At 41.9% G+C, this 288,358-nt stretch overlaps 8 protein-coding genes across 30 annotated transcripts in view; 3 read left to right on the top strand and 5 right to left on the bottom strand.

The window, feature by feature from the left end:
• LOC144461777 (uncharacterized) overlaps positions 1-6,207 on the bottom strand; it is a 9,311-nt gene extending 3,104 nt beyond the window's left edge. The window contains exons 1-3 of the mRNA XM_078165304.1: positions 6,084-6,207; positions 3,820-3,881; positions 166-337 (exon numbers count right to left, since the gene is read on the bottom strand). Coding sequence (XP_078021430.1) covers positions 166-337; positions 3,820-3,881; positions 6,084-6,101 — 252 coding nt within the window. The 5' untranslated portion in view covers positions 6,102-6,207. The remainder of the gene's footprint in view (positions 1-165; positions 338-3,819; positions 3,882-6,083) is intronic.
• Positions 6,208-9,815: 3,608 nt separating this feature from the next.
• On the bottom strand, positions 9,816-33,475 carry myrfl (myelin regulatory factor like). Of its 3 annotated transcripts, none has more exons than XM_033614485.2 (24): positions 33,237-33,475; positions 29,687-29,834; positions 27,152-27,245; positions 26,679-26,740; positions 25,369-25,846; positions 25,049-25,258; positions 24,727-24,922; positions 24,079-24,155; positions 22,987-23,097; positions 22,810-22,903; positions 22,481-22,681; positions 21,955-22,063; positions 21,758-21,867; positions 20,701-20,846; positions 19,527-19,688; positions 19,362-19,433; positions 18,073-18,119; positions 17,629-17,790; positions 17,381-17,428; positions 15,705-15,789; positions 15,475-15,549; positions 14,509-14,620; positions 11,893-11,964; positions 9,816-11,341 (listed from the first exon to the last, which is right to left on the bottom strand). In XM_033614485.2, exons 2-24 carry the CDS (start codon positions 29,757-29,759, stop codon positions 11,249-11,251), a joined length of 2,889 nt encoding a protein of 962 aa, XP_033470376.2. In that variant the 5' UTR covers positions 29,760-29,834; positions 33,237-33,475; the 3' UTR covers positions 9,816-11,248. The 3 variants fall into 3 exon arrangements, with proteins under 3 accessions (XP_033470376.2, XP_078021462.1, XP_078021460.1); XM_078165336.1 differs by having other exon boundaries at positions 29,687-29,831; XM_078165334.1 differs by having other exon boundaries at positions 29,687-29,843; positions 33,238-33,475.
• Positions 33,476-45,723: 12,248 nt separating this feature from the next.
• Positions 45,724-98,408, bottom strand: LOC117249353 (leucine-rich repeat-containing G-protein coupled receptor 5-like). Of its 2 annotated transcripts, none has more exons than XM_033614956.2 (20): positions 97,970-98,408; positions 80,350-80,421; positions 76,847-76,918; positions 75,803-75,874; positions 72,085-72,300; positions 69,041-69,112; positions 63,689-63,757; positions 63,276-63,347; positions 61,607-61,678; positions 61,381-61,449; positions 59,674-59,745; positions 57,897-57,962; positions 57,473-57,544; positions 54,480-54,551; positions 51,828-51,953; positions 51,249-51,388; positions 51,054-51,137; positions 48,058-48,301; positions 46,682-46,836; positions 45,724-46,603 (listed from the first exon to the last, which is right to left on the bottom strand). In XM_033614956.2, exons 1-20 carry the CDS (start codon positions 98,272-98,274, stop codon positions 45,870-45,872), a joined length of 2,856 nt encoding a protein of 951 aa, XP_033470847.2. In that variant the 5' UTR covers positions 98,275-98,408; the 3' UTR covers positions 45,724-45,869. The 2 variants fall into 2 exon arrangements, with proteins under 2 accessions (XP_033470847.2, XP_033470848.2); XM_033614957.2 differs by having other exon boundaries at positions 51,054-51,134.
• A 14,139-nt stretch (positions 98,409-112,547) lies between these two features.
• On the top strand, positions 112,548-128,211 carry tymp (thymidine phosphorylase). Its single transcript, XM_033615235.2, has 10 exons — positions 112,548-112,685; positions 113,647-113,770; positions 113,855-114,057; positions 114,268-114,366; positions 117,846-117,975; positions 118,245-118,363; positions 119,861-120,023; positions 124,786-125,013; positions 127,643-127,783; positions 127,910-128,211. The coding sequence occupies exons 2-10, from the start codon at positions 113,653-113,655 to the stop codon at positions 128,050-128,052; spliced, it is 1,344 nt and encodes a 447-aa protein (XP_033471126.1). The 5' UTR covers positions 112,548-112,685; positions 113,647-113,652; the 3' UTR covers positions 128,053-128,211.
• A 181-nt stretch (positions 128,212-128,392) lies between these two features.
• Positions 128,393-132,904, bottom strand: lsm8 (LSM8 homolog, U6 small nuclear RNA associated). Its single transcript, XM_033615237.2, has 4 exons — positions 132,713-132,904; positions 132,406-132,446; positions 131,989-132,116; positions 128,393-128,832 (listed from the first exon to the last, which is right to left on the bottom strand). The coding sequence occupies exons 1-4, from the start codon at positions 132,741-132,743 to the stop codon at positions 128,742-128,744; spliced, it is 291 nt and encodes a 96-aa protein (XP_033471128.1). The 5' UTR covers positions 132,744-132,904; the 3' UTR covers positions 128,393-128,741.
• A 6,877-nt stretch (positions 132,905-139,781) lies between these two features.
• On the bottom strand, positions 139,782-229,295 carry grip1 (glutamate receptor interacting protein 1). 19 transcript variants are annotated; one of them, XM_078165036.1, is made up of 27 exons: positions 229,040-229,295; positions 167,267-167,347; positions 162,494-162,629; positions 160,388-160,533; positions 159,965-160,048; positions 159,811-159,886; positions 159,568-159,713; positions 158,491-158,638; positions 157,745-157,914; positions 156,316-156,453; positions 156,047-156,196; positions 155,720-155,906; positions 154,756-154,901; positions 151,624-151,704; positions 151,172-151,241; positions 149,275-149,420; positions 147,491-147,635; positions 146,434-146,573; positions 146,000-146,197; positions 145,763-145,916; positions 145,129-145,167; positions 144,593-144,704; positions 144,167-144,199; positions 142,450-142,560; positions 142,227-142,343; positions 141,499-141,645; positions 139,782-141,417 (listed from the first exon to the last, which is right to left on the bottom strand). In XM_078165036.1, exons 1-27 carry the CDS (start codon positions 229,092-229,094, stop codon positions 141,115-141,117), a joined length of 3,459 nt encoding a protein of 1,152 aa, XP_078021162.1. In that variant the 5' UTR covers positions 229,095-229,295; the 3' UTR covers positions 139,782-141,114. The 19 variants fall into 19 exon arrangements, with proteins under 19 accessions (XP_078021162.1, XP_078021159.1, XP_078021151.1 ...); XM_078165033.1 differs by having other exon boundaries at positions 162,494-162,659; positions 229,040-229,235; XM_078165025.1 differs by lacking the exon at positions 229,040-229,295 and adding an exon at positions 198,329-198,577 and having other exon boundaries at positions 162,494-162,659.
• Positions 229,296-249,569: 20,274 nt separating this feature from the next.
• On the top strand, positions 249,570-277,565 carry cand1 (cullin-associated and neddylation-dissociated 1). The gene is made up of 26 exons (XM_033614886.2): positions 249,570-249,890; positions 261,039-261,114; positions 261,232-261,299; positions 261,387-261,541; positions 261,701-261,824; positions 264,823-264,910; positions 265,011-265,179; positions 265,279-265,384; positions 265,462-265,607; positions 265,780-265,931; positions 268,243-268,383; positions 268,697-268,838; positions 269,409-269,617; positions 269,702-269,870; positions 269,960-270,049; positions 270,733-270,886; positions 270,986-271,223; positions 271,323-271,511; positions 271,643-271,786; positions 272,049-272,184; positions 272,278-272,454; positions 273,109-273,204; positions 273,326-273,495; positions 273,592-273,756; positions 276,369-276,476; positions 277,033-277,565. Exons 1-26 carry the CDS (start codon positions 249,823-249,825, stop codon positions 277,255-277,257), a joined length of 3,705 nt encoding a protein of 1,234 aa, XP_033470777.2. The 5' UTR covers positions 249,570-249,822; the 3' UTR covers positions 277,258-277,565.
• Positions 277,566-286,102: 8,537 nt separating this feature from the next.
• Positions 286,103-288,358, top strand: part of LOC117249012 (ras-related protein Rap-1b) — a 16,523-nt gene continuing 14,267 nt past the window's right edge. The window contains exon 1 of one of the 2 annotated variants that reach the window (XM_033614312.2): positions 286,103-286,233. The gene's annotated coding sequence lies outside the window, so the exon portion shown is untranslated. The remainder of the gene's footprint in view (positions 286,234-288,358) is intronic. The other variant, XM_033614310.2, reaches the window with a different exon arrangement.

Raw genomic sequence — 288,358 nt, 5'->3', positions numbered from 1 at the left:
GCTGCCAACAAGGCATCTACGTTTAAAATACACTTGAATGTTTAACAATATTTAAAGGTTTATTTGATCATTTTCTTCGCTGAGGAATTAAAATGTGAGCGATTCTGTCTGACCTGTAGAGGGCGCTGCTTCATCTCACACCTCACAAACAGTCAATGTTTTTACCTCCTCCAGCAGACTCCTGTTGTCCTCCAGCTTCCTGCGCTGCTCGTACAGAGCCAGAGACGCCGGGTCAGACAGACGCCTCACTTCCTGTCTCTCTGCCTCGTCCACACCTGGTTGTCGACCTGCTCCACCTGTCTGCTGCCTCTGGACGATGGGAGGCAGGAAACAGGTGCTGACACAGAGAGGGAGAGTGACGGGGTCAGGTTTCACTTCATCATGTTGTTATCTTGTCAAGCTGCATCTGTGTGCTGAGAGGCAGAGCCAACACACACACACACACACACACACACACTTCCATGTAAACCAGTTTCCATTCAGATTTGTTTACAGTCGGGTCTGATCACAGTAACGTATCCCTCTGCCAAGGTCATGCTTCGGTGGAGAGTATCAGACACACACACACACACACACACACACACACACAGTTATCAGATTGTCAGTCCAGACTAAGTTTCCAGTTCCTCTTCAGAGAGCAGCAACTGTTTCCATCCAGGGTTTTATTTGGAAACATACAGACACCATATTATTATTAATTTAAAGTCTTAACATCATGTACACACCAAACATTTTGGGCAACACACCAAAGTACTAGATTGGCAAAAAATATTTCCTATTTTGGGTCATTACTCCCAAAAATTGTGGGCGTGTTAGCCAGTGTTTGAATGTTGGGGTTTGGCTGTTTGACGTCGGACCAAAGGTCAGAGCGAGAAAACCGACCCGTGTTTCCCGAATTAACACCATTTAACATTGAAATTGGGCCGTGTGTTAAAGTCAAAGGCAGTACGACTTTTACAGAAGTTTTTCTACACACTCAAGAGGTTTCATCATGTGGCAAGCCCTCTTAACATTTAATCGACAGAGTGGTGAAGGAATAAGTCCTGAAACCCACATGTGAGTTAGCATTTTAGCACGTCCGGTTTCCCCGTCTCAAAGTCAGTGGGTTTGTGGTTAGATGCCTGGAATACAAGCTGAAGAGACGTTCACGTTTTGTTCTGCGACACAAAACACATCAGTAAATGCCGCACTGTGAGTTTTGAAGCTTTTTGTGTTTCAAAAAAGACGGTTGCTAACACGTGGCTAAATGAGACTACAGAACGTCGTCGCACTGAACACGGCCTCACAGCCTCGTTGTGGTGGTGACGCTGAAGAAAAGTAGATATCTATGATGAACATTTCCATTAGTAAGAATTTAAGTGTTGATATTCGGACTAAACGAGTATCTCTCTCTTTGTGTAACTGTGTTTAATTCCTAAGTCTGTTGAGCATAAATGACCCAAAGCTTAATAATGAAGCTCTTCTGTGAATATTTTTCTAATGAATAATAAATACAGCAACTTCTGGTAAACCTGTAGCGATTTCAGGCTTAAAATTACAATTTATGATTAGACCACACCCACTTTCAGCTTAAACTCCACCCACTCTAGATCTAAACCCCGCCCACTCCAAGTACAGATACAGATAATGGCTGCATTTCCCAGATCGCTCTTAGCGCTACGAGCGTCTTAAGAACGCTCTTAAGCCTCCAGTGAAAGAAAAACGTGTTTCCCAGATCGCTCTTAGCTTCAGAAGATCTTTCACTAAGAAGGAGTTGTAAGATCAAGCTGACCCACTCTTAACAGTCTTCTTAGCGACCAAACGCTCACAGATCCAGCCGTGGCAGGCACATTAATATTACACTAAGCAAGGAGATGTTAAAACAGTGCGCAGCATATATATTTTGATTTATTTTATACTTCAGATTTATATTGTTTAGCATTAATTGGTGACAGAAAAGAACAAATTTCATTCTGCAGGGAAACGCGTGTCCTTACTGTGCATATGACAATAAACACTTTGAATCTTGAATCTATGTTTTATGAAGACCCTGTGTGCGCTCAAAGCTGTGGCACAAGTTACGCACCGAAATCTGGCGGAAGAAAAATAATAAGACGAAAAATAAGTATGAGGAATAACAAGTGTGTGCCTGTATGTGCTGTGCACATCAGGCACACAAATAAAATGAATCATCATGACGATCATTTATCATAATTTGTCCGCACATATCCCACATGTGACAGAAACAGATCCACCCTCCAAACCTGCGACACTCAGATATCAGGCAGCTGACAGGTGTAATTGAGCTCAGCTGGAACCTCATCAAGGGACGCTCCACCTGCTACTCTACATAAAGGCGTTGCCACATCACATGTGTGAGATACCATGGCTGCTTTACAGCATGTTCTCGCTGCTAACCAACAGCGTCGCCGTGTGCGAAGCCAAACCGTATATGTAAATACATTTGTGCGTCAGCACTTCAGCCCACTGGACGTGCTGTCAGACCGGGCTGTCCAAATGAAGTAGCGGCTGAGATACAACGCCTCATCAACTTTTGTCTCCACACATCCGGAGGGCAACCCGGTGCAATTTGGCCCTCAGCCCGGAGGTGCAGTGCCTGGCTGCGCTGCGTTTTTATGCAGTGGGGAGCTTCCTGGAGGTGGTGGGAGACGGCACCGGCCTCAGCAAGGCGTCTGTGTTCTGTTGTTTAAATATAAAACATGTCCTCATGGTTCTCTTACCAAGACTACTTCTTATTTAGTCGTAGTCTTGTTTTCATCATGACAATAGGTCATTAACAAATATTTATCGTCTTACTTTTTCATTAGAATTATTAGAGCACACATACACACGAGCAGCAGGGGATTAGTGCGTTAGGTAGCAGCGCTGTGTGTGACTTATGGCTGATGAAGTGGTGGCTGATCGATGTGCCTGACATCCATTGATTTAGTTTCAGCACTGCAGTAGTGTCCAGCTCCTGTTAAGAGCTTCTTAAAGAGCGACTCTAAGAGCAATCCTAAGAAGGGCATTAAGAACGCATCTGGGAAACACTCTTATCTTTTGATTTGATTTGATTTGATTTTTATTTGTCTCAAACAAGCACAAGCATAAAAACAGGCAATATATGTAATAGAAAAAAAATGGCACACTGTGATAACATACAAGTTCGAGAAGGGGCTTAGCGACCCTTCTTACCAAAAACGTTCTTAACTGCGCTCTTAGGTCTTAAGAACACTCTTAACTGGGAAACACGGCCAATTTAGTTACATCCAGACACAGATATGGTGTACTCGCTCATCCCTGGTTAAAACCAAGAATTTAACATTTCAACCAGTGAAAATGTAGATTTCATTAATTAGAAATGCAAACAGTCAAAAATAACATTACGGTAACATGACACAAAATTAGCCATGGTAATAGCTAACTAGTTATAAGTTTTAGTTTTATTTATCTATTTTAATTTAACTTTGATTTAAGCAGGAATAGTCCCATTTAGATTCAAATATATTTATAATTTAAATATATTTGTCTGCGTACCTGGTTTGTACTGGAGCTACACTTGGATATCTTACTCACCACTTAGTAAAAATATCAACACCACAGTGTAGAAAAACTCTGTTTCAAGTAAAAGTCGGTGTATTCGACATTCAACCTAAAAGTACTAAAAGTATTATCTTAAAGTACCAATAGTGAAAGTACTCATCGTGCAAAATGGCTCATGTATCATTAAAGCAGATACTAAAGTAAAGTAAAAGTGCGTCAACGTCTGCAGCTGATGATTAAATGGACTCCTGAACACATGACATCATCGTTACTCATCGCAGTCAGCTGTCGTGTCACCTGTGCTCTCTGCTGGAAGACTCCTCCTGGATCTGAGAGAGATGTCGAGCTCCCACCCTGCCCTGCAACACACACACACACACACACACACACACACGCACACACACACACACACACACAGAGGATACATTATCAGTTAATTACATGTTCTCAAAGGAGAGACGGAAGCCTGGAAGAGGCAGAGTTGGTTTCCGTGGTGACAGGAGACATCTGTCCGTCAGTCTCCGAGCTGCCAGATGACACCGCCACATGCCGGACACACACACACACACACACACACACACACACACGCACACACACAGCCGAGTAGAGATTAGTTACCTGTATCAGCTCAGGGACGTCTCGCCTCTTTTATTTATTTATTTATTTATTATATTTATTTTACTTCAAAGATTCATAAATGTCCCATTAAGTATTTTTTTGTGTGGTTTTATTTTGTTAGTAGTAGAAAGTCATTAACTACATTTACTCAAGTACTGTACTTCAGTACAAATTTGAAGTACTTTTACTTATTATTATATGAGTATATTATTATTATTATTCATACTTTATGCAACATTATACTTTAACTCCACTGATCTCAGAGGTAAATACTGTACTTTTTCCTCCACTACATTACTCTATCAGCTTTAGTTACTTTACAGATTTGGATTATTAAAACAGAATATAATTAACTAATAAATGATAATGTATTATGTTAGATTAAACTACTCAGACACATGAATGCATAATATAATAAAAACTACTGTGAAACTGGCCATTCTGCAAAATTACCTTTACTTTTAGTATTTTAAGTATATCAAACTTCGCTACTTTCACTTAAGTAAGGTTTTGAACGCAGGGCTGTTCATCATAATAACAAAGTATTTCTACTCTTTAGTGTTGCTACTTTTACTAAGGCTGAGTATAGGTACGTCTTTCACCACTGTCTGTAGTGCCGTATTTTCTTGTTGGCCAAATATGGTGGCAAACAAGGTGACATGATGAACAACGCAGCTAGGAGCTAACGTTAGGCTAACTTTAGCTAACGTTAGCTAGAGATGTTAAAGATAACTTTATATTTCTTTCCAGCAAAGTGACAATATGTTGCCTCAAACACAATGTTGACTTACCTTAGAACAGATGTAGACATCATTGTTAATCTTATTCACGTTGAGTTGATGTTGTGGTCTAACGTTACCACACAACTTTATCCAAAGGAGACACTTTTCTCGGTTGAGATGTGGTTTAAAGTGTAAAAAATACACCTGGTCGCCCAGCCTCTCAGGATACCTTGTGTCAGAGTTGCATGTACCCCATGCACACCATTTGACCATTTTTAAACTTCAAATCTCAGGAAAAGCTCATAAAACCGAACAAACTGAATTTCTGTAATGCATTTCAATGGACGTCCAGGCAGAGAATGTCCCAGTGTATGGGAATGGCTATACGCACTGTGATTGGCTCATCACGTTTGAGGGCGGGGCTTAGCCATAGGTAACTCAAGTCTTAAATTAAAGACCCTAATATAATATATATTTACTCAGTCATAGAACTTTAAGATTGTTTTATAATTTAAGAAATAGTCAAACATTCAGATCTGAAACACAAAACAAAAAAACAATAACGACTGCTTCAATTTTCAAACCTCAAGGTTACAATAATAGAACAAATGCAAGCGTCAATCGAGTATTATTGATTCAAAGGGCCATTGCATGTTGTATAAATGTTTTAGCCCATGACCTGCAAGTCCTTGAACTGAATATATTCCCATTCTTGCTGAATATTTTCCAAAATGCTTAACATGAATGGAAAATAGACGTAATATAAAAAGCAGCCCAAACAATACAGTCATAATGTTAATTATCAGTACCTTGTGTCAGACTGATGCAGTTGAATCAGCAGAATTTATTATCAATGTCACTACAAAGTAAGTTTTCTTGGCTTCTTCTGCAGAGAGATTTGCATGTTTTATTAAATTTCAACTATCTAAGAATGAAAACTGGTGAGAATTATTCAGTTTACTAACAGAAAATAAGGCCTGCATTGCAACATTAGATTTCTGTGCATCAAAAAATAATTTCTAAAGAGGAAAATCGTATTACTTCAGTGAAAACGAAACTAATCGAGCTCATTCAGCGGGATTCTTGTTTTAAGAAGTGTCCAGTTAACCTACTTTTAGGAAATGATTTTTTTGCAGCGAACACATCAAAGTATGAAATGTAAGGTGACATATGAAGTGAATTCATTGTGAGTTTAATTATTGTGAACATGCAGATACTCACAGTGAGCTGGACGTCCATCGCTGAGTGTTTCCGTCCTGCAACTTTACCTCAGACGTTTGTCTCAGACACCTAATTAGTTTGGTGTTTCTGCTGCTGCACCTCCTCCACCTGAATTAGTCATCAGTGTGTGTGTGTGTGTGTGTGTGTGTGTGTGTGTCTACAGGGAGGGAGTGCTCAGATCCTTTATTTAGGTTAGAAAGATCAGTGCTGCTGTAGATGTACTGCTGGACTTTTATACGTTCTGTGCCATATTTATACTGTTTATACTTTAACTTCAGTAACATGTTGAATGCAGGCCTTTGACTTGTAACTGAGTATTTTTACATAGTGATATTAGCACTTTTAAAAGGATCTGAACACTTCCTTCACCACTACCAATATGGATGTTTAAAACACTCAAAAAAGTAAACAGAAGTCAAATAAAACCCCCCTCTTGAATAAAATGGTACATTTCTCCCATCTTAAAAGATGTATTGTGCATATTTTTGAAAACATATTTTGTAATTCTATTCTGCATTTATGTTTTGTCAAAGTGGCTCGAAAATCGGACGTCGATGCTAAATCCAGGCGGCCTTATAGACGAATTCGGCGAGTGATTTGTGTATGCCGCCATCTTGCGGCAGCGCCATTGCTGCGGTGACGTGTCAGTCATCAATTCATTATGCTGTCATTGTGAACTGACTCTCTACAATGACAGCATCATGAATAGCTGCAAGCAAGCTAGCAGCGTGACATTTAATCATTATGGACAGGCTACGTGACTAAAAACAACAACAACAACACGTGTTTGTGTTTTGTTTTAGGTATTCAAGAATATTTTATTGATCGCCTGGCCTCCGATGACCAGAAAAACGGCAATTACAGGTCTCTGATTGAGGGTCAAAATTACTTGAGCTCCAGATGGGTCGGGCAAATTTTACACCGCCTTTTAGACGACCATCACATCATACTGAAGGCGATCAATATTGATCAATATTGATCGCCTTCAATATATGATGTGATGGTCACGTAGCCTGTCCATAATGATTAAATGTCACGCTGCTAGCTTGCTAACGTCAGCACATGTAACGTATGCTAACGTTATATTACACAGTGTTTAATGATACAGTCTATTATCTCCCTATTACTCTAATCTTTCCTGCTTATCGCTCAAACAAATGATTAATTTCTATATTAATATCGGTACTCATTTAAGATACCTTCATCAGTTACCGGAGGCCACTGTCTAACATCATCAATCCAGCTATTCATGATGCTGTCATTGTAGAGAGTCAGTTCACAATGACAGCATAATGAATTGATGACTGACACATGTCACCGCAGCAATGGCGCCGCCGCAAGATGGCGGCATACACAAATTGTTCGCCGAATTCGTCTACAGGAGGCCTCGATGCCTCCATAAGAGAAAAAGGCCTGACAGCAGCCCTGTTGAATCACAAACACAAGACGAGCAAAACACAGAAGCAGCTGAAGAATCTAACGAAAAAGAAGCGTATGGGGAGCTGACGCAGACCCAAGCAGAAGCTGCTATCGTGGCAACAGATGCCAAGTTAAGGGTGAGAGAAACCCTGCATAGCAAATGGGAGAATATGGGGAGCAATTATCAAAAAGCAATGATTGAAGCCAGACAAAGGAGGGCACCCATGTCTCAGTAAAGCTGTAAAGTTACCACTGAAACAGAAATGGGCTGAGAATGTGACCCATGACCCTGGGTCTGTCTTCTGGGAAGAGAAACCTCGACACTTTGACCTACAGGGCCCCACTGAATATCCAAGACCCATCGAGTATCGCTCTCAGTAATGAGAAACCTTGGAGTCTGTGGAGGGGGTGTCGAAGTTAGAGCGAAAAAGAGATTTAAAATGGTAAAGTGGTAAAATAAAGAATCAGTATAATATGATGAGTGATTTGTGTTGTAGTTCATTCTGTAATAGACTCTGAATCAGAATCTATGAGTAGAATGATTTATATCATGATTATATTGGATGTGTTTAATCAAGTACAGTTTGATAACTATTTAACTTTTAATGATATACAGACATGTTTAGGAGTGAACTTTATGATGAGTATAGCAAATGTAACATGAACTAATGGCATCTGTGTTTGTGATGGATAAATAGGGAAATGAAAGGATCGGTGGAAATTACCGAGACTGCTGAGTAGGCACAGACGGCTGGAGAAAATGGGAAGTACCTGAGTTAAAATAGACGGTTTGATTAACAGATTAGTAAAGCTCAGTGAAACATTGGCTCATGACCAGGGCCGCTGGGGGGTAGGACCTAATGTGCTGAACTTTAAGAAATGGACACCAAGTTTCAGTCACTTAGCACTTGTTTGTCATAGTACATGTCTACATGCCATCTGTGACTCTCCTCATGCTAGCTTCATGCTTTCCGATGATCTAATGTAGGATATCCATTTAGGGGCAGTAAAGGAGGAGACTTGATGAAGGATGACCATGTAGGGATGAGAAAAAGGTATAAAAACTCAAGATTTTAGAGAAGTGCAGCTTCTGCATAATTAAAATAAAGCAACTCATCTGCAGTTAAAGTAGAAGTTTTCTGATTTCAACTGATTTAAGGGTTTCTTGCACTCCACCCCCATTTTGTAGCAAAAACAACTAAAATAACATACCCAAATTAAAATGACTGTAGCTTCTGAACCGCTCTGACTACATGCATGCATGAGGTCTTGCCAGAAAGAAAACTCCCTGAAGTTTCTTGTGAAAGTGTCAGAAACACTCTAGGTGATACAGAGACAGAGTAATGGGCCTCTGAAATCAGTAAAAAGTTGAAGATTTTGCCTAAAATAAAATAAAAAATGTGTTTCAGGATGAATAACTGTCTGTGGCTTCATCTGAGCAGGTAAATGACACTGTGGGGCTGTAGGCACACTATCAATGAACACTTGTTTCAAATTTGAAGAAGACTGCTCAAAGTATGACCATTCTACAGTGTTTTTACCATGAAAAGATCCAGGCGGAGCTCCAAATGACAAGTCGGTCACTCTGTTTCAAAACAGTACTGTCAGTGATCAAACAACACTCAGCCAGCTTCAAACATTGTACCTTATTGAAATCAGGTGTGATTATGATAGCTGATGTTGTTTATGACACAGAAACACCATAAAATATCACCAAATAAAGCCGTATGAAAGGTGAAAGTTATGATCCCACTTTCTAGACGGTATATCTCAGCCAAAAATAGTGGTAGGAGTGAGACTCTTACCTTTTATAAAACAGCTAAGTCCCTACTCAATAAGATCGCGAGTAATCCTTTATCTTTTCCCGTCAAAAAACGGCATGACATGACTTGTCACCACTCATCACAATTTTGGACTTTGTGTGTTTAGGCTGCTCTGGTGCGAAATATATAATAAATAAAAGAAAAACAATGTTATCTTTGAAAAGTCGAGAGCTTCCTGAATCCAGCAATACCAAACATTTGATGACATAGTGCGCCTAGCGGAGTTAGAGAGGTTAAATAATCACGTAGCCTCTTCTCAGTGGTGTAAAATTACAGATTGTATGCAGGTGTGCAAGTCAGGTCCATAGACGAAGCCTCTTATTGGTTGGGTTAGACTCAAAAATTAACATTTCCCGAGCAGCAAAGGAAGAAGACAGTTAATAGCTGGATGAATCACCTTTGCACCAGTGTATTAATAAGAAACTTGCACTGTAGGTGAACAGACAGGCTAATCTCATCCACTTTATAGGAGTACCAGGGAAACAGTTTCTTGAGTTTTGCATTGCTTTTAATTTTATTTCCTCTTAGTATGTTTACGAAACAAACAACTAGGCAAATCCCTGTATATGAAAACCCTGCTTACTAATACACACCATTCTGATTCTGATGACACTGTGGGGACCTCTGACATCTGACACCATTGTGGAGACTCATCTGCATTATGGGGACTGAAGAGTCTTTCGTAACACGTTTTGAATGTTTAATTTGGGGTTCAGACCTCAGGGTTAAGGTTAGAATTAGGTTTACATTAAGGTCAGGGTTCCAGGCTGGGGGATAAACTTTGTCAATGAAAGTCCCCGTAAGGTCAACTGGACCCTCTGGTCCTCACACTGCAAAAATGTAAAATGTCAACACAGATGCAATGAAATTTTTAAACATATCTTATTATTTTTTTATTTCGCATAAAGCAAAGAGTTCCGGATTCAGTCACGTTCAGTTCAGCTCATAGAAAAGATTCACATCGACAGTTTTACACTCAGAAGTAACTTAATCAATATTTCTTTTAATAAGTAACTTTAGATCTTGTTTGTTTTAATATTCTGCTCTTTAATAACTGCTTTTTCTTGAGTCTTAGATAAAAGTATGTTTTTTCTATTTCCCAATTTAGAAGAAAGTCTTCTCTGGGTTTTGTTCTTTGAGACTAGAACTGAAGTACCAGCAACAAAATTTCTCAGATCAAACTTCAGGCTTTATTTTCAGAATTCTTGCTCAGGAATTTGGGATTTACACTGGTTTACTGGTGTAATCCATCAGAATGAGATCAGTACTTTCCAAGAAATAAACTTCACGATAATGACTAAAAACCAAAACAGAAAACTACTCATTTTTCAAACTTACTCAGTTTAAGTCTAGACATTTTAAAGCATCGCCTGCCTGTGACCCCTTGTGACAAGCAGACAGCAATATTTTCTTTTCATTTTCACAGGCCTAAAAACGTTTCCAGCATTTCATGAGAAAAAAAGTCAATATTAAGACATGATATTTAAGATACAATATTTAAGAAAAGCTAGAAAACACAGAAAGCAGACATGTTTTTTCTTATAACAATGATCATCCCGCCCCTCCCCCCAACACACTTATCTTGCGACACATTTTGAGTCCTGACCCCCGGGTTCAGAATCACTTTCTTACAAAGCAGGTAAGACATAAGAAGAAAAGGCAGTAAACAGAAGAACATAATGGGAGATATAGTATATATATATAGTGTGTCTGATCTGAGAAACCTTTTTTTCCAATCACACAGAACAATCTATCCACAAAAGTGACTAATGTCACAATAAAAAAACAACAACACAAAAGCAGAATTGGTGAAATTCTGTTTCAGTTTTTCTGATTGTCACCTTTGTGTTAAAAAAAGCAAATATTTAACATATTTGCATTTAATAGTTTAATGTTTTTTTAATTTTATCTTTAATTGTTTGTCTATGTGTGTGTGCAGCGTCTGTAGAAATGGAAGTAGTAGTCAGTGAAGCGCGCCCCCGCGTAGTAATAGTCAGTACTGCAGTCTGCTTGACCCTGAGGAGAAAGACATGTAGAAACTTTTATTATATTACTTACATTAATAAAGTAAATACAACACAATAAAGGCTGTTGTGTGCCTGTAGGTATATTCAGTAATGTTACCAAAAGTAAATATAAAAGTAAAAAAGTAGATTTGTTTCCAACTGCAATAAAACTGTGATAGCTCATCCTCACTAACTAATAACATGATGATAAATACAATTTACAGCCTGTTTTATATGTTTTAATGTCAATAAATCCAATTTAAAGACCAGAACCAACAATGTGTTAGTCCATCTCAATAATTTATGTTTTCCTGTCTGTTCATTCGTTCTGACTGAAGATGTAAATCTTTGAAAACACAAATATATGTAGTTTTATGTTTCAAAAAACTCAGTAATTTCCTCAAATAACTGGTCACTATAGTTCCTAGCCAGCAAACAGTAGGAATTGGAGGAAGTGTTGGATTAATCCGCATTTGGTGCTCTAGTAAATATTTTCTTGCAGTAAGACAGATAATAATTAGAAAATAATAGAAACAAGGTGAAAAGAAATCAGTTTCTTACAGCCACTGTGGAGCGAAAGTGATATGAGCTGTGATAAAGACGAGCGACATGAAGAGGCCACTCATGTTCTCCCTGCAGAAACACACAGAGACCAAGCCACAAATTCAGCTTTACAGTTATTCACAAAAAAAAAACCCAGTATGTCACAGCATGTTTGTTTGAAGAATGTTACATGATAATGATTATTTTATTTTAAATTATAATTGTTTTGAGTAATCATTTGGTGCTGGAAAAAAAGGGTAAAAAAAATGATTGTGACATTTTCTTAAAGTGAAATGGCTTGTTCTGTCCAACCAATATTCCACACCTGAAAAATATTCAGTTCACTATCTCATAAAAGAAAAAATAACAAATTCCCACATTTCAGGGTATATAAATGGGGGAATATTTGGTATTTATACTAAATAAACCACTTAATGCATTATCAGAAAAGTTGCCGATTATTTTTCGGTTGATTGATAATTTATTCATCAACTACTAATTATAGTTCTAGTATATACAGTAGCTTTAACTTTGCAAATACAGTAAATCTGATCAAAGTTAAATAGAAAACTAAATTAAAAAATGCCTCAAAATTGTGAGATACTTGTACTTGAGTATTTCCATTTTATTCTACTTTAAACTGTCACTACATCTCAGAGGTAAATATTGTACTTTTAACTCTACTACATTTATTTAACAACTTTAACTAACAATTACTTTGCAGATTCAGATCACTAATACAAAAATATAAGAAACAATAGATTAGAATATCTAGCAGTATATAAAGAAATTAAATATAATTCCACTTTCACCAGCTGCAGCATTAAAGTGATGCGTATGCATAATGCATCATTAATTATAATCAAATAATATATATACATTATTCTATTTACATAATGAGTACTTTTACTTGTGGTACTTTATACTTTTATAACTTTTACTTTTTGAATACAGCACTTTTATTTCAGAGCATTTTTCCACTGCTGCTTTTACTTTAATTAAAGGATCAGAGTACTTCCTCCTCCTCTGCTATGTTTTGTGCTGTAACAGTTGTGTGAGTTTGTGATTGGTGTCCATGTCCTGGATTAGTGTGAGCGCAGCTGTGATTAGCATGTTGTCCTCTTGATGTGAGGGAAACCCTGCCAGACATCCATTATTCATCAGAGTTTCCCCACACGTCCTAAATTATTAACTGTAATGGAAACTGAGTTGGTGGACTGGAACCTCACTGACCCCAAAACTGACACACATACACACAGGTGATCCCAGTATGTGCATGTGTGGTTTTCCATCATCCATCATGCACTGATGCCCTGTTAACCTCTTTGAATTCACAGCTCCATAAAAGAAGAAATGGGATATTATATCCTTTTTTTAATTATTATTGTTACAGAGAGCAATATACCTTCAGTCATTTATAAAACACACAGAAGTCTGTACTGAAACATTGGTTTGATGGATGTACTTTAATCCATCTGTGAGGATAGATCATATGTTTTGCTGAGTGTTGTTTAAATAAAATATTTTTATCATTCTGAGTCACCATTTTCAGTAAGAGTACCAAAAGAAAACACCTTTTAAAATAATTTCAATTCGAATATTAGTGCTTTTTGTTTTGTTTTGTTTTGTTTTTACACGGTCCTTATTTTATTCATTTAACTACAGAAGCTTTCCTAATGCATCATTGTTTGTCTGAAACTTTCCAAATATAAACTTAAGGTTGAAAAGATTATATACTACATATATCTTGTACAAACTTCCAGAAAACTCAGTTCTTTAAAATCATGGCTCTCTTTGCCCCAGCATTATATTGAATTTGGGCAGTGGTGGAAAAGGATTGTATATCTTTTATTTAAGTTGTAATACCACTGTATAAAAACACTCTAATTACTAATCAAAAGTAAAAGTCCTGCATTCAGGATTTAATTCAAGAGTAAAGCTAATTTTATTGACATAATATACTATTGTGCAGTTTGAAGAAGTATAAAGTAGCAGAACATGGACATTTAAAACTCAAATAAAGTACAGGTACAATAAATGTACTTGGTTACATTTCACCACTGAACTTGGGACTACTTACTAACACTTTGTACTGCACTGTTATTTTATTTTACTGTTTAATCTGACAATTTGTATTTTATTTGAATGTTCCATTTTACTTTGATTTAATCCTTTTAACTTCTGTATATGTGTATGGGTCCTTTTATGTATTCTTTTTAATGTTGCCTTGAGTTTATTTCATATCCTCTCTTGTGTAAAGCACTCTGAATTGCCTTGTTGTTGAGAGGTGGTATACAAATTGCCTAAAAACAAACACCTGTACAAAAACTTGCACTGAATTAAACACAGAATAAAACTAACAAACTCATTTGAGTGAGATTAGAGAATTAAATCATTCCTAAGAATATTATATGTTCCTGTTTAACACTTCTTGCTACAAACAAAAATCAGTATAACTACTTAGAAATTCTTCCATGTGTTAATATTTTGCTTTCTACGACCTCATAATGGACAAGAAAGAGCAACTACAAGTAGAGCACAGTAACATTTTACATTAAATGGTGTATATTATAAATAAAGCTCAGAATGTAATCAATCAGTTGATCAACAGGTGATGTCAGTCATCATATTTACCTGTGTGTTTGATGGGTATCTGCTTCCAGTGACAGTGTCTATATCCAGCATAGCAGAGCAGGCCGTTGACTCATCAAGGCTGCACAGATGAACCACCAGCACCTCTGTGGAGCTACACAGAAATAAAAAATAAATAAAAAGATATGAAAACATGTTTTATTTACTGTCAACAACTGAGATGAATCCACTTATCAAACCAAAAGCCTATTCTAAATGCTAACATTCTAAGGGTAGCATAAGCTAGCTAGTGTGCTAATCAGCAATGTAAGCAACCTCACAGGTTATGCAACGGGATATTAGCTGTTACTGCGTCCCACTTCTAAAACTTTAAATTATATGGTAATGTTGTTTACAATAAATTATATATTTTTTTGGATTTTAATAAGAAATGTAAAACATGTGTGGATGTTGACCTTATCCAAGTTATACATTTTGAATTCTACCAACTCAAAATAACCAAACGTTAAATATTTTTTTAATTTAATACTTTTAGTTTGGTGTCTAAATGCCTGCAGCTAGCTAACAAGTCAGCAGGCTAGCTAACACAGTGATGCTAATGGTTACATTTAACATTTAATCATTAGCATCAATGAGCTGTTGTGCTAATTAGCTTTGTTAGCAACCACACAGGTCATGTGAGCAGATATTAGCTAATTAGGCTATTGTAATTCTAACCATAATATGCCAAATATACGCATTTGAAATTTTTAGTTTGAATAATTTGTATTTTACTAGCAAAGAACATTTTAAAAGTGTGAGTTGACTGGATGACGATTCATTAAACAATTCTCTGTATCTTTACTTTATTAGCTTTTTTCCAATATTTTTCCAAAACCTCCTACTGATCATACTCATTCATTACAGATCCAAAACACAGTTATAATTTGTATGTGCAACATTTAATTGTTGTCGTGTCTAAATGTTTTCATGGAGGTGTTTTGATTTTTACGGTCCGTCAGTACTTACTTCATGACCAGGGTGACTCTCATGTTGTCTGGGACAAACTGGCTGATGGGAACTCTGAAGGTGTATCTACCTGGCCTGAAGGAAACAGTGAGATCAAACAGTCAAATTCACAAACACTACTACTACATACACCCTAACTGTATCTATTGTGATAAATAAATAAAGGAGAGGCTTTAATTGATTATTCCGTGATTATGGTGTATTTTTCCTTTCTGTCTTTCATCACTCACCCACATTCGTCTCTTAGACAGTATTTGCTGTCGATCACCTGCTGGTTCTCTTTGATCATTAAAGACTGTAAGGTCGTGTTTGTCCCTGAGAGAGAGAGAATTATAAAAAATATATCACACAGATATTTCATCAAATTCAGCTCAGTCTCTGTCCTCACTCTAACATAACATATCTTCAGTAGTCAGAGATGGGCAAAAATACATCAAAATGTATTTTGATACAAAACAAATGTATCAAAATAAAATACAAAATACTGGTGCCAGAAAATGTATCAAAATAAAATACATGTATTTTCTATTTTCAAATACAGAAAATATTTTTTTTCTTTCTCTTTTTAGCAGCGACCCGCAGCTCTGTAGGTCACTCTGCACTCTTAACCCAAATTAATTGACTTTACTCGCAAATCGCGTGGAAACCCGTTGCCTTATACCACTTTACTTTTTACATTAGCTAAAACTAAATAAGTCAAGTTGTATTAACATAGAACCTTTAGTTTTTACACAAGCTAAAACTAAAGACGCCATGTTGTGTTAACATATAACCTTAATTTTATGCAGTAGGCTTGATGAGTACATATTAGTAGTGTCTACTCAGAATCATTAGAAAAAACTATCTAATATGACTAGTTATCGCAACTCATCATTTATTACAAATAATTTCTTCTAATTAAATTAGCTTTTGATTTTTAAGATTGAATAAAAAATTGTTTTAGTTAAATTGTATGGAAATGAAGAAATTAAACAATACATTTAAATGTTCCAATACATTTTATTTAAAAAAAAAAAAAAAAGCGTAACATCAGCTTCAACTTGAGTCGGTCTGTCCACAAAGCTTTTCGTGAATAACTCAAAAAGTCCTTGACTAAAATTGCTCAAAATTTACATGCTGCAATTAAAGACCACAAGTAACTATGCCAGAAAGAACAACCATGATTCGTCCATTAATGTCGTGATAGTAGCAAATTTGGTCGCAGCTTTTGCAAATTTGTGCTTGTTTTCTCACAATTTGGCGTAGGCTACCCTATAATATTATTTATTGATTCAGATTTAGATTCAGACAACTTTATTGATCCCACGTGAGGCAATTCATTTGTATACTCATCCCAAGCATCAACCACAACAACATACAATTTCCGTTGTTATGCACAGTCCAGTAAAACAGACCACTAGGTCATTGAAGGGCACATTGAATGGCCCAGGTTTAAAAAACATATAGATAAAAATATTGAAAAAAAAAAGTAAAAAATATTGTTATGTCCAATATTATAAGATGTGTAGCCTATTATTTTTGTTTTTCGTCATTCATGGAGAAAGTATTTTGAGTATTTTAAATACAAAATTACTCCACTCAAAAGTATTTTGTTACAAATTACATTTGTTTTTTATCGGCCTCAAATACAAATTACAAAATACTCAAATGTAATTGGAATACGTATTTTAAATACAAGTAATAGAAATACTGCCCATCCCTGACTGTAGTACAGTATTCTATCAGGCTAGCTTTTTGTTATGTATTAAAGTTTTGGATGCGTCCTCATACAGAATTAAGTAAAATCCAACCTTACTCTCCTAAGTCTACATCCATTCAGCTGAACCACCTGTAAAAGAGTCACTGTGCGTCTGTTTATGTGTTTATGAGGCTGTTTGGGTTAAACATGTAAAAAGTGAACACTCACAGTCTTTGGCATTTTTCAGCTTCTGGTAAAGTTTTTCTCTTCTTTCCTCTGCAGATCAAAAACACACCAACCATTACAGCAGAAGTCAGTGTTAGTACTGCAGGTAATGTCATTCATCACGTACTTCAAACATGAATACACTGTATTTGGTGTGTGGTCTACATACATCTGTTTATCTATTGCTTTCTTTCATTATTTTGAGTTCCTGTTTGGATTCATATTGTGTGTAGACAGTGAGCTGTTATTACCTGCAATATCAGAATTTTCCTCTGCAGGTGATTCAGTGGAGGTGATATTAGAGTCAGTGCTGCCCCCTGCTGGTGGAGTGCAGCAGTACACCTGTTCACAGTACAGCAGGTCGCAGAAGTCCATGTCTGGTGGCCAAGGGCCGGGAGGAGAGGACGGTTGGACTGGTAGAGAAAAGTGAGGGTTACCATGTTAACCTTTTATTTATTGATTATTTTCAGTCAGCACTGCTGCTGATACACCAAAGGATCATGTGGAAAAATAAAATACTACTTTCTGTCAAGATCAATATTTGCAGGGTGAAAACAAGCTAGCAGGAGTCAGTGATTATGTTTACATGCTCACTCGATATTTAATATTACTTTAGACTCTGGATTATCCATGTTAACAGGACACTGAATAATAATTATTCGGAGGTGAACGTAAACACAGTCAGTGTATGTTACCTGTGCTGCTCCAGGCTGTGGTCTGCGGAGGAACCACGCTGCCGTTACTAACAGACAAGAACAACATTCAGCACAAACATGACCACACCATAAAGGTTGCAGGCAAAGTTTGAGACAATAATTACGAAGCTAACAAATATTTTGGCAACAGGATACAACATTAAAATATCAGAATGCAGAAATGGTTTATCATTGTTTTCCAATGTGGTTGCTTTGAAACTACAAGGGTGTTACAGGTGGTTGCAGTGCAGGAATACTAATGGTAGGATGTTACTTCAAGGGGACTTTAAGGCCATGTTTAGACGACAACGATTTCTCCAAAAACGGAGAAGTCTGTCCTTTGCGTTTTAGAAAACTTCTGCGTTTATATGACGATGTTATTGAAATGATCTCTGTTCACAAGGAGCCGCAAAATCAAGTAAGGTAAAGCTGCAGTACCGGAGGTTGCAGGGTTTTTTTTTGCTATACCCAAATACTACTTTCTTATTAAATAGTTATAATCAGTGTTGGGCAGTAACGTGTAATTGCATATTGCAAGTTTACATGACGGAGACGGTGCTGTTTCCAAAAAATTGCACTCTGGAACCCGTTTTCAAAACGTTGCATTTTCAGGCACCCAAAACGCTGCTGTCATGTAAACGATCGTCCAAAACGTAACTATAGTTTACTGTTTTCAGTTGAAATCGTTGTCGTATAAACAGGACCTAAGCGACTGTTAAGGTGTTATTTGGGGGTAGTTAGGCAATTCTAAAGGCTGGGTGTTACTAGGTGGGTACTGGGTGGTTACTAGGCTGTCACTAGGTCATTGTTAGGTAGTCATCAGGTGACTGTTAAGGGAGTGTATGGTAAGTTGAGTGTTTCTCTGAGGCTACAAAGGGAATTTCAATAGTCCAATGTCACTGCTTGCAAAAGCATTAGTAATGATAGGGTGATACTAGGTGGTTGCTAGATGACTATTACAAAAGAAATACCAATGGTCTGGTGATAATAGGTGATGGCCATGTGACTATCGATGGCTACCAGAATGTTACCAGGTAGTTGGTATTATTAGGTATCTTTATGACATTGTGTATGTTTGCTAACAAGTTACCCTGAGGTCACAAAAGGAATATTAATGGAGGGTTCCTGGGTTGGTCCAGTGGTAGTAGTTCTAAAGTGTTGTTGCTATTACACTTTTTATGGTTGTAAGGGTATCACATTGTTTCCCTACATGCTATTGGGTGATTGAGGCTTTAATAAGTAAATAAAAATGGTGTTTCTTAATACAATAAAAAGACCTGGTTGTTTACCTGATGCCGGGAAAGATATTATAGTCGTCCTCCCTCAAATTCAGTAGGTAGAGAGCAGTGATAGAGATGACGCTGCACATACAAACACACAAGTTAATATTTATCTTTCTCAATTTAACATATTATGTCTCGGTAGTAAAATCAGAAAGCGACAGCATGCCTCACCAGAAAGCCATGGTGGCCAGCAGGGTGAAGATGCTGGCCTGGAAGACTTTATGCTGCAGACAGCTGCTGTACTTCTGACTCCAGCCTTCCTTCTGAACCTTCCCAGTCTTACATGTGTCAGGACCCTGTGTCATCGACACACTGCTGGCTTTCCTGGGTATCCTGTTGGAGATTACACAAGAAGTCCAGTTTGAACTTGAAATCAGTGGATATTTTTTGTTTACCATCTGTTACAAACGTGCATCACTTTCACAGTTTAAAAACATTCTTACACATCAACACAGCTCGTCACATAACGCTTACAAAAGTCAAACAGTCCAGTTTTATAAGGAGCTTCAACCAATAATTAAACCAATCACTGTCTGTGGCCTTGAGCGCAGATCAGCTGTGTTTTGTAAAGGCATGAACCTGCTGTCCTTCAACCTGCCTCGATTAGTCATTGACTGCATTTCCCACAATACTTTTCAACATGAAACAGACAAAGGGCAAAACCACAGCACAGCAGTTTGTGACACTTCACTTCATAATTTCTTTTTGCTGCAGTGAGTCATTTGATGTCTTTTAACTTTGCAGCTCTTCATTCATTCACACACAAACACTCAGCAGTCCTCAGAGACTCAGTCGTCCTTGAACTGTGATTTGCATTGATGTGCTGATAACATGCTAATACCGCTCTTATGTAACACACACACACACACTTCATTAGTACTTTTCCACGATGTTGTATAGTGCCTAAGTGTCCTAAGTTTGCAGTTGCAAGTTTGCAAGCTTGATTGGTTTGTTCTGTATATGAGGGCTTAAATTATAAAGCTAACGAATCCCTTTCAGCAGCAAAAAACTTGTGCAGAACAGTTTTTTCCATTTATTGTATTTTTCATAATTTTTTAAAGCAAGAAAATTGTGTCTGAAGATTTATTGAGAATTACAAAGAATTACACTGGACGAAAGAAATGTTGAACTGTAGATGGTCGATGTTGTAACTAGAGGAGCATTTGGTGAGCACACACCTCCAACAAGGCCAAATGTCCTCTCTCTAAATGTTAAGGAAAGTAATAAATATCTGGATCTGCTTCAAGATGTAATGGGTTCCTCTTGGCCCATGCTACACTCTTCCACCGAGTTTTATGAAAACTGGGCAGGTAGTTTTTCTGATTGGATGAATGGATGAATGTACCCAGTGGAGCGCAGGCTGCCGGTCAGACTCTTCAGCTTGGCCAGTCGGCGACTCCAGACCTCCAGCTCTTTGATTCGAGTGTCCAGGTTGTCGGTGAGCTTCGACAGCTGCTGCACCGCCCCAACGTTCTCCATGAAGATCTGCTCCTGGAGGAGGTGGAGGTGGAGGAGGAGGAGGGACAACAACATCAGATCTCAAATGTTTGGTCGTGTGCTTCTGGCTAGGACTCACAGGAGCTGTAGGTATTCAATCCTAACAAATAAACCTTTGTCTTTAGTAGAGAGAGAAAGCAGCAAAATATTGTGATTTTCAATATAAAAGAAATCATTCAAATGATTAATCAATGAAATGATTTTGGTTGATCATCAGACAATCAATGGGCAACATTTCTGATAATCAGTTGAACTGTTTCAGTCATTTATGGAGCAAAAACTGCCAAACATCTGCTGCTTCCAGCTTTGAAAGATTTTCTGATTTTTTTAAGTTCTGGACTGTTGGTGCAACAAAGAAAGATATTTGAAGACAAAAAAAGATAAAAAAGAACAAACAAAAATGAAAACCAGGGGTGTTGATTGTTCTTTTTGTGAAAGGACACATGAAGCAGGAGGTTTGGGGGATCATCCCACAAGAAATTTTGTGCATCAAACACTTAATTTCTTGAATTGTGGTCAATTCTTCTGCATCAATTTATGGTGGAAATGTCACAGTACTTCCCATTTCAACCATGCATAGTTGCTTCATCTTCTTTCCATTTTATGGCAGATGCAACTGTTGCTTTTGAGGTTGCATATTGCCACCAACTACTTTACCAAAGGTGTTGTTGCGTCTACCAGTTGTGCTCTCACAGTTAGTCAAAAATAAAAGTCCTCTGCTAATTTCATGTTTTAACTGAGGGGGACAGATAAATGTGCTTTAGTTCTGAACAGATATGAAAGCATCCTATCTGACAAAAAACCTGTTGGTTAAAGTTAAATCTTCAACATAACAACAACATTAACCGATAAAGATAAACATAACAACGTCTGGAGTCAGGAAGAAAAGAAGAAGAGGAGATTACTTTGTCCACCATGAGGAAGTTTTCAATTGTCTCTCCGTCAGAACAGGTAACGTCTCCGACCTCCATCACGGCTGATGGCAGCAGCTCCTTCACCTCCTGAGCTATTATACCTGAAACACCACGTGATCATGTGATTATGATGCATTCACTGACCTGCAGATAAATTACAGTTAGTCTGTTTTATAATACCGTCATACCTGTCTGGTGGGTGTGGTCTATTCCCATGACGGAGGCAAACTCTGGTTTATAATCAAACTCAACTAATCTCATCTGAGTGATTCTCTTCAGCTGCTGCTCAGAGTCAACCTGACAAACAAACATTTAAATACACAGTCAGGAAACTACATTTGGAATATTTTTGTACTACCACTAGGGGGCAGCAAAGTGTTCGATGTTCGTGACTAACAAATAACCAAACTGGTTGTCATTTAGCGACCTGTTGCTGTTTTTCCTGCCAGGATAGCACCACGAAAAGTTCCTGTTCTTTACCAAGACTTAGCTGTGTTCAGTTAGTTACAAGTTATCAAACAATCAGTAGAAGAAAAGCATCACATTTACTTTATGTTCAGGAAATTAGTCAGTGGAGGTGTTGAGTGCTGCAAAGCGAAGGTTGGCAGCAACAGTTCTTGCTAAATTAGTCTAAGGTCATATTTCATAAAAATGCAGTTATCCACTTTGATGTTTATTTCATTTAAGTATTTAAGTAATATGTTGCCGTCGTACCTCCTGGATGTTCTCTTTGGCACGGTCGTCTGATGGCTGCATGACGGCGCCCATCACCTTGGCGTTACCACAGACCACTAACGCCTCATCAGGGGAGTCGGTGTTGATGCCCACTCGTCCCTGACAGACCACGGCGTCCTGCATTGCCCCACGCTGCCACAGGGCGTCCCCGTCCGTCTCAAACTGACCAGGGTTAGAGGCCTGCGGAGGGAGATGATGCTGCATGTGAGACTGATGACTGATTTACAAACAGGGCAGAGATATTTGTTACTGCGGTTCACACGTATTGCCTTATTGATTCACGTTTATTGATTAAAGTCGGTTGTTACCCTGACGATGATTCTCTCCGACACCAGAGCTGTGAGGAGGAACGTCTCGTCTCCTCCCACTGCAGCGTACAGACCAACCACCATCTGAAAATATCTACAGACAAACACACCGTTAGCATGTAGCCCTGACTGTTCATTCATTCATTCATTCATTCATTCATAACCTCACTCACACACCTCTGGTCAGGGTTGGGTTTGCCTTTCTTCCTCATGTTGTTGGATGTCGTCTCGCTGAAGTGCAGTCGTCCGAGCGTTACCTTGGTGATTTTGCCGCTGGGCAGACTGACCCTGAAGGATCAGAGGTTATTGTTTGTAAAATATTTAATTACATTTTTGTCCTATTACATTTTTTTTAATGTATAACGTAGAAAATACTGAAAAGAAAAGTTACAGGTGAACCACATCAAATTCCTGTGATGACTGTGATGGTGTCAGAAAGCAACACCGAAAGCAGCGAGAATACGCTCATCACTGCCCCCTGTGGCCACTGAGGTAAAAACACACAGCAACCCCTGACAGCTATTGTTGCTATTATCCAATCATAAGTGGGCAAAACAGGTCTGCGGTGAAATAGTCAGTGGCAGCCATGATAAGAACTCTAAGTGCTAAGGAAAGGAGCCTCAATGCTTCATGTCTTATCTTCTTTAGCCAAGGATACCCTGGACCATTCTTGACCAAGGGAAGGAATATAATGCCATCCCACAATTTCTTGCAGCAGCAACATTTACAGTGACACAGGTCAATAACATCATCATCATTATGTGACCTTGTGTAAGCAAAGTTGGACTTTCTTAGCACGGTGGTTGTCTTTTCCTAAGTCCTTATGAATTCTTCATCACATCTTTCCTTGACCTCTTGATGTTTTCCATTGAGGTCAAGGAAAAATGGTTACGAATAGACATACAATGTTTTTTCTCTTCTACTACAGCCCAGTCAAGTTTTGAATTTCTCCATATGCTGCTTCTTTATTTCTGTGTTTTCTACATGGATATCTAACTGGTGAGGATGAAGCCTTACCTTTGACATGTGGCTATAGCCTCAGTTTTCAGCTAACTCATGGAGGTACCATTAGCTTAATCACCTACAGCTGAAGCTCAAAAGTTGTTATTTTGATTTCAGACTAGAAACGTGATGTTATATGCAACTCCAAACCTGTGTCCCACAGAGTTTATGGGCCAGTCCCAAACAGTATCAAACACGTGTATATTTGAGCTAGCAGCTGGTGCAACTGGCCATGATGGGTGAAGGGATGCTTTGTACATTATCTACCTGACAGGGTGGAAGGGCTTCTTGCTGCGGTCAGGCTGAGACTGCTCAATCGTCACCTGGTGGCTCGGAGACTCCAGCTGTGAAGAGAAAGGTACCACACAGAGGAATTTACTGAGCGACCCCTACTGGTTGGGTTTTCCACAACTTTCATTGGCATTTCAGATTCTCTGGCAACCAAAGTGGCTCAACGTACATGAGAACAAACTGCAAAGAGAAAATCAATTTTATCAAGATACTGTGTCCTGTATCGTTCAAGCTACCAGCATCCCAGAATCTGGTGTGCTTTGTTGACACTAGAGTTCACTTTGACACCCCAATGAGTTCAGGACTTTTGAGAATCTTGTTGCTCAGCAAGTAGCTGTTGTGCTAACTGCTGCTAGGTTAGCAACTCCAGTGTTTATGCTAAGAAAGACTAAACATATCCTGGACCAAACTCTGTTCTGACCCTGTTCTGATTTTCAATGATTCTGCATTTTGGGAATTGTACCATTTTTCAATCGAAGTTTGTGATGCCCATTTATGTCTTCCATCTTAGCTTGAAGGCTAACTTGATTATGAGTTTAGCATAGTTTACCTTTATCCAGCAATGTCAATTATAATTGTTTGGTCACACAGTGTGGACAGAAGTTATGGAAGTCTTGTACGAACCTTGATCCCAAACACTTTTATCAGGAAGTGGTCGACCTGCTGCGGCCCACTTAACGTTCTGACGTATTGTGGCTCTGCGGCCACGCCGATATGAACGGTGACCTGGAAGTGGTTCTTCTTCTGGCAGACGAAGGCTTCGTCAGCTGCAGAGTAGTTGAAGCCTTTATCTGTGTCGACGTGGTAGGCAGGAGGAGACCTGGAAATGTAGGGTCAGGTGTAAGGATGGTGCTGTCAGTTAGTCCGTCCAATTCTTTGGTCTGGAGCAAAGTATCTCAACAAGTACTCGTCAGAATTAAAATTAAAACACTGGTTTCATACTCACATTGTCTGGTAGCTGCTGTCGTACAAAGTGCTCCAATGTTCTGGTCTGTACTGCTCCCAAGTCAGCAGCTGGTAGGATCCCAAACCACCTACACCATTTCCTACACTGCCGCCTTGAGTTGCGTCACTTTCATTGCAGGAAGCCTTGATTCCTGTTGATGGCTCCTCAGACTCAGACTCAGATCTCCTCCTCTTTTTACTCTCTGAGGAGCTGAAGCAGGAGGAGACAGACAGATTTCAGACTGATAATTGGCCATAATCTGTTGACCTCAGAAGTTCATTCTGATTTCACAACACTGACAGGGCTGAAGCTCTACTTACCAGACGTGTAGTGTGGAGGCGGAGCCCAGCTGACAGGTTGAAGGGGGCGTGGATACATGTGGGACCACACCTGGAACAGTGCAGGGTGTGGCGTAGCTGTTTGAGGGGGGCACTGGTGGGGAAGGAGGTGTGGGAGGGGTGTAAGCCTGCAAGCAGCTCTCTGGACTCAGGTAGTGTGTGTGTTCAGGTAGATGGTGCGTGTGCTGGTGCAGGGGGGCAGGTGGAGCGGACACCTGGTGAGTTTGTTGGTGCAGGGGGGCAGGTGGAGGGGGTGGGGCAGGTGAGGTCCCAGACTTGATGTAAGTGTTTGTGAGGCCCAAACTGTGGAGCTGTTCATGGGTCAGCAGCTCATTGTGGGCGGGGATGGGACCTCGATTCTTAAAGCGACAGGACGATGAGGGGGCAGGCCGCTGTGTTGACTGGAACACTTCCTGGGTGTTCTGCTGGTTGGACCAATAGGGCGCTTCATAGTGGAAGTCTGCCAATCAGAGAATAACATTATATTACCAAACAGTTTCACTGGATTAGCTCATTTTCAGTAAACCTTAATATGTGAATCTGAGCTGCTGAAAAATTGTAAACCAGCTTGAGCTACTTTGACTGGCTAGCCATGCTACTGGTTAGCTCGCCAGCCACACCAGCTTGCCTCTTGAGTACTTTGTTGCAGTACTTCCTATTGGTGTACTACATTTGGGAACTGGGAAATTTCAACTGGTCAGATTTCCAACTCAGAAAGTCAGAAGAACCTCACCAACCTCAACCTAAAAATCCAAGATGGCTGCTGCGTTTTTGTTACGGTTTTAGGCAAATCTTAAGAGTTTCTTGAGAAAAACAAAATAACCATGTAAGCTACAAATGTACTTTAAATACTGTAAATGAAATAATACAATAAAAAACAACCATTTTTGTAGTTGCTGAGTATTTTATGGTCCTTTTTTAAAAAAATTTTAGCGCCATCTACAGTCCATTAGGTATTACTGCCACAGGATTAGAGTAACGTCACTTGAGTGCCAAAATCTTAATGACTGAAGTTTTTCAACTTCCAAGAAAAGAAAATCTAATTAGATTTAATTAAAATTAAAAATTAAATTTAATTAGAACTCTTGCTGCAGTCAATGTAGTTGTTATGTCAATGTTTGTACTTGAATAATGTTCCTCTACTGCCACCTAGTGGTTAGACCAGGTTACTTCCTGTTATGGAGACGTAAATAAAGGAACCTCACTGTGTTGAGAAACGGCCGCACGAGTCGGATACTTTCTAAAGAGCTACAGCTCATAGTTATAGCGCAACAGTAGTCGTTGAACACTACCTGGTATCTGTGGAGGTGAACAGGCCTCCGAGCTCGAGTCAGGAGGAGACTCAGGGAGCATGCTGGGAAAACAAACAAACACACAAAAAAACATATCACACATTTTGGGTTTTTAATCAAATATGTTCTATATTGTTTTAATGTGATCTCTTCTTTCTGCAGACAGCTTTCTGTATTTACAATCTTCACTCAACTGATAACCAACTAGGTCAATGCTGTTTGTGTGTGTGTTGTACAACAGTGTGTTTTCAGGAATGACAAAGTGGGTTTCCCCTGAGACCATCATCACTACTTCTACTACCTCCTCTAAAAGTGTTTTTTCCTTAATTCATATTTTACATTTTGTTACATACTATTTTCCATTTTCAATATTGTTAACAACTTAAAAGTTCAATACTTATTTTACTAAGGAGGAAAACAGTATAAATGTAGAAAGTCAGATGTTAAAATCAGGAATCGTGTGTGAATCTTACAAGCTGTTGGGGTCCATGTCATTGCTGAGGTACTGCTCCAGGATGCTCGTGTCTACTGCACCAGAACTGTCCAACACACCACTCACATCCTGACCTGCACACACACACACACACACACGATTATCGACTGTTCTTGACTTAACAACCAGAGGAAGATAAGCTAATAGATAGCATACTATACGTGGCCTGTTAACCTGCTTTGTATTTTTAGAGTCAGAAGAAGAGTTTGTACGACTTTGGATGTTATAAATGCATTAACTATTATAAAGTAGATAATAATAATATTTTGGATCAATTGTAGTGTAAGAGTGTGTTTTTTTATTCATTTTTTCCAGGCGCAATCCTTTTTTCAAAGAAATGCTACTCAAGAGTTTCTAGAGACTTCCAAGGACCCCTGGATCCTTATTAAGAACCACTAAAACCTCCTCCAAAACCCCTTGAAACTTTCCCTCAGTGAACATGAATGTTCTCAAAGACCGCCAGAAACACACACAACTTAAAAATTCTTATAAACCCAAAGAATCCCCTTAAGATAAACTTTATCTTCTGCGAGGATTCCTGGAACCTGGTACCTCAACACAAGGATCACTATTGCTGACTCCATGACACCTTGAGGACAACTTTAATCTCCTTAACCTTCTTAAGGACCGGTAGAAACTTCACTAAAATTACTTGAATCTCTGTAAGGACCACTTGAACCTCTTCAAGGAACAGTGGAACCTCCTTTTCCCATGATCAGGAGAACGACCTTAAGGACCTATTGAACATCCTCAAAGGTTCCTGGAATGTCGTTTTCAAGGATGACTAGAGTCACTCAAAACTCCTTAAGGAGGACCACTTAAACTTTCTCAATGACCCCTGGAACCTCCTCCTCGACAACCAATACAACCACTTAAAGAACCACTGGATCCTTCTCTCAGACCCATCGTGCCTCCTCAGTAATCTTTATAAACAGATATCTGCATCTATATGCCGAGTCTGTAGGCAGCGGTACAAGATTTTGGTATCAGAAGTGTTTCGGTTTCTGTTTGTAGTCCGAGTAGTATTGACCAATCACATTTGAGCAGCAGGCAAATAGTCTGTGTAGAGAGGAGGAACGCATTGGCCGAAATGCAATCTCAGAACACATCGACTATCATCTGACAACAATTTAGCTTTTTATTAGCTTTTTTTTTTTTTTGGATGTATCTGCACTCTTACCCAGATATCTGTTTATAGAAATTAGCCAAAATGACCGGTTCACAGCAAATGCTGGCTACACTGGAACCCCTGAATTATTGGCCGATGCCCCCTGAGGCTAATTGTTGTAAAACTGATGGATGATGGGCTTCGGGTCTGCTTCCTCAGTGACCTCAAGAATTGCTTTAAGGATAACTTGAACCTTCTTAACTACCCCTGGACCCTTGAAGAACTTAAAAAAACATTGAATCTCCTCAAGAGCAGCTAGAACTTAAATCAAGGAGCCCTGGAACCTTATTAAAGACCACTTTAACCTTAGAGAGGAATACTGGGAACAACTCAGAGATGACAAGGATATCCCAAAGATAACTTGAATGTCCTCAAGGACTTTTAGAACTTACTCATGGACCCCTGGACTGTCCTGTTCAAGGAGCAATAGAAACTTCCAAAGGGATCCCCACCAAGTTTCACAAGAATGATCTCCTACTTCCCTACCCCCCAAAGATCAATGTAGTTGCCTCTACAACCCGTGGAACCACTTCAAGGACAACTTGAATCTCCTTAAGAACCCCTCAATCTTTCCCACAGACCAGTAGAACCTCTACAAGGACTGTTTGAACCCTTTCTACCACTTGTCCACCAAATTAGCTCTGGTTCTTGAACTGGTTCTGTTCGGGATTCTTGGTGCTACCTAATGAACCAGCCCACGTTTCCATCAGTTTTAATCAGTCCCATTTTAATCAAAGATGCGTCCTCAACAGAGGATGTTGCACAGTGCACAACAGATATAAACAGTAGTAGAAGGATGGCGGATTGCATTGAGTACCTGCAAAAAAGCATGGGCCAAATATTAACAAGATCACTGCCCACTCTCTTCTTTCAATAATTCGTAACTTGACGTCTCGATTGTTGCCTTCTCGATCATCTCTTTCCAACCTGTAGAATTTGACAGGCCAACTGATGTCGTCACAGTTCGCACCTGAGGTCAATGAAAATCTGATAATTTGGTTCCAAATAAATGGCTGAACGGCTCAAAATTTGGTGCAGGAACCAGAACAGAACCCGTTCCAGTGAACCAGTGAAAAAAACCTTCGACTCATTGATCCCTGAACTGCCCTCTTCAAGGACCAGCAGAACTTTCTCCAGCAGCTCCTCAGGTCCATAAGAGCCACCTGTGCCTGAAGGACCACTTAAATATCCTCAAAGGCCCTTGGAAAAATACCAAGAACCATCTGAACCACCTAAAGGCAACATGAATCCCCCTGTGACTCTTGGACCCTCCTCAGGAACCAAAGAACTTCACATCAGAGCATATAATGGTGGACACAATGAGACCGATGGGAGGTGACAACTCACCACTGAAGAACTGCTGCAGCGCCTCGTTCTCCCCCAGCACCTGGAGCGGCAGCCGTCCTGCTCTGGGATCCATGCTGACCAGCAGGGGGCGCTGCAGCCGGGGAGTGAGGAGGTATCAGGAGGGCCCCTGCTGGAGCTGCTGCTGCTGCTGGAGGGCGGAGGACAGACACTGAACGAATTAATATATGTTCATAACATTAAAGAGCATTTTGAAATATCTAAACATAGAACGATTAATTCTGAACAACAAAACAGAAGAGTCAACGGTGTCCTACAGCCAGTGGTGCAAAGTAACTAAATATTTTTACTCAAATATTGTACTTAAGTGCCATTTTGAGGTTTTTAAAGCTTCAGTTACTTTTCAAACTAAGATTTTACATTTAAAAAGTTAAGCTATGATCCACTCATTAAATACAATTTGTTAAAGATTAAACCAGTTTGTCCTTCCTGTAATGTCTCAGCACAACTTTGTTCCTCTCCCACTAATCATCTCACGACCCCTCAGATTTATGTTGTGACCCTTTGGAGGGGCCCGACCCCTCATGTTGGAAACCACTGGACTAAACTACCAAACCTGACGTCGACCTGTGGATTCACTCAGCAGAATTAATAATAAAAAATATAATGATAAATTTTAATTCACGAAAAATTTGGTTATGTACTTTTACTTGTAATGGATTACTTAAACATCACAGTACTGGTTCTTTTACGTCAGTAAAGGATCTGAGTGCTTCCTCATTTATGAGATTGCCGGGGTCATGAAGGACGAGTTTATGATGATGAAATAATAATCACGTCTGATACTGATGAAGAGTTCAAGGTTAAAACATGGGACACAAAGAAACCTCTCAGACACACACAGACATATAATTCATTCTTAATTTTCTAATAGCTTCCAAACAGATCTGTGATGTGTCAATAACTGCAGGGAAACTGAGAGTTTAATTTGTGCAAAAATACATTTAAACAAAAAATAAGAATTAAGTTCCCAAAATGTATATTTACAGAAGTTAAAAATAATTTCCTGTTTTAGAAAATAAAGTTTAGCTGTTTTTAAGAAAATTCCTTTAAAAAGCAGCTGCCACCTAAAGACTCAACTATGTGACCATATTATTATTTTTATATATGTGTATATTCTCTGTGATGAGCACCAAAGTCATTTCCAGTAAACTTTCAGGAGTGTTTTAATGAAATAGCAGGATCCCAGTACAGTATTTAATATGAGTAACATAAAATTAGTGTTAAATCTTAGTCTGGAGGTCAAAGGTCAAACCAACAGAGCCTTATTTTACTTTATTATCTGGAGGGAATCTCAGAGTTTCCATAAACATCATATCAGTCTGAATTTTGGAGGAAAGGTGATTAAAGAAATGCGCAGATAATTTCCAATTTTTCCATTTGATGGTAATGTGAAGCAGCGGCTTTAAAAAACATCGTGTAGTTTCAGTGAACATCTGATAAAGAAAGGTTTCTAGGTTTCTATGACTTTAAAGCTACTTATCAGAAATTTTAAGGGGGAAATTAAGTTTATGAAGCTGGAGGCTGACTGAATAAAACGTCATTTAATTCTCATTATGAGCAATTTATTTATTTTTCCAATAAAGAAAGACACAATACCTGGTGGAGGCATAACCTCCGACTCGGTTTTAAGATTTTTTTCAAATATAGGTTCCTTGTACTTTAATTTCCCCTTAAATTTCCAGCTTAGTAGCTTTAATCTTCTTTTAATAAGTTTATTAGTGTAACCCTAGTGAAGAATTAACTGGATTTAAATCATGTTATAATTCTGATGCATCGTTTTATGTAGGATGAACAACTTTGAAAATAAAATGGATTTTAGAAAGTAGAAAAATAGAGGTTCAGTTTGCATTAATACAACAGCATGAAACAAGTGAAAGTGATGTTTGTGTGAAATCAAGAAGCTGCAGGTTTTACAACAAATTAATTAAACATGATGAAAAGCATGAACATAAGTGTTACACAAGCGTGATGCTTTGTCCATGTAAACAGACTTCTTCAGGAGGCAACAGGAGCTCCATCAAATATGCCATGGCCTTTTTTCTTTAAACATTATCTCCAAACTCAGTTTCATCTGGATCATCACATTTATATTTTCACATCTGGTTCTCTATCGTCTGATAATCCGATAATGCGTTCAGAACATTTACAGATCTCAGCTGAACGTCCCTCGACAGTTTTTCTGTACATTAATTTTATTTCTTACATTTAATTTCCAGTTTAGTTTTCTATCCTGGTTTTTGGTTTTATTTACATTTATTGTTTGTTTGGGGTTTAAAGCACTGTACAGTTGTATGAAGAAAAGCACAAAACTAAAAACGTTTCTTATTGCTGTTAAAGGAATTTTAAGGTTTTGTTATTAACATTAACTCATGTAGTTAATGGTGCACATAAAACCATCAGTATTCTTCAGTATTCATTTGGAGATTAGTACCTCGGGAGAGTTTAAAACATCTTGCACAAATAAAAACAAAATATTGAGGATGTTTTCTAAGTTTATTCCAACATGATTTGATTTTACCTCATTAAATTTGACGCCTTTTAGGCTCTATAAAAATACATTAATTATGAATGTGGCATTAGATTAAGGAAAGTATTGTGTATAAAAATGATGATAATGACAGATACATGTTGTCACTCTACCTTTATTTTGTCACCACCTGGTTAAATCTCCATATGGATACATCACAGATCATTCATCTTTTCACCAGTCTACACAGTATATATTTTATATTCTATCTTATTTTATTCTGAAGGCTTCATTTGCATTACTTTCCTAAATTATGTTTTTGTGTGTCCAAGCCAGGGGATATCAGTCAAACTGGTGCTGGTTGTATTAATAAGATATTTTTAATTATTATTTTTTTCATTGTGCAGTCAAAAGAATATCAGTCAAGCAGCTGGTTTATTCATTGTAAGAATAGCTCTCACCTGTTTTTGCAAATGAGCTCTGTTTTATTTCTGTATATGACAAATAAAGATCTTTGGAAACTTGTTTTTAAGCATCTTTTTAAATTTTACCAAATATATGTAATGTATTAAATTAGTAGAACATTTTCTGATTTAAATTAAATAATATTTGATCAAAGAAGAAATGTTTAAAAAGATTTCATGCTCCAGTCTTGAATCCCGGCCCGGTGTGTTCCTGCAGTTGTTGCCTCATTGTCCTTTAAAATGTTTATTGTCTCGTAAAATCTAAAGCTCAAGGAGGAGCATCATGTCCCAGAGAAGGTGCACTCACTGTAATCACTGCAGTTCTGGATTATATATTATTTTTGTTTTGCCAAGTCTTATTTTAAAGCTGCACGTAAAAGTCGACAAAGTTGGATTTTTTATCTAAATGTAGCCGTTCTGATCCAGATGTTCTGACGTCTGTCTTTCTAACTGACCTGAAAACACCTGAGCCACAACATGGAGGATGAAATTAACTCTTTGTTTCTGTGTCTAATGATCTGATTTCTGGTGTTAAACAGACGCAGCAGCTCAGAGCTGCTCGACACAAACAGCAGCAGACATATTTGTTCAAACACACCTGTCGGCCTCTCCAAGATGGCCTCCAGTCTGTCGATGATCTCAGAGTTTATCCAAGCTGCTCGTCCTCTGTGGTCAGAGTCAGATATTAGATCACAGAGGTCCTCCACACGTGTCAGCTCTTCTTCTGTGGTTTGATTTAAGAGAAATATTTCCTTTTAGACATGAATTCTTCTTGTTGTTTGTGGCGTCTGCGGATTGTCTCTTTCTGCCTGAACTTTGAGCTTTGAACAGGAAGGAGGTAAAAGACATTCACACACCTGACGCAGGCGTACAGCACACCAGTGTGTGTGTGTGTGTGTGTGTTAGAGATATGAAGTCATAAACCATCTTACAGAAGCACACACACAGACCTGTTTGTCTCACTACACTTGTGAGGACCCTGAGGACTGGCATTCATTCATTTCCGAGCCTCTCACCTTCAAACCTGAACAAAAAAAGTTCAGCAATTAAAATATGCCGAGTCAGATGTTCACATTGATGCCACTCTCATGTCTGTACAATAATAAGAAGAGCTAGCGGCCTGTTAGCTTAGCTTAGCATAACGAGCGACACAGTCATGTCTCCAGCAGTGTGTGACAGGTTTAAGGGCTGATTTACGAGCACACACTCACTGATCATCATTTGAAAAGCTCAGCGTCTCTCTATTTATGCTCTCAACAAATAACTAATGTGAGACAACTAGGATCTGTCCCCAGGTTCATTGTAAACTCTGACTGGCGGTCTGCTTGCTCTGCTGCCATTCAGCGGCTAACAAGCGGTGCTAGCTGCTAACGGGCACCACTGCAACTAACAAACTCCACAAATCCATTCAGCAGCTCCACCATCCACAGTCAGACACACACAGCGGATTATTTACTGCTGAATTACAGCTCACAACTCGCACCAACGTGTTACCGGCCAGCCCTTCGCCTTAGGACAGTGGAGGACGAGAGAGTACGGACGTGAATGCACGGTGAGAGTGGTGCTGTTCATGCTGCGGCAGGTTACAGTCTGTTTTTGCAGCGTGGTTTCTGTGGGAAGGCCCTGCGTTTTTGTTGTGTTGTGTTTCCTGCCAGGGAAAAGAAATAAATGTGTTTCTGCGCATACGCCAGTACTGCCTCCTCATTTCTTCGGGTGGAGTTGGTCCGAACTCCTGGAGCTAGTTGCCAGCAACAAGCCAAGTGGTAAATATTATCTACGGGGAACCAGTGTCTCCCTACGACGGTTCAGAGCGACAGACTGGAGAAGGCAACAAACTGAAACATCCTGGTGCAGACTATTTACTGGAGTTTACCAGCCTGTTGCTCATGCGGCATTTGAAGTTAATTACAAGCACGGCTGTTCTTTCTGTGTCACATAGTCCACCACTAACATTTTCATCACGTCACATCTCCTCAACGAAAATGAAAAGTTTAGTTTTATTTTTTATCATCAAGACATATTTTCATTTCTTCATCGTCTCGTTTATGTCGTTGGCGACAATTTTTCTTCATAGTTTTCGACAATGAAATTAACACTATATTCCAGAGAAGGTCCATCTCTGGTAGAATTCAGTGTGGCTCAGCCCATGTCAGCATGGTTTGACTCGGCGCCGCCAAAAGAAGAATGGAAAAAGGGTAATGTTGATAACCACTGATGAGGACCTGTTCCCTATGTAGATATAAATAACTAATTTAAGGTAATGAAAACACAATGGTTTTTATTTTCAGGTGTTTCTACACTAAAGGAAACATATTTATTATATTATTTTCCATTCCTGTTAATAGAGGCCCTTAAGTCCTACACACTGAACCTTAAAGAGAACTGGGGTCTGATTGTTGTGAAGAAACATCTTCACCAACTTGACAACACATGAAGCATTTAGAAAACAATAATGTGACGACACAGTGGTTTTGGAAAATCTGACTTATTTTAACAGTGTGACGACATCATTCAGATGTTATAGCTAAAATGATCAAAAGGCCGACTGATATCTGCAATAATATCTCAATCATATCATAACAATCTGACTGTCCAACACCAACAGTGACAGATCGCCAACTTCTACAACTTCATAATTCACAAACCTTGGGTCCATCCCAAGTCTCTTATTTTTATAGTGCTACTGCTAGCTCCTCGCTTGAACCGGAAGTTGTTGGAGGTCCGCCATCTTCTAGGCCGTCCCAAGTCTCTTATTTGTGCAGCGAGGAGCTAGCGTTAGGAGCTAGCAGCAAGCTTTAAGCAGCTACAAGCTAGGATGGTCGAAAGCTTCCTATCCGGAAGAGTTTTTAGCTGAACGCCATGATGTATAAATACCCGCCCTCTACATCTGGCTCATTTGAACGAGATGGCGGAAACAGTACAAGAGTAAGTACCCGTTACATGCATTCTTTGCAATGAATCACTGTAATTCACGTACCTACTTCAAAGAGTAATGATACTTCATGCAAGATTGTTATGTTGCAACTAGGTTTATTTCAGTCACAACCCGTTGCGTTGTTCATCAGACTGTCTGTGATGTGCGGCTGCTACATGCAAAAGTGTGTGACCAGAGTCATGGCGGGGGTGGGGGCTACTGTTTTGGTCAGCGAATATAATGAGACTTGGGATGTACCCATAGTAACGCCAGACGCTGGCTGCTTATGGAGCAGATCCAGCGGTGCCGCCGTCATCAGGAATAGACGTCGCTTCACATGACGCTTCAGTGGAAAGGACATCTCATGTCTCTTAAACCGACAATGCTCGCTCATCGCTCCTAGCGCTAGCTCTTCGCATTTCCCAGGTGGGAGGGGCTAAAACAGTTAGCAAAGTCGGCTAGGTAAGATAACTAGCAGTAATTTAAGAGACTTGGGACGGTGCCCATGGCAACAACAAGCGTGTCCCAACCATGTGCATCACTTTTTAGTGTCCCCTGGAAACAGTCTCAGCTGTGTTGGGAGCGTATTGCAGAGTGTTAAATAAATGCTGTACACATGTGTCGTCACATTAGAGACAGATGACCCTGAATTTGTTTGTGTGATGTAGCTTGTACAGTGCATTGAGCCCTCAGGGCCGCCGTAGGTAACACCAGTCTACAGCTGTATTAAAGACATTAATGTAGAGTGGATCATTTTCTATCCTTCTTTGAAAACACTGCTCTAAATCTGTCACATATTGTATTAAAAGGGAGGGCTGATTGCAGAGTTATGACGTGGGATTACTTTTGTTTCTTAAAATTATAAATGTTTATATTTTATAATCTATTCACATCACATCTTTTCACAACCTATTTGTGTGCAGTTAACTCTTCATGGTGTAATAATGATGGAGCTTGAATTGAGGTTCAATTTTGTAATTCTTTTTGTTAGACCTCATAAAGATAGAAGTACTGAGCACACACACACCTGCAGGATCCTTATCTGTTGTACGTCACGAGTAAACACTCACTGTCTCAGAGGTTGACAGGAGAGGCTGTAGAGGAGAGACGAGGTCCATCATTCATCATTCATCCTTCAGAAGGTGCTGAAGACACTGAAAACTAAACGAGAGTCAATGTGAGATTCACACAAACACCCATCTGTCAGTTTAAAAGTGTTTTTCCTTTATTTTACTTTAAAATGTGCCTTTAATTAATGTTCATCTTCATCTGAACGAAGTGCAGTACCATGATTCAGCCTGCAGGTGGCAGTGCAGACTGTCTAAAGAGTTCTGTAAATTTGAGTTAATTAACAGTGAAAATAAATAAATTAAAACAGCCTGTTTAAGTCAAACTACAATGAAATAAAGTCATCTAAAAATATTGTACATTAAACATTTAAATTCAACATTAACTGAGCAGCAACAGGCCAATCAGATGAATAATTCCAGTTGTGTCTCTCTGTGAGTCCAGCAGGTGGTGCTACAGGACTACTGTTGTAATACTACTACTTTAATGTCTTCTTCTGTCCAGTCCAACATGTCCTCAGCTGCCCCACACAGTGAGGGACGAGCTGACAAACAGACAAGAACTCACAAACATGATGACAGAAAACTTTCTGTTATTCAAACTGCCTCACTGCATATCTGACAGAAGTATCAAAGAAAGTAAGAAATGAGTCATTTAATTGAATTATGTATGTAGTATATTTACAGATTTTATATCTTTTGTAAAAAAAAAACAAACAAACATAAAATTTTGTTTATTTAAATAAAGAAAAATAAAACCACAACATAAATCGTTTTGTCTTTTTAAGGACACGTGTCGCACAAGGCACCATTTTGAAATGAATAGTATTCTTGTTTTTAATCATTTATCTTTGAACATAGGTATATTTCCAAGGTGCCAATCGAAATCACGTGCAAGAGCCCCCTCTCTCTATGGGCCCCTCCACCCCAGGGGCCCCAGGGCAATCGCACTGCCTGTACTGTCTGTATTTACACCCCTGTATTCAGTCCTGATCTGATCTTATGATTTAATAAGTAGCAGTAATTTCTTCAGTCAGTGTTTGATTTTACTTTTCTTCAATCAGTCATTGGAGGGCACTTTGTCAGCCAAAAAAATAAAATAAAATAAAATATGATTATTGGAAATATGGAAATATGATTAATTGGATTATAACTTCAGGAAGTAGGGCAGAAGAAGAAGGCATTTTAGGTTAGGGACTGGGACATTAATTATGTCACACAGTGTGACGAAAACTCTTAATATTCCAATAAAGTTAACATTAAAACTTTGAAATGTTTTTCAACTCTCGTCAGTAAACGTTTAAAGGGACATTTCTGTTTATTTCAACCTGTCTCCTATCATCCTAAATTTATTTCAAGTGACTAGTGACATAAAAATAATAGTTAGCATGTTAGCCGTTAGCCCAGATACAGCTGGGGCGCATAGTAGCATCAGACCTGTTAAAACGTAAGTGAACGGGCAACCTTCAAGTGCAAAGTTAGTCCACTAAACAAGCTTTTTTTCCACAAAGACCGCCTCATATCGTTAGGATAAATGTCAGAGAACATATAGAAAACGACATGTAAACGTGTTGTCTTACCTTACCGGTGTGCTGCCATGTTTGTTTACCATCTAGCTCTGCTTTCCAAAGCAGAGCTAGATGGTGTTCAGGTCACAGTAAGATCCTTGTTAAAAGAGAAATAAACCGACTGTTGTTCAGAGAGACGGATCAAAGTCAGCGGCCGTGTTGAACCAATCACCCGCCCTGACATCCTCTCTACTACAACAGAACAATAAACAGATAAAGATTCAGACCACAGGAATTTAATTTAATTCCTGGCAGTGTAAATAAGGCTTTAAAACAGCTTGTTTAGATTTATTTATTTATTTTTTACGTTGGGAAATGAAATGTTAATGCTTCGTTTTATGAGCCCATAAATTGCTAACGATTTTCTAGGAAGTTTCTTGGAGGGAACTTTAGTGATCTGGCGTTAATTACACAGAAAACAGAGACAACAGTTTATAAAATGCAGACGATGAATTTATTCAAAGAAAGCCTCAGTTTCACTAAAAGGTACCGGAAATTAACTCAACAGCAAACTACAGGAATACAAAACATTTGAGAGACCAGAGACTCTCAATCAAAGTTATGAATCAGCTGTTTTTCTCCTTTCCTTCAATATTAATTGAGATAAACACAGTGACACATATAAACCTGTTCATCCTATTTAAAATCATTTTCAGACAGCATTCTATTTCTGTGACCTCTCTGCTGCTTCTGTGAATGAAACATGAAAATAATTTCCGCTTCACAATAACTCCTCTGTCTGCTCTTATCTTATCGTCATCACACACTCACACACTCCATTGTCTTCCTTATCAGTGTTGTGTTCCTTATCGCTGACCTGGATCCCAGATTACAGCAACAACATCAGCTCCTCTCCCCTCGCCGTCGAGCTCGCAGTGTTTTTCATAAAAGTTATGACAGAGAAGGAGGTCTGTGAGCGAGAGTGTCACACGCTTAACAAACGACTGAGTGAGTGAGCGAGGATTTAATATCAAGTGTTGCTTCTTTAAAAGTACAAACATCTAATTAGCCTTGAAAAGAATTGAACCTAATTTCTAGAATAAATGTGTGTGGCACTGTGCGTTTCTGCAGATCATGGGAACGCTAAGATTTGTATAATGAACCTTTTTGTTTCTTTATGTTTCAACAACACTGTGGTTTACATGTGGTTATGTTTAGGTTACGTTAAAACCACTTAGTTATGGTTAAAATAAAAATGTTTTGGCTTAAAATACCCGCCTTTCATGACACTATTGCTGCACTATCTCCGCTGGACATACAGGGATGTCTAGGTTTAAAAAAAAAGACTTTTCATGGCACTATACCGCAGTAAATGCAGTAATGTCTTAGTAAAGACGTTCCGTAGCACTATCCTGGCAGCTAACACAGCGATGTCTCAGTTGAAACACAACACTTTGGCAGCACTATCCTGGCCGAAAAAACAGCTGCGTTGTGTTTAAAAACGACTGCTTTTCATGGCACTATCCCAGAAGGAAACGCAGTGATGTCTCGGTAGAAAACAAGACTTTTTGCTGCACTATCCTGGCTGGAAAAACAGTTATGTTTAGGTTAAAAACAACCACTTTTCATAGCACTACTCCTGCTGGAAACACAGCAATGTATCAGTAAAAAACAGCTACTTTTCATGGTACCATGCCGTCTGGAAATGCAGTGATGTCTTGGTAAAACACAATCATTTTTTGTTGCGCTATCCCAGCAGGAAATGCGGCAATGTTAAAGTTAAGAACAACTAGTTTTCATGGCACTATACTGTCCAGAAATGCAGTGATATCTCGGTAAAAAAACAACCACTTTTGTGGAACAATCCCCGCTGGAAACGCAGCGATGTCTTGGGAAAAACGGTGCTTTTTTGGTGCATAAACTTGGCTGGAAATACAGCTATGTTTAGGCTGAAAACAAGCACTTTTGATGGCACTACCCCGCTGGAAACACAGCGATGTCTCAGTAAAAACACAGCTACTCTCTATGGCACATCCTTGGCAGGGCGATGTCTGAGTAAAAAACAACCACTTTTTGTAGCGCTATCCCAGCAGGAAAGGCGGCAATGTTAAAGTTAAGAACAACTAGTTTTCATGGCATTGTACTATCTAGAAATGCAGTGATGTCTCGGTAAAAAACAACCACTTTTGTGGAACGATATCCGCTGGAAACACAGCAATGTCTTGGGAAAAGACTATCTTTTGGTGCATGAACCTGGCTGGAAATACAGCTACGTTTAGGTTAAAAACAAACACATTTCATGGCACTACTCCCGCTGGAAACACAGCGATGTCTCAGTAAAAAACAGCTACTTTTCATGGCACTGCTCTGTCTAGAAATGCAGTGATGTCTCGGTAAAAAACAACCACTTTTGTGGAACGATCCCCGCTGGAAACGCAGCAATATCTTGGTAAAGACAGCGCTTTTTTGGTGCATAAACTTGGCTGGAAATACAGCTGTGTTTAGGCTGAAAACAAGCACTGAAACATGATGTTCCAGTTTAAAAAACTGCTGGAAACCCAGCGATGACTAAATAAATCACAAACAGGTTTGTTGTTTATTGGTATTTAACTGTGGTCTGCAGCTTGGCAGGCGTCTCGTCTAGGTTACAACATTTCCTCTGGTCACGTGATCATGGGAGGAAGCTTCAGTTTCTGCAGCCACAGAAGAAGAACAGACAGAGTGAGACCCTTTAAAACAACTTTAACATTAAACTCAACATTTAAATAAAATAAAATCAGTTGAGAAACAGCAAACTGTGACTCAGTGCTCCGATTCCTTCGTCGTGTGTTCTGGGTAATTGTGCGATTGCTTTAGTATAAATTCAGTGTGACTCACCTCGGCTCCGTTTGGAGAAAGTCCCCACTGATGAACTTCTTCCCTGATGCTGAACAGCTAACCTGATCACAGCCTGTCAACACACCGACCTCTGACCAATCACACCACTGAAGAAAAAAGTATCCATGGACAAAAGTCCAAAGAGTCCCATGTAAAAAAAAAGAGTCGTCTATAAGCTGTTATCTGTCAGTAGAGTCATTTCATTGTTTCTAACACAGAGTAAAAAGTCCAGGATTCACCTCAGAGGTGGAGGAAGAGGAGGAGAAAGTTACAGTACTTGAGTAAAAGTACTCTGTTACTTTCCACACTGATAATAAATGAAAGTGTTTTAAACGTTTTAACGGCAGCAGATATTAATTTGTATTATTCTGCTTCACAAACCCTCGTCTGATAAAAATAACCCGTGTGACTGAGTCACAGAGCGCCGGATGCTCATTAACGACCCGTCCTTAAATCTTTGACACGTTTGGGTCTCTGCTGATGTGGAACGATGATGTCAGCAGCAGAGAGCTTGTCATGCTGCGGTGGGTCATTGTGTAATTGTTTCAGTTCAAACCTCTTTTTGTTTTTACTCTAAATGAGTCACAGCAGCACTTCCTTCAACCTGATGATGATGATGATGGTGATGATGATGGTGATATGAATGAATCATAAAACAGTTCACTCACAGCCACGTCGTTGCTTTATATACGTCACAAACTACATCTTCACTTTTACAAACTAAAACATTCAAATATTTTACAGAAGTTTACAACAGGAAATGAAAACAGATCAGAGACGTTCGAGTCACACAAAACTTCTTAGCTTCTTCTTCTTTTTTTTTTTTAGACATTTTTAAGTGCTGATCATAGAAAGTGCAGCAGATGAACCGTCACACACAGCGGACATTCAAACACTTTCTTTTGTTCTGTTTTTATGGTTACAGCTGTGGGCAGAGCCAGAAAAAGACACATTACACTAGTCAACACGACAGCTTTGATACAACTTTACATCAGATTAAAAATGCACAAACACTATTTCACGAGTTTTTGTTTTGTCCACTTTTTTGCGAAGTGTTCAGCCAAGACTGTCGTCCTTCAAAATACGACCACGTGTGGCATTTTTACAGGCAGAAATTATGCACAGCCTGGAAGGAATTCACATCTAATTGACCCATGGCTAAGCCCCGCCCTCAAACACGATGAGCCAATCACAGTGCGTATAGCCATTCCCATACACTGGGACATTCTCTGCCTGGACGTCCATTGAAATGCATTACAGAAAGTCAGTTTTGTTCGGTTTTATGAGCTTTTTCTGAGATTTGAAGTTTAAAAATGGTCAAACGGTGTGCATGGGGTACATGCAACTCTGACACAAGGTATCCTGAGAGGCTGGGCGACCAGGTGTATTTTTTACACTTTAAACCACATCTCAACCGAGAAAAGTGTCTCCTTTGGATAAAGTTGTGTGGTAACGTTAGACCACAACATCAACTCAACGTGAATAAGATTGACAATGATGTCTACATCTGTTCTAAAGTAAGTCAACATTGTGTTTGAGGCAACATATTGTCACTTTGCTGCAAAGAAATATAAAGTTATCTTTAACATCTGTAGCTAACGTTAGCTAAAGTTAGCCTAACGTTAGCTCCTAGCTGCGTTGTTCATCATGTCACCTTGTTTGCTGGGAGTTCATTAGCCTATTTTGTTCTAGTTTTGTACTTTGGTGATCGTACATCATTGTTAGCTGTTGTCCAAAGGGCTCTAGTTAAGCTAACGTTAACTTCTGGAGCTTAGCTTCATTAACTTATCTGTAATGGCAGAGATAACAAAGGTTGGCAAACGTTATGCTGAATGATTCAGTGTAAATACTGTAGCACCAAACTAACGGAGAGACACTCTTGGTAAAGATGGTAAAAAGGCCGTTATCCTTTTCTCATATTCTGAGCCAAAAACCTTAACTTCAGTGGCACTTTAACTTGTTGTCTTTGATGGTGACGGCAACCAGATGCGGTTCACAAGCGTACACTGTGACCTGTAAATTTTGGCTTGTAATTTAAGCTTTTCATCGACCTTCTCAACAATAAAATGATGAATATATCCCTCCAATGCGTAGTTTAGGCCCTTTTGGTTACTTCTCAATCACATCTGATCGTTATGTCTCCAAAAATCATCAGTTGCCTCCTGTGAAATGCCGTGTACTGTGACACCTGCCATAGCGCCGCTCACTGAATGTTGATAGTTTGTCTGAGTGAATGGAGGGGGCGTGGCTTAGCCATAGGTCAATTGTGTCTGTACATTAACTTTCCATGTAATTCACTCACATTATATTTGGCGCCCCCTCTGGACCAGAGTAACGTGAAAACTAAGACAGATTTCTTATCCAGCTCAAAGAGACACTTTCTGTGACCAGTGTAAATAAACGTAGAAAATCGTGTCTGGATTTAATCTGAATTTGAGACATTTAAAATGACAAAAGTGTAAATATACAAACATTATAAACATTTTCTCACAGTCTAATAAAAGGAAAACAGGATTGTCACAGTAGCTCCTATTTACAACAGTATGTACACACATTTATTGTACACACACACACACACACACAAACACACACACACACACACACACACACACACACAAAGGATCTTTTTTGTCATGTGAATTAATTGCTGGTTTCGGTATTGTCATGTGAATCTTTTCCATTAACACAGCTTCATCAACATTACAGGCGACGATATTTTAAAGGAGCAGTTCTGTGTTTTTTCAGCCGCTGTACATGAACTTGTTTGTCTCCAGATTCCTGTTTTCAGTTTTTAGGGTGATCGACTGTGTGACGAAACTCACACAGACGCTACAGTTTTCACACACACTCGCAAAAACACATTAGCTGGACACACACACACATACACACACACACACAAACAGACAGACATAAAGCTCAGCAGCATTTGGTGAAACATTTGGTAAATGTTTGGTAACACAAAGCTGTAAATCGTGTCGTATTTCAAAATAAAAGCTGCTGAATTAACTCATAATGTGTGTGTGTGTGTGTGTATTTGTGTAGGTGTGTGTTTGTGATTTGTGTGCTCTGGCAAGAAGCTCAGCTTGACCAATCAGAGAGTGGAAGATGTTTAAATCCAACACAGTTCTCAAGTGTCTTCTTTCCTCGTTTGCTTTGATCTGTCCTTTAACTTTTTCTCGGCTTCACTTTCTCTGCTACATTTGCTACCACACAGTCCCGTCAGTCTGCAGTGTATCTGTATCTGTGTGTATGTGTATCTGTATCTGTGTGTGTTCAAAACGAAGTCTTTGACTCACCTGCCAAAAGTCCTGGTATAGCGCCCCCTGTGGCGTTCATTTCAACACCAGTGGCTATCTGGGACAAAACACACAACAGAATCGGGGGTTTGCTAGTGGGGTCAGGGCCGAGCAGGAACCTCCGAGGCTTAAAACCAAAGCCAATACTGAAGTGCCAAAAACTGCAGTTCCTCTAATGTCCACTAGGGGCTGGCTCCAAGAGCGAGTCAGTCCCCACAGACCTCCATGTTAAAACGTCACAGCAGAAATAAACTTGTTTACAGCCTGGTTAAAAAACTGCTTTGGTCTCTGTAGCTGATTTCAACAATCGTCACAACTGTACTGCGGATTAATTTTTATATAACTACCTCTTTACATTTTATTAAGGATTAAAGTTACGTATAATAAAGGGTGTGGCCACTTTAAGTGACAGCTGGGTGCCGTCTGTTGACGAGATACTACCACGGTGTAGCTGTAGCTGTTGCTTTTTCAGTGTTTTCAGTTCATTTGCATATTTTTGCCACCTAAAAAAAATCTTACTCAGCGTTTGGTTGTACTTGAGGCTCTAAGGATGAACGTTTGCAGTAAGCACATTTTATCTTAATGGTTTTAAGCTTGTTTTTCACTGGTGAAAATTAGTATGAGCATTATGTGAGAGCCTGTTTACACTTGGTATTAACATGCGAGACACATCGAACAGATGTTCAGATTTTGTTACCGCCCCTTGCACAGTTATTATGTTCACACGTTTCCTAGGTGTTCCGTAGAATGCTAGCTGCTCATGTTAGCAGTTGTATCAGTACAGCTGGAGATATCGCTGTCGGCAGGATTCAACACGTCTCCTTCAATGGGGCAAAATGATGTACAGTCACGCGACACTTCGTCCAACTCAACGTAAAATGGGCAAGCTGTAGGGCATTAGCGTGCTGTCACCAAATCAACCATCACGTCCTACACCAATAACATAGTCCTTGTCGGGGACGCATCGGGACAGTGTTAGTGTTTATACTACAAAATATACGTGGTCAAATGCGTCCAAGACCACCTCAGCGAGTGGTTTGAGTGATCAGATCACATCACATCTTTGTGGTTGTTTAGACTTGTATTTAGCGCTGTCTACTCGTGAACAGATCATCCAAGACGCACGTTAATACCAGGCCTAAACAGGCTGTGAATGCACCGTGCTAAGTAAGCTAGCAGCTAGCATTTGAGAGTTAGCTCCACCCTCTTGTCCAAATATGGTCACTTCTGGCTCCAAAAATCCAAAATGGCGACCACCGAAATGCCGAACTCGAGGCATCAAAACTGGAGTCCACAAATGAATTGGTGCCGTCAGGATTTTGGATGCTCACTGTAGTTGGATATCTTTGTTGCATGTCATTTCCTCTTTGTCTTTTCTCACTTCCTGTCATCTTTCCACAGTGTCCTTCACAATAAAAGCAAAATTAATTCCCTCAAAATACTAAAAAACAGACTGAGTTTACCTGACGAGCTCAGCTGAGTCTCTGATTCGTTGTTTAGAACTTTGGCAGGTGAGAACTTTAGACCTTGTGTGTGTGTGTGTGTGTGTGTGTGTGTGTGCGTTTCAGTCTATTGACGAGGAACAACAAACACCACTGAATGCTGTGTCTCGCTCCTTCCTCTTCCTCGCTCCTCCTCCTCTTCCTCCTTCGTGCCTCCAACTGCCACCAGCGCCTGCGTCGAGTCACACGACTGTTTCTCTGCATCCTCATCATATGTTGAATCCATCATGTTCGGCCTCGACCTTCCTCCAGCTCCTCCTCTTCCTCCTCCTCCTCTGCAGAGTCTAGGAACAGCCACGGCCCCACAGGTGCGTTTGGCCAGCGCCGCCAGCTCCTGTCGGGCGAGCGGGTTGAAGAGGATGTAGAGCAGCGGGTTGACGCAGGCCGGCAGCGGAGCCACAAGCAGGAGCACGCCCTTCGCTGCTTCCGGCCCGGCGGTGGAGAGGCGCAGCAGGGAGGAGAAGGAGAGGAAGGCGACAGGGAGGTAGAGGAGGCAGTCGGAGAAGAGCAGCCAGGCTACGTGTCGAGTCAACGCCACCTCCTCCTCAGCGGCGGGCGGAGCTTTGTTGGCCCGACAGTAAAGGTGAGTGTAGGCGAGCGTCATGAGGAGAAAACACAACGAGTCGAGGAGCACCAGGGAGACGGAGAAGGCCAGGGAGGACGAGGAGGAGGAGGAAGGCAGCGGCAAACAGAGGGAGGTGCTGCTGTGTCCAGCCACCAGGGGGGGCAGCGTGATGGCCAGGCCCAACAGAAAGCACAGACAGATGGCCAGACGGACAGAGAGCGATGAAGAGTAGCGATCTGCATAGAGACGAGACATCAGACTGAGTTCTCTCAATGTGTGTGTGTGTGTGTGTGTGCGCGCGCTTAGTTTCTCACCGTTGTGTCCGTCAGGTTTGTGGCGGCGTGTGGCAGCGGCCAGGCATCGTTCCAGAGCTGCGACGGTGAGCAGGAAGAGACCAGTCTGTGACGCAAACACACACAGGAAGCCGCTGAGGCGACACAGGAAGCTGCTCTCCCACCTCGCTCCGTACCTGCAACACACACACAAAATCCATGAGCTTTTATTTTGAAAGTTTTTTTCTTTGTGGTGTCATTTTTGTGGATTTCATTACATCTCAACAAAGAGGGTAAATTATATAAATTATACAGACTATAAAAGTATTTTTAAAAATGTGCTCATCACAGATCAAAGTGGTAAAAGGATTAATTTTAGGATCAAACTTTAACATCAGTTCAGTCTCATTACAGCGACGTTTAACAGCTACTAAATGGACCTGGTGGTGACATCATAGGTTCAGTCGCTGCTTTCAACAAGCCGTCTTTAAAATGTTCAGACGGATGAGAAAAAAACGACATAATTTTTATTGTTTTCAAACTGTCTGAACTGTTTTTTAACTATGCTGGATATTAAAGAAAACCACATTTTACTCTGTATCTTCTAATATTGTCTAATTATTGAAAAATATGTTAAATGTCTGAGTCTATTTCCACAAGAACAGATTTTTTCACATTGTCTCATTCTGTCCCCGAGCACTCCCAAACTTCCCACAGTTCCCACTGTCAGATTACATTTCACTAAAATCGTATTCATTTGATTTCATGTGACGGATAAACTTTATCAAATTGTTCCAAGAAATGCCAGAATTTAGAGTCCTTTGAAATCTGCAGACTCCCACAGAGCTCCACAACAGTTTCCAGTATCTGAGGGCATTGTCAGTAGAGGTGAGTCAATCTCCAGTTTTGCCAGTCTGGTGTACGAACTTAAACCAATTTGATTTAACGCAAACCAGCTCAGCTGACATTTGTCATTATGACACGTTCTGTCAAGTTAAAAAGTAGCCCAGCAACCTGTGCAGATGGCCAGGGGTGGATCAAATCATCAATGGAATTGATGACGGAAATATGTTTATTGTCAAACATGCATTGGCTCATCGCAATAAATTAAGCTGCTGACAAAAGCGTGGACTCCACCAGAGAACAAGCTGCAGCTGAAAGCCTCATCTACAAAGTGAAAATGAGTTCCTACAGGAGAACAACACCTGAAGTGAAAACATCCTGTAGCATGATTGTGTTCTACTTGGGAGCGTCTTCTGAGCCAAGTACAGAAAATTCAGTATACCAGTCCAGACCAGTCTAGCTTTTAATATTAAACTGGTTTTAAAAAATTTTACACCAGCCCAACCCCAACTGTCAGAGTCCCCACCAACCACAGCCTCTCGAGTCCTCAGCGTCCCTCTGATCTGATTTTGTACCTCCAGAAGCTTCCAAACGTCCAGGCGTCCACCGCCGCCAACCACCCACTCCACACTCCCATCAGGCCGTTCACCAGGGCCAGCAGACCAATCAGCAGCTTGGGTGGTGTCACTGCGGCGGTGGGGGAAAAGAACACTGACAGGACGACCAGGCTGTTGCTGACCAATGAGAGCGCGGCGATGAGCCACACCCCTCCACGGATCAACCAGCTGCCGAGCAGATGGAGGCAGGGGCGGAACGGACCTGGAGGACGATTAAACCAAATATCAGTTTACTTCACAGTAAACAAATAATCAATGGAATCATGCTGTGTTTAAAATGTGATTAATCTCGACTGTCACAGAGACACATTAACAAATTACTCCAGTCTGAGATCTCTGAGCTGAACTCTCAAAGTCTGAGTCAAGTAAAATCAGTGATTTCTGTCCAAACACATTAAACAAGTCAGAAAATACTTGTTGGAAACATGTGAGGACACTGAGAACTCCACAAAAAATGCATTTTAAGTCTTGTGTGTGATTTATCCTGGCTTCATATGAGCAGAGGAAATCTCCACTAGTCGCTAGGCTAATTTATCCAATGTAAAATGCCATAGGATTGTGCTAATAATGTTAGCATGTTGTATTTGTTTGGAAAACATGTTTAGTATAAGACAGTTGTTTTGTCGGTGAACCTTGTGAGTTGTAATGGAGCCAAATTATGTAACGTTACCTTTGTTAAATGTTGCTGTTGTCCCTGGATTTATATGAGAAGAGGAAATCTCTGCTAGCTGCTAGGCTAATTTATACAATGTAAAATGCCATAGGCTTGTGCTAATAACGTTAGCATGTTGTATTTGTGGGGAAAATGTGTCCAGATAAAGACAAGTGTTTGTCTGTGAATGCTGTGAGTTATAGTGAAGCTGATTGTGTTTGAAACTGTCTCTATTAAGCCATGTTTAATGTGTGTTTAATGTATGTTTAATGTGTGTTTAATGTGCTTAATGTGTGTTTGTTTAAAGTGTGGTTAATGTGTGTTTACTGTTTAATGTGTGTTTAAAGTGTGTTTAATGTGTGTTTACTGTTTAAAGTGTGTTTAAAGTGTTTAATGTGTGTTTACTATTTAAAGTGTGTTTAATGTGTGTTTACTGTTTAAAGTGTGTTTAAAGTGTGTTTAATGTGTGTTTACTGTTTAATGTGTGTTTAAAGTGTGTTTAAAGTGTGTTTAATGTGTGTTTACTGTTTAATGTGTGTTTAAAGTGTGTTTAATGTGTGTTTACTATTTAAAGTGTGTTTAAAGTGTTTACTGTTTAAAGTGTGTTTAAAGTGTTTAATGTGTGTTTACTATTTAAAGTGTGTTTAATGTGTTTAATGTGTGTTTACTATTTAAAGTGTGTTTAATGTGTGTTTACTATTTAAAGTGTGTTTAATGTGTGTTTACTGTTTAAAGTGTGTTTAAAGTGTGTTTAATGTGTGTTTAATGTGTGTTTGTTTAAAGTGTGTTTAATGTGTGTTTAATGTGCTTAATGTGTGTTTGTTTAAAGTGTGTTTAATGCGTGTTTACTGTTTGTGTGTTTAAAGTGTGTTTAATGTGTGTTTACTATTTAAAGTGTGTTTAATGTGTGTTTACTGTTTAAAGTGTGTTTAAAGTATGTTTAATGAGTGTTTACTATTTAAAGTGTGTTTAATGTGTGTTTACTGTTTAAAGTGTGTTTAAAGTGTGTTTAATGTGTGTTTAAAGTGTGTTTACTATTTAAAGTGTGTTTAAAGTGTGTTTACTGTTTAAAGTGTGTTTAAAGTGTGTTTACTGTTTAAAGTGTGTTTAAAGTGTGTTTAATGTGTGTTTACTGTTTAAAGTGTGTTTACTGTTTAAAGTGTGTTTAAAGTGTGTTTAATGTGTGTTTAAAGTGTGTTTACTGTTTAAAGTGTGTTTAAAGTGTGTTTAATTTGTGTTTAAAGTGTGTTTAATGTGTGTTTACTGTTTAAAGTGTGTTTAAAGTGTGTTTAATGTGTGTTTAAAGTGTGTTTGCTGTTTAAAGTGTGTTTAATGTGTGTTTAAAGTGTGTTTACTGTTTAAAGTGTGTTTAATGTGTGTTTACTGTTTAAAGTGTGTTTAAAGTGTGTTTAAAGTGTGTTTACTGTTTAAAGTGTGTTTAATGTGTGTTTACTATTTAAAGTGTGTTTAATGTGTGTTTACTGTTTAAAGTGTGTTTAAAGTGTGTTTAAAGTGTGTTTACTGTTTAAAGTGTGTTTAATGTGTGTTTACTGTTTAAAGTGTGTTTAATGTGTGTTTAAAGTGTGTTTACTGTTTAAAGTGTGTTTAATGTGTGTTTAAAGTGTGTTTAATGTGTGTTTACTATTTAAAGTGTGTTTAATGTGTGTTTACTGTTTAAAGTGTGTTTAAAGTGTGTTTAATGTGTTTAAAGTGTGTTTACTGTTTAAAGTGTGTTTAATGTGTGTTTACTGTTTAAAGTGTGTTTAAAGTGTGTTTAATGTGTTTAAAGTGTGTTTACTGTTTAAAGTGTGTTTAATGTGTGTTTACTGTTTAAAGTGTGTTTAAAGTGTGTTTAATGTGTGTTTAATGTGTGTTTACTGTTTAAAGTGTGTTTAATGTGTGTTTACTGTTTAAAGTGTGTTTAAAGTGTGTTTAATGTGTTTAAAGTGTGTTTACTGTTTAAAGTGTGTTTAATGTGTGTTTACTGTTTAAAGTGTGTTTAAAGTGTGTTTAATGTGTGTTTACTGTTTAAAGTGTGTTTAATGTGTGTTTACTGTTTAAAGTGTGTTTAATGTGTGTTTACTGTGTTTAAAGTGTGTTTAATGTGTGTTTACTGTTTAAAGTGTGTTTAGTGTGTGTTTAAAGTGTTTAAAGTGTTTAAAGTAAACTTAAATAATGTTTAAGTATAACAGCAAAATCTCATCAGAAATAAGTTCTTAAAGTGTTCAAGACGTACATGTAATGTATATGTTGAAGTGTACTGACAGGTGTGTGTGTGTGTGTGTGTGTGTGTGTGTGTTACCTGGCGCAGGGCTGCAGTGGACCGAGTGTTGAAGTTTGGGTTCATCTTCAAACTCCAGCAGGAAATCCTCCCAGTCCTGATCTACTGCAGACACACAGCCAGGAGAGCCTCAGTTTTACTAAGACTTTTATTTTGAAATACCATGTTTATATTATATGAGAAGCGGTTATGTTGCAGTTTTAGTTTTGGTGTCACCTTGGCTGGAGAGGACGGAGGTTTCTCTGCCAGCCGAGTCTGCTGCCTCCTCTTTCTCCCAGGATGAACCTCCACCTCCTCCTCTTCTCTCACAGGAGACGAAGGCACAGCACTGGAAGGCGTAGGGCAGCTCCATCACCCTGAACACACACACACACGCACACACACACAAACAAACAAACAAACAAACAAACCCTTCTAATTATTTACAGTGGTGGAGGAAGAACTGTAACTTGGGTAAAAGTTAAATCCGGTTGAATCATAGCAGCCATGTTTGGATAGCTGCTGTGATTCAACAACAGGAGATGGAGGGTGTATTCTGGATTGTGATTGGCTGGAGGAAGGTATTTGGTTGGCCTCTGTAAACTAATCAGAGTGTCAGTGATGTCATCCACCCTTGCGGCAGCCATTGTTGGAGGTCTGGCGTCGCCAGCAGGCGGCGTTTTGTTTTCATGTCTCAGTGGTGGTCAGTGATTCGTAGGTTAACTGGAGTGTGTCCTAATAAACCAATGCTTTCATCTGTTTATGTGTGTGTGTGTGTGTGTGTGTGTGTGTGTCTGTGTGTGTGTGTGTGTCCACCTGACTCGGGGCAGCTCCTCTCGTGGTATTAGCTCCATCAGCTGTGTGTTTCCAGCCAATCGCAGGTGAGTTAAACTCTGCAGACCAGTCAGAGGCAGAGACAACAGCTGATTGGACGACAGGTCGCTGCAGAGAGACACAGACAGGAGGACATATATGACATTAAGTACATGTTTTCTACCTGATGTCTAACTCCAGGATGTTTCCATGTTTCCACCAGGCTCCAAGTAAGTGTGCCGGGCTTTGAAGACAATTTTCATAGCGGCCAAACTGCGGTACTGCAACTTCTGGGGTCTGTCAATTGACTTACATTGACAAAGAGCCACCAGTGCTGTATCCAGTGCTCCTAATACATCCATGTTTCCACAGTATTGAACAGTAATGGAAAGTAACTAAGTACTCAAGTACAGTTTTGATGTACTTCACTTGAGAATGTCCATTTCATGCTACTCTATACATGTCTTCCACTACATCTCGGAGGCAAATATTGTCCTTCCTAACTCACTATATTTATTTGACACCTCTAGTTACTACTGTAAACTAGTTAAAGGGATAGTGCACCCAAAAATGTAAATTCAGCCATTATCTACTCACCCATATGCCGAGGGAGGCTCAGGTGAAGTTTTAGAGTCCTCACATCACTTGCAGAGATCCAAGGGGAGAGGAGGTAGCAACACAACTCCACCTAATGGAGGCTGACGGCGCCCCAGATTCAAACGTCCAAAAACGCATAATTGAAACCACAAAATATCTCCATACTGCTCGTCCGTAGTGATCCAAGTGTCCTGAAGCCCCGACATAAAAAGTTAACAGTCAGAGCTACAGGCTACAATGAGGCTAAAAACAGAGTTCAAATGAGGTTTTTCCAAACAACTTTTTATGTCGGGGCTTCAGGACACTTGGATCACTATGGACGAGCAGTATGGAGATATTTTGTGGTTTCAATTATGTGTTTTTGGACGTTTGAATCTGGGGCGCCGTCAGCCTCCATTAGGTGGAGTTGTGTTGCTACCTCCTCTTCCCTTGGATCTCTGCAAGTGTTGTGAGGACTCTAAAACTTCACCTGAGCCTCCCTCGGCATATGGGTGAGTAGATAATGGCTGAATTTTTGGGTGCACTATCCCTTTAAGCCAGGCAGGGGAAAGCCAGATTCTCCGAAAATGAGCAGCCGTCATTATTTTGGTCTTAGCCACTCTATTTCATCATAAACAACCAGAAATGGGGCTCAAAGTGCAAAATACCAGACTTCAGTGAAGATAACGTTGTTACAAAAAGGCTCAGAAGTCAACAACACGCTCACTGACAGATTCAGCGTCTTTGTGTTTTTCAGTGAGCTTCACCAGAGAATATTCAGTTGGCGCTCATTGTTCTCTATGAAATTTAGTGCATGTGATGTAATGTAGCCCTGGTGTGTTTTATATGGTGTGAGCCTTACGCCTGACCCTATTTAAAAAGTAGCCTTGTAAAGATCTGGTGTGTCGGATTTATGATGGTGAGGCTGTAGATTGAAACCAACTGAAATTTGTCCTGAATGGCTCTATCTAAAGCAGGTGTTTGGTTTGTCCATCCTGGGCTCCAACATGGTGGAGACCATGGAAGAGGACCCGCTCCATATGCAGGTATAAACAGGTAACGAAAACACTATGATTCTTAGTTTCAGGGGATTCATGTGATGCCCCTCCCTCTGTCTCGGAGGATGTTGTGGTCAACCTCATCAGGCAGTTGGCTGACATGGGACAGCGTTGCCTTGATGAAGCTCACCTGGGCCTTCCAGCCTGAAAAAGCTGCCTCATGTTTTCACTACAGCAGACGTCCACCCTGTACTGTTGCACTCATGCACGGCTTTCATTACTGACCGTGCTGAGCGACACACTCCGTTGGTTACTTAAGTCATTCTTAGTTTGATAAATCCTGGTTGTTCTTCCCAAATCGTTTGTGTGACCTCCTACTTGTCACATTCACTGACCCAGCTTGAGACATTAAACAATATTATATCACATATCTGCCAATAAATCCTTTAAACCCGACACACTGAACCTTTAAACGCAACATTACTCGTCAGCAGTCGAGGCAGTCTGACCTTGTGTGCTTTTATTAATTTGGTGTGCAGTTAACACACCAGTCCTAATTTGATTTTAATGAAATCTCAGCTGGCTCCTGGTGTCGTTCACCACTGTTCTGGAAGAAGAAATAAGTGCAGCGACAGGCGAACCTGCTTTATAAGTGCAGTGTTTTCTTTTTAAATAAGTGTGCAGTGGATCTAATTGATGCCGACGTGATGAGCGGTTCATGTGGAGTCTGAGTGAGTGACTGATAAATATCTGGAGAAGTTGGCAAACTGGTGAATATTTAAAGGAACATTAAATTGTTAAATTTGCAAATGGAGTTTGGTGAAACACTTAAATCCCTGATTTTTTTTTCCCTGCTCTGAGATTCAATCAACGAACTGATGGAAACCCAAACCAGATTTTTTTTTAATGTGTAATAATACATTTTATTTGTTTGTTTGTTTCTCCAAACTAATTCAGCAGATCTGAGGTCAAAACCACAGCAGCTCGTTTCACGTGTTAGTGCTCAGCGCTTGTTTCGTAACACAGTAAAGACACTTTGGTGATGAGGTGGTTGTCACGGTTACGTAGTTTGGTTACTCACAGTTTGATGAGAACAGGCAGAGCAGAGAAAGAGTTCGGCTTCACTGAAGTCAGCCGGTTCCACGATAAGTCGCTACAGAGAGAAGAAGAAAAAGAAGAAGAAGAAGAAGAAGAAGAAGAAGAAGAAGAGAGGATGTTAAACCAGAAACCTTTCAGTCACAAATCAACTGCCGCCCAGTTTGAGTGTATTTAATCTCCCAGTAACCTCTGGGTGCTGACCTGATACTGTGCAGGCATGTTAGCACGGATTAACCACGGGGTTCACTTTAACAGCCACTCTTTGTTTGTGATCCCAGTTTAAAAGAACGCGTGTGTTTAATACTCTTATTTCTATAATCTGACAATAACATAAGTCATAATGTTCAGAAAGGCGTGACACAGAGCGGTGGAAGGACAACACTGCTGAAATGTACTTGTTTAAAAATAAAAAGTACATTGGTGGTGGTGAAATGTTGCTGTGTACATTTACCCAAGTACTTTACTGAAGAACAACTCTGAGGTAGTTGTACTTGAGTATTTCCATTTTACTGTATCCTTCTACTTCACTACATTTTGTCACTCAGTATTGTACCTTTTACTATACAATATTTATTTGACAATTTTATACATTACATGCTCCTCGCAGATTCAGATTATTAAAGGGATACCTCGCTGATTTTCAACCAGCTTTGTATCATAACAACGTGGCTGGTGTGTGTAAATAAACCGTGGTAAAGTTCCCTCCATGTTGACAGCACCCAGGGGCCGTATCTTACAAAGCTTCCTGGTACAAATAGTTGCTCCTAGTGACGAAACTCAAAAAAAAAAAAAAAAAAAATAGAAAAAATAGAATTCCCCTTAAAGTTCAGACTAGGTCCTTGTTAAGATAAAAGTTGTTCACAGAGCATCTCAGATGAAAAAAATAGGTTTAAGAGGAGAAAATGGTGGAAACACAAAGAGGTCAGAGAAACATTCTCTTAACTTTAGATCGTCGACACCTTACAGGCTCACAAAGGGACAACCAATCACATCTGTTAAAAAATGGATCATATGTAGTAACGGCAGAGATGGGGGACTCGAGTCACATGACTTATATGATGACTTGAGACTTGCTTGACTAACAGTGTGTTCACACCGGGCGCGAGTAAAATATTCGCCTCACTCTACTCGCGCGAGTTTGACCGCTGGAATATTTGTTTTTACTCGGGACATTCACGCGAGTCATTCACGCGAGTGATAGACAAGTATGCCGGCCGGAAAGCAAGCTACATCGGTTGTGCTAACTGAGGCTAATGCTAGCGCTAACTTTGTTGATAGAAACGTACAGCCGATAGTTGGAATCAATTTTCAAAACTTACCAGGCAGACCGACCTCCTCACTCACTTTCCTGCATGCCAGGTCTTTCTTGGTCCAAAGCTTATAATTTGGGGACGTAACGTCATAAAGCTCAGGGTGGCCACAAACAGCTATTATTAGCTTGTCCTCCATTTTCGGAACAATGCGGGGCAGGGGTGGGCGGGACAGCAGCACGTCAGTGACGTCGGTGACGACAGGAAAATCTCAACGCTGATAGGCTGTCCCGACACTGCATCAAGCAAATATTTCGCTCGAGTTCAATATTTTGAACTTGCACCAAGAGGCGAATGACGCGAATTTCGCGTTGTGTCATTCGCGCCGCCGGCACAAATCCACGTCTATTCGCGTCTTTACATTTACTTTGTATGTAATCTTACTGCGCGAAAAATTTGCCTCGCACCCGGTGTGAACACACTATAACGTTGATAAAAGACTCGACTTGACTTTGACTTTGTATTCATGACTTGGGACTTGACTTGGACTTGAGACAGATGACTTCAAAAGGACTTGGCTTTAATTCAGTATTAAAGGCACGCTAAGCACCGTTGGGCGTCACTTCTGTTTACGTTCAACAATGTTTTCAAACACAACGGAGCTAGCTGGGCTGCCTACAGACTTTTTCACAGCATATTCAGAGGACACGTAGCTAGCGGATCGTGAGGAGATGTTTGCTGTATGTGACATATGACTTGCTTGACCTGAGCAATGACTCGACTTGACTTGCTTGATTCTCACCCCAACTTACTCGTGACTTGCACATGTGTGACTTTCCCCAATGTCTGAGTAACAGTGTTGACCACAGCTCCTCACTAAGGTAAAAGTTTCTGTCCCTTCCTCGCTCTGAGTTGCTCGGAGAACTTTCCTACTTTCCTTGGACTGTTGCTCCACCGTATCACCCGCCACCACGGATACAAAGAGTCCAGAAGCAGATCAAGAATAAGAAACGCCCCCCCTTTCTCTCTCAAACTCAGATCAAACAGATTGAATGGTGAAACTCAGCAGTGCTGATCAAATATAAACAAGGATTATGTTATTGTGTAACCTGTTTCAGGTCTCAAATATTTTGTTTTGAGCACCCACTGGCAGAAATATAAATCGTCGCCCAAGGCTGAAACTCGCGTAAGTTTCCTCTAACGCTAGCCGTCTTGATGAGCACTGTTCTCTCACCAGTCCACCTAGCGCTAGTCTCCCACAGCTGGAGCTACTTCCACACTTGATTTTAGTGCTTTGTCAGCGCTGGAGAAACCGAGCAGGGAGCGAGGCCAGATCCAGAATTACTCAGTGAGGGACAAAGAGCAGATCTGCTCCCAGCCTCTGTTCAGGAGGCTGTTTTTACATTTTATGCTGAAAACCATGTTAAATAAAATATGAATGATAGCAGAGTATTTTAAAGACTCTAAAATGTGTAGGAGGGGAAATGAAGGTAACAGATCTGAGTACTTGTTGCTCCAGTGTTTCAGCACGTAGTCGTAGTATTTCTGTGCAGATTCCTGACTCTGAGCCAAACTATGGCATCATACCTGTCGACCACCTGGACCTGTGTGTGTCTCCATGTGGAAGTGTTTAAGGAGGGCATCTTCGGATCGCTGCTCAGGATCTCCAGCCTAATTAAACTCTGTGTGTGTGTGTGTGTGTGTGTGTGTGTGTGTGTGCTCTTACAGCGAGCGTAGTGACATCAGACCGTGGAAGGTGTTCTCCTCCAGTTCCTCGATCTCGTTATGGTGCAGATCACTGCAACAAACACACACACACACACACACACACATTAGCTCTGATATTTCCATTACATCACGTTTATCAATCTGTTTTACGGTGCACAGAGTTTTTTTTCCGGAGCGATCTGATTGGTCAAACATGGACTACAACAGTGCTAATTATTCCCACAATGCACAGCTGGCTGTACTTTGTTGGTTGCTATGGTAACTGTTAAGAACACTACAGTGACTTTAGAGCAGATAAGTTAGGTGTGTGTGTGTATAAGACGTTACAGGTCTGAAAATCAGGCACCTGAACCTGTCGGTGAGATCGTATCTGTGGTGACGAAAGAGTTAAACAAAAATAAAAATTAAAAATTTAAACTCACATCTTCTGGACGCTCTCACAGCCGGAGAAGCTGGGAAGAGTCTGGATCTGATTATAGGAGAGGTCACTGCAGAGAGAGAAAGTTTCAGTTGTCATCAGTCCAAGTGACAGTGAAGGCATCACGGTGCAGCATGTCAACAGGAGCTCACATCACATCAGGAGTAATGTTAAACATATATCAAGCGTCTGATGTGTTTCTGCTGAGCAGCATGTGTCCGTCTGTCAGTCCAGTAATTTGATCCTGAAATATCTCAACAACTTCTGGATGCAGTGACATGAACATCTGGTGAAAATGTTCATGATCCCCAGAGGATGGGTCCTATTGACTTTGGTGATCCTCTGACTTTTTCTACTTTTTCTAAAGTTTTTACTTGTCTAACTTTTTTACACCCTGTCATGGTCCCCAGAAAACTGACTTTTCCTCTTTCCTCTGATGAGGCCGATATTTGTGGTCTGACTGAAAAAAATCAACAACATTTGAAAGGATTGTGATGGAATGTGGTTCAGATCCCACAGAGGATGAATCCTACTGACTATGGTGATCCTCTGGATTTTCATCTAGCTCCACCAACAGGTTTTCAAATATCCAATAAAATATCTCATCATCTATTTGATGTATCCACACAAAAGAATTAAACAACATTCATGTTCCCCAGAGGATGAGTCCTACTGATCTAGCTGATTCCCTGACTGTCCCTGTAACGTCGACATGAGGTTGGTATTTGTGGTTTTGAATGAAATATCTCAGCAACTATCAGATGGATTGCCATGAAATGTTGTACACACATTCATGTTCCTCAGAGGATGAATCCTATTATTGATCCTCTGACTTTTTATCTGGTGTCATTATCAGGTTAAAGTTTTTACTTCTCATGTTTCCTGCTGTCATTTTCTCGAGCACCAAATGAGGTTATTTGTAGTTTTGACTGAAATATCTCAACTACTGGATGGATTGACATTTTGTTTTATATAGACATTCATGTTCCCCAGAGGATGTGTTCTACTAAAGTTGTGTTCACACCAGGCATGAATAAATAATTTGCACAGCTTGATGGACGCGATGCGAATGACATGAAATGCACAAGTTATGCTGTGTGAATGAAGCAAGTAGCACAATTCTGCTTTAAATGCTTATTCGCAAGAGTTGAAAAATCTGAACTACAATTCGAGCCGCAATGGCCTTTCAGCACTGAGATCCTCCGGGGACGTAAGACACTGAGGACGTACCGACAGAAGGTCATTCATCGACTCAGCAAATTCACGCACAAATGCACAAAATATTCTTGTGTTCAAACTCGCACGGGTAACGCAACGCAAAAATTTGCATCGCATTTGGTGTGAACACAACGTAACATCTGGACTTTTCATCTGGCGCCATCATCAGGTCAACATTTTAATGTGTCCAATACTTTGTTTTCTGACCAAACACCTGCAGAACTAATGACGTTCATGTCAGACTCAGCTAGACTGTTTGTCCTGAGGTGACCATGAACACTGACCAGGTGTCTCACCTGGCCAATGACAGCTCAGGAAACGTCAGAACAAATGGTTAATTTCTCACGTGGAAACATCTCAAAACTTTATTTGGTGACTTGATAACAGCAACAAAAATGATAAGAGCTGTGGTTTTGACTGTTGTCCGTCACTGCTGCTGGTTACATGCTGAGATATTTATGTGTGTTGCAGAGAAAACAACTGGACCGCTGTTTGGAGAGTTTCCTTATCTTTACTGTTCAGAGTGAGTCAATAGATGAAATGCAGTTTATATCCGAACTCACAGCAGCTGTAGGTTTGGAAGCTGTTCACACACTGAGCTGGGCAGAGAGGTGATCCGAGCTCCTGTGATGGTCCTGCACACACACACACAAAATACACATATTAGGCATGTGAATCTATATCAGAGGTCGTGATCAGGACGGAGGCGAGGGGCACTGAAACCTTGATCCTGCTGCACTATAAACATCCAACATGGAACATTATGGTGTGTTCAGGTGCATCAAAAGGTGTAAGAGGTTGTGCTATGGTGCGTTCAGCAATACTGATGATGTATACTGGTATGTTCAGATAAACTGTGGTGTGTTCAGGTACACCATGTAAGTACTATGATGCATTCGAGAACATTTAAAAGGCATTGTGATGTGTTCAGAAACAATACATGTGTATTAGGTCATACTGTGGTGCATTCAGGAATTTTTAAAAAGCACTGTGGTGTGTTCAGGAACATCAAACGTGTTTGGTTACACTATGGTGCATTCAGGAACATACCAAAGACATTATAATGCTTTCAACAACTTTTGTGATGTGATTATGATGTGTTCAGGTGCATCAGAGGTGTATCACATAGCACTGTGATGCATTCAGGAACATTACGGTGTGTTCGGGTGCATCACAATTGTACAATGTTGTACTTCAGGTACACTGGAGGTGTATATAAGATGGCACCATGGTGTGTTCAGGTACATTTACAGTGCATTATTGTGCACATTCAAGTGTCCCAAAAGTGTGTCAGTTGTACTATGGTGTGTTCATGGATACTGGGAATGTATACAGATGTGATCAGGTATTTTTGCTTTGTTCAGGAGCATTTAAGAAGCAAGGTGGTGCGTTCAGGAACATCAAAGTTGTATTATGATGTGTTTAGTTGATTAATAGTGTAGATTGTATCACGGCGTGTTCAGTAACCCTAAAAATGTACGATGATGTGTTCAGGTGACTTCTGGTGTGTTGAGGTAAATCTACAAAGTATCATGGTGCATTCAAGTGCATCAAAATTGAATTACATTGAACTACGGTGTGTTCAGGAGCATTTAAAGAGCATCAAATGTAGTATGGTGTGTTAAGGTGATTTTAAGGAGCATTGTGATGCCTTCAGGTGCATTTAAGGTACATAAAAGTGGACTGTAGGCCACACCTACAGTAACCAGATTATATTACATTAAACAAACTTGACTAAATATAAAATACAGTAAGAGACAAAACCTTGTGCATGTTTTTTTATCCAGGTCTAAAAATATCTTTAATTCCAAAAGGTATACGGGGCAGTTATGCTACAGTTCAGACAAATTTGACTCCATGCTCCATGAAACAGCGTGGTGAGGTGTTCAGTAACACCAGGAGGGATCATTTAAAAGCCGAGAGCTGGAGAATGTGTTACGGTTTGTTTAGTCTGAGTTTTTATTTCCACCTTCTGGTTTAGTGTGAGGTTACTGTTAAATACACGCTGCTTTCAGAAACCAACAGGGACGGCGTTTAAATGGAAAAACGGGAAAATAAACACTGTGATGTGTTTATTATGACGAGCAAATCTGGGTCACAACAAGGAGAAGGTTACAGTGTGTCACATAGAATAATAACTGCAGAGTATTAATAACTGATCCGAGGTTCAGCTTTCAAAACACACACTGATGTCGGCTACAACAGCAAACACACTCAGATATGAAACATTCCTCGGTGTGTGTGGGTGAGTGTGTTTGTTTGTGTCTTACAGGCTCTCCAGGCTCTTGGTTCCCGTCAGATCTGGAAACTCGGTGAGATCGGCTGCTCCGTTCAGAGAGCTGAGAGATACAGAAATTCATTCAGTCAATGTGTGTAGTTGTTTTTGTGTGTCTGAGTTACGGAGGCAGCAGCTGGTCACTGAATCAGCACGTTGACTGAACTCTGGTTTCACTTCGGTATCTATGTAATAAATTTAAGTGTTTTTTTATTCCTCACAGTGTTCGCAGCTCCGGGAGGTTCTGAAACGCAGATCGTCCAACAGACTGGATCGGGTTGTCGTAGAAGAATCTAGAAAACACAGACAGACAAACACCTTCATCGTCTCACTCTGCGTGTGGAGACAATGACAACTGACTCACGAGGTGTTGTTTCTTATCTGATTTTGTGTCCAAACGTCAGGTTTAATTCATAAATCCACTCCTAATTTACTAAATATGATTCTCTCCCTCAGCCCAACACTAAATATGAAGGCAAGTTTACTTTGGCACCTTTTACCAACAACGCAGCTCACACTGTTTTAGACATAAACTAGAATCATTGCCCCGTGGTTGTATGACTCCGCCCACCAGTCCACCCTGTGGTTGTATGACTCCGCCCACCAGTCCACCCTGTGGTTGTATGACTCCGCCCACCAGCCCACCCTGTGGTTGTATGACTCCGCCCACCAGTCCACCCTGTGGTTGTATGACTCCGCCCACCAGTCCACCCTGTGGTTGTATGACTCCGCCCACCAGTCCAGTGTCTCTGACAGTCTCCATCCATGTCAGTGAAAACATGGATGCTTCACACACAGAAGATCTATACAATCAGCACAGTTTCAAGATTAGAGTCACCAATTCAGTATCTGACCAAATGTCTCCCCTTCTGTTCCTGAGATATGACGTTAAAACATGATGATGTCACAGTCAAGCTGACCTTTGACCTTTTGACCTTCATTATTTTATCCTGTTAGACATTTGTGTCAAGTTTGGTCAGAATTAGTGAATGAATTCTTCAGTTATGGACAAAAACATGTTTTGTGAGGTCACAGTAATCTTGACCTTTGACCACCAAATTCTAATTTCTTCTTTATTCTTCAGTCCACGTGGATGTTTGTGCCAAATTTGAAGAAATTTCTTCAAGGTGTTCTTGAGATATCACATTCACAAGAATGACAAAGATGAGGTGACCTTGACCGCCAAAATCTAATCAGTTCATCGTTGAATCCAAGAAGATGTTTGTGCCAAATTTGAAGACATTCCCTCACGCTGTTCTTGAGATATTATGTTGATGAGAATGAGATGGATGCAAGATCACGCTGACCTTGACCTTAAACCCTTGACCACAAAAAACTGATCAGGTCATCGTTGAGTCAAAGTGGATATTTGTGCCAAATTTTAAGAAATTCTTGAGATATCGCGTTCACAAGCATGGGACAGACGTACATAAGGACAGGCAACCTGAAAACATAATGCCTCCACCACGGCTGTCACCCAGTGTTTTTCGAACACATCAGACTCTATTCAAACATAATTTAAGCTAGCTGGCACACGTGAAGGGAGAGATGGAACACAGAGAGAAAATGAAGAAGCTTACTTGTTGGTAAATATCGTGTACTGATGCATATCAGAACTACGTTAGGTCGACAGCTTCAGAAAATACATTTGCCGTCACATGGAAGGTTATCTACCGAAGACTACGGCAAGAATTTAATTACACACAACAAAATTTCATGACTTCTCCAAAACTTTCAATGATTTTTACTAATTCCATGACTTCTCCAGGCCTGGAAAATGTGATTCTGAAATTCCATGACTTCCAGGTTTTCCACAACACAGCTGAAAGCTCCTTAAAAATCTAGTAAGGTGGCCTTGAGTTGGGATTGAGATGAGTCGGTGGTACCTACATGGTGATCAGTGAGGGGTTCCCGGTGAAGGCGTGCTCCGGGATGGACTGGATGTTGTTGCTATGGAAACCACTACAGAAGAAACAGAAAAAAAATGAGTTTCCTTCCTTCCTTCCTTCCTACCTTACCGTTAAAGTAATCTAAGGATATAATACGTACCGTAACAGTAAAACACTCACACGTTCATTTTTCTATGTTCAGTACTTTTACTTTTGATACTTTAAGTACTTTTTCCTTACAGACTTTTACTGAAGTAATACTGTGTATGTGTTAAACTGTGGTGTGTTCAGGTACATCAAGGTGTAATCAGTAGTTCTATGGTGCATTCAGGAACACATAAGAGACAACAAGTGAAAGAAACGCTGATGTTTACTGAAGTTCTCGGTTCACACATACAAATAGTTCAGACTCACAGCTCCTTGAGGTGACTGAGCGAATGGATGGCCGTCGGAAACTCGACCAGACTGTTGTAGTTCAAATCTCTGAGAGGAGGAAAAAAAGAGAGGTTATAAATGACAGGGAGGTAACTTGGGAATAAAAGTTGGGAATGTGACATTGAAGACACAACATCAACAGTCAGTGAGAGCTCTCCGTATGTCACACATACACACAGACTGGGAATACCTGATCTGGACTGGGATTAGCGCTGCTACATCGGATATGTTACATCTAAATTGGGAATGTCAACCTTAAAATGGAATATTAGGCTGAACTTGTTAACTAGCTGCAAATCACAGGTGTCAGGTTGAACTGTGGAAATACAGGCAATACTGGGAATGGTGAATTCTAGACTGGAAATATGAACTCTTACTGGGATTGTCTTTGCTCTAGACTGGCAATACCAGATCTGTACATGGAATGGTCAACTTTGGACACTCTTTTATGATGAGAATACTACATCTAGACTGGTTATGCTGGTGAATACTGGGTTTATCAATTCCAAACTGGGGAACTCTCAATTTACAGCTCTAGATTAAGAATACTAGGTCAAATTTGGAACGTAAACTTTAATTTGGAATATCAAATGTACGTTATTTTGAGAATAAAAGCTCTGTCAGCTCTATACTGGATTTTGTTTGTTGTAGAATAGGGAATACCAGCTCTGAGCAGGATTATGTATGCCCTAGAGGGGGCATAAAATGGGAATACCAGCACTGTGCAGGGATTTTGTCTGTCGAATAGGAATACCAGCTCTATACTGGATTTTGTCCATGTTAGAAAGGGAATACAAGCTCTATGTAGGGATTCTGTCGGTGCTTGAATGGGAATAACAGCTCTATGCTGGATTTTGTCTGTTATAGAATGGGAATATCAGCTCTACATGTGGATTTTGTCTGTCCTTTATTGGGAATACCAGCTTTATAAAGGAATTTTGTCTGTGGAAATAAAAGCTTTATGCAGGATTTTGCCTGTCTTTGAATGGGAATACCAACTCTATCCTGGATTTTGTCTTTCCTAAAAAGGGAATACCAGCTCTACATATGGATTTTGTCTGTCCTATAATGAGAATACCAGCTAGACAGGGATTTTGTAAATCCTAAAATGGGAATACCAGCACTATGCAGGATTTTGTCTGTTACAGAATGGGAATATCAGCTCTACATATGGATTTTGTCTGTCCTTTATTGGGAATACCAGCTTTATGAAGGAATTTTGTCTGTCTTTGAATGGGAATACCAACTCTATCCTGGATTTTGTCTTTCCTAAAAAGGGAATACCAGCTAGACAGGGATTTTGTAAATCCTAAAATGGGAATATCAGCTCTACACTGGCAATAAAAATGCAGTCAAAGTTCCAGATTCATGCTGGAAACATTCAGCTCTGAACTGAAACTGTCAGCTTTTGAAAGGAAACATCAATCTACATATACTGGGAATGTCAGTTCTAGGCTGAAATGTCGGTTCTAGATTGGGAAAACTGTCTTAACTGGTAAGGCTTTAGTTCTAGGATGCGAATATTAGCTGATATTGGAAACTGTCACCTCTAGGCTTGGAATACCAGCTGTATGATGTAGGGACCAGGTAATGTCAGAGCTTTACTGGGAATACCATCTGTAGACCTATAATACAGCTATATATACTGGGAATATCAGAGCTCTAGATTGTAAAACAAGTCTAAACTGGTAATGTTTTAGCTCTAGGCTGCTAATACTACCTCCATAGTGGAAATTATCACATTAAGATTGAGAATATAGGGAATGGTCCATTCTAGACCAGGGATACCATCTCTAGGTCTATAATACAGCTATATATTGGGAATGTCAGCAGTATACTGGGAATGATAGCTCAGTATAAGCTCCATAATGGACAGACCAGCTATACAACGCTGTGGGAAAGTCAGCCTCAGACTGGGAAGTTGTTTAATGTAAATGTTTGTGTGTGTTTAAACGTTATGTTTAGCTTTTCCTTCTTTTAAGTTTATTAAAGAAACATTTAACTTTGCCTCGCTCTTTGCTTTCATCACCAGCAGAGACTAGAGCATTCTCAGAGTCTGCACATGGCTTCAATTAGGTCCTCTCATCCATCTCTGGGATGCAGGTGGCTATTACACACACACACACACACACACATACACACATACACACACATACACTGTGTGGAATGAAGCTGCCACATTGTGAAAATACCATTAAATTGAAATTGCTTCAGTCTGGTCCCGAGTGTGTGAGTACATGTGTGTGTCCAGAGGATGATTTGTAACAACAATAGCTGGTGCCAGACTATTATTGATGGAATTTGGAGGGCTGTGATTGGATGAGAGCTGGATAATAGGTTTCTGATTTAGCCCGTTTAAGGGCTCATGGGAGATCCAGAGGTTTTTGGGAAATCTTAATTATTGTAATGTCGTTCTGTAAATTGCGCGTGCTGATTAGGTTCAATAGGTTATGTTAGTGGGTGGAGGAACATCAGGAGTCCTGCAGTCCTGAGAATCTCTCCCACAGACAACCTCAGGTGATACATCTAGACTGAGAAAATGAATCCTAACCTGAGAATGTTCAGCTTGAAACCGCTAAAACCAACTCTATACTGGGAATTCTCAGCTCTAGACTGGGACACCAACCCTAAACTGGAAACGTTATAGCTTGAAACTGCTAATACCAACTCTATACTGGGAATTGTGAATTCAAGTCTGGGAAAAACAACCATCAACCAGGAATGTTTAGCATGAAAGTGCTCATACTTAATCTATGTTGGGAATCCTCAAGCCTAGATTGGGAAAAACCAACAATTAACTGGACACATTTGGCTAGAAACAGCTCATACTTACTTTATACTGGTAACTGTCACCTCTAGACTGAAAAAACAACCTAAACTGGGAGCCCATAGCTCAAAACGTCTGTTACTAACTCTATACTGGGAAATGTCAGCTATAGCCTTGGAAAACCAACCCTTGACTGGAATTATTTAGCTTGAAACTGCTCATACGTATTTTATACTTGGAATTCTTAGTTTTAGACTGGGAAAACTAACTCTAAACTGGGGACATTTGGCTAGACACTACTAATGCTAACGCTATACTGGGAAATGTCAGCTACAGCCTGGGAAAACCAACCCTAGACTGGGAACGTTTTGCTAGAAGCTGCTTATACCTACTCTACACCAGGAATTGTCAGCTGTAGACTGGAAAAAACAACCATAGACTGGGAGTGTTTAGCTCAAAACATCTAATACTAACTCTATACTGGGAATTCTCAGGTCTAGACTGGGAAACCGACCCTAAATTGGGAACATTTTGTTGAAAACTTACTACTCTGTGCTGGGAGTTGTCAGCTACAGCCTCAGAAACCCAAACCTAGACTGGGAATGTTTTTGCTTGAAACTGCTAATGCCAAATTTATGCTGGGAATTCTCCACTCTAGACTGGGAAAACCAACCCTAGACTGGGAATGTTTTTGCTTGAAACTTCTAATACCAATTTTATACTGGGGATTCTCCACTCTAGACTGGGAAAACCAACCCTGATCTGGGAATGTCAGCTCTAGATTGGGAAAAACAAGTCTGAACTGGGAATGATTTAGCTCTTGGCTGCTAACGCTAACACTACACTGGAAATTGTCCAGACTGGGAATACTAGGAAAGAGCTGTGTACTGGATACAATTCCAAATTGTTAACATGTTGAACCTGATTGTGTTTTTGATCATTTTCCCTCAGGTGTGGGTGTGTCATCAGCTCAAGTTAGGTCGTAGTCAGTCGGCCAATGTGTGGAATTATTCCTTTAATGCTGTTTGAGGAACGTCTTGACTGACAGGTGTCTCAGGCTTTCCCACTCAGCTCCGGTGGTTTCTGGAGGCTCACGCTGGCCACAGACAGTTACAAGGTATTTTTATGGTTTCAACCTCAGAGGTCTCTGATGTTTTGAAAGCTGGATTTTGGGTTTTCTGCTCACCACCATTTTCGTCACTTACTGGAACCAGAGAATCCGACTCTGGGCAACAAGAGGACGAGGTTTAGGTGAAGCTGAGGTGGATGTGAGCTGGGAAACCACCACAGCTGACCTGGACTCTGACGTTCCTCTATAAGCGGCGTGTGTTTTCCTTTAAGACAGAACCCAGCTTGTTGAATGAATTTATTTTTTTCTGTTTTCATTTCCGTTTTCTTCTCGTCTCTGTGTTTGTGTTTGTAGTTTCAGATGAACGTGAGTCTGGTGTGGTTTATTATTGCTGATCCTACAGGTACACACACAAACACACGCTGCCCGTCTGTGTGTGCGTGTGTGCGTGTATGAATAGTAATTATGATTAGCATAGAGCCAAGGCCACACACACAGCGCCACACACACACACACACACACACACACATACACACACACACAGAAGTATTTCCAAATGAAGGCAGTGTGTGTTTGTGTGTTTAAACCTGCTTCTCTGGTTGACTGAGAAAACAGAAACATTTCTATATACACACACACATTCCTCAGATTATACACACACACACCAACATAAACACACACAGGTTAATCTGCCCTGACTGCAGCTAATATCCAGAAATACTGACTTTAACAAAACACATCACATGCTAACAGCAGTGAGTATGTTAGATTTTGATCAGTGTAAATGTCCCTGCGATCTTACAGGGAGATATTGAGCCATTATTTTACATTGATGCAGTTTTGTAATCACCTATTGGTCAAAGTGACGGCTGTGACGGGAGAAGTCATGGAAGACTAAAGGAAAATCAAACATGCTAGACTTTCTGTTGGAACGTCGTGAGGCGTCCCAGACGTGGCGTTGGTTGTCGTCTACTATGACACACTACATGACACTTGTTAACTTCGTACGTACATATGATCGGACTGATATTGTATAGTCTAATGTGACAAAGAGACTGTGGTGTTAAATCTAGTCTTTTTAAGCAGTAGTGTCGGGTGCTCTGTCGCCAAGTTTAACAGTCCCGCGTTATCTGAGGAAAACCTTCAGTACATAAATACATCAATAAGTCTTTTAGTTTTTATTAGTTTGCTGAATTTTTTTCTTATAACATCCTATTCGACTGTTTAAACAACCCTAAACAAATCCCGGACGTGTCTCTGAGCTGCAGATGAAACTGATTTTGAGCCCTCACGAGAATAAAAACAAGATTTCCCCAAATTCTGGAGCGTTGTTTGAATAAATCCTGTCAAGAGTCCTCTCTAAATGTATAAATTAAATCTCTCTGTCATCTCCTAACCCTTCGTCCTGACCCCAACTCAACCCTGACTTCTCCGACCCCTCCCCATTACACACACACACACACACACACACACACACACAAACAGAGGAACTCACAGCGTCTCCAAACTGTGGAGTCCGTGGAAGCAGTTTGTTCCCATGGAAACGATCCTATTGTTGTTGAGATGCCTATGGAGAGAGAGAGACTGATGGACTAATGAAGCAGACAAAGAGTGTGTGTGTGTGTGTGTGTGTGTGTGTGTGTCTTTTAAAAAGGGGCCCCGGGGCCTCTCAAGAAGGTTTTTTTTCTTTTGGTAATTTCATGCAAATTAGCTTCAAGCCGATTGGACAAAAGAAATGACAGCAGACTTCAATGCTGCCGCGCTGAATGCCGTCACACACATGCACACATGCACACACACACACACACACACACACTGAGAGTCTTGTATGTTATTAAGGAGCTATTACAGACAGTCAGGGACAGTCACTGCCACGGTTAAACTTAATGCAGCGACAGCTCCTAGCAACAAACTACACACACACACACACACATACACACACACACATACACAGAGGCAAAAACAAAAATATTACCATAATGGTAAAACTGTGGGTTCACACAAGTTCAGTGAATTTAGATGTTCTGGATTTGCCGATTTGAGTTCTCATCTGAGTCCAGCTGATTGATGCACATCTGATTTAATTCAACAAGCATTTTCTCAGTCGTCGTTTTGACACATCGTAGGAAACTCACAGGTGAAACTGATGACATTAATGTTGGCTCTGTTCCATTCATTGTCCCAGTGAGCCAGAACTCACAATCTCAGCACCTCCCCTGATGCAGCCGCCATTAATGTCATCAAACACAGCTGTGTGTTCTACTACAACATGTCAAAATGTCTGAAAAGGTCTAATACGACATTCAGAACGTTAATTTGTCAGCAAACCGTTTGCTAAGTAAAGATACATGGAGTAACGGCATCCTGAGCAACAAATGAAGTCAAGCTTCTTCTGTGTTTGCTGCAATTTGAGCTTCTCTGTTCTTTGTTGTGACAGACGGTTCGGCCACGTGCACATGTTTGTGCCAGGCCCCCAGGAACAACGCCAGACTTTGGAGCCAATTTTTGTGGCCAAACAGTGAAATTACAACTCCTGAGTCCGTCACGTGATGTCATTGGGGCCAAGATGACTTTTCTCGTAGACTTACATAAATCAGTGGATATATGTTTTTGAGCGTCACAACCCCAACAAAATGACTTGTCTCACTATCAAGTTTGAATCCATTTCGTCTGATTATATTTGGGAAGTCTAGAGGAGATTCAATCATTTTATCTATATTCAAGTAAGGATGTAGCCCGAAGTGTGCTTGCTCTATGAGCCCCAAAGTTGCGGTTACTACTAACCAGTTGACTAACCTACTCACTAACTGTCTACGACCCTGATCACACAGAAAGCATTTTAGCAGCTGGAGGTGGCTCTTTGTAATAAGGCCCGTTTCCACTGCAGGAACTTCGGGGTAATTTTACGGGGCCGGGGCCGTTGGTGCGTGTCTCCACCGCAGGAACCACCCCCGAAGGACAGAGTACCGGAACTTTTACAGGGGCTAAACAAGTCCCTGCCTCGGAGTAGGTACTCAGAACGGCCCCGAGAGACTCCTGGCTGGGGCTTGGGGATTACTTGGTGCTGATTGGATATACTCAAGGCGGCATGTGACGTTTTGTAATTACTATGGTTATTGTAGATTAGCTGGGCTAACTGTTAGCTGTTAGCCATTAGCGGTGTCTGTATTAACTCATTAACTCAATATATGGTCCGTGAAAAAAATATTTTTTTCCAGCAGATATCTTAGTTACAACATGATTGAGCTAGCAAAGCAGTTTTGTGTTGCTATGTGTGGTATTTATTCAGTTTTGGGAAATCACGATGTCTAGAAAGCATCAGTGGCTGCAGCTGACAGGGACAGCTAACAGCAGCAGCAAAGCTAACATCAGGACGTCATCTGTTAAAAGCCTCCCGTTGTCGGATACGACATGAAACTACTCCAGTTAGCTCAATCATGTTGTAACTAAGACATTTGCTGGAAAAAATATTTTTTTCACAGACCGTTTATTGAGTTACTGAGTTATTATAGACACCGCTAACGGCTAACAGCTAACTACGTCCCTACGTCGCCCCGGTCAAAATGGTCACACAACGATTACATCACATCCAGAGCCCGGTAACTTTACAGGAACCTTCCTCCTGCTCTGCTCTCTCAGTGGAGACACGGCGGTAGAGAGGGCCGAGTGAGAGGACGTTCCTGTAGTAGTTCCTGCCCCCAAATAGTACCAGGAACTTCTTCAGTGGAAACAGGCTTATAGTTGTGAGAATGAGAGAATGACGCTTTTTGCTCGCTGTCTTTGCGTTGATACACACCTCACATTTCTGTGTTCTAGGTGCCCGAAGTTTTTGCCGGAGCACTCTGAAATCCTAGAGTTGAAAAAACTTCAACTCAGAGCTGAAAATCGCCACGTCATCTCTGCTTTTTCCCCATTGTCCAATGGGATGATTTGAGAGGCGGGCCTTCTGTGTTTGTCTCGACAACAAGTTTACAGTTGGTAAACAATGGAGGAGAAACTGGTGGTAGTGGTTGCTGGATACCCAGAGCTGTACGGCCTGATGATAGACAGCAGGTTGTCAAAGTGCCCCTGAGTCGTCCTAAAACCTGCCTGTAAACGTCCATGATGGAGGAGAAGCTCCTGGACCAACTGGTGGTACTCCCCATGATCCAGCCTCTTTTTTAGGGTCTCATGTACCCACACAGATCTCTGTTTATCTGCTGACAGCTGCTTTCTCACTTGCCGATTAAATGACCAACCTACATCGCTAACGTCAACTCACCGGCTAATTGACTTGCTGATTTGCAGGTTAAACAACTGACTAATGTGCTGACTAACCAACTATCAACTAGCTCCTGCTATCCTTTCTCTTTCTTCTTCTTCTTTATTTATTTTCCTCCTCTTCTTCTGAGAGAAGTCAACGCAGACCAGAGAAGAAGAAGAAACTCAAAGAGCACAAGTTAAAGAAAGAAAACCTTGTTGATCAGTTGATGCAGCATTTCTAAAATTAATCACAATCTAAACTTTACAGATTTCTAACTGTGTTCGTGTTGTACGTACAGCACCACCAGGCGGCCCAGCTTGCTGAAGGCGTGATCGGGGACGTGGCTGATGTGGTTGAGGGCGAGCGTCATGGCCTGCAGGGCAGGCAGCTCGCTCAAAGCCTCCGCCGGCACCTCCGTCAGAGAGTTATCATCCAACCACAGGTGACGGAGAGAGCGGAGGCCGGAGAAACAGCCGGTGGGAACGCTGGAGATGTGATTGGCGTCCAGGCGGCTGCGGAGAGATTTACGCAATGTGTAAGTTTACAAGTTTTAAGCAAAATGCTAAGATTTTGATAAACATGAAAGAGGACATGATTAATGGAGGAACAGAAATCTACCTTCTCTAAAAGTTCATAAAACTCTTAAATCTGTTAAATCACTTCTAAAAACATGTTTTTAAAAAAGCTTTTTATTAATACAAGCAGACTGTTTTATTTCCAACATAATAATGATGTCAATGATGTCATGTCGTTGTTGCTGTCATCGTTAATCTCATTGTGTCAGTTGCTGATGTTGTTGTTGTTGCTGTCTTCATCATCATTGCTGTCGTCATTGCCGCTGTCAGTCTTGTCATCTTTGCTGCTGCTATTGTCATCAAATGTTGCTGTCTTTGTCGTTGTTGCTATTGTCATAGTTGTTGATGTCATCATTTTTGTTGCTGTCTGTGTTTATCTCGTCATCTCTGTTGCTGCTCTTGTTGTCAAACGATGTCACTGTCTTTGTCGTTGTTGCGCTGTTGTTGTTGTGGCTGTCTTTCTCGTTGTTGCTGTCGATGTAGTTGCTGTTGTCGCCATTGCTGTCGTCATTGTTGTCGTTGCAGTTGTCTTATATTCTTTGCTCTGTTTTTTTTTTTTTTTGGTCTCATTTTATTTTGTCTCATTGGAGTCCTGACATGTTTTAATCCTTGTTCTACAATGGAAATCACTGTGTAACTTTAATTTGCAAAGTGCTGCATAAATAAATTTTATTATCATTATTTTATTTCCTTCGTCAGAGTGGAAGCAAAAAGAACTAAGCTGAAAACATTTCCTGATCACAGCATTTTAATTTGCAGCTCCCCACTCAGGATTTTATCTGCAAACTGAAAGTAAAAACGCATAAAACGCATAAAAAACAAAACACATCCTTTTTGAATAAATACCAGAGACTTTGAGGTTTTAATGAGGAACTTCATTTGCAGAAAACAGGAGGCTTCACCTCCTTCTGAAGCTGTTAAAGAGGAACATTAGAGATCAAGTGTTTGAACAGCACAGAGGAATGATCGGCAGGCTGCTGAAGCACCACTCCACCAGCCAACGTGCTCTCAGGATAAACTAAGGTATTTTAATGAGCACACACTTAGTGCTCAGAGTGAGTGTGTGTGTGTGTGTGTGTGTGTATGTGAGTGAGTGTGTGTGGGGGCACTGTCAGTGTTTTTCATTTGGATTAATAATCCTGCTGTATTAGTCAGTATGTTTTCTTTGGTGTGTAGCTACCCCGAAAATAAGAACAGCTGCATGTTCGTTACCTTAGAATGAGACGTTTATATCTACACAGGGAGCAGGTCCTCGTCTACACCTCCATGTCTCTACAGTAGCCCAGAATGTCTGTCTGTCTCTGTAAGCTGAAACCATTTCCCTCAGTGGAAACAAAGCTTTGATTTACTTTAATTTCACAGATAAGAAACAACAAATTGTGAAGACAATAAAGCCTCCACTAAAATAGCATTTTAAGTCTTGTGTGCGATTTATCCTGGCTTCATATGAGCAGAGGAAATCTCTGCTAGCTGCTAGGCTAATTTATACAATGTAAAATGCCATAGACTTGTGCTAATAACATTAGCATGTTGTATTTGTGGGGAAAATGTGTCCAGATAAAGACAAGTGTTTGTCTGTGAATGCAGCGAGTTATAGTGAAGCTGATTTGTTTGGAATTGTCTCTATTAAGCCATGTTTAATGTGTGTTTAATGTGTGTTTAATGTGTGTTTTGAATCAACTAAACATTACAGCACTTCACAGAAACACCACCGCCCACTAGTGTGTTGGAGGTGTAACTACAGAGTGACACAGACACACCACCACACAAGTATAAATGCTCATAGTGGCATATGCAATAGAGACAGAGCGCAACATGTCATAATCTGAAAGCCACGCCCCCAAAGGGGAAACGAGGCCCACTTTCCCCTCACACTTTCCCCCTCTGTTTCCAGCCTGTTGCGTTTTCCCAAAGTCCAAATACTGAAACGTTGCTGTGTGGTGGGCTGCACGGCCAATAAAAACCCAGAGCTTAGCTTTAATTAGCTGTCGAGCAGAAAAACGGAACCTTGTAGAAGACAAAAGTGGGTACAGACAATAAAACGTGAGGCAAGAAACTGTGGGATCCTGACACTCGGTATGCCTATGTGTGCAGCAAACACTTTGTCAGACCCTCCAGAAGTATTTGTTAGAGTAACAATTAACTGTATTTATGTACGTTAAGCTAAAGCATTGACAGTATGAATGCAACTTCTGTTATAATTGTGCCCAGCGCTCCACAATTCAAGCAGTCCATTCCAGCGGTCCACTCTAGCACTTCTGTCAGTCTACCAGCATGTAGAGGCATGTCTCAAAACAACATCGAGTGCTGGTAGTAGGAGCAGGCTGACGGCTGAGCATGCCCAAGTGCTCATCTTCTTAAAAAAGAATCTCCACATCATGTTTTCTCCAAGATGAGCAAGGTAAGGAGAAGGGACACTGAGGTAGACTGGCAACATTAAGCTTATCAATGTACCGTTGCCTCTCTGGTAGGCATAGTGTGCTAAAATAATCCTTTGCCATCTTATTATTAGCTAATTATTAGCTAGCTATAGCTAATAAGTTTAGCTAGCTAGCAATTCAGTCATGGAGACTTGAAGGTGCAGCTGTGGAGGCAGAATGACAGCAAACGAGCGAAGAAGCGGAGGGGAAAGCGGGCCTCGTTTCCCTTTTGGGGGCGTGGCTTTCGGAATATGACGCGTTGCACTCTGTCAGAAGGAATTCTAACCAAGAGAAGTTTCAGCTGGTTGCAATCTGCAGTCCTCACCACTAGATGTCACTAAACCCCCTAAATCTGACACACCAGACCTTTAAGAAGTAAAAACATTTTCTCAACACACAATGGAACTCTTCATCCTTCAGTTTAACACAAACATTAACATCAGCACATCTGGAGATACGTGGTTTTCACTGGACAGGGACTGGATGAAGAAGTGAGAAGTAACTAAAGTACAAAAAGTACCTTAAATTTGTACTTAAGGACAGAACTAGAGGTACGTCTCTACAAACACATGATGATATTTAGCTTTATATTTTGAAGTCTCCTTCAGGTCAAATAACATAAACATGGATGTTGTGTAGATACAAAGAGGTCTGTCTGTCTGTCTGTCTGTCTGTCTGTCCTGACAATACCTCCTCTGTTCACACAGCAGGAGAGAAGAGAAGGATGGGACTTCACATAATGGTCCATCAGATAAATGAGAGAGAGACCTCAGACAAAAAGAAAGACTCAGACGTCTCCATTCTTATACCCTTATCTACACACACACACACACACACACACACACAGGTACAGTTTCAGTATAATTACTGTGTGTTATCAGACTGAGGGAACACACTGTCTGGACTACATACATTAATATACCGCTCCATGTGTGTGTGTGAGACTCAAGATTCCTTTCCACCAAGAGGTAAAACGAGACAAAAGTGTGTGTGTGTGTGTGTGTGTGTGTGTGTCTCACAGTGACTGCAGGTTGTGCAGGTTGTTGAAGGCCTCAGCAGGTACAGACATCAGCTGGTTGTTCTGAAGCATCCTGAGTACAGAGAGCAAAACAACACGATGAGGACTTAAAGGAACAGTTCAACATTTTCCAGAGGGTCAGAGGTCACTACTGGTAGCATGAGGAGGCACCTGCAGCCCAGTCAGGTTGATACCAGACACCAGGAGACCGGCCGTTACACCAGGAGAGCTGGACCTGGCCATAGAAGGGCATCAACCCAGCAGCAGGACCGCTATCTGCTCCTTTGTGTGAGGAGGAACAGGAGGAGCACTGCCAGAGCCCTACAACATGACCTCCAGCAGGCTACTGGTGTGCATGTTTCTGACCACACTGTCAGAAACAGACTGCATGAGGGTGGCATGAGGGCCCCACGTCCTCTAGTGGGACCTCCATGTCATAGCCAACGGTACCCTGACTGCTGTTAGGCACCAGTGCATCCGACGTTGCCAAGTACCACCACAGACTGTCCAGGAGCTCACTGATGCCCTGATCCAGGTCTGGAAGGAGATCCCCCAGGACACCGTCCTCAATTTTTTACTCTGATTGTCGGTGTGATTTTGAATCCAGCCCTCAGTGGGTCGATGGTTTTGGTTTCTACTCACTGTTGTTATGTCATTTTGATCTCAACAAATTAAACAAGGGACAAAAATAAAGTCGTAGCTGAATTATAAAGAGGTTGGAGCAGAATGTATAGTAGTAGAAGTTTTATGAGTCAGAACTGGAGTAACAGTAGTTTTGCGTGTATTCAAACAAAGTAATATGACGACAATAAGTGACTCAGAGTGCGAACACATGGATGAATGAAGGCCAACAGGAAACAGTAGATATGAGTAAACATGAGGAATGTAAACAGTGAACAGAAAGTGTTCATTAAACTCAAACACTCACACTTCAAAGTGTCTCTGTGAATCATTAGCACCAGTAAACCTACCACACATTATTACAGTCCGTGCATGTGTGTGTGTGTGTGTGTGTGTGTGTGTGTGTGTGTGTGTGTACACTCACAGCACTTTGAGGTTGTAGAGGCCGGTGAACGCTCCTCTGGGGATGAATGACAGATCGTTTCCCGCCAAGCGCCTGAGACACACAGAGAGAGGAATGAAGCTCAGAGTTTTTGCAGATGCCGTGACTCCTAACTGTGACTTGTTCAAAGGCTGACGTGCAGGAATGTGTTTTGTTGTGGTTTATTAAACAAACAACTGAATAACTAAAGCAAATGAATGATGCAATATTACAGTCAGCTGAAAATATCAGAGCCAAAACCTCACCCTCTTTGTCTAAGAAGTCACCACGCCAGTGAGTGAACAGGTGAAATACAGTGAAACCTCACCTGGGCCAATTACAACTACCGGAAGTGAAATTGACCACAGGAACGTGTGCAGCCCAAAAAAATAATAAACAGAAGTTTAATACACATTTTACAGCAGACATCCACCATCTCTGAGCAGAGGCGGGAAGTAACTAAGCACATTTACTCGAGTAGGTACTGCACTTGAGAATAATTCTGAGGTACTTGTGCTTTACTTGAGTATTTCCACTTTCTGCTACTTTATACTTCTACTCCACAACATTTTAGAGGGTTACTTTACAGATTCAGATTACTAATACATAATAAATAAACTTAAACACTGGACCATTAGGACACTGGACCTTTAGGATACTGGATCTTTAAACACTGGACCTTTAAACACTGGACCATTAGGACGCTGGACCTTTAAAAACTGGACCATTAGGACACTGGACCTTTAAACACTGGACCATTAGGATACTGGATCTTTAAACACTGGACCTTTAAACACTGGACCATTAGGACACTGGACCATTAAACACTGGACCATTAGGATACTGGATCTTTAAACACTGGACCATTAAACACTGGACCATTAAACACTGGACCATTAGGACACTGGACCTTTAAACACTGGACCATTAGGATACTGGATCTTTAAACACTGGACCTTTAAACACTGGACCTTTAAACACTGGACCATTAGGACACTGGACCTTTAAACACTGGACCATTAGGATACTGGATCTTTAAACACTGGACCTTTAAACACTGGACCATTAAACACTGGACCATTAGGACACTGGACCTTTAGGATACTGGATCTTTAAACACTGGACCATCAGGACGTTGGACCTTTAAACACTGGACCATTCGGACGCTGGACCTTTAAACACTGGACCTTTAAACACTGGACCTTTAGGATACTGGATCTTTAAACACTGGACCATTAGGACACTGGACCTTTAGGATACTGGATCTTTAAACACTGGACCTTGAGGACACTGGACCTTTAAACACTGGACCTTTAGGACACTGGACCTTTAAACACTGGACCTTTAGGACACTGGACCTTGAGGTCACTGGACATTTAGGACACTGGACCTTGAGGACACTGGACCATTAGAACCAGTATGACACACTGGGCTGTGCTGGGTTCTGCTGTTTGTCTTCAGAGGCCATGCAGAGTTCAGCCAGTCCGCATGTACCCAGCATGCACCTCTGCGGTGTCCTATCGCCGTAGTGACGTTTCTCACGCCACGGTGACAAATATCACACACACACAGACACACACATTTAAAAACACACACACACACACACACTCACACAGCTGGCAGCGGAGCAGAACAGCAGTCAGAGTCATGTTCAGGTCTCTGTGAGGTCAGCTGTTTACAGGCTTTGCCTCCCATCTCTCTCTGGATCTGTGTCTGTCTGTCTCTCCCTACGTGTCTGTCTGTCTCTACGTGCCTGTCTGTCTGTCTGTGTGCAGATACCAATGTTATCAAAGTGTTCACACACGACATGACACTGCTGCTAGGTGAGCAGAGATGGGATTACATATCGTATCCTCGCAGATATCTGAGCTGGTCGCCCGCTCAGACACCCTCACCGAGTCACTACCCAGAGTTCATAGAGATGTCTGAGGATTTAAACACACTGATGTATCAACAGCTGCAGTCCGACGCAACATGTGCAGACGAGCACCCGTCAATCACTCCGCTTCATGAATCCAAATGTCCACCCTCGGGACTCCTGCAGACTGCAGTCGCACATGGAGGATGAAAGACACTCTGGGTCCTGCACATCCAGACCTTAATCCACACACTCAGTAGTGTTTACATGACATCAGAGAAAATGGATTTATTGTGTCAGTCCGACTTAAACCGGACTTTCAAAATACATGTAAACATGTTAGTCCAACTTAAACCGGACTTTTAAAATACACTTAAACATGTTAGTGCGACTTAAACCGGACTTTCAAAATACACGTAAACATGTTAGTCCAACTTAAACCGGACTTTTAAAATACATGTAAACATGTTAGTGCGACTTAAACCGGACTTTTAAAAGACATGTAAACATGTTAGTGCGACTTAAACCGGACTTTTAAAAAACATGTAAACATGTTAGTCCGACTTAAACCGGACTTTTAAAAGACATGTAAACATGTTAGTGCGACTTAAACCGGACTTTTAAAATACATGTAAACACGTGAGTGCGACTTAAACCGGACTTTCAAAATACACGTAAACATGTTAGTGCGACTTAAACCGGACTTTTAAAATACACTTAAACATGTTAGTGCGACTTAAACCGGACTTTCAAAATACACATAAACATGTTAGTCTGACTTAAACCGGACTTTTAAAATACACGTAAACATGTTAGTGCGACTTAAACCGGACTTTTAAAATACATGTAAACATGTTAGTCCGACTTAAACCGGACTTTTAAAATACACGTAAACATGTGAGTGCGACTTAAACCGGACTTTCAAAATACACGTAAACATGTTAGTCCGACTTAAACCGGACTTTTAAAATACACTTAAACATGTTAGTGCGACTTAAACCGGACTTTTAAAATACACGTAAACATGTGAGTGCGACTTAAACCGGACTTTTAAAATACATGTAAACATGTTATTCTGACTTAAACCAGACTTTTAAAATACACGTAAACATGTCAGTGTGAGTGAAATGTTCCTGCAGTGAATTTTGTCACAGTGGGACTAACACACCCAGATCATGTGACTCCTGCATGTATACAGTCAATCAGACCCAAACTGGCCGAGGCGCTCTGAGCATGCTCCACAGTTTCCGCCCCGGGCTTTGACCCGGAAGTCCAATAGCATTAAATGTGTAAGAGAAGAAGAAGCTAGCTAACCGTAGCTAACTTGTTTGTCCATTGTTTGGTCTGTGACGTAATAGGTCAACAGGAAAAAGGTCCAATACTAACAAGCTGAAAGGGGGCATATCTCCACCTATCGTAGAGGAGTCGCACATACTTTACTCGTCCAGCTAAAATAAAAGTTGAATCAATGAAATAAATAAATGTCTCAAAGCTAAAAAAGATTCTCTCTGATATCCGACTTGGAAATCTTTAATTCACACTCAGAATCCAGCAGCTGTTGAGGAAGTGAACTGATCTCACCTCCTAAAGTCTAACACAGTAACTGTATGTGTGTGTGTGTGTGTGTGTGTGTGTGTGTTTGACTCACAGCTCCTCCAGGAAGTGCAGGTTGGTCAGAGCTCCGCTGGACAGCACAGTCAGATTATTCATACTGAGATCCCTGCAGAGACACAGAGAGGAGTGACTGTTAACGCCAGGAAGTATTTACATCCTTTACTGCAGCAAAAGTACTAAAACTACACTGTGAAAATACTCAACTGCAAGTAAAAGTCCTGCAGTGAAAATGATACTTGAGTAAATGTACTTAGTTACATTCCACCGCTGGTTAATGTCCGCTCACAGCTGTCTGTTCAAACACTCCATGATTTGTATTCAGTAAATAAAGTGACAAATAAATGAATAAACAAACATTATATACATTTAAATAATTAAACTTTCAGGATAAAGAATAATGTTCGTATTAAATTATTTGCTGTACTGAAGCTTTTATAAACGACCATGAACAGAAGAGACATTCAAACAAGATACAAACTGTTGATTAGAAATAAAAACACTGAACTAACAAACTCATTAAAGAGACATAAAACACACAGGTTCATTCAACACTTAACGCACACACACGTTTCACATGTAAAAACATTTAGTTTGACAAAGCATCCAGTCATACACCAACACACACACTCACACACACTCACACACATGCCTTCAAAGAGCCGCTGAGAGTCAACACACACACCTGAGTGAGAAACAAGACGGGAGTGGAAGTTACTGGAAAGAGACGGAAAGCAGGATATAAAAAAAAGAGTGAATGAAACCAGTTTGTCTTCAGAGGTGGAAGAAGTACTCGAGTAAAAGTACTAATACCACTGTGTAGAAATACTCTGTTACAAGTAAAAGTCCTGCATTCAAACATTTACTTAGAATGAGACAAATAATTCAACACGTTAATAAAAAGCTGTGTATTTAAAGAAGGACGCATATTTAAACTCTATTTTCGATACACATCAGGCTGAGGTGGATTTTCTGAACATTTTTGTGTAAGACCTCGATACACAAACCTGCCGCACAGGGCCGCCCATAAGGAGGAAACGTTATAAAGCTCTCTGGGGCCCAGCTGCTAGGGGGGCCCATAGCAGCAATAATCATGTTCATCCTTCACATAAGCAGTTTTACTTGGAAACAAAATATTCACCAGTCACCAAATTTAAAACAACAACAAAACAAACAAATAAAATCTGAGGGTTGAAGCCCTTTCAGCCAACAGCAGGAAGCAGCTGCTGCAGCAGGTTTTCAGCTTCACTTGGCTGAAGTCACATCATCAACATCACCATAAACATTACCCAGCATTCATCATTGCATATCTGACAAAAATATGAAAGAAAACAATAAATTAATAATCTAATTGAGTTATTTTTTACGTATAATTATAAATTTTATATCTTAGATTTTAAAAAAGTATATAATTTTGTTTTAGATAGTTAAAGGGATAGTGCACCCAAAAATGTAAATTCAGCCATCATCTACTCACCCATATGCCGAGGGAGGCTCAGGTGAAGTTTTAGAGTCCTCACATCACTTGCAGAGATCCAAGGGGAGAGGAGGTAGCAACACAACTCCACCTAATGGAGGCTGACGGCGCCCCAGATTCAAACGTCCAAAAACACATAATTGAAAATAGAGCTACAGGCTACAATGAGGCTAAAAACAGAGTTCAAATGAGGTTTGACAACTTTTTATGACTTTTTATGACAACTTTTTATGTCGGGGCTTCAGGACACTTGGATCACTACGGACGAGCAGTATGGAGATATTTTGTGGTTTCAATTATGTGTTTTTGGACGTTTGAATCTGGGGCGCCGTCAGCCTCCATTAGGTGGAGTTGTGTTGCTACCTCCTCTCCCCTTGGATCTCTGCAAGTGATGTGAGGACTCTAAAACTTCACCTGAGCCTCCCTCGGCATATGGGTGAGTAGATAATGGCTGAATTTTCATTTTTGGGTGCACTATCCCTTTCAGGACTTCTTATAAAAAGAAAAAAGAAAACCATGACGTAGATGAGTTCCCTTTTTGGGAACATATATAGCAAATGGCATCATTTATAAATTAATAATATTCTTTTTTTTTTTATCATATCAACACAGGAATATTTCCAAGGTGGTAATCTGAATCACTTGCAAGGCCCCGCTATCTCTACGGGTTCCTCCACCCCAGGGGCTGCAGTGCAATCACACTACCTGCACTGTCAATATTTAAGTCCCTGAGTCAAAGTACCATGCCAGAATTATATTAATGTATTCTAATTATTGATGCGTTAAGTTTTTCATGCCCTCTTATCTGTTGTTGTCAATGTAGATGCACTGAAGCTGTGCCAAAAAGAGTGAGTGACACCGTCACAGTGCACAAGCGCTCCTAAGCACCTGATATTTGGGGCACAGTGGCTTGAGATTAACAAAGTTTAACTTTTGAAACTCAGCAACCAATCACAGCTCGCAGATCTCTTTTCTTTCTTCTACATAAAATCAGTCTGTGGTGAGGTCGGAGAGGTTGATCATTTTTGTGCAGAGATACCCAGAGCTGTACATCTGTATTATATTTTAATACATTCATTTTCTGTAAGTGCTTATCCTGTTTAGGGTCGCAAGGGGGTGGAGCCTATCCCAGCTGACATTGGACGAGAGGTCACCGGACTATCACAGGGCTGACACACAGAGAAAGATGACCATTCACTCTTGCGGTCAATTTAGACTCACCAGTAAACCTTGATGTCTTTGGACTGTGGGAGGAAGCCGGAGCACCCGACACGGGGAGGACATGTGAACTCCACACAAACTCCATCACTGAGTTTGAACCAAAAACCCTCTCGCTGTGAGGCAACAATGCTAACTACTGTACGACCGTGTCGCCCTATACTTTAATACAAACTTAAAAAACAACACGTGGGAGACAATCAGGTCCAAACTCTGGATTTCCTGGTGAGTAGGTGCTGATGGTCGCTTAGCAACCTGCCTCTGCGTTCTTGAAAGTTGGCTCAGGGAATCGGCGAGTGCTCGACCTCATGTTTTCCAGGCTGTAAAAGACGCAGCGTGTGTCCCGGCCATTAATGTGTTCATCACTTTAATGTTGCAGCTGGTGAAGGTGGAGCTCGTTTTATGGACTTTATATAAAGCTGAGTGGATTAATCTGTGATAACACATCATTATTTTTAATTGATTTTATATTCTGTATTAATTATCTGAATCTAAGTAACTAAAACTGTCAGATGAATGTTGTGCAGTAAAAGTAAAATATTTCCCTCTGAGATGTCAAGCTGAAGTAAAAAGTAGCATCAAATGGAAATACTTAAATTTGTGCTTAAGCACTTGAGTAAATGTACTCAGTTACTTTGCACCATCAAAAACAAACTGGTCTCTGAAGGTGTTTTCAGGTGCAGGTGAGACAAGGTGACATCACAGCCTCTGATTGGACATGATGTCCTCTCATCTTATCTGCCCCTCTTCTGTCTTTGTGTCGTCTGATAACTATCGGCAGGTAGCGTCTCTCCACTCAGGAGGCCTCGAGTCTGAAAGGAAGTGGAGACAGACTGTCTCTGTCCAACACACACACACACACACACACACACACACACACTGAGGGTGTGTCTGCAGGTTGAATACACTGGTTGTTAAGAAACTTTCTCAACACTCCATAAAGCCTGTTAATGTATGTGTGTGTGTGTGTGTGTGTGTGTGTGTGTGTACAACAGCTACACACACACACACACACACATACAGAAAGTGGTTTGTTAGGACTTATTTTAGCAGAACGTTCCTTTACTCTGAGCAGACTAACAGCGTTACGGCTGAGTGGCTTTTACTGCTTCAACATACACACACACACACACACACTCATTAGACGGCACGCTCTGTAACATTCTCTACATGTGGTCACATATAAACAGTCACAGAGCTGGAAATCAAACCAGGTACATTTACTACAGTAAAGTTTTGAGGTATTTTACTTAACTTTTCACTGCATCTAAAATGAGCTCCACCTTCACCAGCTGCATCATCTGTATCATCTCTAGTCAACAACTCTCTGTGCTTCTGATCTGTAACGCTGACAGGAAGTGACCGCCATGAGACGGCGTATCATCTCTAGTCAACGACTCTCTGTGCTTCTGATCTGTAACGCTGACAGGAAGTGACCGCCATGAGACGGCGTATCATCTCTAGTCAACGACTCTCTGTGCTTCTGATCTGTAACGCTGACAGGAAGTGACCGCCATGAGACGGCGTATCATCTCTAGTCAACGACTCTCTGTGCTTCTGATCTGTAACGTTGACAGGAAGTGACCGCCATGAGACGGCGTATCATCTCTAGTCAACGACTCTCTGTGCTTCTGATCTGTAACGCTGACAGGAAGTGACCGCCATGAGACGGCGTATCATCTCTAGTCAACGACTCTCTGTGCTTCTGATCTGTAACGCTGACAGGAAGTGACCGCCATGAGACGGCGTATCATCTCTAGTCAACGACTCTCTGTGCTTCTGACCTGTAACGCTGACAGGAAGTGACCGCCATGAGACGGCGTATCATCTCTAGTCAACGACTCTCTGTGCTTCTGACCTGTAACGCTGACAGGAAGTGACCGCCATGAGACGGCGTATCATCTCTAGTCAACGACTCTCTGTGCTTCTGATCTGTAACGCTGACAGGAAGTGACCGCCATGAGACGGCGTATCATCTCTAGTCAACGACTCTCTGTGCTTCTGATCTGTAACGCTGACAGGAAGTGACCGCCATGAGACGGCGTATCATCTCTAGTCAACGACTCTCTGTGCTTCTGATCTGTAACGTTGACAGGAAGTGACCGCCATGAGACGGCGTATCATCTCTAGTCAACGACTCTCTGTGCTTCTGATCTGTAACGCTGACAGGAAGTGACCGCCATGAGACGGCGTATCATCTCTAGTCAACGACTCTCTGTGCTTCTGACCTGTAACGCTGACAGGAAGTGACCGCCATGAGACGGCGTATCATCTCTAGTCAACGACTCTCTGTGCTTCTGACCTGTAACGCTGACAGGAAGTGACCGCCATGAGACGGCGTATCATCTCTAGTCAACGACTCTCTGTGCTTCTGACCTGTAACGCTGACAGGAAGTGACCGCCATGAGACGGCGTATCATCTCTAGTCAACGACTCTCTGTGCTTCTGACCTGTAACGCTGACAGGAAGTGACCGCCATGAGACGGCGTATCATCTCTAGTCAACGACTCTCTGTGCTTCTGATCTGTAACGCTGACAGGAAGTGACCGCCATGAGACGGCGTATCATCTCTAGTCAACGACTCTCTGTGCTTCTGACCTGTAACGTTGACAGGAATTTGCAGCTTTTCAGACTTTTTTTGTGGAGGATGATGATGATGATGGTGGCTGTTGTGCTTCAACAAAACATAAATCTGCTCCTTTGATTACCCTGCTGGCTGTGACCTATGATGTCATATGACCTCACATATTTACTTGATGCTCAGATTATTCTAACAGCAGAGCTTTTATTTTGAAACCACTGGAATCATCATCAGTACTTCTATTCAGTATGTTTCTGTATATCATCACTTGTTCACACAGTTCTGTCACGTATTCCTGTTGGAACATGATGAGCATGATGACGTTTGTTATACTGCAGATGGAAGTTCATACGTCTCTATGGACGTTTCGGTCTCTTTTTATTTGAGTTATGTTGTACAAGGGAGCGTTAGTGCCTAAAAATGTGCACAAAGAAAAGTCAAAATATTTGGAGGAAAGGTCTAACTGTGGGAATAAGTCTTAATTCTTAGAGAGCAGAAACTGTAATTCTTTGAGAGTAAAGTCAAAGATTTTACAAGGGAAAAATGTTATAGTTTCAAAATTCAAAGTTGTATTATTATGTAAATAAAGTCAAAATGTCTGGGGAGGAAAAGGTACATTTCAATATAAAAGTCAAGTGAAAAGTATATACGTAATATCTTATTATATAAAGAGGAAAACTCTGTGTGTGTGTGTGTGTTCCAGGTTTTTCTCCTCACTGACTTGGTCAATCCATGTGAAATTTGGCACAGTGGTAGAGGGTCATGGGAGGATGCCAATGAAGCAATATTACATCAGTTGGCCAAAGGGGGGCGCTATAGCAACCCATTGAAATGTCAAACTTTGAATGGGCATATCTCATGCCCCGTATGTGGTAGAGACATGGAACTTTGCACAGAGATGCCTCTCCTCATGAGGAACACATTTGCCTCAAGAACCCATAACTTCCGCTTATATAGATTTTCCGCCATTTTGAATTTTTTGAAAAACACTTCAAATGGATCTCTTCCTAGGAAGTTTGAGTGATCTGCATGAAACTGGGTGAACATAATCTAGGGACCAATATCTAAAGTTCCCTCTTGGCAAAAGTTGGAAAACTTACTAAAACTGAGCTTCTATAAGGCAATGAATATTGCGGAGGGCGTGGCTCATCACATAAAGGTGTATAACATTTCAAGGGTTTCACCCATCACCACGCAACTTTGTAGGCATATGACCACACATAATCTGAGGGGACCCCTCCATTATTGACCCCATCAAACAAAATGGGGGCGCTAGAGAGCTCATTTCTTATCTAGGCCTAACCGCCATATGGATTTTTACTAAACTTGGTAGATATGTAGAACAGGACGCCTCAAGGTGACTGGAGAAATTTAACTCTAATTGACAACTGGGTGGCGCTATAACAACAGAAAAATGCTTCAAAATGGCTAAAATGCGACCGATCGCTGTGGCTCCCCCTGTGGACCAATGTTGGTGTTGTTTTCTAATTTTTGGTATGACTAAGTCATGGTATGGTATGCTGTACATAATCACGGAAACTGTCAGTGTGTCATTCTGTCAGTCAGTCATTCTGTCTGTCCCACGTTTTTCTACTCACTGACGTGGTCAATCTATGTGAAACTGCACATAGGCATTGAGGACTGGCATAGGTAGAAGGTGACAAAGCTACCAATGGCTATGGACTAGTTTTATATTGATAAAGTAATATTTTGAGAATAAAGTCAAGATTTACTTGCAAAAAATCCTCAATATGGTCAAACACAAAGTCATATTATAGTGTGAAGAAAGTAAAAAATGTTTGGGGTGAAAAGTTGGAATATTTCAAGATCATAGTCAAAATATTATGACAACAGTTTTAACATTTTGAGAGTAAAATGAAAACTTTATGAGAACAAAAAAACTGAAAATATACTAAAAAACAATGAGAAGTTGTAATATTTTGAAAATGAAATGTTATATTTTAAGACTACTATAAAAAACTTTGCAAGGAGAAAACTGTAGAATTTAAGGGATACAATTAAATTATGTTATAGTAAAAAATAAAAAGTCATAACCTTTTGAGAATAAAAAGAAAAATGAGACAGAAACTGTAATATTTTCAAAATTAAAGACATATTTTTTGCAAACAAAGTCAAATGTTATTGGAGAGAATATTAATTAAGTAATCAATTAATATTTTCTAGATGAGTGAAATACTGAGTCGACTTTTTTTTAATCAAGTAAACAATGTAAGAGAAACACATCAAAATCTTATTTTCAGATTTAAGTCACAACATTACTCAAATTAAGAAAAAATATGGAAAAATAATTTACGTTTTTAGATCAATTTTTTTTAATTACTCAAAGTCACAAATGTACAAGGAATGAGTTCTAATACTTTATCTGAAAAATAATTAAACTTTTTCTCATAATTTTACAACTTCTACAACTTTTTTTTTTTAATCTCTGATGTTTTTTTGCCCTAAAACTACATCAAACCTTTAAATCATACGTCATGTTTGATGCTCAGGATAAAGGTTTTTTGATGCAGTATTAGTTTGAGATGATTTCACCTTTGATTTTAAGACGTTCCACCTTTTTATTATTGGATATTTTACAGTTTAATCCACAGTAAATGATCCTGAGTCACAGTTTGAGTCACAGACACGATGTTGTAAAGTTCAGATCTTTGATTTTAGTTTTCTGTGTGAACTGAGAAGAAAAAGAGGGACATATGAAGAAGAAGAAGGACAGAAGGATGAAAGAGAAGACGAATACATTAGCCATGTTGTGTGTTTTTGTGTCTCAGTAATAGAGCTGTGTGTGTGTGTGTGTGTGTGTGTGTGTGCTGTCTTTTTTCCGTCTCCTCGGGCTCGGACTGATGGATATCAGACGATTATTCAAATGTCGCAGAAAGACAAACTCTGCAGAGAGACAGAAAAGAGAGTTGTGTAGTTCGGAGGCGTAGTGTGACAGCGAGGCCTCTCTCTGGTTTTGTCCTCTTTCACTCTTTCTGTCTTTCTTTCAGTCTGTTTCAGGGGGGTGGGGGGCGGGTCAGCGGGGGCCCCCCGGGGCGAGTGAACGCAGGGGGTTTATTCCCCGATCTGTAGCTGCCTCCTCCCAAAGAAAAAGATACCACCAGGATAAACAGCAGCTCTGTGCAGATCTTTTCTTACACTGCAAACAAACAGTGTGAGACTGTAGAGAGGAAGATTTAATTATCGCTCAGGATCTCAGGCGCACATTTAAATAAAACCTGAAGCTTTGGTGGAGATAACGAACCTTAGAGCTGCCCTGCGGAGGTTTGTCTCTGTCAGCTCTAACAAACATGTTGAAGATATTTCCTTCATTATTAAACATTTGCACATTTTTTCTTAAAGGTCTGAAACCTGACACGTTTACTTCTTCACTGCCTTTATGATACATACTGTCGCCTGTAGGTCACTGAAACACTGTGAAACCACCACTGTTTATCAGCAGTGATGGAAGAAGTACTCAGATATTTTAATGTGTACACATTTATATTTATGAAAACTGATATTTTCCTCTCCGTTTTGGAGTTTTAGGTCTATCTAGGTTTAGGTCACTAGGTCTACTAAAGATTCCTCTAAGGTTCACATTCTTCTGAACTCCCGTTACTGTCTGTCCCTGCTAAAGTGCAAAACAGAGCTTTGAGGGAACAATGACATCATCACCCTCAATTTGCTCATGCCCACTGTTGGTTTGTTTAATGAGAAGGTTTCAGAAACAATAACAACAAGGGCACACTACTACAGCTTTTTTTTTTTTTACACTTTGCTCGCACTGCTCGGTCTCGTAACGGCTTTACACCTAAACGTAATATTGCTGCACCACTTCACAGACAAACGAAAGCGTCAGCTGCTCTTGCACTCCAGCCCCATTCTGTAGCAAAAACGCCTAAAATGACATACCCAAATTAAAATGTCTGTAGCTTCTGAACCGCTCTGACTACATGCATGCATGAGGTCTTGCCAGAAAGAAAACTCCCTGACGTTTCTTGTGAAAGTGTCAGAAACACTCTAGGTGATACAGAGACAGAGTAATGGGCCTCTGAAGTCAGACAAAAATTGAAGATTTTGCCTAAAATAAAATAAAAAATGTTGTTCAGGATGAATAACTGTCTGTGGCTTCATCTGAGCAGGTAAATGACACTGTGGGGCTGTAGGCACACTATCAATGAACACTTGTTTCAAATTTGAAGAAGACTGCTCAAAGTATGACCATTCTACAGTGTTTTTACCATGAAAAGATCCAGGCGGAGCTCCAAATGACAAGTGGGTCACTCAGCTTCAAAACAGTACTATCAGTGATCAAACAACACTCAGCCAGCTTCAAACATTGTACCTTATTGAAATCAGGTGTGATTATGATAGCTGATGTTGTTTATGACACAGAAACACCATAAAATATCACCAAATAAAGCCATATGAAATGTGAAAGTTATGATCCCACTTTCTAGACGGTATATCTCAGCCAAAAATAGTGGTAGGAGTGAGACTCTTACCTTTTATAAACCAGCTAAGTCCCCGCTAACAGCTCCGCGTAAGATCGCGAGTAATCCTGTAATCACTCCTCGCAATTTTGGACTATGTGTGTTTAGGCTGCTCTGGTGCAAAATAAATAATAAATAAAAGAAAAAAACGATGTTATTTTGAAAAGTCGAGAGCTTCCTGAATCCAGCAATACCAAACATCACATGGTTTGATGATGTAGTGCGCCTGGGAGATACCATTTAACAGAGGAGGAGGGGAGCGAGGACGTCGGCGTCCTGGCGGAGTTAGAGAGGTTAAAGTCGGCCAGAAATGGATCTGGCATTTGACGTATTGTTGACGCAGCCTTTATCACCACCCACTCATCTGGCGAGTATTTGGAGTTGATTTTGCCTTCTCGTGTGGACTGAGATATTTTGTAAAACAAAAGTTGTGTGAACAGAATTCTGTTTTTAACCAAGGGGAAAATGTTCATTTCAAAAACATCCACATGTAGACAGGACATTAAAGCTCCCATACTCTGCTCACACTCAGGTTCATACATGGAATTTGAGCTTCTACTCAAAGATGTTTACCTGCTTTAATGTCAAAAAAACACATAATTTTTCTCCCACAGTCTGCATGAATATACCTGTAATCACTGTCTGTATAGAAGGCTTCATTGAAATGACATCACTTGTTTTGGGACCATGTTTACTTCCTGTCAGCTGATGTCATTCACACACACTGATAAACATCCCAACAAGAAATACAAATGGTCTACAGAGTATACTTGTGACATCACGATATGGGACCTTTAAGTGAAAACAGCAACACCAAAGTAGAAATAATCTGTTACAGGTAAAAGTCCTGTACTCAAGTACTTAAGTAAAAGTATAAAAGTATCAGCATCAAAATATACTTAAAGTACCAAAAGTAAAAGTAGCCTTAATGCAAAAAAGCTCATTCCAGAATATTTTATATTACTGTACAATTATTACTGATGCATTTACATACCTAGTCACTAGAATAAATGCTGACACTGTACGTTTAAAACCACAGGTACATTACATTTGTACGTGCGCAGCGATGTCTCTGTAAAAAACAACTGCTTCTGACACATTGATGAGTCCATTAAAAACAAGTGGTATTCATGGAAATATCCCCACTGGAAACAACCAGTTCTGTTGTTTGTTGGCCTTGAACAGTGGTCTGCAGCTTGGCAGGCGTCTCTCCTGGGTGACACGCCATCCACCATCCCCTCCACCTCCTGTTCACAAAGTTCACTCATACACTGCGTCACTTTAGAAACATTGATATGACACTTATGAAATGTGCAAGACACATATCCATGGTTACGAAAGCTAAATCTGTCAGATAAATGTAGAGCAGTAAAAAGTAAAATATTTCCCACTGAGGAGAAAGAATCTTAAAATGGAAATACTCATGTAAAGTTCAGGTACCTGGAGATTGTAATTGAGTACAGTCCTAAATTAAAAGTCACATCAAACTGTTGGCTACAGATCAGTGATGTGATGGAGAGGCCAGCTGAGCTCAGAACGCCCAATATGGCTGCCAAAAGGGGCGGAGCTCAAACGATCCTTCATATGTACATCAGCTCATTCATCAGAGTGAAGCTGAACACATTCCTGTTCTGTGCTGTCAGTCAGACGCAGAATGGAGACTTACAGAGCATTCAGACTGCAGACCGCTCTGCTTAGGCATGCAGCGAGTGTACACACACACACGCACACACACACACACACACACACACACAAAGGCTTTGACAGATGGCAGTATTCAGAGTGACGGTGGTCAGACAGACAGATTGTAAGCTGACTCTCCCTGATGTCCGTCTGTCTGTCTGAGATCAGTTACTGTTTCTGAGACAGTCGTCAAAAGTTCTCACGACCCACCAGGAAGTTCAAATACTCATCATATCAGCCCGCTGACATAGAGAACTACACGTCCTGAGCTGAGCATCGTATTCAGACCTTTATCCTGAAGTTAAAGTAGTAACACAGGGTAGAAATACTCCTCACAGTTTTACTCAAGTAAAAATACACAAGTCAAAATGGACTTAAAGGGAAATTTTTCCGCATTTTATGTGGATGTCCGATCAGCTGCAAAATCTGTCGCTCTTCCTGAATGCAGCGCCGTCATCTGAGGCGGCAGTGATGTGTTTGGAGGCGGGAAGAACGACAGACGAGCTCTTGCAACTCGTTTCCAATGCAGTTTTTCTGCAAATGGCAAATAAACTGATTCTGATTCTGAGGTTGGATTTCACCTCCAGAAGCCAGGTGGCGCTCTAGACTCAAAAACAGAACTTCCTTGTTCTTTTTGCTTGTGTTACAAACTACCTACGTGTCTAACACCAAAAATGGCATCCCAGAATATGTGTGCAGGTAAGGGTGAGGATGCATTTTACCTTATTTTGGGTAACTCGGATATTCTATTGTCGGCTATTTGTACAGCTACAGAAATACAGCAGAGACTGATGCTCCATCATTCCTAAACTCATGTTCCTCTGCCTGTTGTTGCTCCCTCTCTCTCCTCGTCCGCTCTTCAGTTTCAATGAGCTCTGCGTCCGTGTACGTCCGTGTACTCCGTGTTCAAATAAATACAGGCGCTCATCAAATTCAAATGGCTCATCCAGATCCAGTTGGTCAAAATCGGGTCAAAATTCGGACATGTTAGTTGTGGCAAGTCAAAACACTCAGAGAGTGAAAGTCTGGCTCTGAAATCTCAAGTCTTGCGAGATTCTTCTTCTTCTATGGTGTTTTATGGCAGTTGGTCTCGTGAGACTTGAGTTGTTGCAGGAAGTTACCGCTGAAGCGAGCTTACAAACTCTGTTTGGAGTAGTCATGGCTGAATTTTGACCCAATTTTATGTTATGTTGTCAGATAATTATACTAACAATCCGAGCCTATCTGCGTGAAAAAAATGCACTTTTAGTGGACGTATTTTGACGTTGTTTGACGCTGTCTGAGTGCCCTATTATTTAATATAGCGCGCGCTCACGGGCTGCAGGCAGGTCAGCCCTAGCTTCATACTGGAGAAATGTCACATATTGAACATCCTATCACTCATTTAGACAAAAGCAGATCTGAACATAGGGCCCAGGTTGAAAAAAACATTAGTTTCCCTTTAAACCGGCCCACTTTTTACGGTGGAGGAATTTGAATAAATGAAGCATCAGCTTAACTTTTTCTGTCCCTTTTTATTGGGTATTCAGGATAAAGATGGACCACTTAACAGAAAAATAAACACTTCACTTAAACAATTTGTTGAATTAGAATTAAATAAAAAGTGCATGATGTAGCCTACTGGCCGATTCAACGTAAATCTTAGTGGGAATGTTTAAAAAGTCCACATTTACCTTGGCTCTGTCCTCGAGAAACAAGTCTGTCAGTTTAGCATATTCAGCAGCATCTTCTTCTACTGCCTTCCTTTTCTTAATCTTGGCTTTTTCGGCACCTCCTGGCCTCATCTTGCCTATTCTAGGTTCTACCCTTGTTGCTTTGATTCTACCGCGGCGCAAAGGACGATTCATGTGCCATACTAACTCATACATATATGTCTTATATACAAGACATAAAAGTGGACCAGCCCACCGGGATTCCCCGCGTCTTTCCCTATGGGCAATGCCGGCTTTGTTCAACAGAACAATCTTTTGATCTACTGCTGTTTCAAGATAATGGGCCGCCCCCACGAAGAGAAGCCGAGGCCAGCTGTTCTTCTCAATCACAAGAATAGGATGGACCAATGGAAGGATGGACAAACAGACAGACAACTCAAAAACCGACGCCCCCATAACAGAGGGGCTGCAAACTACAGTGGCCGATGCCGAAACATGAATGTCCCTATCTATAGCCAGTGTTTGGTTTGTCCATTCTGGGCTACTGTAGAAACATGGCGGTGCAAAGTGGCAACCTCTGTAGACGAGGACCTGCTCCCTGTGTAGATATAAACGTCTCATTCCAAGGTCACGAAAACACAACAACTCTTATTCTCAGGTGATTATACACTAAATAAAACACACTTATTATATTATATTCCATTTCTGCCGATATATCCTCCTAAATGCTCCACTCTGGACCTTTAAGTACAGTTTTGAATGCAGGACTTGTGCTTGTAATGGAGTACTTTAACAGTCTGGTATTAGTACTTTTACTTTGGTACATGACTGCTGAACATCTGAACACAAACAGCTGGCAGACACCAACATGCTCACAGTCCCTGACTTCACCAAGCTGTCAAAGACCAGCCTGCAATGGATTGTGGGATACTGTCCAAAACACACACACACACACACACACACAGAAACTCCTTGATGTTTTGTTGGATTCGATTCCTGATTGGAGCTTTAATAAAGACACAAAGAACCTTTGATTGACTGTCGCCGTGTGTGTGTGTGTGTGTGTGTGTGTGTGTGTGTGTGTGTCTCCATCTGCCTGTCTAAGACAAACTGTAAGGAAAGTGCTTTCATTGACACACACACACACACACACACACACCCACAGAGTGATTCTGAATAGAAGAAGGTTTTTCTTTAATGAGAGTGAAATTTAAATCCTGGACATTGTGCTGCTTTTAGACCACAGCCAAGACGCGCAGGTTTTCCTTCACACACACACACACAGACACACACACACACACACACAGAGTACAGTGATGTAATGGTTTTGCCAGGGCTGTCTGGTATCGAGGCCGGTCACCTGCTGTGAGGTGAAATGGACTTGAATTAGTTTTAGTGTTTCTCTTCAACAGGAGTTTACACTCAGAAAGAAACACTGAAACTTCTCTGACACTTTTATTAAAGGACCAAACCGAAGAGTTTTTCAGCACAAATCACAAACTTTTGACTGTTTTTCCGAAGCGTAACGTTCAACTGAGCTGCCATAACAACAGAGGGGATTAACTGATGATAAAAAATAATAGATTTTACAGAGACGAGAATGATTTGATGTTTGATTTGATAAACTCACAGCTGTTTGGGACTTAACTTTGGAAGAACCTGATGTACATGTGACAGGTCAATGATAAACTGTTGAATTGTGATGAACGGCAGATGTTTACTAAATCATGTTTTTTATCATTTGTTGAGTTCCACCTATTTTATTATTTAAAGTCAACAAGGTGTGTTTATGTGTTTCTTCTCACAAGAACCACTGAAATGTCTTCATGTATCTAGAACTCCTAATAGAAACCTTTCAACCCTTAAAACTTCTCAAAAGCTCCCTGAAACCTCCACATGGATGCCTGATGTCTCCATCATGGATCTCTGGTACCGCTCCAGGACCCTTGGAACTTCTCAAGAACTCCAGGAATCTGTACACGTACCACTCGAACAGGCACGTCACATCTCCTCAACAACACTTAGAACATGTATCCTCTTGTACTACCTGAATAAGTTCCTCAAGAACACCTTGATTATTACTGCATGAATGAGTTTGTGTTTATTCAAAGAGTGTGAAGAAGGCCTAAATTCAGAGTTCCCTCACATTTTCATGAACTAAATTTCCTACTTTTTCCATGACTTTTCTGGGACCCACTATATACACATTTTTTCTTGTCCATAATTGTAATTTCAGCTATTCGGCATGTATGGAGAAAGAGATGGAACGTAGGGAGAAAATGGAGAAACCTTGCGATGGTAAGCAAACATAACACACTGGCCTGTACTTGAGCTACCTTACTGCCACAGCTTCAGGAAATCTTCCTCAAGAAACGTTCACACCGCTTCACCAACCACTGGACCCCCTTCAAATGCTGCAGGAACCTCTTTAAGGAGCTCTGAAATCCTCAAGCCTCCTCCAGAACCACTCTGACCTCTTAGTGACTCTAATTTTTTTTTCTAAGAAAATTTCTTCAAAAAGGACCCGACACATTCTCAAGAACCAGTGTGACCCTCTTTGAGTGTTTCAGAAAAACCTGCAGATCATTAAAATACTTTCAGACCTCTTCAAGAACCACTGGAACTTCTTTAAATGCTTAAGGAACCTCTATACGGAGCTCTGAAACGTTCTGAAGGAATTTTCAAGCCTCTTCTAGAACCACTGGAACTTCTTAATGAACCTGATTTTTCCAAAGAAAATTTCTCCAAGAAAGACATGAAACATTCTCAAGAACCGGTGGAACCTTTTCCAGTGCTCAAGGAACCTCTTTAAGAACCTGCAGTTCTTCAAGAAACTTTCAAACCTCTTAAAGAACCCCTGGAACTTCTTCAAATGCCCAAGGAACCTCTTTCTGGAGCTCTGAAATGTTTAAAAGAAATTCTCATGCCCCCTCCAGAACTGCTGGAACTTCTTTATGACCCTATTTTTTCTTCAAGAAACTTCTTAAAAGAACCAGTGGATTTGGGAGCCTCCTCCAGAATCACTGGAACTTCTTATAACCCTGACTTTTCCAGGGAAAATTTCTCCAGATCTTCAAGAAACTTTCAAACCTCTTCAAGAACCACTGAAACCTCTACAGATGCTCCAGGAACCTTTTTAAGGAGTTCTGAAATATTCTAAAGAAATTCTCGAGCCTCCTCCAGAAGAACTGGAACAAGCCTGTTTTTTCCTAAAACAAAAACTTCAAGAAGGGCCTGATGCATTCTCAAGAACCAGTGGAACCTCCTCCAGTGCTCAAGGAACCTCTTTAAAAACCTGCAGATCTTCAAGAAATCTCTTTAAGAACCACTGGAACTTTTTCAAATGCTGCAGGAACCTCTTTAAGGAGCTCTGAAATGTTCTAAAGAAATTCTCGAGCCTCCTCCAGAACCACTGGAACTTTCTATAACCCTGTTTTTTTCCCTAGAAAACGTTTTTAAAAAGGACTTGAAACATTCTCAAGAACCAGTTGAACAGTACTCCAGGTATCTCTTTAGGAACCTGCAGATCAAAACTCTTCAAAAACCACTGTTACTCTTTTAAATGCTTAAGGAACCTCTATACGGAGCTCTGAAACATTCTGAAGAAATTTTCGAGCCTCCCCCAGAACCACAGGAACTTCTTAACAACCCTGATTTTTCCTAAAACTAGAACTTGAAGAAGGACCTAAACATTCTCAAGAACCAGTGGAACTCTCTTCCAGTGTTCCAGGATCCTCTTTAAAAACCCGCCAATCTTCAAAAAACTTTCAAACCTCTTTCGAAACCATTGAAACTTCTTCAAATGCTCCAGGAACCTCTTTCTGGAGCTCTGAAGTGTTTTAAAGAAATTCTCAAGCCTCCTCCAGAAACACTGGAACTTTCTATATCTCAAGTTTTTTTCCGAAGAAAACTTGAAACATTCTCAGGAACAAGTTGAACATCTTCCAGTACTCCAGGTACCTCTTAAAGAACCCGCAGATCTTCAAGAAACTTTCAAATTTCCAAGAACCACTCGAACTTCTTCAGTAGCTCAAGAAACCTTTTTCTGGAGCTCTGAAATGTTTAAAGAAATTCTCAAGCCTCCTTCAGAGCCACTGGAACTTCTTAATTACTCAGATTTTTTCCTAAAACAAAAACTTCAAGATGGACCTACACATTCTCAAAAACCAGTGGAACCCTGTTTGGGTGTTCAAGGTACCTCTTTAAGAACCTGCAGATCTTCAAGAAACTTTCAAACCTCTTTAAGAACCACTGAAACTGCTAAAAGTTCTCAAACCTTTCAGCCCTCTCTCTCTTTGCTTCCTTCACTCTGTCTTTCTCACTTTCTTTATTATCTCACGTCTTCATATCTTCTTAACCTCCATATAAACAACAGTACAAGACATGCGCGCGCGTTGCAGCAGAGCGCGAGAGACGTAAACAGAGGCAGAGCGGACAGGTGCTCCGTTTCTCACGACTGTATAACATGCCCGCACGCGCACTTACGCACGCGCCCACGCACGAGTAGCTGCTCGTTAACCACGTGCACATTAGGAGCAACAGGTAGGACTTACAGGTAAGACGTGAACACGCTCAGGTTGCTCGGTATCTCCCGGAGCCCGAGGTCCGAGCAGTCCACCCGGTGCAGCAGCCCGTCCACCTCGCACCGACAGCGGCCAGGGCAGCCAGCCCGCCCCGCTCCTCTGTCCCCGTCCGCGGAGCTCTCCGCCCTGACCACCGCGGAGCTGTTCCCCGCTGCCGCCGCTGTCCTGTCCTCCTCCACGGCCACGGAGCTCTGCATCTCCACCGCGGCCACGGAGCTCCTGGACCCGGCCGAGAGGACTGCAACCGCGGCCAACAAAGCCACAAACCCCGGCATGTCCTCCGGGGCTTCTTCTCTCCTCAGAGGCTGAAAATTTAGGAAGAGTAAAAAGACAAAGTTGCAGCTGTGGATCCGGATCACGGTGTGTTCGGGTCCGCTCACCGTCAGATCAACTCTTTCTGGACTGAGAGAATAAAAGTCAGGAAAATAAAGTCCGAGCTGTTTGAGTCTGCAGGTTGGTCTGTGTCCAGGCTGCACGCGTGGAGCAGCACAGCCGGAGTGTGTGTGCGTGTGTGTGTGTGCGTGTGTGTGAGAGAGAGTCCCTCTACTCACAGTACGACAGGGTGTCAGCCCCGTTTACTTTTATATACCCTCTGTCTGTCTGTCTGTCTGTCTGGCTGTCTGTCTGTGGGCACAGCCTGTTTCAACAACACGAGCCACAAAAATATCAAAAATTAAAAAAAGCTGAATGAATTCATACAAATAAATAAATAAATAAACACCAAATAAAGGAATAAAATTAACAATTTATCAGGAATATTTTTTTTACATTTCATGCAACAAATTCAAGTTGCTAATACTGTATATAATGATAGTTTAAATGAGTTTGTGCAGTTCTGGAAGAAGTTTTCACACAGTGGTCAAAGTATTAATACCAGGGGCGTAAATATAAGACAGTGCAGGCAGGGCAACTGCACCGGGGCCCATCGCATGAGGGGCCCATAAACATGGTGTTGTACCCACCCACCCCTTCCCTTCCGTCCACCCGACGCAGACTTTCACCACCTTAACTTTCGTCCTCGTCCCGCTGTGTTTCCCCCTGACACCAACGAGTGTCGTTATCTATAACAGCAACCAGCTGCATATCATGCCGACATTAAAGGACGCTTTTTTCCGTTTGTTCTGATGCTCCAAGTCACTGCCCAAGTGCCGGATTTCAGTGACTTCAGAGTGAGACCCGGCTCGTCTTCAGATCCTTAAAAAGTCTTAAATTCTTTTAAATTCAGATTTGATGGGTCTTAAATATTTTCGGTCACATTACCGTGAGAATGTCTCCAGCCTGACAGACACAATGTTTACAGTCATTGCACAGCCAGAAGAATTGTAATAATAAATATCATTTATGACAGTGATGAGATTTTGATTTCTTTCTACATAAAACACATTAAACTTAAATTCATCTATTTGTTGTCATGTTTCCTTACTGTTCATTTTGAACTGACATCAGTGTGTTTACATTCCACGTTTTTCTCCTCACTGACTTGGTCAATCCATGTGAAATTTGGCACAGTGGTAGAGGGTCATGGGAGGATGCCAATGAAGCAATATTACATCAGTTGGCCAAAGGGGGGCGCTATAGCAACCCATTGAAATGTCAAACTTTGAATGGGCATATCTCATGCCCCGTATGTGGTAGAGACATGAAACTTTGCACAGAGATGCCTCTCCTCATGAGGAACACATTTGCCTCAAGAACCCATAACTTCCGCTTATATAGATTTTCCGCCATTTTGAATTTTTTGAAAAACACTTCAAATGGATCTCTTCCTAGGAAGTTTGAGCGATCTGCATGAAACTGGGTGAACATAATCTAGGGACCAATATCTAAAGTTCCCTCTTGGCAAAAGTTGGAAGACTTACTAAAACTGAGCTTCTATAAGGCAATGAATATTGCGGAGGGCGTGGCTCATCACATAAAGGTGTATAACATCTCAAGGGTTTCACCCATCACCACGCAACTTTGTAGGCATATGACCACACATAATCTGAGGGGACCCCTCCATTATTGAGCCCATCAAACAAAATGGGGGCGCTAGAGAGCTCATTTCTTATCTAGGCCTAACCGCCATATGGATTTTTACTAAACTTGGTAGATATGTAGAACAGGACGCCTCAAGGTGACTGGAGAAATTTAACTCTAATTGGCAACTGGGTGGCGCTATAACAACAGCAAAATGCTTCAAAATGGCTAAAATGCGACCGATCGCTGTGGCTCCCCCTGTGGACCAATGTTGGTGTTGTTTTCTAATGTTTGGTATGACTAAGTCATGGTATGGTATGCTGTACATAATCACGGAAACTGTCAGTGTGTCATTCTGTCAGTCAGTCATTCTGTCTGTCCCACGTTTTTCTACTCACTGACGTGGTCAATCTATGTGAAACTGCACATAGGCATTGAGGACTGGCATAGGTAGAAGGTGACAAAGCCACCAATGGCTATGGACTAGCATATATATATACAGTATACATATATATATATATATATATATATATATATATGTGTGTGTATGTATATATACATATATATATATATATGTATATATACATATATATATATATATGTATATATACATATATATATATAATGTGTATTTCCATTTTAGGTTTGGTCTTAAATTTCATAAAAGGTGGTTTTAAAAAGGTCTTTAAAAGTTAGATCTGTAGACACCCTGACATGTCAGGCAGGAAACGGGCCCTTGTGAGTAATTTAGATGTCACCTTAAAAATATTCCTCCAGTCAAAAGAAAAATGTGCTTTACACACCCTTGAAAAGGCAAATCTGTCTCCATCATGGTTTACTTTTTCTTTGTAAAACAGCCAGTAGTAATCTGTAACAAAATATGTTATAAAATATAAAACATCAAATATATGCTCAATCTTCATAAACTATAAATATAGTATAAAAACTATTCAATTAAATGAATAATTCCTAATTTTCTTTGGTAGTTTGGTCTTGCACATACATGTGATGATGATTTCTGTGTGATATGTATGTTGGTGTTATCCAGTGTCAAGTCTCTATTTCATCATGTGACGGTAAGATTATACATTAGCTAGTTTAGGCGCATGATTAGTAAGTGGTGTGCGTTAGGGCCCGTCATAATAACGTCCACTGGGGCCTGTTGTAACTACTTAACACCACTGATTAACACCACACTGTGAAAATACTCCTCTACAAGTAAAAGTCCTGCATTCAAGTATTATCAGCAGAATGTGTTGTTAGTACTTGAAGTAAAAGTCTGTGTGTTGCAGTAAAATGTTCCATGCTGTCTGTTTTTTACTCAGTCTGATGTATTTGGATTTATTTGTGTCATTTTACAGCTTTACATGTTTAAGATTATACAGCAGCACATCATATTTGGTGTGTGGAGAGTGTTTTGCAGTGATGGGACGTGTTCTTAGATACTTTATGTAAATGCAGCAAAACACACTATAAAAAGTTCTGCATTAGCGAGTACAAGTACAAAAAGTTTGAGTGCACAAGTTAAATGTTATTAAAATATTTCTTTCAAGGCATCATGAAAGTTTTGTTGGAGGACAAATTATAACTTGAACCTCTTAACTGAGGAGCAGCAGAACTTCAGACGACTTCAGCTGGAGCCGATCTCTTCAGCCACATGACTGAAACACCTGTAAGCGTTTAATGATAATAATCAGTTTAATAACATGTTTGTGTGTAAACATCAAAGTAATAAATGTGGCTGAAAACAGAAAAACACAAGTGCCTCAAAATTTAAGTCTCTTTCACAAAAGATATCGTCTTAATGAGACTTCCTGAATAAATAAAGCTTATTTACAAAAATTTATTTATGTTTTTATGTTATTTATGTTTATTTATTTTTTTTAGATACAGTTAATATGAAATGTGAGACATGATACAGGAAAATGTGCCAGTGCTTATTGTTTTAATTCAGTTTTATCGGTTTGTGTTCTTGTTTAGTTTTAAAGCAAGTTGCACTGTTTAGAAAAGCGATATGTTTAAATTGTTTATTATTATATCAATATTAATTTATCTGTTATTAATCTAGAACTTCCTGTGCCATTCAGGCAGCAGCCACGTGCAGTCGTCTAGTTTTGTTTTTTTAAATCGTAATTTTAGTTTTAAGTTAGTACCTTTATTTTTTAATTATGTCAATCAAGAAAAAACAGAAATTAAGAAAGAAAAATTCACGAAAGAAAGAAATCAAGAAAAAGAGACAAATCAAAGAATCGAGGTAGAAATCACAGAATCAAGAAATAAAGAAATCAAAAGAAAAGGAAATCAAGAAGGAACGAAAGAAATCAAAGAAATCAAGACAGAAAGAAATGTAGAATTTAAGAAATAAAGAAAAAAGGAAATAAAGAAATAAAAAAGGGCAGATATATAGAAAGAAAAGGGAAATCAAGTAAGAAAGAAATCAAGAAAAAAATAAAGAAATTATGAAATCAAGAAATGGAGAAAGAAATCAAAAGCAAAGAAAACCAAGAAGGAAATAAAAAATCACCAGTGTGTTAAGTTTCTGTGATTGAAAACACATAAAACACGAGTTAATAGTGACGATATTAAACACAGGTACAAACTCAGCTCTGTTATAACCTGCAGAGTTCAGCGTTAGCTGATGAATATTTTTAACTACAACTTACTAACATTATCAGCCAATGATATTTTACTCAACATAAATTAGCCTAGCAGCTAACGGAGCTTTCCTCTATATGACGCCAGGAAAAACAGTAACATCTAGCAGAGAAAGTGTTATACATTTCGGCTCCATTTAAATTGACAAGGTTCACCGATAAAACATTTGTCTTGTACTTGACAAGTTTTCCTCACATATTAACGTAACATTAACGTACAAGACTGGTTTGTACGATATCCTTTGAAAAATGCATCTACAACAGTCCATATGATATCTTATGAATCTGCGCCCAGAGAGTGACTTTACGTCCTTAACGTACAGTTACATAATTAACATAAATTTAGGGAGGTTAGGTTCAGGAAAAGACACATGGTGAGGACGTACCTTGAAATGACTTAAAGTTCAAACAGTTCCGAACACATGACTCCAGGGGAAAGTCCGTTTTTTGTGACACATTTGTCATGTGACCGAACCCTTACAAAATACGTGGGATGTGAATCAATTTGGGTGCATTGTGCACATACTAACAATTTGTGAGAACAGCCTGCACGTATACAACATGCTAACGATATTAACAGAACCCTATCACATTGCATAAACTAGCCTGGCAGCTAGCAGACTTTTCCTCTACTCGCTGTTTTTTGGAAGTTTCTGTTTCATATCTGTGAAATGAAAATAAATGGTTTTCAGTTTACAAAAATCACTGCAAGGTGGAATTACTTTTCTAGGGAGGTGCATGCCAGGCCACAGCGTAAAGTACGGTGTGGAGTCGACATAGGTTACGGTGTGAGGTTCACGTCTATGCAGGTCGATTTGTTGCAGAAGTATAAACCCCGCTTAGAGCTCACTTATTAACCCACTTTATTTATCGCTACATCCCCTCTATACACACACTGAGCTCTGGTTAATGATTGGCATATAAGAGAGATATGAAGATGGTTATCACACACACACACACACACACACACACACACACACGGTACTAAAGCTATGATGCAATGACTGTATGAAGCAATCTGTCTACAACTGAGAGAGGCCGTCTCACTACTTTTAAATGATTATGTTGTTGAATGTTTATTAGATCGATTTCATCTCTGAACCTGCAGCTGCCCGTTAGCTTAGCTTAGCTTAGCTTAGCACAAAGACTGAAACAGATGGAAACAGCTAGCCTCTAACCTCTAAAGCACATTTACTAACTTGCTTTACTTTTATCTATTTATCCCTGTAAGACCAACGTCAGACATCAGCTCGACATCTGGGTCAACACACACACACACACACACACACACACACACTGCTCATCACAAAGCTAAAAACACTCAAAAGACTATGAGCTTAAAAACTGTGTGGAATTAGTAATAAATATGTTGTTATTATTATAAATATTCAAAGGTTTCACACTTGAGAAATAAATGATTTAACACATGACATTATATATATGTAGGGAAGATGCTCCACGAGGTGTCCATCATCACTTTTAATGGCCAATGTACAGGCGTGAACCGTCAGACGTGCAACAGAGGTGGTAGCATCATCCCGCTTATACCACAGTCACTTACCAAAGAAATAAAATATAAGAATATTCCATCTTTTTTTTGTTGTTGCTTTTAGCAGTCAAAGTTTAAACTATGTCACAAGCCATAACTCAGTTTCCTTGGTGAAGGTCTGACTAATACCTGGAACAATCCCTGCCGCCCTGTAAGGTTCTTATGCAATGGAAACATTATTCACTGCTCCAGTATACAGGACGAACCTTAGATACGACCGAGCAACAGGAGATATCCTCGTCCGCCCAGCTCATTGAACCATTTGGCTCAGCTGTTAGCCAGGAAGCTAACGTTATGCTAACAAGAGTCGAAGTCAGTGACAAACAGTGACTATAATTTAACAGCATGCTGAACAGCGGACAGGATGTGAGGTCATTGTTTCAGTTCAGAGGGGCGGTGTCGTACCTGCAGGGTGTTACAGTCTCCATCCTGTGGTATCGAAACAATTGTAATCAGATTACAGATACTGATACTTTATGTAAGCAGTGCATTAATTTAGAACAGTGAACAGTTTCACCTGAACCACTTGGTAGGTGTCCATTACCAGTTTTAACGGCCACCCTGCAGCCAATCAGAATCAAATGTCACTTTATTTATTTACCACCACTGCTGTATGTTGACAGAACTGAAATTATTACATGTTACTAAAGTCATATTTTATGATTTCACGTAACACACGACTGACTTTAGTTTCAGAGGCACGGTTTCTTCTTTGTGTTCAAATCCCTGCTGCTTCATTTACAGTCAGACCCTGACCTCTGGTGGCTGACTGCTGGTACTGCAGTCAGAGAACCAGGACACAGTAATGCAAAAATAAAGTTATCCTAAATGTTTGTTTTGTGATATTCAAATCAATAAATCAACTCTGCTCCTCAAAGAGAAGGAAGTTAACTGTACTGATGTTTAAAACAATGCTACAAAGCAAGGCAAGGCAATTTTATTTATATAGCACCATTCATACACAAGGCAATTCAATGTGCTTTACAAGAGAAATACATTAAAAACAATAGATCATTAAAAACAAGAGCTAAAAGCAAGACAACAAATAGTTAAAAACAGCAGACATATATAAAAACAATAGCTACAGATTATCCTAACAATAAGTTACATATCTAGTTCACTGGTAAGCTGCAGTAAATAGTAATGTTTTAAGCTCTGATTTAAATGAGTTGACAGTTTCAGCCAACCTCAGATATTCTGGAAGTTTGTTCCACAGGCAGGGAGCATAGAAACTAAAGGCTGCTTCACCTTGTTTGGTTTTGATCCTGGGAACACTGAGTAAACCTGTTCCAGATGATCTGAGGGGTCTGGATGCTTCATAACGTACAAGTACAGTGGTGTGAAAAAGTGTTTGCCCCCTTCCTGATTTCTTACTCTTTTTTGCATGTTTTCCGCACTTAAATGTTTCAGATCATCAAACAAATTTAAACATTAGTCAAAAATAACACAAGTAAACACAAAATGCAGTTTTTAAATGAAGGGTTTTATTAATGAGGAAGAAAAAAATCCAAAGCTACATGGCCCTGTGTGAAAAAGTGTTTGCCCCCCAGCACCTGTTAAAACATAACTGTGGTTGATCACACCTGAGTTCAATTTCTGTAGCCACACCCAGGCCTGATTACTGCACACCTGTTCCCAATCTAGAAATCACTTAAATAGGACCTACCTGACAAAGTGAAGTAGACCAAAAGATCCTCAACAGCTACAGACATCATGCCGAGATCCAAAGAAATTCAGGAACAAATGAGAAAAAAAGTAATTGAAATCTATCAGTCTGGAAAAGGTTCTAAAGCCATTTCTAAAGCTTTGGGACTCCAGCGAACCACAGTGAAAGCCATTATCCACAAATGGCGAAAACACAAAACAGTGGTGAACTTTCCCAGGAGTGGCCGGCCGACCAAAATCACCCCAAGAGCGCAGTGACAACTCATCCAAGAGGTGACAAAAGACCCCACAACAACATCTAAAGAACTGCAGGCATCACTTGCCTCAGTTAAGGTCAGTGTTCATGACTCTGCCATAAGAAAGAGACTGGGCAATAATGGCCTGCATGGCAGAGTTCCAAGACGAAAACCACTGCTAAGCAAAAAGAACATTAAGGCTCGTCTCATTTTTGCCAGAAAACATCTTGATGATCCACAAGACTTTTGGGAAAATATTCTGTGGACTGACGAGACAAAAGTTGAACTTTTTGGAAGGTCTGTGTCCCATTACATCTGGCGTAAAAGTAACACCACATTTCAGAAACAGAACATCATACCAACAGTAAAATCTGGTGGTGGCAGTGTGATGGTCTGGGGCTGTTTTGCTGCTTCAGGACCTGGAAGACTTGCTGTGATAAATGGAAGCATGAATTCTGCTGTCTACCAAAAAATGTCCGGCCATCTGTTCGTGACCTCAAGCTGAAGCGAACTTGGGTTCTACAGCAGGACAATGATCCAAAACACACCAGCAAGTCCACCTCTGAATGGCTGAAGAAAAACAAAATGAAGACTTTGGAGTGGCCTAGTCAAAGACCTGACCTGAATCCTATTGAGATGCTGTGGTATGACCTTAAAAAGGCGGTTCATGCTCGAACCCTCCCAATGTGGCTGAATTACAACAATTCCGCAAAGATGAGTGGGCCAAAATTCCTCCACAGCGTTGTAAAAGACTCATTGCAAGTTATCGCAAACGCTTGATTGCAGTAGTTGCTGCTAAGGGTGGCCCAACCAGTTATTAGGTTTAGGGGGCAAACACTTTTTCACACAGGGCCATGTAGCTTTGGATTTTTTTCTTCCTCATTAATAAAACCCTTCATTTAAAAACTGCATTTTGTGTTTACTTGTGTTATCTTTGACTAATGTTTAAATTTGTTTGATGATCTGAAACATTTAAGTGTGGAAAACATGCAAAAAAGTAAAATCAGGAAGGGGGCAAACACTTTTTCACACCACTGTATATCAGATGTATTTAGGCCTGAGACCATTTAGTGCTTTATAGACAAGTAACAAGATTTTAAAGTCTATCCTTTGACACACAGGAAGCCAGTGCAGTGACTTAAGCACTGGTGTGATGTGCTCCACTCTCTTGGTGTTGGTGAGGACTCTGGCAGCAGCGTTCTGGACGAGCTGCAGTTGTCTGATTGAGTTTTTACTCAGGCCTGTGAAGACACCGTTACAATAGTCCAGCCTGCTGAAAATGAAAGCATGAACAAGTTTCTCTGTATCTTGTTTAGACAGAATTTTTTTTATTCTTGCTATGTTTTTAAGGTGGTAGTAGGCTGATTTAGTAATTGTCTTAATGTGACAATTGAAATTTAGGTCTGAGTCCAGAACTACACCAAGATTTCTGGCTTGATTTGTAGGTTTTAGTGTCATGGCGTCAAGGTGAGCACTGACTATTGATCTTTGTTCTTTGGAGCCAAAAACAACTATCTCAGTTTTGTCTGTGTTTAGTTGTAGAAAATGTCCTGCATTAAGAATATCTCATTTTATGTTAAAGTATCAGCATCAAAATATAAACTGACATGTAGAGGAATACGCCTCCAGAGCTTTAAACATTTAATTAATTTTTATTCAGCATTTTCTTTTCAACATCAGTGTCTCTCACATTTACTGTCAGCCTCGTGCACCACTACCTTCATCTGTTGGGAGCTGCTCTGTATGAATTTGTGTTTGTACGGTCTTGTATTCCAGTGCTGGAAAACAAATAAGAAATTAAGGAATGCACTTTTTACTGGCCTCCCAAAAAATGCTGAGAAACCTGAGCTCATTCAAAACTCTGCAGCTCAGCTATGAACCAGAACAACGAGGAGAGAGCACGTCAGGCCAGTCTGAGCTGCTCTGCACTGACTTCCTGTTACATTTACAGCTGATGTTAAGCTTCTCCTCCTTGTATACAAAGCCCTACATGGGCTGGGACCGAGCTACGTCGCTAACTCCCTTGTTAACTATTTGCCTCCAAGAACACTGCGATCATCTGCTGCTGGTTTATTGGAGGTTCCCAGAAACAGCCAGAAGGAGATCAGGGATGCAGCCTTTGTCACTGATGCTCCAAAGCTATGGAACACACTACCTGTAGATGTCAGAGAAGCTGCTCGCTAAATATTTTTAACAGAAGGCTAAAAGCGTATCTGTTCACTTCAGACTTTAACTAACTCTGCCATCCTGATACAGATCTGAAAGTCTTTCGTTTTACGCGTCACGCTGCTGCAGCTCTTTTAAAATCTTACTTTATTTTATGATTTATAGTTTTACAACTTTATGATTTTATGAATCAGTTCATCCATGTTTTAAACTGTTTTAAATGCTCTTTCATATTGAGCTGCCTGCCTGTTTTATGTTAATTCTGTCTGTTTTCACATGAAGCACTCAGAGCTTATACTGCCCTCACTGTAAAGAGTAACATCAGGTAAAGATACAGGAGCCTCCTCATCAGTTCAGTGCACAGTGGCTGCACAAAGTACTCGGACCCCGTCACTTTTTGCACTTTACTGTTCATCAATCTGCACTCAACACACTCATCTACACTCCTGTGACTTCCTGTCAACATTAAGAGCTGTCGCCAGGTTTGTGACCCTTGACCTCGTCTAGACGCTTAAGTTTAAAGACGAGTTAATGAGTGATGAGTTTGACCTTGGCAGCTCAGAGACAGTATCGCCCTCTCAGGGCTCAGACGAAGTGACCACACAATCCCGAAACACTGAAGAGGAGAAGAGGACGTTTACTGATTCAACTAGAAACTGTGACTTCCTCTTGGTGCATCCTGTCAGACCAGATGCCAATTTAAAAAAAGCACTGCTCCATAATCTCAGCGAAGTATTTAAGAAGTGAACTCCAGAGAGAAACTGTTTAAAGTTAACAGTCTGATATGTGAAGCTACAGACAGTTAGCGTAGCTTAGCATTAAAGGCTGGAGACAGGTGGAAACAGCCAGCCAAAGGTAACAAATCCACCTGCCAGAACATATAAAGTTCACTGATTAACATGTTCAATGTGTTTAATCTGTACAAAAACCAAAGTGTTGAAATGCAGGACAATGATGTGACGGATCCACTGGTTGCCTGGCAACCTCACAGTGGCAAGATGACAACAGGAAATCACTGCGTCCGACCGATGAAGAGCACTGGACATCAGAAACAATCAGAGATGAATCATAAAACAAGTTGTGACTCGCTGGTGTTCAGGCAGTTCAGGTTCAACATGCAGGAACATTTTAGAGTTTAGTGGCAGCTTTTATCATCCTCCATACTTATCATCATCCTGACAACAGTTTTGTTTCTGAGCACATGGAATTGAGGGTCACTGGTCGGGTTCAAGGTTCAGCTTCAGTGTCATTATACAACACAGGGTTGCACAATGAGGAGCAGCCGCAGCCCCCTGAGCACTGGTCACACATCATTTACTACACAAACAAATATTTTAAATATTTAAACCACAATAAAACAACAACATAAAATCAGCACTATAAAAGTAAAAGTATTCAGCAGCGTGCAAACATTTGGGCACCCCTGTCAAAATATTGTTTACTGTGCACAGCTACGCAGGTAAAAGATGACCTGATTTCCAAAAGGCAAAAAGTTAAAGACACATTTCTTCAATATATTTTAAGCAAGATTCCATTCATTCCATCTTTTTCAGTTTCAAAATAAAAAAAGGGCCTGAAGCAAAAGTTTGGGCATCCTACGCAATCACTACTCAGTAACAACGATAATAATAATGATCAGCGGTGCAGCCGTTATTTCAGAGGTGAGGGGGGCAGATGGTTCTGGAGTGGGATGATTTTTTTTTTAATGATTTATTAAAATTTTCTCTCTCATTCAGCAGCACTTCTCCTCAGCGACTAAGGAACCAAACAAATAATCACAAACACCTGATGACCAGGAAAAGAGGTGATCCTCCGCAGCGGGTAACACAACTTCACTTCTTTAATTAATCATCAACTAGTCCATAGCCATTGGTAGCTTTGTCACCTTCTACCTATGCCAGTCCTCAATGCCTATGTGCAGTTTCACATAGATTGACCACGTCAGTGAGTAGAAAAACGTGGGACAGACAGAATGACTGACTGACAGAATGACACACTGACAGTTTCCGTGATTATGTACAGCATACCATACCATGACTTAGTCATACCAAACATTAGAAAACAACACCAACATTGGTCCACAGGGGGAGCCACAGCGATCGGTCGCATTTTAGCCATTTTGAAGCATTTTTCTGTTGTTATAGCGCCACCCAGTTGCCAATTAGAGTTAAATTTCTCCAGTCACCTTGAGGCGTCCTGTTCTACATATCTACCAAGTTTAGTAAAAATCCATATGGCGGTTAGGCCTAGATAAGAAATGAGCTCTCTAGCGCCCCCATTTTGTTTGATGGGGTCAATAATGGAGGGGTCCCCTCAGATTATGTGTGGTCATATGCCTACAAAGTTGCGTGGTGATGGGTGAAACCCTTGAGATGTTATACACCTTTATGTGATGAGCCACGCCCTCCACAATATTCATTGCCTTATAGAAGCTCAGTTTTAGTAAGTTTTCCAACTTTTGCCAAGAGGGAACTTTAGATATTGGTCCCTAGATTATGTTCACCCAGTTTCATGCAGATCGCTCAAACTTATGACTTAATAAAACAAAAAGTGACATCACATCATAGTAAAACATCCGTCCAATCAGCATTTAGTTTTTGAGAAGTGTACTGTGTACATTTGTACAAGTTTTTTTTTAATCACCAGTAGTTTAACTTGTAGTTAGGTAATATTCCAGTAATATAACAGTACTTCTACTTGAGTACAGATTTCCAGTATTCTCTCCACCACAGCTTAATATCCCTCCTCACCTGTGAAGCCTTGTGACTATCGGTGCTGCTGCTCCGTCATGATCCCTGAACGCTGCCTCGTCCCTCTATCTGTTGCAATAAGAAATATGTACAAAGAAATATTAAGAGTAAATTAAAAACAGTAATTCTGACATAGCTGTGGGGATTCACTTGTCTTATCCTATAAATATTTCTTTAAGCACTTAATATCCTTCCTCACCTGTACCCTAAATTTCTTGGATGAGAGGTGAAACGTCTTCAAGAAGCTCAAGCAAGTCCAGCTGCCTACGAGTTAAAAAGCATGTTCCATCTTTAACCTCGTCCCTTTCAGAGATCAATTTTTCTACTACTCACTGAACTGTTTACAGTAAAGAACATTTTGACCAAGGTGCCCAAAATCTTTCATGCCCATTGGACATTTGTGCCAAATTTGAAGAAATTCCCTCAAGCTGTTCTTGCGTCCATGAGAACGAGATGGAAACAAAGTCACAGTGACCTTGACCTTTGACCATCAAAACTAAGCAGTTCATGGTTGAGTCCAAGTGGACGTTTGTGCCAAATTTGAAGAAATTTCCTTGAGGCGTTCTTGAGATACCATGTTCACAAGCATGGGACAGACAACATGTCTCACTCCAACTTCGACCCACATGTCCACGTTTGGTCATGGACTTTCCACGTCCACATATGACGTCCAAGGTACCCTGGGTGTGTTGGTTGTTGACGTTCTGGGACGCCGTGTCAACTTCAGCCTGTTACATGCATTGTCTGTTTTCAAAATACACTTCTGTTTTCACAGGAAATTTAACATAATGTGCAATCTATTTCAAAATAAAAGCACTACATGGGTACAACATCACAAATTGATGTTTTTTTTTTTCCTTCAACAACAAAAACACACGGTTGGGCTAAGAAACAAAGAACAGGGTTTGACTTTAGAATCTTACAGGATGCTAACACCGCTCTCTAAAGGCCGGTATACACTGTGTGATTTTGGGCTGTCCCAGACGAAAAATGGCCATCGTGGGAGAAACGTGGCGATATCTTTGGTCGTGGCTCTAAAACGGTGGTCTTACATCGCACTGTGAGACAGGTTCAAGGACAGCCGTTGTCAACGTCTTGCGACCAAAGATAACCTGAGATAAAATTCTGACAGTATCAGAAATTTAGGATGACTATCTCACAGTGTGACAGCTGCTACGACCGCACAGTTTATAGAGGGCATAAGGTGAAAGTCAGTGTTTGTTGGACCCATCAACCACCGAGTCAGACTTTCGCCATCTTAACTTTGGTCCTTGTCCTGCCGCATTTCCCCCTGAAGCCGCCGGGCACTGTTAAACTATAGCAGCAACTGACAAGTATCATGCTGACATTAAAGGATGCCTTTTTCCGTCAGTGTCTGATACAGGGAGTCACTGCCCAAGCGCCGGATTACGATGACTTCGGAGTGAAACCGGACTTGGACGGACAACCCAAAAAGATATTGCCTCCGTATGCCATGGCTATCACAAACTGTGAGAGAGATGAACTTCAACTCGAGAGAAAATGGATTTTTATGGGGAGGAGCCTGTCGACACTGAGTAAACCAGAGTTGGATCCTGATTGGCTGTTGCCTTCTTCCACCTCCTCTTCCCTGCTCTCATACTGGCTGGTGTACGCCCTGCAACAGCTTTATGAGGAGCTGAAGGGTCGACGCACCACATTCTGCACCGAGAGGAAACACCACAACAGGTAGGACACTCTGAGTGTGTGTGTGTGTGTGTGTGTGTTTACTGAAGGTCTGGGGACAAACATCAGCTCACACAGACACAAACATCCAAAACCTTCAACCATTAAATCTTAACGGTGGTGCTGGAGGAAGTGTTCAAAGTTAAAGTGCTGCACCCAAAACTTATGTCCAGCAAAATTTACTGAAAGTGAAAGTAATAAAGTGTTCCCTGCTGTCATTCTAATGTACAGTTTTAGCCCACTAACTATCCCACTATTGGCAATGGCACTACTGTACTTTCAATAAAGCAATCGTACTATCAAATTCACAGTTTTTCCAGTTTACATTTAGTTTTTCTCTCTCTCTCTCTCGCACACCCAAAAGAATTTGAATTCTGGCATCCTGCTTGCAACCCGCTTAATCCAAACTCCACCCAGTTTCCTCTCTGAGTCAGACTTTGGTCTTGTGTTAAAGTGAAAATAAAATCAATATCCTGTCTGAAATGACCTCAGACTGTTGAATCTGTCCAAACAAAAGACAAACTTTTTAAAAAACTACAAAGACAACAGAAGAAGAAAGACGTTAAAGATTTGGAGGAAGAAAAACAACCTAAACTGATATTTTAACTCAGTTTGACTCATAATCAAATTATTAAAATCAGATAAAGAAACTAAAATATAATTTATTGTTATGTTACTTTATTTTATTTTTTTTCACATTTCAAATATTGTTGTTTCTTATCATCAGTTTTATTCAAAAAGGTGAAAAAAATGCTCAAAAATATTAAATGTTATATTTCTGTCTCTCTTGTGTTTCTGTTCTTGTTAACATGATGTTTTAAATCGTACGTCAGCTGTTGGTCAAACTGCAGTTTTTCACTTAAATAAAGTTTTGGCTGTTTCCGGTCTAGCGGGCGGATACTCTGGATCTGACAGATGCTCGTAAATTCATTGACCGGTTTCAATTTTTATTTTTGTTTCCCAGGTCAACATGTTGTCCATCCCAGATCTGATCAAGAAGAAGAGAGACGGAGGAGAGTTCACTGACGAAGACATCGTAACCTTCATCCGCAGTGTTACAAACAAAACTATACAGGATTGTCAGACAGGTACGAACTGTTGAACTCAAACACTAACACACCGTCCTGAGGTCATTTCATCACCTGCGTCTCCCCTCTTCTTCCTCTGTGAAGGCGCCATGCTGATGGCGATCTGGCAGAAGGGAATGACCGACAAGGAGATCGAGACCCTGACCAGAGAGATGATGCTGTCAGGGGAAGTGATGTCATGGCCGAAGGAGTGGGCGGGGCTGATGGTTGACAAACACTCAACAGGAGGAGTGGGGGATAAAGTCAGTCTGGTGTTAGCGCCTGCGCTAGCTGCCTGCGGCTGTAAGGTACAACTGCCCACACACACATCACACCTGTATGTGATCTGCTCAGAGACAGACGGACATGTTGTACCCACAGACTGTATGGTGACCAAATATGGTCAGTTTGGCTCCACGGACCAATGAGTGATGTCATGGTAGGCACGTCCACTTCTCTGGACAGGGTATGGTCGTATGTCTATGATGTCATAATAACCTGAGGTGTGTGTTTGTCAGGTGCCGATGATCAGTGGGCGGGGCTTGGCTCACACAGGAGGAACTCTGGATAAACTGGAATCAATTCCAGGATTCAACATCCGCCAGTCATCAGCTCAGGTGCAACTAACTATAAAACATGTACAACTCTGTGACGACGTTAGAAAAAATATTTAGCCAAGACAGCAGTGTGGACGTTAGACTGATATATCAATCTGTTCATCCTCTGACTTTTTATTTGTGGCCATCATCTGGTCTAAATTTGTCCAATATGACCACAAAAGAACTGAGATGGTGATAATGGTAAAGCCAAACGTCAGCATGTTGGCACTGAGCTCAGAGCACCATGAAGTCTCAGGACTGTCTTATTGTGAAATCAGCTCAGTACAGCTGCAGAATGAATACTCAGATCTTTAGTTGTTCAGCCACTACCCTGACTAAGTACATGTTTTGTATGATGAGTACTGCAGGGCTCCTCAGTTCAGCTCAGGTCACTTGCTGCCTTCAAATGGGACCTGGCTATCACATGGGAAGACGTGACCATTATTAACGAGAGCAGCGCTGCGAGGCAACAGCAACATAGTAGTTACAAACCATCCACCAACACATGAACTTCTATGGTGTTCGCCATTTCTGTCAGCAAATGTCGAGCCCAGTGATGCAGAAGCAGTGCCGATCACCCGGGTAATTTCATACCACAGAACTCAAACTGAGCAACTTTCATAGTAATGAACTGGGCCGCACCTTCAACGCTGTATCCAGGTCTCTCAATACATCCATGGTTCATATGGACTTTTCTCCCGAACACATGAGAGACATCCACCTGCAGAGCTGGAGAGCTGCTGTTTTAGATGTGCGCATGCACGAGTTACAGAGCCTCAGTTTTATGATGTACAGACGGAGATTGCTAAATGTATATTTAAGATCCTTGTTGTAAAAATACTGTTAGCCTTGTGTTGAAAACTGCTTGCTTGAAGTGGAAGTATTAAACTTTTCCACGAGCTAGCACACTTGCTCACTAGCTAACGCTGTCTGCCTGTCAACATAAAGGTGCGCACACACCAAACCGACATCAAAGAACTAGCGGTGACGAAAGCCAACTGTTGCGTCGTCTACGTCGCCTCACGTCGCCCTGTGTCAGTTGCATTTGAACACACTACACGGACTACATCCGACGGCCAAGTAGCACGTACGTTCTGCACCTGCGTGAGAGAGAGCGGAGTGAGAGAGTGGTACATCCTGTCAGCCGAGGGGTTTCCTATCTGTGCAGCCGAGCACCGCAGCACCTCCACGGACTATTACATCCAGACGGTCCCGGTGTTTCCTCCGCAGGCTCCACTTCACTCAGCTGCCCGATAAACCCGCTGCTTCTTCCCACTTTAACCTGAATAACAAACCAGGGCTCGGTGCTCCGGTTGGATCCAAACGGAGAGCCGGGGCTAGCTCAGAGACTAGCGGAGGCTAACTGGCTGTGCTTCCCTCCGGTCATGCTGCGGCTAATGCTCCGCTAGCCGCTCCCAGCCAGCTCCGGTTTGTTATTCAGGTTAAAGTGTGAAGAAGCAGTGGGTCTGTGGGGCAGCTGAGTGAAGTGGAGCCTGAGGAGGAAGCACCGGTTAGCCCCGGTTTCACTACAGGCAGATTCACTCGCTACAGGGGCGAGGAAATAAAACCTGAACAGCCAATCAGAGTGATCTCTCTCACCAACAAGCTCCGCCGACGATTCAACATGCTCAATCGGCCGAAAAGCCGCCAACGCCTAAGGGCCGATGGTGCGGGACAAACCGCAAAAACTAGGGCGACAGACGTTCACCGATGGCCCGACTTTGGTCGACGGCCGACCGTCGGCTTGGTGTGTCAGGACCTTAAGACAGAAAATGCCAGCTTTCATCACAGTCCATTTTAGGAGGACCACTGAAGGAAACATGTCCTTTTTTAAAATTATCAAACAATGGATCATAGATGTTTGTTTCTGGCTGCAGCGTTAGCTCGCTGAAAAGTTTTCTATTTCCACTGTAGACGTTGCCATCTAATACTTTGACTTGGATTAGTCCACTGTCCACTAGTCCCTGTCCACCCGTCCGGAGGACAGGGACACGAAACCCCCAGGGAAAAATCTGACAAGGCCCTAAGCAGCCTCCAGCAAACCCAGCAGACACAGGCTGTGCACTGCTCTGCTGATAGAAGAACCAGAGGGAGGGCGGGACATCGGCAGGACGTCGGCGGGGTCTGTTGCTGTTCATCCAGCTTCCACAGACCCCTGGACATGGAGCTGTGGACTGTCATTTGTACCCCCGGGGGTTTCATGGCCCTATTTCCCGGACAGGCAGACTTGTTCCTCCAGACCATCCAACCTAGCACTGACACTCAAAGTATCAAGAGACGGCAACGTTTTTTAATCAACATTTTGAAGTGGCAATAGACGACTTTTCAGCTAACTCAGCTAGTGTGCTAACTACACTAGCTAATACTGTCAGCCAGAAACAAACAATGATTTGATTTATTGTTCGTTAATTGTCAGATAATTTAAACAAAGAACATGTTTTCTTGCAATGGTCCTTCTTAAATGAGGAGTGGTTGAAGTTACTCCATTATGACTGGGAAGTTGATTTGCAGACGCTAGCTAGTGTTAGCATAGCTAGCTAGTTGAAATGTTGACTACTCCCACTACTAAATAAAAACTAATAAGTGTTTGACTGGTTAGGGATTGTGAGCCTCTGATTGGCCACTTTAAAAAATGACTGACAGATACCCCACCCTCTGAAACTTGTGCATGCACACATTTAAAACGACGGAACACTACAAACATGACCTCATCTGAAGGCGGCAGCTGTCGGACGAAGAACAAAGTGCTAAATTGTGCAGAGAAAGAAGAGCTGCAGATGAATCAGAGCTGCATGATGGTCTATAAACTGTCTGTAAATAGTAAAAAATGGCCATCACAAACTCCTGGAATCAAAGGTGACGTCTGACCATCAGGCCAAAGATATTTATTTTATATAATCACAGAATCACGTGATTCAATTACTTAATTCTAACAGCAGCGTTTATTTGACCTCCACGTGGTTTGGTTCCTAAAATGTTTGGTTTATTCACGACAGTGGAGATAACGGCAGTGACAGAGGAACTGAGACATAATCACTCATGTTAACCAGCATGTTTGAATGTTCGTCTCATGACAGCAGGACTTTGGCTCCACATGTGTTGATTTATGACAGACGTTTACTGATCAACAGAAAGCAAACAACAAATACTCCGTGACATTAACCCGTCCAGCTATGAGCCTCGTGAAGTCTCACAGTAGCTTAAAATATGTATGTATGTATCTACTGCACATTGTTTTAGAATAATTGGGACTATTTGATGTGAATAGTTACAAAAAAGAGTAATAGGTACCACACTGTGAAAACACTCCACTGCAATAAAAGTCCTGCAAATAAAAAACCTGACTGAAGTAAAATATGTTTCAACAAAATGTGCTTTAAATAAAAGTCAGTATGTTTCCTGGTCTATGTGATGTTTGTGGGTTATAAGTGCTGAGGTGTGATACTTTAACTGTACATCTGTATTATACATAAACTAACAGTAGTTTCACTGTGCAGATCCTGAAGATCCTGGAATCAGTGGGCTGTTGCATTGTGGGTCAGACGGAGATGTTGGTTCCTGCAGATCGGGTCCTGTACGCCCTGCGGGACGCCACCAGCACCGTGGACAGCCTACCACTAATTACTGGTAATAAACCAGTTTAACTGACATTATATAAACCAGGGCTGCTCGATCATGGCAGAAATTATGATTGTGATTATTTTGGCCAATATTGAAATCACAATCACTGGAAATCAATTTTTTTTGTAGTTTTCATAATTGTTTGAAGCCAAAATCATAACTGAAAATAAACTTTGATAATCGCCCAGACCTAATATCCACTTGTATAAACTACTGAATCAGCTGTGTTGTCAGCTGACATACTGACATATTAAAATGTGAGTTTGTTGTTTGAGGCTCCATCATCTCAAAGAAAGGAGCCGAGAGTCTGAAAGCTCTGGTGCTGGATGTGAAGTTTGGACAAGCTGCTCTGTATAAAGACCTGGCCAGTGCTAAAGAACTCGCACAGTTAATGGTAAGTACATTATGAGTATTAATCATACTAAGATTTACTAACCTCTTGCACTCCACCCCCATTTTGTAGCAATAATGCCTAAAATGACATACCCAAATTAAAATGTCTGTAGCTTCTGAACCACTCTGACTACATGCATGCATGAGGTCTTGCCAGAAAGAAAACTCCCTGAAGTTTCTTGTGAAAGTGTCAGAAACACTCTAGGTGATACAGAGACAGAGTAATGGGCCTCTGAAGTCAGTAAAAAGTTGAAGATTTTGCCTAAAATAAAATAAAAAATGTGTTTAAGGATGAATAACTGTCTGTGGCTTCATCTGAGCAGGTAAATGACACTGTGGGGCTGTAGGCACACTATCAATGAACACTTGTTTCAAATTTGAAGAAGACTGCTCAAAGTATGACCATTCTACAGTGTTTTTACCATGAAAAGATCCAGGCGGAGCTCCAAATGACAAGTCAGTCACTCGGCTTCAAAACAGTACTATCAGTGATCAAACAACACTCAGCCAGCTTCAAACATTGTACCTTATTGAAATCAGGTGTGATTATGATAGCTGATGTTGTTTATGACACAGAAACACCATAAAATATCACCAAATAAAGCCATATGAAACGTGAAAGTTATGATCCCACTTTCTAGACGGTGTATCTCAGCCAAAAATAGTGGTAGGAGTGAGACTCTTACCTTTTATAAACCAGCTAAGTCCCCGCTAACAGCTCCACATAAGATCACGACTAATCCTTTAACTTTTCTCATTGAAAAACGGCATGACATGACTTGTCACCTTGTTATTTAATGCCATGTTTCAACATGAAGGAACCACAAAAAGACTTAATACAATTTAAAGAGACTGAGCCGAAGGAAGCAACTCCAGTGATGAATAATAAAAACAAGGTTTGTTCCTGTTAACAGGCTCCATGGTTCAGATATGAAGCCACAGAATATCGAGCCAGTCACCATCATATCGTCATACATGACTAAATAAAATAAAAAATAAAATAAAGCTCGTTTCGTTTCTAAATAACTGGTAGATATCTTCTGTTTCACTCTGAGGAGACCAAAAGAAAATCTTTAACATGTATATGTACTGCTAATGAAGATGATGATATTGTACCACAGTAGCCAGAACTATAACTATATTATTACTTTCATTAATGTTGTTGTCTCTCTCTCTCTCTCTCTGTCTCATTGTGTCATATGGATTACTGTTAATTTATTATGCTGATCTGTTCTGTACGACATCTATTGCACGTCTGTCCGTCCTGGAAGAGGGATCCCTCCTCAGTTGCTCTTCCTGAGGTTTCTACCGTTTTTTTTCCCCGTTAAAGGGTTTTTTTTGGGGAGTTTTTCCTGATCAGCTGTGAGGGTCATAAGGACAGAGGGATGTCGTATGCTGTAAAGCCCTGTGAGGCAAATTGTGATTTGTGATATTGGGCTTTATAAATAAAATTGATTGATTGATTGATGATGGTGATGACGGTGTGGTGTTATTTCAGGTGAGCGCAGGAAACGGTCTGGGCATACAGACGGCGGCGGCCCTCTCCTGTATGGACGGTACGATTGGTCGATGTGTGGGAAACAGTGTGGAGGTGATCGAGTCTCTGGAGACACTTAAGGGGAGAGGACCTGACGACCTGATGGAGCTCGTCACTGCTCTGGGTAACGACTTTAATTTGTTCCCTGAAGTCACGACTTAGATTTTAGAGCTACAGGAGCATTTTGTTAGTGTTCACACGCAGGAACACGAGATGTTTAAAGTTTCAGAAAGCATCAAATAACAACCTGATACATCTCCAGCTGTGAGGGCAGTGTGGGCGTTTGGATTAGATGCAAAAAAAAAACCCTGGATGCTACAGCAAAGTCTTGTTTGGTAGGTTGCTGTGGCAACACACAGACACGGCACACCATGTGAGGGTCAAAAAACTACAGGTAGATTCTGATTTAAAACAAAACTAGAATTACCGCCCTGTGGTTGTATGACTCCGCCCACCAGTCCACCCTGTGGTTGTATGACTCCGCCCACCACTCCACCCTGTGGTTGTATGACTCCGCCCACCAGTCCACCCTGTGGTTGTATGACTCCGCCCACCACTCCACCCTGTGGTTGTATGACTCCGCCCACCAGTCCACCCTGTGGTTGTATGACTCCGCCCACCACTCCACCCTGTGGTTGTATGACTCCGCCCACCACTCCACCCTGTGGTTATATGACTCCGCCCACCAGTCCACCCTGTGGTTGTATGACTCCGCCCACCACTCCACCCTGTGGTTGTATGACTCCGCCCACCAGTCCAGTGTCTCTGACAGTCTCCATCCATGTCAGTGAAAACATGGATGCTTCACACACAGAAGATCTATACAATCAGCACAGTTTCAAGATTAGAGTCACCAATTCAGTATCTGACCAAATGTCTCCCCTTCTGTTCCTGAGATATGACGTTAAAACATGATGATGTCACAGTCAAGCTGACCTTTGACCTTTTGACCTTCATTATTTTATCCTGTTAGACATTTGTGTGGAGTTTTGGTTAGTGTCTGAATTCTTGAGTTATGGCTGAAAACATGTTTCGTGAGGTCACACTGACCTTTGACCTTCGACCATAAAATTTCTAACCAGTTCATTCTTAAAACGAAGTGGACGTTTGTGCCAAATTTGAGAATCTTCCCTTAACGCCTTCTTCAGATACTGCGTTCCCAACAATGAGATAGATGCATGGTCAAAGTAACCTTTGATCACAGTAATCAGTTCATTATTGAGTCCGAGCGGATGTTTGAGGAAATCCCCTCCAGGCGTTCTTGAGATATTGTGTTCACAAGAACAGGATGAGAACCCAAAACCCCTGACGCCTCCAGCCACGGCTATGCCCGGCACAGAAGCATAAAATAAATAAATATAACATCCATCCTACCATCTTGTCCTGGAGTCCAAGGTGATGTCTTCATATGTCGTGTTTTGTTTCATCAACAGTCTGAAACACAAAGAGATCCAAGTTTAATTAAACATCAGACAAAAAAAGGAAGAAAATCATCACAACTGAGAAACTGGAATCAGTTCAACCTCAAGATTATTTTCTTAATTGGTTGTTTTGGGGTGTAAATGTCAGAAAAATGTCCCAGAAGGCCAGGGTGAGGTCCAACATGTCTTCTTTGGTCAAACTGACCCAATCCCCCAAACACAGGGTTGGAAGTTAACATATTTGTCCACCTGCCTCTGTGGCTGGATCCCAAAATCTACCAGCCTCACAATACATCACCATTATTTATCTTGGCTGCTGAGTGAAGCTGATCTGGCAGCTACCTGCATATTTTTCCAGGACTTGGCTGTTGGTTGGTGATAATTTCAACCCTGTCAAAGATATTCTGTTTCCTGTGATACGAGACAACGAGGAGCAAAAATTCACACATTTAATGATTTGGCATCAGTTTGTCACTGATTTAAATATCTAACTAACTGATCATCAAATCAGTCACAGATTAATTTACTGTCCACTAATGTAAACAATGTGAATTTGTTTACTGAGCTCTATACTGTGAACTGACTTTCATATTTCAATCTAAACACCTGTTTGGTTTCTATGAGTTCTTCAGAGATTTGAGATCAGGCTGCATATCATATTATAAAACACTAGTCCATACCCATTGTGTACAGCATACCATACCATGACTTAGTCATACCAAACATTAGAAAACAACACCAACATTGGTCCACAGGGGGAGCCACAGCGATCGGTCGCATTTTAGCCATTTTGAAGCATTTTGCTGTTGTTATAGCGCCACCCAGTTGCCAATTAGAGTTAAATTTCTCCAGTCACCTTGAGGCGTCCTGTTCTACATATCTACCAAGTTTAGTAAAAATCCATATGGCGGTTAGGCCTAGATAAGAAATGAGCTCTCTAGCGCCCCCATTTTGTTTGATGGGGTCAATAATGGAGGGGTCCCCTCAGATTATGTGTGGTCATATGCCTACAAAGTTGCATGGTGATGGGTGAAACCCTTGAGATGTTATACACCTTTATGTGATGAGCCACGCCCTCCGCAATATTCATTGCCTTATAGAAGCTCAGTTTTAGTAAGTTTTCCAACTTTTGCCAAGAGGGAACTTTAGATATTGGTCCCTAGATTATGTTCACCCAGTTTCATGCAGATCGCTCAAACTTCCTAGGAAGAGATCCATTTGAAGTGTTTTTCAAAAAATTCAAAATGGCGGAAAATCTATATAAGCGGAAGTTATGGGTTCTTGAGGCAAATGTGTTCCTCATGAGGAGAGGCATCTCTGTGCAAAGTTTCATGTCTCTACCACATACGGGGCATGAGATATGCCCATTCAAAGTTTGACATTTCAATGGGTTGCTATAGCGCCCCCCTTTGGCCAATTGATGTAATATTGCTTCATTGGCATCCTCCCATGACCCTCTACCACTGTGCCAAATTTCACACGGATTGACCAAGTCAGTGAGGAGAAAAACGTGGAACACACACACACACACTCAGGCAGAACATAACAATTATTTTCATTACTGGTTAATCTGACAACTGTTTGATTGTTAATTATTCTTTTAACGTGTACAATGTCAGAAAATACATTAAAATGTCATAATCTCCTGAAGTCCAAGCTGACTTATTTGTCTTGTCTGACAATGAGTCAAAACGTCAAAAAAGACAGCACATCCTGTCTTATCTGGCAATTATGCTTCAAAACAATTAAAATGATTAACTGATAATTAAAAGCAGATACTTTTGTAATCGGCTCATCGTCTAATTAGAGCTGCAATAATTAGTCAATTAGTTGAATGACAGGAAATTATTCTGTAACTATTTTCATAACCAATTAATAATTCAGCCAAAGTTATTTTAAAAGATGTCAAAACATCCAACACTGCAGCTCCTGTCATGTGTACATGTTCTATCATTTTATTTTTCAAATGATTAAAAATGTACCTACTTATGTAATTACTTAAATAATAAGCAGATTAATCACTAAAGGAAACAATGGTTAATTGAAACCATAAAATAGTTGTCGATTCAGGTGTAGGTGTTCGATATAGCAGCTAGCACTAAAAGCTAAAGTTAGCATAAACGTTTAACATTAATCTTTGTATTTAATTCCGGTACAAACCAACGGACAGCAACAGTAAAAGGACAAAACTCAATGACAGTGACTGTTATTGATTAATGTTGGTAAACAACACCGTGTGATAATTTAACTGTTGTTTGTTTTGTCTAATAGCTACATAGCGAGTTGGCTAGCTTAGGAAGCTAACGTTAGCTAACCCCATCAGTAGCCTACCTGTCTGGAGCCTGAAGCTAACTCCGCTGCACCAGACTCCATTCACATTTCACACAATTTAACACAAGTGTGTCAGGGAACACCGTGAGGAGTTCATGAAACCTGGGAAAGTGGACAACTTCCAGCGCAAACGGAGCCGGTGGCTAGTTCAAAGGACCTGGGAATTTTTTTCTGGGGCTAACAGCCTCAGTTCATATTCACACATCATGACAACAACCTGAGCAGTTAAATTATGAACCAAACAATCCAGGTTTTTACATCAACATTTAATTACCATTGTGACTTTTAATTCAACCCCTTAAACTTTATTCAAGAGAACGATATTCTGGGGAGGTTGATAAGAATACATAAACATACTGTACAACAAAAACATAAATTTAAATACATTGAAATACTGTACAAAAATCCTTACAAGTAAATGGTAAATACACAAATGATAATAAGCAGCGCCAACCTATAAATGCAGCAAAGCCATATGAATTATATTTGTAATAAATTAAAAAATATTTATAAAAAAAAAAATAAGTATAGGCCCTCCATTAACAATAAGGAAGAATAATTATATCCATGTAAACACTGGCATCAAACATTTAAGGTTTATTTCTGTGAAATTCGGTCGTGGGACTCTGATGCTGGCCAAAAAAAGAACAAAAATAAATAAACAAAAAAGAAATAAAATGAAATAAAATAAAATTAGATTAAAAATTAAAATAAATTTAATGAAATCAAATTAACAAATAAATAAAGGACTGATGCTGGCCAAAAAAAATAGAATACAATGAAATAAAATAAATGAAAAATAAATACATAAATAAATAAATAAATAAATAAGGACTCTGATGCTGGTCAAAAAAAGAACAAAAATAAATAAACAAAAAATAAATAAAATGAAATAAAATAAAATTAGATTAAAAATTAAAATAAATTTAATTAAATGAAATTAACAAATAAATAAAGGACTCTGATCTTGGCTAGGAATGGACCAAAAACATCTCATTTCTTTGTTGTAGCTTAACTGGAAAAATGTAGTCGGAGAAAAACTATTTGTTAATGAAAGCTGACTTATAAAAATACTATTGTTTTGTTTAAATGTACCAGAAAAATAACCTGTGTTATTTGTTGTTGTGTGTGTAGGCGGCCTGTTGCTGAAGATGACCGGTTTGGCCTCTGACCTCCCAGAGGGCAAACGGCAGATTTCTGAGGCTGTGATTGGTGGAGCTGCTCTGTCTAAGTTCCAGGCCATGATGGAGGCTCAGGGCGTGGCCAGTGAGACAGCTCGGTCACTGTGCTCCACCCACACTGATTACTACAGTGTCCTGAGGAAGTCGAAGCATCAGATTGAACTGAAGACACCCACAGAGGGTAAACAAACAAACAAAAACAACATGAATACACAAACCCACCCGCACAGATATTTGTATGTTGCAGAGGAGCTTTTATTTTGAAAGGTTTCGTCATTATTAGTGAAGTAACTTTAACCTCTGAGGCCATTTATTACATTTCTATAATATTTCATGTTAACACATTTATATTTATTGCTAAAGCTGCAGCAACATCAAAGTAAATATATGACATGTTTATTTATGTGTGCAGTATATTTATTTACCTATTTTACTTATATTTATTTATTTATTTATTTATATTTGCACACTTATCTGTTAAGTTATTTACACTTATAATTTAGTATTTATTAACAAACATATATATATTTACTCATACATCTATGTGTTTAGTAACTGATATTTTTACCCATGCACTTACAGTACAGGCCAAAAGTTTGGACACACCTTCTCATTCAATGCGTTTTCTTTATTTTCATGACTATTTACATTGTAGATTCTCACTGAAGGCATCAAAACTATGAATGAACACATGTGGAGTTATGTACTTAACAAAAAAAGGTGAAATAACTGAAAACATGTTTTATATTCTAGTTTCTTCAAAATAGCCACCCTTTGCTCTGATTACTGCTTTGCACACTCTTGGCATTCTCTCCATGAGCTTCAAGAGGTAGTCACCTGAAATGGTTTTCCAACAGTCTTGAAGGAGTTCCCAGAGGTGTTTAGCACTTGTTGGCCCCTTTGCCTTCACTCTGCGGTCCAGCTCACCCCAAACCATCTCGATTGGGTTCAGGTCCGGTGACTGTGGAGGCCAGGTCATCTGCCGCAGCACTCCATCACTCTCCTTCTTGGTCAAATAGCCCTTACACAGCCTGGAGGTGTGTTTGGGGTCATTGTCCTGTTGAAAAATAAATGATCGTCCAACTAAACGCAAACCGGATGGGATGGCATGTCGCTGCAGGATGCTGTGGTAGCCATGCTGGTTCAGTGTGCCTTCAATTTTGAATAAATCCCCAACAGTGTCACCAGCAAAACACCCCCACACCATCACACCTCCTCCTCCATGCTTCACAGTGGGAACCAGGCATGTGGAATCCATCCGTTCACCTTTTCTGCGTCTCACAAAGACACGGCGGTTGGAACCAAAGATCTCAAATTTGGACTCATCAGACCAAAGCACAGATTTCCACTGGTCTAATGTCCATTCCTTGTGTTTCTTGGCCCAAACAAATCTCTTCTGCTTGTTGCCTCTCCTTAGCAGTGGTTTCCTAGCAGCTATTTGACCATGAAGGCCTGATTGGCGCAGTCTCCTCTTAACAGTTGTTCTAGAGATGGGTCTGCTGCTAGAACTCTGTGTGGCATTCATCTGGTCTCTGATCTGAGCTGCTGTTAACTTGCCATTTCTGAGGCTGGTGACTCGGATGAACTTATCCTCAGAAGCAGAGGTGACTCTTGGTCTTCCTTTCCTGGGTCGGTCCTCATGTGTGCCAGTTTCGTTGTAGCGCTTGATGGTTTTTGCGACTCCACTTGGGGACACATTTAAAGTTTTTGCAGTTTTCCGGACTGACTGACCTTCATTTCTTAAAGTAATGATGGCCACTGGTTTTTCTTTAGTTAGCTGATTGGTTCTTGCCATAATATGAATTTTAACAGTTGTCCAATAGGGCTGTCGGCTGTGTATTAACCTGACTTCTGCACAACACAACTGATGGTCCCAACCCCATTGATAAAGCAAGAAATTCCACTAATTAACCCTGATAAGGCACACCTGTGAAGTGGAAACCATTTCAGGTGACTACCTCTTGAAGCTCATGGAGAGAATGCCAAGAGTGTGCAAAGCAGTAATCAGAGCAAAGGGTGGCTATTTTGAAGAAACTAGAATATAAAACATGTTTTCAGTTATTTCACCTTTTTTTGTTAAGTACATAACTCCACATGTGTTCATTCATAGTTTTGATGCCTTCAGTGAGAATCTACAATGTAAATAGTCATGAAAATAAAGAAAACGCATTGAATGAGAAGGTGTGTCCAAACTTTTGGCCTGTACTGTATATATTTATGTACTTATATCTTTACACACATATTTTCTTTTAGTTTAAACATATTTTTTTCTAATGTACTTATATATTGATTTACTTGCTTTTTCACTTACTTGCGTACTTACATATGTTCTTACTTACATTTTTATTTACTTATGCACTGATATTATTTACATATTTATATATTTACTAAAATACTTTTACTTTAGAACTTATATATTTAATTACTCACATTTTTACTTATTTTACAAACATATATTTTTACTAATGTATTTATTCACTTATTAGCATTATTACTTACTCATGTCTTTACTAATGTTTTATTTTCATACTTACACATTTGTTTTTGTAACTTGTGCACTTATATATTTAATAACATATAAATAATCTATATTTACTTACCGACAATGGTATTGGAAAAATCAATGCAAAGAATTATAAAAGTTACAACCATAAGTTATAAAACTTCATCTGGATGTATTTAATCATTTTCCTGTAAGAACATGTGACATTAATAAACCCTAAAAAACGGATTACTCAGATCGTTAACATTGATCAGATTTAATGTGACACAGCACACCTGAACACATCTCTCTGTGTGATGTCATGCAGGTGTCGTGGTCGATGTCGACGGTATGACGTTGGCTCAGGTGCTTCATAAGTTGGGGGCGGGCCGATCAAACGCCGGAGAACCTATCAATCACAGCGTGGGGGTGGAGCTACTGGTGTCACTGGAGCAGAAGGTCGAGAAAGGTGAGAGGCAGATGATGATGGTGATGATGATGATGATGATGATGATGGTGATGATGATGATGATGGTGATGATGATGGTGATGATGATGATGATGATGGTGATGTTTGATCTGTGTGTATTTCCAGGCGTCCCCTGGCTGCGGCTCCATTATGAGGATCCGTCCCCGACCCCAGACCAGATGAGTCGCCTGCAGAGCGCTCTGACTCTGGGAGCTCAGGGACACAAAGTCAAACAGAGCTTAGTCAGAGAAATACTGCTGCCTCAGTAATTCATGTTTACACCATCATCACGTGACTGACCATTTAAGAAGCCCCGCCCTCCTCTGTTACTGTGGCTAACCCGTCAGTTCTGATTATCAATCTGTTTGTTGTGTATAACATGAGCAGAACATATAAAAATGAATGAATAAATAAATGAAGGAGTCAGAGTTGTTTCTTCGTGTATTTGTTGTGTAAAGGTGAAGTGATGCAGCAGTGTGGCCAGCAGGGGGCGTCAAAAACACACATTGAAAGTCATGATGAGGTGAAGAACCCAGGGCCCTCTGCACCAGGAGGAACCCAATTAAACATCAGTACTCCTTCCACCTCCGTAAATAACAAAGAAACAGGTTTTGTCAAAATGTGAGAAATGAAACTTTATTTAAACAATCTCAATCTGCCACAAACTGACCGAAGCATAAAAAGTTCATCTAACTACTCTATCAGCTCTTTATTCATTTAAAAAAAACACAAACAGAGGAACGTCGGGGCAGGAGTCTGTTAGCGGACGAAGGTTCACTGAGTCCTCCGGGAACATTTTTTAATTTAACTTCAGTCCATGTTGCAGATTCGAGGTCTCAGCTGGTCCAGACCACTCAGTGAACCTTCATCAGTAAACAGGCTCCTGCAACACATATACACACAGCTGAGTCATGCTGTCATCTGTCGCCGTGGAGACAGAGTGAGGGGAGGTCAGAGGTCAGTGGACGACGGAGTTGAGCGGCTCGGCTCTGATGTTTCCTAAATCCAGGGTGGAGTCTGTTTCCTCGTCGATCTCCCCGATCACGGCCCTGAAACACATGGAGAGTAATCATTAGTTAATAGTTCAAACTGAGCTCCGACTCCCGACAGTCAGTCTGTTTCCATGACGACAGAGAAAATGGATTTATTGTGTCGGACTTTTAAAGTACACATAAACATGTTAGTGCGACTTAAACCGGACTTTCAAAATACACGTAAACATGTTAGTGCGACTTAAACCGGACTTTCAAAATACACGTAAACATGTTAGTGCAACTTAAACCGGACTTTCAAAACAGACGTAAACATGTTAGTGCGACTTAAACCGGACTTTTAAAACACACGTAAACATGTTAGTCCGACTTAAACCGGACTTTCAAAATACACGTAAACATGTTAGTGCAACTTAAACCGGACTTTCAAAGCAGACGTAAACATGTTACTCCGACTTAAACCGGACTTTTAAAACAGACGTAAACATGTTAGTGCGACTTAAACCGGACTTTCAAAACAGACGTAAACATGTTAGTGCGACTTAAACCGGACTTTTAAAACAGACGTAAACATGTTAGTGCGACTTAAACCGGACTTTCAAAGCAGACGTAAACATGTTAGTGCGACTTAAACCGGACTTTCAAAGCAGACGTAAACATGTTAGTGCGACTTAAACCGGACTTTCAAAACAGACGTAAACATGTTAGTGCGACTTAAACCAGACTTTCAAAACAGACGTAAACATGTTAGTGCGACTTAAACCGGACTTTCAAAATACACGTAGACATGTTAGTGCAACTTAAACCGGACTTTCAAAACAGACATAAACATGTTAGTGCGACTTAAACCGGACTTTTAAAACAGACGTAAACATGTTAGTGCAACTTAAACCGGACTTTCAAAACAGACGTAAACATGTTAGTGCGACTTAAACCGGACTTTCAAAACAGACATAAACATGTTAGTGCGACTTAAACCGGACTTTTAAAACAGACGTAAACATGTTAGTGCAACTTAAACCGGACTTTTAAAACAGACGTAAACATGTTAGTGCAACTTAAACCGGACTTTTAAAACAGACGTAAACATGTTAGTGCAACTTAAACCGGACTTTCTAAACAGACGTAAACATGTTAGTGCGACTTAAACCGGACTTTTAAAACACACGTAAACATGTTAGTCCGACTTAAACCGGACTTTCAAAATACACGTAAACATGTTAGTGCAACTTAAACCGGACTTTCAAAGCAGACGTAAACATGTTACTCCGACTTAAACCGGACTTTTAAAACAGACGTAAACATGTTAGTGCGACTTAAACCGGACTTTCAAAACAGACGTAAACATGTTAGTGCGACTTAAACCGGACTTTTAAAACAGACGTAAACATGTTAGTGCGACTTAAACCGGACTTTCAAAGCAGACGTAAACATGTTAGTGCGACTTAAACCGGACTTTCAAAGCAGACGTAAACATGTTAGTGCGACTTAAACCGGACTTTCAAAACAGACGTAAACATGTTAGTGCGACTTAAACCGGACTTTCAAAACAGACGTAAACATGTTAGTGCGACTTAAACCGGACTTTCAAAATACACGTAAACATGTTAGTGCAACTTAAACCGGACTTTCAAAACAGACATAAACATGTTAGTGCGACTTAAACCGGACTTTTAAAACAGACGTAAACATGTTAGTGCGACTTAAACCGGACTTTTAAAACAGACGTAAACATGTTAGTGCGACTTAAACTGGACTTTTAAAACAGACGTAAACATGTTAGTGCAACTTAAACCGGACTTTCAAAACAGACGTAAACATGTTAGTGCAACTTAAACCGGACTTTCAAAACAGACATAAACATGTTAGTGCAACTTAAACCGGACTTTTAAAACAGACGTAAACATGTTAGTGCAACTTAAACTGGACTTTTAAAACAGACGTAAACATGTTAGTGCAACTTAAACCGGACTTTTAAAATCCCTGTAAACATGTTAGTGTGAATAAAGTGAATGTGTCACAGTGGGACCAACACACCCAGATCATGTGACTCCTGCATGTATACAGTCAATCAGACCCAAACTGGCCGAGGCGCTCTGAGCATGCTCCACAGTTTCCGCCCCGGGCTTTGACCCGGAAGTCCAATAGCATTAAATGTGTAAGAGAAGAAGAAGCCGGTAACAACATGGAGAAATCCACATCCAGAGCCGTGACTTTTTGGACGGACCAAATGTACAGAGCTGTAAAGTTGTCCACCATGGTACCAGTTAGCTGCTAGCTAACCGTAGCTAACTTGTTTGTCCATTGTTTGGTCTGTGACGTAATAGGTCAACAGGAAAAAGGTCCAATACTAACAAGCTGAAAGGGGGCATATCTCCACCTATCGTAGAGGAGTCGCACATACTTGGCTCAATAAATGGATTCCCCTCCCGTGCTTGTATACTGGGACAAGGACAGTAGGCTAGTTAAATGTCCTCGTCCAGCTGGGACTGTGACCCGAAACACACTGAGTGATTTCCAATGAGAAACAAAGGCTGTTACATCGCTCTCTTCAAAGCCAGACTCCACTGAGAAAAACAAAAATTTAACATCAGTGGACACAGGAGCTGCTGGTCTACTGCTGCCTCCATCAGTAACTGTGTTTGTGTTATTGTGTGACTTTGGGGTTTCAAAGGGTTCGTTCAGATTCATAAGAGTCACACAATGACACAAACTAAACAACTGATGGAGGCAGCAGTAGCCCAGCAGCTCCTGTGTCCACTGATGTTAAATTACTGTTTTTCTCAATGGAGTCTGGCTTTGAAGAGAAGATAGATGGGGAGGTGACACTGTTAACAGCTTCCTGTCACATCAGGCTGTCTAATGGCAAAGTAAAGAGGTGAAAATATTCTAAATATAGTGTGCAGTATGTTGTTGCCCCCCCCCCCCCCCCCCCCCCACACACAGAGGGACATTGCTGAGTTCCTGTGTCAGTTTCCCTGCCTGCTTCTACTAGCTAGGGGCGTGCTGACTTACATCTGCTGTATGTAACACACTGAATACAGTCACTCATTATAACCCATTTTAAAAGATCCCAACTGTCCCTTTGAGCAAAGGATTTTAAGACTTCCTCCACCTGTTTTATGTCCATTATTCTTATTGTCTGATACAGAAGTGGAGCTGATGTGATGGATGAACACGTTAATGATTATTGACAGGTGAAAGGTGACTCACACGTTGTCTCCTCTGACGATGTAGAGTCCCAGCACCACCTGCTCCACCCCCTGACTGGAGCTGAACACTCGCTCGTGACTCTCATCCAGGATCAGGTTGATGGTCTGATCGAAGCCCTTCAGAGTGCCCTGAACACACACACACACACACACACACACACACACACACACACACACACACAAGAGTTTTTCCTTTTAAACTTAAAATGCTTTGACTTACAGTATTAAAGTGGCAGCAACATTCATACAAACAGTTAACTCTCAACATTTTACTGCACCACACACACTTCTACTTAAGTATTTTGATGAATGTGTTTTACATGTAGTGGAGTAACGTTACATGCAGTACTTTTACAGCAGATAAGGATCTCAACACTTCATCTAACAGTGCAGGTAGTTCAGGATGTTTTACACTCACCACAATCATCCTGCCGTCTGAGGTGATGATGGCCACAGTGCCTGAATCAACCGAGTTAAAGCAACAACACACTTTTCTGCACAAAACACTCATTAAATTAACATTATTAAATTAAAAATAATAACACCCTGCACTGTTAACTCTACCAACACTCCTGTGTCACTACACAGAGGAGCTACACTGCTGTACGCTCATAAATAACCAACAAAACACTCCTAGTTTGAGCGCTAAGCTAACTAGCATGTTTCCATTCATTCAGACGGGCAGTTAGCATGTTAGCTAGCTAGCGGTAGCAGCAGCAGGATACGGTTAATGTAGCTCTCCAGGGCGGTGGACATGCTTCCTGTCGGGCTCCGCGGTGATTAATCCAGCAGAGAGGTCGGTTAATGTTTCCCCCGGTTAGCTGGTGGTGAAACGGACCCAAAAACGTGACGGAGAAACGGCGGCAGATGCTAACAGCGACAAAACACCGGAGAACAGACCGAAGCAATCCACCGCCGATTCACAGAGCAGAGCAGGCAGGAGAGCGGAGCACCGAGCAGGAAGGTCTGTGATTGAAGTTTAAAGTGTTGAAATTTAAAGCCGACATTTGGTTTTTATTTCCTTGTATTTCTATTATTTTACATTTCTTTGTTCCGTCTTTGTTCGCTCAACCTGATGCAGAAACTATTAAATTATTAACGCTTGAATATGTGCATTGACTGTTTGTGCTTAGGGACTGTTCTTTACTTATGAGGGGTGGTGCTGCAAAAAACGGGAGGTATGTCACATAATTATTTAAGCACCTGGGAGGGACTTATGTTTTTTATTTTGTCTGAGGAGAGCGACAGACAAATTTAAATGTTTGTATTTCTATTTATTTTACCACAATTTTTTAAAGACAGCCTCGAAACACAACTGCAGTTTGGAAGGTGTGTTTTCTTTAAAAAATGGCAAAATTATCACAGCCAGAAACTGTACAAGAGAAATTATCATTGGATTTTCAAGTCTATGGTCACGTCACGTTTAGTCTCGCTCACCAGACCTTTCTCAAGAAAAGAAAGGTCTGGCTGGGCCAACTCTCACTTTAAGATTGGAGAAAAAAACGCCCCGGCTGCTTGTATTTCTTTCAACCAATCACAATCGTTCTGGGCGGTGCCACAGCAACAGTGCGCTTGCAAAAATATTGCCGGGGGAAACAGGTTTTGGTGTAACACGCCCACAAAAATATCGCCTACAGGATGCGAACCATCGCAGAAAAATGGCTACATCCCTGCGCGATCAAACACCGCCAAAGTTAGTAAAGAACGTGTTGAAAATGGTTGAAAACTGCTACACAACCAGAGGTGGTAGGGCGGGACTTCAGCGGGTGGCTCGTTCCACCCAATGAGAGGCTGATCTCTGCAGCGAACTTCTGCCCACTCAGACTACATCACGTTCTACGACTGCTCCTGTCATAAAAACAAACAAAAACAAACCCCACTTTCTTCTATGTCTCATTTAAAATTTGGCCACAAGTAAACTGTTTTGACACAAATATCTAATCAGCCAATCAGGTGTCAGCAGCTCATTAACATTTAGTCATGTAGACATGGCGAAGACGAGCTGCTGAAGTTCAAACGGAGCATCAGAATGATAAAGAAAGGTGACTGAAGTGACTTTGAACGTGGCATGGTTGTTGGTGCCAGACGGGCTGGTCTGAGTATTTACTGGGATCACATCTTCCCCCTCCTCAGGGAGGTTGGCGCTGTGCGGCAACCTGGAAAGGTAATATGACACCACATTGGCCTTGCCTGATCGGTGACGGATGGCAAACCTGAAAGGCTGGAGGGAGAGATACCACCGGGTAAGGTGGCTGTTGTGATCCTTCATGGAGTTGATCCAGGTGAGAGCCCAGTGGTCAGTTTCCAGATCAAATTCAAGTAGATAGTACCGCAGACTCTCCAGTGCCCACTTAATGGCCAGACCTTCTTTTTCCACAGTGGAATACCTGGTCTCACGTGGCTGCAGCTTGCGGCTCAGGTACAGGATTGGACGTTCCTGCCCAGGGTCTCCTTGGGCCAGGACTGCTCCAAGGCCGACTGTCGATGCATCCGCCTGTACCAGGAACCTTTGGTTGAAGTCTGGGCTTTTGAGGACAGGGGAAGAACACAAGTGGGCTTTCAATGTGTTGAAGGCTGTTTCACAGTCATCTGACCAGGTCACTGGGTTCCTCTGGTCCTTGCTGTTCAGTGCTGTGAGTGGAGCTGCAATGGTTGCAAACTGGGGCACAAACCGGCGATACCAGCCTGCCAAACCCAAGAAGCTTCATCTCTAGGGTTTACAAAGGATGGTCCCAAAAAGAGCAAATATCCAGTGAGCCAAAATGCCTTGTTGATGCCAGAGGTCAGAGGAGAATGGCCAGACTGGTTCAAGATGATAGAAAGGCAACAGGAAGTCAAATAAGCACTGGTTCCAACCAAAGTGTGCAGAAGAGCATCTCTGAAGCAACAACACCTTGTCCAACCTTGAAGCAGATGGGCTACAGCAGCAGAAGACCACACCACTCCTGTCAGCTAACAACAGGAAACTGAGGCTACAATTCACCAAAACTGGACAATAGAAGATTGGAAAAACCACATTCAGATGGAAGCATGGATCCATCCTGCCTTGTATCAACGCTTCAGGCTGCTGCTGCTGGTGTAATGGTGTGGGGGAGATTTTCTTAGTACCAACTGAGCATGGTTTAAACACCACAGCCTACCTGAGTATTGTTGCTGAGCGTGTCCATCCCTTTATGACCACAGTGTACCCATCTTCTGATGGCTACTTCCAGCAGGATAACGCACCATGTCACAAAGCTCACATCATCTCAAACATGACAATGAGTTCACTGTACTCCAATGGCCTCCACAGTCACCAGATCTCAGTCCAATAGAGCACCTTTGGGATGTGCTGGAACGGGAGATTCTCATCATGGATGTGAGTTGAGTTGAATCTGGAATTGCAACTAGTCAATATCACATTATGAGCAGTGGTAAGTGGCAGTGGTAAAAGTTGACTAGTTGTAATCAAGTTACAGATATTTACAATTACATTTCCACTAGTCAGAAATAAATTGTAGGTATTTTTAATAATAATTGCTACTGGTCAATATTACAATACGGATGCTTGGAATTCTAAGGAGTCAAAAAGCGATCCTTGATATCTGTAATTCTTATCACCACCACTGATTAAATGTTCGAAGAGCTCGCCGTACACTTTGCTGTAAAATGACAGATGAATTCATGAATCTTGTTAAAAACAAACATGGAGTCCAGCCCTCCCAGCAGGTCTTCATCTTTATTGTTGCTCAGTAGTCGTCCATACAAAGGGGGGGTGGAGGAGAGCAGTGGAGCCCGACAGGACAAACATCAGGAACGTCATGCTACCAAAGTATTAAATTTGTACAAAAATACTTTACAACATCCCTGTTCCTTTAAAGAAAAATACAGTTTGGTTGGTTGGTGAAGCTACATGGAAACTAATCTGACCCACTATTTCAAATGGCAGTGCGATGCGTGAGTGTGTGTGTGAGTGTGTGTGCGTGTGTGTGTGTGTGCGTGCGTGCATGTGTGTGGGCGGATGTCTTGCTGAGGTGAATCACTAGAGTGCAAATCCCTGCAATGCTATACACACACACACACACACACACACACACACACACACACACACACTCACTCACTCACAAACACACATACACACACAGCAGTTTTACTTGCGCACAAACACAGTGTGTATGGCTTTAGATTTCGCTCATCAAACCCTCCTGAAGCCACGCCCCCTCAGCTCTGTGGCCTTTTCCCATTGGTGGAACAGTTTTCTCAGCTGAACGCTGGAATGCTAACAGCGCTAACAAAGCTACCACTCCCAGTTACCGACCACAAAGTTCAAAGTTATCCATGAAATAGCGAATGCTAATCATATGCTAACCGAATACTGGTTGTGTTAGCCTGTTTCTATGTCTGCGCTAACACCTAGCTAAGTTATCTAGGTGTTAGCTCTCTGATAGCCATGTGGCAACTTATCAATAGTGGTATCCCAGAGTTAGCTGTGAGCTAAACCGGATATTAGCTCCCTTAACCAATTGTGAGTTCTGTGTTAGCCTCTTCCTTGGTCTGTGCTAGCTATGTTATCTAGTTGTTAGCCCTGTGTTAGCAGTGTGCTAACAAGATATTAACTTTGTTTATTGTGTCTACGCTTTGCTCTAATGTGCAATTACCACATACCTGTTGTTTTAATCAGGTGCTAGCCCTACTTTACCTAAATGCTAGCTGTGTTTACCACATTTTAGCCCTATATTAGCCTTGTGTTAGGTGTGCGCAACCATACACTGGCTGTTTGCCTGGCGTTAACCCTGGGTTAGCCATGTGCTAACTGAATACCTGTTGTAGCCCCATGTTAGCTGTGAGCTACAGTAAATATTAGCTCTGTTTACCAGGTTTAAGTCCTGTTAGCCTTGTTGTACGTCTGTACCACACACCAGCCCTGTTAGCTTGTGCAAACACCTAGCTGAGTTATGTAAGTGTTAGCCCTGTTTTAGCAGTGTGCTAACAAGATATTAGCTGTTTATCTTATCTTGGCTGTGTTTCAAGTCTGTGCTATCCATATAGACTAATAGCCCTGTGTTAGCTGTGTGCTAACCTTATATTAGCTATGTTTACCATGTGTTAGTCTTGTTCTATTGTGTACTAACCAGGTGTTAGCCCTATTTTAACACCTAGCAATGTTAGCCAGGTGTTAGCCCTGCTGTGGCTGTATGCTAAACAACTATTAGCAATGTCTACCAGATGCTAGCTCCGTGTCAGCTGTGTGCTAACTAAATACTAGCTGTGTTTACCTGATGTTAGCCCTGTGTTAGCCTTGTGCTCAATGTGTGCTATCCATACACTGTCTTTGTTTTGCCCTGGGTTAGCAGTGTGCTAACAGGTATGTTGGCTAGATGTTCGGTGTATGCTAACCACATATTTACCAAATGATGAACATAAGTTTGCTCGGTGGTAACCACAGCTAGTATTAGCCTTGTGCTGTGTGTGTGTGGCCACGTTAGGCTTATGCTAGCCCTGTGTTCAGCGTCTGCTAGCCACATGCTAACTATATGATAGCACTGCTTCAGATTCACAACTATCCACAACCAGATGCTCACAGCTGCTGCACAGTCACAGCCAATCACAGTGCTCCAATACAAAGCACAGGGCGTTTAGCAGAGGGCGATTGGTCGTTAGAGATCAGGGAGGGTTTCTACTGGTGGTTGGCGCTGAGGGAGGGTTCTCATTGGCCAGTTTAAATAGTGAGTTCAGACTGAGGTGAGAGCAGGAAGATGTTGACATCACTCCAAAATAAACATACACACACGCTCACATGCTCGCGCACACGCACACACACACGCGCACGCACGCACACACACACAGGTATTTACTGTCACAGGTTTCCTGTTTCATCAGGATTTTTTTTCTCTTGTAACATTGTTTTCGTGGTTATGAGGTGAAGATTTTCAGGGTTCGATGGTCTCGATGTGAACAGCGACGGGACTGAACCGTTTTTTAACCTATTTTACATCTTTTCAGGTTCAGTCGCCATGGTAACAAACAAACAAACAAACAGAGAAAACTGACAACAGTCAATCAAAAAACACACCGATCGATTAGCATAATAGATCACTGTTACTGGGGGGGGGGGGGGGGGGGGCCGGGTAGTCAGGTGGGGGCATGCTTGGCTTCTTCCTGGTAGCTGATTGGTCGACTTGTGTGTCAAGGAGAACCAATCACAGACGGGCAGGGAAGATTTTGTTTTCTGATTGGTTCCAGCCAATCAGCTGAATCTCTCAGAGCTGCCGTCTGTCGTCGTCCTGGCGGCCTATTGGTCGAGGGAAGAATGGGGGAGGGGGAAGGGGAGGGGGAGGGGCTTAACTGGCCTTGTGTTTAACACGCACACATAACATACAAACACACACACAGACACACACACACACATACACACAGTGTGGCCAGTCCAACAGGTGTAAACAGTAGAAAAAGATTCTTATTGAACTGCTCAGTGTTATCATCATCATCATCATCATCATCATCATCATCATTGTCAATACGATTATTATCACTCTTCCAGTATGCAGCTCATTCATGGCACAGAACTAAAATCTTAACAGTAAACCCTCTGTCTGTCTGTACAGGTCATTAGGGATGCTCCGATCAATATCAGCTGATAATCACTGACTTGATCTACGTCTTAAAACTGAGACTTTAAAGTTACTGAATCCAACATGGCTGCCTGTTCTCCAACGTTAGGGCTGGGTATCCTTTCAAATGTGTCTATCCACCTCATTCTTGAGGGCGCTACTGTAGAAATGATAATGGGTGCAACTTCCTGTGAGTAAGGTAGTTCGTCACATTGACTCTATGGTTAGCCTCAGCGCCAATCATGTTCACCTTCAGTTTAGCAAATGCTGCTAACGTCAAACATTATGCTAAAATGTCTTTGTACCCAGACTGAGCTAAATTTGTGGTTTCAACAGCAGTGTGTTAACGGCCGTCACAGTTTCCATCGCCAGCCTACGGAGAGGAATAGTTTGCCACCAGTCCCGTAAAATACCAGTTACACTGCATCAAAAAAATAAAAGGCACGGTCCTTTTAATGAATAAATATGGCACGTGATTTGTCCCGTATATTCATGCACACCCTTCTGTAACACACAGTACACGACTGGAATGACACAAGAATAAAACCAAAAGAGTTTCGAGAGTGGAGAAGTATTAAATTAGAATTTGCGGGAGAGAATGACACCTAGAACGACAGTCTGCTGCTAAATTCGATGTTATATTTCTCTCAGTAGAACTCTGATTTAATAAATCAGCAGCTATAAAAATGTGTCAACTATGTCGTTAAGGCAGAGGAGTGGAGCGTTGGCTGTTAAACATCATGTTTATTCACTTTACGTGGAGCTAAAATTAATATTGAGTTATGTTAAATGTTCACCTCATCTGTTATTGAAGTAGACGTTACTGTATGCTAGCTCGGGTTCTGTTATATGAAACATGTTAACGTAGCAAGGCAAGCCAATCGTTAACGTGTTTGGTTAAAAAAGAAAACAATGAATGCTTTGAGATAACAGAGGTATGATCACGTTATCATGTCTGACAGGAAAGAGGATTAGCGTACCGTTAGCTTATTGTTACCACTGGAAAAAGCCAGTTCCACTAAGCTCAAGAAGTTGTGCCCATGATTCACGCATTGTATTATTGGGGCTAGGAATAAGGTGTGATAGCATGCTACAAGCTAATTGGGATTTTTGGAGTTCTTTTATGGAGGATTTCATTTTTTTGTACATCTGAGGAGTAGCTCACATGTCAGAATTAAACTCAAGCAGCTACATCTATTTGTGATTTTATGGATTCTATGGATTTTATAAATTCTTATCCTCACCTAAACTACACCAAATCCTTACCAAACACCATCCACGTCTAATCTTAAGCTCAAACAACCAATTTCAACTTTATATTTAGGCTTTACCGTCTTAAGACTTGTATGTAACCATAGCCATCTTTAATCTTCCATCTGACCCAACCCTCTGTACCAATAAAGGTACTTCTAACCATAACTTGAGGAATATCAAGGTTAAGACTTTGACATAATTCAGTGTTTAAGAACAGAAACCAGTCAGTGATCAGTATCAGTTTGGACAATGACATCGACCCTCTACAGGCTGATCGGAGCATCCCTAGTTTACTAGGCATTGGACTGTTTGTCCATCAGCAGGTTCTAGATTCTGGAGTCCCATCAGTCTTTGTGCTGCTGAGGTCCTTGGCCAGTACAACCAAAAGCCATGGTTGTGATTCTAGTAACACCAGATGGACCTGGAGCCTCAGTTCTGGACTCGCAGAATCACTGGTGAAGGTTCTGTCTTAGTACCCACAATTCTATGACCATTACAACTATGAACAAGAACCATGTGTTGGACTGGTGGCTGTGGCTCAAGCTTCAGTTGGACCAGTACCCATGGTTCTGTCACCACTAAGACAAGAACCCACATGTCTTAAACCAGTAAGACCATTAGCTGTGGCTTCATTGGGACCATGGCTCTGTAACCACTAAGACCAGAGCCCATGTGTCTTGGACCAGTAAGACCACTAGCCATGGCTCTGGTTTCAGGGGAATCAGTAGCCTTGATTCTCTAACCACTTAGACCAGAACCCATGTCTTTTACCAGTAAGACCAGTGGCTCTGGCTTCAGCAATTCTAGGCTTGTAGAACCAGTAACCATTAATCTTAAACCAGTAAAACCACTGACTGTGGCTCTAGCTTCAATAGAATCAGTAGCCATGGCTCTGGGCAAGTTGAACCAGTACCCATTAATTCCCAGCCCAATAAACCAGTAGATCTGGCTGTAGTTCCAGTAGGATCAGTAGTTATAGTTCTGGTTCCAGTGACACCAGTAGGACCAGTATGCAGAACTGGTTCAAGTGAAGAGGTGAAGAGTTACTCCGGTCCATCAGTGTGCTTTCAGGCTGCTTCAGCAGTTCAAAGGTCAAACTTTAGTGGTCAAAGGTCAAAGTTCATCCAGAGGGTGTTTGTAGCACCATGGGGCGTCCACTCTGAACCAGTTCGGACGGGTCTAAACCAGTTTAATTCAACTTTGCTGTATTGTTCTCCTTGTTGACCTCTCCAGTCCAGTTTGATTAGAACCAGTTTAATCCAGTTTTATCCACTTTTTGTCTGCTATAAGGAATTATTATTCACCTGACCCACCCCAAGCCCCGCCCCCAACCCTTCTCCTGGTTGGCTCCACTTGATTGGACCACCATCCTCTCCCTGGCCAGTGGAGAGCTCCGATGGTCCCAGCTCACTACTGATTTGCTGAGGGGAGTGGCTGCTGTTGGTTGTACCGTCAGTGTGATTGGCCAGCAGGGTGGTGGAGGAGGTGGGGTTTCGGCTAATAACAAGCTCGAGGTGGTTTGGAGACTCGGCGATCAGTGGAACAACGAGGCAGCAGTCAAAGTCCCTGGTGCGCACGTGGTTAATCTGGAAGACATAAGAGGTATATGGTTTAAATACCTGAGTACAGAGGTGCTAACGCAGCTATAGATACTCCTGTTTTTGTACCTGTAGTATCCGGTCATAGGCTCGGAGGCCGCCCCGCTCTGCTGGGCCTCCCGGTCGGATGTTGTTAACGTAGACGCCACGGTCCAACATACCATCAGACACACTGAAACCAAAATCTTCCAGATCTGAGGCCTTCTCGAGAGTCAGCTACAAACACAGACACACACTCTGTTAGAATCACAACAGGTAGATGAACATCTAGTCACCTTAAAGTGTCAAAGAACCTGTTTACACTTGGTTTTAAAATACATTTTGGGTGATCATATCACAAGTAGACAGTACAAAATACAAGTGTAAAAGACCACCAAGACCCATGGTGATCTGATCATTCAAACCACTTGCAGAGGTGGGCCGGGATGCATTTGTCCAAATATCTTGCACTGTAAATGTTAATGCCTCCTGATGCAGCCCGGACATAGAGATAACAGGAATATGTGTCATCATCATCAGGATCATCAGAAAGTGAACCATTTTTCGTTGTCCTTCGCTCCTTTGCAAGTTGCAAATGACTCTGTCCTGTCAATCTAGGTTGGAATTGCCCATAGATGTATTTTAGTTCTTGAAACCTTTTTGATTTCTTGATTAGCCCGTGCTTAATAATTGTACGCAGGTGGTCAGCTTGAAATCTTGGAGACGCATGATAGACACAGATGTGAAAGGTGATGTGTTCGGCCCACCAAAACACATTTTGAAACCAATGTAATCAGGGTCAGAGGGTCAAATGTCACCTTGTGGAGTTCCACAGGGTTCTGATTTAGGATCTCATTGACTTCCTGCCTCATCTTCCTCATGGCAAAGGCTCGACGCTGCGGGTCAGAGGGCAAGGTGTTGGACCGAGGGGTCACCTGAAAAAAGGTAAGGGAATAATTCTTCAAAGAGATACAAACACTTTTAAGATGTGACAAAATATAAGACAAGTGTAACAAAGTGTGAGGTCAGAGGTCAGGTTACCTGTGGTTTGGAGTTACTGCGTTCCTGGAAGCTTGCCTGGCGTCCCAGTGTGCTGCGTAGGGGGGTGGGGTCATGGTTCAGACTGAGAGTGGAGCCTGACATGATGGTTGCCTGGAGAAATTCATTCAAAATATCCAATCACAGAGAGCCAATCAACAATAAAACAGTCTGTTAGATTCATCAAAAAAACATGAAGGTCAAAGGCATCCTGGGAGTCCGACCTTTGAGCTGCCATGATCACACCAGGACAAGAGAGGCCTCTACTGACAGGATCTACTAACAGACTCCATTGTTACTTCTCCTTGTGACATCTACTTATGTTCTACTGGCAGGTTCTGCTGTTGTTCCTGACTCTCTATTTCAAGGATCTACCCTTGTTTCCAAGGACAGGATCTACTGATGGAATCTATTGCTTTTTCAGTTGACCAGATCTTTTGATAGTTACTGATACTGCAGCGATCTACTCCTGTTTCAACTGGCAGGATCTAGTAATAGATTCTATTGTTTCTTCTTCTGATGGGATCTACTCCTGTTGTACTGATCTACAGTTCTACTGCTGTTTCTCACTGTTGTTGCTGCTTCTGACTTTCTATTTCTAGAATCTACTGTTGTTTCTAAGGACGGGATCTACTGACAAGATCTAATCTTGTCTTTACTGACAGGTTCTACTAACAGATTCCATTGTTTCCTCTCCTCTTGGGATTTACTGCTTTTCTACTCACAGGTTCTACTGCTGTTTCTGATTGTTGTTGTTTCTGACTCTTTATTACGAGGATCTACCACTGTTTCCTAAGACAGGATCTATCGATGGGATCTATTGCTTTTTCTGTTGACCAGATCTTTTGATAGTTACGGATACTGCAGTGATCTACTCCTGTTTCAACTGACAGGATCTAGCAATAGATTCTATTGTTTCTTCTTCTGATGGGATCTATCCCTCTTCTGCTGACAGATTCTACTGCTGTTTCTGACTGTTGTTGCTTCTGACTTTCTGATTTCTCTAGGATCTACTGTTCTTCTTTGGACTGGATCTACTTGTCTCAACTGACAAGATCTACCGATAGAGTCCACCATTTTTTTTCTCTTTGTGGGATTTACTGCTGTTCTACTGACAGGTCTTTCTGCTGTTTCTGACTTTGGTTGTTTCTGACTCTAAGATCTACCTTTGTTCCTGAGGATAGTATCTACTGACAAGATCTACTCTTGTCTTTACTGACGGAATCTGCTAACAGATTGCATTTTGGGATCTACTGTCAGGTTCTACTGCTGTTTCTTCCTGTTGCTAGGATTTAATATTGTGTGTCTATCCCAAGTCTTCTCACATCACTCAACACCCCTCAGCCAATCAGAATCAAGGACTCATCAGACACATGCATGACTTGACAGATCTGCTTCATGACTGGCAAAACAAACTACCCATCAGGCCTTGCACAAGCTCTCCCAGCATGCCTTGCTCAAACTGCCATGCCCAGTGCAACATGACTCTGCCACGTGATTGGTCAGAAGCTGGGTGATGTCACTAAAATGTCACAATGACGTCACCATGGTCTGTGTAGCGTTGCTGCTGGGGTGCGGTTAGAGTCACATTCAAAAGAACAGCTAACATGTCTGATGTTTGACAACGCTAAACGTCTTCAACAGTGACAGAGAGGAAAGAGGAGAGGACAGGAGGAGAGTTAGTAGTGGAGGAGGAGGAGGAGGAGGAGGAGGAGGATACCAGAGTGAGGAGGTGCGTTTCCTGTCCAGACTCCTGGAAGAGAAGGAGTCAGTTCTCTTTTCAGCTTCTTTTCTCAACGTTTACCACTGCATTTCCAACAAACATGGAGTTCTTTCAGCATGAGAAGGATGTATACTATTACTACTGGGAGAAGCACCTTGAATTTTAACTTAAGTAAAAGTAGTTAATACAAAGAGGTAAGAACACTCCGTTACAAGTAAAAGTCCTACATTCAAATTTTTACTGAGTAAAAGTACAAACGTATTGGCATTAAAATATACAACACGTGGCTGCTGGATTTTACATCAACCTCGCCGCCATATTGGAGAGGGCAAAGGTCAGAGGTCAGCTGTGGTTACTACTGTCACTGCTCCTGTAACTAGCAGGACTGACCCTACTACTCCTGTGTCTAACAGTACTACTCACCTCCAGCTCTCTGAGGATGCCGCTCTGCCCACAGGTCTCCAGATCCTCCAGAGCCTGAGACCAGAAGTTCTCCTCCTGGTCTGGTTCTGTCCCATCATGACCCACAGTGAACCTGAGGGAAAGGTCAGAGGTCAGCCAATCAGAGCGAAGAACATCCTGATGGGTTCACACCTCATATACGCACACACACACACACACACACACAGAGGAGACTGGTGAAGAACAGGTCATGCTGGTGAGCGCTGTGAGGGACGACGTGGAGCGACGACATACACATTCATCAGGTGTATGTGTCAGTGAGGCAGGGGTTAAAGGTCACCAGGTGACACAGGACTGTGAGGAGGGGGGGTTAAAGGTCACCAGGTGACACAGGACTGTGAGGAGGGGGGGTTAAAGGTCACCAGGTGACACAGGACTGTGAGGAGGGGGGGTTAAAGGTCACCAGGTGACACAGGACTGTGAGGAGGGGGGGTTAAAAGTCACCAGGTGACACAGGACTGTGTGGGGGGGTTACAGGTCAAAGGTCAGTGTGGTACCTGCTGTCAGTGATTAGACCGCTGGGCAGATTACAGGCTCTGCAGACAGAGACACACTGCTGTTACTGCTGTTAGCTCGCTGCTAGCAGCTCCCACTGATTTGAATAAGGAATGCTAACATGCTAATGGAAGTGTAGGAATCAACTTCCCAAGGCATCAAACTCATTTTTAATTATTTTGTCCTCCTTTGCCATGATTTCCAGACCACTTCGATTCCTCTTCCACAATCTGATCAATCTGATCGAGTACACATTTAAGGCCAAGAATTTAAATACACCTCAGCAAAAGACATTCAAACTCAATTTTCTCGTTCTTCCTGAATGATTCAGTGTATGTGCAGATTTTTATACCTGCATACAGTGTTTTCTCGAGGCCCCTTCAGTCATTCCATTTACTTTCAGATCGATTTATTCCTTTATCTATATCTGACTACATCACATCAATCCGTTATTTGCCCAGTTTTTAAAACATTAATCAAATTTAAAAAATCCCTCAGAAATATTAGTTCCTTTAAATATTATTCGATTTTGATACTGTTAGTTACCGCGGCCATTATTGTTTTCTTTATACGCGATTCTCGTAACTTTTCTGCTGAATCATTTTGCAGACATTGACTTCTAATTCTCTCTCTTACCCTCCAAGCGGTGGGCGGTCCCAGTCATCGTCGCTCAGGCCCAGATCTGACAGCGGATTGGCTCTCTGGCGGGTGGAGGAAGATGATTGGCTGTTGGTTGTCTTGGCGTTGCGCCACTCGTGGAAAGTGTACGGAGACGACTGAAATGGTGGAGCTACACACACACACAGATATTTTATTAGTAGCAGTCCTGACTTAATACTTCAGAAGGTCAAAGGTCGGAGGTCAGCTTCTAACCCGGGGTGGTGAAGCTGCTGTCCATGTTGGATCCGTCCCAGGACTCCACGGCACTGTCAACAGACGGCAGCGTGCTGAATGCTCGCTGGCTTGACAGAGGCGCGACCATGACAACGGGCTCGTCCACCCCGTCCTGGTGCTCATGGACAAGCCCCGCCCCCAGGCCTGGACCAATCACACAGGACTTCGGGCTCGACACTAACGAGAGATGAAACGTTTTTATGACTTAGAAAACTGAACGTTTAGTTTTGTCTGTTGCCTGTTTATCATCTCTGCTGCTCAGCTTTAACATACACACACACACACACACACACCGATGGACTGGTCATCGTGAGCAACTTGGGGTCCAGTGTCTTGCTGGGACGACCCGCTCTAGCTCCTGAGCCACGTGTGTACAAGTGTGTGTCAGTGTGTATGTAAGTGTGTGTACGTACGCTCTCCCTGCTTCTTGATCTTCAGTGTGACCGTCTCTCCGGCCTGTTGCAGCAGACTGATGGCTTCGCTCAGAGGTTTCCCCTTCAGACTGCTGCTGTTGATCGCCAGGATACGATCGCCTACATGGATCGCACCGGTCCTACAGCACACACACACACACACACACATGAAGAAATACACAAAAGTCAGGGTTAGGGCGTCCTTGAGTTGGTATTTTTGCACATCCTGTGAACAGCTGCACATACTCACCATTAATGATTCTTTATTTTTGCAAGACTTTATTTATTTGTCTTTTCTCTTACTGTGTTTATTGAGACCGTTACAACAGAAACCTGATTCATATTTCTGCAGCAACACGACATGATTTCACCTGATAACACTATTAAAACACAACTTAATTTCAAACAGTCTCAGAACATCAAATAAAATTTATTATTATTAAAGTATTTGCTCTTAATTTGTTGAAGAAATCTGAACACAATCTACAATTTCAACCTGATAACATTTACAGAATAAAATCAAAAGTAAAATAAAATAGAAAATAAAGTAATCCTAAATAAATTACACTAAACTGTAATAAAATAAAAGTGCTATTTATTGTCAGCAGCAGAGGGCGACACTCTCCACTTCATTCTGACGTGAAAACACCTGATGCTGTTTAACAGGCTGTTTCAGTGTAAAATAAAAAGGTTAGTCTTGTTCAAATGTCAATTCTAATGTTTAAATGTTTAAGTTATTATTATTTTCTCTCATTACTTTACAGTGAAGCAACTCTCTGAGTGCTACATCATATTATTTATGTCATAGTCAGAGTAAGGAAAGCATTCAAATACAAACTATTTTTTAAATTCTTTTTTTTTTAAAATTCCATATTAATTATTATTCCTACACTTACTTCTCTTATTATTATATATTCTATTGCACATTAGCCCTTAAGCTCATCCTCAACAGTGCACCACACCCTGCACACACTGCATGATTGTGACAGATTAACCGTTTGAATCTTGACCCTGGATTAAAGTGTGAGAGTGATGTAACAGTAGAGAGTGTGTGTACCTCTCAGCCAGCCCTCCTTTGCTCAGTGAGGAGATGATGATGGGGTCGAAGGGCTCCTCTGTGCCTGAGATGGTGATTCCCAGCGGGCCTCCGTACCTCTGCAGCTCCACCGTGTAGATGATGCTGCCGGACACTTCCTGTTCATCTGAAACAATCAATGAAGGTTCGTCGCTGCAGGATTGTTTCGCTGGTTTGTTTTTAGATGTCTTTGAAACAACTCAGGGACCGGCTGCACAGAAAAACCTTCAGTTTTCTCCTCAAGTATGACACTTAGCTGAGGACTTACATGAGGGTGGTGCACGGAAACCCTTAAAAGGTTTTTCATTAGTTAAGGGCAGTAAAGTTCTACAGTTTGTTTACTTGCACTCGCGTTTTGATCCCTGCTATCGACTCACAAAGAAGCCTACAGGTCAAGAAAATGACAGAAGAAAAGAGGAAAACGATAAAAGACAGCACGTACTAAAAAGTAAATTTGATATGCAATTATCAGCGAACAGAAAACAACGACTGTCGAGGAAACTGATATAAGTTAAATCTATAGAGTAAAACCAAAAGCGTATCCACTGTGTTCTGCCTGTTAGGAAACACTCTTCAAGGGAAGCGTTCAGTTTCCTCATTTATCACCACAACACAGACATGTTGCAGCTTAGAAAGAGTCAGAGATACCTTAAGTTTTCTTTCTTACTTAGGCTGCTGAGGTCTGTTAAGGGATTTGTGTAGTGTGAGACTGAGATAAGGAGAAAACCCAAATACAACATTTTATGGAAACCTTCAGGAGAGGACCTGAAGTTGTTTTGTGCTGCTGATTTTAAGGGAACCCCAACTCACACTTTAAGAAAAAGGGGTTTGGGTTTTGTGCAACTGGCCCCAGGTCCTTAAGGAGATCATTGGGATGCTTGGTGACATTCAAGGAGGATCTGAAAAGTCCTTGAACATATTAAAGGGGTTTGATTCCTTTTCAGACCGTGCTGCGTTCACAGACACTAAACCTGCACGAATAAGACAAAAAAAACCCATTTAATTCTCTCTTCACGCACCCACTAAGGGTGAAACGCACCCCTCACTGTGCTGCCGAGCAAACAGCGCCTCGGTGCTCCTGTGCCATTTACATGTATTTAAATGAGGTAATATAATTTACACTTGGTGCAAAATTGGGCCCTTTCTATGCAAATGAGCCTCGCTGCACAAACAGCTCAATTTACAAAGATCAGCGCTAACAGCCACGCGCAGTTACAGCCAAATTATACGAGTCCTCAGAGAGTTGGTGAGTGCATTTATACAGAGTGTCACCCTTTCTCTGTGTTACGTTTAAAGTTCTTGGATGAAGTTTTGAGGAACACCTCCGTATCTCGTCGGTCTGAACCTGCAGCTCGCTGTTTTCTTTTTCTCTCTGTCACTGTTCACGGCACAAAGGTGACATTTATACTTTGCCACATGAATTACTGCATCAAATGTTGCCTTGCTTTTATGATTAAGGTTTAAGACTCTACCTGTGTGGTGTGAACAGTGCTCTGAAAGTCGTGCAGTGTGAACTTAAAGCCGTCAGTTAACTGTCGTGAAGAACAATTATCAAACGACAGAAAATAAAATACAAGCACCTCAAAGTAGAATAACTGTACGTGGTTACATTCCACAGCTGGTGAATTAAAGTAGCACCAGGACACAGTTGAAAGTCTCATTACTGACCTCTAGAGGACGCAGCTGTCATTACAGCCCACAGTACACAACACTATGTAACAGCAGCAGGACGATCTGCAGCGATGGCAGTAAATAAACCTTCATACCTGAGTTGTCTTCGTCTTTTCGTATCTTCAGCTTGACGAGCTCCTCACACTGCTGCAGGATCTGAACGGCTTCCTCCATCGAGCAGTTCTCCACGCGGATGTTATCGATGGCGAGCAGCTTGTCTCCGAGCTCCAACGTCCCCGTCCTGAAGAAATAAAACACCAAAGCATGAGGACAGAGACATTATCTAACATCTATGTCCTGTAACGTCCCCTCACTGTGAAGATATATATCTGTAGTAAACACATGCTACCTGCTGACTGAAACACATTTTCTGCTTCACACTCCCAAAACACATGACCTACAAAACACACACACACTGACCTGGACTGTTAGCCTAATTAACCATCTACAGACAGCTGACTGAGCTTCAACACAGCTGACACTCTGCTGTCTGCAGTGGTATAAAGTAACTAAGTACATTTACTCTGAACGTACAGTTTTGAAGTACTCATTTTCTGCTACTTCGTACTTCTACTCTTCTCCTACAGTTCTCTAACAGCTGCAGTTACTGTACAGATTAAACATACGATAAATCTATCAAATGAGATGCATATAAAGTACACACTCAGTGGGTACTTCAGTAGATACACTCATAGAGTCTGATGTGACACAATCAAACAGCCATGCGTGAATTCTGATCATGCGACCAACGCACTGACGGCAGTGAACAAGGAAGCAGTCCTAATTGCGGTGGTGGATGGGTCACAACTAAACGGACTTTGGCCCAGGACTTTCACCTGGAGTCACGTGTTCGGATCAGTGTGAACTCTGAGTCATTTTAAGGTTTTGAGAGACGTCCTCACCATGTTTCTCACAGACCTAACCACAGTAACTTTACATAAATCACCTCACTGTACATTAAAGACATAACGTCATTTGTGGGGCGCAAATTTGTAGGATATCGTACGAACCGTTGTCTGAGAATATGTTGACCAAGTGAGGCGGCCAGTGAGTTATACATATAAATATATATGTGTCATGAGTGGGGACCAGCGGAGCAGTGAGGCAACCACCCGCCAGAGCTCCACCTGCAGATTGTACAGGTCGAAGGCGACAGTGAAGCCAGATGAGGAAGTGTCTAGAGTCGGCTTTGCTGCCGTCTGATATAAAGGCATCAATATTAAACTGAGACTGATTCATAACCGGTTAAAAACTCCTTGCAGTTGCATTACGCTGGCTTCATATTAGCGAAGCGCACCAACTCGTCTGTGGAGCTCTGCCCACTTGCTTTTGGCGCCCATGTTAACCAACTGCGCTGTTCACACTGGATGTGGTGCGGCGTTGAGCGCCCAGGCCAGCTCGTGATCTGCAGTGATAGTTTCGGCGTCTGGTCTGTTTTTTGCGTGACTGCTGACGGGCAGCTGTGCGACAATTAACCGGTCGAGGTGCTTTTGCGTCCAGTGTGAACCCGGCGCTACATATCAGTCCACTTCCATGATTTGGTACAGTTGGTGCTCAAACCTGTTGTGAACTTTACCCGAGCACACGTAAATGAGCACGGTATGCCGAATCGTCCTCAGGTACAGCACAGTGTTCACAGTGATCAAACAAACTAGACTTTGGGGTCACGTGTGCTCTGAGCCCAGGTCTCTTCTGTGAAATCCCCCGAAACACCGACCACTCCTGAATACCATCGCAGAGCTCGACTGTAACTGTAGATGATGTGTGTTGATATTTGGCAGCCGAGGACACGCCCACAGTTTGGTAGTAAAAGGGCGTCGACAGCTTGGGATGCCGAAAAGAGAGCTAAAGGTTTTGCAAAGATCAGTGCTGTCTGTAGCGTCACTGTCGGCCGCCATATATGACGGACACGCTGTGACTCGTACTACTCGATGTCACTGGGCGATGACTGTGTGAGTGTGCTGCACCTTTAATGTGTGTGTGTGTGTGTACCTGTGTGCAACGCTGCCTTTCTTGATGTCAGAGATGATCAGAGGATCACCTGGTTTCCTGTTGGACGGAGCTGCAGACAGACAGAGAGACAGACAGAGAGACAGAGAACGTGTTACAGATGATTTCACACAGACAGAAAAGTTGAAACAGAAAACAGTAAATAATTCAGTGTGTTTACTCGTCCTCTACTCCACATGATTAAATGTTAAAAGGAAAAATGAAATCAAAGCAGGTCGTTTAATATTGAACCGACAAATGTGTCTCACAGCGTGGCGACAGGAAGCAGTGATGTCATCACTCTTCAGAAATAAAACTTTCATCAGCACATGTGATGTCACTCTGAGTTAGAGGTAGGATCAGACAACAACACTGTGACGAGCGCATCTGAAGAGCACGCTGGTGTGTTCATATAAAGTATTTATGAATGACTTCCTGTTTGTGTGTTTACTTACAGCTGATGGTGATTCCCAGCTCCACTCCGGGTTTCTTCGGGAGCTTCACGTGAAACGTTCCTGAACTGGGAATCACCGACTCTGAGACACAGAGACAGTTTCAGTTATTCTTCTTGAAAAAGCATTTCAGGTCGTTGTTTACTGAGGTCGCCATGTTGCACCGCCGTGTCTCTGCAGTTTCACATCAGCCGCCGCCGTTAGCAGACCCTCCATGATGAGTGTGTCGGGAAAATGCTGATTTTTTTAAAGCGTGAAACTGCTTTATTTAGTGTTTTTACCGGTTTAAATCACCTGGAGCCTCATTTATAAACACTGCGTACACACAAAAAGGGCTTGAAATGTTCGTACGCCACTTTCTAAGCGTTAATTATAGGCATGTAACGATATGAATTTTGTGGTGTCGTGATGAAATAAATTCTCAATACCGTCGTGGGAATGCCACGGTAGTTATATAGCTGCGTTCTCCTACAGAGCCGGTAATATGACTGTGCGACTACATTCCCCATAATCCTTTGCATGCAACTGCGCGCGCAGGTGAGAGCAGCTCAGCCTCTCAGCCTCTCAGACTCCGACTCTGACCCGTGCGTGACCGGAGGAAACAGTGAATAAAAGTAAGGAGTTTGATTGTTCTCCTCTGTGGATTTTCTCCGCGACCATAGCGAGAAGCCACACATATCACGTGAAACAGCGGAATCGTGGCTTTCCGACAAGACCACACAATGTTTTCACAACGAAAAAAAATGATAAAGTTACAGTTAAATGAAAACAAAACAGAGGTTGTCCTGTTCGGTCGTCCTGGTGTGGTTCAGGTCCTTGCCAGCTCCCTGGGCCCACTAGCACCTCACATGAGATCCCATGCTAGGAATCTTGGTGTGATTATTGATGGTGCTTTTAAGCTAGACAAACAGGTCAGCTCAGTGGTCAAGTCTAGCTTTTTTCAGCTGAGGCTTTTAGCCAAAGTTAAACTCTATCTAAGCCAGAAAGACCTCGAAACAGTTATCCATGCTTTTATTACCTCTCACTTAGATTATTGCAACTCCCTGCACGTCTGCATTGAGCAGTCAGAGCTTAACCACCTGCAGCTTGTTCAGAATGCAGCAGCTTGTCTCCTGACTGGGACAAAGAAACACGAGCACATAACTCCGGTGCTCTCTTCACTTCACTGGCTTCTGGTTAGGTACAGGATTGATTTTAAGATTCTTTTATCTGTTTTTAAGTCTCTGAATGAGCTGGCTCCAGAATACCTATCTGACCTTGTTGTGTTGCATCGGCCCCCCAGAGCCCTCAGATCAGCGAATCAGATGGTCTTGAATGTTCCTCGATCACTCTTAAAAACTAGAGGAGATCGAGCCTTTGCAGTCGCGGCTCCCACTCTGTGGAACGCATTACTGTTGACTGTGTGGACTGCGAATAGCCTCTCCACTTTTAAATCACTGATTAAGACTCACTTGTTCACCTCGGCCTTTGGTTGAGTACAGTCACCTCTATTGGGTCTTTTATCTTTGTTATATTTCACTGTATAAACGTTTTTTGTGTGGTGTTCTTGCTTATTTAAATGTAAAGCACTTTGGTTGGCCGTATAAATAAAGCTGACATTGACATTGACACTAAAATAATGTGTAACAAAGCTTTCATACAGCTCTGCACACACATTACTTTTGGATGGATTACTCGCGAATGCAGGGTCGCACAGAAATGCCACGCATATCACATGAAAACGCAGGAGCAGAGCTTTCCTCTCCTCAACTCCTGTTCTGAGAAAGTGTTAGGGTCTCCTTGATGTCAGGATTGTCAACCTGGCGCGAACAAACTGAGTGAATGTGTGTTTTTGAGTTTTTCTATGACTTCCAGGGAAATGGGTGGGCTTCATTTATTTTGGTTTTCTTTTACACACATCTCTACCCACCTCTCTCTCTCTATCTCTCTCTCTCTCTCTCTGTATCTGTGTATTATTTCTAATTTGTTAATTGTGTTGTTGTTGCAGGGTCTGATTGTTCTAAGTTCTGTATATTTGATGAATATTAAGACGACTCTATCCTCATAATTTGATGTCATTCAGACGACTCTTCTAGTAATAGTACTACGCTACCTTTGTTCAGAGTAGGTTAAAAAATACTGAATGTTTCCATTTTCATATTCTGTCACTACAGTTTTAATTGACATGACTTTGTTATGGCACTTTAATGTCTGCCTGCCTAGCAGTAACAGAGGGGAAATGAAAGCACATGTTCAACTGTGTGTTGATTTGTTTATGATACGCTTCCAAGTTAAAGATAACATGCTGTACAATGTACACGCACTATTTTTGAATAAAATAGCTATTCTTAACAATAAATTTTCTCTTTTTTTCCCCTTGTATAAATATCGTGATAATATCGTATCGTGGACTCTTTATCGTGATAATATCGTATCGTGCGTTTCTGGTATCGTTACATCCCTAGTGTGCACACATTTCCTCTTTTGTAAGTGCGCAAACATTTAGTGTGGATTCTCTGCAGAGTTTTATAAATGAGGCCCCTGGTCTGTTTGTTCTGGAGAGGAAGAGACGTCTGTGGATAATTCAGCTCCTGGTAAAAACCTCCTGAACGTCTGGATCAATAATAAGGTGAGGAGCCAGGCTGGTGTCCACATACTTTTGGCCACAAAGTTGCTGATGTCAGTGGATCTGTTTCCTGTGTACCTCATACAGTAGGTCCTTCACTGTGTGTGTGTGTGTGTGTGTGTGTGTGTGTGAGTCACTGGTAACAACATGTTTTACTGCGCTCAGGCGTGGGAGGACAGATTACAGTGAGACACCAGAGAAGAAGTAAACACAGACTGGACGTCAGTCAGCTGAAACAGGACGCCAGACGCCAGACTGTCGGCTCGTCTCACAACAGATTTAACGTCGTAAACAAAAACTAAGACAAAAAATATATCCGCCACAAACGAGAAACTGAGACCAAAAACAAAACGACCTCTGTAAACAAGAAGTTTTGACGAAACTTTACGAGTTTCTTTAACGACAGACTGAAGTTAACTCAGTGTCAGTTTTTCCACGGTATCAAAACTTGAACCAAATATCGATATTTTCAGATGTATCGTATTGAAGTTAAAAGTTTCAGTATCGTGACATCATCAGCGTGACGTTACCTGCCACGTCGAACTCGATCTCCAGTGTGAGCTGAGCCGTGATGGACGAGTCTCTGAGCAGCTGATTGGTTTCTTCCAGAGTCGAGTCTTCAGTAGGAACTCCATTTATGGACAAAATCCTGTCGCCGATCTGCAGGATACCACACCTGCAACACACACACACACACTTCCTCTTTATGTCTTACTTCCTTTATTTGTTCTATTTTATTGTTTCATTAATTATTCATTTAAATATTTGAATATCTGTTAAAACATCTTCTGAGTGCAGCATCCAGTGGAATAAAGACAATAAACCTTAAATTTTACAGGATAAATAGACATTTTTAAAAGTATATTAACAAGGAAACAATGGTAAAATAAAATTAAAATATATTTAGAAAATTAACCAAAACTATGATATAAAAAAACATAACAAAGATAAAATAAAAATTTTATAAAATACAAAATAAAAATAATTACTAAAAGAAATAAAATACAATTAAATTCAACAAAAATATTCACCATAATAAAATAAATATAATTTAATATACTACTTTAATCTAAAACACAGTTGATTTGATTTATTTGACATTTTAAAACAAATATATAATTTAGGTTATACATACGCTACACTAAATAAATGCTAAATTAAAACGCTGAGAAAAAGAAAATAAAGTTATATAAAGAACTTATTTCCATTGTGGTTCTTGTGTGATATTTCAATGATAACAAATAACATTTATTATTTATTTTCTAATTTTATTTATTAACGTATAAATTATTTTAATTCTTTATTTTATTATTATTATTTTATTATTATTTAGCTTCCCTCTTTTTAAAACACTCTTCTCTTTTTTATTTTTTATTTGTAGACCCTTTTCAGCTGCATTTGATGTGAGTGAAAGAAGCTACAGACAGTAAATTATAAAATTATTATTATTATCATTAGCAGCAGTATCACTGTGCATAACTTTGGTCTCGTTACCTCTCAGCTGGGCTGTCGGGGTCGATGTAAGCGATGAGCGGCGGTGAAGAGAGCGTTTCCGTGGCGAAGACTCCACCCTGCAGCTGCAGGCCGAAGCCCATGATGCCATCGCCTAGCAACGTCACCTCCGTGGTTTCCGTGTGAACGACCTGACCGGCGAGACCCACAGTGCTGGACGCCAGCGACACTGACAGAGAGACAAACGGAGGCGAGACAGACGGTTAATAAACATCAAGTTCGTTTAGTGTTGTTTGTTTTTAATGTCGGACTGAAGGTCAGTACTGACACCACTACAGTCAGAGGTCAGAGGTCAGAGGTCAGACTCACAGGAACTCTTGAAGTCCTTCTTCTTGGCCTTCCTCCTCATCAGCGTGCCCCGTGGACTCGTGGGATACATGTTCCTGGGCAGAGTGCTCATGTTGAGGGACGAGAGACTGTAGGCCGACATGGAGCCGGGAGAGAACGAGTGGCTGAGAGCTGCAGAGACAGAGAGACGACAGTGATGATGACGATGATGATGAAGAGAGGAGGTCTCACTCTGACTACAAAACGTCACACTACAGGAAGAGAGAGAAAGACAGAGAGGCGGGACGTACGGGGGTTGTTTGTATGGCGGTTGTGCGACCTGGCAGCTGATTGGTCGGGGTGGTACGTGTTGTAGTGGTAGGGGGGGAGGATAGGGGCGGAGCCTCCAGTCTCCCAGGGGAGGGGGCGGGGACTACGCTGCACCTTGACTGCACACACACGGACACACAGACACAGAGGAGGGTGTTAAGGTTAAGACAGGAGGAAAGGTCAAAGGTCAAAGGTCAGACAGCTGCATCACAGCTTTATAAAAGATTATATCTCATTCATGTAATCTTTTATGTGTTATTCTAGTAAGTAGCTGTGATGCATTCAGGGCCCCATGTGTGCAGGAAACATTACGATCCTTTACCACAGTAAAAATACTCTGTTACAGATAAAAAAAAAACTGCATTAATTATTTCCTCAGGTGTTATGACATCATCACTCAGAGTTGATCACAGACTTGTCTCTAAAACCTGGAGTCAGATTCCTGGTCGTGTAGTTCACACCTACTCGGCCGATGAGGCTGATTCTGAGATCTGATGCTTTTCATTCAGCAGTTTTGCTCCTGTGACCTTTCCAAACACACACACACAGACTGTGATATCACTGGGGATATTTACAAAGCACACTCATTATGTTTGTTAACCATTCTTTCTTATTTGGCAGAGAAATGTATTTTATCATCGTCCCGTCTGCTGAACAGATTGCTGCCCTTCTGCTGTTGGATAAACAGGCTTATGATGTGAATCCTCCTCTGCATATTGTTTGTATTACAAGATACTTAGGAAAAAGACCCAAAATATAATGTGACTGATCGTCTGTTGGACTGTTTAGGTTTACTGTAAGGTTCAAAAAGCCCTGAAGACATTTAAATTTAATTATCACTTCTTGGTTAAGACTTAAATATGAACATGAATATCTGGTCTGCATTTCTACCATGTCGTGGTGCTTTCAGGGCCAGTCGGGCCTAATGTTATGTGTGTTTTTACCTTGTTGTGGTGCGTTCAGGGCCTCTAGGGCCTGGTGTCGTGTGTGTGTGTGTGTGTTTATACCATGCTGTAGTGTGCTCAGGGCCTGTTGTGTGTATTTACACCATCCCATGGTGCGTTCAGGGCCGGTCAGGGCCTAACATTGCGTGTTTATACCTTGCTGTGGTGCGTTCAGGGCCAGTCAGGGCCTAATGTTGTGTGTGTTAATAACATGTGGTGGTGCGTTCAGGGCCTGTTGAGTCTGGTGTATGTGTTTATACTGTACTGTGGTGCACTCAGGGCTGGTCAAGCCTGAATGTCATTCATACCATGCTGTGGTGCATTTAGGGCCTGTCGGGCCCGATGTGTGTGTTAATACCGTGCTGTGGTGCATTCAGGTCCGGTCGGGCCTGGTGTTGTGTGTGTGTGTTAATACTGAGTTGTGGTGCATTCAGGGCCGGTTGGGCCTGGTGTTGTGTGTTAATACCGTGCTGTGGTGCGTTCAGGGCCGGTCGGGCCTGGTGTTGTGGCAGGATCTCCATGCGGACGGTCTGACAGGAGGCAGAGAGCAGCTGAGTGGCTTCAGCCAGAGAACAAAACTCCATCGACTTCCCGTCAACAGACAGAATGTGATCTCCTGCGTGAAGAGCCCCACACCTGGACACACACACACACACACACACACACACACACACACACACGTCATCAAATATATTTACAGTAGTCCTCACAGTTTCTCTAAAACTCTGACAGTCGTTCTGAAACAAAATACATTTTATTAACTGATTAAACTTACTAAAGGGGAGTGTACGGAGTCAAGTAAAGATCAAAAGGATTTTGATCTTTTAAAATTATGTTCATAAATAATTTCATAACCTGTTTCTGTACAACAGAAAACATTTGATTTAATGTATGCGCAAATTATATAAACAATTACACACAGAAAAAAAGCTGCTCTGTGAACATCTGAGTACGACATCAAAGGAAACTCCCATCAGCGCCAAAATGTGCACGTTAAATCTAATATTAACATAAATATCAGCACTCTGTCTATACTGCTGTCAGATCCACCGGCGTTGCGTACATATAGCTACATTAATCATCTCGTATACTGTAACAATACAAATTTAAAAGCCTTTTAAATCTTAATAATCAAAATTTGCATTTAAATGTGTGCTGAGGAACAAACAGTCAGTGTCAGATGTCAGATGTCAGAGGTCAGAAGTCAGGTACCTGTCTGCTATGCTGGCTGGTTTGACCTTGTCAATGATGATGACCTGCTTGCTGCAGAACATTGAGGTGGACAGAGCCACGCCCAGACTGGAGCCTGTCGCCTTGGCAACCTCTACCAGCAGCGGCCCCGACGCCGTGGCGACAGAGTCTGAAACGACAAAAATACACAACTTTTTTATGTGTTTACAGTAAAATACTTCATTATGGAGTTCCTCAGGGTTCAGTTTTTGATCCTCTTTTATTCAATCTTAAAGTGACTTTAAACCAGATCACATTATTCATATTATTCATATTTACAGTCATTATTACGCAGACGATACTCAACTTTACATCATCACTTTATTATAACAGCTACCATCAAGTTCAGAAATTGATTCAGTACATTGATCAGATTATGACCAGACGTCCAAAAATCTTTAACACAATAAAGCAATAAAACAGATGTCAGTGTTTTTGGTGCTCAGTCATGCTGTTTTTACAGATTTTATTTAATTCATCTAAATTACCTCAAAATTTACTTTCATATATTTCCATTTTCTGTTCATTCTTCTCAAGTTTGTTTTCAATTTCTTCTAAAATTGAAATGTTTGTTAAGAAAGATAAAACTTGTGTATAAATTGTGTAAATAAATTTACCTTTTAAAGACTGATGGCACAATTTATTATTTAATTATAATCGTTTATTGTTGTTAAAATTAATTTAAAAAAAAAAAATTTGCTCCAATTGAATAAAATACGACACTGACTGGAATAGCAAGTGTTTAAAATTATCAATCAATTAAATTATCAACAGTATAATAGGGTTAGGGAATAATCAATTGTCCAAACTGTCCAAAACACAACAATATTAATACTTTCATAATACAAAACAAAGAAAAGTTGCAAATCCTAAAAAATTTAAAAAACTGGAATCATAAACATTTTGGGTATTTATTCTTGAAACATGAGCCAATTAAATATTTATCAAAACAGCTGCTGATCTAAAGGAGTAAAAAAAAGCCATTTTTTTAGTTTAACTCAACTTTAAACTCCAAATATTGATGACAGTTTGAGTTTTAACCACAGAGTTTAAACTGACCCATCACCGAGACGTCGTACTCGAGCAGCAGCGTGGCTTCCTGCCCGCACTGCTTCAGGATGCTCATGGCCTCAGCTAGTGTGCTGCCATGGAGACGAATCCCGTCGATACTTAGCAACCGGTCACCCGGCTTCACGGTTCCTTCCCTGGAGACAGAGAGAGTGGACAGTTTTCAGTGTCTACAGCAGCTCCCAAGGGACAAAACACCCTTCAGAACAGACAGAGAGGGCAGAGGTCACCCACCTGTCGGCTGGACCGCCTGGCCTGATGGTTGTTATGACGATCGGGCGTGACTTGTTCCTGTCTTCATGGGTTCCACCTGCAAACACACGTCATGTATTTATGTCTAACACACACACACACACACACACACACACACACACTGAGCTTGACTCACCTCTGATGACGAAGCCGAAGCTGTTTCCTTCTTTGTGAAGCGTGACTTCTACGTTCTTAAACATGACGCCTGAGCCCTGCACTGCTGCAACACACGACAGCACCAACACATCAACATCACCTCTGATCTCCACCACACTTAGTACACTCTCAGTACAGGGGTCGAGGAAGTATTCAGATCCTTTACTGAAGTAACTCACTGAAAATACTCCAGAACAAGTAAGGGTCCTGCATTTAAACCAATTATTAAGTAAACGCATGTACAGCTCAGTAAAATGTTAAAATGTTAGTGTTCTCCTGTCGTATCTGATGTTTATATTTACCAATATTTAAGTACCTTGAATACAGTACTCGAGTACATGTACTTAGTTACATTCCACCACAGCCCCGACTGTCTCTAGTACTACTACCTGGCAATACTTACAGACAGGTGGCAGTTCGTACTCGACCTCCAGGACGACCCGCTCCCCGACGTTCTTCAGCAGACTGATGATCTCATCGTGTCTGAACTTGGCCAGGTTGATGCCGTTAACGGCTCGGATGTAGTCGCCCACGTTCAGCTGGTCGCTCCTGGACAAGCAGTCAAAACGTCAGCTCTAAATTTTAAGTTAACTTTGTGAGAGACAAGCAGGGTGAGGCTCGACTCGAGCTGAGGCTGAAAAACTCCACAGAGTGGACGCTGGTGCTGGGTCTCTGTCATCTCTAGCCTCTAACCTGGGACTAGAAACAGGAGTGAACACATGTAGTTTGGGATCAGAGCCATGAGTAACATCAGAAAAGTTGGAGTGGATTCTAAAATGAACCAGCAGCCAGTGAAAGGAAGAGGCAATGTGGTCACGTCTCCTTTAATTCTTTTATCCTTGAGAGAGAAGAACTCAAGCAAGAATATGTAGTCTGCACAGGTCGAGATAAAAGCACTGATCCAGGTTAGCAGAGGATGATAAAGACACATTTTTAAGTGGATAAAACAGGACAGATGAATCACTTGGGCTGTTAAATCGGCCAAAAGCACATTACTGCATGCAGATATATCAGTATTGTAAAGAAATTCCAAAGATATGTTTGAAATAGTTGACAAAGTTTAGCTGGTTTCAAACCTCTACCAGTTGCTCCTGAGGGTTATGAAGCTCCACTAGATAATGGCTTTACCAGTTAAAGGGATGGTTTGGATCTTTTGAAGTTGGGTTGGGTGAGTTACTTATTCATAGTCAGTGTATTACCTACAGTAGATGGCGGTTGGCACGCCCACAGTTTGGAGAAGCAGCGTATTTTCACCGCCTTACTGTTCTGTCAGACAGCGATTTCCAACTGGGAATGAGCAGCTAGTAGCAAGAGGGAAACACAAACCTGACAGACACTGTAAAGATGAGCAACTGGGGAGACAAGGAATTGCGCACCCTCCTTGTCCTCGCAAACGAAGAGGCCATTAACCGTCAGATGACGGGGACGGTGAAGAACAGGCCGACTTACGAGAGAATCACCGAAGGACTGACCAGCCGCGGCTTCCCTCCCACGTCACTGTTTACGTCACACACTGAGCTACACGTTTTGTTACTTGCTCACGCCCCCCATTGCCCCGAAAAAGGCACATTCTGTATAAACAAAAGTAGGTAGGCGGCATTTTGCTGCACTCCCCGATTTTGTTTTTATACTGCCAATGCTGAAAAAAAACTGATTGGGCTTTCCTGCAAATTTGCACAACTCCTGTTTAAAAGGGCTTAAGATTATTTGGTAGTTAAACTTTGCGGCGTTGCCAATGACAGCAAACAAATTTAAATTAAATTAAATTAAATTCAATATTTACCCCTCAGACTTTTTCCTTTTGGATTTTGAATCCACAGCTATCCGAGCAAGGGAGACTCAAGACTACTGTAGCCATCACTGGTGATGTTTGTAGCGGAAACGGCGCCAGGCCACAGACGTATGATGCACATTTTAGTTGACGAAATGTAAAAACTTTTTTTTTTCATGAGACGTAGGAGTCACTTTAGGCCTACAACAATAAATGAAAATTAAAATGTTCCAACAAAATAACAGTTATTCATTTCCATATCAGTTTCTGTCAAAGCCACACGGGTCCACTGGAGACGGGCTAAAGAGTCATATACAGCCCCGGAGCCGCAGGTTGCTGACCCCTGCCCTAACTGGTTCTGAAGCAGTATCAGTTCCTATTACTGGTTTACCCATTAATCTAACTAGTTCTGAACCTTCACCAGTTCCTTTAAACAGTTTCTGAAGCCCGTTCTGGATCCAAGTTTCTCTATTTGTTCCTTTAAACAGTTTAAAACTCTGTAATTATAATGACATCCTGCTCAGTGTAAAACTTGCTTTAATAACATTTATATAAGAAGCAGATATGTGGGATTTAAATCAATCACTATCACATAAACAGACAGCTGCAATGTGATTTTAAAATGATAAAAATGTCTTTGCATTTCCGAGCTTATCTGCTGGAGCCAGAACACACAACAGAAATAGATCCAGTGCAGATTAAAACACAATAAAAAGAAAAACCAGAGACGACTGTTACCTGGCGGCGATGCCTCCCTGTCGCAGGTTTGAAACCTGGGGCTTCCCATCTTTGTCGATGCCGCCTGAGACCGTCAGCCCGAGCGTCGTCCCCTCCTTCTTCATCAGCTCCACCACCGAGCAGCCCCGAAACTCTTCTACATCACACAAGGACAGGTGGACTCTATCTGCCATAAAACCATTTTACTGCACTTCCACTTTTATTTCTTCCATCTGTCCCTCTGTTCTGTCTCTGCGCTCCGACTCCAGAGCTTCCTCCCCTCAGCAGACAGAAATAAAATAATAATCTGGGAAAAGAAGTGAAGTCATCCTCGATTCTGTCGTCCATCTATATTTTATCAAACGTCTGAAATATTTAACAGCGGCAGAGACGGATAGAGAGAGGGGAGATATTTCAGAGCGGACCTGCTACAATCTGATGTGAGCGGCCCTCAGGTGATGAAGCAGGAAGCACGATTTCATTAAAATGTTGTATTTTAATATTAACCAGGCAGACCGCCACCCTCTTTCGTTCAGACAGGATTAAGAAGCCTGATCTTTGCCAGTGACCATCACTGTCTTCTTCTCCTCCCTCATCTTCCTCCTCCAAAGAGGATTTACAGAGAGCGTCAGTGTCCTTTTCAACTTCCCTAAAACGTCAGCTCTGACTCTGACTCAGAAAATCCTCTGTTCTGATCAAATGTTAGATGAACCAGTTTCCTGCAGCAGCGGGGGAGAAACTTTCTGAAAGTGTAACTTCACAAAGTGTCATTTAACTTCAGACTGAGAGAGGCTGAGCTACAACAAAGCTTCTCTCTGAGGAAAAGAGCAGCATGATTTCAGACGTTACTATAAATGTGAAATAGATTCTCCTCAGACTAAATAAAGACTGTTTGTGTCTGCAGAGCGTCACGTCTGTCGGCACATTTCAACTCTACTACGAGGACCATCAGTCGGGTTTCTCTTTTGTTGGCACGGTTTCAAAGCTTGATCAGTTCCTGTTTGTAGCTCTGAAGCTCTGCAGCTTTCCTCTAACTGGGTCTAGACCTATACTGGTTCTACTAACTGGTTCTAAAGCTTACTAATCTCTTCTCACTACTGATTTAGTTTAGAGGCTCTAGCAGCAGCTCTAACTGGCTCCAAACCTTAACCAGTTCCTCACACTGGTTTTGAAGCTCTGCCAATTTCTACCTGATTCCAACACTCTACCACTTCCTCCAACTGGTTATAGACCATTACCAGTTCCTCCTACTGGTTCTGAATCTCCACTGAATCCTTAGAATGGTCTAAAGCTCTTCCAGTTCATCCAACTGGTTTTGGACTTCAACCAGTTTCTTTTAATGTTTAGAGCTTTCTATGAGTGTCTGGCTCCAAACCTCAAGCAGTTCTCTTAACTGGTTCTGAAGCTCCATCACTTCCTGTATGTAGCACGGAAGCTTTACAGCTTTCTTCAAACTGGCTCCAGACCTTCACCATTCCCGCTAACTGGTTCCAAAGCTCTACCACTTCATCCATCAACTGGTTCCAAAGCTCTACCACTTCATCCATCAACTGGTTCCAAAGCTCTACCACTTCATCCATCAACTGGTTCCAAAGCTCTACCACTTAATCCATTAACTGGTTCCAAAGCTCTACCACTTCATCCATCAACTGGTTCCAAAGCTCTACCACTTCATCCATCAACTGGTTCCAAAGCTCTACCACTTCATCCATTAACTGGTTCCAGAGCTCTACCACTTCATCCATCAACTGGTTCCAAAGCTCTACCACTTCATCCATCAACTGGTTCCAAAGCTTTACCACTTCATCCATCAACTGGTCCCAAAGCTCTAACACTTCATCCATCAACTGGTTCCAAAGCTCTACCACTTAATCCATTAACTGGTTCCAAAGCTCTAACACTTCATCCATCAACTGGTTCCAAAGCTCTACCACTCAATCCATTAACTGGTTCCAAAGCTCTACCACTTAATCCATTAACTGGTTCCAAAGCTCTAACACTTCATCCATCAACTGGTTCCAAAGCTCTACCACTTCATCCATCAACTGGTTCCAAAGCTTTACCACTTCATCCATCAACTGGTCCCAAAGCTCTAACACTTCATCCATCAACTGGTTCCAAAGCTCTACCACTTAATCCATTAACTGGTTCCAAAGCTCTAACACTTCATCCATCAACTGGTTCCAAAGCTCTACCACTCAATCCATTAACTGGTTCCAAAGCTCTACCACTTAATCCATTAACTGGTTCCAAAGCTCTAACACTTCATCCATCAACTGGTTCCAAAGCTCTACCACTTAATCCATTAACTGGTTCCAAAGCTCTAACACTTCATCCATCAACTGGTTCCAAAGCTCTACCACTTAATCCATTAACTGGTTCCAAAGCTCTACCACTTAATCCATTAACTGGTTCCAAAGCTCTACCAGTTAATCCATTAACTGGTTCCAAAGCTCTACCACTCAATCCATTAACTGGTTCCAAAGCTCTACCACTTAATCCATTAACTGGTTCCAAAGCTCTAACACTTCATCCATCAACTGGTTCCAAAGCTCTACCACTTAATCCATTAACTGGTTCCAAAGCTCTAACACTTCATCCATCAACTGGTTCCAAAGCTCTACCACTTAATCCATTAACTGGTTCCAAAGCTCTAACACTTCATCCATCAACTGGTTCCAAAGCTCTACCACTTAATCCATTAACTGGTTCCAAAGCTCTACCACTTCATCCATCAACTGGTTCCAAAGCTCTACCACTCAATCCATTAACTGGTTCCAGAGCTCTACCAGTCCATCAATCAACTGTTTTGACAGACAGTTTTGTTCTGAGCTGGACTTATTACAGGTAGAGTTTTAAACTGTTTCCTTGAGCTGGATTTAAACCTCTTCTTCTTCCTGTTAACACTTTGAAATCAATAAAGGTTCTGAACCAGTTAAAGGAAATGGTGAAACTTGAGATCCAGTTAGAGGAACTGTTACCAGATCCAGTGATGGAAGCTTCACAACTAGTTAAAGGAACTGGTGGAGCTTCAAATTCCAGTTGATGAAGGTTAAAAGCCACCGACACAAACTAGATCTGATCTTTAGGACCCTTCAAAGCAACTGGTACAGCTTCTGAACAAGTTAAAGGGTAATTTCCTATTTTCCCATGTTTTTGTGTCTAAGTGACTAATAGGAACAACAGTTTTTTAAATGTGTCCAGTGTTGAGAGAGAGCGCTGCACAGGTAACAGGTTGCAATAAAGCCACTTGGGGCATGTTCCCAACGTGGGTGTCCGTCCACTAACAGTGTTTGTTTTTGTCACTGACAGGCTCAGACTGTTATAGAGTGCGCCAGTAAACCCGGAACTCCGTTAGCGCTTTTAGCACTTACGGTTCTCTCGTCTAAAAGTCAATACGTTTTTTGAATGGGATTTTGGTAAAATGCCTCAAATAAGGTCTGTGGTTAACAAAAGCTTAAGTGAGTTTCAGGTTTTGTTCTACAACATAAAACACGTCAGTAAATACCCTACTTGTGAATTTTGAAGCTTTTACGTGTCGTAAAAAAGGCGGTTGCTAACAAGTTGCTCAATACGACTACAAACCCTGTCGGGGACATTAAACGTCATCACCCCCGAACAGGCGAGAGTGCTGGCAGTCCGCCATTACAGCTTCTTATTTAGCTTAAACAGTCCGATTTCCCCATTATACAATGTTTTTAAAATAAAGCGGCCGAAATCAGTTGAAAGCTTAGTGGCGGTGACGTCAAGAGTCATGCGACCGTGGAGTAGTCATGTGGACTACATGACTACTCTAACGTTAGCTTTTCACTTCTGGCGATCGCATTTAAGCTTCAAATGCGGTATGAAAGGTGTTCATATGTGAAGATTATCTCGCTGAACAAAACCTGTAAGTATCATAATCTTGTGTTAGCCACAGAGCTTATTTTCTGACATAATCCAAAACACAATGCAAAAATCACATTCACTTTCTCTTCTGGGAACCAGCACGATGCTAAACTTCCGGGTTTTGACGTCAGCCCTGGCACACTCTATTCTAAGTGATAACATTATGAAAGGATCCCTACAGCCTGTCAGTGGTTTTATTGCAACCTGTTTCTTCGCTGCAGACTGCAGCCTCTCTTTCAACACTGGACACATTTCAAAAACTGTTGTTCCCTTTAGTCACTTAGACACAAAAACATGGAAAACAGGGTCCAGGTTGGACAATACAAAAGTTACCCCCTATGTAGTTCAAAACCTCTGCTACTGCTCCTTCAAACTTTTTAATTGGCCCTGCAGGTTTACAGCTCCTTGTGCCAACACTTCTTATAATTGGTTTGAAAAATCCAACACTTCTTATCAGCTGTTCCCATTCCTCTTATGTTTATTAATCCCTGAAGAAACAGACGCTTGAAGGTTGTCCATCACTGTAACAGCTCTCTACTATATCTGACGGTGTTTGAACAGCTGACCCAGGTCACTGATGTAATGTTTACTTGTTGTCACAGAAATATTGGAAGATTGTGATTGCAGCAGTGTGATAGTTGTAAGTAGGCCACCAGCTCCAGGTGGGAGGAGATAAATTGCGACTGCAAGCATCTTCCTGCAGGTCACACTGATGGAAAACATCAGCTAACTGTTAGTGTGTGTTCTATTTTCAGAGCTGTTATCTTCATCAGTTATTGGCTCTGCTGGTGGAACCACACGGAGCAGAACCAACAGAGAGCAGAGACAGAGAGGAGCAGATAGGAGAGATCACAAAGAATAAAACAAAGTAGAACATAAGAGAATAATAAAAGCTCTGCGGGTTACCTGGTATACTCTGTCTCCTGATGGCCAGCGCTCCATCTGGAGGTCTCGACCCGGCAGAGTGTTTGGTGTACGGCCCCTCATCTGAAACACAAACAAACACATATTATTGTACCAGTTCTTTTAACCAGTTCTGATGCCAAACCATTTCCTGTTACTGGTTCCAAACCTCTTTCAGTTTCTAGTAATGGCTCTGAGCTCATCTAAGAAGTTCTGAAGCTTTACAAATTTCTCTTAACTGGTTTTGACGTGCAACTGGTTCTTGTCGTTCTCAAACTCCAGAACTAATTGGCTTCGAGGCTCTAGCAGTGGCTCTAACTGGCTCCAAACCTCCATCACATCCTTAAAATGGTACCGAGCTATTCCAGTTCTTTAAACTGGTTCCAAAGCTCTACTAATTTTTCAAACTGGTTTTGAAGCTTTACCAGTTTCTTTACTGGTTCTGAAGCTTTCCAGTTCCTGTATGTAGCTCTGAAGCACCATCTCTTCCTCTTACTAGTTCCAGACCTTTACCAGTTCCTTCAACTGGTTCCAAGCTTGACCAGTTCCACTAATTCCGAAGCTCCACCAGTTCCTGTTTGTAGCTCCACAGCTCTCTTCAACTGGATGAACTCTACCAGTTCATCCAATTGGTTTTGGACTTCTACCAGTTTTTTTTATACGTTAAGAGCTTTCAATGAGTGTCCATAACTGGCTCCAAACCTCAATCAGTTCTCTTAACTGGTTTTGACGCTCCACCAGTTCCTGTTTTTAGCTCTGAACCTTCACAGCTTTCTCCTTACTGGGTCCAAACCATTACCATTTTCGCTACCTGGTTCTGAAGCTCGACCCTGTCTTCTAACTGGCTCCAAATCTCAACCAGTTCCTTTAACTGGTTTTGAAGCTCTACTAGTTTCTCTAACTGGTTCTCAAACTCCACCACTCCTTCCAACTGGCTACAGACCAATTGGAATAAGTGGTTTCTGAACTTGGAGTTCCTTTCATTGGTTTAGAGGCTCAAGCAGTGACTCGTCAAACTTCAACCAGTTTTGTCAACTGGCTCAAACTCAAATTAACAATTAACATCATGACTTCTGTGTTAACAGACAAACCTCGACAGACAGAAACATCTACTCTTGTGTCCCATAATGCATCTGTACTCACCATCATCATCAGACACCGCAGAGCTTCCACCACAAAAATACATCTCAGATCTTATTTACAAACCACTGTGATCACTAAATTAGCACGTTAGCATCCCGTGCTTCAGATGCTTCTCGTTAGCCTCTAACAAAGCTGTGAAACCTGAAAACTGAATTTCAGTGACCAGAGTCTGGTTCTCAGTGTGAAGCTGCTGCTCGGAGGTCTGTACAGTCAGCCTGCTCTCATGAATAAAGAATCTACTGCCAGAGGGATGACCTCATCAGTACAGCGACCAATCCCTGTGGAGAACACTGTGGTCTATCTGAGTCTGGACCAATCTCAGCAGTCCATAGGGAGACCCCATGGTGATGTCATCACAGGGCTGAGAGGGCAGAGGCGGGGCTGATCCACGGACCATGACATCAGATCAATTTGGATGCATTTGTTTGATTGGACACAACTTCTAATTAGATGATTTATGTTGTTGGAAGTTACGAGAAGGGAAATGTGTGGTAATAAAATAAAGTCCACAGTTTCCCCAGTGAACTGTTGAGACCTCTTACACCTACTTTTAATGGTTCCTGGGAAAATAATAACTATAAACTGGATGAAAGTGCTCTCACCACACCAAACTCTACGGATTTAAAGGCTGAAAGAATTCAGAGGCTTTTTCATATGTTTTTCTATGAAAAGCAGTGCACCCAAATTTGTACACATCCCATATATTTTGAAAAGCTGCAATTATGTGACAAAAAATCGGACTTGTGTTCAGATCTGTGTGAACTTTGAGTGATTGTGAATAATGTTAAGGTACGTTCTCAACATGTTTCTTTTCCTATGCCTAATCATAGTACCTTTTATTGCCTAAACCTAACCTCCATGACTTTACGTTAATCACATGACTGTACATTAAGGACATAACGTCATTCATAGGGCACAAAAAAGTAGCATATCATACGACCTGTTGTGCATGCATATTTCGTGCGATATCATATGAACAATCATAGCAGTCACCCGCACAATGTCATCAGACTCACTTTCTTGTTTCTGGTTATAAAGACATAGACATGTGCGACTTGAATGTCTCACATTTACCAACAAAAAATACTGCTAAACATCACACAAGGCCATTCTCAGATGTTCTGCATGGGGGCAGATGTAAACTGTTTTGATTCAACAAGAACTTTCTAATAGGAAACACCCCAGCAGATCGGCTGAAACACGTCGACAACAAACGAGACAAGTCATCATGTCAGAGGCTGTTAAATGCAGATCTGAAATCCATGTGAGTTAGATTAAATATGCAGTGGTGACGTCAGTGTGGTACAAATCACAAACTGAGAACAGTGGAGTTTTATCCTCACTGGAACAAGTTGTCTTCAGTTTTTGATAAATTATTCAAAGAAATTGTCACTATTTTTGCATTTTCATTGCAAATAAAGGTCTAAGAACGTTGCAACATGCATCACAATTTTTAGAGAAGCTGTTGTGAAATCAGGCCTTTCGGCTTCAACAGTCCTGCCCCAAAAAAGTCCCCGAAATCCTTTAGAGACTCGTACAGAGAACCACTCAATTGCAAGTGCATTAGCTAACGTTATGCTGTGGACGTCAGGTGTCCGAAATAGAGCTGCAACTAAGGATATCTTTAACATTGATTAATCTGCTAATATTTTCACAATTAATCATTTAGTCTATTAAAAAAAAGTGAAGAATGCGAATCACAATTTCCCCAAAGTGACGTCTTCTTCTGTCCAACCAACAGTAAACCCAAAGACTCTTCATTTACTGTCATAAATGCAAAGCAAATTCTCAACCTGAAGTTGGGACGAGGAACTGTTGGACATTTTTGCTTTTAAAATGACTAAAACGATTATGCCAATGTCAAAACATTTAGGAATTTCTGTTCTTACGATCAACTTATCAATTAATCATGCGCTTCCTTCTGCAGAGCGGTGATGTATAAACAAACAAAATAGCAACCGCACCAACGTTTGTCTGGACTGGACTGATGACGAGGTGGAGTTGCTTTAGATTTACTGCAGCAACTCCACCTTGTCGTCGGTCCAGTCCAACCAAACGAACGTGTGTCTGGACCGACGACGAGGTGGAGTTGCTGCAGTAAATCTAAAGCAACTCCACCTTGTCGTCGGTCCAGTCCAACCAAACGAACGTGTGTCTGGACTGACGACGAGGTGGAGTTGCTGCAGTAAATCTACACTTTGCTGGGGAAGCGTTGATGAATTCAACAGGGTGAGCAGCACAATCAGAGGTCGGAAGTCTGCCATTGTTGTTGTGAGGTCGACTTTCTTGCACATGCAACTCAAGTTTACTATTTTCGGTTGAAATCTTTGTCGTATATACAGGACCTTAATTTTCGGTGGAATGTATTAAACAGGAGCATTCATGACAGTCTAGTTGTGAACGGTTTGAAAGTGCGTGTCTCGTGTTTTCGTTTTTTCATTTCTTCTCGGTGTGTGAAGACCATCATAGAGGATTCATCAAACCGTTAGGCGAGTGTCTCTGTGTGTAAATCAGCAGGAAGACGATCACTCTGAATCCTCCTGAATCAGCTTCATGTTTGATCTGCTCACAGTTCAGTGTTGAGTCTATTTCTGGTCTTCTGTTTGCTTCTATTTTATGTCGTTCTGCTCTATTCTAATCTGCTCTACATCTATTCTCCTCTGTTTGGTTCCAGCAGCTGAGCTCCCACACACACACACACACACACACACACACACACACACACACACACACAACCATAGCTAACTGAAGATGAAAGCGGAGCCTCCTCCACATGTAGGACAGCAGCATCTCTCTCTTGCAGCTACAGTACATACTGTATATACACACATATATATATAATACTATAGACTACACACTGTGGTCTGTTATATCGTGTATAAATAGTTCCTGTTACTGAGCGACAATTGTTTAAACAAGGTCACACTTTCAGCGGTGGAGGAAGAATTCAGACACTGCAGTGAAAGTGCGAATACAGCCTTGTGTAAATGTTTAAACACTCTGGAACAAGTAAAGGTCTATTATCATGAAAGTGTAGGTCAAGTATTAAAAGTATAAAAAGCTCCTAAATCGGTCGAGTTGTGGGAAAAATCACAGTATTTGCCGTCAGGACCCCGCCCCACTCTGGAGCGGTCTGCCCGAGAAAATCAGGTCGGCAGAGTCAGCGATCTCAAGTCTCTTCTTAAAACGGACTTTTATCAGTTGTTTTAAAAGTTGTTATTTTCGTGTCTTGTGTGTTTTAATTATTAACATGTAAATCACTTTGTAACTCATTTTTGAAATGTGCTTTATATTCTTCGTTTTAATGGATCGCATCTAACATGAGTTTAGATTTTCTGACGTTACGTGCTGCCTGCAGGTTTATCCAACACTCTGATGTGGTCTTGTTCCTCTACGTCCGATAGATTGATCACTTCCTGCTCTCAATCTGAATTTCGTGGGTCATAATGGTCAAGTGACTGCAAACAAGCTAACGGCTCAAGAACCAGATGTGCTGCGTTCAGTGTTTTTAGCCAAACGTTGAATGAATAAATAAAGACAAATAATAAATACACAGAATTCTGGGCTGTCAGACAAAAGTGTTGAATTTATAACTTCAATACCTTGAAGAATAGTGATGTTAGATGTGTTTGATATCACAGGGAAAATTGAGACTGAGAGCAAAAAGATTTATCCATCCATTTTCAACTGCTTAGCCGAGGCTGGGCTGTGAGGGCAGCGGGCCAGACGTCCCTCCTGGAGGACCCCAAGGAGTTCCCAGGCCAGATGAGATATATAATCCCTCCTGTGTGTTCTGGGTCTGCCCCGGGGCCTCCTACCAGTGGGACGTGCCTCTACGTTTCTCTTCCTAAACCAACCTCTGTAACTTTATGGCGATTACATAACTGTACATCAAGGATGAAAGGACATTTGTTGTGTCCAAATTCGTAGGATATCCAGTTTATGCTGGAGCGCACTCTGACACAAACTGGAGCTTTCATAAATTGGGAGCGCCAGAGCAGCGCACTCTCAGGGTGGCAGAGCGCACTCTGGACACTCTGTCTGTGGCGGCGGGCATACCACAATGAGGAAATACAATCTGCAGCTCGAGCAACAGCCCCAGAGCGAGTGAAAATCTGCTGGATGATGCGTTTCGCTGGCAAATGAGCAGGAAGATCTGTGCACATTATCATGACACAGAGCCGGTCTAACACTTCAACCTGCAAGTCTGGTGGTCGAGCTCCAGAGGAAGCTGAACGTGGAGGCCGGAGTCATGAAGAGAAAACACTTCCTCCTCTGCAGACAGCTGGTGTTTCACAGCCACGAGCTGAAATGTGTTTTTACTTGTATATTTAATATCCACTGAGAGTTAGTGTGACACAGCGATGATCCATTTTTAATTATCAGACTTTAATTAACAGGACAAACAAGTGTAAGTGTAAAAACTGTGAAAAAACTCACACTAAAAAAAACAGCAGCTAAAAAAAGAAAGAACAAAAACGGCAGCGCAAAGAACATCTTAAAATACGCCACATTTATATTTGTGAGGAATCAGAGTTCCATTTAACACGACTTTATACACCTACTGCTCCACATCTGAGGCTAATGTCCATTTATTTACTACATCTATCTATCTGATAAGTTTCTTTCCAGATTCAGATCATAAATATAAAATATAAACTAATAAATGGTGATGTATTATCACAGATGAATCCACCCAGCTGTATATAAAGTCATTAAAATGAGCTCTGTCTTCACCAGCTGCAACATTAAAGTGATGAACACATTAATGTATCAATAAATATAATCCAATAACATAATATATATTATTCTGAAATGGGCCAATCTGCATGATGAGCACTTTATCTTTTGATGCTAATATTTCTACACTTTAACTTGGGTAAGATTTTGAATGCACGTCTTTTACCTGCTACTTTTATTTAAAGGGATAGTGCACCCAAAAATGAAAATTCAGCCATTATCTACTCACCCATATGCCGAGGGAGGCTCAGGTGAAGTTTTAGAGTCCTCACATCACTTGCAGAGATCCAAGGGGAGAGGAGGTAGCAACACAACTCCACCTAATGGAGGCTGACGGCGCCCCAGATTCAAACGTCCAAAAACACATCATTGAAACCACAAAATATCTCCATACTGCTCGTCCGTAGTGATCCAAGTGTCCTGAAGCCCCGACATAAAAAGTTGTTTGGAAAAACCTCATTTGAACTCTGTTTTTAGCCTCATTGGAGCCTGTATCTCCACAAGTGATGTGAGGACTCTAAAACTTCACCTGAGCCTCCCTCGGCATATGGGTGAGTAGATAATGGCTGAATTTTCATTTCTGGGTGCACTATCCCTTTAACAACAAGAAATTAATGATATTAAAGTGTTTGATTAACTGTATGATTTTAAACTTGTGGGATGCCGTAGTTAGCCCGTTAGCTCCCACAGCTCATGCGTACAGCCCCGCCCACACCTCTTTGTTTCCTGTCCCACCTGCATCTGACGATCACAGATCACATATTAAACGTTTCCCATCTCTGAACAGCAGCTTCATGTAAAAAGGCCTGTGTGGAGTAAATGTGTGCAGATGAAAGACTGCTGCTGTGTGATGATGAAATGAAGCTCACATGTCTGACCGGAGGGAACATGGAGATGATCAGTTATTGGATTTATTTGGACTGGAACTAACACTTTTTCACTAACTAACGCTTAATTATCTCCCGCAGGAAGCCTGAAGGGACCGAACGTCATACAGTCGTGTGTGTTCATTCGTGCATCTGTCTGTCTGTCTGTCCAGAGCTAATCTTGCATACGACTCAAAGGTCCAGTGATCGAGCGCTTCCCAAATCTGTTTAACTCATATCTGTGCATGTGCGTGATCTCTCTCTCTCTGTGTCATAGTTTAGATCAGTAAATTTCACCCCAGTTGGTCGGACAGTCGTGGACCGTCTTCCCACACTGCATATTGTTTCCAGGAAGTTACAATATGTGACTAATATTTCACATTAAACTACATTATTCAAACACTCAAATTCAGAGTTTTATTGTGACTCTATGTGCCTTTGTAGATTTTAGTAAAGTAGCTTCAACATCAAACTCAATCAAACAGCAGCTAAACCTCCTCTTGAACCAGCCTGATGGGACGAACATGGAAAATATTAATATCTAGAAGAAGAATCTGCCTCTGCTTTACAAACAGCTGTCTGACCTTCAACGTCAGAGGTCACCTGAACCAAAACACACAGCGCTGCTCAGCTGGAGCCTCACAAGCACAAATACTGACTGTTAAAGAGTCACAAATAACAACAAGTGTTAGAGGAGGAGAATCTTTCAGTTGTGACGTTTATGTGTCAGCTGAAATGATCGGTTACTTTACAAAGGTTTAAAATCTAAATAGATCGGATTATACAGCATGCTTCATTGTTCTAGATTTCAGAAGGTGAAGTAGTTAGAGCAGCTCATACAACATTAAAATACAAACTAGTAAAGTGCCCTCAGTAGAGTTCACATCTCCACCAGGCAGCCGCTGAGCTGATCTCGTAACTCCAGCAGACTACACACACCTTGTCTGACTGAAACAGCCACAAATCCTTCATCCATGTTCATAACTGGACTTTAAACAGCCTGCAGACGACAAATGCAGGTCTACAAAATCAGACAGGCCGACCACTTTGCCTCTGAAAGACTCCCAGTGTGGTATGACAGAACGAAACCGCAGGTGCACCCGGTGGAATTGTCCCTCCCGGCTTCCTTACAGTCAACATGGTGGTGAAGATAACACAAACATTCATCTCATATAGTGTCTAACTTTAGTGGATCATATCTGGATGGAATTAATCTGCAGATGCTCCGGTTCAAAATGAGACCAAACTTTTCTACACGTGTTGTCGAGCCACGACGAAGGCCAAACGAGTCCTGCAACAGACGATATGTAAAGTATGTTGCTTTTACCTACGATGATTTCTGGAAAACTTGTGGCCCCAACTGGCCGTTTGGGGCTGGTGACGGTACAAAACAGTCAATAAAACAGGTTTTTCAACTGTAATAATTCACCGTGTCCACCAGTAAGCAGTCATAAATGTGTACATGAAATATTAGGCTGATTGGTCCAGTAGTTTGTGAGATCAGTTCGTCTGCCACACAACATCACAGATGTTATTCCAAGTTTCATTTTGGAGCTATTTTTGAACAATAATGGGATCAAACATCCAAACAATAGCCATTAAACGTCTCAGTGTTTGCTGGGAGCTTTTTTACGAAAGCAACAATAAAGACAGTGTTTATTTTGTTTTTAATGAGTAGCGGTAAATATTTTGGTTCAAAACAAAATGTGGTTACAATTTAGGATGAACATGATGATTGCTGACCCTTCACGAGCCCCCTCAGAGGCTGGACCCCAGAGAGCTTTCCCCTTGTTTCCCTTCTGATACTACTAGACCAATCAGCCTAATAGTTTGTGTGCAAATGTATGACTTTATGCGCAGGACCTCTGATGGTCGCAGTGAATCACAATATTTGAAAAACCTGTTTTAGTGAGTGGACTGCTACTTTGTACTTTTACTGTAGGGTTGCATGATCATATCGGCACGCCATCGGTATCGGCCGATATTGGTTTTGAAATGAACTCTAGAATCGGCTGACATGCTTTTTCTTATTTTGCACAATGAATGAATATTACATTCACTGAAAAGTGTTTCATGTCTCCATCTGCTGGGGCTGTCACAATAAGAGTATGTACGTATAATTCCACTACAGAAGAGACTTTATGATGTCCAAAATTAGGTGGGAAAAATGGGTATATATCGATATCTTTATTGGTTATCAGCCGAATTAGTTGTTACGTATCGGCATATTGGATATTGGCAAAAAGTCCAATATCGTGCATCCCTTTTTTACTCTAGATAGATAGATAGATAGATCTTTCCATGTCCACAAAGCCCTGGTAGAGCTCAGTGCAATTAAACAATTAAAAAAGGGGCAAATAAATATAAACTACAAACATTATTAAACACAAACAATTATAGAGACATAATCGATTCTACTGTAGCCTGATAAAATATGTATAGTGCAATAAAAGTACTGAGCTTGTGCTCCATCTCCAGTCAGTGCACACTGAGGGTTTGAGGGGACAGTGCAATAAATATGATAAAAAGTGAAAATGTCATCAACACATTAATGTACCAATAATTATAATCCAATAATATATATATATATATATATATATATATATATATATATTATTCTGACATGGGCCACTCTGCATGATGTGTACTTCTACTGCTGGTACTTTAAGAACATTTTGATGCTGATACTTTTGAAATAAGATTCTGAATCTAGGACTTTTACTTGGTTTTTACTACTGAACGTCTTCCACCTCTGGTACAGCAGTATTTTTACTGTGTGCTGCCTCAGAGTCAGGATACTTCGCTCACGATGCTTTACAGTGCTTCAGAAGGGAAAAACAAACACCTGAAGCTTCAGACTTCCAGAGGAACATTTCAGAAACATGAACACACACACACACACACACACACACACACACACAGTTTGGTGCGTGTGCCCTGGTTTCTCTGCTGTAAATACACACCATGAATATTACATTCATTAAAAGAAGATCCAGAGCTCTCTGTGTCTGCAGCAACCTGCAGCCATCGACTGAATGAATCCATCAGGAGATCATTTTCCACGCCACACACACACACACTTAAACACACATGCACGCTCACACACACACGCACACACACGCACACAGCTGGCTGTGCTCATAAACAACCAGCTCTCTCTTCTCAATGTCAGCAGTTTACGCCAAATGCCGCTAGACCACACGCACACACATATGTATGTTCCACATGCGAACATGCTAAGCCCTCCATCACATGCACACACACACACACACTCACACACACACTCTCTGTCTCTCTCCCAGTCTGTCTCTGTGTGTCTCTACCTTTGTTCACCCTGCGCAGGATCTGGCAGCGACATTTAAACGACACGGCGATCATGGTGAAGCCGAGCCGAGCGTCGCCTCCCCCCCCAGCGCCATGCAGATGCAGCCGCCACAAACTACACCTCCTCTTACTCCTTCTTCCTCCTCCTCCTCCTCCTCCTCTTCCTCAGTGAGTGACCGTGTGATGGACGACCTCCTTCAAACAGAAACCATCATGGAGACGCTTCCTGAGGCTCGGCTGACGAGGGACAGAGGGAGGGAGAGGAGAGGAGAGGAAGAGCGCTGCAGATGTGAAGCTCCTCCATGAAATGAGGCAGCGGAGGAGGGAGGGAGGGAGGGAGGGAGGAGGCAGAGTCTGCGCAGATGGGAGGATGAAGAGGAGGAGGAGGAGGAGTGGGTGATGGAAAGGCAGAGGGAGGAGGGAGGCTGCTGGTTTGTAATGTGTTTCTGTGCAGCTGGATGGATGGAGGGATGAAGGAAAGGAAGTGGAGATAAATGAAAGGATGATGTAATGAATAAGATGAAAGGATGAATGTAAAGAATTCATGAGGGTAACAAAAAAGAAGAGAGGAATCAGCCAGGGAAGGAGGAAAGAAGAGAGGAAACGAATCTGAGGGGGAGAAGGAAGGAGGAAATAAAAGAAATAAAAGGGGGAAAAGCAAAGGAAGAAAGGAAAGAAAGAAATTTAACAAAAGGGAGGGAGAAGGAAAAATAAAATTAAGGAAAGAAAGAAATCTGAAAGAAAGAAGGAAGGATGAATGTAGGAAAGAAATATCAAAAGAAGAAATAGAGGAAATATCAAGGAATAAAAGAAATACAAAAAGAAGAAATGAAAGGAGACAGAAGGAAGAGCAAAGGAAGGGTGGAGAGAAGAAAGGATGGTAGAAAATAAAAAGGAAGAGAGAAAGATGGAGAGAATGAAGGGAAGATGCAAAGGAAGGAAGGACAAAAGAAAATTAAAAAGAAAAAGGGAAAGATGGAGGGAATAAAGGGAAGAGGGAAAGAGCGAAAGGAAGGAAGGAAAAGCAAAGGAAGGAAGGATGGACAGAGAGATAGAAGGAAGTTCAAAAGAAAGATGGGAAAGATGGAGGGATGGAAGAGAAAAGTCAAAGGGAGGAAGGAAACAAAAGGAAAGGAGGAAATAAATGAGGAAAGAGCAAAGGATGAAATTAATTTTTAAAGGAAGGGGAAAGGATGAAGGGAAGATGTATTTGAGGAAGGAAGGAAAGAAGACAGAAAGGGATGGAGGGACAGAGTAAATGAAGGATGGAAGCAAAAGAAGGAAAGAAGAAGGGATGAAAGAATGAGGAAGAGAGTAAATAAAGAAAGGACAGAAGCAAAGGAAGGAAAGAAGAGAGAAAGGGATGGAGAAAGGATGAAAGGATGGAGGGACAGAGTAAATGAAGGAAGCAAAAGGAGGAAAGAAGAAGGGGGATGAAATAATGGAGGAAGGAGTAAATAAAAAAGGACAAAATCAAAGGAAGGAAAGAACAGAGAGAGAGGAAGGAACAAAATACAAAAGGATGGAGGGATTAAATTAAGGAAAGAAGTAGCAATGGAAGGAAAGACGAAAGAAAGGAAAGAAATACAAATGGGTGGAGGAAGGGGGGAAATAATGGAAGGAAGGAAGCAAAGGGAGGAAAGACAGAATGATGGAGGGAAGAAGTAATTAAAAGTTGGAAGGAAACAAAGAAAGAAAATAAGAAAGAAAAGGAGGGGGCAAAGGAGAGATGGAGGAAGAGTCAAGGAAGGAAAGAGAAATAAAAGAGGAGGAAAATAAAGGAAAGAGGCGAGGGAAGGAAGAAAGGAAGGAAGGATGATAGATGCAACTCAATACTACACCTCCACTTTGTAACGAAAACTAAACTATAAATCTGTGGTCTCCCCGTCCGAGCTGAGGTAACCCTGATGACATCACTATGACATCATCAGGGGTATTTATTTTGATGCAGAAGACTACAAACATGACGTATCATCTGAAAAATGGAAGTAGCTACATGCCCATTAGCCCACAGCGTCATTAACAGGCGGCGACGACGCTTAAAGCACGTTGGACGATTCTGATAGATCATTTTAAAGCCGATATCGGCTGATACCGATAACGTGCCGATATGATCGTGCAAAAGTATTACGTAGTAGGAAATAAAAATACTAGTAAAATATCTCAAAATCACACGTAGCTTTTTGGTGCTGGAGGAAGTAATTCTCAGTCTTTCCTCAACGAAAACTAGAAGCACTTACTCATTTCCACATTTAACGTTTTTTTAGGGGTAAAACGTCAGAATTATCTGCTGCAAAATGTACGAAAAGGTGAAAAAGTAAACATCGCACAGAATGTCCTCAGAGTGTTATTATTACATAAATCATCTCTGCCAGGCGTAAACCTGGAGAGGATTATGTATTTGGTTGTATTTAAGTTGTGTATCTGCCTGCAGCTGATCTCACAAACTACTGGACCAATCAGCCTAATATTTTGTGTACACATTTATGACCGTACGCTCAAAGACCTTTCAAGGTTGCGTTGATTCGTAATAGTTGAAAAACCTGTTTTACTGACTGTTTTATGGAGTATAACTTTTTTTGATAAACATAGTGCGACTACATTTTTAATAAATGTTAAACAGAGTGATAAAAAGAATAAGTGTGTTCTCTTATAGAGTCCTGCTGCGTTACAGTGAACCTGACTGGGCTGTAGTCCACTGACATTTGCTGCTGGATGTGTGAGGATTTTATTTCCTGACAGAGTCTGAACCAGTAAGAGAACAGCCGGTCTCTCATCTGTGCTGTCATTGGCTGGGACTGGAGGAAGGGGCGTGTCCTCGTCCAGCAGGTAGTGAAGTGGTCAGATAAGTGGGTCAGTGTCCCAGCAGCAGATTACATGGGATTACTGTGTGTGTGTGTGTGTGTGTGTGTGTGTGTTCAGTGTGGTAACAGTATTAACAGTGATGTTACCATAACTGCAGCAGAATGCAGGTCAACCTTCTGCACTCATATTAAACACAGCTCTATGTGTGCGTGCGTGCGTGTGTGTGCGTGCGTGTGTGTGTGTGTGTGTGTGTGTGTGTGTCGTCGCTGTGAGCACACTGACATGATGAAATGTGTAATTATATAACTGAGTTTTGGTTCAGAGGTGTTCTGACCTGTGCTGCCCCCTGCTGCTCACACAGGTTATCAGCTGCACTCTGAGCCCATCTCGCCCCCTGCTGGAGACAACATGGCAGCACAGCAGGACGACAGCAGGGCAGCACTCTCTCTTTATCTGTGTGTTTAAATGTGTGTGTGCTGCTGTATTTATTTTTAACTGCAGTTACGTCACCTCTCTGTTGAAGTACTGAAGAAAAGCAGGTTTCAGGGCAGATGTGAAGGCTCAGGATTTACCTCTGTGAATGAAACTGATTTACTGACCTGGAGTTCCTGGAACTTTATCAACTAACCACCACCGCTACTGTTAATACTACTTTTAGCACTGCTACTAGTAGTAGTAGTCACAGTAGTAGTACTACTACTACTGTGACTACTACTACTCCTGCTACTGTTAATACTACTACTAGTACTACAAAAACAACAAAACTAAAACTACGTTTAAATGAAAAACCTGACAGACGACAGCTACTGGCACAACAAATAATGGTACTCCTGCTGCTACTGGTACAATCACTACTACATCAGAACCAGCTAAAGGCAATGAGAACCAGAGGAACCAGAACCACCTAAAACCAGCTAGAACCCCAAAATCAGAACCAGCCAAACCCTGTAATAACCATGTAGGGCCAGAACCACTCAAAACCAGTCTAAACAAGAAGAACAGAACCAGCACAAACCATGTAGAACCTGAAACCACAACCTGCTAAAACCAGCTGGAACCCTAGAAATCATAGAAGAACCAGTCTTCACAAGGAAATCAGAACCTGCCATAAACATGTAGAACCACATAAATAAGAACCAGTCCAAGCCAAGTAGAGCCAGGAAGTCAGAACCAGCCTACACAAGGAAATCAGAACCAGCCAAAACCATGTGGAACCAGGAAATCCAAATCAGCCTAAAACATAGTAGAACCGCATAAATCAGAGTCAGCACAAACCACATGTAACCACAGAAACCAGAACCAGCTAAAACCAAGTAAAATGACAGAAATCAGAACTGGCCAAAACTATGTAGAACCAGAGAAACCAGAACCTGCCGACACCAGCTAGAACCCCAGAGATCAGAACCAGCCAAAGCTATGTAGAGCCAGGGAATCAGAACCAGCTAAAACCATGCAGAACCGCAGAAATCAGAACCACCTGAAACCTTGTAGAACCAGAGAAATCAGAACCAGACAAAGCTATGTAGAGCCAGGAAATCAGAACCAATGAAAACCATGTAGAACCAGAGAAATCAGAACCAGCTAAAACCATGTAGAACCAGAGTATTCAGAACCAGCTAAAACCTTGTAGAACCAGAGAAATCAGAACCAACTAAAACCTTGTAGAACCAGAGAAATCAGAACCAGCTAAAACCGTGTAGAATCAGAGAAATCAGAACCAACTGAAACCTTGTAGAACCAGAGAAATCAGAACCAACTAAAACCTTGTAGAACCAGAGAAATCAGAACCAGCTAAAACCGTGTAGAACCAGAGAAATCAGAACCAGCTAAAACCTTGTAGAACCAGAGAAATCAGAACCAACTAAAACCTTGTAGAACCAGAGAAATCAGAACCAGCTAAAACCTTGTAGAACCAGAGAAATCAGAACCAGCTAAAACCATGTAGAACCAGAGAAATCAGAACCAGCTAAAACCATGTAGAACCAGAGAAATCAGAACCAGCTAAAACCATGTAGAACCAGAGAAATCAGAACTAGCTAAAACCATGTAGAACCAGAGAAATCAGAACCAGCTAAAACCTTGTAGAACCAGAGAAATCAGAACCAGCTAAAACCATGTAGAACCAGAGAAATCAGAACCAGCTAAAACCATGTAGAACCAGAGAAATCAGAACCAGCTAAAACCATGTAGAACCAGAGAAATCAGAACCAGCTAAAACCATGTAGAACCAGAGAAATCAGAACTAGCTAAAACCATGTAGAACCAGAGAAATCAGAACCAGCTAAAACCTTGTAGAACCAGAGAAATCAGAACCAGCTAAAACCATGTAGAACCAGAGAAATCAGAACCAGCTAAAACCATGTAGAACCAGAGAAATCAGAACCAGCCAAAACCTTGTAGAACCAGAGAAATCAGAACCAACTAAAACCTTGTAGAACCAGAGAAATCAGAACCAGCTAAAACCTTGTAGAACCAGAGAAATCAGAACCAGCTAAAACCATGTAGAACCAGAGAAATCAGAACCAGCTAAAACCATGTAGAACCAGAGAAATCAGAACCAGCCAAAACCTTGTAGAACCAGAGAAATCAGAACCAACTAAAACCTTGTAGAACCAGAGAAATCAGAACCAGCTAAAACCTTGTAGAACCAGAGAAATCAGAACCAGCTAAAACCATGTAGAACCAGAGAAATCAGAACCAGCTAAAACCTTGTAGAACCAGAGAAATCAGAACCAACTAAAACTATGTGGAGCCAGGAACAAGAACCAGTGTTCCACAGCAGGTGTTTACAGGTGTCTCAGTTTATATGAATATTCTAATTAGAGTAATTAAATTACAATATTACATTTACAGCCAGAAAATAAAAGTAACCTGCAGTAAAGTCCTTCCACGTGTGCTGTTAACACCAGCAGGACTAAATACTTGTAATATAATATAAATACTTGTAATATAATATAAATACTTGTAATATAATCTAATCTCTTCCTGTTTACAGTCACACAGGTCTGACACTTGTCCCTGTGTGCACATCAGAGGTAATAATACTGTATAATGAGCAGACGAAGCCCGTCCTACTGCCGTCACATCAACCAGCACCCCCCCAAAACACACACACACACACACACACACACACACACACAACGGCTGCAGCTGTTACCATGGAAACAAGCTGATGAATAATTGAGGGGAAGAGAGCGACCCTGCACCGTACAAAGAGTGATTTTGAGAGATGAAAGAAGTGTTCTCACACACACACACACACACACTAATGCAAACACATGCACGCACAAACACACACACACACACACACACACACACACATTACAGGTTATCATCACAGCCTCCAGCATTTCAAAATAACCAAATCAGAGTATAACACTGACAGTGTGTGTGTGTGTGTGTGTGTGTGCATGTCAACACCCACCGCCCAAAGTTAAACACGTGGGTTTGAGTCACCGTGACATCTCCTTATGTAAGAGCACACACACACACACACACACACACACACACACACAGAGTGATGGTGATAATAACAGTGTTCCAGAGAAGAAGAAGAGGACGGATGTGTAAACCTTTAATTAGTGCTAACAGTCACAGTCAGACTGTCAGGTTCACGTGTGTGTGAGGAGCAGATGGGACGAACCCACAGATCTGTCATCAACACACCACAAACACTTCAGATCATCAGCTGGACTCAGACTCAGCTGTTGCCTTAGTTTAACTCTACTCGGACACAGTAGGGCTGGGCGGTATGACCTAAAATTCATATCACGGTATAAATCGAATCCCTTCACGGTAACGGTATATATCGCAGTATAAATTTAAGTGTAAAAGTTTTAATAGAAGTGTTTCTGAATGGGTTTTGTAGTCCCTTAGCAAAGCTAAATTGATAAAAAAAAAAACAACAACAACAAAAGCAAAGATATAATGTATTTTTAGAGCATTTATTGTGCAGAATGCAGATCTCAAAACTCAAAATTAAAACCCAGTACTCTATGGTGCAAAATGTCCCCTGGGATCTATATCAAAAGGTAATTTCATTTCCTTCTTTATGGAGTTTTTTGTGGAGCCCCTAGCATCACATAGGTTTACATTAACAAAGGTTTATGACAAACTTTCTTGCCGAAAACCAACTCCCGTGTGCACACGGCGAGAGAGGAGAGGGAGAGACGCTGTGCTGCTGCCAGAGGAGACACTGAATGAGTTCTCTCTGAGCGGTAAGTCGCTAAAAGAGTCTGAGAAGTCCGGAGCTGTTCATAAGACATTAACTCACTCACTCACAAGTTCTCCAGCAACACATGTTGCACGTGCTACGCTAAATCACGGACATGAACCAGCTCCTCTTGCTCCGCTGTCTCTGTGCTCGCAGCCATTTTCACACTGAGGCAGGTGCGATGACGTCATCGACGATAGGACGGTAGAGCGCAAATCTATATCATTTCTACCGTCTACCGCATATACCGTGCAGCCCTAGGACACAGACTTAGCTGTTTGTTAGGTTTAACTCTTTGCTCAGACTCAGCCGTTCATCAGGTTTAACTCTTTAGTCTGACAGCTGTTTGTTTAGTTTAACTCTACTCAGACTCGAACTCTGCTGTTCTTCATGTTTAACTCTTTAGTCTGACTCAGACTCAGTCATTCATTAGGTTCAACTCTTTAGTCTGACGCAGACTCAGCTGTTCGTCAGGTTTAACTCTACTTAGACTCGAACTTAGTGGTTTGTTGAGTTAAACTCTTTTCTCTGACTATGCTGATTTTCATGCTTAACTCTTTACTCAGACTCAGCTGTTCATTAGGTTTAACTCTTTAGTCTGACTCAGCTGTTCTTCATGTTTAAACGTTACTTAGACTCAGACTCAACTGTTTGTTGGGTTCAACTCTAAAGTCTGAGTCAGACTGAACTGTTAGTTAGGTTTAACTATTCAGTCAGGGCCACTTTTGTCAAAGAAAACTTTATTTCCATTTACAGTATTATATTTGGTGGTATGTTTCTTATGTTTGGGGCCTCCCTGCCCTTCCACACGCATAAAAGAAACCTGAGGCAGAGAGAGCAAACCTTTCTGCCCTTCCTCTCACCTTTGTGGAGAGCCTTAAGGCAGAGAGAGCGCACCTCTTTGCCCTTGCATGCGCATACAAGGAAAGCTTGAGACAGAGAGCACACCTCGCTGCCCTTCCATGCGCCTACGTGGAAAACCTAAGGCCAGGAGAGCAGCAGCAAAGACCCCCGGGAACAGAACAGAGCAGCATCAATGACAAACATTTATTTTTAAATCTAGTAACTTTCTTCTTCTCATTGTGTTCACACTGAATGATAAATGATCCCCTTGTTTTCTGCTTCAGCTTTTTCAGAGACAGCGTGACGCTCTCTGAATATTATCGTTTTACACCCTGTTTTTGACATATTAAGCAAACGATTCCACAGTTTTATCATGTCACATTTTTGCTCTATTTACCAAGGGATCCAACATGAATCACCCTGAGCAGCCAAAGCTACTTAACATTATTTGAATCCCCATATCCCTGAGGCATCATTTAATATACAAACAGTACTAGTACGAGTACCACTGGCGAGCAAGCAGGGCAGAAAACAGCCTTCCTCAGAGTCCGTCTCTCTCTGTCTCTGCAGCACTTTAAGTTTCCTCCATCAGCAGGTTGAATTCTTGGTTCAGTCAAGGAATTAGCAGGAAAAAGGAAGCAGTTGTTCTTTAATTTAGGAGAACTAATTAAACATCATATCCAAATAATGAGGGAAAGTGCTCTGAATCCCGAGACACCTGCAGATTAATTAAGGTGAACTTGTGCAGATTTGTGCTCCACTTTTTCCCTCTGTGGTTGTGCTCAGTGAAGAAGAAGAAGAAGAAGAAGAAGAAGAAGAAGAAGAAGAACACCGCCTCCAGACCAACACAATCCTGGCTCATGGCAGAGTGGAAAATGTGGGACTGAAGAGTCTCACACGTTCACACATGGTGACTATTAAAGGAACAGGTAGGTGTTGACGGTGCCGAGAGCACGAGGAAGTAAAGATCATATTTTCTGATCCAACCACAATCAGAACAAAAATTTGATTAATAAAAAAAAACAAATTGTTAAATGGGACAGATGACCCCCCCGCCCCCCCCGACTGCCTCTTTAATCTCCATCATGTGGAACACAGGACCAGTTATGCTAATGAAGTCCTTATTTAAAGCATTAATTAGCGGATTTTTCTAAGTCAACAAGCTTCACATAACACATGACTGCGGTGAAGCGCTCCGGTCTGAACTCTGTGCAACAGTCAACATCGTCTCACCTCATTCATGTGCAAATTTATGCATCATAATGTTTCAACATGTAATGAGATCAGCCAGCGTGCACATAGAGGGGAGAGAGGCAGCTGTCTGCTGCTACCAGGAGGGAGAGGCGACGAACAGGTGAGACACAGTGACATCACGGGTGGAGGCGGGGCCACAGGCTTCACAGTGACACCTCAAACCCATGACCTGTCACTGAGGTTAATAATACACTCATTTTATGTTCTGAACTGCAACTGTTTAATCTAAAATCATCAGTAATATCCTGGGAGGACATGTATGCATTTAGTATTTCTGAAAACAAGTGGCTATAAATAATCTGTCTAAATTAAACTGAAAAAACAAAATAATTGAGTGACTGTTGAGAGCATGACAAACAGATGACGCAGGCGTGGATGCTTCCAGCTGCCTCTGTGTCAGCTCCGCTAACTTGGTGCTAAATTTAGCTTCTTGTGTCTATTTTGCGAGTGTTGGTGGTGCGCTCTGCGGTCGGTGTTGGACGGTGGTGGCGTGAGACTGCTGGTCAGTCATCAGGACGAGGAAATCAACTCATCAGTCTGTAAACTTATGTTGGATACAGTGTTCTCTGTCTTCAGTCCTACACTGTGTGATGTTGGGCTGTCCCAGGTGAAAAATAATCAACGTGACGGAAACGTGGCGATATCTTTGGCCATGGCTCTAAAACAGTGGTCCTTCGTTGCACAGTCAGAGAGGTTCAAGGATGGCCGTTGTCCCAGTTGATCAAAGACAGCCTGGGATAAAATTCTGACAGTGACCATCTGTAGCCCTTTTAGATAGGAGTTGTGCAAATTTGCAGGAAAGCCCAATCAGTCTTTTTTCAGCATTGGCAGTATAAAAACAAAATCGGGGAGTGCAGCAAAATGCCGCCTGCCTACTTTTGTTTATACAGAATGTGCCTTTTTCGGGGCAATGGGGGGCGTGAGCAAGTAACAAAACGTGTAGCTCAGCGTGTGACGTGAACAGTGACGTGGGAGGGAAGCCGCTGCTAATCAGTCCTTCGGTGATTCTCTCATAAGTCGGCCCGTTCTTCACCGTCCCCGTCATCTGACGGTTAATGGCCTCTTCGTTTGCGAGGACAAGGAGGGCGCGCAATTCCTTGTCTCCCCAGTTGCTCATCTTTACAGTGTCTGTCAGGTTTGTGTTTCCCTCTTGCTACTAGCTGCTCGCTAATTCCTGCTATCAGCTGTTTCCTGTTTATCCACTGCCAGTGGCTCGCACGTGCGGCGTCATCAACAGCTCCTCCCACAAGTTATCAACAGCCCCTCCCACAAGTCATCAACAGCTCCTCCCACAAGTCTTCAACAGCTCCTCCTTTTGCCGAAGGCCGCCTTGGTCTGTTTAAACTAAAAGGGTTCCACCAATATGTCTACCCTACGAGGAGGAAAATTGGGCACCTCGGATCAACTCGCCAATCCGGCTCTGTGTGTCTAAACGCTCGCAGCTTGCCGGCAAAACGGCCCAACATTCACTGAAAATCTGTCAGTGTAAAAGGGGCTACTGTGTGACTGCTGTTACCACTTAGGTCTACTAACCAACCAACAGAAATGCAGCATGAACTGATACACTGGCACTAAACCCAAACAGACGAACAGCAGCTCGCTATGGTGGCAAAATGCTCTAAAAGAAATGTGTGTGATTCCAGCAAAGAGGAAAGCCTTGTGAAGCCTTGTGATGTGTCCTCCAGGTCGCGTAAAGAAGGACGAAGCATGGAAGGAAATAGAGGCGGAGCTACAGCTGCCAGGTGAGACACCTGCAGCTAGCAAACACACACACACACACACACACACACAGACACACATACCGCAGTATAGAGTGCCCACAGAACTTCAGGTTACTTTTGGGACATTTTAATAATATTTTTCATAAAAATCAAAAAAGGCTCACGCACACTGTCTCACTCTCTTATTTTCATTTTATTTAAGCAATGTTTCGGTCGATCAGGCTTTTTTTTTTTTTATGATTTTTATATATTTTGGGGTTGCACCCTCTCTCCTACCCACCTGCTGTTTTTGGGTGTGCTGAGATTTTTCCAATAATATTTTTCAGAAATTGTATTTGAATTTTTGGACATTTTATCAACATATTTTCAGATATTTTATCAGCATTTTTTCAGACTTTTTTGGGGGATTTTTTTTTTTTTGGATATTTTTCAGACTTCTTTTTTTTTTTTTTTTTTTTACAATTTATCAACATTTTTTAAATTAATGTCATTAATGTTCCCCTCCATGTTGTGCTTCACAATCGGAGAAGTAATAACCCGTGCAGCATCCTTGTGCACTCAGTATGTGAAGCTGTTGCATCGTACGTCAAAGCCTCAGTAGTTGCTGTCATCGTACAGTCTGCAGACATCAAACTTGATGTCATACCCGAGTTTATTAGATCCATGTTGCACAGTGTAGCTGCATGAAACTTACAGGATGACCAGAGCGGGCGCCCCATGTGCAAAGGCAATGTTGCCTCAGCAGCAGTGGGTTCGATTCCAGCCTGCAGCCCCTTGCTGCATATTATCCCTTCTCTCACAGAGGGCAGCTGTGGCTCAGAGGCAGAACAGGTCATCCACCAATCAGAAGATCAGTGGTTCAATCTTCATCTCCTCCAGTCTGTATGTCGAAGTATCCTTGACCGAGTGAACTGAACTCAGGTTGGTGTTCCATCAATCACCAGCTCTGGTTTGGTTGAAATTAACCCTTAACTCACCCAGTTAGATGTGAAAATACGCTGCCTCTATACGTGCTAACATTATTGTTTCTTTAAATGGAGTCTGGACCTGTGTCATCTCTGTAAATTACATTTTATAGTGTAGTAATCTTTGACATGTACATAGTTTCTGTGAATCGGCTGATTCTAAATTGCATCCTTGCGTCGTGACCTCTGACAGGAGGTCATGTTTTCAGTTCTGTTTGTTTGTTTGTCAGCAGGATGATGGAAAAACCTCTGGCTCACATTTCCTGAAGCTTAGTGGAAGGGTGCAGCGTGGGCTGAGGTACGACTCAATACATTTTCGTTAATACTGCGAGATGGGATGTTTGACTGCATTTATGTTACACTGCAAAATATTCCTGAAAATAAAATGCAAATCAGAGAGAATAACCTCTCTTTACCTCTGTCTCAATTTAAGACCTTTTTACCACCAGGCTGTTTGACAGCCGAACTATTTCCTATCTCTGCTTCACCAGACGTGACAGACAGGTGATGTTGCACTGTGGGTGATTTAGGTGACGCGTTTAATAGAGGAAGAACAATGTGTGGAATAAATAAGAGGATCTCTGGTTCTGCTGCATCAGGTTTAATCTGACGATGTCACAGGAGGGCCATAAAGAACTCTTATGTGTGATTAGTTGAGTGACAGAAAATTAACTGGCTGACAATTTTAATAATCTTAATTTCTTCATCTTAAATATGAGGATTTGCTGCTTTTCTCTGTGTACTCGAGTGCTGCAGGGATGGTCGGACGAAATAAGTAATTTGGAAACGACCGTGCAAAATTATATTGCAGACAAAATCTTAATTAAAGATGCTCGATGTGAGCGACAAACAACCAGGTTAAATAGGCCAAACCAGGCTAAAAAGAGAAACTGAAATCACACTGAGGACGGTATGAGGAGAGAGAGAGAGAGTGTGTGTGTGTGTGTGTGTGTGTGTGTGTCTGGGTTATCCAGTCAACCAGCCTTAAATTGCCTTCATATAGAATCACACGCTGTGCTTAACACACACACACACACACACACACACACACACACACAACCTCACTGCTAGCTAGCTGGTAGCTGCAAGAAATGTCTCTTGGCAGCTCGGCCCCACAAAGAATAGACAAAGGAATATCACAGTAACTTTTCACAAAGGAATAATACAGTTCAGTGTCAGTTAGCACCTGAACACACGCACGCTTTTTTTAACACACACACACACACACACACACACTCTTCCACAAAGATTCACAAAGGTGTTGGATTTACAATATTCGGGACCTTTCAGCAGCCAAACGTCTGCACAAATCTGGAGTGCGCTGCCATTCAGCTCACTCAGAAACATCTGAGGTACCAAAGTGAATCCTTTATCGTCTGCTCGCAGCTCGCAGCGCTCACAAACACTTTAATCAGTGTAAACAGTTTAGTGGAAGGCAAGTTCAAGTCCTGTTGGAGATTTCTCTCTGTGGAAGGAGACAGATGGAGACGTGTCGGAGCTGTGAACCAGAGTTCACCCACAAAAAAAAAACAAGCTGAAAATATATTTCTGTATCTCATATTAGCTCAGGAGACATCTGAGATTCAGACAGAACAGAAAACAAGCAGCGGAGGAATTTATACATTCATAGATGTGAGGGATGTGTCGAAAATACAGATAAATACTTTCAGACTTAGCCGCAGGCTGAGGTAGGTGAGGGAAAATCAATACAGCATAGTATCACGATACTTTGCGTGGCCATGTTGTGTCGATACACGGACGCCAAGTGTCGGTCATTAATTTTTGCAAATACACATTTTAATACAACTTTTGGTGCTAGAATAATAAAATCAGTTGCTTTTTCAGTCCATTAGATGGTGCTGATGTTTTGTCTCTCTAGCCCCTTTTACACTGCCAGATTTTCGGCGAATGTCTGCTTTGCCGGCAAGCTGCGAGCGTTTAGACACACAGAGCCGGACTGGCGAGTTGATCCGAGGTGCCCAATTTTCCGCCTCGTAGGGTAGACATATTGGTGGAACCCTTTTGGTTTAAACAGACCAAGGCGGCCTTCTGCAACGGGAGGGGCTGTTGATGACTTGTGGGAGGAGCTGTTGATGACTTGTGGGAGGAGCTGTTGAAGACTTGTGGGAGGAGCTGTTGATGACGCCGCACGTGCGAGCCACTGGCGGTGGATAAACAGGAAACAGCTGATAGCAGGAATTAGCGAGCAGCTAGTAGCAAGAGGGAAACACAAACCTGACAGACACTGTAAAGATGAGCAACTGGGGAGACAAGGAATTGCGCGCCCTCCTTGTCCTCGCAAACGAAGAGGCCATTAACCGTCAGATGACGGGGACGGTGAAGAACGGGCCGACTTACGAGAGAATCACCGAAGGACTGACCAGCCGCGGCTTCCCTCCCACGTCACTGTTTACGTCACACGCTGAGCTACACGTTTTGTTACTTGCTCACGCCCCCCATTGCCCCGAAAAAGGCACATTCTGTATAAACAAAAGTAGGTAGGCGGCATTTTGCTGCACTCCCCGATTTTGTTTTTATACTGCTAATGCTGAAAAAAGACTGATTGGACTTTCCTGCAAATTTGCACAACTCCTGTCTAAAAAGGGCTTCAGTCAGCGGCATTTGGCAGGAAGTTCATCAAAACAAAGATGGAGGCAGAAATCAGAAATGTGCCATCAGCGTTTAAATCAAACATCTGGACTCATTTTGGATTTTCTAACACAGAAGGAGGACTTGGATATGACACGTGTGATTTCAGCAGTGTCACCTCACGCCGCCATCCAGTGATAGCCGCTGACGGCCAAGCTAACGCTAAAAATCAACACTGGACACACTGAGCTCGACGAAAACTACCATCAGCTGTGAGAGAGCCAAGAAACCAACACAGTCCATCACCTACTGCATGTGCAAAGATCTGCGTTCGCACAGCGCTGTTCAATCAAAGGCTTTTGTTACACGCTAAACACACATTAACCTGGAGACCACTGTCTCAGGACACGTAAGTCACAGCCGAGCAAACACTGCAGACCTCCTGTAACAGACAACACTTCTAACATGTGTGTTGTCATTCAGTCAGCAGGATACCTGCATGTGAAGTGTTTGGCTCAGGTGCTTAATCTGTCCTTTCAGAGGGCATTAAATCTGCCCACAGTTCAGTCTGTCAGGTGTCTGCAGCTGGATGTAAAACTTTATCTTAGGAGGTAAAATGTATGTTGACGAAGTTTTCCTGCGGGGAAATAATTTGCAGTTGGAGAAAATGTGATAAATCACGATATATCGCAATATATTGTATCGCAATATTCACCATATCGCAATAACATCGTTTTGTGACCTACGTATTGTGATAATATCGTATCACGTGGCCTCTGACCGTTCTACCCACCTTAAGCCTTTGTTGCAGACCTAGTTGAGGCTTAGTTTCAATATTTTCAGATTATACCATATTATTAAAAGTTTATTTTCTCAACTACAACAAGGTATCGTTTCTCACCCGAGATTCTCTTTAGACTAAAATATGAAACATAATGATCTGATATCATGATTGTTTCATTAGCACAGAAGTGGAGTCTTGTTTCAGTGGCCGTGTCTAAAAGGCGGTACAAACAAGTCACAGGTACAAGACACGACATGTTGAGGAGAGACCACAACTCCCACTGAGCAACAAACACCTAATCTGAGAGCCTTACATTGTGCTGTGGCTGATGACAGGGTGAAGTTAAAGGCTGAGCTCTGCAGAGCTCACTGGATAAACTCAGTTCATGTAGGTCATCAGAGCTGCTGTCATATTGCAGAGTTTTGTGTCTGATTGCATCAACAAACACTGGATGGAAGATTTTCCACAGCAGGGGCAACAGGGGCTCATTTAGGGGGCTTCAATTAACCTGAAGCGAGCTAACTGCCTTGTGGTTGGGAACAGATGATGTCATCATAACAGCCCTGGTTGTTTTGTTAACCTCCACCTCTCTATTTTCATCTCTCAGCTCTCTGATGTCCTAAAATAACATCTGGAAGAGAAGCAGAACAAAAGCAGAATCACAGAGATAATAAACAACACGGCAGAGTCTGATTTGACTAAAGTGTAAAACAGCACCGAGCAGAACCAAACCGTCATCTGTAAAAGAGTCTGAATTAAGACTGAAGCCAGATAAATAATGCCAATCAAGAACAACATTCAAAACAGAATCAAACATCTGGGTCACAGTCCAGATGTTAACAGAGAGCAGGTGCAACTGAGACTGAAAACACAGTTGCAGCCGTCTCCTCTCAGGGTCGACACACACACTCATTCTGGAGCTTCTGACACAGTCCAGGTGATCAACACACACTTTAAACTATCTTCAAGTCAAGGACGTAAACAGTTAAACATTGATTGGTTAACTGCAGAGAATATTTTAGGTTAATTCTGCTACTCTTCAGTTCACTGCACAAAAACCACGTCTGGAGGGAGACAAAATCATACATTGAATTGACACCGTATTTACAGTGTAGGCTCTGCGTAGACGTATACCCTACGCTGTAGCCTGACGTGCACCTCCCCAGAAATGTCAATGCCCCCGGTCTGTCTGTCTCTTTCCCTCAGTGGAAACAAAGCCTTTATTTACTTTAATTTCACAGATAAGAAACAATAAATTGTTAATGATTGTGTGTGATTTATCCTGGCTTCATATGAGAAGAGGAAATCACTAGCTGCTAGGCTAATTTATACAGTGTAAAATGCCATAGGATTGTGCTAATAACGTTAGCATGTTGTATTTGTTTGAAAAACATGTTTAGTATAAGACAGTTGTTTTGTCAGTGAACCTTGTGAGCTGTAATGGAGCTGAATTTTGTAACGTTACCTTTGTTAAATGTTGCTGTTGTCCCTGGTTTCATATAAGAAGATGAAAACGCCGCTAGCCACCAGGCTAATTTGTACAATGTAAAATGCCATAGGTTTATGCTAACGTTATTAGCACAAGCCTATGGCATTTTACATTGTACAAATTAGCCTTACACAGCGGAGTTTTTGCCTTAATAGAAGTAAGCGAAAACTCCGCTAGCCACCAGGCTAATTTGTACAATGTAAAATTGGGCAGCTAAACAATCACTAAAATATGTTCCTGAAAACATTGGAGAGAGAAACAGGCAGTGCAGTGACAGAAACTTGATTCATCTTTGATCAGCGCTGCCTGGTTTGACAGTTTGACAGCAGCTCACGAGCCCTGACCGACATAAGTGACAGCTGCACTCAGCTCTGATTGGCTGTTTCCCTTCTCATGCTGTAAGGCCATTAGAGATGCTCCAATCAATAGAGTAGGCAGAGTTTTGTTTCACAGATTACGGGTCTCATTTAGTGCTGTGTGAATACAGTGATAGTAATGGCAAATATGAAGAGCTACTTCCACAAAAGTTACCAACTCCAGCTTTATCAGATGAAACCTGTGTAGAGTTTTCAGCCTCTCAGTGTGAGACAATCTACTTTTGTTGCTGTGAGGAGTCCTGCTGTCTGCTGACTCATGTAAATGCAGTGCACTTAACAACACTGGGTACCTCCCTACAGATTCTGTTTGGTACCAAAAAAGTAATGAAGATGGGGACACAGCTCCTGGACCAGAACCTGGAACAACACCAGAGCAAAAGCAGGAACTGTGACAGAACTAAAGGAATTAACTGGACCAGAATCTGAAGAAACAATCAGACCTGAAACAACACAGCAACTTACACCTGGAACTACAGAGTGTGTGTGCGCGTCTCAAACAAAAGATCTGACATGCTCAACTCAGGTGTCTTTAGAGAACAATGGGTGCCACCCGGAAATCACAAAATTAGCAAATGGCGTCATCAACACTCACAAATCGTCATATAACACTTTGATTCATGCACAGCAGCAGAAGGAGAGAGACATGTTTGAGCTCAAGGATTATATCATCGATCTTTGTAAGAACTAATCTGAGTTTTAGACGTTGAGAGTAAGGACATTTTGGTGGGTCCTCACTTTGAGGGATCACACTTGATTTTAAGCTTCAGGTTAGAACACTGTAGTGTATAGACATCACACTTTGGGGTCGCCAAGAAACCCCGTCTTCATGCCTCCTTTGCATTTTTACACAGGACCAAACAACAGTGGCTTCATGTCGCTCCAGTGTGTGGTTTTAGACAGCGTGCCGACATCCCGGGAGCAAATGAGGCGTGACGGGTGTGACGTGTAACGCAACTGCATCAGCCTCAAGTGTGACATATAACATGCTCACAAGCAGCGCTACACAAACGGTAACAATGGCAGAACGTCATGGCAACAACAATCATTTACCATCCCTGTTATATGGCGGCTGATCTCAATCAGTAAGTTTACATGCACGCAGTCGAGCTAATCTCATAGCTCGGCTAATCAGTCAAGTCGGACTTCTCATCTTGTCTGAGTATACACGCAGAAGAGAAAATCGAATTTCTGACCAAGTACGTCTGACTCCGCCTCGACAGGCAGCACTGTGTCCTTTTTAATATAGTGCGTATTGAACTAGTTCCGGTTCTTGTTCAGACACTTTTTAAAATAAATCTGCGTTTCGCGTTTTCCTTCCATCCATAAACTTCAAAATGTTTAGCTCCGTTAGCTGTCGGAGCATGAATGTAGTTTCATCGTCCGTCCAGAAGTGTGTCTTCTGCTTCTCGATCGCCATGGTGTTTGTTTGTTTGTTTTACCAGGAGTTACTGCACTACTGCTACGTCATCTCCTCCTTCTTCTGGGTGAAAGCACGTGAAAGAAAAAGTATGCGCCGAACGCTGAGTCCAGCTCCAGTCAGACTAAGTGGATACATGCAGCAATAGTTCAATTTTGAATCGAATTATCTAGGTGTGTTAGTCGAGCTACGGATAGTCCAATTTCTGTCGACTAAGCTGTTTCCATGCATTTAAAAGTCCGGTTTCAGTCGGACTAAGCCAATAATTCAATTTTCTCAAGCTGCACATAAACGTACTGAGTGATTTCCCAAGTTGTGCAGATTCCTTTTCTTTGAGTTAGCTGCTGACTGCTAGCAGCTGCTTTTTACTTCTCCCTCGATGGGTCGCAGGCATAACACATCATCAAAACATCACACCTGTGCACGTCCTGCTGGCTGTCCCATTTATACAGACATGGTTACTTCCGACGCTGGCTTAAAGGCACAAGAGACAACTGGAGGGTGTGATGTGCTGACAATGTGTTATTGGTGCTACCCATCAAGAGAGATTTAAAAAGCAGATGACAGCAGTTAGCAGCTACCTCAAAGAAGAAGAGCAGCTGAAAATGTCCATAAATTGGGAAAACAATGAGGTCCAGGAGCTCCTTACCCTCCGAGCAGAGGACGAGATCAGCTGCCATATAACAGGGACGGTAAATAATTGTTATTGATGCCACCGCTTCAACGCTGTTTCTACCTTTCGATGTCGGCTTAAAGGTGAAACAACTCTGCCCCCCCATTCCTCGATTGTACCTTTTATACAGAGCACAGCAGGACAGGACCATGGACGAGGGGGTGTGATGTTTTGACGACGTGTTATGCGTGCGACCCATCAAGAGAGATTTAAAAAGCAGCTGTTAGCAGTTAGCAGCTAACTCAAAGACGAACAGCAGCTGAAAATGTCCGCAACTGTGAAAACAAAGAGGTCCAGGAGCTCCTTACCCTCTGTGACGGCCCCTGGCCTGTCTTATGTTTTGCTTCTGTTTATTTGCTTCCCTCTCTGTCAGTTGCAGGTACGTGGGCGGGGTCATCAGGATAGTTGGAATCACCTGGGCCCGGTGCTTCCAGAATCTATATGGCTGCCTGGCCTGGCTGGCAGTTGCTCTCTTGCCATCATCCTTTGCTGTTGTTTCTTTGGTTTTCTTTTTAGGCATCCAACACTCTCACCTCACTACACCTTCCACCCATGCATGCACACCCCTTCACTACTGATTTCACTGATATCCACACCTTTCACTTTTGTTGCAATAAATCAATTATTGTTGGTATTTATCCTGCGTTCCCTCGCCTTTTTGTCTCGGCCTAAGAGCCAGGTCGTGACACCCTCCGAGCAGAGGACGGGATCAGTCGCCATATAACAGGGATGGTAAATGATTGTTATTGACATGCTAATGCCATTGTTATTGTTTGTAAAACGCTGCCGATTCATACGGTATATGTCACACTAGAGGCCGAAGCTGTTGTGTTACATGTAACGGCACTTTTGCCTTTAGGATGCCGGCATGCAATCTAAGATCACACACTGGAGCAACATGATTCTGCAGTTTCAAAGCTGTTTCTACCTTTCGATGTCGGCTTAAAGGCGAAACAACTCTGTCCCCCCATTCCTTGATTGTACCTAAATACAGAGTACAGCAGGACGGGACCATGGACGAGGACGACGTGTTGCAACCCATCGTAGGAGATTTCAAAGGCAGCTGTTAGCACTTAGCAGCTAACTCAAAGAAGATGAATGGCTGCAAATTGGGAAAACAAAGAGGTCCGGGAGCTCCTTACCCTCCGAGCAGAGGTCAAGATCACCCGAACGGTAAATGATTGTTATTGTTATGCTGTTGTTATTGTTTACAAAGTTCTACCGACACATATGTTGTGTGTCACACTGGAGGCAAACGCTGTTGTGTTACATGTCACGCCTGTTTTACTTCCAGGATGTTGACATGCTGTCTAACATGACACACTGTAGCGGCTCTTTAACGCCATTTCTGTGTAAAAAGGACTTAAAGGTTAAGATAAGGGTTGTTGTGAGGCACTTAGCTGTTAAGTTAAGTTAAGGGTAAGGGGTTTAGGGAGTGCATTATGTCAATGAGGGTCCTCACAGGTATATAAGTACAGAGTGGTGTGTGTGAGCGTGTTTGTGTCCCCACATTGTCAGCATTCCTTCCCACAGTCAACACTTCCTCCCCTGTTATTACCCACAAACCACCTGGCTGCCCCATCACCTGGATACCTGAGTGTGTGTGTGTGTGTGTGTGCTGTAACCGAGCAGTGCTTCGCTAACGACCTTCATCTATAATACAAGACCTTACACACACACACACACACACACACAGAGTCAGGGCTACTTCATAATCTGATGATAAGCTCCTTGCTCGCTCTCCTGCAGCAGCACAATAAAACAAAGCCTCGCTCGCCCTCTCCCTCACTGCCGCCAACCCCCCCCCCCCCCCAACCCCCCCCCCCCCCTCTCTCCAGTGTTTCTCTATGGGACTCACTCACTCAGTAGGTGTGTGTTGTACTTGCTGGTGTAGTAGTAAACGTCTTCGTAGCCTTCCTGGTAATCGTCATCCGCCCGGTACCTCCTCCCTCGCCTCCTCCTGCCCAGCAGGCGCAGCAGTGCCAGGAACCGCTCCATCACCACCACCACCACCCCCAGCAGGTCCGAACTGGGCCAACACTGGGCCAGTACTGGGCCAATACTGGGCCGGGCTAGGCTACAAGCTCACAGCAGTAACGACGGGAGCTAACGGAGAGCGTTATTCCACAGAGAGAGAAAGAGAGAGATCAGGTTTCCTCCTCGCTTCTAAACACACACACACATACACACCTTTGTATGTCACACACACACACACATGCATGCATACACACATTGGCTGGCTGGTAACACACACACGCAGACACACACACACACTCACTCACTCACATGCTCTTTGTATTCTCTGCTCTATCTGCAGCCTCCCTCTCCTCCTCTGTTCCCGTCTTCTTTCGGCTGTTGGTGCATCTAGTCGGGCTCAGCCAATCACAGGGCTCGCAGCTCACACACACACACACACACACACACACACACACACCACTCCTCCATCTCAGCACTCCATTGTGTGTGAATGTGTGTGTGTGCGCACACTGTAAATGTGCACTTGAAGAGTCAGCAGGGAGAAGAGGCAAGCTTCCTCCCTTCATTAGCTCCTAACATCCTCTGATGCATCCTTCATTCCTTTGTTATTTTTCCTTCTTTCCTTTGTTCCAATGCTTCCTTTTTCCTTCCTTCCTTCCTCTCTCTATCCATATTTGCTGTTTCCTTTCCTACCTTCCTCTCCTCCTCTTAATTCTCACACACTCACACACACATTCAGTGAGGGGGGAGGGGAGCGCTCTTCAGGCATCTGTGTGTGTGTGTGTGTGTGTGTGTGTGTGTGTGTGTGTGTGTGTGTGAATACCAGAGAGGGGTCTGTAACTGAACACTGGGAGGGAGGAGACGAAACTAGGAGAGGAAACAAGGAAAGGAGAAGGACAGAACACTAGGAAAGGAGAAAAGCTAGAAGGAGAGGAGGATGGAAGGAAAGGAGAGGAAAATACTGGGGAAGAGAGGAAATGAGGAGAAAAGAGGAAACTAGGAGAGGAAACAAGGAAAAGAGGGCAGGGAACTAGTAAAGGAGGAAGGACTAGGATGAGAGGATAATCAAAGCAAAGGGTAAGGAAAGGAGAGAAAATGAGGTAAGGAAATGAGGACAAGAGAGGACAGCAGAGGAAACAACGAGATGAGAACGGAAGGAAACTAGGAGAGGAAACAAGGAGAAGAGAAGGACAGGAAACTAGGAAAGGAGAAAAACTAGGAGAAGAGGATAATGATAGGAAAGGAGAGGAAAGGAAACCAGAAAAGGCAAGGAAACAAGGAGAGGAGACAAGGAGAAGAGAAGGACAGGAAACTAGGAAAGGAAAGAAAACTAAGCAAGGAGATTAAATGAGCGAAGAACACAAGGAGATGAGAATACAAAGAAACTAGGAGAGGAGACAAGGAGAAGAGAAGGATGGAAAAGGATTGAAACTAGGGAGATAAGAAGGAGAGGAAACTAGGAAAGGAAGACAACTAGGCGGACAAGAGAACATACGTAAAGGAAAGAAAACTAGGAAAGGAGATTAAATGAGGGAAGAACACAAGGAGATGAGAATGAAGGGAACCTAGTAGATGAAAGGAAACAAGGACATGATAATGATAAAAACTAGGAGAGGAAACAAGGAGAAGAGAAGGATGCAGGAGGAGAGTAGGATGAAAGGAAAGGAATAGAAAGAAAATGAAGAAAGGAGAGGAAACAAGGAGAGGAAATGAGGAGAGAAAATGACGAGAGGAAACAAGGAGAGGAGAAAGAAAGGAAACTAGGAGAGGAAACAAGGGAAAGAGGGCAGGGAACTAGTAAAGGAGGAACGACTAGGACAGAAAATGAGGCAAGGAAATGAGGACAAGAGAGGACAGCAGAGAAAACAAGAAGACGAGAATGAAAGGAAACTAGGAGAGGAAACAAGAAGAAGAGAAGGACAGGAAACTTGGAAAGGAGAAAAACTAGGAGAAGAGGATAATGAAAGGAAACTAGGAGAGGAGAAGGAAAGGAGACACGAGAATAAATGTAAAAGGAAAGGAAACTAGGAAAAGAGTCAATGAGGAGAGAAAACAAGGAGATGAGAATGAGAGGAAACTAGGAGAGGAAACAAGGAGAAGTGAAGGATGGAAAAGGAAAGGACGAAAAACTAGGAGAAAGAAAAGTAGTAGAAAGACAACAAAGAAAGGAGAGGAAACAAGGAGAGGAAATGAGGAGACAAAATGACGAGAGGAAACAAGGAGAGGAGAAGGGTTGGAAACTAAGAAAGGAGGAGAATGAACATAAGAGAGGAAACAAGGCAAGGAAACAAGGAGAGGAGAGGACATGGAACATAAAATGACAATGAAAGGAAACAAGGAGAGAAAACGAGGACAAGAGAAGGACAGGGGGGAGGAGGAAAAACACGGAGGAGAGGAGGATGAAGGGAAAGGAGAGGAAACGAGGAGATAAGAATGACAGGAATTTGGGTGAGGAGAGGTAACAAGGAGATGAGGATGAAAGGAAACTACATGAGGAAACAGGCGGGAGTAAGGACAGGAAACTAGGAGAGAAAACTATTAGGAGAAGAGAATAACAGTAAAGGAGAGAAAACAAGGTAAGGAAACAAGGAGAGGAGAGGAAACAAGGAGATGAGGATGAAAAGAAAGGAGGAGGGAAAAGGAAGAAAGGTAAGAAAAAGAAATGGATAAGAGAGGAAGTAGAGTAGAGGTGTCAGAAAAGGAGACCAGGAGAGGAGAGGATACTTAGGATGCTTTCCATTCAACTATTTCAGCTCCCTTTGCTCCTTCCTCATGTGACCCGGTCATCATCATCACTGAGGATGACGAGGAGTGAGGAAGCACAGGTGATTTTAACCCGTGTGGAAACACTTCCTCTCTGTTCTGGCTGTGAGGAGCTCAGGTGTGAGTGAAGGAAGCAAGGAGCCATGTTAGTCACATGTGAAGCATCCTAAGGAGGAGACGAGGGTCTGAGAGAGTGAGGGTCGCTCTGACACAAACCAAGAATGTGTGGTATGTAAACACCTGATCAGCTGTGTGTGTGTGTGTGTGTGTGTGCGTGTGTGTGTGTGTGTGTGTGTGCGTGTGTGTGGAGGGTCGTCAGCTCACGTTACAGCTACAGTCTGATGTTTCTAACCGCAGCAGCAGCAGCAGCAGCAGCAGAAGAAGAAGAAGAAGAAGAAGAAGAAGAAGAAGAAGAAGAAGAAGAAGAAGACGACGTGTTGATTAAATATGAATCTGGCACACTGAGGGAGCAGCTGTGACCCACTGACTCTGGCACACTGATGTCTCCTGAGATCATTAATCCACAAACTCAAAGGTCCTGGTTCAAACTATTAAGTTTATACACTTTAATTATTAATAATGATATTTATGAAAGTTTAACTGGGAGAATGTGACACCTGAAACTGAAGCCCCACTGCAGAGAAGACGTCTCACTCTGTGGGAAGGTGGAGAACCTACACACACTTTATTTTCAGCCTAATATATCTATTTATCTCTCTCTCTCTCTCTCTCTCTATATATATATATATATATATATATATATATATATATATATATAAAATTTTTGCAGGTGATTGTGATTTAATTAATTTAAGTTAATTTAATTCAATTTAATTAATTTAAATTAATTTGATTTAATTAAGCTGAATTTAAGTTAAATTAATTCAATTTGATTAATTTAATTTGTTTAATGTGGCTGAATTTAAGTTAATTTAATTAAGCTGAATTTAATTCAATTAATTAATTTAATTGAGCTGAAATCAATATAATTAAATTAAATTAAATTTAAAATCTTCTTTTAATTTTGAATGATCTCTTGACTTTATTCTTCCCTACCTCTTTTTAATTTTCTTGCAAAAATAATAACATTTTTTATGAGTCTTTAATTTAACACGAAAAATGCACATATACCAGCATGTTTAGAAACAGTTCGTCATGAATACTATTCAGTGTTAATGACAAAAAGGTTATTCTCCTTAATTTAATTTAATCTAATTTAATTCAATTCAATTTAATCTAATTTAGTTTAGTTTACTTTAATTTAATTTAATTTAATTTAAATTTACTTTATTTCATTTTTAATTCTATTTTTATAATATATATATATATATATATATATATATATATATATATATATATATATATATAGGTATAATATTATATATATATATATATATATTTTTTTTTTTTTAATTTAATTTTTTTAACTGATTTCAGGGATCTATTCATTTTATTATTCCCTACCTCTATTTAATTGAACTTTTTCTTGCAAGAACAACAATATTTTTTAACGTGTCTCTATTTTAACAGGGAAGATGCACGTTTATATTTAGACATAATATGGTCGTGTGACTGTCATTCTGTGTGGATGACAATAAGCTTATTCCCTTAATTTAATCTAATCTAATTTAATTCAATTTAATTTAATTGTAGTTTAACTGAACTGTATTTGGCTTAATTTAATTTAATTCACTTAATCTAATTTTATTTTATTGTAGTTTAATTTAACTGAACTGAATTTAGCTTAATTTAATCTAATTTTAATCTAATTTAACTTAATTTCAGGTATCTATTCATTTTATTCTGTGCTGATCTTTTGCTCTTTTCAACAAAAACAGAGGACACTAACCCATGACAAAACACAATCATTCTCCACAACACTAATATTATAAATAATAAAAATATTCCTGGGACACTCCGGAGGTTTTAGATTAAAGCACCAACACAGGACTGAGACCAGCAGCGACCTTTGTAGCATGTAATTCCAGATCTGTGTTGAAATATGAAATAGACTGAGAGTATAAACGGGGGATAAAGTTTCTAATCGAGACAAACAAATGTCCAAGATACATAAACAAAAGAGTCTGACTATAAATAAATATTACTGACAATAAGGCAGCACACAGTAATTTGTGGCGCGGCGGGGGTTTGCTGAGCCCAGTTAACTGCTGACCTGACCAACATGTCCGTGTCGACCCCACATGGGTTAGTGATAGACTGGCACAGTAATTTGGCTCCATCTGGGCATCATGTGGGCTGTTAATGAGGCCTCAGAGAGCTACAGACAGCCCCATGTGGTGCAATAATCTGCAGCCCCCCCAAAGACCCTCGTCTGATTATTGCACCACCCAAAGCCTAATTATCGTGTCGACTCGGGGGTTCATGATTGGGCGAAAGTGGAGCACAAGTGGAGACAAGAGTCGGTAATCGTCTCATCTGATGGAAGTTTCCTCCTCTGTGTGAATGTGTTGGTCCTGAATAGAGTTTGGTTGATTTGGGTCCAGTGTGCCAGCTTAAACTGGTTTGAACCGGCATTTGTCACTATGGCACAGCTCAGGCACCACAGGAAAATGTTGGCGTTATACATTTCAGCAAACCATGAATACGTTACAATTGTTTAAACATCATATCAGCGTTTCTAAAGTGACGTTGTATTAGAGCTGACTTTGTTATCAGGAGGTGGTGGATGGTGTGACACCGAGGAGAGACGCCTGCCAAGCTGCAGGACCAACAAACAACAAACTACCAACAATGCCAAAACCTGGGTGTTTTTTACCAAACCTTGATTTTCAGCAGGACATAACAGTGTTTTCCAGCAGCATCTGAGCCACCAACTCTGGACTTGTTTCAATGACACATCACAGCATTTGCCAGCAGTGATTAAGCCACTGAACACGAGTGTTTTCCACCAACCCATCCCGGCTGTGTGGCACCAAACATGAGTATTTTTAGGCCAAACACATGATCTTTTCCTGACCATGACCAAGGAGTATTTGTGTCTAAACCTGACCACACGTTAACAGCATTGATGAAAATGTTAAGTTGATCAATATTCGATATTGAATATCTAACTTTAATAACGATGGTTTGGAACAAGAAAAAGCTGACAGTCGATAAATCGTCTGATATCACTGCCCGACAGACTGTCGTTCTGTTGCTATGGGAGTAATTCTGTATTTTGGTAATACTCATATATTCTCAATGATTCATAAAACATAAAAAACAAAACTCAGACAAAGTCTTGTATATCAAACACTAGAGGGCTTTAATTTTGAAATGAGGGCTTTTATTTGTAACAGGAAGTGGCAGCATTCACTCAGTCACCGACTCAAGAGGCCCGGTTCCACTGAAGAAGTTCCTGGTACTATTTGGGGGGCAGGAACTACTACAGGAACATCCTCTCGCTCGGCCCTCTCAACCGCTGTGTCTCCACTGAGAGCGGAGTACGAGGAAGGTTCCTGTAAAGTTACCGGGCTCTGGATGTGACGGAATCATTGCGCGACCATTCTGACTGGGGCAACGTAGGGGCATAGGGATGCCGTTACCCGTTAGTGGTGTCTGTAATAACTCCGGTCACGGTCCGTGAAAAAAAATATTTTTTCCAGCGGATGTCTTAGTTACAACATGATTGAGCTAACTGGAGTAGTTTCATGTCGTATCCGACAACGGGAGGCTTTTAACAGATGACGTCCTGATGTTAGCTTTCCTGCTGCTGTTAGCTGTCCCTGTCAGCTGCAGCCACTCATGCTTTCTAGACATCGTGATTTCCCAAAATTGAATAAATACCACACATAGCAACACAAAACTGCTTTGCTAGCTCAATCATGTTGTAACTAAGATATCCGCTGGAAAAAAAAACTATTTTCACGGACCATTCATTGAGTTATTACAGACACCGCTAACAGCTAACGGTTAGCCTAGCTAAACTACGATAACCATGTTGTTATTTACAAAACGTCACATCCCGCCTTGAGTATATCCAATCAGCACGAAGTAAACCCCAAGCCCCAGCCAGGAGTTTCTCGGGGCCGTTCTGAGCACCGAGGCAGGGACTTGTTTAGCCCCTGTAAAAGATCCAGAACTCTGTCCTTCGGGGGTGGTTCCTGCAGTGGAGACACGCACCAACGGCCCCGGCCCCGTAAAATTACCCCGAAGTTCCTGCGGTGGAAACGGGCCTAAGGACTTCCTAGTGCTACAGTGCTGGACCAGCAGTCGCGGCCCAGCTAAAAACTTTATATAAATCCATGTTCAAATGAAGAACAGTAGGGCCCGACCGATTTATCGGGCAGCCAATTATAACCATTAGAGATATTATAGCCATTGATAATAAAATATTTGAAAATAGTAAAATGTTCTTCCTCCAATTTATATCTTTGTATTGAGTGTTTGAACTATATTTAAGCCATCAAAAGCAGGTATTTCGGGGGGTTTTAAATTGAAAAACATAAAAATTTAATCGGATTGGGGCGTCGGTGGCTTAGTGGATAGAGCAGGCGCCCCATGTACAAGGCTGTTGCCGCAGCGGCCCGGGTTCGAGTCTGGCCTGTGGCCCTTTGCTGCATGTCATCCCCCCTCTCTCTCTCCCCTCTTCACGCTTACCTGTCCTGTCCATTAAAGGCAAAAATGGCCAAAAAAAACATCTTAAAAAAATAAAAATTTAATCGGCTGATATATCGGTTATGTGATTTTTTTATTCCATAATATTGGAATCGGCATCGGCCCCAAAAAATCCATATCGGTCGGGCCCTAAAGAACAGTACGATGAGACGCAGACACACAGCAGAGGGGAGCTGCTTTCTCTGGATCTGAACCCACTGATCATTGAACACAACCCTCCCTCTTCAACTCCTCAGTGATGTACGTCTCCACATGACAACTGGAGGCTGCGCAGCCATTGGCAACTATCAGAGGCAAGTTTTGCCCATAAAGGTAGCTCGTAAAATGTCCGATTGGCGCCCAATTCGTTAACGTTATTGACGTAACGCCATTCCTGGGGTCGTAATTCGATGGATATCGTACAAACTGTTGTGTCTCAGTTCTCGTTGGATATCATGTGAACCATTCTTTAAGAAATATGTTGGTTAGGTGAATCAACCAAACTTTACAGCGCTTCACAGAAACCCCACTGCCACCTAGTGTTCTGGAGGTGTTACTGCACAGCAACATAGACAAACCACAGCACAAGTATAATGCTCACAAACGTGTAGGCCACTTGCGTAGGCTCTGAGTAGAGCTTACATACAACTATAAACCTTTACAATGGAGATCACTGTCTCCTGTTTCCTACTTTTTAACATGACCACAGGGTTATTATTGTAATTAGGATGAAGAAAGGTCCACAAACCTTCAGGGAGTAGTTATTTTTATGCATCATCCTAACCACACCTTAACCTTTGCAGCGTACGTTCAGAAAATCACTTACATGTGTCGTTCTCGAGGTAACGGACCAACAACATATTGTGTTGTCTAATTCAAAGGGTTTGTTGGCTGGTTTCTGTGTAGGATGATCTATTCTTTCGCTCACTGTATACTGTATGTTTCTCTCTTCTCTCCTGATCCATTCAGCCTGCCCAACTGAGCCTCCAATGGCAGCTCATCAAGCTCCCACATGGGGCACGTTGGCCGAGGAAATGAGAAATCGACAGTCTGTGGAGAGCAGACTGTGATCAGAACATTATGATCATGCACACAGGAGGATGAAGAACCAGGTCACTGAACGTCTCATCCCAAATGTAATCAGAGACACCACAAAGATAAAAACAGGTCAGATCTGTTGGTGCTTCTGAACAGAAAAAAGACACAACGCTCGCCAAGTTTTTAAATATCAGAACGGTGCAGAGCGCTGGTGTGTTCATCTCTCTGAGGATGATTTCACATCGAACCTGTTTGGTTCAAACTGGTGTGTTTTCCTTTTTATACTGTCTGGAGTAAAAGCCGCTCATCTAACTGGTGCTGTGAGTTTGTGGCCTGAAAGCAAACAGAGATCTTTGTGACAGCCGAGATGTGATTTTAAAGATCTAATATATAACTCTTCCACATTAAAGCAACTGGACCACAGTTACATATTGTTGAGTTGTACATTTAAATTATCCCAAATGTTTCCAACAAAGTTTAAACTCAGAGAAATCTGTAATCTTAATCAAGCTCATTTGGTCATCGTGGCTTCATATTGCCTTCACGCATACGCCATGGTTGTGGTTGTCTGACAGAAGTGGCCATTAATTCACTTATCCAGGTTTCAAGACACTTTTTTAAAGATTATGTTTGGGCATTTTTGGATTTGTTACACAGGAAAGTCGAGCACGAACTGGGGAAAGAGAGGGCAGGTTTGACATGCAGCAAATGGCTGGAGTTGGAATTGAACCCACAGCCGCTGTGGCAGGGACATAGCCTTTGAACATGGGCCATGAAGCCACATTTTTACAACACACTTTTTAGATCTTGGTCGTTTGTAACTACATCTTTTAACGTAAAGAGAAATTTTAGTCATTGGACGTCTGGATCTTAAGTTAACAGTGAAACAAGCTGAGTCTAAAGTCCTTTTTAAACAGGAGTTGTGCAAATTTGCAGGAAAGCCCAATCAGTGTTTTTTCAGCATTGGCAGTATAAAAACAAAATCGGGGAGTGCAGCAAAATGCCGCCTACCTACTTTTGTTTATACAGAATGTGCCTTTTTCGGGGCAATGGGGGGCGTGAGCAAGTAACAAAACGTGTAGCTCAGCGTGTGACATAAACAGTGACGTGGGAGGGAAGCCGCGGCTGGTCAGTCCTTCGGTGATTCTCTCGTAAATCGGCCCGTTCTTCACCGTCCCCGTCATCTGACGGTTAATGGCCTCTTCGTTTGCGAGGACAAGGAGGGCGCGCAATTCCTTGTCTCCCCAGTTGCTCATCTTTACAGTGTCTGTCAGGTTTGTGTTTCCCTCTTGCTACTAGCTGCTCGCTAATTCCTGCTATCAGCTGTTTCCTGTTTATCCACCGCCAGTGGGTCGCACGTGCGGCGTCATCAACAGCTCCTCCCACAAGTCATCAACAACCGGAACGCCGCCTTGGTCTGTTTAAACTAAAAGGGTTCCACCAATATGTCTACCCAACGAGGAGGAAAATTGGGCACCTCAGATCAACTCGCCAATCCGGCTCTGTGTGTCTAAACGCTCGCAGCTTGCCGGCAAAACGGCCCAACATTCGCCGAAAATCTGGCAGTGTAAAAGGGGCTACTGTCAGCAGATTTTAAACGTGAAACTGTTTTGTTTGGTGTTTTTACCGTTTCAAATCACCTGGGGTCTCATTTAAAAGACAATGCGTAGGATCTACACTAAAAGTATACGTACAGACAAAAGCCAAATACACCGTGTGCCAAAAAATATTAGACAATTTCTACAACCAGGTTTCCACCTCACCATCTGTATCGGCAATTTCTCATCTACGAAATGTTCGTAAGCATCAAGGGTCAAAGTTTCTCCCGTCAAGTGTGTTTGATCATGTTTGAGTGTGTGTGTGTGTGTGTGTGTGTGTGTGTGTGTGTGTGAATTTTCTGTCAGCATTTTTCCGTCTGTCAGGCTGCGAGGCATCGTGGGATACGAGAGCTGTCAGGACATGACAGGGGTCAGACATCAACACACACACACATGCTCACACACACACACACCATGACTGTCACACCCTGCAGACCAGCTGTCAGTCAGTGTGTCAGAGGTCAGAGGTCGGAGGGATTTACTGTGTATGTGTTTCCTGTCTGTTCATGGACACGTTTAATCTTACCTCAGGGCTGTGTGTGTGTGTGTGTGTGTGTGTGTTGAACCAGTTTACAGCCAGTGTCTGACACCATTGTAGCTGCGGGAAATCAAACAAACAGTCTCAGTGTTTGAACAGGTGAGCAGCATGAATAGATTTAATAAAACATCTTTTTCATGCATCACTTTCTGCTGATGTCGACCTCACTCTCTCTCTGTCATTTTCCCGACAGAAATTCCCAGGAAATCCAACTCTGGTGTGAACAGAAGCTGCTCCCAAGGAATGTGACAAAGAGCCCAAGGCGTCAAACTGGCTTCCACATTCTCCAGATCCCAAACTGAGAAAGATTTCACTGGTCGCTTCGTTGCAATAAAAAAAATTACAAAGGTGAAACTCTATCAGGAGCTGCACCTCGTCAAAGATCAAATATAGGCCTATATTAATGAAGGTCGACGAGGCCCTGGTGTCAGGACCAAAGGTTTCCCATCAGAACATTGGATTCACCAATTGACGTATTAACCATTCACACTGATTTTGGGTGAACTGTTCCTTTAATCTGTGCAGTAAAGTTCTATCAGCTTCAGTTTCAGCTCAGGTCAGCTACAGTAGAAGGGACTCTGCCTCCCTCACCTGTCAGACATCCCTGAGGGCTTCAACGCTCCACGATGGCTCACACTGACAGGACTGACAGGCGTGCAGATGGTCAAGTCACATTCACTGACACAGGCATAAAGAGAGAGAGAGAGAGAGAGAGTGTGTGTGTGTGTTTTGCTGCTAAAAATGACAGCGCAGGCTCATTTGCATATCACTCTCAGGCCTCTGCAGCTGTAACACGATTGGACGCCTCGTCAGTATGTGTGTGTGTGAGTGTGTGTGTGTGTGTATAATCTGATTCTCCATGCTTCTCTCACACACACACACACACACACACACACACACACACACTGTTTATCCTCTCACCCCCCCTGCTGGTCGCTCTACAGAACAGCAGCCACACACATTTCAGACACTTCAGAGATACAAGTCCTTCTTATAACTACCCATGATTCATTGGGGCAGACAGGCAGACAGGCAGACAGTGATTGATAAAGCCTGAGGGACAGCGAGACAGACAGACGGGCAGAGAGACCTAGAAACAAACTGAACAAAAGAGACGGAGGCAGAAAGAGAGGAGTGAATCTATGGTCTTAATGGACTGCTGAGTGACTGACCTTGATTCCTAATGGACACACACACACACACACACACACACACACACACACACATACTGCATTGACTTCCATTTATTCCCCGAGGGCTCGGCCCAACCTTAACCTCAACCCCAGAGAGAGACGGACAAACAGCTGGACAACAACTGAAGACAAACGGAGACACAAATGTGTCCTCAGAAACAGACCCATTGTCTCCAGCTCACTGATGCAGCGTCCACAAACTATTAACTGTCTATGGATAAGAAATAACAATCAATAATACAGAGGTTCAATTGAACAATCCTTAAGACATGTTTAATACCACATTAAATCCAATTAAATATCTGTTGTATGAATATGATGGAAACCCAGTAGGGACAATAAAGACTCAAATTACTTTATTTCTTGATTTGATTTGACATTTTTTTCAAAATAAATAAAAAGGTCATGAACACATGACACAAAACACATTTTAAATTAAAATACCACGGATAGCACAGTACAGCTAAATGTATAACTGATTATTTTATAAGTGCAAAAATTTATTTCCATAAATATCACATTATTTTGTCAGCACCTCTCGGAGATATAATTCCTAATCAATCATCAATTAATCATTTAGCACGGCCTGGACCTGGAGGAGCGAAGAAAATATGTGGAGGAATGTTTGGATTAATTCATTAAAAAATGACAGAAATATTTAAAGCTTTGTGAAGACTTTTTTCACAACTTTCACTGCCTCAGGAAAATCAAATAAAATCAATAAAATAAAAATAGGTTTAATTAATCAAAAAACTATCTGCAACTATTTTAATAATATTAATATTTTTTCAAGCAAAAACGGCAAACATACTCTTCTTCCTCCGTCTAAATTCTGAGGATTTGCTGCTTTTTCTTTTCTCAAAGCAAACAGAATATTTTAAATTTAAGTCCGCTGGTATCAGTTTGATAAATTATGACAGACGTTTTCTGAGCAAACAATAATAAATCGTAATATCTCTCACTAAAATGACTGTGACACTAATTATACTTGTTCTGTAACAGCGCAGGAACTCTGACATAATTAAAACACTAATTTTAAAACAATGGTTTAGAAGAGGGAAAGTAAAAAAGCAAAAAAAAAAAAAAAAGAATAGTTTTAAGGAACTGATTTATTGACTGGACGAGAAACAAGAATTAATCAGCATTTATATTAATTATTTTTTTATGTATCACAGTCATATTCTTATCAAACAAGACATCTGACGTCACATTGGGCTCTGAAGCTTTTTGACATTTAGAGCTGCAACAATTAATTGATTAGTTGTCAGCTATTAAATTAATCGCCATCTTAATTGATCGATTTATTGGTCTGAGTAATTTTTATAGAAAAAAAAGGTCTAAATTCTTTGATTCTAGCTTTTTAAATGTGAATATTTTCTGCTTTCTTTCCTCCAGTGATTCCTGACATTTTATGTATCTAACCACTAATTGATTTATGGAGAAATCAATCAATAGATTAATCAACAATGGAAATAATCATTAGCTGCAGCCATTATTCGATCTCTCTCTCGTCAGACTAAATGTCTATAAATGCTAAACCCAACAAACACCCTCTGTTCTCCAGCTGAAAGCTTCAGTGAGAAACATACCTTAAGACAATATATATATACACGACTGGAAATAAAGAATCAATATGGCTTCTGAAAACACGGAGCAGGCAACACGGAGGGAGTGTGAAGACGAGGGGACGGAGCTGGATGAAAAGGGACAAAAAGAAGCAGCCGTGAAACCCACCACCCGAAACTCAAACAAACTGTGTACTAATCCTAATCCTGAGGCCTCGCTCCACATGGATTAAAATAAACATGCTGCCCTTTGTCTGCCTGCAGCTCCAAGACTCAGACATTTACAGTGAGCAGAGAAATGCTCAGTTACCGTCTCCACTGACTAAAGCTCGCTGCCAGTAACCACAGAACAGACGAATATAGATGCACAAAAAGAGATTTCTTATATAGAGACGTTATAAAGACACAAGAAGACACACACTGTGTAGAATGTAGTACGTAGTTTAAAGTGGATCCTGCATGTGGGAGACAAACTAAGTGTAAAAGGTACAGTGTATTAATTATTAAATATAAATGTCACTCAGAATCATCTTCAAACATCTTCAAATTGCTTATTTTGGTATATAAAAAATAAATATTTAAGATCAAGTAACGTAGAGCCTGCGCTGTAGCCTGACGTGCACCTCCCCAGAAATGTAACTCCACAGTGTCACAGTGACGCAGACCTCCTGTCTGTCTCTGTAAGCTGAAACCATTTCCCTCAGTGGAAACAAAGCTTTGATTTACTTTAATTTCACAGATAAGAAACAATAAATTGTGAAGACAATAAAGCCTCCACAAAAATAACATTTTAAGTCTTGTGTTTGATTTATCCTGGCTTCATATGAGCAGAGGAAATCTCTGCTAGCTGATAGGCTAATTTATACAATGTAATAGTGTTGCACAGTATACCAGTACTAAAATAGTACCGCGGTACTAGAGTATTCCAAACGGTACTATACTGCATTTGGAAAATACCGGTACTTTGAAACTGATTCAATTCATTAATTTAGTTAATTTATTTTACTCATTTATGCACACAAACGCCCTTCTTGTTCCTATTGGAGCACAGATTGCACAAGTGGTGTGTATGACAACACCTGTATCAACATTTGCAGCTGGTGTACGTAAAACTTTTGAGCAACCAAACCGTGACGTCTGTACCGAGGTACTTACCGAACCATGATTTTTTGGTACCGTTACACCCCTACTATTTATTGTTCTAAAGGTTTGTATCCAAAAGGACTTTTCCTTAGGAAAAGTACCAAAAAGTATCGAAAAGTATCGAAATTCATATTGGTATGGGTACCGAAGCAAAGATTTTGGTATCGTGACAACACTACAATGTAAAATGCCATAGGATTGTGCTAATAACGTTAGCATGTTGTATTTGTTTGGAAAACATGTTTAGTATAAGACAGTTGTTTTGTCAGTGAACCTTGTGAGCTGTAATGGAGCTGAATTTTGTAACGTTACCTTTGTTAAATGTTGCTGTTGTCCATGGTTTCATATGAGTAGAGGAAAAGTCTGCTAGCTGATAAGCTCATTCATACAATGTAAAATGCCATAAGCTTGAGCTAATAACGTTAGCATGTTGTATTTGTTTGGAAAACGTTTTTAGTATAAGACAGTTGCTTTGTCGGTGAACCTTGTGAGCTGTAATGGAGCTGAATTATGTAACGTTACCTTTGTTAAATGTTGCTGTTGTCCCTGGCTTCATATGAGGAGAGAGAAAGTCTGCTAGCTGCAAGGCTAATTTATACAATGTAAAATGCCATAGGCTTGTGCTAATAACGTTAGCATGTTGTATTTGTGGGGAAAATGTGTCCAGATAAAGACAAGTGTTTGTCTGTGAATGCTGCGAGTTATAGTGAAGCTGATTGTGTTTGAAACTGTCTCTATTAAGCCATGTTTAATGTGTGTTTAATGTGTGTTTACTGTGTGTTTAATGAGTGTTTAGAATCAACTAAACTTCACAGCCCTTCACAGAAACCTCCACCCCTGACCAGTTAAGTACTTTTAGTCCTAGTAACTCGCTGCAGTGACCTCGGGGGAGACTGGAGGGTGGACACAATATTTTTAGAGCAACACTGTTGGGTTGTGATGGTATTTGGGACAGTGCCACGATCCACCAGACCCATGTGGAGCACAGTGCAGTCACCTGAAGCAAAATGAACCTACAGACCGACAAGTCGTGTATTTGCTTTTAGGAAAAGGACAGCCACTGACAGACGAGACAGATGAGATGGGGGACGACCTGCAACAAAGGGCTGAAGTTTGGAGTTGAGCCTGTGCCGCTGCAGAGGACCCAGCCTGTACATAGCTCCTGGGAAATGACGAGGAAGATCAGGGTAATCTTACATCCAGGAATATACGTTTGTCTTCATGCTCCACTGAGCATCATTACTCGGCGTGAAGGGGGCGGAGCCTTCAACACTTGATCCAGTTCTCTTTATACATCCATGAGCCTGGAGCTTCAGCCCGCAGCAGAGATGAGCGACAGAGGTGTCACTTCGCTCCACCTCCACATCTCCAGATCTTTTCTACTTCTGACAGACGTCACACAGCTCCCTCTGGAAACACCTCATATCACCTCTAACACACACGAGCAACCTTTAAAACCGACACACTTTCAGCTCCGCTCCGTTTACTTTAAAGCTTTTTCACAGAGTCAAGTGGAGTAGAAAACAATCTGCTATTAGCACATTTGCATAAAGTCCAAACTTCCTCCTCCTCCTCGTCGTGCTGCCGACTCTCTGAATAATAATGTCACATTTTGGTTGAGTGGCGTCCCGCCGCCGCCGCCGCCCGTCTTTGACGCCACATGTGTGAAGAACGAGCTTTAAAGTGGACTGTGAGTTAACCAAGGACAGCCTGCAGTGTGCCGCTAAAATACCCCCTCTGCTACTTTCCTCGCCCTCGGAGAGAAAAGAGTTATCTTAAGGCTGCAGCTGGCACAAACAAACACACAAACACAAACAAACACACTCAGACGTGTCTGTGAGCTTCTTAAGGACAATAATGGATAAAAACAGAACAGAGGAACGAGTGGAAACACTCTCTGCAGGTTTCAGTGTCAGACCAACTGTTAGAGACACACTGAGACATAATGTGTGTGTGTGTGTGTGTGTATATGTGTGTTAGTGTATTAATAAGTGTGTAAGTGCTTTGTGTGTCCATGCTGGGCTTATCCAAGTAGAAAATGAGTGTATGTGAATGATGCCAGCAGCTTGGCGGTCCACCTGGACGCTGCCCAGGGCTGTGCGTGTGCGTGTGTGTGTGTGTGTGTGTGTGTGTGTGTGTGTGTCAGGGTGTAACAGATGAAGGACAGTAAAAGCTGATCCCAGGTCTGTTTCCTGTTGACAGATTCAAGGTAAATTCTGTTGCTGTTTTTATATAACAATCTGGCTGTTTCTTTAGTTTCATCTCAGTCTCATCAGTCATGGTGATATTACACTCAGCAGCTGCAGCATGAAACTGATGAACACATGAATGCATCAATACTTATAATATATTATATAAATCATTTTGATGTGGGCCATTCTACGTCATGCATTATTTTAATGGTTATATTTTAAAGGTATATCATGCAAGATTTTCATAAAGGACTGAGATGACAGGGTTATGGTGCCCTGTTATGCTCTTATTTTGTCTTGTGTTATAAATCCAGTGCACCCCTTTTTACAGCGATGTGATTTGGTCCCTCCCTGAACCCTGTTTCCACTGAGCAGTACGGTTCAGTTCAGTTCATAGTTTCTGTCTCCACAGTGAAAGTTGTGGATGGTACCAACAGAAGCGTTCCTTAGCGTCCCCATGTTTGGTCCCCCCTCTGTTGGGGTACCTAGCACACAGATCTGGTACTAAAAGGTGGAGCTAGAAACCCTGCAGTCTGATTGGTCAGTAGAGGACGCTCACTCTGGTTTTATGTAACCTCTGTTCATACATCAGTAAACTACAACTATAAAATGAAAGAGAAAAAATAACTTCATTCACTGGGCCGACTGCCGGCAACTTTTTTTTTTTTTAAGATTTGTTTATTCAAAAAAAAATGTTCAGTACAGCATTGCTCATAGTAGAGTACAATACGAATCTCTTTTTTCTTTTTTATAACCCAACCAAAATATAATACATACTAACATATTATAGAGCAAATAAAAACCAGTATTAAACAGTATTATACATAAAAATATGAACATTCACATACACAAAACAACCCCCCCCCCCCCAAAAAAAGAAATACCCACTTAGGATCCAACTGACCACCCCAAATCCCCCCCGCCCCTCCCACACACGCACACACACACACACACACACTGGGGATGGACCTCGCGGCGACAGTAGTAATGCTCAACAGGAAGGCAGAATGAAGGATCAAGAAAACAAGTCAGCTAAAAAGAAAATGGGTACATAGTGGAAAACAAATGCTTGATGGGTTCAACTGGTAGGAAGCTGAGCTAGCTCGTTGAAATGATCTATGAAGGGCTGCCATATGTCATAGAATTTCTTACTTGAGCCTCTCAGTGTGTATTTTATTTTCTCAAGTTTCAAAAAGAACATGACATCATTAAGCCATTGGGCTGTGGAAGGGCTCTTGGCGGACTTCCAGTGTAGTAGTATTACGCGTCTAGCAAACAGGGAAGTGAATGCAATGATTTGTTTTTGTTTAGGGTTAAAAGCAACCTCAACAGAGGGGGTTCCAAAAATTGCTATAAGTGGACATGGTTGCAAAACAAAGTCAAGGACTTAAGACAAAGTGGTAAAAAAACTGCCCCAGTAAGCTTGGAGTGCCGGACACATATAAAACATATGGCTCAAGTCGCAAGGAGTTTGCTGGCATCTGCTGCATTTATCCTCCACCTCCGGATAGAGTCCGGAAAGCCTGGATTTGGAGAGATGGGTTCTGTGCAGTACTTTAAGTTGTATGAGGCTAAAGCGAGCACAGGACGTAGTAGAGTTTATTCTGTCCATAGCCTTGTCCCACCACACGTCACTGAATTCCATTCCCAACTCCTGTTCCCATTTCGTCCTAACTTTAGTAGGACGGACTGCCAGCAACTTTTAAGGTGGAACGTTAACTTGTAATGTTACTCAATGCATGAGTTGATGACGTGAATCCATCAGCACACCTTAAATTTCACTGTGACAACTTTGACCATCACTTTAGTTTTTATATGACACACACTTTTAGTAATGACTTTAAAAATATAGATTAATTTGGAGCGGATTATGTGAAGGTCATATATTCTAATCCTCACTTCCTGTGGGCTACAGCAACACTAAACCCCTGAGCTTGCCTGAGAAGGACTAAATGCACAAAGCTGCTATTTTTAAATATCCCATGGAGAGAGACTCTCACTGCAGCCTGTTCTATTTTGTTGTGAAAATGTGGGCGTGCAGCCTCGTTCTGTGGACGATAAACCAGGTGCAGACTTCCATCTGTGTCACCGCTGATGAGGAAATACAGCGAGTGCTGGACGGAGCAGTGAGTGATAACAACCCCGCCCACATTTAAGAGGACTGTCTGAACACACCGAGGGTCTAGGTACCACGTCTGAAGGGTTACTGCTGGTTCCAAAGGTGCTGGACTGAAAGGGTTTGGTGGAAAGTTATATTTGCATTTCATGCCAGTAATCCCAGTAGGGAAATGAATCTTGGTGACATGCAACAGGGCGTCTGCTCCAACTAGAGGCAGCAAACAGGTTTCCAAAAATACCAAATATTTCAGACTGAATGTGTTTATTAAAACATCTAAATCTGCTTTACATTTGATCTAAAATCTTTGAACACATTTTGATGCAGTACGGGACGTTACTACTACTTAACCCTCGCTGTGAATCTTTAACCACCACATGTTCACGTCATATTCAGGTGTCCACATACTTATGGCCGTGTAGGCAGCGCTGCAACAACGAGCCCAGTGTTACCTCTACACACACTTAAAACACACACACATTTAAATGGATGAAGTCAAGAGTGATACACACACACACACACACACACACACACACACACACACACAGTCAGCAGTTTGTTTCACAGAGTCATTGTGAGGGAGAGAGACATAGACACAAACACACACACACAGAGGAGAGAGAGAGAGTCTCTGGGTAAAATGTGTCAGAGACGATAGGGATAATACATTAAGCTGGATGTACACACACACACACACACACACACAGTCAGTCAGGTCTGCTTCAGTAATCCTGAGGACAAAGATGAGCAGAGTTCTGACATCAGCACCTCTTAAAGGACAGTGTGTGTGTGTGTGTGTTTGTGTGTGTGTGTGTGTTCAGAGTGAGAGGTTCGTGACGCTGTGTGTTACTGTGTGTCTTTGTGTGTGCGAGTGTGTGTTTGAGCTATTTTCTCTGCTTCAAACTCGAAAAGCTTAAAACGGTGGGATGATGTCATGCTGTGACACACACACACACACACACACACACACACACACACACACACACTCTGTCATCATTATCAAACACACAGTAACACACACACACATTTTAAACCATGCTCATGTGCGTCACCATCCATTTCAAAGACCTGATTTAAATTTGGTTCTTACTGTATTTTACACTCAGTGACCACTTTATTAGGAACACCTGCACACTCTATATGATATACAGTCTGCTCTTATGACGCCTGTATTCAACTGTATGTGTCAGCACTGTGGTTACACTTAGTCATGATGCCGTCTACATTATATTCAGAGGTGTTCCTAATATTCTGACCACCTCATTTATCTAAATGTGAAGGGCAACACATCAGAAAGCGTCCAGTTCAACATCTTTTCCTCTGACCTCAGTAATAAAGTCATTAAATGTACAGAGCTGTTATCATAGGCTGCATCAGACTGCACAGGTGTACCTAATAAAGTGGCTGCAGAGTGTGTTGAGAACTTGGTCACAAATGGATTAAAAAACAAACCCACCCTGGTCAAACACTGCACGGACGAAGGTGGTTTGTGAGGACGTTTTGTGGCGCTCCTGTCGAGCAGCCGACAGCAGAGGTCTGGCTCCAGCTCAGGCTCTCACTGTGGCCTGAAGGCAGACAGGTGCTGGGCCCTTCTGGACTTGCCAGGTAAGAAATCGGGGTCATGAACCTGACGTAGGCGTCATCAGCAGGCTGAAACACACTGCCTGTGTGTGTGTGTGTGTGTGTGTTTTCCTGGACAGGTTCCTGACGGAGCGTTTGGAAGCCTGGAGTTTGGGATCAGCTCCTCACGGGAGCCAGGAAATACTCAGACGGACAAATCTGTCGGAAGACGTGACTGATATTAATGACTTTATGTTACATTTGTTTACCTGCCTGATGCTCCCACTGTCATGACATTTTTACTTACTGAACTTTGGGATGAGAATTAATAGATTTTATTGATACCAGTGACATTATCAATGCTGCTTATCGGAAAGATTCTCCATCAATTCCCTTATTAATTCCTGATCAATATTTTGAGTGGGGGAAAAAAAATACAACCACAAGTTTTCAGCATCAACTGAACTATTTTATTATCTTTGAATCAAAGAGAGAATATTTGTACAGCATTCATTTCCATTTAAAAACATGCCGTTCTCTGAGTTTAAACCCAAAATATGTAGAAATATGTTTCAGTATATTTCTGAAAGCGCACACACGTGAGCGCGGTGCCCAGAGAGGCAGTCAGAGCTACAGGCTACAATGAGGCTAAAAACAGAGCTCAAATGAGGTTTTTCCAAACAGCTTTTTATGTCGGGGCTTCAGGACACTTGGATCACTACGGACGAGCAGTATGGAGATATTTTGTGGTTTCAATGATGTGTTTTTGGACGTTTGAATCTGGGGCGCCGTCAGCCTCCATTAGGTGGAGTTGTGTTGCTACCTCCTCTCCCCTTGGATCTCTGCAAGTGATGTGAGGACTCTAAAACTTCACCTGAGCCTCCCTCGCCATATGGGTGAGTAGATGATGGCTGAATTTACATTTTTGGGTGCACTGTCCCTTTGAGTACAGAACTTGATCTAATTCATGCGCTTCATGAACAGATCATGATCTGGAGCTGTTGTTAAGCCCAGAGTCCCTGTGTCCACTACATGATACTGTACTGTACTAACACATGTTACTATACAATAGCACACAGTGTCTCTTGTTATCTATTATTTACCTGTTATCTATTTTTACTCCCTGCCTGTGGCCGTCTGATCCGTCTTGTACTGTATTCTCTTCTTGAACAGCTGTGTTTCATGTTCCTCTGCGTGCCTCTGAGTCTTTAACATTTTAATATATTGTTATTTTCCAGGCGCCCTGCTGTGAAGCACTGTGACCACAGCAGAGCTGGAAGCTGAGCACCTGAGGATTATATCATTATCTCTCCAGGAGCACCGCAGACAGCTTTACAACACAACACTAAATCAACACCGCTATATTTTTTATAACAGCCTGTGGGGCTGAAAACATTTAACATCCTCACACTTAGACTGCATTATTGAACCGCGCTGTAAATCATGTTTTTAATCTCAATGACAGCGTCGCAATAGAGCTGAAACAATTAGTCCATCAAGAGAGAAATAATCACAGACTATATTGATAATTGATTAATCATTTCAGCTCTTTAATCAAACAAAAAGCCAATTATCATCTGATCCAAGCTTCTGAAAGGTGAGAACCTGCAGGTTTTCCTTCCTTGTAAACTGAATATCTGTAAGTTTGGACAAAACAAGACATCTGAAGACACCAGGAGACACTGAGACAAGAGAACGTATCCTTCATACTAAAACACTAACATTAAGCACGATAACACAATAACACTAAGAATTGAAGAGGGCTTGAAATTAGCAAGGCCATTAACGCTCACATTATGATGAAACACAGGTGGGACTGTGAGAAATAATGTGGTTGTAACCTTTAAGGAGCTAATTTGGCTAGCAAGCTAACAAAGCATTCCACATATGGATATTAATTAATTTCAGATACTGTGTTGGGTTTTTTAAATGCATTTTTTTATCATGCAGAAACAATAACACACTATTTCTCTCAAATTGTCTGGACATTAGAGAGTCTCATTATCGCCAGAATTCATCTGAATTTTAAAAAAAAAAAAAAACCTTTATTCATCCCTTGCAGGGTAATTAATCCTTTAACACCTTCCTCTGTTTGGCTTTTGTTCTGCCAGAATTTAAAAAAAATGGTCTATTTTTTACGGTTTGACCCTCATGATGAATTTGGACATTCATAGATTAAAGATTTATGACATTATTGATGTCATAAATCTTTCCCTAAAATCAAAAACACATATTTTACGTCTCACTTGTGGTGCTAATTATCAATCTAGAGCCCTTTGTACCCAGAGCACCGTCTTGACATTTTTACACAGAACCAAACAACAGTGTGTGATTATAGACAGCATGCCGACATCATGTCAGCAGAACTTTATAAACAACAACAGCAACGGCATAACATGGTAAAAATAATAATTTGCCCTCCCTGTTATATGGCGGCCATTGTTGCCTTCTTCTTTGAGTTAGCTGCTAACTGCTAACAGCTACTTTTTAAGGTCCCATTTACACGACAACGATTTCAACTGAAAACAGTAAACTTTAGCTGCGTTTTGGCCGATCGTTTAAATCGTTTTGGGTGCCTAAAAACGCAACGTTTTGAAAACAGGTTCCAGAGTGCAATTTTTTGGAAACAGCACCATCTCTGTTGTCATGTAAACTGTAAAAACGGAGACCTTTCGCACATGTTCATTACAGTTCCAGTCACGAGGCATGTGCGAGAAATAGAGTTGTACTGATACCAGAATCGGAAATGCCTCCGATACTGCCTAAAATGTGGTATCGGTTATGGGCAAGTACAGGCTATGACCAGTCCGATACCACGTGAAGCCTCACGTCATTACACACGCTACAGGCAAACGAAACAGAAACAGAGCGGAGTTTAAAAAGCATTCTACTGTAGCCTTTAAAATGTCTTTTTTACCAAATTGTGTGGCTGCACTTTAACCTGTGTCTTGATCTGTGTCAACACTGGATAATAATAATAATAAAAAAGTTTTATGGCATTCATTATGCCATACTATTATGTAATGTATTTTTTTACGCGCTGGTATCGGATCGGTACTCGGTATCAGCAGATACCTAAGGTTCAGGGATCGGAATCGGTATCAGGAAGGAAAAAGTGGTAGCGGTATCGGCATGATGCAAAAAGGGCTTGGATTGTTTCGGTGTGAGTTACTCAGTGTTGAAGATATCAGCCATAGAGAGGAACTATTTTCTCTCTAAGTATCCCCGCACAGAAGGACATGTGCATCCACTCATGGACGAGAGGCTCGGGCTCCTGACAGTGCAAGATGTTAATGGCATCCTCCTCGGCCGGGCTGTAAGGTTAGCTAGCTCAGTGATGCTAGGTGAGCTCACAGTAGATGCTTCTTTCTGCGTGGCGATGCAGTTGGCCGATATCGTTTGATAGAAAGAAAATAGTTCCTACTGTACATGAAATTGCTCGCAACAAGATCTGCCGATTATCTTGAGTGACCAGGTCATGATTTCTGGAAAGAGACATTGATGTTGAGTTTTTCAAATGTATTTTTTTGGCGCTTTGAGCACCACAAGCCGAGAGAAGGCAGACATCTCTACGGCCAAAATCTCCAACACTCAGCAACTCTCACCAAAACTATCCAGACTGATAAACAGCTCTACAGGTGAGAGGAAAAACATGTTTTTGATTTTAGGGTGAACTGTTCCTTTGGGGCTTCAGCTTTCGCACTTGAATTGTTGTTATGACACAAGAACGAGTGTAATCTTTTGATAAATATATTACATATTCATACTGCATGAAAGTTCATGATAGTGCTAGCTGCCTGTGGTCGGAAAGAACTTTATCATTAGGGAAACTGTTGGACAACAGTTGCAGTACAAAGCAGAGAGGAGTGCAAATAAAACTAAATATAGAAAAAATAAAGATTGCTATTAGGGTACAAACAAAGCGTACACGACAGGTTAAAAACAAAGGTGCAAATCTGCACACAGCGATTAAAGTAAACAAGTAGTGATCATAATAAAGAAAGGTTAATGGTAAGGTACAAATCTAAAACACGGCTGGTATTTAAAGTAAATTCCCACATTCATAAGCTTGTATCTGCAGCTGCACACCGCCACAGAAATGAGGAAGCATTTATCAATTTATCTCGCCAAGAAAAAGTCACACAAAAGCTGCCGCTTCCAGGAAACCCTTAGATACATCTTCTTATTTATCCATTAGGAAATCATCTTCCAAACAGAATGTAAGTGAGAGTTTTAAAAAGACTGGGAGCAGTCACATCTCTATCGTGTTCCTTTTAAAGTGGAGAACGTGTCCTGGTTCTGCGTCGGCAGTCATGTACAGTTTGTAGTGTTCAAACCTTTTAAATGTGAGCTAAAAATGGTTTGCTGAATCTGACACCACGTGTAAAAGGAGAATAACTACGCCGGGTGCAGTTTAGGTGAGTGATGACATGTCTGTTTTTGTTCATTCATCTGAGTCTTTCTGTCTCTCATTAGAGTCACATTTTAATACACGACGAGACAGAAAATACTGGCTTCATGAGTTATGTTTAAAATCTACTGCATGCTGGAAACGTCTCACACACGCTGGGTTATGTTCATCTTCAAGGATATCAGAGATCTGTCCACATCAGGCCTGAAACTATCGGCTATTTTCACACTTCATTTATTACAATGCTAATTATTTAATCAATTAATCAGCCTATAATGTCAATAAATGTTCTAAAGTCCACACTGACAGAATCAAGTGTCTTATTTTTCACTTTAATATCAATATAAACCAGCAAACATTCACATTTAGGTACTAAAACAAGATATTTTTTGGCATTTTAACTTGAAAAAATAAAAATAGTTGCTGAATTATTTTTGTTTTTTGACTAATTATTTAATGGATTTAATAAATTTCTAAATCTGAAACATTTTTGCTGAAAACAGTTTGTTTATTGGACTGGAAATGTGATCATCAATGTTAAAGCCTCAAATATAAAATTAATCATTATATATATATATATAGGAGAAACTAACTGGAGTTATTCCACTGTATCATAACGAGCATCAACACAACAAAAATATTATAGCCAAAGCACCACATTAGGGCTGCAGCTAATAACATATTAAATTATTTATAAATCTCACATTCTATTGATTAATTGTCTATACAATGAAAGAAAATAAATGCTTGTCACACTTTCCTTTAATCTCCTTAACACAGAGAAAGTGTCACATTTGAGAACTACAGAGTATTTGGCTTTGTGCTTGACAAATGACTTAGCCGGTGGCCAATTAAATTTCCTTTTTAGACTAATTAGCCTAACTGCACCAATGCAGTTTGTCTGTTGCTGCAGTTAATGAGGTGTTCCACACATTTGTATCATGTTGTCACAAATAGCTTTTATTTCAAGGGTTTTACCAATGTCTAAATCTGAACCACAGTAAGTCCATTTATCTCTGATAACAAGATAAATGTTGGGATTTAATGACCAAAGTAGAAGCCACAACTAACGTGGAAAATAACTGGGTTTACATTTAAATACTCTACTATATTATACTTCACCACAAACACTCACATCATCCCTCAGTGGTGGAAAATGCACTCAGATCTTTTTACCTTTTTACCACTAAAATTAGCACCTATGAAGGTTTTTTAAACACAGGAAAATTCGCTAAGAATAGACGATAGACTGCACTGCACCAGAGCCACAGCTCATCAAGTATCTCCGCTTTGTCAGTGGACTTTGGCGTCTAAATATGACACGTTAGGCGCCCTCCTGCATCTGCTGTTGTCAGTGTATGCTTGTTACATGCATTGTGTCTTCGCAAAACACTTTGTTTTTACGTTTAAAAAACACGCTCAACATTCTCACGGGAAGTGAACAGCAGGCTTCTGGGTTTAAGTCCGAGTTTGCTGGGTCATTCAGTCTCTCTCTCTCAAACTGCCGACTTAATTTGGATGGATGTTAACGTGCTGCGGATGGAATTTTTTGGCGACAGGTCATTGCATCACACCAGAAAAACACACCAATTAACGCATCCTCCCAAGTGCGAATTTGTGTCTCCCAGGTTAGCGAAGGCATGACCTGTCCGACTAAGCCCAGTTCACATTACACGATTTCCACCCTGATTTTGCGTCGTGGAGACTATCGTAATCTTTTGAGTCTTCATACCTGGCGACGTGTGTTTCTGTCAGCGGGAGTCTCGCCAACTGCGTTACGACCTGTGCGTACACACCACAAGATTTCTCCACCGAGCCCTCGCCGACAGAGCCCCGGATAACACGGTGACGTCACCAAACTTGGAGACGACACATCGTAAAGGCATGGATATTCTTTATTATCCTGGGTCCAAACACAACGCGCTCCCCGTGATCCTGTGGACGCCGCCATTATTGTTGTTGCTTGCCGGCCGGCTTGTCAGTGTTGCCAGGTCTTGGGAGAGAAACAAGCAACCAGGGCTATGGCAACAAGCCCAAAAGAAGCAACTATCATGCCTTTAAATAGCTTATTAGACGGATATATATAGAGGAAGGTGACGTTTAGAAACAAGCCCAAAGTCGCAGCTAATAAGCAGACCTGGCAACCATGCGGCTTGTCGTCCTCACATTTCTTCCCTCCTCCTGCGTGCTGACGTGGGACGTATCCCGCCTCTCATTGGCTGATGCTCTTTGTCAGTCGTGTCAGCCTTCTCCAATTCTCTACCATGCCAGATATCCAGTCCCAGTCACAGACGAGGGGGTGACTTGCTCGTAGGCTTGTTCACACATGAGGACTCGTCGTGGCAGATTATCTGCCGACTCACCTCCGACCCAAGGTGGCCCTCGTCCAAATCGCACTGTACAAATCCACCCATATATATTATATTATTGGATTATAATTATTGATGCATTCATGTGTTCATCACTTCAGTGTTGCAGCTGGTGAAGGTGGAGCTCATTTCAATTACTTCACCTATAATAATCATCATAATTGATTAATCTGAATTTGAACAGTAACTAATGTCGCAGCGGAGTAGAAGTATAAATCAGCCATTCAGTCCATCAGGACCAAAACCTCACACCACAAACTCACTCTCTTCCCGACAGCAGTGGGCCTCATCAACAAGGCCCAGGACCCCCACTGACCACCACCACCCCCTCCCCCACTGTCTCTATACATTAAAGCTCATCTTGGTCTATATTCTCTGCACATGAGACATATTTGCTCTGCTGTGAACTCTTGCACATCCCCTGACTCATATTCTAACACATCCTGCACAAACCTGCACAGCTCTCTTATGAAACAGCTTTATTACACATATTTGTTCTTTAAAGTCCCTTTAAAACATTTTTTTTATATTTTTATTGTAGAGACCAAAAACAGAAAATAAGGTTGTTTTTAGTGAGTCGTCACTGTGATTCCAGAAGCTTTTTAGCCAACAAACATGGGTGCGTTTTTAGCAGCCCGTCGCTTTGTTTCAAACGGGGATAGTGCCACAAAAAGCAGTTTGTTTTTACCGCGACATTGCTGCTTTTCCTACCAGGGTGGTGCCATAAAAAAGCAGTTATTTATTACTGGGACGTTGCTGCATTTCCCTCAGGTGTAGTGCCATGTAAAGCAGTTGTTTTTTTACCAAACCACTGGTGCATTTCCTGCCAGGATAGCAGCATGAAAAATTGTTTTTAACCGAGACGTCAGCGTGTTTCCTGCTAGGATAGTGCAAAAAAAAAAAAAGGTGATTGTTTATTAGCAGGTCAATGCTGCTTTTTCTGGAGGCACAGCGCCATAGAAAACAGTTGTTTTTGTTAACCAAACATTGGTGCATTTCCAGCCAGGATAGTACCACGAAAAAAATGGTTGCTTATTACCAGGACATGCATTTCCAGCAGGCAAAGTACCACAAAAAGCAGTTTTTAAGAGAGACATCACTGCCTTTCCAGCCAGGATAGTACCATGGAAAGCAGTTGTTTTTTACCAAGGCATTGGTGCATTATCTGCCGGGATAGTGCCATGAAAATGTGGTTGTTTAATAGCGGTTCTTTGGTGTGTTTCCTGCAGGTGTAGTGTCATGGAAAGCAGTTGTTTTTTACTGAGATATGGGTACATTATCAGCTGGGATAGTGCCACGAAAAAGTAGTTTTTAACCAAGACATCTGCATTTTCCTGCCAGGATAGTGCCATAAAAAGCAGTTGTTTATTACCAGGACGTTCCTGTGTGTCCTGCAGGTGTAGTGACATGGAAAGCAGTTGTTTTTTACCAAGACATTGGTGCATTTCCAGCCGAGGTAGTGCCACGAAAAGCAGTTGTTTATCACCGGCATGTTGCTGCGTTTCCTGCAGGTGTAGTACCATGGAAAGCAGTTGTTTTTTACCAAGACATTGGTGCATTATCTGCCGGGATAGTGCCATGAAAAGTAGTTTTTAACCAAGACATCACTGCATTTCCAGCCAGGATAGTGCCATAAAAATGTGGTTGTTTATTACCAGGACGTTGCTGTGTGTCCTGCAGGTGTAGTGTCATGGAAAGCAGTTGTTTTTTACTGAGATATGGGTACATTATCAGCTGGGATAGTGCCACGAAAAAGTAGTTTTTAACCAAGACATCTGCATTTTCCTGCCAGGATAGTGCCATAAAAAGCAGTTGTTTATTACCAGGACGTTCCTGTGTGTCCTGCAGGTGTAGTGACATGGAAAGCAGTTGTTTTTTACCAAGACATTGGTGCATTTCCAGCCGAGGTAGTGCCACGAAAAGCAGTTGTTTATCACCGGCATGTTGCTGCGTTTCCTGCAGGTGTAGTACCATGGAAAGCAGTTGTTTTTTACCAAGACATTGGTGCATTATCTGCCGGGATAGTGCCATGAAAAGTAGTTTTTAACCAAGACATCACTGCATTTCCAGCCAGGATAGTGCCATAAAAATGTGGTTGTTTATTACCAGGACGTTGCTGTGTGTCCTGCAGGTGTAGTGCCATGGACAACGGTTGTTTTTTACCAAGACACTGGTGCGTTTCCAGCCAGGATAGTGCCATGAAAAGCACTGCTATGTTGCTGCATGTCCTGCAGGGGTAGTGTCATGGAAAGCATTTGTTTTGTACTAAGACATCACTGCATTATCTGCCGGGATAGTGCCACAAAATGTGGTTTTTAACCAAGACATCACTGTGTTTCCTGCCAGGATAGTGCCATAAAAAAGTGGTTGTTTAATAGCAGATGGGTGCTGTGTTTCCTGCAGGTGTAGTGCCATGGAAAGCAGTTGTTTTTTACCATGGCATTGGTGCATTTCCAGCCAGGATAGTGCCACGAAAAGCAGTTAATGTCATGTTATTAAATGTTGCAGTACTTTGCCTTTCTTCTTATTTCCTCTTAATAATTATTGTATGTTTAATTCATGCACCAAAAACCAAAGCAAACTGCTTGTGATTACAAACCTACCCAGTATGTCTCATTCCTCCGCTGATGTCTCTCCATAATTTACCACAGAAAACTACATCAATAAGTGGGTTACTACGCCACACAATATTCCACTACACTTATGAACACACTCCAGCAGCACCCAGCTCTGTGTTGTCTCAATGGAGGGTGTTATGAAAACACTAATGGGTGCTGCTGTGTGCCGCCACCAAACGTTACAGTCACCGACTGTACCGGTGGTGTGAGAGTAGAGCCCGGTGAGCATTAACACCTCACCTGTCAATATTTAATCCACCCATCAGTCATTATGTACACACACACACACCTGACCCTGCAGCGTCACACAACCGGAGGGGTCACACGTTTCACCGTAACACCAGTAAACACCCGGTGAAGGTGGTCGTTACACATACACAAATACACACACACACACACACACACACGGGCAGACCCTCGGTTGACCAGAACCGACCGTCCGGTTAAACCGTAGTTAGCCTGTTAGCAGCCTCTGCTAACTTCGGTAACCGGTAACCTCTCTTAATGATAAACACGTTAGTGGGCTGTAACGTGAAATCACCGTAACGTCACTGTAACCTCACCCTTTGCGTCAGATTAACACGAGACAACACACACACACACACACATTCTCACACACACACACACACACACACACATTCACACGGTATCAGTTACCAACTTTCACTAATTTCAAGGCAGTCGCCGTCTGCGCGAGCTCAACCGGCGGCGCCAAACCACGCTGCACAGATTGCACCGGCGATAATTAGCACACGCGCTCACACACACACGCGCGCACACACACACAGGTATGCACTAAACCCACACACACACACACACACACACACACACACAGATAGAGGGACACACTCGCCGGTCGGTGTGAACCTGAGCGGGTCGGTCTGGTCCGGTCTTACCTCCCTCCTGGTCCGGTTGGAGACAGGCCGGGATGTTTTTCTTCCAGCCGGGCATGATGCACCTCAGGGCGGATAGGGAGTCCAGGGCGGCCCGCTAGCAGACACACACCACCAGCAGCAGCAGCGGGAGGAGCAGCGACAGCAACATGGCTAGTTAGCTTTAGCTTCAGCTGCTACACCTCCCCCTGCACTGAGAGCCGAGCCCTCTCTACCACGCTCTCTCTTTTTCAACCTCACGCGAACCCCCCCTCCTCTCTCTCTCTCTCTCCTTTTCTTCTCTTTGTCTATGTCTCTCGACCCCCTCCCCCCTCTGTAACTCTACCCCTCGAGCCTCGTTGTGGTCTCCGGAGGAGTGGGAGAGAGAGAGAGAGAGAGAGGGTGACGTGATGACCGTGAAGGCGCCCGCGAGGCAGACCCGGTACCGCTCGAACGTTACAACCCGAACCCCGCGTGCCTCGGGATTCTACCCCATCTGACAGGCTCGCGATTAATTTGCCCCCAGTATGCGCTCACACGCGTTAATTATCGCAGCCATTTAAGTGATTTGTCCGGTGAGCACGCGCCAGCAGTGAGCACGCGCCTCCCGCCTTCATTCATTCATAGAGGAGAGACGGAGCCAGTGAACAGAGAGACACTCTCCCGGCTAACAGCTCCTCCATCAGCCGATATAAGATGAACAGATATGGACACAGACACACAACTGACCGAAGGGAGAAACATATAAACACAGTCAGAGTGTAACCTTGTTGGTGACACAGCACTCTGTCACAGCCAATCACCACATACTCTGGGGAAAATACCCTTTAACAGGGGTGTCAAACATACGGCCCAGGGGCCAGAACCGACCCGCCAACGGGTCCAATTCAGCCCAATGGATGACCTTGCATCTAAAGCCCCGTTTACACCAAGCAGTCCGGTTTGGTTCAGTTCAGTTTGATACGCTTTAGCCCCGTCTCCACAGCACCTTTGGAACCAACAGTAACCCTTCAGACATGGTACCTAGACCCTCGGTCTGTTCAGACAGTCCCCTTATGGTGCGGACACACCAAACCGACATCAAAAATTTGAACACACTACACGGACTACATCCGACAGCCAAGTAGCACGTACGTTCTGCGCCTGCGTGAGAGAGAGCGGAGTGAGAGAGTGGTACATCCTGTCAGCCGAGGGGTTTCCTATCTGTGCAGCCCGGTGTTTCCTCCGCAGGCTCCACTTCACTCAGCTGCCCGATAAACCCGCTGCTTCTTCCCACTTTAACCTGAATAACAAACCAGGGCTCGGTGCTCCGGTTGGATCCAAACGGAGAGCCGGGGCTAGCTCAGAGACTAGCGGAGGCTAACTGGCTGTGCTTCCCTCCGGTCATGCTGCGGCTAACGCTCCGCTAGCCGCTCCCAGCTAGCTCCGGTTTGTTATTCAGGTTAAAGCGTGAAGAAGCAGCGGGTCTGTCGGGCAGCTGAGTGAAGTGGAGCCTGAGGAGGAAGCACCGGTTAGCCCCGGTTTCACTACAGGCAGATTCACTCGCTACAGGTGTGTATATATGTAGACATATATGGTACTCAAATTGTGCTAATGTATTTTGGCTGAGTGTGTGTGTGTCTGTGTGTGTGTGGGTGCGCGCGAGTGAGTGAATCTATATATGTATATGATTATATGTTTAAGTGTTATGATTACTGTATGTTTAATTGTTTTTAATCTTGATGTGGACTCTTGGAAGATTAGCCAATGGCTAAAAGAGATCCAAATAAAATCAAATCAAATCAAATCACTCGCTACAGGGGCGAGGAAATAAAACCTGAACAGCCAATCAGAGTGATCTCTCTCACCAACAAGCTCCGCCGCCGATTCAAAGTGCTCAATCAGCCGAAAAGCCGCCGACGCTGAAGTGCCGACGGTGCAGGACACACCGCAAACACCAGGCAGACAGATGCTCACTAGCCATGTTTCCATCAGCCTGTTTAGATGCTCATCTAGAAGTATCGCATCGGAAAATTATGATGGAAACGCCAAAATTCGAATTAAAATCCCCTGATTCACACAAACTAAAATTTGCTCGCTTTAGCTGGGTTTTGGTTGATTCGAAAAAATGTTGATTCGCAAAACAAGGGATGGAAACAGTTATGTTCGAATTAAGTCTGACGTAGCGCACCTCTCTCCATGGTGATATCCACACTCCGGGTCGGGAAGGCGGTAATGCATTTACAAGCTGGTTGCCAACCGCCAGAAAACGTAGAAGAAGAAGAATGCGAGACTTGTTTTGTTTCCGGTTCTGCGGAAAACTCGCGCAAGTTCGTAGTTTTCACCAAAGTCCGTACATTTAATGGAAACACAGGATTCGTATTTCTTTTAATGCGCATTTCCCAATGATTCAAATCACTTTTGGATGGAAACATAGCTACTGACGGCCCAACTTTGGTCGACGGCCGACTGTCGGCTTGGTGTGTCAGGGCCTTTAAATGTGGGCGGGGTTGTTGTCACTCACTGCTCCGTCCAGCACTCGCTGTATTTCCTCATCAGCGGTGACACAGATGGAAGTCTGCACCTGGTTTATCGTCCACAGAACGAGGCTGCACGCCCACATTTTCACAACAAAATAGAACAGGCTGCAGTGAGAGTCTCTCTCCATGGGATATTTAAAAATAGCAGCTTTGTGCATTTAGTCCTTCTCAGGCAAGCTCAGGGGTTTAGTGTTGCTGTAGCCCACAGGAAGTGAGGATTAGAATATATGACCTTCACATAATCCGCTCCAAATTAATCTATATTTTTAAAGTCATTACTAAAAGTGTGTGTCATATAAAAACTAAAGTGATGCTCAAAGTTGTCACAGTGAAATTTAAGGTGTGCTGATGGATTCACGTCATCAACTCATGCATTGAGTAACATTACAAGTTAACGTTCCACCTTAAAAGTTGCCGGCAGTCGGCCCAGTGAATGAAGTTATTTTTTTCTCTTTCATTTTATAGTTGTAGTTTACTGATGTATGAACAGAGGTTACATAAAACCAGAGTGACCGTCCTCTACTGACCAATCAGACTGCAGGGTTTCTAGCTCCACCTTTTAGTACCAGATCTGTGTGCTAGGTACCCCAACAGAGGGGGGACCAAACATGGGGACGCTAAGGAACGCTTCTGTTGGGACCATCCACAACTTTCACTGTGGAGACAGAAACTACGAACTGAACTGAACTGCTCGATGGAAACAGGGCTTTACCTAATATTTTTATGTTTTCACACAAATGAATATTCTTCAGGTCAGTTCAAACAACTTTTCATAATTACAGATTTTCCACAGTCCAATGACGAGTGTGCAAACTGAAAAGACTTCAAAGGACTTGGCTGAAAGCTGGAAGGTAAGCTATAGGCAGAGTGGACCTTGAGAAACAGCTCCTACCGGCACCTCTAAAGCTCACTAATTAACAAGAAGCCAGGTCCCCCAGCTGTCTTCATGCAGCTCAGTATTTACATACACTACAGAACACATGTAGATAATTATACCGCCTGTTTAAAGGAGCCATAGTGCTAACAGCAGTTCAGACTACATGCAGGTGAACAGTCAGGTGAGCATCAGGGGCTGGTTACACACAGCACTGCTTAAAGCTGTGCAGAGCCTTCACTGTTGTGAGCATTTATACTTGTGTGGTGGTGTGTCTGTGTCACTCTGCAGTTACACCTCCAAAACACTAGTCGGCATCAAGGTTTCTGTGAAGTGCTGTGAAGTTTAGTTGATTCAAAACACACATTAAACACACATTAAACACTCATTAAACACACATTTAACACACAGTAAACACTCATTAAACACACATTAAACACACAGTAAACACACATTAAACACACATTAAACATGGCTTAATAGAGACAGTTTCAAACACAAATCAGCTTCACTATAACTCGCAGCATTCACAGACAAACACTTGTCTTTATCTGGACACATTTTCCCCACAAATACAACATGCTAACGTTATTAGCACAAGCCTATGGCATTTTACATTGTATGAATTAGCCTAGCAGCTAGCAGACTTTTCCTCTACTCATATAAAACCAGGGACAACAGCAACATTTAACAAAGGTAACGTTACAAAATTTGGCTCCATTACAACTCACAAGGTTCACTGACAAAACAACTGTCTGATACTAAACACGTTTTCCAAACAAATACAACATGCTAACGTTATTAGCACAAGCCTAAGGCATTTTACATTGTATAAATTAGCCTAGCAGCTAGCAGACTTTTCCTCTGCTCATATGAAGCCAGGATAAATCACACACAAGACTTAAAATGCTATTTTAGTGGAGGCTTTATTGTCTTCACAATTTATTGTTTCTTATCTGTGAAATTAAAGTAATGGGAAATGGTTTCAGCTTACAAAAGTAGAGGTCTGTGTCGCCGCGAGGTAGGTATGGCATCGATTCAACACTAAAGTATAAATACCGCATTATTTTAAGATTTTCCCTGTAGTCCTAGGTTACCTCAAAATAAAATTGTTTGCACAAACCACCCTTAAGTCCTCTCCTTAGGGTTTCCTTAAAATGTTCACTTAAGTATTTCTGGTTTTCTGCTTGTCTTAGTCTTGTACTTCAGGAATCCTTCGACCGTTGCACAAAAAACCTTAGCAACCAAAGCAAGTTAAAAAAACAAAACAACTTAAGGTAGTTTATGGTGGCAAATATAAAAAACTAACACACCGTGAGAAGAGTGATCTGTGAAAGGAGAGCCCACTTTTAATTTTACACTTTAGATTTGACTGAATTAATTTTTGTTGCTTCCTGCTACAGTCGCTGTTTCCAAGTAATTTTGGGGATCAAAATTACTTTGTAGTTTGTGCTTTCTATGATTGTATTCCTCCAGAAGTTAAATTAGTTCATGTTTTTCTTTATCTAAGGAAAGGTGTTTAGGTGTTTTGTGCAGCTGATCCCAGACACTTAATCTCATGCACTCTAGTGAGATTTTATTCACCGATCTGTGTCGTCTAATTTTGTTTTGACAATCAGAGGATGTAAAAGCCAACAGTTTATCACAGTAAGTTTAGGATGATAGAGGACATTTAAAACCTATTGTTTGTTGTGTTGTTGTTGTTGTTGTTGTTGATAATGATAAACTATAATAACTAAATAAAGTGGTCCTGGTCCCCAGATTAAGAAACTCTCAGGTAGAAAGTTGGCAGTAAAAAGTAGTTTTCTCTTAAACTTTTCATAATAATAACACAAATTTATACACAAATGATCCACAGCGGTGTGTGTGTGTGTGTGTGTGTGTGTGTGTGTGTGTGTGTGTGTGTGTTTCAGCTCCAGCAGCGACAGAGATAAAACACATTAATACTAAATATACTGTGAAGACACATTTCAGATTCTGTCAATAACAATCTGCTTTGTGCTTTGTTACAGTAATGAACCCTGCAGACATATTAACCTGGAAACCACACACACACACACACACACACACACACACACACACACACAGGTATTTGAGGTCTGGTTCCTGCCCCGACTCGCCTCTGAGGAATTCAGCCCCCAGTCTCCACCCAGCTGTGGATTAAAGGGGAATTCTGCCAAATTTCACTCTTTCATGTTTCAGGTCAAAGCAGACGAACGTCACGGAACAACTTTACAGTACATGTGACTCACAGGAACATTTCTCTGTGTCAGGCTGCTGCAGCGTCTCACCTTTCTCCTGTTAGTTCTGATTCAGGATCATTTTTCTTGCTTTAATTAAACAATTAAAAAATTACAGAACAAGAAAGGGAACCAGTTAAACTCCTCAGCTCTCCTGAACAGTGGATGTCTTTATATTATATATACTAATATTTGTCACATTGTCTGGTCAATATTTTGGACATACACAAAATTGTTCAGCTCTGTCTGTCATTTTAAAAACATATATATATATATATATATATATATATATATATATATATATATATATATATCTACGTATTTCTATATTTTTTCATGTTTTCTGTTGTACATTTGTACGCCTCTGTGCCAGCGAGATTTGCAATATGTTTTCAGGTTGTCCATCTGTCCTTGTAAACTAGATATCTCAACAACGCCAAAAGTGAATTTCTACAAATTTGGCAAAAATGTTCACTTGGACAGAACGATGAAGTGACTCGATTTTGGTGGTCAAAGGTCAAATGTTACTGTGACCTTGTTGTTGTATTCTCCTGAATGTGATATCTGAAGAACACCTTAAGGGACTTTTTTTTTTCCTTTTTTTTTTTCAAATTTGGCACAAACGTACACTAGAACAGAATGAACTGGTAAGAACGTTGTGGTCAAAGGTCAGTGTGACCTCACAAAACATTTTTTTGGCCATAACTGAAGAATTCATTCACTAAACTTGACACAAATGTCTAACAAGATAAAATAATGAAGGTCAAAAGGTCAAAGGTCAGCTTGACTGTGACATCATCATGTTTTAACGTCATATCTCAGGAGCAGAAGGGGAGACATTTGGTCAGATACTGAATTGGTGACTCTAATCTTGAAACTGTGCTGATTGTATAGATCTTCAGTGTGTGAAGCATCCATGTTTTCACTGACATGGATGGAGACTGTCAGAGACACTGGACTGGTGGGCGGAGTCATACAGCCACAGGGTGGACTGGTGGGCGGAGTCATACAGCCACAGGGTGACTGGTGGGCGGAGTCACACAGCCACAGGGTGGACTGGTGGGCGGAGTCATACAACCACAGGGTGGACTGGTGGGCGGAGTCACACAGCCACAGGGTGGACTGGTGGGCGGAGTCTTACAACCACGGGGTGGGCTGGTGGGCGGAGTCATACAACTACTTTTCCCCCCCAAGCCACTGTGAACCAGATCATGAAGACAAACTCCTTGTATGTGGACAATAAATAAGTTATGATTACGATGAATAATCTGGATTTACAAAGTAACTAAAGTTATCAAATATCTGTAGCTATGAACGTCATCTGTCACTGTCATTTTGTGTAGTTTACAACTATAAGGACTGACATTTTATACTTTTTATATAAATGTATACAATAATTATATCATATTTCCTCACCACAGACGACCTGGTGTCCCATTTATTGTAGCTTCTTCGCTCGAGCAACTGCATCACGACATTATCTCCTGCACCTCCTGCAATATCTAGTTTGGGCATTTTACATTGAATTAGCCATTGAATCCATCCCCTCTAAGGGCTCACAGTATGACAGCACACATAGTACATATAAATACATGTATTTTGTGTGTCCGATCTGGATGTGATGTGATGTGTCTTAACATGTTTTGATAGTAGATTCGCACATCCAAACCAAAGACAAATTTCTGCCTTTTGCACAAAAAATTAGACAATAAAGACTTTATTCTATTCTATTACATAAACCCCTATATTATATATTTTATATCAGGGATGTGCTATAAGCCTCTGCAAGGTCTAAATATGTCCAAGGTTGTTTTTTTTTCTTGTTAATTGTTAACACTTGTTCGCACTAACACAATCCTCAACCTGTGATTTATGATTTTCCTTCCTCACTTATTTTTATTTATTTATTTTCCTCTCTCCTTTATTCATTTTTTAATTTATTTATTTATCTTTAAATTCATACTTTTAGGGTGTGGGCTGGGAGTGGATTATATTTGTTTTACACACTCACAGTTACACCGAGATCTTGTTCTGGTGTCCTTTTTTGTGTGTGTTTGTGGATGTATATATATACACATACTGGATGTCTTTGTTTATTGTTGTTAAAATCAATAATAAAAATACTGTTGGAAAACAAATACAATATTTCAGTCTGAGATGTAGTGAAGGAGAAGTGTAAATAAGTATAAAATAGAAATACACACACAGTACAAGTAGCTCAAAGTTGTACAGGTGAGTTTATTTAACCGGCACATTTCAGCAACACAGCAAATCAAAGTGCAAAAGAAACACATTATAAAAGGACATTTAAAATCAATCAGGGTTAAAGATGTCAAGTGTAAATGTTCTTAGTCACATTCCACCTCTGCACGTCACTATAAAGATTTCTTATTTGTCCTTGAGGGTGTAAAGTTTATTGTTTGTGTGTTCGTGTTTTCCAGTGGACTGGATCTGATGGTTTGACAGACGGTGAGAAAACAAAGCAAAACAACTGAATGGTGATAAACAGAAGAACAAAGTGGATCCAACCCACTGGATCTAAGTGTCTGACAGCACCAGTGATTAACTGACAGCCATCTCTCATCCCCATGGAGCTGCGCAGAGATGGGTGGAGGAGGGAGAGGAGGAAAAAGAAGCAGTGAAGTGGAAGGATGAGTCTCTGCAGGCGACGAGACAAAAAGCAGAGACTGACCTCGATATGGAGACAGACGGAGACAAACACATACAGTCAGAGACGCATGGGACTCATCCCTGCAGCCACATGGACTCAATTCACTTAATCGTTATTAATTATTGCTCTGAAATTAAGTTCATTACAGCCTTCAAACTGTGGGGGTGGAGTGTAACTAAGTACATTTACTCAAGGAGTGCAATGATGTCATCCGGAAATATAATATGCATTTATATAGAATGGGCTGTTCTGCATAAGGAATACTTTAATACTTCAAGGGTATTTTGATGCTAAAACTTTTGTACTTTTACTCACATTAAATATCAGAATACATCTTCCTCCGCTGGGCTCTGATCTCTCTCAGTCAGGACATCAGAGTTTAGTCGACCTGCCCTCAGTCGGCCATCAGAGCCTCAGAAAGGTCAAAACTCTGGTCGCTGCAGAGCTTTAAATCTGTTTGGAAACAATCTTGTTGAGACGTGTTTGTCCGGTTGGACTCTGCGTGAACTCTTGTCAATATTTGAGTGAGTGCAGCTTCGTCTGAGCTGCTGTTCGTCTTTTCTCAGGCTGTTCGGCTCAGTTTAACCTTTGTTCATCACAGTTGATACACCCCAGTACCTGAAGAGTTGGGGCGCTGTGTAAGTATGAACTTATTCTGGATTGACGCCTGAAACGTGTTCCAATACAGTTTGGACAGGAGCATGTTTGCGTCTGTGTTACATCACCTTTTCTTTTAGCAACACTCAGTAAGCATCTGGGACCTGAGGACACTGACTGTTTTCTTGATATCAGACGTCAGTGTCTCAACAGTCCGGGGTCTCTGTTGGCGTATTCTGTGCTTCATCATGTCCCACACATGTTCAGTGGGAGACAGGTGTGGACTAAAGACAGGTCAGTCTGGTACCTGCACTCTGTCACTACGGAGCCACGCTGTTAGAACACGTACAGGATGTGTCTCACTGTCTCGCTGGAATAATCAGGGATGTCCCTGAAAAAAGACGTCGTCTGGATGGCAGCATATGTTGCTCCAAAACCTGTATGTACCTCCATACCGTCACAGATCTGGCTTTGGACTTTGAGCTGGTAACAGTCTGGATGGTCCTTTTTCTCTTCAAGCAGGATTTATACTCCTGCATCATAACAAAGCTGTACCGGCTCTGTGTCGACACAGAGCTCAGCCGTAGCCTGACAATCACCTCCCCAAAACTGTAACTACACGTTGCAGACACACAGACCTCCTGTCTGTGTTTGTAAGCTTTGATTTACTTTAATTTCACAGATAAGAAACAATAAATTCTGAAGACAATAAAGCCTCCACACAAATAACATTTTAAGTCTTGTGTGTGATTTATCCTGGCTTCATATGAGCAGAGGAAATCTCTGCTAGCTGCTAGGCTAATTTATACAGTGTAAAATGCCATAGACTTGTGCTAATAACATTAGCGTGACAGTTGTTTTGTCAGTGAACCTTGTGAGCTGTAATGGAGCTGAATTTTGTAACGTTACCTTTGTTAAATGTTGCTGTTGTCCCTGGTTTCATATGAGTAAAAGAAAAGTCCGCTAGCTGCTAGGCTAATTTATACAATGTAAAATGCCATAGACTTGTGCTAAAAACATTAGCATGTTGTATTTGTGGGGAAAATGTGTCCAGATAAAGACAAGTGTTTATAGTGAAGCTGATTTGTGTACTTGTGTACAACGGTGTAGGCCGTGTGCGTAGCCTCTGCATAAATCTGACGCACGAGTATAAATCTGTGTGTAGCCCGGAGGACACAACGTCCACGATGGACTCGTCAGACCACAGGACACTTTTCCACTTTGTGTCAGTCCCTCTCAGACGAGCTCGGGCTCAGAGAAGTCGGCGCAGTTTCTGGATGGTGTTGATATCTGGCTTTTTAACTTTGCGTGGTGGAGTCTGGACTTATTTATAGATGCCACAATGAGCTGACAATGGTTTTCCAAAATATTCCTATTTACCAGTTTACCTGTGGAATGTTACAAACAGGTGTTGCAGCATCAAATTCAGAATGAGTGTAACGGAAAACAATAAAGTTTATCAGTTTGAACATCAAATATCTCGTCTCAGGACTGTATTCAGCTGAACATACCTCAAAGCAAATCACTGCATTCTGTTTGTATTCACATTTCACACAGCGTCCCAACTCTCCTGGAGTCAGCGAACGTTGTATATCATACACGTACAGATGGGCGACAAATGAAAGGAAAAAGCCAGATGCAGTGTCTCAGAATAGAGTCAGGCCACCAGGAGCCTCCAGAGCTGCTTCCTGCCAAGTCAGTGGAGCTCTGTTGGAGGGATGAACACTGTTCCTCCACAAGATCCTCCCTCAGTCAGAAACACAACCTTTATTTAATCAGGTAATCTCACTGAGATGGAGAGAGAACCAAGAGCAGCAGACAGAAACAAAATCAAACACAGCCAGACATAAGAAAAGCCTCAGAGACAGTCACAGACATCAATAAAAGATTTGATGAACTTTTATATGATATCATGTGGAGTTATGCAGATGGTGGTGGAGAGCATGATGATGCATGGTGGTTGGTGTGAAACTGGGTTGAGATCTGGTGACTGCAGAGGCCATGACATCTTCAAACTGACCAAGTCATTCAGTGAGCTCTGTGCAGACCAGTCGAGCTCTTCCACACCAAACTGGGACAAACACTTCTTGAAGCAGCTGGAGGCACTGTCATGTTGAAACAGGAAAAGAACGTTCCAGAACTGTTGAGGCGGAGTAGGTCTGAAGTTTCTGCAGCCAAGTCGCCAGAGGAAAATGTTTCATTGTGCTTTTCTGGACGGATATGTCACATTTGCACGTTTCCTATGGATCATATTAACTTCATGAGAGTAACGTAGAGTTTGAGCTTTCGTTGGGAGGAGCAGGGGATGGCGTGACAGGTACCTGCCAAGCTGCAGACCACCGAGACCAACACACCAAGTGGTGATGGTGAGGTTTGGTAATATCTGAGAGACAAGCCATGGTGAAGTTTGTGCCTAAACTTAACCACACATGACCCACAACATTGTTGAAACGTATCCACCACAAAATAACATAAAAATATATCATATCATTGGTTTGCAGAAACGATCAATGGCAACATTATTCCAGCGACTGAGCTGCAGCCTCCTGCTGCATCAAGATTTTTCAACACTGGAACTAAAAGACTGAAACCAGGAAAAACAGACCCAGATCTGGAAGAAGGTGGAGAAAGGTAAATGTACTAATACATCAAAGTGAAAATACTCCACAACAGATCAAACTTCTGCGTTCAAAATCCTACTTGACTTAAATTATCATCATCAAAATGTACTTAAAGTATCAAAAGTACTCGTTCTGCAGTAAAATTTCTCCAGTAACTGATGTATTATTATTAAAGTATTAGATAGTTAACAGTGAAGCACTGTTAAGTGCTTTTGTACATGTTTTTTAACATATTTTTTTATGTGTTTTTACATGTTTTTATGTGCTTTTTACGTTTTTTTATTAACCTTTTTGAGCATATTTTTATGTTTTTAACATATTTTTATACGTGTTTTTTTAACGTGTTTTTTTTTTACCTTTTTTTTTAAAAATTTAGTTTTCTGAATATGTTTAATGACTTTTTAACATATTTTCTAAGTGTTTTTTTAACATGTTTTTAACGCATTTTTATTTGTATGTTTTTAACGTATTTTTATACGTGTTTTTTTACGTTTTATTTTTTTTTAGTCTTCTTAACATATGTTTAATGAGTTTTTAACGTATTTTCTAAAAGTGTTTTTTTTTAACGTTTTTTAACATTTTTGTTTTTACGTTTTTAACATGTTTTTATACGTGTTTTTTAACATGGTATTTTTTTACGTTTTTTAATTTTTTAGTCTTCTTAACATATGTTTAATGAGTTTTTAATGTATTTTCTAAAAGTGTTTTTTAACATGTTTTTTTTAACGTATTTCTATTTTTATGTTTTTAACATGGCTTTTTTATGTTTTTTAATTTTTTTTAGTCTTCTTAACATATGTTTAATGAGTTTTTAACGTATTTTCTAAAAGTGTTTTTTTAACATGTTTTTTTAACATTTTTTTTTAATGTTTTTAACGCATTTTTATACGTGCTTTTTAACATGGTATTTTTTTACGTTTTTTAATTTTTTGGTCTTCTTAACATATGTTTAATGAGTTTTTAATGTATATTTCTAAAAGTGTTTTTTAAAATGTTTTTTTAACGTATTTTTAATTTTATAACGTATTTTTATACGTGTTTAACGTGTTTTTTTTACCTTTTTTATTTTTTTTAGTCTTCTCAACATATGTTTAATGAGTTTTTAATGTGTTTTTTTTTTTACCTTTTTAAATTTTTTTAGTCTTCTTAACATATGTTTTTAACCTATTTTCTAAAAGCTTTTTTTTTTTTTTTTTTTTACATGTTTTTTTTTACGTGTGTTTTTACGTGTCAGAGCAGCATGTTACTGTTGTGGCTGCTGCAGGTGGAGCCAGTTTAAACCATTTTATATACAGTTAGCTGGTTTAGACCAGCGGTTCCCAATGTACGGGTCGGGCCCCTCCAAAGGGTCACCAGATAAATCTGAGGGGTCGTCACATGATTAATGAGAGTGAAGAAGAAGACGAAGAAGAAGAAAATACACCGATCAGCCAAAACATTAAAACCACAGACAGGTGAAGTGAATAACATTGATCATCTTCATCTCCATCAACACTATAGGACCCTCCCAAAGGTCCTGTGTTCATACCTTGACAGGTCAGAGCCAAGTCCAGTCCAAGGAGACCCCACCATGGATCGGGGGTACCTCTGGGGTACCAGCATGTCCCTCAGATGTTCGATCAGATTGGGATCTGGGCTATTTGAAGGCCAGGTCGACACTTTGAGCTCTTTGTCCCGTTCATCGGGTCATTCATACAGCTCCTGGACCTCTGGAATGAGACAAAGAGTCTGAATTAGATGCTGTTGTTGTTTTGTTTTTTTGTCAGAGGTCACAAACCTGTGTCATTTTTGGCAATGCTACATTTACTGAGCTCATCACGTTTATGATGCAAACTTTCAATTTGTAAAATAACTAAAGCTGCCAGATAAATGTAGTGGAGCAGAAAGAGGAAGTCTCACGAAATGAAAAGAACAAGTACCTAAAAAATCCGACTTAAAGCTCCAGTGTGGAGCATTTATGGGATATATCGGCAGAAATGGAATATAGTCTGTTTTCTTTAGTGTATAATCAGCTGAAAATAAGAATCGTTGTGTTCTTGTTACCTCAGAATGAGCTGTTTATATCTACACAGGGAGCATCACCATGTTGCACCGCCATGTTTCTACAGTAGCCCAGAACGGACAAACAAAGATAGAGACACTCATGTTTTTATGTTTTTGCATCAGCAGTACAGTACTTGAGTAGTGAGTAAAGTATTAGCATCAAATCTGAAGTATTTATACAGTTATTTAAATGTAGTTAAAAGACAGTTTGCAGATATATGATGATGACATGATTATAACGGTATATATAACACCTCACTTTCACATCAAAATTCACCTCCTTCATCGACATTACCATACTGACTACCATCTTCATCATCATCCCAATCATCAGCAACACGAGCGTCTTCCTCTTCATCATCGTCTTCATTATTTTCATCCTCTCCTCATCATGGGTTCATCACCAGCACTTAGCCGCAGCTTAGAACAGAATGAGATGAATCTTTATTCATAACACCTTCATCATATATTTTATTATTATCCTCATTTTCTTCTTCATCATCATCCTCATCATCACCACCACAATCATAATCACGATCATTTCCTGTGAGACATCTGAAGAGGACTGAGAGTGTGTGTGTGTGTGTGTGTGTGTGTGTGTGTTTGAGATGCAGCTGGAGCCTCATTTCATAGATTACTGTCAAACGCTGTCAATGCATTAACACACACACACACACACACACACACACACGCACACACACAAATCACAGCATGCATATGTCAGTGGCTGCATTATGTGTCAACAGAGAGAGAGCGCCTGGGGGTTTGTAAACATCCCACTCAACTGATCTGTGACTCATCCCGCACACACACACACACACACACACACACACAGACACACACACTTTGAATGCATTCATCCAGCATGAATAAACAACTACAACATCCTGAATATCCTGAATGTCTCTGCTGCATGTATGAAATGACTGTGTCCTCCTGTGTGTGTGTGTGTGTGTGTGGGTGATTCATTATTAAGCAGAGGATAATGTGCTCGATATAGCCCTAAACACACACACACACACACACACACACACACACAGATGTAGCCGTAGAGAGCTCTGTACAGTTGTGTTTGATTCAGTCTCTCTCACTTTACTTCATCAGTAAACAGGAAGTGGTTTCTCACTGAGGAGTTTCTTTTCAACAGACACACCTGCTGCAGGTGATTCACATCAGGAGGAGACGATCCAATCAAACAAAGTCATCCAAAGAGCTTCATCAAAGAGCCAAAACAGATGCACAGGTGTCGCCAGGCTCGCCCTCGATGTGTGCCCCGTGTCAGACGCAGTTTAACGCCTCTATCGTCATTAACAGGCTGAGATCGTGGAACAGAAAGAGGAGGGGAGGTCTGATGTTTGGGTGCAAATGGTGAGGAAGCTCTGGAGTTTCAGGAGGAGGTCAGGTTTCTGCTGGAGGGACAGAAGATGGAAATGTATGCAGGGTGAAAACTGCAATCCTTCGGTACTTGTACTTAGCATTTCATGAGACTTTATATTGGTACTCCACCACATCTCAGAGGCAGATGTTCTACGTTGTACTACACAACATTTATGTGACGACTTTAGTGAGTAATCTTAGAATGCCACAGTGTAGAAATACTCTCAGTAAAGTGAAGGTACAAATGTATGAATATCAAAATATATTGTACTTCAGATAATCCGTAGTTATAATATTCATTTCCACAGTTATGCAGACGACATGCAACTTTATGTTCTGCTGTCTGGTCTCTCTCATGTCATGACCTGTCTCTCAGATATTAAGTTGTGGATGTCACAAAACTTCTTCCAGCTCAGTGAGTGTGTTTACGTGGACAGTTTAATTCACTTTTCATTCGCAATTAAAGTTCATTCCTATTAACAGTGATCTTGTAAACACCTAATTCAGAATGAAAACGGCCAATGTGATTGAAAATTCAATCCGATGTAAGGGGCTGGAATATTCCGTTTCTAATTCCGAATGAAAGAATTTCTCACACTTGTATACACTCATTCCTCTTTAAGTTCATTCCCGTCTTTCTGCACATGCTCGTTTCCTTGCCCTTCTGGCACCATGACGTATATAGTGCGCATAGCAACGGGCTGAGATAGAGCAGTCGGACTAGTTGCACTCACCGGTTTCCATTCTCCACAGCACGGTCTTCTGTCTCCCTTCTTCGATCTTCTATCTCTCTTCTCCTCCTCAACAGACAAAGCATTAGCAGAACAAGGTTGTTGTCGTACTGCTGCTTCAAGAATATAAGCAAAACAAGCCTGAAAAAGGCACTAAGAACGGCGTCGTCAAGCATCTTGTTATCCGGAGCAAGGACTACAGTGTTTTCTTCCGGTAAACGTAAACACGTAACATCCGCCCCGCCCCCTATCCAATCAGAAACCTTCCCTGCCACAAACCTTGCGCAGACCCGAATAAAGGCGATTAAACTGATCTCTGTGTAAACCCTCATTGGGAATGAATATTTCTCATGTAAACTACCTGGAAAGACTTTAATTCAGAATGATTTCATTCAGATTTATTTAATTCTGAATGAGAAGCCATCATGTAACCGCACCCAGTAAGTCCAAATCTGACATCCTTCTTTTTAGCCCCCCAAAATGGTCCTGGTCTCACTCCAAAGTCATTGTAATCAGGCGCTCAGGCAGTGACTTGCGGTGTCAGAAACCACCCAAACAAAGGTGTCCTTTAATGTCGACATGACCCTTTGCCGGTTGCCGTTATAGTTTAACGGTGGTTCATGGCATCAGGGGGAAACGCAGCGGGACAAGGACGAAAGTTAAGGTGGCGTAAGTCCAACTGGGGGCGGCACGGTGGTGTGGTGGTTAGCACTGTCGCCTCACAGCAAGAGGGTTGCCGGTTCGATTCCGGGCGTGGGAGCCCTTCTGTGCGGAGTTTGCATGTTCTCCCCGTGTCAGTGTGGGTTCTCTCCGGGCACTCCGGCTTCCTCCCACAGTCCAAAGACATGCAGGTTAATTGGTGACTCTAAATTGTCCGTAGGTGTGAATGTGAGTGTGAATGGTTGTCCCTTCAAACAGCCCTGCGATAGTCTGGCGACCTGTCCAGGGTGAACCCTGCCTCTCGCCCGATGTCAGCTGGGATAGGCTCCAGCCCCCCGTGACCCTCAAGAGGATGAAGCGGTTAGAAGATGGATGAATGAATGAATGAAGTCCAACTGGGGCGGAGCATTGGTGTATGGGTCCAACACGACTTTCACCCGAAGAGAGCGGTGTTCATGTCCGGTAAGATTCTAAAGCCAAACCCTGTTCTTTTTTCATAAACCACGTGTGTGGTGTTGAAGGAAAAAAAACGTCAATTTGTGGTCTTGTACTGACTTAGTGCTTTTATTTTGAAATAGACTGTATGCAAACTGTACATTTCCTGTGAAAACAGAAGTGTATTTTGAAAACAGACAATGCATGTAACAGGCTGAAGTTGACACGGTGTCCCAGAACGTCAACAACCAACACACCCAGGGTACCTTGGACGTCATATGTGGACGTGGAAAGTCCATGACCAAACGTGGACATGTGACGAGGTCACAGTGAGGATGAGTTGGTTATGGCTTGTCTCTCAGATATTACAGTTTTTCTCCATTGGTTTGGCTCATTTCTTGAAACAGAAATTACATTCTCAAAATAACATGGACAAACCTCCAAACCACTTGGCAGTTGTTCACAACAGAATTGAATTTCTCATTCATGTCTTAGTACATGTCTCAATGTCTCAGTACATCTTTGCAAATGATTAAGTACAGGTAGCCTACAGTTAGCACAGTTTCCAAGTGAATAGATTTTGTTGATCTAAACTGATTGTTGATTCTCAGTCTAATGGTTGTTGTCTCCAAAACATGTCAGCATCATTTCATTGTATAAGTTATCACATGCACAATAGTCTGTTCAATTGTCAAAATTAGTCAAGAACATAATACCATGAATACCATATATGAATTTCTTGGAACATTTGATAAATTGATTAACTGACAGTCAGGTGAAACTAGAACTTGACTAACGAAGGAGGGGCCACGGTGGATGTCCCAGGCCAGAGTGGGGGCAATATAACTATGTGTGCTGCCATTTCTGAGAATGGTGTGGCCACTCACATCCCCAGTCTTGGCCCATACAATACACAGAAGCTCCTCATCTTCTTGGACCGCCTTTATTCTGATTTGATCCCTGAAAATGAGAGAGGTCTCGTAGGGCCTCACCTACCAAACTATGTCAGTGTGTGGGACAATGTGAATTTCCACCAGGGCCTGGTTCACTACTCATCCAAGGATGGTCATGGTGTTCCTACCACCTTACTCTCCTTTCCTCAATCCTATTGAGGAGTTTTTCTCCGCTTGGAGCTGGAGAGTGTATGAGCATCAGGCTCAAAATCAGAGGTCCCTGCTCCATGCAATGGACACTGTGTGTGAAGATATTACAGGGGATCAGTGTAGGGGATGGTTGCGACATGCACGCCGTTTCTTCCCTCATTGCATCGCAAGGGAGAATATACGCTGTGATGTGGACAAGAATCTGTGGCCAGACAGACAGCAACGTGTGGATGGCCAGGAGGGTGAGGACGGTGGCCAGTGAAGAAGTGTTAGTTGTGAAACTCCAGCTTTATTTACAGCACTGTAGGCTACATATAATTTTCCTTGTTTTTTGTTTATGTGTTTATATTACAGTATATTATGCTGTATACATTTTCTTTTTACTAAGTTTAAGTGACTTTATGTGTGTGAATACAAATGGTTACAATTTCCTTGGCAGTATGAGTGCAATGTGTGATGTCAAACCTTGGAGGCTACTCTTACTGTAAAATCCTATTTTTTTTTTTTTTTTTTTTTTTCAGTTTTATACACAATTGTATTCTGTTAGCTAGACAAAAAAAACTAGCACAGTAACCATTGTCAATGAAGGACTGGGCTAAGACTGAGAGGTGGACATGAGGGATATTTCAATGGTCCTCTAACATAGTGACAAAACATCTAAACATTTTGACTTGCAGTGCTTACACAATGCCAAAGGGACGATGCATTTTGGTGGCACTGACTATTTATATGAGAAAGGAATTTAGTTTTGACACATGAGTGAACTGTTTTGGGAGAGATATGAGCTCTTGCAGGTGAACCATGGTGTTGTGCTGAACTGTAAGACTGTTTTGCCAAATGATCTTACAGTTTTGAGAATGTAATTTCTTTTTCAAGAAATGAGCCAAACCAATGGAGAAAAACTGTACCTGCTGGATGTCACAAAACTTCATCTGGCTCAGTGAGTCCAAATCCGAAGTCCTTGTTTTGGCCCCCAAACCCCGACCTCTGACTTAGGAAAGAAGCTCGGGAGCCTGTCCTCCAATATGAAGCACTCAGAGCTCAGAGTCAAAGATGCTGGCTGAGTAGTTCAAACGGTCTCTGCTGTATGTGGACACACAAGTCTACATTACTTTGGTGTTTCAGTTCCAGTGACATAAAATCTGCAGCAGTGTTCCTCCAGTGCTGAGTATCTCTCACAGTTTTGCAGCTTCACTGCTGAAAAGATTTGTTAAGCTTTGCTCCGAGCAAATGATCCTCAAGGTCAACTTCAAACTGACACAGTGAATCTGTTGAAGACGCTCTGCCTCTGCACCGTCTGCCTTTTCATTTATAAAACCATTATGGAACACAATAAACGTGGCACACATGTTCAGACCAGACTGACTCTCCTGTGATGTCAGAAAATTATGTAAGAAATCCGTCCTGTCAGTTAATCTGCTATTTGTTTTCTTTTTTAATCAACTAATTGTTTTGTCTGTGAAATATCAGAAACAGAAGGGTTAGTCCAAAATACACAGATAATTAGTTTATTATGGCAAACAACAACAAAACAGACAGAGACGGAACAACTGTTTGTAACTCTTTTGTATTTTGAACTTGTGTTCATATGAACCCTGGTAATTTAGTAATTATTGTGGTGACATGCTGGAAATGCAGATGGAAAGTAACGAAATGTGGTAAAAAAGTGTGTGAAGAATTAGGTAAACACCATTAAAAACAAACAAAAATCAAAACCAACAAACAAAAAACAAAAACAAAACATGATTCAGGATATCTGTTTTTTAATTAATCTATTATTATTATTATTATTATTGTTGTTATGTTTGTAATATAGAGTTAATATAGGAAACCATTCAGTTTGTTAGAGATTTAAAAAACAAACTAAACCAAAAAACAAACAAACAAAACAACACAAAACAACACAAAAAACAAGAACAACAAAAAAACATGATTTACGAAAATAATAAATATATTGGAGATAAGTGTTTTTTCTTTTAAATTAATCCTTTGTATAAGGTTATTTTTTGTTCCTTGACAAATACATAAAATAATATTAATAATAATAATAATTATATTATTAATATTGTTATTATGTTTTGTAATATAGAGTTAATATAGGAAACCAGCCAGTTTGTTGGAGATTTAAGAAAACAAAACAAAACAAAATAAAAAAAAACAAAAACACAAAACAATAATAACAAAAAACATGATTTACGAAAAAAAAAATTGAGATAACAGGTTTTTTTTTTAAATTAATCTTTAATGTAAGGTTATTTTTTGTTCCTTGACAAATAAATAAATAAATAAATATTATTATTTTGATATGGAGTAAATTCCAATGGGGAAATAATAATAACAATAAAAAAAGATTAAGGAAAACAATTAAAAACGGGAATTGTTTTTAAACTAATGTTTTGTAAAATATCTATTTTTGTTCCCTGCCCAATACATCTAATAAAAAAATTAATAAACATATAAATAAAGAATAATTTGAATAATTATAATGTCAGAGATTCAAAACAACAACAAACAAACATGATTTAGGAAAATAATTAAAAAACATAATAACAATAATAATAATAATAATAATAATAATAATAATAATAATAGAGATTAAAAAATTTTAAAAAAGCGTGTGAAAAAAACTCTCCGACTCTGACCTTCGACCCCGCAGCGTCCATGCTGCTAACCCCGCCCCTCTGCAGAGAGAACGGGAGCCCCATTCAAACAAACCAAACTCCGCGCCCCGGGATGCGACAGTCGCTGTAGCAAGAGAGAAAGGCGGCAGCAGCAGCAGACACACACACACACACACACACATACACACACACACTTTACCTCCAGGAACCTGACGACCAGCACCGTGAGACAGACTGCCAGAGACAAGACAGACACACGGACAGTCTCTCACACACTGAGCGCTAGCAGGAGGCTAACAGCTAACAGCACCCGACATGGCGAGCGCCTCGTACCACATCTCCAACCTGCTGGAGAAAATGACCTCCAGCGACAAGGATTTCAGGTAAACTCACACCCCGGCACAGAGACCTGTCTGCGGGGCTCACGTTATGACCTCAGCCCGCTCCTTCCTCCATGTTAGACACGGAGCTAACGGCTGCTCAGCCAGGCCTGCGGGCTGTCATGCTAACAGCTAGCCTGCCACCTGTCTGATCATCGTCACATCGCTAGCCAGCTAGTTAGCTAACAGTGTTCGTTAGCGTTTGATTTGACAACCTCTCCAGCTACAGCGGTGCTAGCTGGTTAGCAAGCTAACACGGTGCAAGTGATGCTAACCTGACAACTGACTCGCAGGTTAACAGCGCCAGTTAGCAGTTAGCTTGCCTGTTAGCCGGCTAGCACACTAACTTCTGTCATACCGCAAGCTAGCGTGATGTCAGCTATCGTTTTGTGTGTGAATTCTCAACGGTGCGTGTCTGTGGATTTAAATGAGCAGTTAGCATGGGAGCTAACTGGTCCCAGTTGGAGTGAGGAGCAGACCAGTGGTGGTGGTACGTTGGTGTGTCGTGTGGGCTAACGAGCTCTGATGCTCTGGGGGTGTGGTGGTAGCATTGGTGTCTCAGGTAAGATCATGTAAACAGACTGGGATGCAGCGGTGTTCAATAAAGTACTGATGGCACCCAGTGAGAGTACTCTGTTACAAGTACAAGTACTGCATTAAAACGTCCCTGCAGTGACAGTGTGTTAGTGTGATGTAGTTAAAGTACTCAAAGTATAAAACTGACCCCTGTGACTGCTGAAGGTGTGAGGCCCCTGAAATGATCTTATCACCATTATAGGTCAGATACAACACTCTCAGCTGGACACCAACATGCTCACACACTCATGTTTGGTTGAATTTAGGTTGTGACGTCAGGTGATCCCAACATCAGTTTGATGTAGAGCAGTGACAACCGATGATGTCACTGTTTTGTTGGGCTTACGTTGTGTATTTAAGAAACCAAAACTGGCTGATGCAGAATTCGTCTGCAAAAATATAAAAATGTCAACACATACAAAAGTGTTGTGAATCACCAGAAGCCCCACGATATTATCACTACACTTGAGTCACGATATAATAACACTGCGATTGTGTTGTGACATGTTGAATATTGCGCTAAAATACATCCCTGAAGGAAAACTTTGTCAGCAACTGTTTCATATACTAAGATAAAGTTTTCAGTCTGTTCATCTCACTACAGTCATTTTTATTGCATTAAATGTACCCAGGGAACTGAAAAAATAAGATGTTATTATTCTAGTAGGCTACCAAAAGTTTCATTAGTATCTGCAGTGTCAAATATATATATATAATTAAAATAATCAATACTTGGTGCCCGTGTATATCTACGATATTGAAAATAAAACTGCAGCTGGTCGGAGAATCTCCCGTTTATATTAGTTGTTGTCAAAGAGGAGAATTTTTACACAAACTTCAATTAAAAAAAATGGTTTCGAGTCTCAGTTACAGTAATAATAAATCATTTATTCAACCCCTCCTTTAAAGGTCATTCTGACTGATGATTAAAGTTGTGTAATACTGTGAGACTGCAATATTTTCTGAAACAGTTATCGTACTGTGAAAAGCTGACACCGTTGCAGCCCTAGTGTCGTAACATGATGCTGCTGCACACACACATCACAGCACTGTGCTGTAAAGAAGGTGGACCTCTAACTTTGGTGGACCTGATTTTCAGTCCAACTTAAATCATATCATAATATCATATTGACGTTCAGTGCCAGCGGGGTTATTTTGCAGATATGAAATGTTTGCGATATGCTGAGTGTTACAGCAACATATATTACGCTTTATTACCTTTTCTCAACTGTAAATGATGTCCCCACTCCCCAAAGGAAAACTTTGGCTCATTACATAAAACAGATGCTGACAGTGTTCAGTGTGTTTACCTCACCTCATTGTTATTGCAGCAGCGTGTATCCAGCTGACTGAACAAGCAGTTAGTTTTGTTATTTTAGTAGCTACCAAAAGTTAAATTTGTGTTTGCCATGTTTATGATTTATATAATAAAAAAAATATCTTCTTTGTATACAGTTATATCTGATCTCATTAGATGACTCTGACTCGTGCATTAATGTAAAACCAGGATTTTACTGTTGGAGCTGGAGTTGAGGCGGAGCTCAGTTTGAACTATTAACTAGGGGCATCTAAGGTACCTCACGATTCGATTCGATTATTGATTCAGGGTGCTGAGATTACAACGATTATCAATGCTTTTTTCCCATACAGGATAGATTTTTTTTCTCAGTCAGTGGCTAAAAATAATATCAATTAAATCAAGTAAACAAAATATTTACTTCCATCTTTTATTTACAAATGGAAACACTCACATTTTCCAGGGAAATAAAGTGCACTCTTCAAAAATGAAGATAACACACACATATTCTCTCTCTCACACACTAGCTGTGTTCGAAATCCCTCCCTATCACGGATATAGTGCACTATATAGTGTGTTCGCCATTTTGTCGTGTTGTTCGAATTCTCCGCGGTTAATTTCATTCACTATATGGTGGACTATAAAATACCCACAATGCACAGCAAATGTGAGTGAACAAACGATGTACCCTACATTTACTCCCGTATACCACAATGCAGTGCGGTTGTCTTTTGCCACAAGAGAAGAAGAAAGGCGCAACAAGCCAATAGTTTGCTTATATTAGCTAGCATGTTAGCTTAGATTTTTTTAGGCTATTTACCAGTTGACGTTGGCGAATCAACAAAAGGCGCCTTAAACGCCAAAGATAAGTTTGTCTTCGCCTCCGTCTTTGCCTGAGGAGCAGGACTTGGGTCAGCAGCATCCAAACAATCACCGGAATCATTATTTTAATACACAAAAAGAAAAGAAACGAATAGGATGCTAGCCGGTAACATTAGCTCACGAGCTAACAATAGCCACTTAGCTCGCACAAGCCAGGTAGCTTGTAGCTCGTGCACTATCGTGGGCTATTACAGCTCACAATGCAGACACACAACTGTAGCTGACAAAACCAAACGTCCACAACATTGACATTTCAACAATTTATTGACAAAAATTACAACCACCATACAGTTCGATCATCCTCTAAGCGCCCGGTTTGTTTACATGATGCTCGGCACGTCCACTTGCGTCACAGGAGTATGCGGTGCAGCTACTGACGCAACAGCGTTCAGAAAATTTCAGTTCGTGTCCGAAATCTCGTTCAGTCGTTCCCCATGTAGTGCACTATATAGTAAACACGAAATAGGGAATAGTGAGTGAGTGGACGGTTTTGAACACAGCTACTCTCTCTCTCTCTCTCTCTCTCTCTCTCTCTCTCTCTCTCTCTCTCTCTCTCTCTCGTTTAGAGTGGGTAATTTTTTTCGTGTAAACGTGTACACAGGTTTCACCGCTGGGTGGTGCTATTGCATTATACCAGTAAAGCCCAAGTTAGCTGAATACCAACTGAACGGGCCATTTAACCAACGCGGCGTGTTAACAGAACGGAGCTCATAGGCTACTGACCTGTTGCCAAACCCGGTCTCACGCCATTTCTTGTCACATTCACAGTTGTTACCGGCCGGCCCTTCACTTTAAGACAGTGGCCGTGTGAAGCGGCGTATAGAGTGTACGGACGGGAACGCACCGTGAAACTATTACTGTTCATGCTGCGGGTGGTTGCAGTCTGTTTACAGTGTTTAGCTCCAGTTACAGCATAGTCTCTGTGAGAAGGCCCTGCGTTATGTTATGTTTTCCTGCTGTAGAGGAGAAATAAATGTGCTTCTGCACGGACGTCAGTTCTGCATCCTCATTCTTCAAGCAGAGTTGGTCTGGACTCCTAGAGCTAGTTACAGCAACAAGCCAAGCTGTAAAGATAATCTACAGAAAACCAGTGTCTCCCAGCTATGGTTCGGAGCGCCAGACTGGAGAAGGTAACACAGTCTATCACAGTTAGTCAGCAATTAGTATTCATTACATTATTACTAACATATTAGAATAGGGCTGTCACGTGACAGTTTCTGAAAATCATAATTCATCGCTGAATTTCAGAAGTTAATTGGGATTAATCACATTTTTAGCGCACATTTGAAATTCCATTTCTTTGCATTTTAAAGCAGTTTTGACGTCCATATTAACGAGGTGAAGCAATTCTTACCAGAGTGTTTTGGTGAGGAATCAAATCAATGCAACTTTGTTCCCCCTGACAGTAAGACATGACTGGTCACTACATGCCAACCTGAGGACGTCCCTTAGACCCGAGTATTGACTCCTCTGCAGTCAGTCTCCACCCATTTAGAAAGCGCTGTAGTTAACAACTTTCCTCCACAGGTCTGTGGCGATTCCCACACTACAGAATAGTGCTTTGCCGTCTCTGGCGATGTGGTTGCCCACTGATATCAGTCTGATTAGCTGCACCTGCTAGATTTGCTTCATTCACCAGCCAAAAAGCTATGGTAATTTTTTGAGTGGCTTGTAGATTTTGTAAACCACCAACTGCAGTGGCAGAGGGACAAAAAAGTTCATTTCCCACGCTGCATCTGGGAGTTTTTTGAAGTGAAAGGAGACGTCCAAGAGCCCAGTGGTGACTTATCTTCCATCACAGCTGTGGCAGCTTGGCTACAAGTGAGGGTGTGTCGAAGAGACAAAATAGCAGCACGCAATTAACTCGATTAACAAAAAATAATGTTATTTTCACACGTTAATGCAGACAGCTCTAATTACAGTTATTACGACTTCAACCATCAAAACAGTTTCACATTAATTTCCTGTCAATCCACTAATTGATGAATGGACTAATAGTTTCAGCAGGACGTGTATTAACTGTTCATAACAAAATGTTTTTATATGCAAAAATCTTCATTTGCAAAGTCACTGAAGACAAATGTAGAGCAGTAAGAAGAACAATATGTCTCTCTGAGATGTGGTGGAGTAAAAGTATGAAGTGGCACGAGAAGAAAATACTTAAGTAAAGTACAAGTACTAAGCACAGTACTTGAGTAAATGTACATGGTGACACTCCACTGATGTGATGATGATGATTATGATGATGATGATGTCAGTGTACCAGCTGTGATTTATCTGGTGTGTTTGTATGTCGACGGGTTAAAGAAATGTGTTGTGTGGTTTTACCTTCTTTCTGCGCTCTGTTATTGAATATAGATCAGGTTTGTCTGGTTTATCAATATCAGTTGATGTCAGTGATTAATATACATGTGGGAATTGAAGCGATTAATCAAGTGACAGAAAATTAGTTGACAAAGATTTTGATAATCTTGTTTTAATATGACTTTATAGATTGTTTGGTGCGGACTAGGCTTATCACGACACCAGAGAATTTCCATGATTCTCGATACTCATTCGATACCACGATAAAAATCAAAAAACAGAAACTCACTCACCTTGAATTCTTTAAACAAGTCAGGGTGCCTGTCTTTTAAGTGTGTAGCCAGGTTTGAAGTGTTTCCTGTTTTGGTCTGGAAACTTCGGAGGCACCGTTTGCACACTGGTTTTTGCAAGTTTACAATTACTCCACATTCATCTGCCTCAAATGCAAAATATGTCCACACACGACTCTGACTGCCTGACTTTTGGACAAGCCGAGGTGTTGTGGCTCCAGCAGCACTTGTTAGAGCTTAGATTCTCTGCCCGAGCCCAAACCTGACCCGACCTTAATTTCCCCCCCTTGACGGCGCCACTGGCCGCGCACATGTGAGTGATCAACGGTGCAACACGATGCTGGTATATGACAGCAAAAAGACGGGGACCTTGACACTTAAGAGGCACATGACGAAGGCTTGCCATGGAAAGAAAGACGAGAGTCAGCCTTCAATGTCCACATTCGTATCCTTAAAAAAAATGTCGCATTTAAATCAGGCTCGTAATTACAGTTAAAGGGACGGGACGGGCTCGGACAGAACATGTACGGGCTCGGGTGGAGTCGGGCTGGATTTTTTGGGCCCAATCTAAGCTCTGGCACTTGTAGAAGCCATTGTTTCTAGCAAAGATGATGGAGAACAGGCTTCTTCTTTGGCGCTAGTCCTTGGCACAGACTGACGCGCGTATACTGCCCCCGTCAGTTCCAAAAGGAATCGTCACGGCCCGCTGAGGGCAAAGTTATATCCGGTACTTACGGTACTGAAAAAAAAAAACAAACAGGTACCGATGTATATTTTTGCGTGTTGGCATCGACTTCGTACCGAAGTATCGGTTCTCATGACAACACTAGTCTTAAGTCTAAATCTAGGCTTTAGTTTGTTTTGGAGACAGACCTGAAGCAATCAACAAATTAACTATCACTTAAAGTAATCTATTAAGCATCAATGCCAAATATTCTCTGGCCACATTTCGAGCTGCTATCATTAATCAATTAGTACTTAACTATTTTTTCGATCGCCAACTAATCTGATGATCAAATAATCAATTTGAGTAATTTTTTAAAAAAAGGAAAAATCTAAATTCTGTGATTCCAGCTTCTTGAAGAAGTGTTTCACTGCTGGAAAGATGGCTGTTTAATTAAACTAGGACGTCCCTGCAGCAGAAAGATGCAAATACTTTCGAAAATTGATGCTTTTGCTCAAGAGGGAGAAAACCTACAACTACCAGAATGCACTACACTGCATCAGACCTATAAACACTCCCTCTGGTGGGTGAAGTAATGGTGCGTTCCATATAGATCTTACCGCTAGTAAGACGGTAGGAAAGACAGGAAGCTGCGCAAAATTATGCAGCGACACAACATGACACGCCTCTTTGAGGCGGTTCTACCAGTAGCAGTCTCATACAAACTCAGACGACTACAAGTTTCGAAAGACTGACGAAAGCAAAGATGGCTGCGCCCCATATTTACCATTAGTGGCTCTGCTCTTTACTATTATTTATACTGTTTAGCAAATTTGAGTCGTCTTTTTAAGAACTCGTACACATCATAATGCCTTATGGGAGTGCTTTATGATGTGTTGTTGTACGTGGAATGTCTTGTATGTGTTGTTTATCCGTTGGTGTTGGTGAAAGTAGCTTGCAGTGTTGCTAATAATAAAAGCTCCACTACTATAGCGACAACTGCTTTCTTGGAGGCATCTATCTTTGTTTAGGTCGTAAATGGTACAGACGCAAAAGGGGATGCATATCTCCAATTTAAACAGGAAGTTACGACATTTTACGACATCTTGAGTCTCACTGCTCGTAGTAGTGTAAATGGATCACAGCATAAGGCGAACACCTTCGTTTAAAGAAATGGCGGCTGGCTGACGAGAAACAATCTCACTACGGTTAAACAGTAAACTAAAATATGTTTCTAAAAACATTGTAGGTGAGAAATCGACAACACAACAACAATCTAATTTTTTTCAGCCTCCGTTTTTGCTGTGCAGGAAACAATATGGCGCCCACTTCCTGTTCACAAGCTCTCGCTATTACAGCTAAACAGGGCACTAAAATATGTTTATAAAGCAACACAGTAACGTAATCTTGATTTTTATTTGATCAGCTCTGTCTAGTTTTACTGTTTGATCGTATTTTTAAGAAAGTTTAAGAAAAACAGCGGGTCTGTCTCTTGATCCACGACTATACGCTTTGTGTCCGCGGTGGCTCGCGATACAAGAATGTGGAAGCACGGGCTGTAGTTGGAGGAACAGCCCGAGAGCCAGCGAAGAAGGGCGAGGTGGAGGGAAGGTTACACAGTTCATTTATCACATACTACCCACAATGTTTTGATACAAAGCTGGTTGAAAATCAGCGAGGTATCCCTTTAAATGTGAATATCTTCTGGTTTCTTCCTCCGTGACAGTAAACTCAATATCTTTGGGTTGTGGACAAAACAGGACATTAGAGGACGTCATGTTGGGCTGTGGGAAACAAGACCAAACAACCAATCAGTTAGTTGAGAAAATAATCAACAGATTAATAAACAATTGAAATAATCATTAGTTGCAGTTCCTCAGAAATCATGTTGCTGTTTTTTCTGTCTTTGTGGTGAATATTTTGGCATTTTTGGGAGATTTTTGTTGGTTTTCAGGATATTGTGATTGTGAGAAATTGTGTTTTTGTCATTATTGTTCTTTGCTTTTACACACCAGGCGATGAATGGACAGATTATGTGATATCACTACTACTGACAAGTTTGCATTCAGCTGTTATATTGATATTTTTCTTCTGTCCATCAATAATAACTCTTCCATTTCTTCGACGTCCTCACATCGTCTCGAGACGTCCCTATCGAACCACAATGGCGCAACTGCACTCTAAATATTGAGTTAGTGTGTTGTATTCTGATATTAGAAAACAGCCTCATCAATATTCCCCCCATCGCTCCTCGCCTGGCCTCGGTGTCAGCGTGTTCCTCGTGAATATAGAAATGAGTATTAAAGCGGAGGTAAAGGATCAGACGATTTAGTCCCTCGCAACCGTTTAACAGATAAAATTCAGAGCCAAGCAGCCTCTTGTGAAAAGCTTCTCGAGGACAATCACAGCCACCGTTGGCAGCACAACTAATCAGTTTCATCACATGTGACAGCAGCACTCTCAGTACGAGATATCCGTGAAATTGTGAGACTTGTCAGTGTTTCGCTCCCGTCGCTGCTGACCCTGTAGAAGAAGAGAGTCGCTTCAGTCCTGATCTGAGTGCTTTAATACTGCAGATACTCGGCAGGAGAGATAATTACACTCTCCTTTTAGGTGATACGTCCCCGCTGCTGAATTCACACCATCTTTCAGCTGTCAAACACGTCCAAATTACTTCTCTAATTTGAGTGTGTGCAGGCAGCGGAGGAAAATACAAACATTGGGTTGAATGTGGTCTCAGAGGATATGACTCTTTATTAAAGGTCTCAGAGCTGCAGCAAAATATTTGATCAAGACATTAATATCATCATCCTGCAGGTGATCTGAAACAGATTAAATGTCATCTTGAACATAAGCTTCACCGTCCTGTGGACAGAAGTCTCTCTGACCCTGTGTGTAAACGCTCTTTAGGTGGAGGTCAGTACGTGGGCACGAAACACTTAATATGTTGGTTCACTGAAAGCTAATAGCATAAAAGTAGCTGCAGTAAGTGGAGTCATATTTCAAGCTCTCAGACTGCGTCCGAGAGGCTCCACTAATCAAATGCATCAGTCGATAGCTGCTGTATGATTTCATTAATTAATTGTATGTTGCGTTATCGTCACTGCACGTTTTAATCGTTCTTCTCTGCGCGGCCAAAACCTAAACAAGATGGCAGCGTCCTGTAAAGTGTTGTCAAAGAGGAGAACAGCAGCATCAAAGACCTGAAGGTGGCTGAAGGATTTTATTTCTTAGCTTCCTGAAATCATCTTCCAGATTTGTTGATGCACAGAACAGAAAAGCTTCATCTTCAGCCGAACAGAGGAAACTAAATTCCTTTTCAGGACATTTAATATATTTAATTTCCCCTCTCGTCATCATTGATGTAGTTTTGTTCACACTGTCACTGAGGGGAAATTGATTTCTGTTTCCTGGCTTCCTCCACTTCTTTCTTTACATTGTGGTTTGCTAAACGTTGTGTGCAGTGCTTCCTGGTGGACGTCATACCCCCAAATTTAATAATAGAAATACACAAGAAACACATCAGAGTCCTGCAGTGGTCCATGTTTAAGAAACCTACACCTGCCCGTACCTGTAAAGCTCAGTACCAGAACCAACCAGTTACCCGTCATTATGTCTAAAGTAGAGCCTGACCGATATGGATTTTTTGGGGCCGATGAAGATTCTGATATTATGGAATAAAAAAATCAGATATGTCGGCTGATTAAATTTTTACGTTTTTCAATTAAAAAACCCCGAAATACCTGCTTTTGATGGCTTAAATATAGTTCAAACACTCGTTACAAAGATATAAATTGAAGGAAGAACATTTTACTTTTTTCAAATACTTTTATTATCAGAAATTGTGTGGAACAAGCAGCATATGAACAATTTGAGCACAAAATAAATCAAAAATATGATGTGCAGAAAGGCAGTAAACCTCTGGGAAATAAAATAATCATGCAAAGTCTGTATGAATTAAGACATTCACATGTATGTTCACAGCACCAGAGTTCTTCTTATTATTGCCAATTTAACAGAGGTAGGTTATAGTGCAAAAAGTAACACAAAGACATCATTTCTAAGTAAAACAACATATTCCCTGCATTTTATTAGTGATGAAAATATAAGTGTTAACATTATTCTCTAATGGCTATAATGGCCCTAGTCTAAACACCCTGACACACCAAGCCGACGGTCGGCCGTCGACTAAAGTCGGGCCATCAGTGAGCGTCTGTCAGCCTAGTTTTTGCAGTGTGTCACGCACCGTCGGCACTTCGGCAGCGGCGGCTTTTCAGCCGATTGAGCATGTTGAATCAGTGGCGGAGCTTGTCGGTGAGAGAGATCACTCTGACTGGCTGTTCAGGTTTTATTTCCTCGCCCCTGTAGCGAGTGAATCTGCCTGTAGTGAAACCGGGGCTAACCGGTGCTTCCTCCTCAGGCTCCACTTCACTCAGCTGCCCCACAGACCCGCTGCTTCTTCACACTTTAACCTGAATAACAAACCGGAGCTAGCTGGGAGCGGCTAGCGGAGCATTAGCCGCAGCATGACCGGAGGGAAGCACAGCCAGTTAGCCTCCGCTAGTCTCTGAGCTAGCCCCGGCTCTCCGTTTGGATCCAACCGGAGCACCGAGCCCTGGTTTGTTATTCAGGTTAAAGTGGGAAGAAGCAGCGGGTTTATCGGGCAGCTGAGTGAAGTGGAGCCTGCGGAGGAAACACCGGGACCGTCTGGATGTAATAGTCCGTGGAGGTGCTGCGGTGCTCGGCTGCACAGATAGGAAACCCCTCGGCTGACAGGATGTACCACTCTCTCACTCTGCTCTCTCTCACGCAGGCGCAGAACGTACGTCCTACTTGGCCGTCGGATGTAGTCCGTGTAGTGTGTTCAAATGCAACTGACACAGGGCGACGTGAGGCGACGTAGATGACCCAACAGTTGGCTTTCGTCGCCGCTAGTTCTTTGATGTCAATTTGGTGTGTCCGCACCTTTAGTCAAAGCTGCAACTGTTAATTTAAGTCCTGCGACCCGACCTGCACCTGTGATTAATTACACACAGTCTACAGTCGCTCACATTAAGCTGGGTTCTCCGTTCGTGAGTAACAAAGTCAAGTTTGATGAATTATTTGATTGAGTAATTAATTTCTGTTTCTCTCTCCAGGTTTATGGCCACTAACGACCTGATGACGGAGCTACAAAAAGATTCAATCAAACTGGACGACGACAGCGAGAGGAAGGTCAGTTCATACTGGTTCAAACCAGTTTAAAATTGTTTGATCTCTTTGTTAACAACCAGTCAGGTTGACTCAGTGAGAGTTTTGTATTGATTGATTGATTGATGTATTGGTCGACAGGTGGTGAGGATGATTCTCAAACTGTTGGAAGACAAGAACGGAGAGGTTCAGAATCTGGCCGTCAAATGGTGAAAACACAGTTTTGTATTTATATAAATTTGTGTTACCGCCTCACTGTGCGTCTCGTTAACTGTGGATGCGTTTGTTTTCTTCAGCCTGGGGCCCCTGGTCAGTAAGGTGAAGGAGTACCAGGTGGAGACGATCGTGGACACTCTGTGCACCAACATGCTGTCGGACAAAGAACAGCTCCGAGACATTTCCTCCATCGGACTCAAAACTGTCATCGGAGAGTTACCGCCTGCCTCCAGTGGTACAAACACAACAAATGCTACCTGCTACTGTTAGAATATTACAGCTCGCCTCCGGTGCTCGTTAGTGATACTGATGTTGTCACCTCGTTAGTTTAGAGTTGGTTTAGAGTTAAAAAAGACAAATTCCTGGATGATGAACACCTGACTGTGTCTTTCAGGCTCTGCTCTGGCTGCCAGTGTTTGTAAGAAGATAACGGGCCGACTGACGAGCGCCATCGCCAAACAGGAAGACGTGTCTGTCCAGCTGGAGGCGCTCGACATCATGGCTGACATGCTCTGCAGGTACATTTCCTGTCTGTCTGTCTGTCTGTCTGTCCATTACATCATTGTCTATAGAATAAGGTTTAATGTTCGGTGTCAAATTTTCAGAATTATTTATTATGAATTATTATAAATCTTAAAGACAACAACTGGTGCTTTAGATATAGAAAAATCAACGTGAAGCCTGGCTCTCTGCTCCGTCTGAGGTTCCTGTGTTTGACTGGTAGAAAGCTGCTAATTTGTAGTTAATCAAAATAACACTGCTGATGAAGGCAGAGGCATCGTGCTGTTTTTAGGGTGCCGTCTGATAACAGCAGCATTTACAAGGATTATCATGATTCTTCACATCCAAGATTGGATTCAGTTTTGTATTTTAACTTTATTTTTCAGCACTATGCCATAAAGACAGTGGCGGCTGCTGGTCTTTCAAACAGGGGAAGCTCACTTTAAGTTTACATCATAAAACTTACTGTAGCGAAGCAGTAACTTATAAAAGGAACATTTAACTGAAGCCATTTTTCAACCACACTCATGCCATAGAACCACAGCAACACACCAGGGGTTAAAGTTCTCCGGCACAGCGCCGGATTTCCGGCGTGGCGAAGTTTCTGTCCGGCACGGGCAGAAGTGCTCTACAGTGCGAGTGTTTCACTCACATTTGCCCCTAAATATATATATATGTGCGAACCGGGAAAATGATTTAGGCGCACAGTGTGTGAGTAAACACAACCTACTGTTTACCGTAATCGGCATCGGACGTTTTTCATCAGTAATCGATCAAATAAATGTATTATAAAACTCGCTCCTTTGGCTCTGACACAGCCGTCTCCCTCCCTGCCGCAGTCCCCACTGCACTGGGCTTTGTAACAATGTCCCGCCTACAGCCCCCTCTGATTGGTTACACGGCACAAGTGATAGCCAATCAACACTGACGCCTGTGCATGCTTTCACATCATGTCACATTGAGACACAGAGCACAGATGGAGTGGGAGAGGCTCCGGTAAGCCAGCGGTAATTTTGAAGGTAAGGTAACAGAAACCGGACAGAAATGAAAATTGCAATAAAAATCCTCTATGCTGAGGTTTTAAAGTCACCACCACAACGTTATATGATCCATGTCAATGATGACATGCTTGCCCAGAGGCAAAATTTCGACGTAACTGCCTGTTTAATTCACATCAAGCGCAATACAATTTTGCAAACAGCCTAAATAATTTAGCTTCTAATAATAAATAGCACCAAGGCAAAAAAGAGATGCAGGAGCTATAAGTCAAAAAGTCTGGTCACCACTGAAAGTTTAATCTTTATTTATAAACTCATTATGCTATAAAAGTTTAATCTGAAAAGTAACGACTAAAGCTATAATCTTTTTGTTCGTTTTGATCATAAACACGTTCCTTTGCAACACATACATTTCTATTTCTTCATTTTGTGACCGCAACACCAAGCCCCCCCCCCCCCCGCTCCGGAAAAGATTTCAGGCACACAAATCTTCCGTGCTCCACATTTCAGGCACAAAATTTTTTCTTGCTTTAACCCCTGAACAGACACCTCAGACATTTTCAGATGGGTTTAACAGTGAAAATGAGCTATATCACTTATGGAAATAAGGAACTCCGGACAGCACTCTGTCAGAAGACTCCACTCGCCGATGCTGGTGTGTATTTCCAAAGCATGTCAGTCACAAAGGGGTTCAGCCTTTTAGACAGTTCCTCCAATCATCATGCGTACACCGAGCGTCCTCTCCCGCCTATGAAATTTTAAGGGAAGTTCAGCCTCCCTTGTTGTCTCAGAGCAATCGCCCCTGCTTAAAGACCAACAGATCGTTGGTTTACGATGTTTCCTGTAATTTACATTTATAAACGTCTTTAAATTTTAACATAACTGTCATGTTATTTAATTGTACCACACTAAGGCCACATGGTCACATTTAAATAATGTATTTGAGTTGTAATAAATTACAGTAACCTATTTCACCGTCAGCTGCACAAACCGTTAAACACAAATTCAAAAAGAGTCAAATATATCCTGCTGTATTTGGTGGCGTATGGTGCCTATGTGTAGAGGAGTTTTTCCTGTCAATAACATGTTCGTTGTACACATAACTTAGGGGAAGGTAAATTGTTGCCCTGCCACTGATTTAAATGAAGCAGGAGAATTTTATAAGTCAGTTATTTTCTCTGATACCAGCTCAGTGGCCTTGTGGTAGAGTGTCCGCCCTGAGACTGGGAGGTCGTGGGTTCGATCCCCGGCCGGGTCATACCAAAGACTATAAAAATGGGACCCATTGCCTCCCTGCTTGGCACTCAGCATCAGGGGTTGGAATTGGGGGGTTAGATCACCACATGATTCCCGAGCGCGGCACCGCTGCTGCTCACCGCTCCCTCAGGGGATGGGTCAAATGCGGAGAACAAATTTCACACATTCAGGTGTGTGACAGTCAGTGGAACTTTACCTTTACCTTTACCTTTACCTGTCATCTGCGACTGTGTCTCAAAATGCAGCTGCAGGCTAACAGTAAGCTTCACTGTGTTGTCTTTGAAGTGTTGCTGCACATTAATAATAATACCAATAAAAAGTACGAGCATTTAAAGGGAAAGTTTTCTTACTAAAGTATGTTTTAATCAATGGTTTCAAAATGAGAAATGTGCTAGCAGGCCTGTTCTTCCTCCGGCAGAGAACTCCAGAGCCTCAGGGCCTCGATGGCAAAAGCCCGGTGACATTCAGTTACCAGCCTTAACCGAGGGACGACTAGTGAGGGCAGGCTTGAGGCTCTCAGGTCACGACTGGGAGCGTAGATAGTCAGAAGCTCTGCGATTTCAAAGGATGAAATCAAAAGTTAATGTCGATTTACAGCCCTAGTGTTTATGTTGATGATGATGGTGTTGTTGAGTCTGACTCTATATAATAAAACGTGTATTAAGCTGCAGCTCTGCTCCATGTGATGATGTGGTTCTTGTAGTTTTGTGTTGAATCAAATGGACTACAGTTAACGTTCCTCCTGTGCGTCTCTCTGCAGACAGGGAGGTCTGCTGGTGAATTTCCATCCCTCCATCCTCAGCTGTCTGCTCCCTCAGCTCACCTCCCCCAGACTGGCTGTCAGAAAGGTACAGCTCCCCTTCGTCTCGCTGCCCTCCATCACCTCAGGAGCCAGTGTGTATCTCCATCATGTCGTCATGTTCCTGTGTTGTTGTGTGCCTGTTTCAGAGGACCATCATGGCTCTGGGTCACCTGGTCATGTCCTGTGGCAATCTGGTCTTCATTGATCTGATCGAGCACCTTCTGACTGAGCTGGGGAGGAACGACAACATGTCGACCACCAGGACGTACATCCAGTGCACGGCCGCCATCAGCAGACAGGCGGGACACAGGATCGGTGAGTCTGACGAGACCAAAATATATCTGGACATAAAAAGTATTTAATCCAGGACGTCTTTTTACAAACTGTCTCTGATCTGCTGTCTGTTTCTTTTAGGCGAGTATCTGGAGAAGATCATTCCTCTGGTAGTGAAGTTTTGTAACGTTGACGATGACGAGCTCAGAGAGTACTGCATCCAGGCCTTTGAGTCCTTCGTCAGGAGGTAACACACGCAGTAACACTGCTAACGCACCTTTATACACTCATTGTTCTTGCTTTAACTTGTATTTGCTGCTTCAGGTGTCCTAAAGAAGTTTACCCCCATGTTCCCACGGTCATCTCCATCTGCCTGCGCTACCTGACCTACGACCCCAACTACAACTTTGACGATGAAGACGAGGACGACAACGCCATGGACGCTGAGCAGAACGACGAAGACTACCAAGGTACTGACTTAAAAGAAGCCGTGTGTGACTAAAGTTTCATCCAACACGCACAGTGAGGAGCTGATCGATCGAATATGTTCTCGGGATCTTGAACTTTAAAAAACAGTCTTCAGGTTGTAGTTCTCCACCCTGTGACGTTGGGTGATGACAGCCGGTCTCTCTGTGTGTCCAGGCAGCGACGATGAGTACAGCGATGATGACGACATGAGCTGGAAGGTCCGACGGGCGGCCGCCAAGTGTCTGGACGCCGTCGTTTCAACTCGTCATGAGATGCTGCCAGAGTTTTATCGTTCCGTCTCTCCTGCACTCGTCTGTCGCTTCAAGGTACCGTCACACTCTGCTCACTGCTTCATCACCTCCTTCATCACCTCCTCTCCTCTCTCTACACGATATGTAGATTGTTGCACATAATGTAGATTAAAAGTTCACAAGTAAAAGTTCTACCCAGAAACTCATAGCCTTACACTGTGAGTATCATGTGCTGATATTAGCCCAACAAGGTGTGAGTCAGTCGCACTGTGGCGAGTGCAAATGAAACTCTGGAGCTGGACAACCTACCTGCAGTTTCCCCGTCAGCTGAGTTGTGTAGAACAGCGGAATCAACGGTGTAGAGGACGAGGTCAGTGTGTCAGCGTTGCATCACTGTGTGTAGAAACGTATTCGGTGGCATCACCCAGACGTGTCAATCATCACGATGAAGAGGAAACAAACCAAACTTTCTTTAATCATGAAGCGCAGCGTTACTGTACAGCTCTCTGTATGAACGACACTGCAGACTGAAGTCTCTACTCAGTGGACGTCTGACTCATATGAAGCATCTAATGCGTCAGTGGCTCTGCTTCACATACGTCTGGTTTATGAGATGTTTGTATCGTCACTGTCATATTTATAAACTATGATGATCTGGTCACGTCTCACACCTTCCTCCTTTCCTTGCAGTTCTCAGTTCCATCCCATAACTACGGTTACTGACATCAGAACGTCACTTCAGTGTAGCGGATTGTGATGTTTATTACAGCGTCAGTAAATTCTGTTGCCTGATGTTTGACACGCAGCTCCAGTCTGTTCGTCTTTGCCCATCAGAGGCACAGCAGCCTTCAGGGTTGATCGTGACGTCTTAAGGTCCTGACACACCAAGCCGACGGTCGGCTGTCGACCAAAGTCGGGCCATCAGTGAGCGTCTGTCAGCCTAGTTTTTGTGGTGTGTCCCGTACCGTCGGCACTTCGGCGTCAGCAGCTTTTCGGCAGATTGAGCAGGTTGAATCGGCGGCGGAGCTTGTTGGTGAGAGAGATCACTGATTGGCTGTTCAGGTTTTATTTCCTCGCCCCTGTAGCGAAACCGGGGCTAACCGGTGCTTCCTCCTCAGGCTCCACTTCACTCAGCTGCCCCACAGACCCGCTGCTTCTTCACGCTTTAACCTGAATAACAAACCGGAGCTAGCTGGGAGCGGCTAGTGGAGCGTTAGCCGCAGCGTGACCGGAGGGAAGCACAGCCAGTTAGCCTCCGCTAGTCTCTGAGCTAGCCCCGGCTCTCCGTTTGGATCCAACCGGAGCACCGAGCCCTGGTTTGTTATTCAGGTTAAAGTGGGAAGAAGCAGCAGGTTTATCGGGCAGCTGAGTGAAGTGGAGCCTGCGAAGGAAACACCGGGACCGTCTGGATGTAATAGTCCGTGGAGGTGCTGCGGTGCTCGGCTGCACAGATAGGAAACCCCTCGGCTGACAGGATGTACCACTCTCTCACTCCGCTCTCTCTCACGCAGGCGCAGAACGTACGTGCTACTTGGCCGTCGGATGTAGTCCGTGTAGTGTGTTCAAATGCGACTGGCACAGGGCGACGTGAGGCGACGTAGACGACGCACCAGTTGGCTTTCGTCGCCGCTAGTTCTTTGATGTCGGTTTGGTGTGTCCGCACCTTTAAGTCCAGTTCAGACCAAAGATTTGTGACGAGACAAAACCGTTTAAGAACGTTGCAGAGAACAGTTAAAGCGGTGTGAACTGGCCAGTCTGAGCTCGACTCAAGCTGGCTGATGGTGTCACCTGACACTCAGCTGGTCAAATGGCCGGCAGCTGGTTTTAAAGCACGTCACCTGTTTCAACAGCCAATCAGCTTGTAGTGAAGTCTGCGGGTCAAGTCAAAATGACCACAGATGGCGTGTTGGCTTGCTGCAGCAGGTGCTCCGTCCCTGCCGAGCCCTCTGTTTCTGTCCGCACGGTGTGCCGGTGTCAGACGGTGGGTCGCTGCTGCTGCTGGCTGTATGTGCTTATGCCCCGCCCACACACACACATTCTCATTGACTGATGAATTGGTGCTGGTTATTTATATTACTGTGGCGTATTGATTATGAATACGAATATAAAGAAGCGTTTGAAATGTTCCTGATTTTTTTATAATGAAAACAGTTTCCCCAGAGTTGCTTGAGGACAAAATGTTCCCTCAGTCTCCAGCGGGAGGATTCTGTCTGTCTGTGACACCTGTTTAACGGTCTGTTCAAATAAATAAAATTGTATCCTGATGCATTTGGGTTTTTTCCCGACTCCTCTGGCGTATGTAATCCATACACTTTAATCTGACTGGAGCTGCCTGTGTGTGTGTGTGTGTGTGTGTGTGTGTGTGTGTGTGTGCGTATGTGTGTAGGAGAGGGAGGAGAATGTGAAGGCGGATGTTTTCCACGCCTACCTGTCGCTGCTTAAACAGACCCGACCGGCTCAGAGCTGGTTGGCTGATCCAGACGCCATGGAGCAGGGAGACACGCCGCTCACCATGCTGCAGAGCCAGGTGATGTTTGAAGACGTCCACTTGGATTTGGGAAGAATTTCAGACACTTTGTCAGATTAATTGTTCATAAAAATAATCTCTGGAGCCCTAAATTATTCAGAGCAGTATTTCTCTGTGAGTCAGACTGAAGTTTCTTGCAGTGTTGTCTTTGTGCAGTAGATGTCACTGTTGTTTTCAGTTGGCTATTTCCTGTTGTCATGGTGACAGGAAACCCTCAACAGCATCCGGCACCGTCGGCCACAGAGAGCATGTGGTGGCGGTGGCGGTGGTTTCCTCTCTCGCTCACTGTACTCATGTCTCTCGTCCTGCGCAGGTCCCCATGATAGTGAAAGCTCTTCACAAGCAGCTGAAGGAGAAAAGTGTCAAAACTCGTCAGTGTTGTTTCAACATGTTGACTGAGCTGGTGAACGTCCTCCCAGGAGCCCTGACCTCCCACATTCCAGTACTAATACCAGGTAATGCTTCACAGCCATTAGAAGTACAAGTACTACGACTACTATCTTGTCTGTGCCTCTCAGCTCTGAGCCGACTGGTTCCTGCCAAACCAGAGGTGACAATATTTTGGATTCTGTCCTCGTGAATTATAGAAATCAGTTGAAATAAGAGCATCAGTGTGTGATTTCAGACGGCATGTCAGCATCCTGGAAACAAGAGGCGTGACATGTAACACAACAGCTTTGGCCTCTTGTGTGACATATACCGTACGCATCAAACAACAACAATGACATCACATGTCAATAACAATCATTTAGCGTCCCTGTTATGTGGCGGCTGATCTCGTCCTCTGCTCGGAGGGTAATCAGCTCCTGGACCTCATTGTTTTCCCAGTTTGTGGACATATTTGGTCGCTGTTGTTCTTTGAGTTAGCTGCTAACTGCTTCTAGCTGCTTTTTAAATCTCCCAGCGTTGGGTCGCACACATAAAACGTCATCAAAAGGTCACATCCTGTCCTGCCGGCTGTCCCTTTGACACAGAGGTCATTTCAGTGCTGTCGTATCAGTAACGGCAGTATCTTTGTGTTTCAGGTATCATCTTCTCTCTGAACGATAAGTCGAGCAGCTCCAACCTAAAAATCGACGCCTTGGCCTGCCTCCACGTCATCATGGTCACACACCCCGCTCACGCCTTCCACGCTCACGTCCCCGCCCTCGTCCCGCCCGTGGTGGCGTGCGTGGGAGACCCCTTTTACAAGATCACCTCCGAGGCTCTGCTCGTCACTCAGCAGCTCGTCAAGGTGGGAGTCGAACCTGCAACCTCCGTAACCTCTTGAGCCTCTTTATGTGAAGCAGCTGATTCTACTCCTGTTCCTCCCCTCCAGGTGATCCGACCTCTGGACAGCCAATCAGAGGGCTCCGACAGCTTCGACCCCTCCCCCTACATCAACGACCTGTTCACCTGTACAATCAAACGCCTGAAAGCCGCTGACATCGACCAGGAAGTGAAAGAGCGAGCCATCTCCTGCATGGGACAGATCATCTGCAACCTAGGTAACCACCGTCTGCCCGTCACAGCGCTGTGATGACGCAGCTTCGTGTTTTTATGACTCACGTTCTCACGTTCCCGTGTGGTTGTGTAGGTGACCGGCTGCCCGCTGAACTTCCTGGAACGTTGCTGATCTTCTTAGAGCGCCTCAAGAATGAGATCACCAGACTCACGACGGTGAAAGGTAAGCCCCGCCCTGATCTCAGCAGCCTTTTGGTAATTTTCCGGCGGCTCTGATGTCTCTGCGGCGTTATGAAACGGCACCGTCTGTGTGTTTGTGTTCGGCTCCAGAGGCTTCAGTTCTCTCTGTTCTTTCCCTCCAGTCTTCCCTTGTTCTCTCGTCTCTGTGCGTTCTGTAAAGCAGATACATGAAGCCGCGGGGTAGCCATTTATTTTTCACACAACTCATGCACCACCTCAGGCTGATTTGTGTCTTTAAAATCTAATTTGTGTACAATCATGCTGTCTCTGAAACTCACCTCAGGTCCTATCTGGATAAAACTGTGCGACACGTCTGTGTGCTTTATGTTCAGATCTCACAACACGTTGATAATAATATTAAATATAAATGAACAGTATGAACAGAGGCTGTGTGTGTGTGTGTGTGTGTTTTATTGTACGGTGAGGGTTGTAGCTGTGAGTGAAGACACAGCAGGTGTCGACTGTTACGTCAAAGTGAGTTTTAATAAACATTGTTGATGACACGGCCTTTTATTTTTAATTGTGGCGGCAGGAATGTGAAACGCTGATTCATGGATATAAAAATAAAAAGACTGTCTTAAATTAGACTCTCCAGAGGTTTTCTGTCATGAAGAGTTTGAAGTGGAGTTATTTTCTACCGCAGTCCTGATTGTGTTTGTTTTGCAGCTCTGACACTGATTGCCGGCTCTCCGCTGAAAATTGACCTGAGGCCGGTTCTCCCCGACGCCGTTCCCATCCTCGCCTCCTTCCTCCGCAAGAACCAGCGAGCCCTGAAGCTCTGCACGCTGGCTGCTCTGGACATCCTGCTCAGAAACTACAGGTAACACACACACACACGTCGCACACTTGTCACTCAGAGCCGTCAGCTCCGCCCACTCCCCTCTGTCAGTAACACCATGTGAATGTGTCTGTGCTTCAGCTCTGCGGTGACGCCCGTCATGGTGGACGCCGTGCTGGCTGAGCTGCCTCCTCTCATCTCGGAGAGCGACATGCACGTGTCACAGATGGCGCTGAGCTTCCTGTCCACGCTGGCGGTGACTCACCCGTCCTCACTGGGTCAACTGAGCGGAGGGAACATCCTGCAGCAGCTCATCGCACTGGTTCGATCCCCGCTGCTGCAGGGTGGAGCGCTCGCCGCCATGCTGGACTTCTACCAGGTACAGAGTCACAGTGTGTCAGAGAACAGACAGACCTGTTGATGAAAACAGCCTGAGACTTTAATGTGTGTGTGTGTGTGTGTGTGTGTGTGTGTTCAGGCTCTGGTGGCCACGGAGACTCCTGGTCTTGGTTACATGGACCTGCTGAGGATGCTGACGGGTCCCGTTTACTCCCAGAGCGCTGCTCTGCCTCACAAACAGGCCTACTGCTCCATCGCCAAGTGTGTCGCCGCTCTGACCCGAGCCTGTCCCAACGAGGGACCTGCTGTGGTCGGACAGTTCATCCAGGTGAACTTTAGAGCGGCAACGATTCAACGAGCAGAAAATTCATCTGCAACTATTTAATAATCGGAATAATCTTTTTTTTTTTCCTAGAGCAGGTTTAAATAAAGTTTTTGTTTGTTGTCCCTGACTGACAGGATGTGAAGAACAGCCGCTCCACAGACTCCATCAGACTGCTCGCTCTGCTCTCATTGGGCGAGGTGGGACACCATGTGGACCTGAGCAGCCAACCAGAGCTGAAGACAGTCATCCTGGACGCTTTCTCCTCCTCCAGTGAAGAGGTAACACCTGCCTGTCTGACCAGGAAGTGCCTTTCACATCCTGGACTTTTCACATTAAAAGTTCGTATCAGAGATGTCACTGTGCGATTTAGGATTGTGAAAATCATATTTTATTTACCAAACAAATTATGGATGAATAATTGCCGAGGTGACTTCAGTCTCGAGGGGTTTTGTGCCACAACAGAAGGAATCACAACAACTGCTACCAAATCCTAGTTTAGTTACATGCTGGTCGACATTAACCTGCCTCTCTCTGCCTCAGGTGAAGTCAGCGGCCTCCTATGCGCTCGGCAGTATCGCCGTGGGGAATCTTCCAGAGTACCTGCCCTTCGTCCTGCAGGAGATCTCCTCCTCTAAGAGACAGTACCTGCTGCTGCACTCGCTCAAAGAGATCATCAGTGAGAAGAGCAGCTCAGATACTTTGTGGATAAATCTGTGTGTGTGTGTCTTCTTTGGCTTTAACGTGTGTGCGTGTGTGTGTCTGTGTGCAGGTTCGGCGTCGGTGTCCGGACTGAAGCCGTACGTGGAGTCAGTTTGGTCTCTGCTGCTCAAACACTGCGAGTGTCAGGAGGAAGGAACCAGGAACGTGGTGGCCGAGTGTCTCGGCAAACTGACGCTCATCGACCCTGAAACCCTGCTGCCCCGCCTCAAAGGATACCTGCTGTCAGGTAATCAGTACTCTGATCAGGTACCAATAAACCCTGCTCTCAGGTAATCAATACTCTGATCAGGTACCAATAAACCCTGCTGTCAGGTAATCAATACTCTGATCAGGTACCAATAAACCTTGCTGTCAGGTAATCAATACTCTGATCAGCTACCAATAAACCCTGCTGTCAGGTAATCAATAATAAGATAACCTCTCTCAGGAATTAACACGATTTACGAGATCAGTAAGTATCTGTTAATCTTTATATTGGCACCAAACTAATTGATTGAATTGATTTGCATTGATTTGATCAGTTATTGAATGAATAATCAATAACCATGATCCTCTTGTGTGTTGTCAGCTGATCAAAGGCAGTTTATCATCAGCTGATCGATCAATAAGCCCTATTGATTGTTAAACAGTGACTCTTTAGCTGTAATGAAGATAAAAACCTCCGACCAATAGGAGCATTTAACATTATGCTAAGCCCCGCCCCTCTGCTCCTCTGAGCCAATCAGACTGTCTCTGTCTCCTCAGCCTGAATCTCATTGGTTTACAGGGTCAGAATAAACCAGTAGTTGTAGATGAAACAGCTGCTGACGCTGTCATCTGATGATTGATTTCACATATTGATTCATTGATTACTGATCTGTGTGTGTGTGTTTATATGAAGGTTCATCGTACGCCCGGAGCTCCGTGGTAACAGCGGTAAAGTTCACCATCTCCGACCAGCCACAGCCCATCGACCCGCTGCTGAAGAACTGCATAGGTGAACATTTATTTTATTGATCTCTCACCAAGTGATGAGTTAATCAGGAACATTTTAATTGGTTTAGCGATTATTTCAGTCAGGGTGCAGCTCTGATCTCTGAATCACTGATTCTCCTCAGGTGATTTCCTGAAGACGCTGGAGGACCCGGACCTGAACGTGCGTCGTGTTGCCTTGGTAACGTTTAACTCTGCGGCCCACAACAAACCCAGTCTGATCCGAGAGCTGCTGGACTCAGTTTTACCACAGCTGTACAACGAGACCAAAGTCAGGAAGGAGCTGATCAGAGAGGTCCGAACACGTCACTGAGACACGTCAGCAGGTCCAGGTGTTGGTTCTGTTTTGATCGGCACGTGTGTGACCCTGTGTGTGTGTGTGTGTGTGCAGGTGGAGATGGGTCCGTTCAAACACACAGTGGATGACGGGTTGGACTTGAGGAAGGCTGCGTTCGAGTGCATGTACACTCTGCTGGACAGCTGCCTGGACCGACTCGACATTTTCACCTTTCTCAACCACGTAGAGGACGGCCTCAAGGACCACTACGACATCAAGGTCTCACTGCACCACGACGCAACACACGACACGACACACCATGACACGACACACCATGAGATGACACACCACAACACACCATGACACGACACACCATGACACGACACGACACACCACGACACGACACACCACGACACGACACACCATGACACGACACACCACGACACGACACACCACGACACGACACACCACGACACGACACACCATGACACGACACACCATGACAGGACACCCCACGACACGACACACCACGACACGACACACCATGACACGACACACCATGACACGACACACCATGACAGGACACACCACGACACGACACACCATGACACGACACACCATGACACGACACACCACGACACGACACACCATGACAGGACACACCACAACACGACACCATGACACGCCACGCCACGCCACGACACACCACGACAAACCACAACACGACACTCAACAACAAACCACGACACGACACAGCATGACACGACACACCACGACACGACACGACACACCATGACACGTCACACCACGACATGACACACCATGACACGACACACCACGACACGACACTCCACGACAAACCATGACACACCACGACACGACACACCATGACACGACACGCCACGACACGACACACCATGACACGCCACGCCACGACACGCCATGACACGACAAACCGCGACACGACACACCACGACACACCACGACACTCTACGACAAACCGTGACACACCACGACACACCACGACACACCGTGACACACCACGACACACCACGACAAACCACGACACACCACGACAAACCGCGACACTCTACGACAAACCACGACACACCACGACACTCTACGACACTCCACGACACTCTACGGCACTCCACGACACACCACAACACTCTACGACACTCTACGACACTCTACGACACTCCACGACACACCACGACACGACAAACCATGACACGACACGACACACCATGACACACCACGACACGCCACACCACACCACGACATGACACATCACGACACTCTACGACAAACCGCGACACACCACGACAAACCATGGCACTCTACGACAAACCACGACACTCTACGACACACCACGACAAACCACGACACTCTACGACAAACCATGACACACCACGACACTCTACGACACTCCACGACACACCACGACACTCTACGACACTCTACGACACTCCACGACATGACACACCACGACACGCCACACCATGACACGCCACACCATGACACGCCACACCACGACACGCCACACCATGACACGACACACCACGACACGACACGCCACACCACGACACTCCACGACATGACACACCACGACACGCCACGACACTCTATGACAAACCGCGACACACCACGACAAACCACGACACACCATGACACTCTACGACACACCACGACACACCATGACACTCTACGACAAACCACGACACACCACGACACTCTACGACACACCACGACACTCCACGACACACCACTCCACGACACTCTACGACACACCACGACACACCACGACACTCTACGACACTCCACGACACTCTACGACACACCACGACACACCACGACACTCTACGACAAACCACGACACACCACGACACTCCACGACACTCTACGACACTCCACGACACACCACTCCACGACACTCTACGACAAACCACGACACTCTACGACACTCCACGACACTCCACGACGCACCACGACACTCCACGACACACCACTCCACGACACTCTACGACAAACCACGACACACCACGACACTCTACGACACACCACGACACTCTACGACACACCACGACACTCCACGACACACCACGACACTCCACGACATGACAAACCACGCTATACCACAACACAACACAACACAACACAACACCACACCACACATGATACACCACGACACTTCATGACACGACAAACCAAGACACTCCACGACATGACAAACCACGCTATACCACAACACAACACAACACAACACAACACAACTATTTCTAGTCGTAGGAGCAGCATTACTGATGTCGGGCCTTTTTACTGATTTTAAATATGAGGAATTTTCAGCTGACACAAACGTCATCAAAACAAAGACCAGTGTTCAGAATGTCTTTTCATTATTGATTAATCTATTGATTATTTTCTTTATTGAATTGTTTTGTCTATTAAATGTTAAACTTTAATTTACTTTGTTTTATTTCACCCAAACGTGTTCAGTTTGCTTTGAGAACATAAGTTCAGAGCAGTGTAGCTCTGCTGCTGCTTCAGTGAGACCTGGGTCCTTCCAGTTTCAGAAGTATTGATTATAATGGAGGAAAGATGGATGCAACACTTTGAATCGATACAAACATCTATCAGAGCACAGACTGGCTGTTGCAGAGCATCAGGGCTGATTGGTTCATTATTGTTTCATCTATTGATTAGTGTCTGGATTCATTAATGAATTGTTCTGTCTGTCAGGTGGCAGAAATGAACCGTCAGTGTCTTTAACTTTGTTTTATCTCAAAGAGAGACTTATGTTTTTGGACCGTCTTAGACCATGTGAACGACATGTATGCACTCTGACAATGGCCGTGTTTCCCCAGTAAGTGTTAACGTCCTGTTGTTTTCAGATGCTGACGTTCCTGATGCTGGCCAGGCTGTCGTCTCTGTGTCCCAGTGCTGTCCTGCAGAGACTGGACAGACTGGTGGAACCACTGAGAGCCACCTGCACCACCAAGGTACACACACACTACACGCTTCACACACATGCTGCACCAGTATCACATGTCAGTCGTGGAGTGGAACCACCCAGCCTGTGAAACAGTTATAAAGCTGCGCTCAGACTGCAGAGTTTTGAGTTATCTCCTCTTCACCCTCCAGACAGTCTGGTCTGAGACGTTCAATGCCGATGTTTTGTCCAGATTATCAGGTCATGTGAGCGATTTACAGATCCAGTCTGAAACCTCCTGAACTGCCTGGACTGCTGTCTGACGGCTCTGTAGCACCCACTAGTGGCGGGCAGCTGCATGAAATTTAAGCGGCATTGTACGTGAATAAAACACAAATTGGTTTAACCGGCTAATATTTCTGGTGCCGACTAGTGAGGGGGCGGATGTTTAATGGGTTACACGTCTAATCACACTCGTCCCTAGATCTGAGTTCTTCCACGGCCATTTCCATGTGAATTAACTCATTCCTGTCCGGTAACAACCGTAACGATTTCAGGAGACTAAATATGAAAATAAAAAATAATAAATTTGTGGTCAGTCGAGTAAAAGCGTCTCCTCTCCGCAGGTGAAGGCGAACTCGGTGAAGCAGGAGTTCGAGAAGCAGGACGAGCTGAAGCGGTCGGCGATGCGAGCCGTTGTGGCGCTGCTGACGATCCCCGAGGCGGAGAAGTCGCCGCTGATGTCGGAGTTCCAGTCCCAGATCTCGTCCAATCAGGAGCTGGCGGCCATCTTCGACTCCATCCAGAGGGACTCCAGCTCCGCCAACATGGAGTCCATGGACACCAGCTAAAGAGACGGACAGACAGATTCCCCACGATGCAACACGGCACCACCCCCAGCTGCTGGAGCGCTAACCCCGCAGCATGTTTCCATGACAACAGGACACAGACACACACATACACATATACACATACACACACACTCGTAGTGTCACACCCTCTCTTAGCGATCGATCGTTCCATGATGCATTGCACTGAAATCAGCTGTTGGAAAAGAAAGGACGGAGACTGATGTACGGCGAACACACACGGACAAAAAGGACAAAAACAAAGAACAAAAAAAAAAAATTTCCATTTGAGGCTTGGAAGCTCCTCCCACTTCCTGTTTGTTTTTCCTAGAGAGCTCATCTGATTGGCTGGCCTCTCTGTTCATCATCATTCTTCTCTTTTTGTTTTACTTTTTTTTCTTTTCGTTATTCCAGAAAGTTCCACAGGTACTGTAACCTGATTGGCCGCTGCTGAGTGACTGACAGTTGGCGTGTTATCAAAACTGACCAATGGCGAAACGGCCTGAATTGCCTGAGGCTGTGGTGACCAATGGGAGAAGGGCTCGCTCTGTTTTTTTGCGAATGACGTAGGCAACCAATAGGATGCTTGGGGGGGTGACGACGGGTGGGCGGGGTTTTACTGTTTGTGGACCAATCAGCTTCTTTGTTTTCCCCTGATTCAATAGACCCGCCCTCGCTCCCTTCGCTCCTCTGAAGGGAAGAGGAGAGATCATTGGACCAGGTCCAACCTGACCAGGCGTGATTGGACCGGCTGTTGCCATGGTAACGCAGTGTGTAACACAAAGTAACAATGTTCTGATCGTTCTGTTTGTTGTTCCAGTCAGTCAGTCGGCCCCCCCCCACACACACACACACACAAACTGGTTCCAGCCGGTTCAGTCTGGTCAGGACTGGTTTCATTAACTGTGCTGTTCTCTGGTTTGTTCTGGTGAAACTGGATCCAGTCTGGTTCGATCCAGTTCAGTCCAGTCTGGTCAGGACAATCCACTGTTGTTTATCGCCCAAGAAAAATAAAAAAGGTCCATTTCTGCCTGCCTTCATCCTGCGCCTCTGTCTTATTTCCTCTGACGTTAGCTTACAGCTTCTCAGATGGTTCAGCTCCTTCTCCGAGTCATAACTCAAATCTGAACACACACGCACGTTTAGACTTCACGTTTAGACGTCCATAAATCATCTTAGAAATCATAAAAACAGAGGCTGCAGGACCTGCCTGAGAGTCTGCACGTTTTTAGGTTTCCTTCAGTTTCACAGTGAAGCAGTGACGATCTCTGTGCGTCCACGGACACGCTGCACACAGGAGCTGCTAACAGATGATTCGTCACACAAAATGTCAACAATAGCTCACAACTCTGTAAATATTAGCATGTTAGCGTGCTGCTGTTAGCATTAAATTCATTAGAACTGCCTCCGAGCTGCAAACCTCATCACACACTGTTCTTTGTACCTTTAGGAGGTGCCGCAGCTGCCTTTAAAAGGACGTACTGTTGCATGAAGTATACACACAGTATAGACCCTGAACTTTGACCCTCTGCTCATCTGTCCGTTACCTTACAAGTGAAAAAAATCCTTAATTCATAGTTGTAAAATATGTTGAGACTCAAAGAGACTTTATGACATGACCAAACTGAAACACAGTATAGCCACAAACATTTATGAAACATGTTAAATACATATTAAACGTATAGACTCGCTTCAAAATGTCCCCAAAGTATCAAAAGGGAGTACTTAGTATGCAGAAAAATTACTCTTATGATATTATAAATACTATCACTGGTTAATTTCTCCTGATGCTTTAACATTTCATCATCGCATTTGGAGTTGGAAGTAATTTTTTACAGTTTATTTTATATAAAAAATATTTGAAGTTTTTTAAATTGCTAAAGTAGTGTGTGATGGTGATATTTAAATACCTCAGACTCTACTCAAGTGCAGTAGTTGAGTAAACGTACTCAGTTAACTCGAGGTTCATCAGACAGAAACATGAAGACTTGTTCTGTCTGCAGTAGCTGAAGTACGACTCGCAGCAGCAGAGGGAGCCAGACGCAGCACTTCACACTGCAGCAATACACACTCTGAGCGAGGAAGAGTCTTTGCCCTGAGTTTAGACTCCCAGGCTGTCATATTTACCTGACAGTCTAAAGTCAGGGTCCACTGAGCACAGAGAGCTGATCTACAGACACACACAGCTAAGAACTGAAACAACTTCCTGTCCAGAGTATGAAGCTCGGCTCTGATTGGCTGTTGTAATGAGGCAGAAACTCGTTAGAGCAGCAAACAAAATGAGTGACGCTCACTGCTCTGGTCTCCTAGCAACAGCTGAACTGATGAGTTTGTATTGCGGCCTGGCTGATCATTGACATGCTGATGATTCGTCCTCTCTGATGTTTTCTGCCCTGATGGAGCGACGCCGTGAACCTCGGAGAGTCGACATCACTGAACCTCTGAAAACAACAATATTTATAGGTTTATAAGTTCATTTCACTGATACATTATTTTAATTAAGTGAGGTTTTGAATGCAGGACAGTTACTGGTTGAATATTTTCACAGTGCGGTGTGTTCGTACTGTCACTGCAGCAGAGGATCAGTTTCACCAGAATGTGTTCAGCAGTCATAAGTAGTGTTAAAACAAGAGGGAGCCTTTTTCTGTTTTCCATGTTTTTGTGTCTAATGCCGGGTTCACACTACATGATATCAGCCTGACGCAGGGTCGTATGGTGTCGGCTCGGATCGTAAACGACAGCGAGTATCGTACGCGATAATCCATCGTTTCATCTGGTGTAGTGTGTCACAGTAGACGACAACTGACGGCACGTCTGGGACGCCTCATGACGTTCCAACAGAAAGTCTAGCATGTTTGATTTTCTTTTTGGCTTACACGACTTCTCCCGTCACAGTCGTCACTTTGACCAATAGGAACACAGAGTGATCTGCTGCCGTGGAAACTGTAGGACAACAACAGCCCAGCCTTTCAGATATTTCCTGTAGGGACGTTAGCACACAGAGTGAAAACCTGCTGAGTACTGCCATTAGCATCAAGCTAGCAAAGACTGTTCTTTCTTCATAATGGAGGATATAAAAGAAATCAAACTCACAGATAGTGTCTGGGCCTCAACACTTCCTGTTTCTGTTTCAAATTTAAAGCCTCATCATTTCAGCTGAGAGAATCCCTTCAGTTTCTTAAAAGGCTTTTATTGTGAAACATTTGCAGGAACTGGTTGTGGAGGATTCAGTGACTTGTATGTTTGCGTACGGTGCTTCAAATGTAGCTCCGCCCATCTGCTGGCGCTTTTTACATTACTACAATAACATTTCAGCTGACACATGAACAGACAGTAGCTATGTTTCCATCCAAAAGTGATTTGAATCATTGGGAAATGCGCATTAAAAGAAATACGAATCCTGTGTGTTTCCATTAAATGTACGGACTTTGGTGAAAACTACGAACTTGCGCGAGTTTTCCGCAGAACCGGAAACAAAACAAGTCTCGCATTCTTCTTCTTCTACGTTTTCTGGCGGTTGGCAACCAGCTTGTAAATGCATTACCGCCTTCCCGACCCGGAGTGTGGATATCACCATGGAGAGAGGTGCGCTACGTCAGACTTAATTCGAACATAACTGTTTCCATCCCCCGTTTTGCGGATCAACATTTTTTCGAATCAACCAAAACCCGGCTAAAGCGAGCGAATTTTAGTTTGTGTGAATCAGGATTTTAATTTGAATTTTGGCGTTTCCATCATAATTTTCCAATGTGATATTTCTAGATGCGCATCTAAACAGGCTGATGGAAACATGGCTAATGACTGAAATAATCGTGTAATGTGACATAGTGACTGTGGGAACAGACAGAAATGTGGTGTAGTGTGAACCAGGTATAAGAGGCAGAAGTGATGGAGACACTGTTTTTTGAAACTGGTCCAGTACTGAGAGAGAGGCTGCTGCTGTAATGTAACCACTCTGTTCACACCGTCACTAACAGTGTTTGTTAGTGTAAGTGTCTGACACATTATAAAGAGTATCCCTTTTGGACTTTTCTCTGTTTGTCATGGTCACGCTGAAGGAGAAGTCTCATTGTGAAATCTTGTGAGGGATGACTTGCTGCAGGAAGACAACAGTGAAACCATTAGTGAGAGTCAGAGGGAGGAGTATGGGTGTTCAGTCAAAATGTGTTTCTCTCCTGTTACACCGTAGCATCCCTCTGTGGTTATGGTTTGGGCTGAAGGTTTGGTTCAGGGGCAAACACACATATGAACAGGGATCAGTCCTCAACACAACACCAGGAGGAGTTTATTGTGTTGTAGTGCAGTAGACACATCCTACGCTTATCTTAAAGATTTTCAGTGTCATGGCTGAATAGATTTCGACAATGTGAAAAAGATTTCAGAACAAGACTTCCCCTTTAACAAGACTTGGTAACACCCTGTAAGAAACAGACTGGAACAAGGCGACAAGTAAAGAAAACGTGTCGCTTCTCTGTCGGGATCCTCTCCATAGTGATGTCACAGACTTAAAACAGCACTTTGAGTGGACGGACACTGACTTGCACACTCGACCAGTTTCAGAAATTGTGAGTGACTGAGACACAAAATCAGTTACTCTTTAAAGGGATAGTGCACCCAAAAATGAAAATTCAAACATCCAAAAACACATAATTGAAACCACAAAATATCTCCATACTGCACACTACGGACGAGCAGTATGGAGATATTTTGTGGTTTCAATGATGTGTTTTTGGACGTTTGAATCTGGGGCGCCGTCAGCCTCCATTAGGTGGAGTTGTGTTGCTACCTCCTCTCCCCTTGGATCTCTGCAAGTGATGTGAGGACTCTAAAACTTCACCTGAGCCTCCCTCGGCATATGGGTGAGTAGATAATGGCTGAATTTTCAGTTTTGGGTGCACTATCCCTTTAAAGGAGAAGTACTCATAGAACTTAAATTAAATACCCACACAGGGTGCAAAATGAACTTTATTAACTTACTGGTCAAGGTGGCTGGTAGATGGAAAAAAAAAACTCATGGAGACATTAATCCAAATAAATGACATATATATCCAGGCTACATCCTGCTGGTGCAGGTTTCATTGAAGAGGCCCCGCCCTCACTTCTAGCAAATAGTGTGCAAAGCATTGTGGGGATTTTCCACACATGCATCCTCAAAAAGTCTCCAAAGGAAGGAGTCAGTCTACGGTGAAATTCAGAAGGATCCTTGACATTAGAATGGTCCTGCAGCGAGGTTCAACGATGCAGCCTCGTCTGAGGATCCTTCCTTGACTTTGAGAAACACCTTCTATCTTCAGCCAGTGTTTGGTTTGTCTGTTCTGGGCTACTGTAGAAACATGGCGGTGCAACATGGTGATCTCTGTAGACGAGGACCTGCTCCCTTTGTAGATATAAATGTGTCGTTCTAACACCGGAGCTTTAGGTTTGCATTAAAACACATTCAAAGAAATATTTATTTTTATTTTTTTTTTTTTTTAAAGATATTTTTATGGGCATGTTTTGCCTTTAATTGACAGGACGGTGAAGTGTGAAAGGGGGAGAGAGAGAGGGAGAGACATGCAGCAAAGGGCCACAGGCCGGAGTCGAACCCGTGCCCTGCACACGGGGCGCCCGCTCCACCACCAAGCCACCGGCGCCCCAAAGTAATATTTATTTGTGAAATGAATTTGACATGGAAATTAATATATATATATATATATATATATATATATATATATATATATCCAGGCTGTCTAAATATCATCACTCTGAGTATTTATAGATCAGATAACTTTCACACCCTGATTTTTGCAGAAGTATCATGTACTTTGACTTAACACACACACACACACACACACACACACACAGGAAGTGTGTGCCAGTGAAAGGGAAGCTGGCTGGGCGGGGGGGCAACTCTATTCTTGGTGACTCCTTCCTGTTTGGGTGTGGCTTCACAACACTGTATCTCTGACTGTAGTAAACACTGTGTGTGTGTGTGTGTGTGTGTGTGTGTGTGTCTGTGTGGAGGCGTGTTCTCGTCAACACGCTCCGACATGCTCCACTGCGCTCTGACTCTGCAGTAACACACCAGTTCTGTAGTTTCAGGGTGTAGTTTTCTTCGGTCAGTTTGACCTTTGACCTCCACTGTGCGCGGACAGGAAAAAAGACTAATGACATCGCATGACATCAGCAGAAGCAGAAACACATTACATGATCACATGACCGTTTTTTGACACCAGCTGAGACGAGTGAGACGTTCAGACGTGGTCGTATGAAGTCATTTGTTTGAAGAAGTAACCAGACTCACTTTATTAACGCATGTAAAACCTCCCATTCTAATGAGCGTGATATCTCAAGAACGCCTGAGGAAAACTTTTAAATTTGGCACAAACGTCCATGTGGATTGAAAAAAAAAGAATTTTGTGATTGAAGGTCAAAGGTCAGTGTGACCTCACAAAACACATTTTTGGCCATAACTGAAGAATTCATTCACTAATTCTGACCAAACTTGACACAAATGTCTAACAGTATAAAATAATGAAGGTCAAAAGGTCAAAGGTCAGCTTGACTGTGACATCATCATGTTTTAACGTCATATCTCAGGAACAGAAGGGGAGACATTTGGTCAGATACTGAATTGGTGACTCTAATCTTGAAACTGTGCTGATTGTATAGATCTTCTGTGTGTGAAGCATCCATGTTTTCACTGACATGGATGGAGACTGTCAGAGACACTGGACTGGTGGGCGGAGTCATACAACCACAGGGTGGACTGGTGGGCGGAGTCATACAACCAGGGGATGGTAATTCTTGTATTTCACAGATAAGAAACAATAAATTGTGGAGACAATAAAGCCTCCACACAGCAGCATCTTAATTCTCAAGTGCAATTTTTATCCTGGCTTCATATGGGTAGAGAAAAACTCTGCTAGCTGCTAGGCTAATTTGTACAATGTAAAATGCCATAGGCTTGTGCTAATAACGTTAGCATGTTGTATTTGTGGGGAAAATGTGTCCAGATAAAGACAAGTGTTTGTCTGTGAATGCTGCGAGTTATAGTGAAGCTGATTTGTGTTTGAAACTGTCTTTACTGAGTCATGTCAATCAACTAAACTTTACCGCCAACTAGTGTTTTGGAGGTGTAACTGCAGAGTGACACAGACACAAATGCTCACAACAGTGTAGGCCACGGCACATAGACTCTGCGTAGAGCCAAAGCACAACTATAAATCCACCTTTATTGAGCAGGAGAAAGAGTGACTGATTCATATTTTCCAGCCTGAGCCCCCCCCCACAGGTCGCACTGGAGATCGCTCTGACACGAGCAATGGCGGTGAAGGCTCTGGCTCGTCTCCATAACAACTGCAGCACATCAAAGGGTTTTAAAGAGTTTATTTAGCAACACATAAAGGAACACAGAGATACGTGGTTTTCCCTGGACAGGAAGTAACTAAAGCTGTCAGATGTAACGCAGTAAAAAGTACAGCATTCACCTCAGAGGTGGAGGAAGAGGAGACAGTTACACTGAGTGGAAATACTCGAGTACAGGTTCCTTCAGTTTGTGCTAAAGTAGGCTACAGTAACATGTGACGTCATGTTTCACACCTCTTTCAGTTTATTTAATTTCATTCCGGTGCAAATAGAAACCACAGAAGAAGAAGCATCTCTGTGGTGTTTCTGCTCTGCAGGAAGCGGGAAGCAGCTGAGAGCGAGGCTGAAACGTCACAAGAAGTAGAAAAAAAAAGAGCAGCTGAGCCAAAATGTGACGAAGTTAGAGCGACACCGGAAGTTACTGAAAACTGTCTTCAAAATAAAAGCATAACATTAATGACTGACCAGAATTGACAGTTTATTGTGTGTGTGATACACAGTGAAGTTTCTGTTTCATTTTATGGTTTCATTATTATTATTATTATTATTATTATTATTATTATTATTATTATTTTGCATTTTAGTCTACTTGCTGTGAGCCTTTATTCTGAAACACTAAGGTGGAGGTTCTGCTGTTTATTGCATATTTATTTAGCATAAATATATTTTTGTGACTTTCTTTCTTAAGCATTTTAACAGTAATTATCTTACTTCCCTCTTCTTTTTTTAAACTCTGTAATATATTAAAACTGTAATATATAAAATTAAAATACATATATATCATAATACAATAAAAAATACCATGAATGTAAAAGCCTGCCCTCCCCTTTATATTTTCAAACATACCGATTTTAAAACATACTTTACTGTAAAAAAAAAAAAATTGTAAATTGGCAAAACTATTAGGCTGTTTAGACGTTTAATTTCTATATCATCTGTTTTGCAGAGATTTTTGTTCTAATTATGTTTTGTTCTTTTCCTTACATTTGATTTATTTTTAATTTTTAATATTATGAAATATATTTTCTCCATCTTTTGTAATTAAAATCTGGAATGCACATGCACACCCTCCATGTGCTCAATATATTCAATAAAGTTTGGGGAAAAATCTGCCTGTCAAATAACTGATTTGTTTGTTATTAGATAATAATAATAATAATAATAATAATAATAATAATAATAATTTTATTACTTTTATTATTATTGACTCATTTTGTCGTTATGAGCATTGCATTTTAGTCACTTTATTCATCTTGATGTAGCAATTTTATTTTATCTTTTTATTTATCTATTATAATATTTAATTTTTATTTTTTTAATAATAATGACAATAATAATTTTTATTCTATTTAATGTCTTTTTGTTTTTGTCTTGTGCTGCTTGATATTTGAATTTCCCCTCTGGGGGATCAGTAAAGTATATCTTATCTTATCTTAATGTTAAAAATGTTTTGTGGCTTTATTTTTGTTCTTTTATTTTGAAAGAGTTGACCGGAAACGTCGGCGTTTACCGCGTCGAGCTTGACGTCAGCGCGCAGCGGCGGCAGGAGGGAGCGGCTCTGGTCGAGCGACATAGACAGAGAGTGGAGGTGAGAGTGAGAGAGAAAGCGGCGGAGCGGACGGGTGGATGACTGTGAGTACCGCTTCCTTTCTCTCGTTTCTCTCTTTTCCTCCTTTTTCTCCTCTTTCTTCCCTCCATCATGTACACGGACCTGTTCCGGGCCGGACCGGGACGGGGGCGGTGGGGTGGTGCCGGTGGTGGAGGGGGGGGGACAGGCCGGTGCCGAGCCGAGCTGGGCTGGGTTTGCGGAAGCGACCGGCGGACAGACGGACGGACAGAGAGGCAGACAGACAGGAGCTCCCGTTAACGATAAAACTGTTGATATTAAGGACAGACAGACAAACAGACAGACGGGCGAAGGAACAACATGGCGGCTGTTTGTCTGTCCGTCTTCACGCCCTGTAAGATCTGCGCGTGCCAGCTTGTCTCCGGCTCCTCCGGCAGGCAGCGGGGCCTGCCGCCAGAGGTGGCCCGGGGGGGAGCGTTCTGAGGCGGCCACAGAGCTTGCGGAACTCCCGCTGCTCTGCCGGAGAAATAAGAGAGGAAGTAACTTATTGCAGACTGCGGAGCTGAGGAGTTTGGAGGAACCTGTCTGTCTGCCTGCATGTCTGTCTACCTGTCTGTCTGACTGTAGTGTAGAGACAAGGCTTGGTTTTATTCCTCTGCTGTTGTACTGTCAGCAGCAAACACACACACACACACACACACACTTGAGTATTGACAGGCCCCACCTAGTTCTGGTTGACTCAGGGATCTGTCTGTGTGTGTGTGTGTGTGTGTGTGTGTGTGTGTGTGTGTATGTGTGTCCATCTTTCTCCTCCACCAACTTTACTTTAGTAGATTAACATCATGCTGCATTCGGGGCCTGTTGGAAAAAGCACAACTACACACTCAGTGCACCAAAAATATACAAATACATGGTGTGAGATAGATCTGAGGCTGGTGATCGATCAATATAATATTGATACTGTGAGGTGAGACTGTTCTTGATCGTTTAACAGAAGGAAACATGACTCCTCTTTGTATTGAATCTCTTGGTTGTTTGAAGTCTAAAAAGATGTGAGCACAGAAAACCTGTTTGATCGTACGGAGATAGATTTGTGTCAACATCACTGGAACAGCCTGTGTGTACATGTGTCATCTGTAAATACAAAACTTACACAAATACAAAAAAAGATTTGTAAATGCACAGAAATATTTCAAACAGAAAACAGAAATGCAAATACACAAATAAATTTCAAAAATAATTTGCGAAAAAAGCAAATCTGCAAGTGTAAAACTGTAAATGTTGGGAGAATATTCGTAAATGTTTTTCATTAATTTGTAAATTAATTTAGTGTATTCACAGATTTTTTTACTTGTGTATTAGCAGATCTGTTTTACATTTGCGAAATAGTTTTTGGAGAAATATTTTTTCGCATTTGTTGAAGGTGTTCTAACACACGAATTATTGATTTTCTTTGTGTAAATTTTCCCTGAATGCACCAATAATCATCTGAAAAAATGGTTCCCAACCTTTTTAGCTTCTGACTCCTTTAAACGAAGCTGTGTCTATTATTAATTGGCAACTTCTGTGATTGTCAATTGAACTTTTAGTTGTTTTTGAAGCAAAATTACCAAAAAATCTATGAGTTCAGCTTCTTAAATGTGAGAATTTGTTGCTGTAAATGATTAGACGTTACCTTGGACTCAAAGGGGCCTCAATCGGCAGATGAATTTATAACGACAATCATCACCAGTCGCAGCCTTAATAAAAACATTTTGATGATAAAAAGCTCTTATAAGAATACCCTTCATCACTGGTTGTTACGTAAGAAAGATTTTTGTGGCAGCATTTTTAATTTCAATGATTTCTAGAGGCGTCAGAGTCTTAAATAAAAGCAGAAATTTGTGCAGCAGAAAGGTTTCGGCTCAGATTGTTATCTTACGTCATTGACATTTGGATGTAGAACATACAGTCTCACTTCATTCATATGTGTCAGTGTTAAGTTACCTTGTCTAATAGCTCATCAATATCAGCCTTATAACCACATGGTTGAGATTTAGGTGATGTTGCAGGTGTGGACAAAATAACAGGAACATTGGTACAGTTGGAGGCAGTATCTCAGCTCTGTGTTAAATTCTACATCAGTAGAGCTTTAAATGTTCAGATCTAGAACCCATGGTGGTCTGAAGGATCTACAACCCACGGTACTCT

The sequence above is a fragment of the Epinephelus lanceolatus genome, chromosome 23 (assembly GCF_041903045.1).
Source record: "Epinephelus lanceolatus isolate andai-2023 chromosome 23, ASM4190304v1, whole genome shotgun sequence".
Taxonomy (NCBI): Eukaryota; Metazoa; Chordata; class Actinopteri; order Perciformes; family Serranidae; genus Epinephelus; species Epinephelus lanceolatus.
The sequence above is the reverse complement of the archived record's forward strand: the minus strand, read 5'-3'. Positions and strand labels throughout refer to the sequence as shown.

Coding starts and splice junctions, on each gene's coding strand:
- tymp (XM_033615235.2), top strand. CDS start 113,653: ATGTTGTCCATCCCAGATCTGATCAAGAAGAAGAGAGACGGAGGAGAG. Junction 120,024..124,785: donor GGAGCTCGTCACTGCTCTGG/GTAACGACTTTA, acceptor TTGTGTGTGTAG/GCGGCCTGTTGCTGAAGATG. Junction 127,784..127,909: donor GGAGCAGAAGGTCGAGAAAG/GTGAGAGGCAGA, acceptor GTGTATTTCCAG/GCGTCCCCTGGCTGCGGCTC.
- grip1 (XM_078165025.1), bottom strand. CDS start 198,464: ATGGAGCGGTTCCTGGCACTGCTGCGCCTGCTGGGCAGGAGGAGGCGA. Junction 160,049..160,387: donor GTACGAACTGCCACCTGTCT/GTAAGTATTGCC, acceptor CGTGTGTTGCAG/CAGTGCAGGGCTCAGGCGTC. Junction 144,705..145,128: donor GGTCTAATCACTGACAGCAG/GTACCACACTGA, acceptor CCTTTCCCTCAG/GTTCACTGTGGGTCATGATG.
- LOC117249353 (XM_033614956.2), bottom strand. CDS start 98,274: ATGCCGGGGTTTGTGGCTTTGTTGGCCGCGGTTGCAGTCCTCTCGGCC. Junction 63,758..69,040: donor CTCCACAGTTTGGAGACGCT/GTGAGTTCCTCT, acceptor TCCTCCTCTCAG/AGATTTGAACTACAACAGTC. Junction 51,138..51,248: donor CTCCGTCCTCTCCAGCCAAG/GTGACACCAAAA, acceptor GTGTGTCTGCAG/TAGATCAGGACTGGGAGGAT.
- cand1 (XM_033614886.2), top strand. CDS start 249,823: ATGGCGAGCGCCTCGTACCACATCTCCAACCTGCTGGAGAAAATGACC. Junction 269,618..269,701: donor TCACTCAGCAGCTCGTCAAG/GTGGGAGTCGAA, acceptor CCTCCCCTCCAG/GTGATCCGACCTCTGGACAG. Junction 276,477..277,032: donor GAGCCACCTGCACCACCAAG/GTACACACACAC, acceptor TCCTCTCCGCAG/GTGAAGGCGAACTCGGTGAA.
- lsm8 (XM_033615237.2), bottom strand. CDS start 132,743: ATGTCCACCGCCCTGGAGAGCTACATTAACC. Junction 132,117..132,405: donor CAGACGGCAGGATGATTGTG/GTGAGTGTAAAA, acceptor GTGTGTGTTCAG/GGCACTCTGAAGGGCTTCGA. Junction 128,833..131,988: donor ATCGTCAGAGGAGACAACGT/GTGAGTCACCTT, acceptor CATGTGTTTCAG/GGCCGTGATCGGGGAGATCG.
- myrfl (XM_033614485.2), bottom strand. CDS start 29,759: ATGGATCCCAGAGCAGGACGGCTGCCGCTCCAGGTGCTGGGGGAGAAC. Junction 24,923..25,048: donor GACAGCAGCTACCAGACAAT/GTGAGTATGAAA, acceptor CTACATTTCCAG/GTCTCCTCCTGCCTACCACG. Junction 19,689..20,700: donor GGCAGCCTGCGCTCCACTGG/GTACATTCATCC, acceptor AATCTCCAACAG/GATACCCAGGAAAGCCAGCA.